The following is a 288,358-nucleotide window of genomic DNA, read 5'->3' as shown; positions in this document are numbered from 1 at the left end:
TATCTGGTTACATACACATCACACGCCAGGTAGATATTACATGTATGACCAGTATCTGGTTACATACACATCACACGCCAGGTAGATATTACATGTATGACCAGTATCTGGTTACATACACATCACACACCAGGTAGATATTACATGTATGACCAGTATCTGGTTACATACACATCACACACCAGGTAGATATTACATGTATGACCAGTATCTGGTTACATACACATCACACGCCAGGTAGATATTACATGTATGACCAGTATCTGGTTACATACACATCACACGCCAGGTAGATATTACATGTATGACCAGTATCTGGTTACATACACATTACATGAGGTAGATATGACATGTATGACCAGTTTCTGGTTACATACACATTACATGAGGTAGATATTACATGTATGACCAGTATCTGGTTACATACACATCACACATGAGGTAGATATGACATATATGACCAGTATCAGGGTACATACACATCACACATGAGGTAGATATGACATATGTGACCAGTATCTGGTTACATACACATCACACATGAGGTAGATATGACATATATGACCAGTATCAGGGTACATACACATCACACATGAGGTAGATATGACATATGTGACCAGTATCTGGTTACATACACATCACACATGAGGTAGATATGACCAGTATCAGGGTACATACACAGGCTTAGCGGCGGCTGGCTCATTTCCCTCTACATCCTCCAGGTAAGGGCAGGTGTGTGGCATCTCACGGCCGCCCTGCAGCCCTGGCACCTCCGCTCTGCCCCCTCCATTGTCCGCCCCACATTTCCACCTCCCCGGACAGGAAATAGATCGTGCACACAGACCCGCCCGCTCACGCCTGGAGCTCCGCCCCCTAGCGGCTTCGGCTCTGCCTGCGTGTCATTTCCATAGACAGAAGCCGGGAGGACGCGGGGTGGCCGGTCCGGTCCTATCGCAGCTATTATTAGTCTGCCATATGACCTTATTATCTTCCCGGAGCTCTAGGTTTATTTTTACCTCCCTGGAGTCTCAGCAGTCAGTGGAGCTAGTTCTGCTGGAGCACCTGGGCCCTTGTGAAGGAGGGGCCCCTCAGACAGATGAGGACAGGTACAATACCTGGTACTGATGGGTTAAGATCCTCTGTCAGGACCAGGTACAATATGAGCCCATTGCAGGGTACAGGCAGAATTCCTATAAAGACTGTATGAGTGGGGCCGGGACAAGGCATTTTGATGTCCTATATATGTAAGACACTGTAGGCTTCCTGCACCTGGGGCAAAGATTCAGTATGGCATCAGGCTGGCACCGGAACAAGGTCGCTGTGGTGATAGAGCAAAAAGAATAACCACATGAGGAAGGGTTGGCGACTGTGCCTGGTAAATACCTACGAGGGGCGCTGTGCTGGTCCTGAAAGACCGAGCCATCCCAATGTATAATAGGGTAATCTAGGGCTACCACATACTAATACCCACACTGTGCCTTCTAACAGTAATAATGCCCACTTTGTGCCCCCTCACAGTAGTAATATTCACATTGTGCCCCCTCACAGTAATAATGCCCACATTGTGCCCCCTTACAGTACTTATGCCCATACTGTGCCCCCTCACAGTACTACTGCCCACTTTGTGCCCCCTCACAGTACTAATGTCCACATTGTGCCCCATACAGTACTAATGCCTACATTGTGCTCCCTTACAGTACTACTGCCCACTTTGTGCCCCCTCACAGTACTAATGACCACATTGTGCCCCCTTACAGTACTACTCCCCACTTTGTGCCCCCTCACAGTACTACTGCCCACTTTGTGCCACTCACAGAACTAATGCTCACATTGTGCCACTCACAGTAGTAATGTGGTAGAAAATGTGTTCATTTTATGGTATGGCTCATTGGCATGTGGCAATACCTATTATGTATGTTTGCAGGTAAAAAAAAAGGCTATTTTTGGATTTTACACTTGTTTTTTTTAACACTTGCCTTTGACATCGATACGAAGTAGAGTTAAGGGTCATTATTTGGCCCCTAGATGTGACATATATAGGGAGATTTATCAAACTGGTGTAAAGTAGAACTGGCCCATAGCAACCAATCAGATTCCTCCTTTCATATTCCAAAGGAGCTGTCCACAATGAAAGGTGGAATCTGATTGGTTGCTATGGGAAACTAAGGCAGTTCTACTTTACACCAGGTTGATAAATCTCCCCCATAGTCTGTCATATCAACCCTTTAGCCCCTTGGGAGGATGAAAAGGGGAGAAAGGAAACCACCTCTTTTTCTTCAGTTTTTGTTGCTTAAAGGGGTTTCCCATCTCACCACCTTCCCCACTCGGTTCTCAATATAGGTGCGGGCCCACACCTATCAGACAGTGAGGGGGGGGGAGCTTATCCTAGCAATATGCCCCCGTTGTCTCAGATGGGAATACTGTCATGTGGTCTATTGGGTCCTATCTGTGGACAGTATGGTATATATAGAACAGGAGGAGCTGATATAAAATTTTGCGGAAGAACGTATATATTGAGTCTCTTTCTGTCCTTAGTAGTCATGTGGTTGGTCCTAAGCAGTGATTGACAACTACAGTATCTCTTGTATACACACTGATACGGAGAAGGCTGTCCACATTACTGCTAAGCTCAGAACGAGCAGAGCTTTACTTCAATAAATTGCAAATTATTCTGCATCTTTTCACACAAAATAGACATCTGCTCAGTCCCTCCTGCTCTATTACATGCAGATTGCAGATTGGACTGCATTTTCAACGTGACGTAATAGGTTGCATTATGTTCTTCGGCCATAATGTTATTTTACCATCTTTTGCTCATAAAACTGGCTCTCTTTTTGGTTGTGTTCCCCCTGTACTTTTTTTTGTTATTAGGGCTTGCACGGTTCCGTCCCACATAGTGTTACTGTACATTGTTATTGGAAATAACTGCTGAGTAAAATAAATGTCCTTTTGACTGCAGAAAATGATTTGCCTGGGATTTGTTTCCAGGAAATTGTGGTTTGCTGAAATTCCCCACGCAAGCATTTCTGCATTTACAAAAAATATTTCATGGTTATTCTGACAAAGGCTAAAGCTCTAAATATAGCAACTAAGGAACAATCTCTGTGCCGTCCGAATGGACAGACTGATGTAAATAGGAAGATGACGGATTTATCTTGCTGTTGCTTATATACTATATTGACTAGGGATGAGCAAACATGAACTTTTCAGGTTTGATGTTCGGGTTGTGTAGGAAGTCCGTTATGGATTCCGTTTTTTGTTTTTGTTTTCCGTTATAACATGGTTAGAACGGAATATAACGGAATTTCTTAGATTAAACGCAAAACGGAAGCCTTTAAGAGGCATTCCGTTTTGATCCGTCATAATAGAAGTCTATGGCCAAGCATAACAGATCCGTCTGGTTTCCGTTATGCAGGACGTGCGATTTTGCCTGCGAGTGGGGTGAGTTTTGTATGCGATTGTGTTGCATTCTTCAATTTTTTTCTGCGTGAATGCAATGCATTTTGCACGCGCGTGAGAAAAAACTGAATGTGGTACCCAGACCCAAACCCGGACTTCTTCACTGAAGTTCGGGTTTGGATTAGGTATTCTGTAGATTTTAATATTTTCCCTTATAACATGGTTATAAGGGAAAATAATAGCATTCTTAATACAGAATGCTAAGTAAGTTAGGGATCGAGGGGTCAAAAAATAAAATTTAACTTACCTCATACACTTGTTCGAGCAGCTTGTCGTCTTTCTTCAACTTTGAGGACCTGGGAGAAAAGGACCTTTAGTGATGTCACTGCGCTCATCAAATGGTCCATCAGCATGGTGATGGACCATGTGACGGACCATGTGATGAGTGCAGTGATATCACCAAAGGTCCTTTTCTCCCAGGTACTCAAAGAAGAAGAAAGAAGACAAGCGGGGCTGCGCGAACAAGTGGATGAGGTGAGTAAAATTATTATTGTTATTTTTAACCCCTCCATCCCTAATTTACTTAGCATTCTGTATTAAGAATGCTATTATTTTCCCTTATAACCATGTTATATGGGAAAATAATAAAGATCGGGTCCCCATCCCGATTGTCACCTAGCAACCATGCGTGAAAATCGCACCACATCCGCACTTGCTTGCGAATGCTTGTGATTTTCACGCAGCCCCATTTACTTCTGTAAATCGCACAATATAGAGCTTGCTGCGATTTTCACACAATGCAGGTGATGCGTGAAAATCATTGATCATGTGCACAGCCCCATAGAAATGAATTGGTCCAGATTCAGTGCGGGTGCAATGTGTGAGGTGAACACGCAGAATCTCGCCCGTGTGAAAGGGGCCTTAGGGTCCATTCACACGTCCGTAAGTGTTCTGCGGATCCGCAAAACACGGACACTGGCAATGTGCATTCCGCAATTTGCGGACCGCACATCGCCGGCACTATACTAGAAAATGCCTAATCTTGAAAATGAATGGGTCTGCACTCGTTCCGCGAAATTGCAGAACGGATGCGGACCTATTTTGCGGACGTGTGAATGGACCCTTAGACTGTGATAAACACTCTCTGATCTGATGAAAACAAGATTGAACTTTTTGGACTCAATTCTAAGCATCATGTCTGGAAGAAACCAGGCACTGTCCATTACCTGCCGAGCACTATCCCTACAGTGAAGCATGGTGGGGGCAGCATTATGCTGAGGTGGGGGTTTTTAGCGCCTGGGACAGATAAACTGATCAGAGTTGGGTGAAAGCTGAATGGTGCAAAGTACAGAGATGCTCTAAATGAAAACCTGATCCAGAGAGCTCTGGACCACAGACTGAGCTTAAGGTTAACCTTTTAACAAGACAATGGCCCTAAGTACACGGCCAAGACAACACAAGAGTGACTTAGGGACAAGTCTGTGAATGTCCTTGAGTGCTCAAGCTAGTTCCAAGACCTGAACTCAATCGAACATCTCTGGAGAGACCGAAAAATGGCTGTCCACCGACAGTCCCCGTCCAACCTGACAGAGCTTGAGAGGATCCGCAGAGAAGAATGGCAGAAAATCTCCAAATCCAGGTGTGCAAACCTTGTGGCATCATACCCAAGAAGACTGGAGGCTGTAATCCCTGCCCAACGTGCTTCAACTAAGTCCCGAATAAAGGTTCTTAATACTTATGTAAATGCAAGATTTCCGTTTTTCCTTTTCTTAGCAAAGATTTCTAACATTCTGTTTTTACATTGTCATTTTGAGGTATTGAGTGCAGAACGATGGAGAAAAATGTGAACTTTATTTATTTTTAGCACAAGGCTGCAACATAAAATGTGAAAAAAGTTAAAGGGTTGGAATAAGCTGTAGATATTAATAAAGCCAGTTGCTGTAAAACAAAATTCACTGCTGAGAAATATCATCTTCTTTCCTCATTTCTTCTGCTTTTTTTTTTTTTGTCATGCCTAACTGTTTCAGAACTTGAAACAAAATGTAATACTGAGAAAAAATATCTGAGTAAACAACAAAGTACATTGTAAATACGTGTCATTGGTCACAAAATAGTTAAAGGGGTTGTGCAAGAATGGGGGTGGGTTTGGCAACTTCCCCCTCTATTCTGCCTTACCTGCTTCCCAGTGCTGACTCCCCGCTCCTTCTCCTGCAGGCCTGGCTCCCCTTGTGACCATTTTTCATGAAGCAAGGGGAACCTGACACCGCCACTGCCGGAGACTTGCTGTGGTAATGTCCAACCGGATGTTGACATTGCAGGAGCCCAGAGGAGCATCGCAGGTCTGCAGGAGAAGGAGAAGCGAGCCGACCCCAGGAGGCAGCTAAGTAAGCTTCCCTTTGCAGGTCCTGCAGAATGGGAGGTTTGCTCAAAACCCTTCTGTGGCGAAACCAACCTCGCCACAGTGTTTTGGAGGGGGCTGTTTAAAAGCACTTACAGTACAGGGGGTAGGGACAGTCGGTCCTGTCCCCCAGCAACAGGGCTGTTTATCCAAAGGGGAGACAGTCGGTTTCCCCCTCCAACAACCAGACTCCAACCAGGCTTCTTCCATGGTAGCGCTGGTACCAGGGCAGAGTACCGCTGATCCCTGCCCACAAAGCAACCTTTACTCCAAGCCAGGGAGCAACTCAGAGACCGGGAGTACCAGCTACCAATATAACCTTGGTGGATTCACTGGACAGAGACAGGCTACTAAATTCAACAGGTCCAGTATTTGGTTGTGGGTGGCCTGCCAGACTAACTCAGGTACCGACCGGCGTGAGGTCAGGTATCTGGTTAGTCTTCCCTGGGGGGGGAGATGTGTGGCGAAACCAACCTCGCCACAGTGTTTTGGAGGGGGGTGTTTAAAAGCCTCTTGCCTCAGGATTATGGCCCATACTAACTTTTAAACCCCTGAACCTATTCAAGTGAACTTTGGATATGTTTGTCCCCAAGTTATACTGTTTAAATTGATGTAAGTTATATGTATGGACAATGTAAACTCACAAAGTTGTAACAATTTATAATAAGTGTAACTTGTCAGCTTGGGAGATAGTTGGGTGGATAGACAGAGGGGAGGAATATGCTGGGTGTGTCTCTATTGTCCCATTGTGTGTTTAAATGGTGATGTCTGTCCTGTTGTCTCCACATGTGTATTGGCGATTTCCCTTTGTCCTGAGAGATAATTGGATTACTTCTCGGTTGTCTCCGGGACAGAGAGGAGGAAACCATGATGCATTGTGGGGATGTGTTGTATCTGTCCTGTATTTGCAACAACTGTAATAAAAACCAGGCTGGGTGTGCCAGCACGTCAGACCACTGCTTGACCCTCAACACGGAGCCTTGTCTAGTTATTGGGGGGATTCCCTGTATGCTGTTAGAGACTGATTGCCAGGAGTGTAAGCTGACTGTATGCTTTTCCTGTTCGTCTGCTAGCAGCTATTCGCGAGGTTCCAGTTTGGAGTGCTATTTTGTATCCAATTCGGGAGTTTGGTGTTCTGCAGTAGCTGTGCCTGTCTCTCAGAAAGGGTCATATCGCCTAAACAGATTTTAACCCCTTGTCTGCTGAAACGGTCCGTTACACCTTCCATTCTTGCACAACCCTTTAATTTCTGGAGAAAAGACAATAAACAACTGTGAAAGTGTAAAGTATGACACATAAGCAGGGCCATATTTCTAAGTAGGCACTTGAAGTCCAGTTCCTATGGTGCCGCCAGCAGGAGGGCAGCACCAGAGCGGCAATTTATTCATTCCATTTCCCCTCCCTGCTGACAGGGTAACCTGGAAGGAATTGTCCGACAGCAGTGCAGACTTCACACGTTCCATGGTGCATGTCAGGGGAAGGGGGATAAAGTGTTAAGCTGATTGGTAGAGTAGCCGTGAACGTAAACCGTTGCTCCCCCAGTCCGCTCAGTTACACAAACTCCAGCAGCGACGGATACTATCAGCACCACCAAGGAAGAAACGGGAGAGCTGTGTGACTACTGCCCCACCTGTCTGCCCATTATGCCATTTGAAGAGAGTAATGGGTTGCAGGTTGGTACTGTGTGTGGAGGAGAGAAATAGAGCTTTTACTAAATGGGACTACTGTGTTTTTTTTTTTTTGTAGGTGGCAACTGTATAGTGGCACCCGTTCTCCGGAGCAATGAGGCTTTTACTAAATGGAACTGGAGGGGAGTGATGTAAGGCTCGTTTGTGAGAGCTGTTCAGGGTCCAAAAACAAATCAGTTTTGCCCCTAATGCATTCTGAATGAATAAGGATCAGTTTGGCTCCGTTCTGCCTCCATTCCACTTTGGAGCGTTGCAACATTTTGGTGTCCGTCTGACGAAACTGAGCCAAATGTAAGTCAATGGGAACGGATCCGTTTTCACTGACACAATATGGCTCCAATAGAAAACTGATCCGTCCCCCATTGACTTTCAATGGTGTTCAAGACGGATCTGTTTTAGCTATGGTAAAGATAATACAAAACTGATCCGTTCTGAATGGATGCATGCTGTTGTATTATCTGAACGGATGCGTTTGTGCAGATCCATGACGGATCGGCACCAAACGCGAGTGTGAAAGTAGCCTTATTCACGTGGGACTATGTTGGAGGGCTCTGGAGGACGCGAGTAATGTAATTTACATGGGACTGTATGATGGAGAGAGGGTGTGATGTTTTTTACATGTTTTTATATGTTGGAGGGGCTAGGGCATTATAATTTGTGGGGGCACTACAGGGAGGATTGTAACTGTAGGTGGCATTATAAATACTGGGGGTACTACAGAGGGGTATTTTAACTGCAGGGGATAATTATAACTGCAGGGGGCATTATAACCACAAGGGCTACTAAATGGAGCCTTTTAAATACTGGGGACACTATAGGGGGCTTTATTACTACTGGGGGCTCTACAGGAGTACCTTGTAGATTGGCCTTATTTCTACTGGGGGGGGGGGGTCTAAAAGGGTGCCATATAGAGGATCTTTTATACTACTGGGTGCATTATAGAGGAGCCTTATTACCATTGGGGACACTATATGGGGCTTTATTTCTACTGGGGCTACCATATAGGTATTATTATTATTGGGCACGCTATGGAGGTCACTGCTACAAATGGAGGCACTCTTAGAGAACATTATCGCTATTGGGGGCACTGCAGAGGCGCCAATATTAATGAGGGTACACTGGGAGGGAATTACTATTGGTAGGATTTTGGGGAGCACTACGAGGAGTGTTCAATAAGTTATCTATCTGAATATGAAAAAAGATTACTGAGAAAATCGAACTTACTCCTTTTCCAAGTAATCCCCCTTGACTTATTCCACTTTGCCTCCAGTGATCAGATGCCCTCAGAATAAAAGACTTCTTGCTGCTGCAGGAACCCTGGTACTGCCTCTTTTGCATTATCATCAGGAAATTGTTGCCCACACAGAAATTTCTTCAGGTTCCAAAAGAGAAAGTAATCGCTGGGAGCCAGGTCTGGACTGTAGGGTGGATGATTAAGCTCCATGAAGCCCCATTCCCTGATAGCAGCTTGTGATTTGTGAGACCTGTGAGCTGGCGCATTGCCATGAAGCAGCAAAACACCTGCCGACAACTTCCCATGGTGTTTTTCTTTGCCTCATGTAATGAATACAGATAAATTGGTGGGATCTGGTTAAATGTCCCCAATCCTGTCGTACCCAGAGATAAATAATGATCTATTGAGTGACTGGGACCTCTTATCAAATAACATTTAACTTTTAATGAAAGTTGCTCATAAAATAAAGTAACAAAGGTGATATAAGATAATAATTAACAGCATCAGTAGTATAGGTTCAAAGGAGGCTAATATTGCCAAATCGTTTAGGATAGTTCAGATCAATGCACCATATCAAAATTGTATGACATGGGAGGGAATTTGCATTGTGGGGATGTGTTGTATCTGTCCTGTATTTGCAACAACTGTAATAAAAACCAGGCTGGGTGTGCCAGCATGTCAGACCACTGCTTGACCCTCAACACGGAGCCTTGTCTCGTTATTAGGGGGATTCCCTGTATGCTGTTAGAGACTGATTGCCAGGAGTGTAAGCTGACTGTATGCTTTTCCTGTTCGTCTGCTAGCAGCTATTCGCTAGGTTCCAGTTCGGAGTGCTATTTTGTATCTAGTTCGGGAGTTTGGTGTTCTGCAGTAGCTGTGCCTGTCTCTCAGAAAGGGTCATATCGCCTAAAAGGATTTTAACCCCTTGTCTGCTGAAACGGTCCGTTACACCTTCCATTCTTGCACAACCCCTTTAATTTCTGGAGAAAAGACAATAAACAACTGTGAAAGTGTAAAGTATGACACATAAGCAGGGCCATATTTCTAAGTAGGCACTTGAAGTCCAGTTCCTATGGTGCCGCCAGCAGGAGGGCAGCACCAGAGCGGCAATTTATTCATTCCATTTCCCCTCCCTGCTGACAGGGTAACCTGGAAGGAATTGTCCGACAGCAGTGCAGACTTCACACGTTCCATGGTGCATGTCAGGGGAAGGGGGATAAAGTGTTAAGCTGATTGGTAGAGTAGCCGTGAACGTAAACCGTTGCTCCCCCAGTCCGCTCAGTTACACAAACTCCAGCAGCGACGGATACTATCAGCACCACCAAGGAAGAAACGGGAGAGCTGTGTGACTACTGCCCCACCTGTCTGCCCATTATGCCATTTGAAGAGAGTAATGGGTTGCAGGTTGGTACTGTGTGTGGAGGAGAGAAATAGAGCTTTTACTAAATGGGACTACTGTGTTTTGTTTTTTTTGTAGGTGGCAACTGTATAGTGGCACCCGTTCTCCGGAGCAATGAGGCTTTTACTAAATGGAACTGGAGGGGAGTGATGTAAGGCTCGTTTGTGAGATCTGTTCAGGGTCCAAAAACAAATCAGTTTTGCCCCTAATGCTGAATGAATAAGGATCAGTTTGGCTCCGTTCCGCCTCCATTCCACTTTGGAGCCTTGCAGCATTTTGGCGTCCGTCTGACGAAACTGAGCCAAATGTAAGTCAATGGGAACGGATCCGTTTTCACTGACACAATATGGCTCCAATAGAAAACTGATCCGTCCTCCATTGACTTTCAATGGTGTTCAATACGGATCTGTTTTAGCTATGGTAAAGATAATACAAAACGGATCCGTTCTGAATGGATGCATGCGGTTGTGGTACAACACTAAGTGCTCCCTCGTCTAAACGCCAGTAGTCTCTTTCCTTTTTAGGCTCTATACTTTCAATGGGGTGATACTGAAAAGAGCGATCCCCAGCTGACTGGAACATCGGACCTGGGCTAGCTGACTTTCTCCTTTACTTTTCCCTTTTTCTACAATGCGTTTCTGTCACTGCCACTTCTGTGAGGTCTATTAGATGTTCTTCTCTACCTGCATGACGTTCTTTGTTTTGGTTCCACTTTGTCATCTCCTTTCCTTCTCCCAGCTGTCACCTATTTAGACTAATTGTCTCCCTTTATATTCCCTCCCATTCTGCCTCACTTTGCGATTTATACTTCTTCCTGGATTGTGTTCACTGCTGGAGGCTGCTTCTGCTGATTCCTTAGATAAGTCTTTCTTTTATTTGTGTTTCCTTGCTGGCTTGATTCTAGGTGACCCTGACTCCGCCCGTATTAAGTGCAGGGAGCTGGTGGTCGTGTCCCCTCACTATTATAGGGTTTTCAGGTGTCACATAGTATTAGGTACGTGGGCATGCAATTGTCTACCATAAATACCTTTGCATGGGCATAGCAGTCAGGGAGAGCTCTAGGGGTTTTATAGGGCTCACCCATATGCTCCTTAGTTTGGGATCAAGCCAGTCGGATGTTTATTTATAAGTTCCAGCTTTCTACAACACCATCCGTCACAGTTTTGCCATATTAAATGGTTCATCAGGGAGCAGCGTGGAGGGCTGTATAAGAAGCAATGGCAGTGGTTATAAGAGAATGTGCTCACCTTCCTTTTAAACAAAGAACTCCGCCTGTTTAGTGGGCGTCTAATCAACCAGTCGGATGTGGGGGGGGGATCCACGTCAGTCACATTAGGGACATGTTGACAAAAATGTATTCAAAAGTTTAGTTACTCTTTAATCCATGGGGAAAGGGGGGGGGGGACAATTTTCATTTTAAAAATCCACTTTGTTTCTGCTCTCAGGATTTTCTTATCCCAGTCGCCACCCCACTAATTCTGTGGTATATGTTGTATACCTATGAACCTTATTGCCAATGGGTCACCATTGTGTATCTGGCTCACATGCCTTGCTACTGATGTGTCCATTTTATTTCGGATGTCTCAATCTACGTCGTAGTTCTCTTTTGTCTTTCCTATGTAGTCAAGTGGACAGTCACATTTGGCCAAATAAACCCCACTTGTTTGGCAATTGATGAAGTTACGTATGTCATACTCCACACCCGTATGTGCACTGCTGAATTTCTTTGTGACCTGGTCACATGCAACATAGTTACCACAGCGAAACAAGGGGCGTCGAGACAACCTGATGTTCAACTGTGGGGGTTGGAAATGACTCCTCACTGTCTCTCAAACTGCAACCTTTTTTGTATGTGATTTGGGGATCAATAGTGACTCCCTTTTAGAACTACAGGCCCATTCAAATGCTGTCTTCACAATGCCATCTGTATAGCCTCTGTCATGAAATCAGTTACGTATGTCTTTGGTTTCATTGATAAAAGTCTGCATGTTAGAGCAATTCCTCCGTAACCGGAGGTATTGTCCTTTTGGCAGGGGCGTTGCTATGATCTCAAAAGATCCAGGGCCCAAGCCCCAATCAATATGGCCCCAGTCGACGACCCTCGCCTGCACTAGCACTAAATACTTCTAATTTGCTTTACTTGCTGCATAGACACTATCAATCATACAGGACTATACAGCAGCACACACCTCTCGCCTCGCAGGTGACATCTCCTCTGATATAGACATTTTTTTTCATCTTCTCCATTTAGCCCAGACAACTTCTTTCAGCTGCCAAATGGCCACCCAAGAATGCAATGAGAGTCCACACTATACCTCTATTGGTGCCAAATGGCTTCCAGTGAATGAGGGAGAGCAGGCTAAGCTATGTACTCACACTAATTAAAATCAGCCTATGGGGCAGGCGAGCTGGTCAGGAGTGCACGACCGACTGGAGTCAGCCACACCTCCAGTGCAAACTGCAAAGAAAAAGGGGGTCAGTCAGCACATCCCAATGCGCAGAAGCACGTTGCTATGGCTGAAAACAACACTGTAAAACAAAACATGCAATGCAACAGCTCTCTGCAAACTAAATAAAGTACAAAGATGCATAATAATTGCTAATGCTATACTTATAAATTAGAGATGCTTGGCAAATCATTTTGTATGTGAAGACAACCTATATGAGAAGCTGGTCACACTTATATATATAATGACGCCTAGAGTAAATAAACGCTAAATTGAATTATGGAATGTCTTAAAAGATATGTCTTTAATGATATAAATTTAAAATTATAGGCTCAACAATTTACATTGTATCAGAAACCTCTCCTGGAGGACAAAATAATTCCCTGCCAACCACAGTGAACTGGTCAGGTTTGAAAAAAATGTGGAGCCAGGCGGTGTGAACACTGGCCCACTCCGAGGAGTGAGTTGAGAAAATCAAAGGTGATAGAAATAAAGAGAGGGAGACAGATACTGGGTCTCAACCCCTACATGTATCCCTATACTCTATAATGGGTACTCCCTCCGTCTGACCCTAGATGGCCCTAAGACCTGTTGTTTGACTGCCCAGCTTCGTCGGAAGTAAAGGACCAGTCACCTCTAAGGTCAGATATAAGAAAAAGAAAAACAAAGAAACACTATTCCTACGCGTTTCACTGGCTTGCGCCAGATCATCAGGGGACTCAGATATAAACTGGACCACAGGTAAGTAGTGACAGGCAGTATGTGCCTATCTCAGCATTCCATGTATGGCTGAGGCAGCAAGAGACACAATCCTAGACAGTGTGCAATAGGCAGTACTTAGCTTGCTGGATCTTCAACTTGGGTCCATGGTCCGCACCTAACCTGCGTATGGCAGTGGCAGCGGGTTATTCGCGCTGGCATCCTTTTTAAAGGCGCGCGCGTCATCTAGGCTCCTCCCCCCCGTTCCATGTGATCAGTCACGTGACCTGTGACGTATCGGGTTGCGTCACTCGTTATCGTCACGTGATCGAGGGCGGTATCAGGCCGTCCATGCTAATGCGGCCACATCACTCAGAGGTGATTGGTCGCACAGTCGGAGGGGGCTGAGTCTTTGGGTTGACTATAGGTGGCGATGCGGAGGTGAGCCACTCCCACTCCCCACCATAAACCCATATTCCTGACTAGTCAGGTAAAGGTGCGTCACTCCTTAATATCATGGGAGGCGCTACCCAAGGTATTTAAAGGCAAGAAAAATGTTGCGGTTTGAATGGCCATTTATAGGTGGTATAGAGATGCATGACCAAAACATAAAAAACATACAGTGTGAACAGGAACATAAAGATATGTATAAAACAGCTCTGCAGCTGTAGTCAAGGGTCGCAATAATTATTGTCTCCATATGTACTTACAAGGTGACGCACAGATGGAGAGATATGATAATTGCAGTTGTATATGTGGAAATACAATATGAGAGGTGTCGCTGGAATGGACCTACTAGCAAAATATAGGTGTCAGTATAATATGTAGACATAATGGATCTAGAAAAATCAATGAGGGTATGTAATAGGGGATACTGGAGATAGTTCGAGCTAGTGCGTGGATCTAGATTCCTCAATGAACGAGCTGAATGAAAGCTGCTCGTTGAGGCCTGTCGGATGGAAAGTCTTGAGCTCAAAGATCCACCACGTCTCCCGCTGTAGTATCCTCCTGTCCCAGTTGCCCCCTCTCTTCAACGGGGGGACTGATTCAATACCCATAAAGGTGATGCCTTTAAGGTTACCATTATGGCTAGTTTCAACGTGTTTGGCGAGGGGGGTATCTCTTTTGTTCCTAATGTCTCCGAGGTGTTCCCCCACCCTCCTACGAAGTTCCCTTGTGGTTTTACCCACATACTCTAATCCACAATGGCAAGTGGCCTTATAGATGACACCCTGAGATCTACAATTCAATTTTTTTTTGATATTGTAGGTCTTATTAGTAATGTTACTTTTGAAGGTGCCTCCTTTTTTAATGAAGGGGCAAGCCACGCAGCCACTGCAGCGAAAGCAACCCACCGGCGGTTTTAACCAGCCGTCTGTTCGGTCGTTGGTCTCGCTGAAGTGGCTGCGTATAAGTCTGTCACGTATCGACCGACCCCTACGGTAAGTAATGTTAGCAAAGGGTGCAACCACATCCTTGACATCTGGATCAAGTAACAAGATGTTCCAATGTTTGGAAATGACCTCACGTACCTCTTTGGCTGCCCCATCAAAAGTTCCAATCAGGCGAATCTGTTTGTCACCTTTGTCTGTCTTATTAGGGTGCAGCAATTCAGATCTACTCCTAGAGCAGGCCTTCTGATATGCTGCCCTAAGGGTCGAGTCGGGATAGCCCTTTTCCTTAAATCTTGTCCGTAAGTCATCGGCTTGTAGTTTGAAATCTCTCATACTGGAACAGTTCCTCCTCATTCTCAAATACTGTCCTGTGGGGATACCCCTTTTGAGCGGGAGGGGATGATGACTGTTCCAATTGAGAAGGGCATTGGTAGAAGTGGGTTTTCTGTAGGTTTTAGTATGAATCTCCCCTTCTCTCCCTCTCATGATAACCACATCCAAAAAAGGTAAAGTGTTTTTTAGATCAAGGAATTCCCTATTACCTGCGAAACCGCAAAGAACCTGTAACCCCAACGACATTGAGTCAAAACAGTGTAGGCAGATATTGAATCTGTGATCACGTAAACTTGAGCAGGCAGAAATGGCAATTCTTTGCAAAGGGTTATCATTTGTACCTACTTCTTTCTTTAATTTATTCAATTGGATCAAGGATTTGAGTTTGTTTGCCAGAAAACTCAAATGGCATAATCACTTTTCCTTGATCAGTAGACGTGAGAGTAAAGAATTAGGAATCCCTTCTGATATTTTACAAGATGTCAAATTGTTGTTTAACCTGAGTGACTGCACTATGCAGGAGGGTAAAGGGCCCTTTACTACTCTGAAAAATAGAAGTACTAGAACACCACCAACAGGGGACCCCTCCTGCATTGATGTATTCTTAAACCAAGTGTCGCGAGATTTGGAGAAAATGACTCTTGAGAAACCCAGATTCAATTGCTCCAAAGATGAATACAAGGCGATAGAAAATCTGGCTAGTGACAAGACCATCACAATTAAATCCTCCGATAAAGGGGGTAATGTGGTGGTTCTGGACACTTCAGATTACAAAAATCTATGCCTTGATTTGTTGAAGGATAAAGACACATACGAAAGACTTAAAAGTGATCCCACAATTGGTTATCAAACAACACTGAAAAACATCCTGGGTGAGGCCAGATCTGCTGGCTTGATCTCAGGAGAAGAGTTTGATTTTCTTTTCAAAAAATATCCCACAATCCCGACTTTCTATAGTCTTCCCAAGGTTCACAAGGGAACAACACCACTTAAGGGGAGACCTATAGTTGCCGGGGTGAATAGCTTGGGACAAAATGTGATTTCATCCTGGCCCCTTTTGTGAGGACTTTGCCGTCCTACATTAGGGACACTAGCGACCTTCTCGGGCGCTTGGATGGAGTGTGTATTGATGGTAACACCTGGTTGGCCTCAATAGACGTAGAGGCGTTATACTCCTCAATCCCACATCGATTGGGTTTGAGAGCAGTTGAGACTTTTCTTATGACTAGGGGCCGACAATTCTATGCTCATAATGACATGGTCATCAAACTCTTGGAATTCACGTTGACATCTAACTATTTCCTGTTTAATGGGGTATTCTACCACCAGCTCAGGGGCACGGCGATGGGGAGCCCATGTGCCCCATCGTACACCAACTTGTTCCTGGGCTGGTGGGAGGAGAATATTGTTTTCGGTGATTCGCTGACCCATGTCGTCACACAGGTGGGGACATGGGTCAGGTTCATCGACGATATATTTCTACTGTGGAATGGGGAGGCTGATCAGCTACAACACTTTGTTGACAGTCTCAGCATTAATGATGTGGGACTACGGTTCACGTCAGAGGTCCAAAAGGACACTTTACCTTTTTTGGATGTGGTTATCATGAGAGGGAGAGAAGGGGAGATTCATACTAAAACCTACAGAAAACCCACTTCTACCAATGCCCTTCTCAATTGGAACAGTCATCATCCCCTCCCGCTCAAAAGGGGTATCCCCACAGGACAGTATTTGAGAATGAGGAGGAACTGTTCCAGTATGAGAGATTTCAAACTACAAGCCGATGACTTACGGACAAGATTTAAGGAAAAGGGCTATCCCGACTCGACCCTTAGGGCAGCATATCAGAAGTCCTGCTCTAGGAGTAGATCTGAATTGCTGCACCCTAATAAGACAGATAAAGGTGACAAACAGATTCGCCTGATTGGAAATTTTGATGGGGCAGCCAAAGAGGTACGTGAGGTCATTTCCAAACATTGGAACATCTTGTTACTTGATCCAGATGTCAAGGATGTGGTTGCACCCTTTGCTAACATTACTTACCGTAGGGGTCGGTCGATACGTGACAGACTTATACGCAGCCACTTCAGCGAGACCAACGACCGAACAGACGGCTGGTTAAAACCGCCGGTGGGTTGCTTTCGCTGCAGTGGCTGCGTGGCTTGCCCCTTCATTAAAAAAGGAGGCACCTTCAAAAGTAACATTACTAATAAGACCTACAATATCAAAAAAATTTGAATTGTAGATCTCAGGGTGTCATCTATAAGGCCACTTGCCATTGTGGATTAGAGTATGTGGGTAAAACCACAAGGGAACTTCGTAGGAGGGTGGGGGAACACCTCGGAGACATTAGGAACAAAAGGGATACCCCCCTCGCCAAACACGTTGAAACTAGCCATAATGGTAACCTTAAAGGCATCACCTTTATGGGTATTGAATCAGTCCCCCCGTTGAAGAGAGGGGGCAACTGGGACAGGAGGATACTACAGCGGGAGACGTGGTGGATCTTTGAGCTCAAGACTTTCCATCCGACAGGCCTCAACGAGCAGCTTTCATTCAGCTCGTTCATTGAGGAATCTAGATCCACGCACTAGCTCGAACTATCTCCAGTATCCCCTATTACATACCCTCATTGATTTTTCTAGATCCATTATGTCTACATATTATACTGACACCTATATTTTGCTAGTAGGTCCATTCCAGCGACACCTCTCATATTGTATTTCCACATATACAACTGCAATTATCATATCTCTCCATCTGTGCGTCACCTTGTAAGTACATATGGAGACAATAATTATTACGACCCTTGACTACAGCTGCAGAGCTGTTTTATACATATCTTTATGTTCCTGTTCACACTGTATGTTTTTTATGTTTTGGTCATGCATCTCTATACCACCTATATATGGCCATTCAAACCGCAACATTTTTCTTGCCTTTAAATACCTTGGGTAGCGCCTCCCATGATATTAAGGAGTGACGCACCTTTACCTGACTAGTCAGGAATATGGGTTTATGGTGGGGAGTGGGAGTGGCTCACCTCCGCATCGCCACCTATAGTCAACCCAAAGACTCAGCCCCCTCCGACTGTGCGACCAATCACCTCTGAGTGATGTGGCCGCATTAGCATGGACGGCCTGATACCGCCCTCGATCACGTGACGATAACGAGTGACGCGACCCGATACGTCACAGGTCACGTGACTGATCACATGGAACGGGGGGGAGGAGCCTAGATGACGTGCGCGCCTTTAAAAAGGACGCCAGCGCGAATAACCCGCTGCCACTGCCATACGCAGGTTAGGTGCGGACCATGGACCCAAGTTGAAGATCCAGCAAGCTAAGTACTGCCTATTGCACACTGTCTAGGATTGTGTCTCTTGCTGCCTCAGCCATACATGGAATGCTGAGATAGGCACATACTGCCTGTCACTACTTACCTGTGGTCCAGTTTATATCTGAGTCCCCTGATGATCTGGCGCAAGCCAGTGAAACGCGTAGGAATAGTGTTTCTTTGTTTTTCTTTTTCTTATATCTGACCTTAGAGGTGACTGGTCCTTTACTTCCGACGAAGCTGGGCAGTCAAACAACAGGTCTTAGGGCCATCTAGGGTCAGACGGAGGGAGTACCCATTATAGAGTATAGGGATACATGTAGGGGTTGAGACCCAGTATCTGTCTCCCTCTCTTTATTTCTATCACCTTTGATTTTCTCAACTCACTCCTCGGAGTGGGCCAGTGTTCACACCGCCTGGCTCCACATTTTTTTCAAACCTGACCAGTTCACTGTGGTTGGCAGGGAATTATTTTGTCCGCCAGGAGAGGTTTCTGATACAATGTAAATTGTTGAGCCTATCATTTTAAATTTATATCATTAAAGACATATCTTTTAAGACATTCCATAATTCAATTTAGCAAATCATTTTGTACAAAATTATTTGAGCCCGTCTGCCGCACGTCAAGGCAATCTCTGTAAGACAGGCTCCTAACACTAAATTCTACCTGTGATATGCCATGACGGCTACCATACAATTCACGGAGTGTAGGTTCCACATGCATGCTGGGCTTGCTTTAATTTCTATCATGTGGAAGCTACACTCCCTGACTTGTATCGTAGCCGTCATGGCACATAACAGGTAGAATTTAGTGTTAGGAACCCGTCTTACACGGGAGCGCAGGTCCTGCTGCATCCAATGAGGAGTCAGTGCCCCTGCACATTGGATGAGGTAAGTATTTAAAAAATTATTTTAACTCCTAAAATGTCATTTATCCTTACTCTACCTGTTTTATCGGCTGTTACACGGATGCACCCCTGCCTAAATGGACGTTAAAAGTGGTCCCATTGATTTCACGGCTAAAAATAGGACATGTCCTATTTTTTGTCGGCTGCTATTCACTGGCCGTTAAAAAAAAACAAAAAAACAGCCATGTGAACAGCCACATAGACTGGACTGCAATTGGTTATAAAAATGGCTGTGTGATTGACGCACACTGATTACATGATCGTGATTAGGCCCCAAATGTTTTAACCTAGTGACACCCCTGCCTTTTGGTACACCCTTTTATTAATGGGCATGGATAGGCACTTTTCCACCTCAGTAAGCTATTGCTGGTAGTTGGTTTACGATAGACCTTGGTGGAAATAATATCAGTATCTCCCCTTTCAATGAGGACATCAAGAAATGGCAGTTTATCGTGGTCACATTCTCCTGTAAATCTCAACCCTAAGTCGTCATTGTTAATGATACTGACAAACTAAAAAAAAGACTCTCTTGTGCCTGTCCATAGTATAAAGTATTAACATCAGCCATAGGTTAGGATCATACTTCAAATTTGGCACAAATGACAGAGCCTTTCTCAGTAGATTTGTTTCAGATTTGATCAATGTACTGTATGTGATGAGAGATTCACTATTTGTAGATCATTATTTGGACCATTGTTGAAACATAGGTGTCTCCATTAATTGTCTTGTGTGACATGAATTCTAGTAATAAAAAGCCTTCTGTACCTTTGACTCCATCAAAACATCACGAATGTTAGTGGAAACTGTGCCAATTGAAATGCCTAATTTGTGAGCTATAATAGTGACTTTGACCCGACGATCTTCCAAAATCTTTGCCTCCACTTTACAGCAAATTTGCTTTGAAGATGCTTTGAGAGATCACCTTGAAGGTGGGTGCCACGGCTGTGTCATGGTCTGGTATTATAGACACATGACATGCTTGTTGCTGGTGGCAACATGTTGTTTTTGCATGTTTTGACACTTCCCCTTTAAGTTGTGTGTCCCTTCCCATCCTGGTGTGCACGGGGTTAAGGTGTGTTTGGTGGGTGTGACCTCAGGCCTTCTTATATGTTGGGGTGGTGGAACCTGAGGTCAGTTTGATTTTGCTTGTCAGTCTGTGTAGGAGCTCTGCTCCCTGGCTGTACGTAAAAGTCTGTGTGAGCCACCCATTTTTGTTATATTGTTTCCCTTGCTCTCTCTGTGTGTCCCCTCTGGCGTGTTTCTGTTTTCTCTCTCCCACCTGGTGTATGTTGTTATGGTGTGGGCTTTGTTTGGAGGTTATTGCGTTGTGGTGTGTTTGCTCCGAAAGGGGGTTGCTTTCCCAGAAGGGTTTAAGCAAACATCTAGACCAGGCATCTCAAACTCGCGGCCCTCCAGCTGTTGCAAAACTACAACTCCCAGCATGCCCGGACAGCCTACAGGTATCAGCCTACAGCAGGGCATTGTGTGAGTTGTAGTTTTGCAACAGCTGGAGGGCCGCGAGTTTGAGATGCCTGATCTAGACAATACGTTTCCGGTCCATCTCGCCGTCGGCAGGTAAGTTCTGGTAAACTAGGTTGTCTGTTGCCTTTTGTTACTTACCTGCCGTTCGGCTGTGAACCCCGTCTAGTTGGTGGCCAGCTGCTGGGCTTCTGGAGACACCATGCATCTGTTGTGTAGGATGAATGGGTGGTATCTGCCCTGTCTTCAGGCTTAGGGCATAGCAGGGATACCTAGGGTTCTAGGTTGGTGAGCATGAGCTCCCTTACCTTCTGAGGCGGCTCATGCATTAGGAGTTTAGGGAGAGCTTCAGCGTCGTGTTAGGAGGTGACCTGCTCCCTGTTCCTTGCTATCCGGCGTAGCAGCGACTGTTACCGCATGGTGGGGGGTTTCCCCCACTCCCTGCCATGACACCGGGTCATCTTCAATTGATTCCATACCCCATTTAAACTGCTTGCCCAAAACTTTTCTTGGTGGTAGGAAGGTGCATCATCACCATACACAGCAATCATTCTTTTATGTATGTCTTTTCTTCCTTGGTAAGAAATTTAATCATGGAACGAATCTCCAAATCCCTCACTTTCTTTGTAGACCCGCACTGTACTGCACTTGCCATCCTGTCAATTCCAGTGATTTCTTCAGACTGAACTGCTACTGTTTGTGTTGCATGTCCAGACATGTGTCACCCTGCACAGACAAGCTCAGCTCTCTAACACTGACAAAACATGCTAGGGTAGATAACTTATTGAACACCTCTCATATTACTGTGGGGGATGTATAGTGTTTGGGGGCATTGGGGAGCACAGCAGGCACAGTATCAGGAGGGTACAGGGAATTATGCAGGATAACACTGTTGGAGCATTAGAAGGAGGAGAATGATGGAATGTGAGGAACCCAGTGACCCATGGTGCCAGTTTGGGGACTCTGGCTTTCATATTGTAAGAATAACAGCTTTTTACATTTTCTCATTGAATGGAAAATCTGATTGGTTGTTTGTGGCTCCACCCACTTTTTAAATTAGAATTCTCATCACCCAGTAACCAAATGTACCAAGTTTGAAGACCCTGCCATTAACAGTGTAAGAATGGCAGCAATTTAAATATTCCCATTGAATAGCACTAGGTAATATTTGATTAGCTTTTTTAAGCTCTACCCAGTTTTCCAAATTTTAAGTCCAGTGACCCATTCTGTGCCACGATTGGGGCCTCTGGCTTTAAAACTGTGAGAATGGCAGTATTTGAAAGTTTTACATTGAAGTCAATAGGTGAAATCTGATTAGCTGTTTTAGGCCCCACCCACTTTACCTAAATTTTGACTGCAGTCACCCAGTGAGTAATTGTGCTAAGTTTGGGACACTTGGCATTTAACCTGTGATAATAGCCACAGTTTATCTGCTTTTCATTAAGGTCAAAGGCTGAAATCTGATTGGCTGTTGTTGCCCCACCCTTTTCTTTCCTAATTGTGAACCACAGTCACCCAGTGACTAACACTTTAAGGGTTGGGAATTATGGCATTTAACGTCTAAAAATGACAGCAGTTTTATTGATTTCTATTGAAAATCAATAAATGGAAATTTGATTGGTTGTTGGTGGCTCTGCCCACTTTTTGTAACTTTGAAGTGGAAACACCCAATGACCACATTTGTGATATTTGAAGTCCATGACATCAATAATGTGAGAATGGCAGCATTTTTAGTTTTTTCCATTTAAATCAAATAAATCTGATTGGTTGGTTTTGGCCCCACCTACTTTTCATAATTTTAACCACCTCAGCTCCCCTAGCTTAAACCCACTTAATGACCAGACCACTTTTTATAATTCTGCACCACACTACTGTCACGGTTTATTGCTCGGTCATGCAACTTACCACCCAAATTAATTTTACCTCTTTTTCTTCTCACTAATAGAGCTTTCATTTGGTGGTATTTCATTGCTGCTGACATTTTAACTTTTTTTGATATTAATCAAAATTGCCCAAAATTTTAGCAAATTATTTTCACTTTCTGTTGTAAAGTTTTTCAATTAAAACTACATTTCTATATACATTTTTCTCTAAATTTATTGTTCTACATGTCTTTGATAAAAAAAAATGCAATAAGTGTATATTTATTGGTTTGGGTAAAAGTTATAGCGTTTACAAACTATGGTGCAAAAATGTGAATTTACGCACTTTGACTTTCTGAGCACCTGTCATGTTTCCTGAGGTTCTACAATGCCCAGACAGTAGAAACACCCCACAAATGACCCTGAAAGTGTATTTCCTTCTCAATGCACCTTGATTCCTTCCTTTGTCCCCGAAGACAGACGTCTAGAGAACATGTCAGTGACAAATGCAGTATGATGTCAGTAACAGTTCTATTTATTCTTTCCATACAGGGCCTTATATACTTTCAAGCATACATACAAGAATAGCTGCAGCTCTCATTATAATATTAGCAGTTCCTTATACAGACAGGCAGCTCTTGTTATAATAATGCTGACTACAAACTTTTCCTTATAAAGACAGGAGGTAAATGTATATATAGTCACCCTTCAATATGATGTTACCCAACCTCCTGTCCTTCATACAAATTATACAGCTAATTCTGTTTAACCCTTCAATCCCCTCTTTAGTCATGAATATGACTTATCTTCCTTCTCTCATAGAGAGGTAAGTAGCATATGATTGTCCAGGGTCTGTGGGTTTTGGACACATTACACAAAACATCTGTATGAGGGAAGGAATACATTGGATGCAACATCATATGACAATCAAGGAAGCAATTATAATTATAATACTGATCAATAATGTTCTTATCCAACTCAAATCCAGCAGCCAGCTCAATAACCAGTCCCACCAAGATGATGAATCCACATCGTTCCTGACCCTGTGGCCTGGGATATGTGGGTGAAACCACACAAAAAAATAAAAGATAGAATTAGCCAGCATAAGTCTAATATCCGGACCAACAAGAAGGAAGCCCCACTAGTACAACACTTTCAGGAATACAAACATACGCCTAGCCAATTGCGTTTTCAGGTTATAGATTGGGTCCCAAACCCCCGGAGAGGGGGGAGTCGTGATGACATGTTACACTCAAGAGAAATGCATAGATCCGCCGCTTGGGTACCTTGGGCTCGGGAGGCCTTAATAGGGATTATAAACATGCCTAACTCCATGAATGCTTAAAGCAAACCTTTCACCTGCATTTCACTTAATAAACTATCAAAAGTACCTTATAGATCATCCTCATGGTGTTATCATACAGTTACAGGATCGCGCTTGAGTCCGCGCGATAGACGGGATCGCGCTGCTACTGAGGCCGACAGCGCATGCGCCGCCTGTACAAGCGCGGTCCCGGCGACTGAGCCGGGTGTCAATTAGACTGCATAGAGGCGGGGTTAGGGGAGTTACAGCCTTGAGTGAGGGAAGGGGTACCCCCTTGACTTCTATCGTGACTTGTGGAGCTGGAGAAGAGTACTTTATAAGGCGATTTTTTCATGCATATACATGGCAGAAAAGCGGGACAAGACTGTATGATAACACAATGAGGATGATCTATAAGGTACTTTTGATAGTTTATTAAGTGTATATTCAGGTGAAAGGTTCGCTTTAACTCATACGTTTTTTGCATTTCTTTCCAATAGGTATCCCCATGACTCCACGTAGAGCCTTAACTATAGACAACCCTTCATCAGCATCTATAGTCGAACCAATGTATTGCGGCCAATGGGTATAGTATTCGACACATGCAGCTTTGGTTACAGACATAAGAAGTGCATGTGTTCAAAGTACAAAACCGCCAGCACCATATCACACAACCACCTTATATAAATAATATCTATGACTTTCAGATACCACCAGGACTCAATATAGCCTTGAAACTCCTGACACAATTAGATATGCGTTTATTCGCATCCTCGCTGTACAAGCCCTTTCCTGGACCAGGACCTAAAATGGCCTCAGGGGACACTAGACACTATTGGGCATGCGCCCATTCTATCCTCCATATGGTTCCAGGAACTAAGATGGCGCCGTCGGACATACAGGGGCAATGCGCATGCGCCAAGTCCCGATACACTGCTACCCAGCCAGCTCCACCCCCATCACACGCCGGCTACCGCCGGACATCCGGTCTCGACTCCCCATAAAACTCCATGGCGTGCTCCGCATACACCGCACGCCGTGGAAACACTTCGACTGGCCATCAAGGTGATTATATTATATATGGGGATTTACAATTATGCTTTACTGCTTTACTACTTTGTGTACAACATATGAAGCGCACCGCTGCTGCCACTATACTAAATGGCCTCTACAGGCGCTGCCGGTTCTGTGGCCACACGTGATACTTTGAATGCCTTCTCCTCCTGACAGGGTGAATATAGGGGGTCAATTTGTGGTAGTGCAACAGGGGTACCGTCCATGAGGCAACCCAGACGACCCTGATATTGCACCCAATACATAGATCCTAAAGGTGACAGTATACCCTAATCATGTAGTATTCCCTAATCATGTAGCATCCTGTGATTGATACCTCCCTGTACTGTACTGTACTGACCCCACCATTGTAGTAGTCGTGTTTTGGTTCCCTGCTCTAATCATGCATCTCCTAAAATCATGTCACAACCAACTGTTTCTAAATCATCTCTTGACCATGTTTTTTTAATCATATCCCAATCATGCTTGCTGTAAACCTGTCATTTTCAGTTTTTTTTCTAATGACGTTCACCATCGTTTTTTTCTAATGACGCTCACCATTGTTTCACTGTATTACGCATATATGACTCTTGACACTAGCACACAGCCGTCCCCTTCAATGATTTTTCAGACACCAGTTCCTCATACGATAGCTGGTCCTTAGAGGAACTGATGTCTGCGGCTCCGTCTACTGTCAAATGATGTGTCTGAAGGATGTAGGACCAATATTTGCTTGTCTGACATGAACAGGTCTTCCTCTATGACATGGATGACTTATTGAAACAATGGATGAATTATTAATGTCCTTTTGGATGAACTCCTATTTGCCTAAAGAGTGATTAATATGAAAAATTTCATGATAACTGATGTGTATATGAATGAATTTCCACTGATGTATATTTTTTAATTGTATTGTTCTGTGTTTATATATACATTTATAGCTTGACAAAGAGCACCGAACTGGGCCCGAAACGTTGCCATAGGCAATAAATGTTATGAGATTGTACCACTGGTAAAATAAAGATTGAATACAAAGCTATTTGCTGACTCCGGTGTGCTGTCTCCGAAACACCTATTCAGAATCAACATCTTTCCTGATATTATTAGCAATTTCATGTAACTCTTGAATATGGGACTGGATTGATCTGGAATGATCAGATAAATTAAAACAACACATTCCTTTAAAATATTGACATCCTATATTATGTTTAAGTAACAGATAATCCACAGCAAATCTAGTTTCTAGCACTGCTCCTCTTATGCCTTGTATATCTAAAAGCATGTCTGATAAGGCGATAGAGGTATGATTCAGAGATTTAGCTAAGTCACATGCAATAGAATTCATAGTACGAGTATTATATGTAGCCATTCCAGGCACTCCTAATATAGAGGCGCCCAAACTTGTATATTCTGTACGGCTGAGAAGGGGTAAAGTAGAGTCACAGTCTTCTGATAAAGTCTTGGTAACTGATCTGTAAGCTCTCCTGATAGGGGGTTGACTAGGAAGAGCCAAAGTCAGCCTGGATAACGCACAGGGACCTCCAATAACATTAGCAGGAATGTAATATTAGGGAGCATTATATTATAGATAAAACTGGGAGTCACAATGGTCTTATTACAACTCATGGAATTATCCAGGGAGCTAGCAAGCCTACTATTCTTTTTACAAGTGTCGTCAATATAATCATATACACTATTCTTCGGTAATCCACTTTTTATGTCTCTAATATCACAATATAAAGTCATATCCTGGGAAAAGGTAAACCAAGTCTCTGCTGCAGTCACGTTAATAGTAGTTATTCTAATATTATCCCTGCTATTTCCTAATTTCTGACACTCCCAACAGAAGTCATACAAGGGAATAAAAGATTGTGTATTGTTAGCCATCGACCAGACTTCAAGGAGGGATTCATCGGGTGTAGACACAGCAATGACACATGTTTGTATCCCATGGGCTCTGTAAGTCTTTAAGGCACAATGAACTAACATTTAGGGCATTTGCCATCCTGACTATACTATTCTGCTCAGAATAAAAGGGGACGGGAGCAAAGGAATCTTGCTCCTGAGCTCTTTTATATACTGGATGATTATTTGGTGCACCGCAGAAGAAACTCATCTCCTCTGGGTGATAAATACATGTAGTAATAAGCCAGACTAATAATTATCAGCAGACCAACAAATCTCCTAGAATATTGTGGGGTCATTATCTTCAGCCTGTGGCAAGGCACTTTTCAGGTAAACTTCTTTTGAGTTCCCCTCTTTGTTCAGGGATTTCACACCTGCTTCACCCTCTTTATCTTTGTCTGTCACCAGAGAAGAAGCCTCAGGGACCCTTTTCACTCTGCTAGCGTGAATCCAGATTGGAGCCTCTTCTGTGAGAATTGCTGTTCTGGTGACTGCTACCACTTGGGTGGGTGGTCCAAACGGGAACTCAGTCTGTTTTCGTCCTTTTGCCAGGCGCTGCACTATCACCACGTCTCCTGGTTGGAAAGGATGCGTAGGTTCCTGTGGAGAGAAAGGAGAGGCACGAGCAACATCTCGTTCAATTTAATCTAAAGTTTCTACAAGTTTCCTCACATACTCTGCCTGTACTACATCTAGATCCCCTTTTTCCATCACAGGGGCCTTTGGACCCCAAGGGGTGGGAAAAGGTATTCCCATTTGGACCTCAAATGGTGAGTAACCAGTATTCTTGTTAGGCTGCATCCTAATTTCTGAGACATATAATACTCCGCTAAACATAAGATTGCACCTTTGATCTAAGACCTGGTATGAAAAAATCTCTCTCTATGAATTCACTATTTGCCTTTGCTCCCCTATGGCCAAGACCATGATACTGTGCAATTAAAATCAGGGCGCTTGCAACTGGGATACATGGCTTCCCCTCTTTGCAGAGAAGACCTGTATTAGGGTCTTGTACTGCACCTACCGACTGCCATTCCATTTTGTCACTACTGGTAGCCAAATCCTGGAGGCTGAGCAATAGATTGTCAGTAAGGGTAATGTCTGAAACTAGGGAGGGCATTTGAACTGTTGCTGCCGTTCTAATAGCAGCCTCTTTTGCTGCCTGATCAGCTAGGGCAGTGATGGGCAAACTGCAGTTCTCCAGCTGTTGCAGAACTACAACTCCCAGCATGCAAAGACTGCCTACAGCTTTCAGCCTACAGCAGGGCATGGTGGGAGTTGTAGTTTTGCAACAGCTGGAGAGCCGCAGTTTGCCTATCACTGAGCTAGGGCATTCCCTTTAGCTATGTGTGTTTGGAGTCCAGTATGTGCCTTACAATGGATAAAAGCAACTTTGCTTGGTAATTGGATGGCGGCCAGGAGATCATGTACTAGGGTGGAATGTGAGATTTGTCTCCCATCTGCAGCTATGAAGAATCTCCTCTGCCAGATTACCCCATGATCATGGACAACCCCAAAGGCATACTTGGAATCGGTGTATACATTCACATCTTTCCCCTCAAAAATACAACAAGCTCTAGTGAGGGCAATCAGTTCAGCAGCTTGGGCCGACTGAAAAGGTATAGGATTTAATTCCAGTATAGCATCAGGGAGCTGAACCACAGCGTATCCTGCATGATAAGTGTGATCATTAGGGCGGGAACAGGATCCATCCACAAAAATATCAGGTGCTCCTGCAATGGGTGTGGACTGTAAGTCAGGCCTAGGGGAGGTATGTACATGTATAAGTTCAGCGCATGCATGGGGAGGAGGCAGATCATCCTGCTCTCCCTTGTAGCCCAGTAGGGCATTCAGTATAGCCATTGGACCGAACATGGGTGCTGAGTATTTGATATGAAGTTAAGGATTAGATAGCAACAAAACTTCATATCCACTCAGTCTTTGTGCTGACATATGTTGCGTGTATGTTCTTCAATAGGGCCTGAACATTGTGTGAGGTATGTAGAGTAGAGGGATGACCTAGGGTGATAGGCGTGGTCATCTCAGCGACCATAGCACAGACTGCCAAACTCCTGAGACACGCAGGCATGCCCTGAACCTGTACCGGAACCACTTTAAAAAAAAAAAACGCAACAGGGCGGAATTTACCTCCATGATCTTGCGCCAGGACTCCTGCCATGGTTTCACAATTGTCCCGGGCAAATAAGTGAAACATCACGCCATAGTCTGGTAGGCCCAAACCAGGACTTGAAACCATTGCACATTTCAAATGACTAAAAGCATGTAACGTGTCATCAGACCATTTAATGGAGTCAGGCATCTCAGTATTAGTGGCTTGTCTCAGAATATTATCATAGTAGGAACCAATCAGCAATCCATTGGCGGCAGTAACCAATCATGCCAAGAAAGGTCAACATGTCCTTCTTGGTTTGTGGGCGGGGCAGACCCAGTACGGTGGTAATTCTGTCATGGCTGATTTTCCTCTCACCTTTACTGAGAACAAAGCCCAAATACTCAACTCTTTCCATACACCATTGTAATTTCTTCTTAGAAACTTTGTGACCACTGTCACATAACCACAGTTGTAAACTAACACAGTCTGCCTGGCAGGCCTTCTGAGTAGAACTACATATGAGGAGATCGTCCACATATTGTAGAAGGACAGAACCATGAGGGGCAGTCCAAGGGCGCAGTGTAACTTGGAGGACAATGGAGTAGACTACTGGGGACCCCTTTATCTAACTCATGTTTCATTTTATATCCCTCCTGGTTCACTGCCTTCTGCTTGTGAACCGTCTTATTTGGTCAATAATACCAGTATGGTGCATAAGTAAGGCAATTTTCCCCTCCCAACTGCATACACTGCATGTCCCACTGGGGGTCTGGACCATAATATAGGTAAGCTTCAGTGTCACCCAAACATAACCCTTTTACCATGTCCATATGGAAGGTGTCATTAGCCCCTTCCCGAGGGAACAAATTTATACTCCTCATTGCCTTTGTCCATCCCGCCATATTATCCACCCAGGGAGTAACTAAATTATAATCAGTCCCACAGATCCGGGCTACATAATCCCTACATGTTTCTCCTACATTCGGAGGGGGTGGAGAGACCTTTCCTTGCACCCATTTCATATAACTGAATTGAGATGGAGGCAGAGCAAAATTGTCCCCAGGACTGGCCGTACAGAATCGTGAAGGACTTATGTTTATGCACAACCACCTGCTCAACTGTCTGTTAATATGATCCCTTAAAACAGTTACTTGCGTTCACCATTTGCTGGGTTAGAAGGTTATCCAGGACACACACAATAAGGTTAGTACATTTGTCACAGTATCAATTGCTGCTTACCGTCAGCATAAAAAATTACTTTATAACATCATAACATAATAGAAAGCCTAAGAAAGCGACAGAAAAGAAGCAATAGACAGGGGGCGACAAGAGAAATCAAGGTGCAGACTCTATATGAAGTCTTCCGAAAAGAATTCCTCTGATATATCCTTCCCCAAAAATTCATGTAAAACTGTAGGAAAGTATATCAGTGGCACTACACCAACCTATGTGCTATATGGAATGAGTACCGAGGAGTGATGCCTTGCGGTGGTGCTCAGCCTGTAGCAGCAGTGCATGTGCAAAATAATCTTCAAAGGAGAGAAACAAAAGCGAGCGGCACTCACCAATTTGTAGAAAAGGTATTCTTTAATCCAGAGCAGGAGGGGGGTGCATAGAGTGCAAACACAGCATCAAGGGACAGCCGTTTCGCGCGTATGTGCGCTTCTTCTGGCTTTCCACCATTGAAAGGGGTCACAGCACCTATAAGTGTGCACAGGAAGCCGCATCATCGCAGTAATTACTTACTTAGTCAACACCTGAGGTTCAACAACGAACGACAGGGATTGTTAATCGAGGGCGGGACCCCTTCACTGGTGTAAAGTGCATGTGCAAATACATCACCAATAAAAACAATATAAGTACGTAAAATACAATTAATAGAAGAATGCTTCATTACAAAAATACACTCATGTCTATTTTTTCATTTAATCCCAGCGGACCTAATGCATCTGTACGTAGGATCCACCTCGTTTCTCTTCTCAGAAGCTCCCTCTCTCTGTCACCACCTCTCTCAGTGCGATTTCAAGACCGGCAAAGGTTAATACGCTAGGATTTCCATTATGTACCCTGTTCACATGATCTATTAACCGTGGGACCCCCTTCCCTGTTTTTAAGGAGTTCAGGTATTCGCGGAATCTTTCAAATAAACAGCGGATGGTTTTACCAATGTAGAAGCGTCCGCATCTACATAAAATAATATAAACCACAAATTTGCTGCGGCAGGTAATAAGTGAAAAAACTTTGTGTACTATCCCTGCAATAGAGATCACTTGCAATTGGGAATTAAAGCTCAAATTGGTGAGTGCCGCTCGCTTTTGTTTCTCTCCTTTGAAGATTATCCTTCCCCAAAAGATATATCCATTAAATACTTCCCCAAAGAATTTATCTGTGTGACCTGGCCAGGAGTCTATTTACAGTCTATCTTCCCTAAAGATAGACACCATTTTTTTTTTCTTTTCATTCTATCTTGCCTAAAGATAGTTTGTGTTCGGATCGGCTATCAGAAAGGTGTCCCTAACCTATCTAACCCTATCTTGCAACAAGCAGTAGAATTGTGTCGTAACTGCTGCTGTAGGGCAGCCTAAAGGGGCCAAAAAGCATAGACCTTATTTAGAGTAAATATATACATACCATTACGACACCTGCTTTGAACGCAGAAAACTCTACCCGATGAAGGTGCGGAATATACCGTACATATCAGCGACTTCTATATACCTTACCTCTTTGTCACGTGCCGTTGTTTTTAGAGGTAGCTAAAGTTGGTGATTTGAAAGAGCGGTCGGTAGTCAGAAACGATTTACCCCTATGTTGACGATCATATGAACATATTACCAGAAGGTCTGAACCCGGGAGCTGCAGACTGAAATAACAATGGTGAATGTGATGGAAGACTTAATGAAGTCCAACCATTCGCTAAGGGCCCTGCTCGGACACCCACTATTGCTGGTAGCAAATACTACACCTATACTTCCCCAGGCCACCGCTTTAATTATTTCTTATTATTAATAAAGGACCCAAAAATTAGAAGAGGGCATATGCCGCTTAACTCTGATAATGGATCGGGACGTAATCGCCTGTAGTTGTGACAGGACTTATTAACCTGTAGTCGTGACAGGATTTTGTAATCGCCTGAAGACGGGACAGGACTTATTAACCTGTAGACGTGACAGGATTTCGTAATCGCCTGTAGTCGTGACAGGACTTATTAACCTGTAGACGTGACAGGATTTCGTAATCGCCTGAAGACGTGACAGGACTTATTAACCTGTAGTCGTGACAGGATTTCATAATCGCCTGAAGACGTGACAGGACTTATTAACCTGTAGACGTGACAGGATTTCGTAATCGCCTGTAGTCGTGACAGGACTTCGTAATCACCTGTAGTCGTGACAGGATTTATTAACCGCCAGGCGCGAGAGACCCTAATGGCGGGGCCAGGCGCCAGCGAGGGAAGAAACGTAAACCTGAAGGAAAGCAGCTATGTTCATTAGGAGAACGGTATCAGAGCGGTGCACTGACTGCCCCAGAGAAAATACTGAGTAACCATGATGTAGCAATGAAAAGGAAAATGCGGCCTTAAGTGGAAGCCGAAGTGATGTATGAACAGCTGGGTGAACGCAGCTCTGGATGTGAGTAGTGCCTGAAACATGGTATGGGCCCAGCTGTGAGCATGAAGAGCACGGTATAACGCAGCTGTGAATGCAATCTGAGATAACAGGGTATCAATGTGATGCAACAGCAACGCATGAACGCAGCTCTAGTGGTGAACAGAGTATAAATTGTAAATGCAGACACATGGACATAGCTTTGAAGGTAACGCCTCCACATAATGCTGCAGGCTTTTTTTTTTTTTTTTTTTCCTTTCCTCAGCGATGGCCACCACAGCACCACCCAAGAAACATAAACGTGTATGAACATGAACCTTGAAGCAACGACAATAAAGCAACATATAATGCACCTATACCCCAGCACAGAACCGCTGACACATGCGTGCCCATAACATACAGTTTATAGATAAACCACTCTTACCTACAGGAGCATCAGAACTCAAATGCGGGCGCCTCGATTGATCTGCATGGATCCCCACATGCAGACCCCTGGTATACATACCCCAACTTCTTGCATGTTTGGCGTTAGCTACGGATGTGCCCCTGCATGTTAAACACACATTTTTTATTTATTTTTCCTAATAGAGGAAACCTGCGACCATACCTACACCAGGCGCCTGCTAGGCCAACAACTATATGCAATGACCCCCAACGAGCCCCTAGACAGCCGAGCATTCACTAGACCGTTAGCACCCCACTCTGCTTTGAACCAGAGTACTGCGCATCGCATGCCGCCCTGTAGGCACCATGCCATCAAATGCAATACCACAGCATTTTTTTTAATTTTTTTTTATTGCCATTGATATAAAAACACAGCGTACATGACTTGAACCAACTAACAACCATCATTCAACCGTTTAGCGCCCGACTCTGCTACATCTCAGAGCGCTACATGTCGTGGACCGCAGCGTTGGTCCCGTGCAAACCACTCCGATCCTACCGTGAATACCAGCGTCCTGCTAAGACATTCTGCCATCGCCCAGCCGTAAGGAGCCTCCAAACCATGCTGCTGTATCCTAGAGCTGACTCACAGGTAGTGAAATCAGCTGAATCGTTGTCAGCCTAGGCCTACAGGAGCCTATAAATAGCCTAGTACCCAACCAGCCTGGGCTCACAGGTGCAAGTAGCCGTGTAATCAGCCTCTCCTCTCACAAATACAGCAAAATACTTTTGCTTAACACTTACCAATTCTTTCAGAGTGTCTAAAGTGGATTCAAAATAGAAGCAACAGAAAATTTTACGGAAAGCATCGGAATGTCCCCAGTTGTTAGACAGGAATGTTCCGCTACGTACCGAATTCCTGTGTTTTCTACTCCGCGGACAGAGCCCCCAACTGAAAGTGTATTTCCTTCTCAATGCACCTTGATTAGACGTCTGGAGAACATGTCAGTGACAAATGCAGTATGATGTCAGTAACAGTTCTATTTATTCTTTCCATACAGGGTCTTATATACTTTCAAGCATACATACAAGAGTAGCTGCAGCTCTCATTATAATAATAGCAGTTCCTTATACAGATAGGCAGCTCTTGTTATAATAATGCTGGCTACAAACTTTTCCTTATACAGACAGGAGGTAAATGTATATATAGTCACCCTTCAATATTGTGGCAAAACCAACCTCGCCACTGTGTTTTGGAGGGGGCTGTTTGCCAGCCTCCTGCCCCAGGATTACGGCCCTTTAAGATACTTTTACTAACTTTTAAACCCCTGAACCTATTCAAGTGAATTTTGGATAGGTTTGTCCCCAAGTTATACTGGTTAAATTGATATAAGTTATATGTATGTACAATGTAAACTCACAAAGTTGTAATAATTTATAATACGTGTAACTTTTCAGCTTAGGAGATAGTTGAGTAGATACAGAAATTGAATATATACTGGAACACCTTCCCAATTAAAATATACCTTTTAATAATATTCTATTAAAATCTGGCCTACAGCCGGACTACACATACAAGGAAAGTCGACAAACAATGTCCTATTATGGCAAAAAAGGAATGGCTATAGTTACACCTATATCAAGGTAAAGATACACGACTGGTAAGCAATCCTGGGGATTTTGATTACCCCTGCACAAGGTACTCTTAGTGTAAGGCACAGTTGAGGACCAGAAAAGATTGTTAAGGAAACCAATATATTGTAGTTCACTATTAATCCTATTGCATAAGTTCACATGGTACACATTCCGTTATTGTTCACGGTTAGCTGAAATAAAATACACATTCTGTGATTGTTCACGGTTAGCTGAAATATGATACACATTCAATAATTGTTCACGGTTAGCTGAAAATACTGAGTCTGTATATCGTGAATATTCACATATTGTTGAACCACAGCCAAGATTACTTGGTAACTTACGATTTGCTGAAATACCAGAACAGATGGAATCAGATGGTTACTCACGATTGCTAAAATACCAGGACAGATGGAATAGGATGGTTAGCTCGGTCGTCAAGGGGTGTAGTGCTCCATAACTAGACGGAGATCTGGTGCTGGTAAAGGAAGCGTTATGATGATTATTTTGCACTAATGATGATTGAGGTGGTCTGTAGGTCGTGATGGCAATAATACAGCTCACAAATGTGATATCCAATAGTAGAAACAATAATCCTATCCTATAAATGTCCCTTCATGACCCTACATAGACTCAGCCCAGGGACACCCCTTAATGGTAGAGGCTCCCTGTCCTCGTGCCTATACTGGCTCTCCCTTTATCACCCTATCCTAATTGCCAAAAGGCTAGGCATATAAGACACACTAGAAAAACAGATATAAACATACAAATCCCAACGCTACGTTTCCCCAGTCCAAATATTTTCCGACTGGTTCGTCAGGGGAAGTGGAGACCAATCCTCCATCAGCAATATCTCATGATAGAGATTTTCAGATTCGGCGTCTCTCAATCAAGACCCTCCAGGAATGGAAGCCCAGATGTAGGCAAAAAATGACCAGTGTCCCCAGGTCCTGTTCAAAAACAGCGCCTTATAAAGTGTCCTCCCCCAATTAGTCCCTCCCCTCTTAGATAATTAAGTTACCAAGACAGATGAATTTGATATTCAGAGTGTTCTCTCCTGGATTATTTAACATCCCCCTAGTCATAGTAATAGCACATTTCATAGAAAACATATTATATAGTCATAAACCACCTCACAGTTGATGACCCATATAGGCAGCATGTAAAACGCCGATTTGGAACGCATATGCGTTCCACAGACCGGAAGTGATGTCCGAAACCGGAAGTGGTGTCCGAAACCGGAAGTGACGTATCTAGTGCTGTCCCGATACCCGGAAGTTGTTTTGGAACGCAAATTGCGTTATTTCCACCGAAATCGATTATTAAGTGGATAATATGATATAGCATTTAGCAAACAGTAAAGAAGGGGGGGAGAATGGGACAAAGAGTGGAGGCTTAGAGGGAGTTGGATCACCCTAAATGGGGATTGAGGACACTTTATATATTGACAAGGTTCCACTGGACCATATATTAACAAGCCATCAGGGGGGAAAAGAATTACAAAATACACCCCCTTCCGGCACTATGATAATTACGGAAGGATCAATTCTGATCCGATATTTTAATTTATGACAGAATGTATGATAACAATAAAGTCACCATTGGTAGTTGGTTTAGTTGAGGAAAGAGAAGGGGGCCACCCGAGGAGGTGAACCCCATATACAGCCGGACATCAAGGATTTAATAGTCGTGCCAGAGTGGACGGATGAGCAAGAAAAGTAGAGTAATTCATTTTGTGGATGCCCTGAACAGGCAATAATTATAAGAATGAGTTCTAGTCGTGGCTGAGTGGGAGTTGTTGACAGTGTGTCTCACTCAATAATTATATTTATGTGGGAAAAGTCAGGAACGGAGGATGCACCTATTTTACAGGAAGCAGCCGAACGATAATTGTTCATTGAGGCCATGTGGACTATAAGTTTTTAGTCTATATATCCACTGGCATTCCTTCTGTAAAATCTTTTTATCCCAATCTCCTTTACGTGGGGAGGGAGGAATGATTTCAATGATTTGAAATCCCAGGGATTTAGGATCCCCCCCATGGAACTCAAGTACATGATTCGACACTGGTTTGTCTCGTTTATGTCTAATATCCCCTAGGTGCTCACCTACTCTCCTCCTCAACTCCCTTTTAGTCTTACCCACATAATTTAAGGGACACGTACATGTTATAAGATAGACCACTCCACAGCTCCTACAATTACCAAAGTCCCTTATCTCAAAAGTTCTATCCGTTGTGACACTTTTAAAGGATTTTGATGTAATAATGAATGGGCATGCTATGCAACCACTACATTTAAATGTTCCCAACGGTCTCCTATCCAACCAGGTTCCAGAGGTTTTCGGTGTGGTGTAGAAACTATGGACCAAATGGTCCCTTATCGATTTTCCCCTCCTGAAAGTGATCCCTGGTTTGGGTGGGAGCACATCTACAAGATCTCTATCTGTTCGGAGGATGTCCCAATGCCTTCTCAAGATTTCGAATACCCTCTCATGAGAGTCATCGTACGTTCCAATAACCCTAATAACTTGATTCTGTGTTTCATCCTTTTTATTAGGGTTCAGAAAATCATCTCTGTTGTGTGTGAGGGAATGCCTAAATGCCTTTTTTAGTGTCACGTCAGGATAGCCTCTATTTAGAAATCTTTCCCTAAGGTCCCTGGACTGTGCCATAAATGTGGGGGTATCAGTACAGTTCCTCCTGATCCGAATATATTGGCCCTTAGGGATGCCTCTTTTTACTGGGTTCGGATGAAAACTCCCCCAGTGTAGGAGGCTATTGGTAGCCGTCGGTTTTCTAAATGTTTCAGTATACAGTGTTCCATTCCTTTTCGAAATTTTGATGTCTAGGAATAAGATCTCCTTCTCATTTATTTCATAGGTAAATCTTAGGCCTATGGGATTGTTATTCAGTGATGTGACAAAAGACTTGAAGGCAACCTCTGGACCATCCCACAGGAGAAAGATATCATCAATGTACCTTCCCCAGAAGGTAATGTGGGTGGTCCAGGGTTCCTCCACATCACTGAATACAAGTTGGTCCTCCCACCAGCCCAGGAGCAGATTTGCGTAGGTTGGAGCACAGGGGCTACCCATCGCGGTGCCCCTGAGCTGGTGGTAAAACACATTCTTAAAAAGGAAGAAATTGTGTGATAGAACAAAATTAAGGATACTGATCATGAATAAATTGTGCGCCTAAATGCCTTTTTTAGTGTCACGTCAGGATAGCCTCTATTTAGAAATCTTTCCCTAAGGTCCCTGGACTGTGCCATAAATGTGGGGGTATCAGTACAGTTCCTCCTGATCCGAATATATTGGCCCTTAGGGATGCCTCTTTTTACTGGGTTCGGATGAAAACTCCCCCAGTGTAGGAGGCTATTGGTAGCCGTCGGTTTTCTAAATGTTTCAGTATACAGTGTTCCATTCCTTTTCGAAATTTTGATGTCTAGGAATAAGATCTCCTTCTCATTTATTTCATAGGTAAATCTTAGGCCTATGGGATTGTTATTCAGTGATGTGACAAAAGACTTGAAGGCAACCTCTGGACCATCCCACAGGAGAAAGATATCATCAATGTACCTTCCCCAGAAGGTAATGTGGGTGGTCCAGGGTTCCTCCACATCACTGAATACAAGTTGGTCCTCCCACCAGCCCAGGAGCAGATTTGCGTAGGTTGGAGCACAGGGGCTACCCATCGCGGTGCCCCTGAGCTGGTGGTAAAACACATTCTTAAAAAGGAAGAAATTGTGTGATAGAACAAAATTAAGGATACTGATCATGAATAAATTGTGCGCTCTGAACTGAGTACCCCTAGTTGTCAAAAAGGACTCGACTGCCCTAACTCCCCACTCATGAGGTATACTGCTGTAAAGGGCCTCAACATCAATAGATGCCAAAAATGTCTTTTCCTCCACAGCAGCATCCTGTATTCGCAGGAGGAGGTCAGTCGTGTCCCTTATGTACGAGGGCAATGCTGAAACAAATGGTCTCAGGACCTGGTCAATATAGATGCTGGTATTTTGAGAGAGGGAATCTATTCCAGATACTATCGGTCTCCCTTTCAACGGATCCACCCCCTTATGGATTTTCGGGAGTGCGTAGAAAGTTGGTATCTGGGGATTTTTTGGAGACATAAATTTGAGCTCATCTGATGAAATTAGTTTATCCTCAAATGCCTGTAAGAGGATCTGGTCCAGTTCCTCTGTAAAAAGGTTTGAGGGATCATCCCGTAGTCGACCGTAACAGTCGGCATCATTGAGAAGGCCTTCACACATCCCATTATACATAGTGTGGTCCATAATAACAATGTTGCCCCCCTTATCGGCGGGTTTCACAATGATGCTACTGTCTTTTTGTAGTCCAATAAGGGACTCTCTTTCCTGTCTAGTAAGATTCCACCCAGACCCTTGTTGTGATCTAATCTTTTCCAGATCCTGGATCACCAGTCTGGAGAAGATATCGATTGCAGAATTTTCTTGGGGCGGGGGCATTCTATTGCTTTTGGGACGCAGTTTGGTGAAGGGGCCCAACCCATCTTGTTGGTAAGGACCTTCATTAATGGAAAGGAGGAGTCTGGTATCCTTTAGGCAATCCAATGGGATGCCCAATTTGGTGCATTCCTCCCTATCATTGTTTTTGTAGAATTTGTGCCAACGTAATTTCCGTGTGAAAAGATTTAGGTCCTTTACCCACGAGAAGGTATTGAAATTTACCGTTGGCACAAAAGAAAGACCTTTTGACAGGATCTCCAGTTCACTGGTTGTAAGGGCCTTGTTCGTCAAATTAATTATACATTTCTCATTTACTTGTGCCTTTGTTCTTTCTGTATTGGAACCCTGTCCCTCAGGTCGTAGGGGGGACCTGTTTGATCCTCCCCTCTCTTTCCTAAAAAATTCGTGGCTTCCCCCCCACCCCCGGAAGCAAAATATGATTCCGAAGTAGAGGAGGCATAACCCTGTCCACCTCTCTGCCATCTTTTTCCTCCTTTCGGTCGAGAATTCCCACTACCACGTCCTCTGTAGGGTGTTTTAGCTCTGTTATATCTCTCTGTATCCGAGGAGTCTAAATCAGTACTCGACTCTTCTATAATCTTGGTTTCTGATTTTTCTCTCAGGAAATCAAAGGCTCGTTTATCTCTAAAGGTGTTAAGGTCAGTCACAAACTGCCTATGCTTCCTCTCCTTTAGTTGTGTTTGGAAATTCTCGACCGAGGTTTGGAGAGTCGCTTCTCTTCGATTGAAGTCGGGGTCCCCTTTAAGTGTCAAGGCTAATTCAATCTGTTTATTTAATTTTTTACAGGTATTATTCAAAATTTCTTTTTCTTCCTCTAATAGGATATTCATAAAGCGTATTGAGCTATCAATTGACTCCTTTTCCCACTTTTCTAATAATCCAGGGGAACTAGATCTCTGCGCCGGGACTAAACGAACTCTCAAACCCCTTGGTATGATCCTATTTTTTATATAATTTTCCAAAGTGCGTGTTTCCCACCAAGATTTAAGATTTTCTTTGTAGTCGAGAAACAGGTCCTTGAAAATAGATTTTAATGATAAATGTCCACTCCTCTCAGAGGCACCCTCCTGTTCAGAGAAGACCTCCCCCTCTTCCTCCAACCAACTATCCGTATTTATTGGGCCTTTGAGAAAGCCTGCCATAATCTTTAGTTATAAATTCTACCACATCACAAACCTGCTTGGCAGTAAATAAATCTAAGGGAAGAATAATTGAATATATACTGGAACACCTTCCCAATTAAAATATACCTTTTAATAATATTCTATTAAAATCTGGCCTACAGCCGGACTACACATACAAGGAAAGTCGACAAACAATGTCCTATTATGGCAAAAAAGGAATGGCTATAGTTACACCTATATCGAGGTAAAGATACACGACTGGTAAGCAATCCTGGGGATTTTGATTACCCCTGCACAAGGTACTCTTAGTGTAAGGCACAGTTGAGGACCAGAAAAGATTGTTAAGGAAACCAATATATTGTAGTTCACTATTAATCCTATTGCATAAGTTCACATGGTACACATTCCGTTATTGTTCACGGTTAGCTGAAATAAAATACACATTCCGTGATTGTTCACGGTTAGCTGAAATATGATACACATTCAATAATTGTTCACGGTTAGCTGAAAATACTGAGTCTGTATATCGTGAATATTCACATATTGTTGAACCACAGCCAAGATTACTTGGTAACTTACGATTTGCTGAAATACCAGAACAGATGGAATCAGATGGTTACTCACGATTGCTAAAATACCAGGGCAGATGGAATAGGATGGTTAGCTCAGTCGTCAAGGGGTGTAGTGCTCCATAACTAGACGGAGATCTGGTGCTGGTAAAGGAAGCGTTATGATGATTATTTTGCACTAATGATGATTGAGGTGGTCTGTAGGTCGTGATGGCAATAATACAGCTCACAAATGTGATATCCAATAGTAGAAACAATAATCCTATCCTATAAATGTCCCTTCATGACCCTACATAGACTCAGCCCAGGGACACCCCTTAATGGTAGAGGCTCCCTGTCCTCGTGCCTATACTGGCTCTCCCTTTATCACCCTATCCTAATTGCCAAAAGGCTAGGCATATAAGACACACTAGAAAAACAGATATAAACATACAAATCCCAACGCTACGTTTCCCCAGTCCAAATATTTTCCGACTGGTTCGTCAGGGGAAGTGGAGACCAATCCTCCATCAGCAATATCTCATGATAGAGATTTTCAGATTCGGCGTCTCTCAATCAAGCCCCTCCAGGAATGGAAGCCCAGATGTAGGCAAAAAATGACCAGTGTCCCCAGGTCCTGTTCAAAAACAGCGCCTTATAAAGTGTCCTCCCCCAATTAGTCCCTCCCCTCTTAGACCACCCACATTACCTTCTGGGGAAGGTACATTGATGATATCTTTCTCCTGTGGGATGGTCCAGAGGTTGCCTTCAAGTCTTTTGTCACATCACTGAATAACAATCCCATAGGCCTAAGATTTACCTACGAAATAAATGAGAAGGAGATCTCATTCCTAGACATCAAAATTTCGAAAAGGAATGGAACACTGTATACTGAAACATTTAGAAAACCGACGGCTACCAATAGCCTCCTACACTGGGGGAGTTTTCATCCGAACCCAGTAAAAAGAGGCATCCCTAAGGGCCAATATATTCGGATCAGGAGGAACTGTACTGATACCCCCACATTTATGGCACAGTCCAGGGACCTTAGGGAAAGATTTCTAAATAGAGGCTATCCTGACGTGACACTAAAAAAGGCATTTAGGCATTCCCTCACACACAACAGAGATGATTTTCTGAACCCTAATAAAAAGGATGAAACACAGAATCAAGTTATTAGGGTTATTGGAACGTACGATGACTCTCATGAGAGGGTATTCGAAATCTTGAGAAGGCATTGGGACATCCTCCGAACAGATAGAGATCTTGTAGATGTGCTCCCACCCAAACCAGGGATCACTTTCAGGAGGGGAAAATCGATAAGGGACCATTTGGTCCATAGTTTCTACACCACACCGAAAACCTCTGGAACCTGGTTGGATAGGAGACCGTTGGGAACATTTAAATGTAGTGGTTGCATAGCATGCCCATTCATTATTACATCAAAATCCTTTAAAAGTGTCACAACGGATAGAACTTTTGAGATAAGGGACTTTGGTAATTGTAGGAGCTGTGGAGTGGTCTATCTTATAACATGTACGTGTCCCTTAAATTATGTGGGTAAGACTAAAAGGGAGTTGAGGAGGAGAGTAGGTGAGCACCTAGGGGATATTAGACATAAACGAGACAAACCAGTGTCGAATCATGTACTTGAGTTCCATGGGGGGGATCCTAAATCCCTGGGATTTCAAATCATTGAAATCATTCCTCCCTCCCCACGTAAAGGAGATTGGGATAAAAAGATTTTACAGAAGGAATGCCAGTGGATATATAGACTAAAAACTTATAGTCCACATGGCCTCAATGAACAATTATCGTTCGGCTGCTTCCTGTAAAATAGGTGCATCCTCCGTTCCTGACTTTTCCCACATAAATATAATTATTGAGTGAGACACACTGTCAACAACTCCCACTCAGCCACGACTAGAACTCATTCTTATAATTATTGCCTGTTCAGGGCATCCACAAAATGAATTACTCTACTTTTCTTGCTCATCCGTCCACTCTGGCACGACTATTAAATCCTTGATGTCCGGCTGTATATGGGGTTCACCTCCTCGGGTGGCCCCCTTCTCTTTCCTCAACTAAACCAACTACCAATGGTGACTTTATTGTTATCATACATTCTGTCATAAATTAAAATATCGGATCAGAATTGATCCTTCCGTAATTATCATAGTGCCGGAAGGGGGTGTATTTTGTAATTCTTTTCCCCCCTGATGGCTTGTTAATATATGGTCCAGTGGAACCTTGTCAATATATAAAGTGTCCTCAATCCCCATTTAGGGTGATCCAACTCCCTCTAAGCCTCCACTCTTTGTCCCATTCTCCCCCCCTTCTTTACTGTTTGCTAAATGCTATATCATATTATCCACTTAATAATCGATTTCGGTGGAAATAATAAACGGATAGCAATGATACATTAATAAACATGCTATTTGTAATGACTTAAACATTATGATGATTGCAAACCAATTGCACAGCCTCATTTAATATCCAAATCGCCTGGTGGAACGCAATTTGCGTTCCAAAACAACTTCCGGGTATCGGGACAGCACTAGATACGTCACTTCCGGTTTCGGACACCACTTCCGGTTTCGGACATCACTTCCGGTCTGTGGAACGCATATGCGTTCCAAATCGGCGTTTTACATGCTGCCTATATGGGTCATCAACTGTGAGGTGGTTTATGACTATATAATATGTTTTCTATGAAATGTGCTATTACTATGACTAGGGGGATGTTAAATAATCCAGGAGAGAACACTCTGAATATCAAATTCATCTGTCTTGGTAACTTAATTATCTAAGAGGGGAGGGACTAATTGGGGGAGGACACTTTATAAGGCGCTGTTTTTGAACAGGACCTGGGGACACTGGTCATTTTTTGCCTACATCTGGGCTTCCATTCCTGGAGGGTCTTGATTGAGAGACGCCGAATCTGAAAATCTCTATCATGAGATATTGCTGATGGAGGATTGGTCTCCACTTCCCCTGACGAACCAGTCGGAAAATATTTGGACTGGGGAAACGTAGCGTTGGGATTTGTATGTTTATATCTGTTTTTCTAGTGTGTCTTATATGCCTAGCCTTTTGGCAATTAGGATAGGGTGATAAAGGGAGAGCCAGTATAGGCACGAGGACAGGGAGCCTCTACCATTAAGGGGTGTCCCTGGGCTGAGTCTATGTAGGGTCATGAAGGGACATTTATAGGATAGGATTATTGTTTCTACTATTGGATATCACATTTGTGAGCTGTATTATTGCCATCACGACCTACAGACCACCTCAATCATCATTAGTGCAAAATAATCATCATAACGCTTCCTTTACCAGCACCAGATCTCCGTCTAGTTATGGAGCACTACACCCCTTGACGACCGAGCTAACCATCCTATTCCATCTGTCCTGGTATTTTAGCAATCGTGAGTAACCATCTGATTCCATCTGTTCTGGTATTTCAGCAAATCGTAAGTTACCAAGTAATCTTGGCTGTGGTTCAACAATATGTGAATATTCACGATATACAGACTCAGTATTTTCAGCTAACCGTGAACAATTATTGAATGTGTATCATATTTCAGCTAACCGTGAACAATCACAGAATGTGTATTTTATTTCAGCTAACCGTGAACAATAACGGAATGTGTACCATGTGAACTTATGCAATAGGATTAATAGTGAACTACAATATATTGGTTTCCTTAACAATCTTTTCTGGTCCTCAACTGTGCCTTACACTAAGAGTACCTTGTGCAGGGGTAATCAAAATCCCCAGGATTGCTTACCAGTCGTGTATCTTTACCTTGATATAGGTGTAACTATAGCCATTCCTTTTTTGCCATTATAGGACATTGTTTGTCGACTTTCCTTGTATGTGTAGTCCGGCTGTAGGCCAGATTTTAATAGAATATTATTAAAAGGTATATTTTAATTGGGAAGGTGTTCCAGTATATATTCAATTATTCTTCCCTTAGATTTATTTACTGCCAAGCAGGTTTGTGATGTGGTAGATACAGAAATTGACTCAATTATCTCCTAGACAGAGGGGAGGAAAATGCTGGGTGTGTTTCTATTGTCCCATTGTGCCATTGTCCCAGTGTGTGTTTAAAATGGTGATTTCTGTCCTGTTGTCTCCACATGTGTATTGGCGATTTCCCTTTGTCCTGAGAGATAATTGAATTGCTCCTCGGGTGTCTCCAGGGCAGAGAGGAGGAAACCATGATGCATTGTGGGGATGTGTTGTGTCTGTGTATCCTGAATTGCTGCATATCTGTCCTGTGTCACAGTCTCCCTTCTGGTCCCCTAGGGGCGTGTCCACCAGATGGGGACCTGCATAAATATGGGCAAGTAGCCCTCAATAAAGGGAGTGCCTGTTTTATCCTTCATCATGTTGAGGCTGGTGTTTGAATAACTGATCAAAACTGGGGGATTGCTATACGCTGAAGATTTGCTATACTCCCCTGGCATAACTACTAGCTCTTGTAAGAGCTGTTCCTGCTCTCGGGATTTAGGAGAGGTTTACCCACTGGAGCCTGGAGCCTTGTCGTAGGTCCAGGGTGGGTAGGAGACGGTGAGACCTCAACCAAGCTTCGGCGGTTCGTGGGGTCTGCAGTGCGTACGGTGTCAAGTGGAGTGCTTGGAGTCCTCGGAAAGCACTAGGAGCATCTATTGACGGAGGTACTCGGTCGGAGTGCCAGGAGATCCGTTACAAATATGATGTCACCCAACCTCCTGTCCTTCATACAGATTATACAGCTAATTCTGTTTAACCCTTCAGACCCCATTTCGGAAAGTAGACACCCTAAGGTATTCGCTGATGGGCATTGAAGTTCATGGAAGTTTTTATTTTTTGTCACAAGTTAGCGGAAGAAGATGATTTTTTTTTTTCTTACAAAGTCTCATATTCCACTAACTTGTGCCAAAAAATACAATTTTACATGAACTCACCATACCCCTCACGGAATACCTTGGGGTGTCTTCTTTCCAAAATGGGGACACCCCGGAAAATGATTTTGTAAGAGAATTTTTTTATTTTTTCGCTAACTTGTGCCCAAAAAATTTAATTATTCTAGGAACTCGCCATGCCTCTCACGGAATACCTTGGGGTGTCTTCTTTCCAAAATGGGGTCACTTATGGCGTATTTATACTGCCCTGGCATTTTAGGGGACCTAAAGTGTGAGTAGTTTGGAATCCAAATGCGTAAAAAATGCCCTGTGAAATCCTAAAGGTGCTCTTTAGAATTTGGGCCCCTTTGCGCACCTAGGCTGCAAAAAAGTGTCACACATGTGGTATTGCCGTACTCAGAAGAAGAAGGGCAATGTGTTTTGGGGTGTATTTTTACATATACCCATGCTGGGTGAGATAAATATCTCTGTAAAAGACAACTTTTAATTTTTTTTATACAAAGTTGTCATTTTACAGAGATAGTACGGCGATACCACATGTGTGACACTTTTTAGCAGCCTAGGTGCGCAAAGGGGCCCAAATTCCAATGAGTATCTTTTAGGAGGGCATTTTTAGGCATTTGGATTCTCACGCTTTAGGGCCCCTAAAATGCCAGGGCAGTATAAATACCCCACATGTGACCCCATTTTGGAAAGACGACTCCCCAAGGTATTCCGTGAGGGGCATGGCGAGTTCATAGAAGTTTTTTTTTGGCACAAGTTAGCGGAAATTGTTTTTTTGTTTTTTCTCACAAAGTCTCCCTTTCAGCTAACTTATGACAAAAAGTTCAATCTTTCATGGACTCAATATGCCCCTCAGGTATTCGTTGGACTTTCGGCCCCTTTACGCACCTAGGCTGCAAATAAGTGTCACACATGTGGTATCGCCGTACTTAGGAGAAGTAGGGCAATGTGTTTTGGGGAGTATTTGTACATATACCCATGCTGGGTGAGAGAAATATCTCTGTCAAATGACAACTTTGTATAAAAAAAATTGTAAAAGTTGTCTTTTAGAGAGATATTTCTCTCACCCAGCATGGGTATATGTAAAAAGACACCCCAAAACACATTGCCCTACTTCTCCTGAGTACCGTGATACCATATGTTTGACACTTTTTTGCAGCCTAGATGCGCAAAGGTGCCCAAATTCCAATGAGTACCTTTTAGGAGGGTATTTTTAGGCATTTGGATTCCAGACTTCTCACGCTTTAGGGCCCCTAAAATGCCAGGGTAGTATAAATACCCCACAAGTGACCCCATTTTGGAAAGAAGACACCCCGGAAAATGATTTTGTAAGAGAATTTTTTTTTTTTTCCGCTAACTTGTGCCCAAAAAATTAAATTATTCTAGGAACTCGCCATGTCTCTCACGGAATACCTTGGGGTGTCTTCTTTCCAAAATGGGGTCACTTATGGCATATTTATACTGCCCTGGCATTTTAGGGGCCCTAAAGCGTGAGAAGAAGTCTGGAATATAAATGTCTACAAAATTTTACGCATTTGGATTCCGTGAGGGGTATGGTGAGTTCATGTGAGATTTTATTTTTTGTCACAAGTTACTGGAATATGAGACTTTGTAAGAAAAAACTAAAAAACTAAAATTCCGCTAACTTGTGCCAAAACAAAAAGTCTTCTATGAACTCGCCATGCCCCTCAAAAGTGATCTTTATAGCGCCGCAGCGATTTTATGGTGTTTTTGCAGTGATCAGAAAAAAAAAATTCTGTCACTGCGGTGGGGCGGACTGAACGCAAGTGTTCGCGCAAGATCAGGCCTCATCGGGTGAACACTGCGTTTTTTGTAGAGCCTATAGAACATTTCCTATTCTTTTCCGCAATTGCGGACAAGAAAAGGCATTTTCTATATAGTTCTGGCAATGTGCGGATCCGCGAAATGTGGAAAGCACATTGCCGGTGTGTCCGTGTTTTGCAGATCCGCGGTTTATGTGTTTTGCCGATCCGCGGATCCATGGATCTGGGGCACTATGGAGAAGGCGGAGAGGAGCACTATGGGGGCATCTTCTGGGGCTCTATCTTATATATTGGCAGACATGGGGGGGGACTATGGAGGGGGAGTAGCACTATGGGGGCCCTATCTTATAGAACTAGTACAAACGTTCTTGCCTTATTCAGGGTCATTCGGCACAACTGCGTACATTCTTATATGTGACTGATTAAAACCTATTCTTTTTACTTACTGCACGTACACATATATACCATATAAGGATGTTCCGGTAGTATCTGTATGAGCACCAATGTTTATCTTTATGATTGGTTTAACGCTGTTGTTATGCAAACTTTTCTACTGCCTATATAAGGCCAAGCGATAGCATAATAAAGTTAGAGTATTTCTCAGTGATACCTGTGTGTGTTATGTTATTGCTAGCTGAGAAATATCTCTCCTGACGTCAGTGACATCAAACCAAGGTGGTCGTAGAGGTCCAGAAAGGTCCAAATCCTTTCAGACCCCATGACTAAGTGACCCAAGTTTGGTGAGTTTAACTTCAAAGCTGTACGAGTGGCAAAAGTTTACAATTTTCCAATGAAAGTCTATGACAAAAAGTGGGTTCTTTGGGGGTCCGCCCCAGGGGCCCGGATGGTGGGATCGGTTAACAAAGCACAAGCAACCTATTCGGGTACGTGCCTAACAAATATGCAAAGTTTGGTAATTGTATTCCTAAAACTGTGGGTGGAGTAGCGTAGCACTGGCCATTGCTAGCTCCGCCCATTTTGTGGTGTCCCCTAAAAATTTACCATGTTATTCGGGTTGACACCAGCACTATGTGGTCCGAGTTTGGGGAGTGTATCTGCAGGGGCCCAGAGTGTGGGATCGCTTATTAAAGCACAAACAACTTACCTCACTTGAAGAATTGTGGAAAGTTTGGCATTTGTAACCCCAAAACTATAGGAAGAGTAGCGTATAGAAAAAGGGGGGGCAGAGAGGAATAATAAAACTAAATAATAAGCTGAAACAATCGAATAACAATAGTTTCAACTTTAACTATGCAGAATGTAATGTAAGTGTATCTCTCTAAGTTTCCTACACTTTTCATGTTGCAATTATCATGAGGGGTTTATACGAAAGCTTGTTCATGTGATTGTTTGATTCACCCTGCTCTGATACAGAGGAATGTGCTGCGGACAAAGGTTAATTCTTATGTTCGCAAAAAAGGTGCAACCAACAACAAATGAGTTAAAACACTTGGTTGTTGTTGGTTGCACCTTTTATGCGAACATATACTGAACAAAAATGTAAACGCAACACTTTCGATTTTGCTCCCATTTTGCATGAGCTGAACTCAAAGATCTGAAACATTTTCTACATACACAAAAGGACCCATTACTCTCAAATATTGTTCACAAATCTATCTAAATCTGTTAGTGAGCACTTCTCCTTTGCCGAGATAATCCATCCCACCTCACAGGTGTGGCATATCAAGGTGCTGATTAGACAGCATGAATATTGCACAGGTTTGCCTTACGCTGCCCACAATAAAAGCCACTCTGAAATGTGCAGTTTGATCACACAGCACAATTCCAGAGATGTTGCAATGTTTGAGGGAGCGTGCAATTGGCATGCTGACTGCAGGAGTCTCTACCAGAGCTGTTGCCCGTCTTATGAATGTTCATTTTGCTACTATAAGCCATCTCAAAAGCGTTTCAGAGAATAATGGCAGTACATCCAACCAGCTCACAACCGCAGACCATGTGTAACCACACCAGCCCAGCACCTCCACATCCAGAATGTTCGCCTCCATGATCATGTGAGACCAGCCACCCGGACAGCTGCAGCAACAATCGGTTTGCATAACCAAAGAATTCTCTGTACAAACTGTCAGAAACAGTCTCAGGGAAGCTCATCTGCATGCTCGTCATACTCATCAGGGTCTGGACTTGACTGCAGTTCGTCGTCGTAACCGACTTGAGTGGGCAAATGCTTACATTCGATGGCGTCTGGCACGTTGGAGAAGCGTTCTGTTCACGGATGAGTCCCGGTTTTCACTGTTCAGGGCAGATGGCAGACAGCGTATGTGGCTTTGTTTGGGTGGATCGAGTGGCCCATGGTGGCGGTAGGGTTATGGTATGGGCAGGCGTATGTTATGGACAACGAACACGTGCATTTTATTGATGGCATTTTGAATGCACAGAGATACCGTGACGAGATCCTGAGGCCCATTGTTGTGCCATTCATCCACGACCATCACCTCCTGTTGCAGTATGATAATGCATGGCCCATATTGCAAGGATCTGTACACAATTCCTGGAAGCTAAAAACCTCCCAGTTCTTGCATGTCCAGCATACTCACCGGATATGTCACCCATTGAGCACGTTTGGGATGCTCTGGATCTGCGTATACGACAGCGTGTTCTAGTTCCTGCCAATATTCTGCAAATTCTCACAGCTATTGAAGATGAGCGGACCAACATTACACAAGCCACAATCAACAACCTGATCAACTCTATGCAACGGAGATGTGTTGCACTGCGTGAGGCAAATGGTGGCCACACCAGATACTGTGGGATGGATTATCTCAGCAAATGAGAGGTGCTCACTAACAGATTTAGACAGATTTGTGAACAATATTTAAGAGTAATGGATCTTTTGTGTATGTAGAAAATGTTTCCGATCTTGAGTTGAGCTCATGTAAAATGGGAGCAAAAACTGAAGTGTTGAGTTTATATTTTTGGTCAGTGTAAGTCATTTGATTACTGGGCATGTTTCGAATGACCAATAATTGGGAATCAATGTTCATATGAACAGTCTTTTGGGAGACCACTGTCCTGTGTAATAGGCATTACATTACACGAGGCCCTAATCACATAGGATAAAATAAGGACCTTTTTGATCAAGTATAGAATTCACAAGAAAAGGCAATAAACAGTGGTGAAACTGAAGGAGTTTGCTACAAAATGCTTCAAATTTGAATTGTTCTTGTGCTATTTTCAGGATAGTGTGTGTATGTATATATATATATACAGTACAGACCTAAAGTTTGGACACACCTTCTCATTCAAAGAGTTTTCTTTATTTTCATGACTATGAAAATTGTAGATTCACACTGAAGGCATCAAAACTATGAATTAACACATGTGGAATTATATACATAACAAAAAAGTGTGAAACAACTGAAAATATGTCATATTCTAGGTTCCTCAAAGTAGCCACCTTTTGCTTTGATTACTGCTTTGCACACTCTTGGCATTCTCTTGATGAGCTTCAAGAGGTAGTCATTCATCCCTCTCCTTGATCCTTACCAGATTATATGATGCCCCCCTCAGATCCAATTTAGAGAACACCTTTGCACCGACAATCTGACTATACAAATCCGGAATCAAAGGAAGGGGGTAAGGATCACGGACGGTAATACAATTGATCTCGCGGAAGTCCAGACATGGCCTCAGGGTACCATCCCTTTTCTTTACAAAGAAAAACCCAGCAGCCACTGGGGACTTGGATGGCCTTATATGTCCCTTTGCCAAACTCTCGGTGATATACTCTTGCATGATCTTTCTTTAGGGTTCCGAAAGATTATAAAACCGAGATTTGGGCAATTTACTGTAGCTCCGGGAATAAGATTGATGGGACAGTCATACTCCTGATTGCCACTCTCAGAGAATACATCAGAAAATTCAGAAATGAATGAAGGTACAGTTTTAGTGATATCCATAGAGAACGATACATTAAGACAGTAGACAGTTGTCCATGCAAAAATCACTCCAATCGAGAATCTGTCTCGCTTGCCAGTCGATATTAGTTTTATGTTTGCTTAACCATGGTAGACCTAACACCAATGGAGCAGGCAGACCCTCCAACACATAATAGGAGATGGATTCCTGATGAAAATTACCCACTCTTAAATGAATGTCATTCACTACCTGTGACAGGCATTTTTGGGTGATGAGGTGCTGAGTCAATTGCAAAGACAGAAATACTTTTCTCTAATGCATTAGTAGTAAACCCGTGAATGCGAACAAACTGTCAATAAATTAAGTTAACTTGTCAGTGTATATAAAGCAAATGCTCTATATAAAAAAAATTAACGGATCAAAAGAAAAATTATATGAATGATATTGATCCGCTTCCAAGAGTTCGATCGAGAACCTAATTATTTTGTGCAATCAGTAAAACAGGGTACAAGCGTCTATGCAAAAATATAAATGATTTATTATATAATAATTTAAAATACAATCAATAACAATAAATATAAAACCAATGATAAAAGAAAATGTAGTGCCCAAATTCTGCCACTAGATGGCACCAACAAAACACAAATTTAACACCAAGGCCAGTGTCTCACAGTCTATAATTCAACTAGTACAAGAATGCAATGCTGCTTAAAATTGTGAGAGATATATATCAATTGATTATACACAGAAACTCACTAATGAAAATGAGAGATACAAGCCCTTGTGCTGCCCAAAACGATGTCCAATCTTAGATCTCAGCCCCAAAGGGTTAACTATATAAATCTGACTATATTTTCACTATACACACCTGGTATTTGGAAGCCTAAATTAAAACTAACTGATACATTTTAACACTTCTTACCAATTAGAGACAGACTCTTAGACGCCTCTTGAATGTTTCCCACATTGTTGACTTATAAGACTGATAAAAATATGAATAAACTTTGTTTTCTCACAGAGATATCCGTGCCTCCCCTGTTACACCAACGGTACCACATCTTCACAGATACTCATTAACAAAGCCCATACTTAAGCTGTTTTGAATACATTATAGGAATATATACATCCATAAAACATATATGATAACAGATACATAACTGTCCTTAAAAGGACTTAACAATATAACCCAATACATATATCCTATTGATTTTCTTATACAAAACTAAGGCTGATCATAGGTATCCATAGACACCATAGACTTTCTGCTCATTAGCAAATACCAAACTATGGATGTAATTAGCACTTGCTGCGTCCATGGAGTCCTTATCTCAGAGCTAAGAGACAAACTTTGATACATGCATACATATTTTTGTAAGAACATCTAGACAATTCTCACACTGTGGAATTTATATTCAGAAAAAAAAGATAGTGAAGCTTTTACTTCTGTGTGATGTATATTTCAACTGCCTAGATATATAATTAATTGTTACAATAACATTAGTTCTTTTGAACAACACAAAAATATTCCCATGGACCTACTTTGGCCTACATTAAAATTCTTACAAAATAGTGAATATAAACCAGCATTGCTCTTAAAGGCAATGAATATCTATCATGACTAAAATAAGTGAATAGAATTGGTTATACTTCTGAAAAGGCATGACAAACTCCTGCTTCACAGTTTTGAACTCTAGTGCCACCTCGGCAGACAGGAAAAAACGGGTATTCTTGCTCCCCACCCACATCACCAATAGTAATTTGGGGATTAAACGTCTTTTTCTTCTTGTTTACACCTTGATGCTTCAAGTACGGACAAATATTTGCAAAATGTCCCTTCTTGCCACAACAAAAGCAGACTCCTTTCACATGACCCAAGTTTTTGCCAGTAGTTCCAGGAGTAGCTCCTCCTAACTACATAGGCTCATCACAAGGCACAACCACCAGTGTCTCTCCACCATAAGTGTCAAAGGAAGCAGTACCCTTGTTGGACAGTACATACTGAAGGTGAGGACCCCTAGATCTCTCCCTCAGGCAAGGGACATAGCTGCTTCCAATGACTCAGGATTTTTATAAAAAGCCAACTTGTCCTGCAGTTTCTCAGAGAGACCCTGACAGAATTGGCTACGGAGAGCAGGATCGTTCCACTCTGTATCGGTAGCCCATCTCCTAAATTCAGAGCAATAGGTCTCCGCGGAATGTTCTCCCTGCTGCAAACCCCGTAACTTGGGCTCGACCTGAGAGATCTGATCCGGGTCATCGTAAATAAGACCCAAGGCTCTAAAGAATTCATCTACCGACCAGAGAGACGGAGATCCGGTCGGCAGAGAAAAAGCCCAAGATTGGGCGTCCTCTTTAAGCAACGAAATAATCATACCCACATGTTGACACTCATCCCCAGAAGAGTATGGACGCAGCCTAAAGTATAAAGTCTGCTGTGACTCCTACAGCTGTGGTAGTGAGTATGTTGTTCTGCAACACTGGGACTGTGTATGATGATGTTCCACACCAGCTGTTTCACAGTACTATATGATACATGCTAAAGCTGCTGAAGAACCTCTTTTTAAAATCAGAGAGAACACTACATGTCATGAGTAAGCACTTCATAATCCAAAACGTGTAGACATGTACACCCTGTTTGGTCTTTAATGCACTACTTTAAAGGGATTCTGTAACCTGCTTTTAGCATTTTAAGCTGGCACCATCGCTATGTTGACTAAAGTACCTTATTTCCAGGACTCTTCTTTTTACTTATTTTTGTTTGGTAGTTTTGATATAAAAGCGATTTTTGTGTTATGCTAATTAGGGTCCAAGGTGCCCAGAGGGGTGTTTTTTTCACTCGCCGGTGCCCAGTGACGCCCCCTGCAGTGCCCAGGACAGCCTCCTAATCATCAAAACACCTCCCACAGCCCGGCAAACGGTTCCGCCCCCTCCCCACGTCATAATCTACCTTATAGATATGCCCAGTCCTTCTTCCTGTCTGCGGCCAGAAAACTTGCGCAGGCGCAGTACCGCCTGTGCGATCATCAACCTCCTGAGGGCAACAGCGCTCAGGTCACATCACTGGGCTCGGCGCATGCCCATTGAGACTTTTGAGGCTATTGCCCTCAGGAGGTTGATGATCGCGCAGGCCGCAGGCGGTACTGCGCCTGCGCGAGTTTTCTGGCCGCAGACAGGAAGAAGGACTGGGCATATCTATAAGGTAGATTATGACGTGGGGAGGGGGCGGAACCGTTTGCCGAGCTGTGGGAGGTGTTTTGATGATCAGGAGGCGTTCTTGGGCACTGCAGGAGGGCGTCACTGGGCACCGGAGAGTGAAAAAAACGCCCCTCTGGGCACCTTGGACCCTAATTAGCATAACATAAAAATCGCTTTTATATCAAAACTACCAAACGAAAATAAGTAAAAAGAAGAGTCCTGGAAATAAGGTACTTATTTAGTCACCATAGCGATGGTGCCAGCTTAAAATGCTAAAAGCAGGTGACAGAATCCCTTTAAAAACTTCAGTTGTCCTGTCAACTTAAAAGAATATGAAATTCAGCAATATCTGTTCTCTGGAAACCTGGGTAGCAGCCAACATGACTGCTGATACAGCTTCTGCTCATGTCAGCTTCTTGTACCACCACCACACAGGCTCTGTAGGAGATCAGTGACGGCCCCTTAATATACATATATCTCTGCAATCTGTTCACACACTGGACCTATTCTCTAGAGGTCTATATCACCATATAATAATAGAACATATCACAAGAACAGAACAGATATTATCCAAATGATGCTTAATTTTTGGCTCATTTAGATATATTATACTGAACACGCGAGTACTGTGATCCAAAAAGCATGATTGTTGGAGGAGCCTGCGGACGGGTCATGTTAAAACATAATGTACATAGGAACATGCAGACACAAAAGTACTTGAAGTTAGGCTAAGTTCACATCACGCCGTTTCTAGCCTTTATTCAGTTAAAGAATGTTTTCTGTCCAGCTGATTCCAGGCTTTCTATGCCGGAGAGCTGTGCCGTCAAAGTGAACGTAGCCTTAATTTCAATGGTGTAACATTACAGGAAATAAGAAAGAGCTGCTTGGACATGGTCATGTGACCACAGTCCAGAACTTAAAAGGATTCTGTCACCTCGTTTTAGGTTATAGAGCTGCGGACAAGCACGGCTAGATCGCCACTAGCCTGTCCGCAATATACCTGTCCAATAGGGCTGTGTGCTTTTATTTTGTTTAAAAAATGATTTTAGAGACATGTAAATGAGTCTTGTAAGGTGCCCAAGGGGCTGAACTAACCTTCTTGGTGCCCAGCCATGCCCCCCTGTGAAGGAGCCCAGCACCGCCTGTGTTCGCCGAATCGCCTCCTTTCGTCACAGTTAGATTACCGCACTGCGCATGAGCAAGCCCACACATCGCGAGATTACGGCATAGTGTTCCTTCCCTGTGCTGGCATCAGCCTCAGGGAAGGAACTGCGCATGCGTGAGATTACGGCAATCTAATTTTTGGCTCATTTAGATATATTATACTGAACACGCGAGTACTGTGATCCAAAAAGCATGATTGTTGGAGGAGCCTGCGGACGGGTCATGTTAAAACATAATGTACATAGGAACATGCAGACACAAAAGTACTTGAAGTTAGGCTAAGTTCACATCACGCCGTTTCTAGCCTTTATTCAGTTAAAGAATGTTTTCTGTCCAGCTGATTCCAGGCTTTCTATGCCGGAGAGCTGTGCCGTCAAAGTGAACGTAGCCTTAATTTCAATGGTGTAACATTAGCGTCAGAAATACCCTAATATTTCTTCTAATGTACTTTCTATGTTGATTTTATACTTTTACAAGCAAAAAAGGCCCCCAAATTTTGGACGTTCCAGAAGGTACACTTTAAAGGGGTCTTGCAAGACTTTTTAACTCTGGATAGGTCATCAGTAACTGATTGGTGGGGGTCTGACACCCGGGACCCACGCCGATCAGCTAGTCGAAAAGCTCCTGTTAGGAAAGGGCAGTGCAGATGTGGACTTAGCCTAAGATATATTCCTTTTTGTTTCATATTCTTGCTTTCCCACAACACTGTATGTATCAAGGCATGGACTACAAACAACTCTGCTTTGAAGAACGTGTCACCGGTGGTGTCACGTTCCTTGTCTTCCAAGAACTCAAAAGCAGAGTCTAATTTGTACTTGTAAATTCCAGGAAGTGTGTTCAATAATTCTAATTAAAGACATGCCCCACCAGCACAGAGTAAACAGACGAGAGGAATTGTCATACTTCTTAAAAAATATATATATTTTTGACTAGTATTTTATATTTTAAATTAGCTGCTTATGTAAATAGGATGTCATACTTAGTTCAATATATTTTTTGAAAGTATTTCACCTATCTCCTCATCCTCCAGGCTCTTTAGCAGTGTCTGTGGAGGAAGTCTAGACAGCATAAATCTGCTGACACAATTTGCTTAGATTCTCGCTCAATCGACTGCAGTTATTATAGCCTAGTCTAAAAAGCACACAAAAAATGTAACTATATATAAAGCATCATTTATCATTAATAAAAATATTGATAAAAAGTATCGCTATCATTAGTCTCTTCTGTCAAGGCCATATCAGGTAAGGGTTGCTCAGCCGACTTTACATTTAAAATCGAGCATTAAAGCACTAATAGTTTTTTTTTTAAGGCTCAGTATGGTATAAAATAATAAAATAAGTCATGTAGTATCCATCCTAACCCATGATGCACTTCTCCTTTCTCTGCCACAGCTCTACTGCCAACCCTAACACCACCCAGCTGGTTTATAGCTCCTCCCACAAGCTAGCTACATAGACACTCCCCTATCACTGCCCCTACCACCCAGCTAATTTATAGCTCCTCCCACAAGCGAGTTACATAGACACTCCCCTATCACTGCCCCTAACACCACAGCTGGTTTATAGCTCCTCCCACCAGATTCATAGACACGCCCCTATCCCTGCCCCTGTGTGGACATAACATCACAGGAAATAAGAAAGAGCTGCTTGGACATGGTCATGTGACCACAGTCCAGAACTTAAAAGGATTCTGTCACCTCGTTTTAGGTTATAGAGCTGCGGACAAGCACGGCTAGATCGCCACTAGCCTGTCCGCAATATACCTGTCCAATAGGGCTGTGTGCTTTTATTTTGTTTAAAAAATGATTTTAGAGACATGTAAATGAGTCTTGTAAGGTGCCCAAGGGGCTGAACTAACCTTCTTGGTGCCCAGCCATGCCCCCCTGTGAAGGAGCCCAGCACCGCCTGTGTTCGCCGAATCGCCTCCTTTCGTCACAGTTAGATTACCGCACTGCGCATGAGCAAGCCCACACATCGCGAGATTACGGCATAGTGTTCCTTCCCTGTGCTGGCATCAGCCTCAGGGAAGGAACTGCGCATGCGTGAGATTACGGCAATCTAACTGTGACGAAAGGAGGAGATTCGGAGGACATAGGCGGTGCTGGGCTCCTTCACAGGCGGGCGTGGCTGGGCACCAGGAAGGTTAGTGCAGCACCTTGGGCTCCTTACAAAGCTCATTTACATATCTATAAAATCATTTTTTAAACAAAATAAAAGCACACAGCCCTATAGAACAGGTATATTGCGGACATGCTAGCGGCGATCTAGGCGTGCATGTCTGCATCTATATAACCTAAAACGAGGTGACAGAATCCCTTTAAAGAAAAAGCTGCTATCTTCCTGCAGTGGAAGCTGGACTTCTGCCTTTTTCTTGGACATTTGTTCCCGGCGTGCTCCGTGCTTCCTTCATTACCAGCCAGGTGAGCCCACCTTTTTTCTTTTGTGTTCAGCCAGTACATAGTATGAAGAGAACAGTTACATGCATTGAGAACCTGCACATTCTATTATCCTATCATATACAAGGAGTGCAGAATTATTAGGCAAGTTGTATTTTTGAGGATTAATTTTATTATTGAACAACAACCATGTTCTCAATGAACCCAAAAAACTCATTAATATCAAAGCTGAATATTTTTGGAAGTAGTTTTTAGTTTGTTTTTAGTTTTAGCTATTTTAGGGGGATATCTGTGTGCAGGTGACTATTACTGTGCATAATTATTAGGCAACTTAACAAAAAACAAATATATACCCATTTCAATTATTTATTTTTACCAGTGAAACCAATATAACATCTCAACATTCACAAATATACATTTCTGACATTCAAAAACAAAACAAAAACAAATCAGTGACCAATATAGCCACCTTTCTTTGCAAGGACACTCAAAAGCCTGCCATCCATGGATTCTGTCAGTGTTTTGATCTGTTCACCATCAACATTGCGTGCAGCAGCAACCACAGCCTCCCAGACACTGTTCAGATAGGTGTACTGTTTTCCCTCCTTGTAAATCTCACATTTGATGATGGACCACAGGTTCTCAATGGGGTTCAGATCAGGTGAACAAGGAGGCCATGTCATTAGATTTTCTTCTTTTATACCCTTTCTTGCCAGCCACGCTGTGGAGTACTTGGACGCGTGTGATGGAGCATTGTCCTGCATGAAAATCATGTTTTTCTTGAAGGATGCAGACTTCTTCCTGTACCACTGCTTGAAGAAGGTGTCTTCCAGAAAATGGCAGTAGGACTGGGAGTTGAGCTTGACTCCATCCTCAACCCGAAAAGGCCCCACAAGCTCATCTTTGATGATACCAGCCCAAACCAGTACTCCACCTCCACCTTGCTGGCGTCTGAGTCGGACTGGAGCTCTCTGCCCTTTACCAATCCAGCCACGGACCCATCCATCTGGCCCATCAAGACTCACTCTCATTTCATCAGTCCATAAACCTTAGAAAAATCAGTCTTGAGATATTTCTTGGCCCAGTCTTGACATTTCAGCTTGTGTGTCTTGTTCAGTGGTGGTCGTCTTTCAGCCTTTCTTACCTTGGCCATGTCTCTGAGTATTGCACACCTTGTGCTTTTGGGCACTCCAGTGATGTTGCAGCTCTGAAATATGGCCAAACTGGTGGCAAGTGGCATCTTGGCAGCTGCACGCTTGACTTTTCTCAGTTCATGGGCAGTTATTTTGCGCCTTGGTTTTTCCACACGCTTCTTGCGACCCTGTTGACTATTTTGAATGAAACGCTTGATTGTTCGATGATCACGCTTCAGAAGCTTTGCAATTTTAAGAGTGCTGCATCCCTCTGCAAGATATCTCACTATTTTTGACTTTTCTGAGCCTGTCAAGTCCTTCTTTTGACCCATTTTGCCAAAGGAAAGGAAGTTGCCTAATAATTATGCACACCTGATATAGGCTAGGTCTACACGACGACATTTGTTGCGCGACAAAAAGTCGCGCAACAGTTGTCACGCGACATTTTGTTGCACTAATGTCGCGCAACAATTTTTATAATGGCAGTCTATGGTGTCGCACTGCAACATGCGACATGTTGCGACTGCGACGCGACAGTCGCAGAAAAATCCATCTTGAATGGATTTTCTGCGACTGTCGCGTCGCAGTCGCAGCATGTCGCACGTTGCAGTGCGACACCATAGACTGCCATTATAAAAATTGTCGCGCGACATTGGTGCAACAAAATGTCGCGCGACAAATGTCGTCGTGTAGACCTAGCCATAGGGTGTTGATGTCATTAGACCACACACCTTCTCATTACAGAGATGCACATCACCTAATATGCTTAATTGGTAGTAGGCTTTCGAGCCTATACAGCTTGGAGTAAGACAACATGCATAAAGAGGATGGTGTGGTCAAAATACTCATTTGCCAAATAATTCTGCACTCCCTGTAAATGTATAGTATTATGCAAAGACAGAGGCAGCGAGGTCCTGGCAGCGCCACCTCAGGCTGTTGTTACACCCCTGTGCACTACTGAACAACGCTAAACAGCTGTTTGCGCTAAATTAAGAAAAAGTTTCAGCAGTGCATTATGGGTAGTACATTATGCAATTCTGCACGCCAAAAGCACCAGATGAAAGACAGAAACTGAAGTAAAATGACACCATTTGCAATCTAAGAAATCAAACTATGTAAGGCTGAGGATAATCTTTCAGACATAGTGGATATCTGTGTAATCTGGAACATGACCACAGTATAAGGGCTCATGCACACGGCAATATCCGTTTTTGCGGTCCACAAATCATGAATCTGCAAAACATGGATACCGGCCTAGAGCCTTCCACCATTTTCTTTTACTCCTTTACAAATGTCCTACCCTTGTCCCCATCTTTTGCAGCCCCATTGAGATGAATGCGTGCGCATCTGATCCACAAAAATGGATGTGGACCAAAACTACGGCTGTGTGCACTGGGAGCACTAATAAACATGCCAAGAATCTGAAAATCTGTGCATTTCCTGATTTCTGCACAGATTTGCATAGGATTTTGAACACCCCATCCACAGGTAGTGTAGTATAAACTGTCGATGATATTTACTATAGACTCCGCAACATATCTGACACTTTTGCATTCATCCATGTCAGAATTTATCTCACAGACCGGGGACAGCAACCTTCGGCACTCCAGCTGTTGTGAAACTCCCAGCATGTTCCATTGATTTCTATGAGAGTTCTGAGAAGAGCAGAGCAGATATGCATGCTGGTAGGTTGCCTACCCCTGTTATAGACAATGCAATGTGGGTGACGTGGCTAAGGGCGTATTCACATGTCAGTGAATCACGGACGTGTTCTGTCAGTGTTCTCCACAGACAGCACATATCCATTGATTTTAAGGTTTTTGTTCTCACATCCTTGTTTTTTTTAATGTGGGTCAGTGGAAAAACAACAGATATGGACTCATGCACACGGACGTTAGTGTTTTTGCGGTCCTCAAATTATGGATCCGCAAAACATGGTTCCCAGCCGTGTGCATGATGCCATTTTCTCTTTCACATCAATAGAAATGTCCTATACCTGTCCGCAAGACAGATAAGAATAGGACATGGTCCATCTTTTTTTCAGGGCCGCAGAATGGACGGGCGGATGTGGACAGCATATGGTGTGCCGTTCGCATCTTTTGCAGTCCCATTGAAATGACTCTGTCCCCATTAAAATGAATCGGTCCTCATGCGATCTGCAAAAAATGTGGATTTGATATGGACCAAACATACGGTCGCGTGCATGAGCCCTAAAATGGACTACTTGGGTAAGTATTTTTGAGCAAACACTCATTGATATCTATGGGATGGGAGAACCACTGACAGAAAATGGATGGCATCCATGTTTGATTAGTGGTTTTTGGTGACCATTGCTCGGATGCGTGAATAAGGACTAAGCCCTTCAGATGTTAAGAGATTTTAATATACAATAGTAGAGTAGGGATTCTGGGGTAAATCGCTATAGGGGTATACTGTGATTTCTTCTCCTAATACAGAGTTGCCTCATAATGAATATTTCAGATAATAAAACATAAGGATGTGCTTTCATCTCAATGAAAATAATGAATTTCTGTAGCATATATTGCTGAGCCCCCCTTCAGGGCTTCTCTCTAGACATCATAGACTACTCCCTTCAGTTACTGACATCACAGCTGATGGAAGGTTAAGGCATTGTGATGTGTCCGCCAACTGCTGCAGCAGTTCATTTGTGGCGGCCATTTTACCTGCCATCAGACATGTCATTTTAGCTCTCAGTCAACGCCAGCATCATCTCCATGTCTGTAAGATCTTCAGTTAATAATCCCAGGCGCTGCAGGAACAGTTCACCCTAAAGTAGTAGGTAAGGATCCGTTGGATTTTGTATGGTTTTCAGAAGGCACAAGACATCCAGACTTTCTCCAGTTTGGATAAGTTTCTTCCTTCCACCATGCTGACATGTTCCTTATGTAAGGATATATTTACATGGGACTTTTTGATTGTGTGGCAACAACCACATGAAAAACAGCAAATGTATAGTCTTACAATGTGTTCTGCACACCTTCTAAGGCCTCGTCCACATTTCCATTTTTCACCGTTGTGAATGCCATCTGTATTTTCCACATACTGCACACGTAACCATTGATTTGAACGTGTTTGCTCACACATCAATATTATTTACTCACCGTGTGTCAGTAAAAATATCACGGAGACATGCACTACTTGGTGAGCATGTGGCATATGGATGACAGTTGGAAAGCTACAAACAGTCACATGGACCAACATCTTCACAGTGTAAACAGTGGCTTCTTGTTACGGGCTCATCACGGACATGTGAATAAGCACTTCAGATGTTAAAGAGATTTTAAGATGCAAGACTAGTGTAGTGATTAAAGGATAAATCACTATGGTGGTATACTGTGTTTTCCCCCCACTAATACAGAGTTGCTTCATAATGTACATTTCATATAAAACATAAGGACATTTTTTTTACAGAAAATTATGAATTCTTCTAGGATCGGGGGGTGGGGGGGGGGGGGGTCAAAAAGCAATTGCCCCGGACCCCCATCTCTAAAGGGCCTCCCTAACCAGAATGCAGCACCAGCTTGCTAGTCCTAGCCAGTCCTCAGGGCCCTGTCAGAGGAGCCAGCGGGGACCAAAGGCACTGCAGGACTTGATACCACATCGCACCACTGGCTCCACCGCTACCTCTTGTACGTTGTTGGGTTAGTACAAGAGATGGAACCATTGACGCGATGTCAGTTCTCATAGATGCGCCTAATTTATGATGACTGGAGTAGATTTCCGGCAACATTTACACCTGGAAACCGGTGTAAATGTTAGTGAATTTGCTGGGTCCCATGGCTTGGTCCCCACCACTTCGCAATGGCAATGGTTAAAAAGTTGCAAAATGAGGCCTTGAAACTTTTTTCTCCAAAAACTGCTGTAGAGCTGTTAGTACATGACCCCCAATAAATGTATACACCTATCCTACCATGAGCCTCTGCCTACCCTGAAATGGCTGATGACAGAGAGCAGTAGTCTGTGTTCTGTATTGCATTCTCCAATCTAGTCAGCTTCTCCCAGCCTGAAATGGCTGATAACAGGTTTGCATCCTTCAGTCCTAGTCAGTCTGTCACCAGTCTCATTCCCACAACAGTAAAAAACTGTCATTTTCAGCACAAGGGACAGGCCTCGTCATAAATGTAGCCTAAGGGCTGTTTCACATGAGTGACTCCATTGTGGGAATGACGCTCCGTCTGTGAGTGCGATCCTCCATTCTGGACTTGCAGGAGCTGACCACATTATACTGATTTATAATGCTATGGGGGTCGATTATCAAACTGATGTACAGTAGAACTGGCTTAGTTGCCCATGGCAACCAATCAGATTTCTCTTTACATTTTGGACAGCTCTTTTGGAGAATGAAAGGAGCAATCTGATTGGTTGCTATGGGCAACTAAGCCAGTTCTACTTTACACCAGTTTGATAAATGTGCCCCTATGTGTCTCTGCTTGACCTTACTTCTACAGGATCATACTGACAGCTTTATGTCACTAGAAAAGATGTAGGCTACAGCAGCATCTCCATGAACTTCTTTATTCAGGTTGACAGCTTTATGTCACTGTGATCCTGTAGAAGTGAGGTCAAGTAGAGGCACATAGGGGCACGTTTATTAAGACTATTTTAGATGCCTATATCTGGCCGTGGATCTGCCGAAGCATGGAAAATGAAAGAAGGAATCTGATTGGTTGCTATGGGCAACTAAGCCATTTTTATTTTACATCAACTTGTTAAGTGTGCCCCGATATTTTAGACGCCGGTCTTAATAACCCCTATATCTGGCGGTGGATCCGCCAAAGTTATGAAGAGACACAGGCCTCTACATAACTTCGGCACATCCAGTGCCAGTCTAAATGTAAGCCACCTTCCTAACAGGCGTAGAAAATGATGAATGAGACAGGCCTCTCGGGCCGCCCCCTTCTCCGCCAACGTCACACCCACTTTTTCAGATCTGCCGTGAGCGGGGAAAGTTGCAGATTGCGGCAGAACTAACCAAGCGTGAATCTCCGCAATGGACTTGCTCGTGTGAAACAGACCTAAGGCCTTTCACACAAGCGAGTTTTCCGAGCGGGTGCGATGTGTGAAGTGAACGCATAGCACCAGCACTGAATACTGACCCATTCATTTCAATGGGTTTGTGCACAAACCCATAGAAGTAAATGGGGATTCAGTGAAAAACGCATTGCATCCTGATGCAGTACGAATACAAAGCGTTTTTCACTGATGGTTGCTAGGAGATGCTATTTGTAAATCACCATTTTTTTTTCACACGCTTAAAAAACGCATTAAAACTGATTGCACCCGCACAGAAAGAACAGACACACTGAACGCAATTGCAGACAAAACTGACTGAACTTGCTTGTATAAGGCCTCATGCACACAACCTTTATTCTGGTACGCATCCGAGTGGTCCTTTTCACTTCAATGGGGCTGCAAAATATGTGGACAGCACACAGAGCATCCATTGCTCCGTACTGAGGCCCCGCCAGAAAAATATAGCATGTCCTATTCTTGTCCGTTTTGCACACAAGAATAGGCATGTCTACAATAGGGAGCCCGTTCCATTCCGGAAATTGAGGAAGGCACACAGGCGGCTTCCGCTTTTTGCGGATCCGCGGTTTCTAGACGGCAAAAAATTGCACGGTTGTGTGCATGAGGCTTTAGTATTATTTTTATTTTTACTTTTGTTCTTAGATTTTTCATCAATTTTAGAGGGAAACACTAAGCAAGTCCTGTCTCCTGTCAGTGCCCACTGCTTTGCTTTCTTAATATTCCTTTCATTGTAGTGTCTAATCCACAACCTTGTTGTGATATTTTCTGCTTCCTGTGTGAACAAGGGTATATTTGAACAGTTGCGTCTAGCTCTAGTAATCTCACCCTTCGGGATATTTCTAATGACATGTGTTGGATGCCATGAAGTCGCCAAAAGTATTGTGTTCCCTGCAGTTTCCTTTCTATGTGTATAGGTTAAAAATTGTTACTATCAGCTTTTAGACAGAGGTCCCAAAAAATAATAGATGAGGTATTATAGTTAGGCCTCATGCACACGGACTTGTTTTTTTTTTTTTTTGCGGTCCGCAAAAGCGGTTTCCGTTGTTCCGTGATCCGTGTCCGTTTTTTCTTCCGTGGGTCTTGCTTGACTTTTGGAGGATCCACGGACATGAAAAATGAAAAAAAAATCTAAGTCAAGTTTGCCTTTGAAATGATAGGAAAAAACGGACACGGATCACGGACACGGATCACGGACGCGGATGACAATCTTGTGATTTTTCACTGACCGTTGTCCGTGAAAAAAATAGGACAGGTCATATTTTTTTCACGGAATGGAAACACGGATCACAGACGCAGATGCCAAACTGTGCATTTTCCGATTTTTCCACGGACCCATTGAAAGTCAATGGGTCCGCAGAAAAAAACGGAAAACAGAACAACGGCCGTGGATGCACACAAAACGGTCGTGTGCGTGAGGCCTTAGTGAGATTAAACCAACACATCCATTTAAATATTCCTCAAAAACGTGGATGTCAGACGCGGCACCTTGCCATACCATTAACATATTGTCAATATAACGATCATACCATTTGATGTAAAGGGTGAAAATATTCCTCTCTGTGAACAGATAATATTTCTCCCACCAGGACATGAATATATTTGCTATTGACGGTGAGAACTTCGCTCTCATAGCAACTCCAGACACCTGGAGAAAAAAAATCCCCATTAAAGATAAAATTATTATGTTAAAGCAAAAAAATTATTACTTCACATACAAAATCCTGAAGGATGTCTGTATAATTGCTATGGGTTACCAAGTGCCACCGTAATGTCACAAGATTTAGTGAGGAATTCAGAGAGATCAGCAACATTATACAGCGACATTTACCGGTTTTAAATCATGACAAAGATTGGGGAAATATAGTTTCAGCAGGAATTAAATGTGCGGCACGTAGGGCTCCTACCACTGGCCAGAAGGTTCGTCCGAGCTTATTTGATCAAGGAACAAAGACAAAAAGCCTACATGGTTGACATACAAAGGGTGTTACAAATGTGGCAGCAATAAATGCATATGCTGCAATTTTATGAATGTGTCTCAATCGTTCACCTCCACGGCGAATGGGAGCAGCCATACAATACAACACCATCTGAATGGCAATACGGATTTCGCTGTATGTCATAACCTGTAGGGAGTGTCAGTTACAGTACGGGGGTTGTACAACCAACCAAATTAGAGTGAGAATTAGAAAACATCTATCTGATATCCCCCATTACACAACAAGAAATGTTTCAGCGGCCTCACTACATTTTGCCACTGTTCACAAGGGAAACACGTCGGCTTTTGCGGTACAGGGCATAGAAAGGGTGTTTGCTCCGATCTGAGGACGGGATCATAAACAGAAATGATTAAGCAGAGAAACCTACTGGATGTTTAAACTGGGAACACGTTTTCAAAGCGGTCTGAATAAGAAACACGACTTGGTTCTACAATACAGATAACTGCGGTTTTTCAGTCTTGGAGAAGGAGTTTTTCTTTCCCTCGTTATAGGCGCACAGGTGTGCAGGTGCGGAATTCAATCAGTGGTCACCCAGCCCCTTGCTATAAGAGGGTTTTCATTTTTAACATGATGAAGGACCTCTATGTGTAAGGTCTGAAACGCGTAGGCGAAGTTTTTGTATTTGATGCCTGGAGATTTTATTACAAGGAAATAAAGCTTTTTAAGGGAAGCTGGATTCGATTTTTCTTTATATATATATAATTGTCAAATATTACCACTATACGAGGACCAAATATTCCAACCGTGCAGTGCTTAAAAAACATCTCCTAACAACCATCAGTGAAAAATACGTTGCATCTGGACTGAACCCAGGTTACATCCGGATAAAATGCATTTTTCATTGAAGCCCCATGAAAAACGCAGAATTTAGAACATGCTGCTATTCTCACCATCACAGAAATGATGCATGAAAAAGAAGGTTTAGGTGCACAGACCCATTGAAATGAATGGGTCAGGATTCAGTGCGGGTGCTATGTGTTCACGTAATGCATTGCACCCGCACTGAAAACGTAATCGTCTGAAAGGTGCCTTTTTGTCGCGCAACAAATGTCATTGTGTACCCGAACCCTTAAGAGGACCTTTCACCTCTCCCGACATGTCTGTTTTAGTAGCTATTTCTATTCTCTGTGCAATAACGATTCAACAGCAGGTTTTCTTATGGCTCTACGTCGGGAAATTTATCTGTTATTCCTGCTAGAAGTTTATGAATATGTGTGTAACTGGGTGTTACCAGTGTATGTGTGAGTGGGTGGGTGGGTGGGGGTGTCTGCAGAGTCTGACACTGGCAATACTGATCGGACAGTGGCAGACTATGGAGGGACAAACCCCCAACTGGTAACACCCAGTTATACATGTATTGATGAACTTCAAGTAGGAATAACAGAGGAACGGCACAACATAGAACGATGAGAATAATGCTCAAGAATTGTCATTTCATGTGAGATAAAAAAAAAAAATCTAAAACACATGTCAGGAGAGCAGACAGGTGCTTTTTAAATGACTGATAAGAGAAAGCGATAGATTGCATTCATCTGTCCAAAAGTCACTCCCTCCCCAGCCATAAAAAGGACCTGTTGCCTCTCCTGACATGTCTGTTTTAGTAACTACTTGCATTCCCCATGCAATAACAATTCTAAAGCATCTTTTCATACAACTTGTGTGGTATTGCTCTATTATTCCTACTATAATTTTATGAATTAATTTCCTACTGAGTGTTACCATTTAGTGTGGTGGTTGGGGGGTGGGATGGGGGGTTGTCCCTGCACAGTTTGCCACTAACAGCACTAATTAGACGATTTCATACCATACAGTGACAGTAACACCCAGTTGGCAATTCATTCATAAAGTTCCAGTAGGAATAGTAGAGGAATGTCAAAACATTCCGTAATAAGAGTAGGTGTTTCTAAATTTTTATTTCACGGGAAATACAATTATTTACTAAAACAGACATGTTAGGAGAGGTAATACATCATCTTTAAATGGCTGAAGAAGAAGCAATGTATTATATTAACCTGTATTATATTCGTCAGGGAAGCAGGTATTTGTGTGTGTGTGTGAGGGGGCACATATCTGGGCATAACTTCAGTCAGGGGTCACAAAGTGATGAAGCACAAATGTGGGCATAACTACTTTGAGGGGGGTACACAGTGTGGGCATACCTGCTGTGAGGGGCAGAAAGATGGGTATCATTACTTTGAGGGGGGTTCAAAGGTGAGCATAACTATAGTGAGGGGCCACAAGGAGGACATAATTATTGTGAAGGGGCAGAAAGGTGGGCATAACTAATGTGAAGGGGCACAACGGTAAGCATAACTACTGTGAAGGGGCACAAAGGTGTAATCATGTGAGGTGGGCACAATGTAGGCATTAGTACTGTGTGGTAGCACCAAGGCAAAAGCCCTAGATTACCCTGTTATACATTGGGATGGCTCGGTCTTACAGGACCAGCACGGCGCCCCCTCGTAGGTATTTACCAGATGCAGTCACCATCCCTTCCTTATGTGACTATTCTTTTTTCTCATTGCAGTGACCTTGTTCCAGATCCATTGAAAATCATGTAGACGCCAGCAACACCTTGGATGAGGTAGGACCAGTTAGTTCTTTCGTTTATTGTAAGTAGTATTAGAACCGCCATGTACCCTATGACAGATTTTATTAGGTGGGACTGGGTGAGTATAGTTATGCATTGGGCATAGTTGGGGGGTGGCTTAGTGTAAAAAACAAGCATTTGCTGCGGCGTGCACAGTGTGCCACGTAACTGCCCCAATTTTATATAAATTTGAGTGGGGCAGTGGTGGGGGAGACGCAAATCTGAGTCCTTGCCCCAGGTACAGGAAAGCCTAACTATACTTCTGGGCGACACTGCCGAAGCTGAATATATGCAAGAGTATTGTCATGTTCTAATTCAAAGAACCCAGCTCAGGTTAAATAATGTGGAATGTAAATGGGGAAGGGGACAAGTGGCATTTTATCATAGAACATTTCTCATCACATAGATGTGGTTATGAATAGATGCAACTCAGATCCTTGAGTGTTTTACCTCTTCACTGGCAAACTGAGAAAATTGTAATTCATTGAAAAAAAAAAAAGGGAGTGAAGTCAATGTTCAGCTTTTAATATAAGCCTTGAGACATGACTTGGATATTAAATAAGCCAGCACCTCATCTGCAGACAGCTGTTTCGGGGTGATTGCCCCTCATCAGTGCAGAGCAGAGAGTACTGGCTTAACTGGGTGAGAGGCCTGTGTCCGGGTCAGGGGGAGATGAAGCAGATGAGGTGCTGGCTTATTTAATATCCATGTCATGTCTCAAGGCTTATTTTAAAAGCTGAACATTGACTTATAGAATTGTTAATTTCTAACGATAATTTGTTTTCCCTTAGTCCTAACAGCAGCACAGATGGGGTTAACTGCCCCCCGTGGACTGGTAGGACCGGCGGAATTTTTAATGAGCCCAAAGACTTAAACCAATAAAAGAACTCCAGCTCCCTTAAAGGGAGGGGTTCATCCCCCAGCCCACCGTGTATGTCACAAGAAAAAAAGTACTTTAGGGCGGGAAATTTGTGTGCTGCTGTTAGGACTAAGGGAAAACAAATTATCGTTAGAAATTAACGATTCCCTTACGTCCTACCAGCAGCACAGATGGGGAGATAGCAAGAAGAATCCCCTAGGGAGGGTCCTCATGCTCGGCAGAAGTAAGGACTGTCTGCCCAAAGGCCGAGAACTCGGATATCCTAGCATCGATCCTATAATGGGAGATGAAGGTAGACTCAGAGCTCCAGGAAGCTGCCTTGCAGATCAACTCTAGGGGGAGAAGATTTCTTTCCGCCACAGAGGTAGCTACGGCCCTTGTAGAATGGGCCCTCACAAACTCCGGAGGATCTAAGGCTTGGGAAATGAAGGCTTCCCTAATGGCTTCCTTAACCCAGCGACTAATGGTCGTCTTAGACGCTTTACGGCCTTTTGACTTACCGGCAAACAGGATAAAGAGATTTTCATCCATCCTGAACTCTTTGGATCTATCCACATAGATCTGAAGGCATCTAGCTATGTCCAGTGGATGTCGGACTGGAGCATCCGGGGAGGAGGCAGAGAGTAATACAGGAAGAGAGACTACCTGATTAATATTTTGAAAGGTAGAAACCTTAGGTCTAAAGTAAGGTAGAAATTTCAAAAGGACCCTATCTTGTAGAAACATGGTATAAGGGTATGACGCGGAGAAAGCTTGAAGCTCCGAAACTCTTTTGGCCGAAGTTATGGCCAGAAGAAAAACCATCTTAAGTGTTAAGAGTTTAAAACTTGCCTCCTCCAAGGGTTCAAAGGGGGGAGATGCTAGCCCCCTAAGAACAACTGACAAATCCCATTGAGGAACGGGTCTCAGTATTGTAGGCTTCAATCTTTCCGCTCCTTTAAGGAAGCGCTTGATGAGCGGGTCCCGAGAATATGGTCTGTTAAGACAGGCCGAGATGGCAAACACTTGGACCTTCAGGGTAGAAGGGGAGAGACCTCTGTCTATCCCATCCTGAAGGAACTGTAGGATCGCTGCGAGGGGCGGATCTGCAAACGCCACCTGATTGGAGCTACACCAAGAGGTGAAGATCCTCATAATCCGGGAGTAGGCCTTTCTGGTAGACTCTGCTCTGGAACGCGATAATGTTCTCAGGACCGACTCAGAGAGCCCTTCTACTCTGGGAAGGGACTGGTCAACCTCCAGGCTGTCAGGTTGAATCTGTGCAGATCTGGGCAGAGATGAGTGTCCCACGACACCAGGGTCTGCTCCGGGGGGAGTCTCCAATATTGTCCCCGACTCATCTGAATGAGCTGGGTAAACCAGGATCTCCTGGGCCAAAACGGTATGATGGCTATTACCGAGGCCTGATCCTGACGGATTTTCATCAATACCCTCGGGATCATGGAAAAGGGAGGGTAGATGTACGCCAGCCTGAACCTCCACGGTATTGTCAGAGCATCTATCGCCAGGGGGTTGTCCTCCCTGTAAAGGGAACAGAACCTCTGTACCTTGGCGTTGAACTTGGTTGCCATGAGATCCACCTCTGGCATCCCCCACCTGAGGACTAATTGTTTGAAGATCTCCGGATGTAATGACCATTCCATGGTCGGTAGGCCGCGACTTAGGCGGTCCGCGATGACATTGAGGGAGCCTCTGATGTGAGTGGCGGATAGATGGGATAGGTTCAGCTCTGCCCACCGAAGAATTACCCCAATCTCTAAAAGAAGGGGTACGGATCTTGTGCCTCCCTGCTTGTTTATATAAAGCACGGAAGTCATATTGTCTGACTGGACTTTCACTGCTTTGCCCCGAATCCGAGGGGCGAAGTGAAGGAGGGCTAGCCGGATAGCACGCATCTCGCGGAGGTTTGAAGAAAGATGCCGCTCCTGAGGAGACCAGGATCCCCGAACTGGGGACCCGTCTAGATGAGCGCCCCAGCCTACAAGGGACGCGTCCGTGGTCAATATGAGCCAAGCTGGTTGGGTCATAGACTTCCCTTCTGGTAGATGGAACCACCATCTGAGGGAATTCCGTGATTGGTTGGATAGGGAGCACAGGGAATCTAGCCCCTTGGGGCTGCCGTTCCATTTGCTTAAGACCTCCGATTGAAGAGGTCGGAGGTGCCATAAAGCCCAAGGGACTGCATCCGCAGCCGCTGACATGAGCCCCACCATCTTCATGAGGGTCCGTATGGAGACTCGTCGTGGTACGTAAAGGAACCTTGCTAGGTCCTGAATCCGCATTCTTCTTTCTGGTGTCAACTGGAGGGACATCTGCAGAGAGTCGATTATGAATCCCAGATAATGGATAGAAGTCGAAGGGCTCACGTTCGACTTCGACCAGTTGACCATCCAGCCTAGGCGGAGCAGAAAAGAAATTGCGACATGAAGATGGTGGGAAAGTAGAGGGACTGAAGGGGCTAGAAGAAGCCAGTCGTCCAGGTATGGGACAATGGTCAGACCTTGGAGTCTCAATGCTGCCACAACCGATACTACCACCTTGGTGAAGATCAGGGGGGCAGACGAGATTCCAAAGGGAAGGGCGGCAAACTGGAAATGTTTGCACACTCCTGATATCTGGACCGCGATCCTGAGAAACTTCCGGGAGGAAGGATGGATCGGGATGTGGAGGTAAGCATCTTTGAGGTCCAGAGTAGCCATCACATCCCCAGGGTTGAGGAGGTGGCTGACTGACCTTATGGTTTCCATGCGGAACCTGGTCCTCCTTATGAAACGATTGAGAAATCTCAAATCTATAATCATCCGAAGATCTCCTGTCTTTTTGGGTACCAGGAATACTGGAGAATAAATCCCTAGACCCTTCTCCCCTGCCGGTACCTCCTCCAGGGCTCCCTTGGAAAGGTAGTCTTGGATATAGGCTTCCAAGACCCTTTGCCTGGCTGGCAAAAAACTGCGTGTGGCAATGAATCTTCCTGGGGGGGGAGAAATAAGGTCTATTAGATAGCCGACGGCTACTATATTTTGGACCCAGGGGTCCCGGATTTCCTGGGCCCATACGTGGCTGAAGAAGAGAAGATGCCCCCCCACAGAAAGGTGGGGGAGGGGTACGGGAAAATCCAGAGGCGTAACGGCAGGGATAGCAGGGTTTATCCAAGAGCCTCTGAGAGGCCCATAGTCAGGAGGGCTTTGCCTCCCTGGTGGGTTTGCGGGAACGCCTAGAAAACTTTCTAGGCGGCCCCCCCCAATCCTTACGTCCCTGCTGTCCTGGTCGGCCTCCGCGGGCTTGTCTTCCCCTGCCTCGAAAGGGCTGTTGGGGAAGGCTCTTCCCCTTTTTGTCTGATAGACCCTCCATGATGGTGTCTAGTTCAGATCCGAATAGACGGTTCGGTTCAAAGGGGAGCCCACAGAGGTTATATTTGGACGCGTTATCCGCATTGCAAGGTTTGAGCCACAGAGGTCTCCTGGCAGCAGACACTAAAGCCATAGTCTTGGCTGCCAACTTTAATTGGAGTTGGGCTGTGTCACAGAGAAAATCCATGGTTAAGTTGACGGACTTAAAGGCAGCGAGGATATCGTCACGAGAGACACTCTGGTCAACATCCGTCTGGATCTGGTTCAGCTTGGTTCTGAGGAAGGAGGAGACCTCTGTGGCAGCAATAGAAGTCGAGGCCGAGGCTGCGGTCGCCGAGTAACCTCTTCTGAGGGTGCACTCTGCCCTCCTATCTAGGGGGTCCTGCAGGCTAGACCCATCGTCTGCAGGGACCAGAGTGCGCCTGGACAACTTGGCAATCGCCATGTCCACCTTAGGAATGGAACCCCATGATTCCACTAAGGGTATAGCCATAGGAAACATTAGTTTAAACTTCCTGGAAAGGACTGGGCCTTTTTCTGGCTTTTTCCACTCCGTGCGCATCACAGAGAGAAGGGTCTCATCTGCCTTAAAGACCCGCCGGGGAAACCGGAAGTGATGCCGCGGCTAGGGCCGCGTCACTTCCGGTCATGGCGGCGCCCAGGCAAAACTTATCAGCGGAGCGCTGCCGGCTATCGCAGGGGAGATGACGGAGGGAGGACATGTGAGCATGGAAACCACACTGCAATGGGGCGCAAATATAAGCGCATCTCAAATAAGGGACTAAAGGAGACCTTCTCAGGTCAGCACACTAACGTCCCAAACCTCTGTCTAAAAAAATAAACCAGGGAGAAGACTCGCCAGTCCACCTGTCCAAAGGACAGAAAAAAACACGGTGGGCTGGGGGATGAACCCCTCCCTTTAAGGGAGCTGGAGTTCTTTTATTGGTTTAAGTCTTTGGGCTCATTAAAAATTCCGCCGGTCCTACCAGTCCACGGGGGGGCAGTTAACCCCATCTGTGCTGCTGGTAGGACGTAAGGGAATAGCTGCCTTACATCTGGTGGCATTAGAGGCAGAGCTTGTTAAGAGCTCATTTGCATCCCTTCACTCCCAGAATTCCAGAGGAGCATGTATGGCCTATAAGTCTCATCACACTGATTAAGGTGCTCTCTCCCTAGGGAGAGTTAGTTCCCCCCTGACCCGAACACAGGCCTCTCACCCAGTTAAGCCAGTACTCTCTGCTCTGCACTGATGAGGGGCAATCACCCCGAAACAGCTGTCAGCAGATGAGGTGCTGGCTTATTTAATATCCAAGTCATGTTTCAAGGCTTATTTTAAAAGCTGAACATTGACTTATAGGATAGCTGCCTTACATCTGGTGGCATTAGAGGCAGAGCTTGTTAAGAGCTCATTTGCATTCCTTCCCTCCCAGAATTCCAGAGGAGCATGTATGGCCTATAAGTCTCCTCACACCGATTAAGGTGCTCTCTCCCTAAGGAGAGTTAGTTCCCCCTGATTGAAAAAAAAAGAAATGTTGAATCTGACTCTCAGAATAGGATACAATTTCTAACAAGCACTCTCACACTGCTGTCATTCTTCAATTGTAGTTTCTGTTTAATACATATACTGTATGTATTGTATATAGAAATCCTTCTGCTGCTTTGCTAAACCTCCCCAGCCTTCGTTTTAGAAGTAAAATCAAAGTTTTTAAGTACCTGAGGTTAGATACAAGAGAAGTAAGGTGGGGCAAATATTGCTTATTAATATCAATAATTATTTTTAATAGCAATATCTGAAGTTACTCGTGTAAGAAAAGGCCAAAACATTACTAATTATCAGTTGATAACGGTCAGGGGCGTACAAAGAAGTCACTGGTCCCAATAGCAAAATACTTAATTTGGCCCCATGCCCCATTCATAACCCCTCCCACTACCTGATCCTTGCCAGCAGTGTACTGATATGTGAAGAATGAGGTAAAAATTATAGCTTGTACCTCAAATATCAGTACACTGCTGTAAATACTATATATCTGTACACATTGCATCTATTAAACCTCATACCTCACATATCAGTACACAGCTGTATATACTGTACACTTGTGTCCACTGTATCTATTATACCTCATACCTCACATATCAGTACACTGCTGTATATACACTATATATCTGTACACATTGCGTCTATTATATCTCATACCTCAAATATCAATACACTGCTGTCAGGGGCTGATTAAGTGCATGATAGGCCCGGGGCCGTCTACCCAACTTGGCCCCCCCCCCTCCATTTTAGTTTAGTTTTAGTTTTTTGTATGAAGAGGCTGCGGTGCTTTATGAGCGCCACAGTCTCTTCTTAGGCCATATGACATCTTCAAACGTTATATTGAATTATGGATAGTCTTAAAAGATAAGTCTTTAATGATAAAATTTTAAAATGATAGGCTCAACAATTAATTGTGTAATAACACAAACCTCTCCTGGAGGACAAAAAGAAGAAATATATCCCTGCCAACTACAGTGAACTGGTCGGGTTAGAAAAAATGTGGAGCCATTTTTTTTTCTAGATCTTCCATGTCTATATAAGATTATGATACCTATACTTTGTGGGTAGGTCCATTCCTGCGACACCCCTTTATACTGTATCTTATATTGTATCTCATACACATACACTACGCCATCGGAGATTTCTCCATCTGGGCGTCATTTTGTATGTATACATGTATACATTTTTGTATGTATACATGTATCTTATACTGTATCTCATACACATACACTACGCCATCTGAGATCTCTCCATCCGGGCGTCATTTTGTATGTATACATGGAAACACTAATTATGACACTCGACTACAGCTGCAGAGCTGTTTTATACATACATGCATTTATTTGTTCATGTCCACACTGCATATGTTTTTTAATGTTTTTTGGTCATTCATCTCTACACCACCTACATATGGCCATCCAAACCGCAACATGTTTAACTTGTCTAAAATACCTTGGGTAGCGCCTCCCATGACATTAAGGAGTGACGCACCTTCACCTGATTCGTCAGGAATAGGGTTTATGGTGGGGAGTGGGAGAGGCTCACCTCCGCATTGCCACCAATAGACTCAACCTGTAGACTCTTCCCCCTCCTGCTATGCGACCAATCACCTTCGAGTGATGCGGCCGCATTAGCATGGACGGCCTGATACCGCCCTCGATCACGTGACGACAACGAGTGACGCGACCGGATACGTCACACGTCACGTGACCAATCACATGGCACGGGGGGTGGAGCGTAGAGGACGCGCGCGTTGTTAACCCCTTAAGGACCGAGGACGTACCGGTACGCCCTATTTCCCGAGTCCTTAAGGACCGAGGACGTACCGGTACGTCCTGACTTAAAATCTGCATTCCGGCGCCGCGGGGGTTAATCAGAACGGGACGCCGGCTGAAATCATTCAGCCGGCATCCCGTAACAATGCAGGGGGGGGTCATTTGACCCCCCCCGTGTCGGCGATCGCAGCAAACCGCAGGTCAATTCAGACCTGCGGTTTGCTGCGCTTTTTGCAGTTTCAGAAACTTCAGAGTGCCTAAAATCAATATTGCGCACCCCCCCTGCACCCCTGCATGATTTGATGGCGGCGGGTGGTGCAGGGGGGGTGTCGCAGGCAGTGGGGGCGTTGCGGGAGGCGGGCGGTGCGGCAGGCGGGATCGCGATCCCCCGCCCGCCTCCCATTGCATAATCGTTGGCGTCTAGTGGGTTATACCAGGGTGCCAGCACATTGCTGGCACCCTGGTATAAACGGCTGACATCGGTGATGCGATGTCAGCCGTTTAACCCTTTCCATGCAGCGGTCCGTACGGACCGCTGTATGGAAAAGGTTAACAGCGCAAGGAGCTCCCTCCCTCTCCGATCGGGGGGCTGCTGTGCCTTTGCAGCCCCCCGATGGGAGAGGGAGAGAGCCCCCAGAGAGCCCCCCGAAGCCCCGTCCTCACCCTTCCCCGTCTGCGAAGTTGTGACAGACGGGGAAGGTTCCCATGGCAACAGGACGCCTGCTCAGGCGTCCTGCTGTCCATGGTGCTGAACAGATCTGTGCTGAAAGCATAGATCTGTTCAGTGTAAGTAAAATACAGTGCAGAAACCTATATAGGTTCTGTACTGTATTTTACAGACATCAGACCCACTGGATCTTCAAGAACCAAGTGGGTCTGGGTCCAATTTTTTTTTAAAAAAGTGAAAAAAGTTAAGATAAAATAAAAAAACATTTATCACTGAATAAAAATAAAAATAAAAAATACACTACACATATTAGGCATCGCCGCGTCCGTAACGACCTGATCTATAAAACGGTCATGTTACTTTCCCCGCCATAAAAATAAAAAAATAAAAACTATGAGAAAATTGAAATTTTGCCCACCTTACTTCCCAAAAAAGGTAATAAAAGTGATCAAAAAAGTCGCATGTACGCCAAAATAGTACCAATAAAACCGTCATCTCATCCCGCAAAAAATGAGACCCTACTCAAGATAATCGCCCAAAAACTGAAAAAACTATGGCTCTTAGACTATGGAAACACTAAAACATGATTTTTTTTGTTTCAAAAATAAAATAATTGTGTAAAACTTTTATAAATAAAAATAAAGTATACATATTAGGTATCGCCGTGTCCGTATCGACCGGCTCTATAAAATTATCACATGACCTAACCCCTCAGATGACCACCGTAAAAAAAAAGAAAAAAAAAGTGTAAAAAAAGCATTTTTTTGCCATCTTACGTCACAAAAAGTGTAATAGCAAGCGATCAAAAAGTCATATGCACCCCAAAATAGTGCCAATCAAACAGTCATCTCATCCCGCAAAAAATTAGACCCTACTCAAGATAATCACCCAAAAACTGTAAAAACTATGGCTCTTAGACTATGGAGACACTAAACAATTTTTGGGTTTTAAAAATGAAGTTATTGTATAAAACTTACATAAATAAAAAAAATTGTATACATATTAGGTGTCGCCGCGTCCGTGACAACCTGCTCTATAAAATTACCACAGGATCTAACCTGTCAGATGAATGTTGTAAATAACAAAAAAAAAAACGTGCCAAAAAAGCTATTTCTTGTTACCTTGCCGCACAAAAAGTGTAATATAGAGCAACCAAAAATCATATGTACCCTAAACTAGTACCAACAATACTGCCACCCTATTCCGTACTTTCTAAAATGGGGTCACTTTTTTGGAGTTTCTACTCTAGGGGTGCATTAGGGGGGCTTCAAATGGGACATGGTGTCAAAAAAACTGTCCAGCAAAATCTGCCTTCCAAAAACCGTATGGCATTCCTTTCCTTCTGCGCCCTGCCGTGTGCCCGTACAGCAGTTTACGACCACATATGGGGTGTTTCTGTAAACTACAGAATCAGGGCCATAAATAATGAGTTTTGTTTGGCTGTTAACCCTTGCTTTGTAACTGGAACAAAAAATATTAAAATGGAAAATCTGCCAAAAAAGTGAAATTTTGAAATTGTATCTCTATTTTCCATTAAATCTTGTGCAACACCTAAAGGGTTGACAAAGTTTGTAAAATCAGTTTTGAATACCTTGAGGGGTGTAGTTTCTTAGATGGGGTCACTTTTTTGGAGTTTCTACTCTAGGGGTGCATCAGGGGGGCTTCAAATGGGACATGGTGTCAAAAAAACTGTCCAGCAAAATCTGCCTTCCAAAAACCGTATGGCATTCCTTTCCTTCTGCGCCCTGCCGTGTGCCCGTACAGCAGTTTACGACCACATATGGGGTGTTTCTGTAAACTACAGAATCAGGGCCATAAATAATGAGTTTTGTTTGGCTGTTAACCCTTGCTTTGTAACTGGAAAAAAAATATTAAAATGGAAAATCTGCCAAAAAAGTGAAATTTTGAAATTGTATCTCTATTTTCCATTAAATCTTGTGCAACACCTAAAGGGTTGACAAAGTTTGTAAAATCAGTTTTGAATACCTTGAGGGGTGTAGTTTCTTAGATGGGGTCACTTTTTTGGAGTTTCTACTCTAGGGGTGCATCAGGGGGGCTTCAAATGGGACATGGTGTAAAAAAAACTGTCCAGCAAAATCTGGCTTCCAAAAACCATACGGCGCACCTTTCACTCTACGCCCCGCTGTGTGGCCGTACAGTAGTTTACGGACACATATTGGGTGTTTCTGTAAACAGCAGAGTCAGGGCAATAAAGATACAGTCTTGTTTGGCTGTTAACCCTTGCTTTGTTAGTGGAAAAAATGGGTTAAAATGGAAAATTAGGCAAAAAAATGAAATTCTCAAATTTCATCCCAATTTGCCAATAACTCTTGTGCAACACCTAAAGGGTTAACGAAGTTTGTAAAATCAGTTTTGAATACCTTGAGGGGTGTAGTTTCTTAGATGGGGTCACTTTATGGAGTTTCTACTCTAGGGGTGCATCAGGGGGCTTCAAATGGGACATGGTGTCAAAAAAACTGTCCAGCAAAATCTGGCTTCCAAAAACCATACGGCACACCTTTCACTCTACGCCCCGCTGTGTGGCCGTACAGTAGTTTACGGACACATATTGGGTGTTTCTGTAAACAGCAGAGTCAGGGCAATAAAGATACAGTCTTGTTTGGCTGTTAACCCTTGCTTTGTTAGTGGAAAAAATGGGTTAAAATGGAAAATTAGGCAAAAAAATGAAATTCTCAAATTTCATCCCAATTTGCCAATAACTCTTGTGCAACACCTAAAGGGTTAACGGAGTTTGTAAAATCAGTTTTGAATACCTTGAGGGGTGTAGTTTATAGAATGGGGTCATTTTTGGGCGGTTTCTATTATGTAAGCCTCGCAAAGTGACTTCAGAGCTGTAGTGGTCCCTAAAAATTGGGTTTTTGTAAATTTCTGAAAAATTTCAAGATTTGCTTCTAAACTTCTAAGCCTTGTAACATCCCCAAAAAATAAAATATCATTCCCAAAATAATTCAAACATGAAGTAGACATATGGGGAATGTTAAGTCATCACAATTTTTGGGGGTATTACTATGTATTACAGAAGTAGAGAAACTGAAACTTTGAAATTTGCTAATTTTTCCAAATTTTTGGTAAATTAGGTATTTTATTATGCAAAAATTTTTATTTTTTTGACTTTATTTTACCAGTGTCATGAAGTACAATATGTGACGAAAAAACAATCTCAGAATGGCCTGGATAAGTCAAAGTGTTTTAAAGTTATCAGCACTTAAAGTGACACTGGTCAGATTTGCAAAAAATGGCCTGGTCCTTAAGGTGAAAATGAGCCCGTTCCTTAAGGGGTTAAAAAGGACGCGACGCCAGCGCGAATTATCCGCTCCCACTGCCACACGCAGGATAGGTGCGGACCCTGGATCCGAGTAGAACACCGAGCAAGCTAAGTACTGCCTGTCACATATTGTATAGGATTGTGTCCTTTGCTGCCTCAGCTTAACATTGAAAGCTGAGATAGGCACATACTGCCTGTCACTATCTACCCGTGGTCCTGGTTATATCTGAGTCCCCTGATGATCTGGCGCAAGCCAGTGAAACGCGTAGGGACAGGGACAAGTTTCTTTGTCTTTATTTTTTCTATTGCATCTGATCTTCTAGAGGTGACTGGTCCTTTTACTTCCGATGAAGCTGGGCAGTCAAACATTAGGTCTGAGGGCCATCTAGGGTCAGACGGAAGGAGTGCATATGACAGAACACAGGGATATATGTAGGGGTTAAGACCCAGCATCTGTCTCCCTCTCTTTATTTCTATCACCTTTGTTTTTCCCTAACTCACTCCTCCGAGTGGGCCAGTGTTCACACCTCCTGGCTCCACATTTTTTCTAACCCGACCAGTTCACTGTAGTTGGCAGGGATATATTTCTTCTTTTTGTCCTCCAGGAGAGGTTTGTGTTATTACACAATTAATTGTTGAGCCTATCATTTTAAAATTATATCATTAAAGACTTATCTTTTAAGACTATCCATAATTCAATATAACGTTTATATACTTTGGGCGTCATTATATATAAGTGTGACCAGCTTCCTATTTAGGTTGTGTTCATATAACATATGACATCTTCAGACTAAAAAAAATACCCCAAATTAGATCCTAAACTGAAAAATTTGGTCGCCAAATTTAAAATACATATAATTGTAATAAAAAAGACATGGAGGAGAATACAGCACCACATACCTGTTACATCCAGTGACATCTCCTGTCATGTACACCTTCTCTTTCCTCTTCTCCTCCATTTGACCCAGACCACCATGGCAAATTCTTTCAGCCGCATCTCGTCTCTACAGTTTGTAACACAGACACGTTAGATTTCTCAATTTTTCCATCAACCTCCTCATCCTGGTGTCCCCACAGTGTCATCCTGCCACCCCCAATACTGTGCCCGTTGTGCTCCCCAATGCCCCAGGAACTATACTGCTAAAAAAAAATAGTGACCCTAATAGACATAATTGGGGTAATTTATCAAACTGGTGTAAAGTAGAACTGGATTTCCAAAAGAGCTGTCAAATATGAAAGGTGGAATCTGATTGGCTGCTATGGGCAACTAAGCCAGTTCTGCTTTACACCAGTTTGATAAATTACCCCAAATGTTCCTATAGAGTCCACAGCAGCTATAATGTCCCCTAGAGTGCCCCCAGTAATAATAACACCCTCTATTGTGCTCCAGGTAATAATCCCTGTATAGTGTCCCCAGAAATAATAGAATTGCCCCTACAGTGCCTCCCCAATAGCAACACCCCCATATAGTAATTTCCACCACACTGCCCCCACATAATAATCCCCCCATAGTAATTTCCCCCAAACTGCCCCCATATAGTAGTTTGCCCCCACACAGTAATTTTCCCCACACTGCCCCCACATAGTAATTTGCCCCCACACTGCACCCACATAGTAATTTTCCCCCACATAACAATTTCCCCACACTGTTCCCACATAGCATTTTCCCCACACTGCCCCACACAATAGTTTTCCCCACACTGCCCCCACATAGTAATTTGCCCCACATAGTAATTTGCCCCCACTTAGCAATTTTCCCACATAGCAATTTCCCCACACTGTCCCCACATAGAAATTACCCCCACACTGTCCCCACATAGAAATTACCCCACACTGTCCCCACATAGAAATTACCCCACACTGTCCCCACATAGCAATTACCCCCACACAATAGTTTCCCCCACACTGCCCCCATATAGAAATTTGCCCCCACATAGTAGTCCCTCCCATAATAATTTTCCCCCACACTGCCCCCACATAGCAATTTGCCCCCACACTGCCCCCACATAGCAATTTGCCTCCACACTGCCCCCACATAGCAATTTGCCTCCACACTGCCCCATCTAGTAATTTGCCCCCACATAGTAATTTGTCCCCACATAGTATTCCCTCCCATAATAATTTGCCCCCACATAGCAATTTACCCCCACACTGCCCCATCTAGAAATTTGTCCCCACATAGTATTCCCTCCCATAATAATTTAGCCCCATACAGCCCCCACATTCCCCCCCTCCCCATGTACTCGATTTATCTTCCCTAATATGTCCTCCTGTGTGTCCCCCCCAAAGTAGGCACATGAAATAAAAAAATAAAAAATGAACAAAAAATGAAAAGATAAATACTCACCTATGTCCAGGCATCATAGTGCGCGATGACGTCATCACGCACGCCTGCGCCGGGATTTCACTACCGCATAGGCCTCAGGCCTACAAGGCCTGAAGCCTATGGCGGTGATCGGCGACGGGACAGGGAGCTATGCACTCCCGTACCCCGCCGCATTATGTGGGCGTTCGGGTCAGCGTTGGGTCCCCCAGCGGAGCTGGGCCCGGGGCTGCCGACCCGAACGTCCCTATTGTAATCCGCCACTGACTGCTGTATATACTATATACTTGTGTCCTCTGCATCTATTATACAGTATAATAGGTTCAGTATATATATATATATATATATATATATATATATAGCATAGATCAGTGTACTGATGTGAGACGTACAAGGCATAACAGTGCAATATGTACAGATATATGTGGTCAGTTATATTATGGTTTTTGTGTGAGGTATTAGTGGTTGTAACTGTCTGCAGCGCTATATATATGAGTGAGATATGAATAAATAGGGAATGGGGGGCAAATGAAGAGAAAGAAGGAGGACCTCCACTTACCACTCCATTCTAGTCTCAGTGGAGAGCTCATCTTCCATGCTGTAGGGGCCCTGGCAGATGCTTCTATCTGGCTTCCATGCCCTGTGCATTTCCCATACTAGATCTACAGGACCTGTGATATTGAATATGATGTCATCTGCTCCTATCTAACCTAGGAACTACACCATTCTTTGTGCAGTTCCTTTACTACATATACATGACATCATCACATGTCCTTTAGCTGTCTCCACTGACGGTAGGGATACTATACTCGAACTGGACACATTTTCCCCAGGGCCCCCATAGCAGCTGTGCGGTCTGCCTCTATCCATTCACATGTTTGCAAAATGGGTCCGCATCCATTCCGCAATTTTGCAAAAGAGGTGCAGACCCATTCATCTTCAATGGGGCTGGAATGTGCTGTCCGCATCCGCATTTGCGGATCCGCACTTTCAGACCCGCACTTCCAGACCCGCACTTCCATTCCACAAAAAAATACAACATGTCATATTCTTATCTGAAATTGCGGACAAGAAAAGGCAATTTCTATGAGAGTGCCGGCGATGTGCGGTCCGCAAAACACATACGGACGTGTGAATGAACCCTTAGAGGTATGCTAATGATTATGGTCAATATTCCCCTTTTCCCTCTAGCTCATGGGATTGTTCTCAGTTTATAGCTTACATAGCTACAATATTTAGCCTTGGTATCACCAGGAAAAACACACAACTCATGCAAATGTAATATAAAAGACACCTTTATTTTACTACAATTTACTACAACATATAAACATTCAGTTACAAACACTTTCAGTACAATGGTCATATCAGTAAACATACTGTACACCATGTATTTGGCCTATAGTCCAACAATATAGACGACAGATACTTAGCCTTAGACCGAATGCACACAGCCATTTTTCACAGCCGTGAGCGGTCCGTGGAACCACGGGCTGGATTTCTGCTGAGAGCAGGAGCGCACGGCGTCATTGGTTGCTATGACGCCGTGCGCTCCCTGTTGCCGCCGCACTACAGTAATACACTGGTATAGATCATACCAGTGTATTACTGTATTGCGACAGCAGCAGGGAGCGCACGGCGTCATAGCAACCAATGATGCTCTCAGCAGAAATCCAGCCCGTGGTTCCACGGACCGCTCACGGCTGTGAAAAACAACCGTGTGCATTCGGCCTTAGAATGTAAGATGATCCTACTACTTCCATCTAAGACTTCACAGGAAGCTGGCCTTGGTGAGGAATGCCCCTGTGGCTAGGTGTATTGCTACTATGTTAACACCTGCCTACCCAGAATTCATTGTACCTGTGATGTCAGTACAGGAAGGAGAGGGGTCAGAACTATGAAACTATCTGGCGAGTGGTCAACCATGTGTCCAATTTAATTTTCAAAACAGGACTGAATCTCAGCCCTGTAACAAGAAGGATGGTTCCTATAGGAAAATAATATATCTACATCTTGTTAGTGATATGTTTAACCTCTTTGCGACCTCCGCCATACATGTACAGCAGAAGTAGGCACTTTAAAGATGGAGCCCACTCGCGTGTGTAGCAGGCGCCATAGCCGCCGGGTTTCTTCTATTTCAAACAACAGAGACCTGGGGAAAATTATCCGATTAGCATACATCAGAATGGTACAGACAAGTTCCATGGCTGATATCAGTGACCTATTATATGCCTGTGATAGCTCAGTTCTACTCACCCCCCTTTTCCCGAAATCAAAATAAATAAAACAATAATTAAATTTAAAAAAATATATATAGTGATTTAGTGACAGGCCTCATATACGAAGGAAGGTCAATTTTACCGCATAGGAAACACCATTAAAAAAAAAGATAAAACTGTGGCAGAAATGCCTTTTTTTTCCAATTCCACCCCATTTGAAATTATTTTCCAGCTCCCCACCATATCATATGCAAGATTTCATAGTGTAATTAGAAAAAACAACTTGTCCTGTCAAAAAAAAACCCTTATACAGCTATGAGCATTGAGAAATAAAAACTTTATGGCTCTGGGAAGGCGGGGAGTGAAAAACAAGCAAACAAAAAATTGCAAATCAAAAGGGTTAAGTGCACAGTCAAAAAATGAAGTGTGGGTCCCATAGGTAAAGAATAGGGTTGAGCGAACCCAAACTACACTTTTTCACTGAAGTTTGGGTTCGGGGTACGGGTGATTTTATTATTTTCCATTATAATATGGTTATAACAGAAAATAATAGCATTCTTAACACAGAATGCTAAATAAAATGGCCAATGAGGGGTTAAAAAGAATTTAAAAAAACCTCACCTCATCCACTTGATCGCGCAGCCGGTATCCTCTTCTTTCTTCTTTCTGCAGGACCAGCATTGCAGGTCCTACTGAATGAAGATAGAGGGACCAGCGGTGACATCACCGCGTTCCCCACGTGTTGAGCGCGGTGACGTCATCACAGGTCCTTTTGCAGGTCCTGCAGAAAGAAGATGCTTTGGCAAAGCTGTGTTCTCTCAAAATTTGCACAAAGTTGATATAATACTGTGCTCTAGGATTTTGTGTTGGTTTTATTATACCGGAGAGTATGTGCCTCCAGATGTTCTCTTTACAAGAAAAGAAGAAGTGCTTGAATACAAGAAGTCTGCTCCAATAGAAGGATGGATCCAAAAAGGAACGACTAGATAATCATCTTGTTAGAGATATGCTTAGGTTCCTAGGGCCCAATCTAAAAAATGATGGGTCCTATAGGTGAAGATCATATCTTGTTAGAGATATCTTTAAGACCTAGGGGGGAGTCCATAAGATGGATGGGTCCTATAGGTGAAGAGCATATGCAAATCTTATTATTGCTATGTTTAAGTACCCTGGGCCCAGTCCATGTAATGGATGTATCCTATAGGTGAAGACCATATCAATAGAAGCTAATTCATGTTCAAGGACAAAGTAACATCTGGTGATTCCTATCAATAAGTGTGTTGAAAGGGTAAGTTATTATTATCTAGAATATCAATGATAAAGTCCAGTAATGTATAGTTTGTAGAGTTTTATGCTATTTCTTCATGGTATTTCTCTTTGTTCTTTTGCCTTGCCTAAATTATTTGCAAATTGGTAAAAGCTTTTTTTTCTACCGCTGATGGTGGAAAACACAGGTAGTAGGGAGGAATCGGGCAACTATAGGCCAGTAAGCCTGACATCAATAGTGGGGAAATTAATGGAAACCATACTTAAGGAGAGGATTGTGGAACATCTAAAATCCCATGGATTGAAAGATAAAAAACAGCATGGGTTTACTTCAGGGAGACTGGGTGACTAAAATAATAGATGGAGGAGGTGCAGTAGACATAGCTTATCTAGACTTTACTAAGGCTTTTGATACTGTCCCACATAGAAGGCTTATCAATACAGTGCAGTATTTGGGCTTGGACTCCCATATTGTTGAATGGATTAGGCAGTGGCTGAGGGACAGGCAACAGAGGGTTGTGGTCAATGGAGTATATTCAGACCAAGGCCTTGTTACCAGTGGGGTACCTCAGGGATCTGTTCTGGGACCCATATTGTTTAATATCTTTATCAGCAAAATTGCAGAAGGCCTCAATGGTAAGGTGTGTCTTTTTGCTGATGACACAAAGATTTGTAACAGGGTTGATGTTCCTGGAGGGATACACCAAATGGAAAAGGACTTAGGAAAACTAGAGGAATGGTCAAAAATCTGGCAACTAAAATTTAATGTTGATAAGTGCAAGATAATGCACCTGGGATGTAAAAACCCAAGAACAGAATATAAAATCAGTAATACAGTCCTAACATTAGTATCTGAGGAAAGGGATTTAGGGATCATTATTTCAGAAGACTTAAAGGTAGGCAGACAATGTCATAGAGCAGCAGGAAATGCTAGCAGAATGCTTGGGTGTATAGGAAGAGGAATTACCAGTAGAAAGAGGGAGGTGCTCATGCCGCTCAACAGAGCACTAGTGAGACCTAATTTGGAGTATTGTGCTCAGTACTGGAGACCATATCTCCAGAAGGATATTGATACTTTGGAGAGAGTTCAGAGAAGAGCTACTAAGCTGGTACATGGATTGCAGGATAAAACTTACCAGGAAAGATTAAAGGACCTTAACATGTATAGCTTGGAAGAAAGACGAGACAGAGGGGATATGATAGAAACTTTTAAATACATAAAGGGAATCAACAAGGTAAAAGAGGAGAGAATATTTAAAAGAAGAAAAACTGCTACAAGAGGACATAATTTTAAATTAGAGGGGCAAAGGTTTAAAAGTAATATCAGGAAGTATTACTTTACTGAGAGAGTAGTGGATGCATGGAATAGCCTTCCTGCAGAAGTGGTAGCTCCAAATACAGTGGAGGAGTTTAAGCATGCATGGGATAGGCAAAAGGCCATCCTTCATATAAGATAGGGCCAGGGGCTATCCATAGTATTTAGTATATTGGGCAGACTAGATGGGCCAAATGGTTCTTATCTGCCGACACATTCTATGTTTCTATGTTATGGAGGAGGATGTGTTTTTTTTTTTAAATAGGTGCCCTTTAACCAATTTGTTAATAATTTAAGGACGGTTGCTTAAAAAGCATTGTTTTACATGAAATGTAATACATAGCAGAGTCAAGGTTCAGAACTAGGGGTTTGGCAAAGCTATGTTCTCAAACAATTTGCACAAAGTTGATATAATACTGTGCTCTAGGGGGTATGTGTTGGTTTTATTATACCAAAGAGAATGGGCCTCCAGATGTTTTCTTTACAGAAGAAGTGCTTGAATACAAGAAGTCTGCTCCAATAGAAGGATGGATCCAAAAAGGAACGAATAGACCATCATCTTGTTAGAGATATGCATAAGTTTCCAGTACCCAATCTAAAAAATGATGGGTCCTATAGGTGAAGATCATATCTTGTTAACGATATGTTTAAGACCTAGGGGGGAGTCCATAAGATGGATGGGTCCTATAGGTGAAGAGCATATGCAAATCTTATTATTGCTATGTTTAAGTTCCTTGGGCCCAGTCCATGCAATGGATGGATCCTATAGGTGAAGACCATATCAATAGAAGCTAATTCATCTTCAAGGACAAAGCAACATCGGGTGATTCCTATCAAAAAGTGTGTTGAAAGGGTAAGTTATTATTATCTAGAATATCAATGATAAAGTCCAGTAATGTGTAGTTAGTAGAGTTTAATGCTATTTTGTCATGTTATTACTCTTTTTCCCTGTGCCTAAATTATTAGCAAATTGGTAAAAGCTTATTTCTACCTCTGATGGTGGAAAACGCACCTATAATGGAGATGGTAAGGGCAGCTAAGGGGTTTTGGAGGAGGCTGCATTTTTGTTTAAATAGGTGCCCTTTAACCAATTTGTTAATAATTTAAGGTTGCCTAGAAAGCATTGTTTTGCATGAAATATAATACATAGCAGAGTCAAGGTTCGGAACTAGGGCTTTGGCAAATCTGTGTTCTCTCAAAATTTGCACAAAGTTGATATAATGCTGTGCTCTAGAGTTAAGTGTTGGTTTAATTATACCAGAGAGTATGTGTCTCCAGATTTTCTTTAACAGAAAAAGAAGAAGTGCTTGAGTACAAGGAGTCTGATCCATAAGAAGGATGGATCCAAAAGGCAACGACTAGATCATCATCCTATTAGAGATATGCATAAGTTCCTAGTGCCCAATCTAAAAAATGATGGGTCCTATAGGTGAAGATCATATCTTGTTAGAGATGTCTTGAAGACCTAGGGGGGAGTCCATAAGATGGATGGGTCCTATAGGTGACGAGCATATGCAAATCATAGAATTGCTATGTTTACCTACCTTGGGCCCAGTCCCTGCAATGGATGGATCCTATAGGTGAAGACCAAATCAATAGAAGCTCATTCAGCTTTAAGTACAAAGTAACATCGGGTGATTCCTATTAAAAAGTGCATTGAAAGGGTAAGTTATTATTTTCTAGGAAATCAATGATAAAGTCCAGTGATGTATAGTTTTACGATATTTCTTCAAGCTTTTTCTCTTTGTTCCTTTCCCTAAATTATTAGCAAATTGGTAAAAGCTTTTTTCTACCTCTGATGGTGGAAAACGCACCTATAATGGAGATGGTAAGGGCAGCTAAGGGGTTTTGGAGGAGGCTGCATTTTTGTTTAAATAGGTGCCCTTTAACCAATTTGTTAATAATTTAAGGAAGGTTGCTTAAAAAGCATTGTTTTACATGAAATATAATACATAGCAGAGTCAAGGTTCAGGAACTAGGGCTTTGGCAAAGCTATGTTCTCTCAAAATTTGCACAAAGTTGATATAATACTGTGCTCTAGGGTTTATGTTGGTTTTATTATACCAGAGAGTATGTGCCTCCAGATTTTCTTTAACAGAGAAAGAAGAAGTGCTTGAGTACAAGGAGTCTGATCCATAAGAAGGATGGATCCAAAAGGCAACGACTAGATCATCATCTTGTTAGAGATATGCATAAGTTCCTAGGGCCCAATCTAAAAAATGATGGGTCCTATAGGTGAAGATCATATCTTGTTAGAGATATCTTTAAGACCTAGGGGGGAGTCCATAAGATGGATGGGTCCTATAGGTGAAGAGCATATGCAAATCTTATTATTGCTATGTTTAAGTACCTTGGGCCCAGTCCATGCAATGGATGGATCCTATAGGTGAAGACCATATCAATAGAAGCTAATTCATCTTCAAGGACAAAGTAACATCGGGTGATTCCTATCAAAAAGTGTGTTGAAAGGGTAAGTTATTATTATCTAGAATATCAATGATAAAGTCCAGTAATGTATAGTTTGTAGAGTTTTATGCTATTTCTTCATGTTATTTCTCTTTGTTCCTTTCCCTAAATTATTAGCAAATTGGTAAAAGCTTATTTCTACCTCTGATGGTGGAAAACGCACCTATAATGGAGATGGTAAGGGCAGCTAAGGGGTTTTGGAGGAGGCTGCATTTTTGTTTAAATAGGTGCCCTTTAACCAATTTGTTAATAATTTAAGGAAGGTTGCTTAAAAAGCATTATTTTACATGAAATATAATACATAGCAGAGTCAAGGTTTGGAACTAGGGCTTTGGCAAAGCTGTGTTCTAAAACAATTTGCACAAAGTTGATATAATACTGTGCTCTAGGGTTATGTGTTGGTTTTATTATACCAAATAGAATGTGCCTCCAGATGTTTTCTTTACAAGAAAAGAAGAAGTGCTTGAATACAAGAAGTCTGCTCCAATAGAAGGATGGATCCAAAAAGGAACTAATAGATCATCGTCTAGTTAGAGATATGTATAAGTTCCTAGTGCCCAATCTAAAAAATGATGGGTCCTATAGGTGAAGATCATATCTTGTTAACGATATGTTTAAGACCTAGGGGGGAGTCCATAAGATGGATGGGTCCTATAGGTGAAGAGCATATGCAAATCTTATTATTGCTATGTTTAAGTTCCTTGGGCCCAGTCCATGCAATGGATGGATCCTATAGGTGAAGACCATATCAATAGAAGCTAATTCATCTTCAAGGACAAAGCAACATCGGGTGATTCCTATCAAAAAGTGTGTTGAAAGGGTAAGTTATTATTATCTAGAATATCAATGATAAAGTCCAGTAATGTGTAGTTAGTAGAGTTTAATGCTATTTTGTCATGTTATTACTCTTTTTCCCTGTGCCTAAATTATTAGCAAATTGGTAAAAGCTTATTTCTACCTCTGATGGTGGAAAACGCACCTATAATGGAGATGGTAAGGGCAGCTAAGGGGTTTTGGAGGAGGCTGCATTTTTGTTTAAATAGGTGCCCTTTAACCAATTTGTTAATAATTTAAGGAAGGTTGCTTAAAAAGCATTGTTTTACATGAAATAGAATACATAGCAGAGTCAAGGTTCGGAACTAGGGCTTTGGCAAAGCTATGTTCTCTCAAAATTTGCACAAAGTTGATAAAATACTGTGCTCTAGGGTTTTATGTTGGTTGTATTATATAAAAGAGTATGTGCCTCCAGATGTTCTTTTACCAGAAAAGAAGTGCTTGAGTACAAGAAGTCTGAAGGATGGATCCATAAGGCAACGACTAGATCATCATCTTGTTAGAGATATGCATAAGTTCCTAGGGCCCAATCTAAAAAATGATGGGTCCTATAGGTGAAGAGCATATCTTGTTAGAGATATCTTTAAGACCTAGGGGGGAGTCCATAAGATGGATGGGTCCTATAGGTGAAGAGCATATGCAAATCTTATTATTGCTATGTTTACGTACCTTGGGCCCAGTCCATGCAATGGATGGATCCTATAGGTGAAGACCATATCAATAGAAGCTAATTCATCTTCAAGGACAAAGTAACATCGGGTGATTCCTATCAAAAGTGTGTTGAAAGGGTAAGTTATTATTATCTAGAATATCAATGATAAAGTCCAGTAATGTGTAGTTAGTAGAGTTTAATGCTATTTTGTCATGTTATTACTCTTTTTTCCTTTGCCTAAATTATTAGCAAATTGGTAAAAGCTTATTTCTACCTCTGATGGTGGAAAACGCACCTATAATGGAGATGGTAAGGGCAGCTAAGGGGTTATGGAGGAGGCTGCGTTTTTGTTTAAAATAGGTGCCCTTTAACCAATTTGTTAATAATTTAAGGAAGGTTGCTTAAAAAGCATTATTTTACATTGAAATATAATACATAGCAGAGTCAAGGTTCAGGAACTAGGGCTTTGGCAAAGCTGTGTTCTCTAAAAATTTGCACAAAGTTGATATAATACTGTGCTCTAGAGTTATGTGTTGGTTTTATTATACCAGAGAGTATGTGCCTCCAGATTTTCTTTACAAGAAAAGAAGAAGTGCTTGAGTACAAGGAGTCTGATCCATAAGAAGGATGGATCCAAAAGGCAACGACTAGATCATCATCCTATTAGAGATATGCATAAGTTCCTAGTGCCCAATCTAAAAAATGATGGGTCCTATAGGTGAAGATCATATCTTGTTAAAGATATGTTTAAGACCTAGGGGGGAGTCCATAAGATGGATGGGTCCTATAGGTGAAGAGCATATGCAAATCTTATTATTGCTATGTTTAAGTACCTTGGGCCCAGTCCATGCAATGGATGGATCCTATAGGTGAAGACCATATCAATAGAAGCTAATTCATCTTCAAGGACAAAGTAACATCGGGTGATTCCTATCAAAAAGTGTGTTGAAAGGGTAAGTTATTATTATCTAGAATATCAATGATAAAGTCCAGTAATGTATAGTTTGTAGAGTTTTATGCTATTTCTTCATGTTATTTCTCTTTGTTCCTTTCCCTAAATTATTAGCAAATTGGTAAAAGCTTTTTTCTACCTCTGATGGTGGAAAACGCACCTATAATGGAGATGGTAAGGGCAGCTAAGGGGTTTTGGAGGAGGCTGCATTTTTGTTTAAATAGGTGCCCTTTAACCAATTTGTTAATAATTTAAGGAAGGTTGCTTAAAAAGCATTGTTTTACATGAAATATAATACATAGCAGAGTCAAGGTTCAGAACTAGGGCTTTGGCAAAGCTGTGTTCTCTCAAAATTTAAACAAAGTTGATATAATACTGTGCTATAGGGTTATGTGTTGGTTTTATTATACCAGAGAGAATGTGCCTCCAGATGTTTTCTTTACAAGAAAAGAAGAAGTGCTTGAATACAAGAAGTCTGCTCCAATAGAAGGATGGATCCAAAAAGGAACGAATAGATCATCATCTTGTTAGAGATATGTATAAGTTCCTAGTGCCCAATCTAAAAAATTATTGGTCCTATAGGTGAAGATCATATCTTGTTAGATATATCTTTAAGACCTAGGGGGGAGTCCATAAGATGGATGGGTCTTATAGGTGACAAGCATATGCAAATCGTGGAATTGCTATGTTTGAGTACCTTGGGCCCAGTCCATGCAATAGATGGATCCTATAGGTGAAGACCATATCAATAGAAGCTAATTCATCTTCAAGGACAAAGTAACATCGGGTAATTCCTATCAATAAGTGTGTTGAAAGGGTAAGTTATTATTATCTAGAATATCAATGATAAAGTCCAGTAATGTGTAGTTAGTAGAGTTTAATGCTATTTTTTCATGTTATTTCTCTTTGTTCCTTTGCCTAAATTATTAGCAAATTGGTAAAAGCTTATTTCTACCTCTGATGGTGGAAAACGCACCTATAATGGAGATGGTAAGGGCAGCTAAGGGGTTTTGGAGGAGGCTGCATTTTTGTTTAAATAGGTGCCCTTTAACCAATTTGTTAATAATTTAAGGAAGGTTGCTTAAAAAGCATTATTTTACATGAAATATAATACATAGCAGAGTCAAGGTTCAGAACTAGGGCTTTGGCAAAGCTGTGTTCTCTCAAAATTTGCACAAAGTTGATATAATACTGTGCTCTAGGGTTATGTTGGTTTTATTATACCAAGAGTATGTGCCTCCAGATTTTCTTTAACAGAAAGAAGAAGTGCTTGAGTACAAGGAGTCTGATCCATAAGAAGGATGGATCCAAAAGGCAACGACTAGATCATCATCTTATTAGAGATATGCATAAGTTCCTAGTGCCCAATCTAAAAAATGATGGGTCCTATAGGTGAAGATCATATCTTGTTAGAGATATCTTTAAGACCTAGGGGGGAGTCCATAAGATGGATGGGTCCTATAGGTGAAGAGCATATGCAAATCGTATTATTGCTATGTTTAAGTACCTTGGGCCCAGTCCATGCAATGGATGGATCCTATAGGTGAAGACCATATCAATAGAAGCTAATTCATCTTCAAGGACAAAGTAACATCGGGTGATTCCTATCAAAAAGTGTGTTGAAAGGGTAAGTTATTATTATCTAGAATATCAATGATAAAGTCCAGTAATGTGTAGTTTGTAGAGTTTTATGCTATTTCTTCATGTAATTTCTCTTTGTTCCTTTGCCTACATTATTAGCAAATTGGTAAAAGCTTTTTCCTACCTTTGATGGTGGAAAACACACCTATAATGGAGATGGTAAGGGCAGCAAAGGGGTTTTGGAGGAGGCTGTGTTTTTGTTTAAATAGGTGCCCTTTAACCAATTTGTTAATATTTTAAAGGGACACTGACAGGCAAATTCAGCATATTGTGTTATATATCTGACATTACAGGTCTTATACAGTCTATTAAAAGCATGTAAGTATACCCCCTGTCCACCTTCTAAATACCGAAATATAAAGTTTTATAACTTGCCTGTCTCCTCACCAATCTGCCCAAGGGGCGGCGTTTCATCTGAAAATGCGCCCAGCCAGCTGCTCCCAACTGCCGTTCTGTAGCCCCGCCCAGCTCATCAATATTCATTTAGCTGGGCGGGGCTACAACTCTCCCCAGTCACGATCCTGCGTATGGTTGATAGAATCTTCTTGGCAGCGTCCGTCTAATCCTCTGCGCCTCGCCCCACCGTGGTTAGATCGCGCCTGCTGTACACACCCTGCCTGCGTTCCCAGAGGCAGCTGCAGCCTCTGCCTCATGCGCATGCCCCAGGCACTGTTCAAAGCAGCGCTTCAGAGCGCTGCTCACTCACATCTCCAAAGGGGTTAATGATAGTGCAGAGAGTTGTAGCCCCGCCCAGCGAAGTGAATATTGATGAGCTGGACGGGGCTACAGAACGGCAGTTGGGAGCAGCTGGCTGGGCGCATTTTCAGATGAAACGCCGCCCCTTGGGCAGATTGGTGAGGAGACAGGCAAGTTATAAAACTTTATATTTCGGTATTTAGAAGGTGGACAGGGGGGATACTTACATGCTTTTATGTGTATAGACTGTATAAGACCTGTAATGTCAGATATATAACACAATATGCTGAATTTGCCTGTCAGTGTCCCTTTAAGGAAGGTTGCTTAAAAAGCATTGTTTTACATAAAATATAATACATAGCAGAGTCAAGGTTTGGAATGGAACGAGGGCTTTGGTAAAGCTGTGTTCTCTCAAAATTTGCACAAAGTTGATATAATACTGTGCTCTAGGGTTATGTGTTGGTTTTATTATACCAGAGAGAATGTGCCTCCAGATGTTCTTTTTACAAGAAAAGAAGAAGTGCTTGAGTACAAGGAGTCTGCTCCATTTAAAGGATGGATCCAAAAGGCAACGACTAGATCATTATCTTATTAGACATATGCTTAAGTTCCTAGGGCCCAATCTAAAAAATGATGGGTCTTATAGGTGAAGATCATATCTTGTTAGAGATATCTTTAAGACCTAGGGGGGAGTCCATAAGATGGATGGGTCCTCTATGTGAAGAGCATATGCAAATCTTATTATTGCTATGTTTAGGTACATTGGGCCCAGTCCATGACATGGATGGATCCTATTGGTGAAGACTATATGAATATAAGCCAATTTATCTTCAAGGACAAAGTAACATCGGGTGATTCCTATCAACAAATGTTTTAAAAGAATAAGTTATTATTATCTATAATATCAATGATAAATTCCAGTAATGTATAGTTGGTAGAGTTTTATGCTATTTCTTCGTGTTATTTCTCTTTGTTCCTTTGCCTAAATTATTAGCAAATTGGTAAAAGCTTATTTCTACCTCTAATGGTGGAAAACGCACCTATATTGGAGATGGTTAAGGGCAGCTAAGGGGTTTTGGAGGAGGCTGCATTTTTGCTTAAATAGGTGCCCTTTAACAAATGTTTTATTACTTTAAGAAAGGTTGCTTAAAAAGCATTATTTTACATGAAATATAATACATAGCAGAGTCAAGGTTTGGAATTAGGGCTTTGGCAAAGCTGTGTTCTCTCAAAATTTGCACAAAGTTGATACAATACTGTGCTCTAGGGTTATGTTTTTTTTTAATTCCAGACAGTATGTGCCTCCAGATGTTCTTTTACAAGAAAAGAAGAAGTGCTTGAGTTCAAGGAGTTTGATCCAATAGAAGGATGGATGCAAAAGGCAAAGATTAGATAATCATCTTGTTAGAGTTATGCTTAAGTTCCTAGGGCCCAATCTAAAAAATGATGGGTCCTATAGGTGAAGATCATATGCAATTCTTTTTATTGCTATGTTGAAGTACCTTGGGCTTATTCCATATGATGGATCCTATAGGTGAAGACCATATCAATAGAAGCTAATTCATCTTCAACGAAAAAGGAACATGGAGTGATTCCTGTTAATCAGTCAGTTGAAAGGATGAGTTATTATTATCTAGAATGTCAATGATAAAGGCCAGTCATTTTTTAGTTTGTAGAGCTTTATGCTATTTCTTCATGTTATTTCTTTTTGTTACTTTGCCTAAATTATTAGCAAATAGGTAAAAGCTTATTTCTACCTCTAATTCTGGAAAATGCACCTGTATTGGAGATGGTAAGGGCAGCTAAGGGGTTATGGAGGAGGCTGTAATTTAGGGAAAGTTGCGTAAAACGCATTATCTGCTTGATGATTTTGCCCCAATAGCCATTCGGATGTTATATGTAATAAATCTCCCTATCATAAAGCTCATTTGCGAATGTATAATGTCTGAGAGGATCGTTTGAAGCCTATTTGCTAATATTTTAGTAAATATTTTGAAATCTGAATTTAAAAGTGATATGGGACGGTACAACTCCACTAATAGGTGGTGTTCACCTGGTTTTGGAAGGACCGTTATACATGCATCATTAAAGCAGTCCGGGTAGTTTTAGAAGAGATAATGTGATTGTATAAAGAAAGTAAGTGAGGAACCAAAGACATACTTAGGATTTTATAATATTTATTCCCCATACCATCGGGTCAGGGGCTTTAGAGAGTTTGAGTGACTTAATGGTATTGGTAATTTCCTCTTGGCTTATAGGGGAGCGTAAAATCAGGTATGGATCATCAGATAATGTGGCGAGATTATTGGGCTTGAGGAAGGGTGCATTAATTGCTGCCTCCTCTGAAGGGTCTGTATATAAAGATGCAAAGAAGGATTCAAATTGCTCCCCAATTTCCATAAGGTGAGTTATAAAAGAACCTGAAGGTAGCTTTAACTTGGAAAGTTTTGTGGCAGTACGAATTTGTTTAGTAAGGAAGGTCAACTATATGCCTGGTTTATTGCCTCAACAAAAGAATCTATGCTTTTGGTAATTTATGTCTAATAGAACTCTCTCCTAAGCAACTGCCTCGGCTTCCATTTTAGCGTTTAGGTATTGTTGTTTAGTTTCAGGAATATTACTAAGCTTAAATCTCTTCTAAGCCTGGGTAAGGTTTCTTTGAGTTGAAGACAATGTGGTCATTAGTTTTCCCTGTTTATGAGAGACTTCAGAGATAATCTGACCTCGAATAACCGCTTTAGAAGCAGCCCATAATAGATTAATGTCCTCCTTATGGCTCTCATTATCGGATGCATATGTCATCCAAAAACCATATAGCATATTCTTGAAATCTTCAGACTGGAATAAATAAGATGGGAAACGCCATCTCTTACAGAGTGAGATAGGCATAGTCAGGGCAGACTCAAAAATAACAGAGGCGTGATCAGAAATATAGATATCCATGATTCAGGAGATTTTTAGGAGGTGGATGGAAGCATGTGGGATCAACCAATAATAATTTCTTGCATAAGCATCGTGTAGATGTGAGTAGTGGGTATAATCAGAGTCTGTGGGATACAAAGATCTATCTGGCAGGTGGTCCATAAGTGTCGTTTGATGCAGTGGCGTAGCTACAGGGGTCGCAGCGGTCCCCCTCACCGCCTCCTATTCAAAATCCAGGCCACTAAGTTAATAATTGATCTAATAGGGCCCGGCGCCTGGGGGCAGTGCGCACGGCGCAGCGCAGGCTGTTGGCAGCTCACATGTCAGAGGGGGCGGCCGCAACATTGAGTGAGGTCTGACTGAGTGAAGAGGAGCCGGAGTCGTGGTTTCCGCGCATCTCCGGCTCCCAGTCAAACACTCAGAAGCAGGCGGACGTGCGGTGGCTGGCGGTGAGTGAGGTGAGTTTTGACTAGTCTCTACTCTGAGTGGCAGGCGGCGGCAGAGCAGAGCCCAGCCCAGCCCAGGGCCCGGCCCCAGCTTGATGATGGAATGGGAATGGAATGGGATGGGAATCGGGGGGGGGGGGGGGAGAGAGGCAGAGAGGCACTTGATACTGGCCCATGGAAGGGGGGAGAGGCACTTGATACTGGCACTTTTTTTGTGGGGGGGGGGGGAGATGGCACTATGATACTGGGACATGGGGGGAGGAGAGAGGCACTTGATACTAGCACCTGGAGGGGGGTTGGCACCTGATACTGTGATACTGGCACATGGGGGGAGGGGTTGGCACCTGATACTGGCACATGGAAAGGGGGAGAGGCACTTGATACTGGTACTTTTATTTGGGGGGGGGGGTGGCACTATGATACTGGGACATGGGGGGAGGAGAGAGGCCCTTGATACTGGCACCTGGGGGGGTTGGCACCTGATACTGTGATACTGGCACATGGGGGGGGTTGGCACCTGATACTGGCACATGGAAGGGGGGAGAGGCACTTGATACTGGTACTTTTATTTGGGGGGGGGGAGATGGCACTATGATACTGGGACATGTGGGGGAGAAGAGAGGCACTTGATACTGGCACCTGGGGGGGGTTGGCACCTGATACTGTGATACTGGCACATGGGGGGGGGGGGGGTTGGCACCTGATACTGGCACATGGAAGGGGGGAGAGGCACTTGATACTGGTACTTTTATTTGGGGGGGAGATGGCACTATGATACTGGGACATGGGGGGGAGAGAGAGAGGCACTCGATACTGGCATGTGGGGGGGGTTTGGCACTTGATACTGGGACATGGGGGGGAGAGGCACTTGATACTGGCACATGATGGGGGGCATCATGGGGACACTTACTGGCACATTATTGGGGGGCATTATGGGGGACACTAGGCCGGCAGCCTATCAGAGGCTGGACACTGAGGGGCATCTACTGGAGCACTATATACGGGGAATTTTATACTGGTACATTATGGGGGGCACTAGCAGGAAGGGGGGAGAGGAGCACTATGGGGGAATTTACTGGGGGCACTATATAGGGGTATTTTATACTGGGACATTACGGGGACACTATGGGACATTAGCTCAACTTGGGGCATTACAAGGGGGTATTTTTTGCACTGTCACATTATAAGGAGAATTATTACTACTGGGGGACATTATGGTGGGCTTTATTACTCCCCCATGGTATGACCCCCTAGTAGCAGCACCAGCCTCTCCCTGCTCTGCTATCCCTCTGCCCCTTCTCTAAATCCTTATTATGAAATCTTTCTCATTAGGATAAAGCACAACATCAGCTCTGCCGAGCCTCCGGCCAAGTGTGGATGTGTCCGAGATCCCCAAGGGCCAAGTAACAGTAAGTGTTCATGTGAAATATGTTTATGTTATACACATATAGCCTACACTGTGCCCCACAATATACAGTATACTGCTACACTGTGCCCCACAATATACAGTATACCGCTACACTGTGCCAAAGGAGTGGGGTTTACACAGGAGGAGGGAGGTGCGAAGTGCGCTGGGGGGGCCCCTTACAAATATTTGCTGTGGGGCCCATTCACTTCTAGTTACGCCCCTGGTTTGATGCCTCAGCTGTGGAAGATGAACGTTGTTGGAACCTATTCAATAACATACCATGAACATCACTGAAATCCGTCCCCCTACTATGATATTGTTTATGTCCCAGCTGTCAAAAGCGGTCAGCAGAGATGCAAAGAAAGTTCTATTGGAAGCGTTAGGAGCTTATGTATTTACCAGGCAATAAACTGTACCTTCAATATTAACCTTCACTAGAAGATACCTGCCCGCCGGGACCAAAATAGTCTCCAATACATCATGTTGAATCAATGATCTGAATACAATAGCCACTCCTTTAATTTTCCTAGAAAAGGAAGCTTCAATGCAGGTTGGGAATCTTTTGTTTCGTAAAGGAGGATGATTCCCCTTAACCCAGTGGGTTTACTGCAAAAATACAATGTGTGATTGAAGTTTATGCAGATGGTTCAACACTTTCTTACGCTTGACCGGAGTATTTAGTACATTAACATTCCAGGTACACCACATTTAAGCCGAGATGGTGGACGCCGTAATGTTAGTAGAACTCGCCATTTAACCAATACCTATCAGTGGCCAAAATTTGTAAAAGAGCATAGACATAAAGAGGGAAGAAGACACGCCCCACAAGCATGTCTTCTCCCCAGCATTTCGTAAGGTCCTCCATAATAGTATGCATGGGATTTCCCTTTATATGAACAATCTATCAATAAAAAGTTTGCATCAAACTGCCCATGAACCCATAAGAGCAGTATATTGACCACATAAAACATAACACACTGAAAAGCAAACTCCGTGACCAGAGTGAAAAAGAAAATAAACTGGTAAAGTAGAACAAGTAGAGAAGTGACTTAACGCCAGAAGTTGTATGCGACTCTGCTCTACAGTGGGTGCAGTAGAAGAGGTGGGCGGAGCTCGACCCTGAGAGAGCGAAGGTGGGCTAAGGCTTTCTGGGGATCATTGAATACCCACATCTTGTCACTCATTGAGAATCGGATGGTGGCAGGATATTGAAGACTAAAGCGGAGAGATTTGTCCAGCAGAAGTTTGCAGACGGGGTTAAAGGCTCTTCATTTTTCTACTACTGCCGAAAAGAAGTCTTGGAATAGTAGAAGCTTTGAATTCAAATAGCTCACCGCAGAAGCTTGGCGAAAAGCAGCCATGATTCAGATTTTGTCCTGATAGTTGAGGATCTTAAAAAAACCCGGTCTTGGTCTAGCAGAGCTTTCCACAGGCGGGGGGCCCACTCTGTGAGCGCGTTCCACCAGGAGTTTGTATGTGGAGTCCCCCAACTTTAATTCCTGAGGTAACCACTCAGAGATGAACCATAAGAGTTCATTAGGACAAACTGTTTCAGGTACTCCAATGAGGCGCAGGTTATTTCCCCATAAGGAAGGATTTTTCAGGTTATCCACATTATTCTGCATCGCGATGAGTAATTATTACTTCTCTTCCAATTGTTCGAAACAAGAGTGTACCACGTCCTCTAGATCAGAAACTCGCTGTTCAACCTCCGTTAATCGGGTGTCGTGGGAGGTTACTTGGGAGACGATTAGATCCAAAGAGGATTGAAAAGCTGCCAAACGAGTGGTTGGCATCAGTAAATCAGAAATAGCCTGAGCCGTAGCCTTTGAGGTATCCATTATAGAGTCTGCATACATGTTTACTGGAGAGGATGGAGTTTGACTGCGGGTCTGGGTTCTAGATCCCTTAGTAGCAGTGGCAGTCTTTCCCATAAACTTATCCATGAGATATGTTTAACTGCCTATAAAGTATGCTAAAAACACTTTATTAAATATTACTAAAATTAGATCTCCACACAAATAGGCTTGATGGGGTGAATTGGAATATAACAGACTGATATTATGCTGATTCCTAAAGACACCCCATCACAAAAACTCCTTTATATTTAGGAGTGTTGTAATACTAGTATAGTTCCTCTATTGATCCGCAAGAGTGTAATTCACACCACACTAGCAGGGCTGTGGACCCTTAAAAACATGCAGTGCTAAATACCGCACAGGGATGACGAATCCCTAATAAATTCAATTGCATCCACACTCCCTTATATTAAAGAATGTGTAATCCAACCGAACAAAATGTGCGGTGATCCTAAAAGGATCTCAACCTCGCAGTGCGTGCTAGGTTGCGGACCCTACACAGGATGCCACCCTTGGAGGATTATACTATTAGGCCCAAGATATAATAGCGAGAGTCAGTCTGCATATGTATTGTTGCAGTAGATTGCTCAACGCGTTTCCCTATCCAACTGTTTGTTGGTTCATCAGGAGCACATTAACCAAGTACTTTGCTGGCGCCAAATATTGTATTCCTGATGGTGGGTTTACAACAAGTGTGCAAAGGACTTGGAGATTTAACTGACTAGAGATGCTGCACGCTTCTGATATCATGCGTGCAGCGACGAGCCTCCGGCATATATTGGCCGTGACGCGCGCGAGGTATGCGCTTGTTTAAATGGAGAGAACTCCTCCCATCTCCATGCCAAGCCTCTAGCTGGCGTCCAATAGGAAGATGCCTTCGCCGCATGACTCCGCCCACTGCTGCCGTCATTACCGAAGGACAGACAGTCCACTACGTCGTCATTACAAAGGGACTGACAGTCGCCTGACTCCGCCCCCTGCTGTTGTCACTATAGAGGGACAGACAGCCCATTGTATCATCCTCGGCGAGGCTCCGCCTACTCCCAGCGTCATTCGTCGGTATGGCAAGGGGGAGGACAGTCTTATTGTGACGTTTGCTTGAGTCACCAAGTGGGCGGGGACAAATCACTACAAATACACCAAAGGATAAAGGTAATCCCGTTACATCAGTAGAGATGAGATCCCCATAATTGGCTATAATAGTAAAGTGGCAAAGATAATTTTTCATTTGCTACCTGGGGATGTATGGGATACATTAGAGTTCCATTTCATGTGTACAGGGAAATAAGGACACATTATTAACCCAAGACCTAAAATGGGTACAGAAATGTCAATAACATAGGAAAAGGACCATGATATTGAGCACCGATATACAAGTTCACAATATGTAGGGAACAGGAACATAGAGCCAAATATCAATATAGACAGTCCTGGGGGAAGCGTTCATTCAATAAAACATGCATATGAGATCGTTAAGGCCTTTGGACTTGACAGTGTTTAAGGTGAAAATCCACTGCGCCTCCTTTCTAAGGAGCAGCGTGTCAATATCGCCTCCCCTAGGTGATGGTCTTACATGTTCTATACCCTGAAATTTGAAACAGTCTGTGATACCAGGATGACAAATGGCCACATGTTGTGCAATAGGGGTATCTCCAGAATTTCTGATCTTCAATAAATGTTCCCCTATGCGCCTCCTGAATTCACGTTTCGTCTTCCCTACATATTGTGAACCACAAAAGCAGGTTGCCAGGTATACCACCCCAACTGTCTTACAATTGATAAAGGATTTATTGTGGTATTCATGTCCTGTAGTTGAACTCTTGAACCGTGTGCTTTTCAAAATCACTTTGCATGCTATGCAGTTGCCACACTTATATGTGCTATTAGGTATGTTGGCCCCTAACCAGGTCTTATTTCTGGGGGAACTAAAGGCACTATGGACCAATTTGTCCTTGATGTTACCACCACGTCAGTACGTGATCATGGGATAACTGCCCACTAATTGTCCAACATCAGGGTCGGTTTTTAAAATCTCCCAATATTCAGTAAGCAGAGAACGTCTCCTTATGTGCCGTATCGAAGGTCCCTATTATCCGTATCTGTGCATCATCCGATGTCCTGTTTCTAGGATGCAGAAGGTATTCCCTATCACATGCTGCCGCATGTTGATCAGGGCCATCTTTAATATTGATTGGACCCCGGGGAAAAATTTACTTGGGCCCCCTGGATCCCGCCTTCCCACACCTTAGCATGCAATCACGCCCTCCACCACAACACACACACAAAAAATGCACACATCTGGTAGAGTACAGTGAATGACTGTAAATACTTCCAGTTCTGAAGATTCCAGCAGCTCAGGATCAGTGCTCTGGGCTGGAAGTGGGCACCGCTCTGCAGGAAGGAGACCAGGGCTCGGCTCACCCTAGTGTTACAGTGCACCCCAGCACCCCACAGTATGCAGTATAGCACCCTATAGTATACAGCACCACACAGTATGCAGTATAGCACCCCACAGTATATAGTAGAGCAGTATAGCAGCCCACAGTATACAACACCTCACAGTATACAACACCTCACTGTATACAGCACCCCAAACTATACACGATACAGCCCCCCCACACTGTACAGTACAGCAGTATAGCACTCCACACTATACCGCACCCACAGTATACAGTATACAGACCCCCACAGTATACAGTACAGCAGTATAGCCCCCCCACTATACAGGCCCCCCCACTATACAGGCCCCCACACAGTATACAGGTCCCCCCACAGTATACAGCCCACCACACAGTATACAGGCCCTGACACAGTATACAGCCCCCCCCCACAGTATACAGCCCACAACACAATATACAGCCCACCACACAGTATACAGCCCACCACACAGTATACAGACCCCCCCCCCACAGTATACAGCCCACCACACAATATACAGCCCATTACACAATATACAGCCCACTACACAATATACAGCCCACCACAGAGTATACAGCCCACCACACAATATACAGCCCACCACACAGTATACAGCCCACCACACACTATACAGCCCCCACAGTATACAGGCCCCCCACAGTATACAGCCCCACACAGTATACAGCCCACCACACAGTATACAGTACCACACAATATACAGCCCCCCACAGTATACAGGCCCCCACACAATATACAGCACCCCACTATACAGTAGTTTACAGTATATTAACATAACAGCCCCTGTCACCTTTTTCTGATGTAATCTTTACACAAAAAAGCTCCACAGTTAACTTCTGCAACACTCAGTAGGACCAGTGATGACCTCATAGCCATGTGACCAGTAATTGCTAGGTTACTGGTCACATGGTAATGATGTCATTAAGGTCCTAGATCACAACTTTAACACAGTACGATCATGATGCTTGTGTAGCTGACAGCCTGGCACCCGGGGCAGTGGCTAGCAGGGCTCAAGAGGCAGCTGCCTTGGGCCCCCCAGGAGCAACTGGGCCCGGGGCAGCTGCCCCTTTTGCCCCTTGGTAAAGACGGCCCTGATGTTGATAGGCTTCTTTCAAGATCGGTTTAGGAAAACCCTTCTCAATAAACCGTTTTTTAAGGTCATCCGCTGATGCCTTAAAATCAGACCACTGAGAACAATTCTGTCTGATTCTAAGGTACTGTCCCTTAGGAATGCCCCTCTTGAGTGAGTAAGGATGTCCACTCTCCCACCTCAAGAGGGCATTAATGGCCGTAGGTTTACAAAACACTTTAGTTTTGACATGTCCCGAGGGATCAATCTCAATTGAAAGGTCCAAAAAGGTGATATGTCTTTCATCAATTTCAGACGTGAAAAAAAGGCCTAAGTTGTTGACATTCAATCTCGATACAAAGTCCAAAAATCTTTTCTTCGTACCCTTCCATAGAATGAAAATATCATCAATGAACCTCATCCATAATAGTATGGATGAGGTCCATTCTTCCATCTTCCATACATATCCATCTTCCATACCCTAATAAAAAAAAATTAAAAAAAATAAAACCAAAAAGCAGTGTAGTCTACCCCCTCCACTGCCGCTTCCACCTACACCGCCACATCCACCGCCTCCTCAACCTCCATATGGACCTTGTCCTCCAAGATCAAGATTATTATTTTTTATTTTTCAGTATTTTATTTGAAGTCATTTCTTTATCCATTTGCCGTGCTCTTAACCACATTTTGCTGCCATTTGCAGCCCTCTAGCCCTTACCATGACTTTTTTACAACCATTTTAGTGCTCAAAAGTTCAGGGCCCCATTGACTTCAATTGGGTTCGGGTTCAGGGTCAAGTTCGGGTCCCGAACTCGAACTGTTTTGTGAAGCTCAACCGAAACCCATCGAACTCGAACATCCAGGTGTCCGCTCAACTCTACTGCTGAGTGTATGAGGTGTGCTGGATACTGATGGATCAGGTTCAGAAGAATGATTCTGAAGGCGGGGTCAGCATTGAAAGGAGAAGAGTTAGATCGGGGATGAAATAGGCTAACCTAAGAAGATGTGTTTTTAGGGAGTGCCTAAAACTGTGGATGTTATGAATTAACCTAATTGCTAGGGGTAGGGCATTCCAGAGAATTGGTGCAGCTTGGGAGAAGTCTTGCAGACGGAAGTGAGAGGTTCTGATTGTGGTGGATGTCAGTAATAATTCATTAGCTGAACGGAGAGCACAGGTAGGATGGTAGACAAAAATGAGGGAAGAGATGTAGGGGGTGAAGCACTGTGGAGAGCTTTGTGGGTGAGAATGAGGACTTTAAGTGTAATACTGTATTGTATGGGCAACCAGTGCAAATGGCAGAGGGAGGAAGCAACAGAGTAACAATTAGACAGATAGATGAACCTGGCTGCTGCATTCAGGAAAGATTGGAGAGGGGAAGAGTCTGGTGAGGGGAGGCCAATTAGTAATGAGTTACAGTAACTGAGATGAGAATCAATCAGGGCAACAATGAGAGTTTTTGTTGTTTACGCAGTAGGAAAGGGGTGGATTCTAGAGATGCTTTTGAGGTGCAGATGACATCAGTGGGCAAATGATTGAATATAGGGGGTAAAGGAAATATCAGTGTCAAACAACACTGAGACAGTGGATGTGCTGTCTAGGCGAGATGGTAGTGCCACACACTTAGATGGAGATATCAGGTAGTTCTGTTTTGTAAAGTTTCAGTTAGAAAGAGGACATGATGTTAGAGACAGTGGACAGACATTACATCTAGAGGCTCAACTCTTTCTGCAATTGCCACGCCCTCTCCATTCTGCTTGATAGGGCCAGGAAGGCATGATCACGTTTACAACACCTTCCCCTGTCAAGTGGAGAAAGCTGAGCCTTTAGGGGTAACTACAACGCCCCCATTGCTCCTGTATATATTATAACTTTTCACAGCAATTTGGGCACATATGAACATGGGACCAACACAGATGCCTTCAGCTGCCAAGAGCACATGCAACAGGTCAGCCGGTTTATTATGTACAAATCTGCTGACAGATGCCCTTTAACAGTGACATCCATACTGGCCTTATAACAGTGAAGAAAAATCTCTGAGTTGTTAAAGAAACCTGGTTTAAAACTGTGTGTATGTCAGTGAGGTGAGCTTCTATTAGTCAAAAAGGGTCATGTGACCGTTTGTATGTCAGTTAGGATAAGTGAAAGACCTGTGAGCTTCTATTGGAAAATAAGGGTCATGTGATAGTGCCATATTTGCATTTTTGTGAATATCTCTATGTTCTAAAGAGCTGAGAGAGAGTCAAAAACCTTTCTTAGCACCTGATTTACGTGTTCGTCAAATTTGGTGCAGGTCCAGTTGTTTAGCTGTGCATAAAGAACAGACAACAGACAGAAATTCATTTTTATATATAAGATATATAGGGTGACCATATTTTGGTTTAAAAAAAGAGAACACAGTGCACCCCCTCAGATCAGACGCAGTGGTGTACACACATTCCATGGGGCCCCGGTGCGAAATTGATCAATGGGCCCCCCCAACCCGCCGCCACACCCACCCCCCCTACCATTCACCCAACATGCCCCAGGACCCCACTGCTGCAGGTCATTGTTCTCAGCAGCAGGCCAGCTGCTTTACAGAGTCTGACTACTTGAGTAGGGGGCCCTGGCCTGCTGCTGAGAACAATGACCTGCAGCAGTGGGGCCCTGGGGCAGCCTGAATTTATTGATGGGATTGCCAGATTAGGGCCTGGGCTGATCTGATCATCTGAGGGGGTCTTTGAAAGCAAGGGTTTACAGTCACTGGCACTCGTCTCTGGCAGGAAAAGCCCGCAGCAACAGGGCACACTGAGGCCCCCAGCCTCCCAGGCATCCCCCCTGGCAGATAACCGGGGGGGGGGGGGGGTTTACAGACTACAGTCACTGGCACTCGTTTCTGGCAGGAAAAGCCCGCAACAGGGCACACTGAGGCCCCCAGGCAGATGACAGGGGGAGGGTTTACAGTCAGACTCAGTGTGCCCTGTTGCGGGCTTTTCCTGCCAGAGACGAGTGCCAGTGACTGTATACCCTCCCCCCCCCCCGTCATCTGCCAGGGGGGATGCCTGGGGGCCTAGTGTGCCCTGTTGCTGCGGGCTTTTCCTGCCAGAAATTGCCGCTACAACCCCCCCCCCCCGGTCATCTGCCAGGGGGGATGCCTGGCGGCCTAGTGTGCCCTGTTGCTGCGGCCCTGCAGGCTTTTCCTGCCATTGGGCCCGCAACCATTCCCCCCCCCCGGTCATTTGCCAGGTCCAGGGGGGTGCCTGGGTGCCTAGTGTGCCCCGCTGCTGCGGGCTTTTGTTGCCAGAGATTGCCATTGCCCACACCCTGGTGGTCATCTGCCAGGGGGGGGGGGGCTGCGGGCCTAGTGTCCCCTGCTGCTGCGGCCCTGCGGGCTTTTCCTGCCTTTGGGCCCGCAACCATTCCCCCCTGGTCATCTGCCAGGCCCAGGGGGGGGGGGGTCAGGGGTGCCTGGGGGCCTAGTGTGCCCTGTGCGGGCTTTTCCTGCCACTGCCAGAGTGAGAGACGACAGACGACGGACGACGAGTAGTGCCAGCACTGCCAGCTGAGCCCAGGGTCCGGTCCGGTCCGCTCCCCACCCCCCAGCTTTTATGTACTTACCGTCGAGTTACCGGCTGGCAGGGCAGGGGAACTTGTCTTCAGTTCTTCTGTTCTTCCGGTCGGCGCCTCGGCGGTCCTCTTCTATCTGACGTCCGGTCCTCTCTGAATCACTTCCGTCTCCCGTCTGAGTTCACTTCAGGCGCATGTTCCCGCGAGACCTGCACTGCACAGGAGTTCACACAGCCAGGTCTCGCGGGAGTTCACGGGCCCGGCGCCGGAGGAGGAGGGAGGAGGCAGGAGGGAGGAGCCGGAGGGAGGAGCCGGAGACTGTCATCATGATTCATGTGTCATGAATCGGACGGTCATTGCCACTGCCAGAGTGTCCGCAGCTGCAGCAGGGGGCGGGGCCAGGGGTCCGCAGGCGGCCGGGCCCCCTGGGGTGCCGGGCCCGGTCGCAACTGCGACCCCTGCGACCCCTATATGTACGCCACTGATCAGACGTCAAAGTAATGGCCTTCATAACACAATCCCCCAGTATCAATCAGACCTCAGATCAGACCTCAAAGTAATGGTCTCTATAACATAATCCTCCTCCATCAGACCTCAAAGTAATGCCTCCCCCTATAACACTCCCCGCTCCATCAGTTAGACCTCAGATCAGACCTCAAAGTAATTACCCCCTATAACACTCCCTCCTCCATCAATCAGACTGCAGATCAGAAACCAAAGTAATGGCCTCTATAAGACAACCCCCGCCCCCCATCAATTAGACCTCACATCAGACCCCACCCCACCTCTATAACACTCCTCCTCCATGAATCAGACCTCAAAGTAATGACCTCTATAACACTCCTCCATGAATAAGAACTCAGATAACACTGCAAAGTATTTTTTTTTTTAGGTCCCAAAAAGAGGACGTTTGGGGAAAAGAGGACGTCTGGCCACCATATATATCAATCTCTTCATAAAAATAACATGTAGGTTCGAATGTACTGTACATGTAGTGAGAAAGTAAAGCAGGTTGATTGTTTTTGCCTTTTTTTCCCCATAAAATATTCCTATCATTCTTTATATTAAACTACATGTGGTTTTCAGTATTGAGGATAGTTCCAATTGAATAATATTTCACCATCATAGCTTATGGTTTAAAAACATGTATAAAACTAGAATGCTCGAAACAAAAATACATTCCTGTATACCAATATTGTACATTACCAAAGCTGCTAAACAGATACTATGTGTTAATATATCCTTGTGTTGCTTTTGTATTTGTTATAAGTAGCTGGCATAAATTTCAGTCATCATATACACAAGAATACTGGCATAAATTATAAATGTTCTGGCGCTGATGGTGCCCCACCCTCGCCACTTAACCTTTCTGGAAACTGGCAAGGGTGGTATAAAAACACTAGTTGCAACAAAATTTAGTTAGAATGGTGTTTTAAAAGTCTCAAACCCAGGTTTGTGATTTTGTATGGCAAAACAACAGGCCTAAAAGAATGATACATTCTCCTCCTTTTGTTCCTTTAATATCAAATGTGACAAAAACTACAAGACAGTGTAAGTCCTCTAAATAACCACTAGATGGCACTTAAGTCAAAGAATAATTCTGTAATGTGTCCTGGACAGGTAAAGTTTTTTTTTATACTTTTGTTCAGATTTTTCTATTCCTCTTAATGTGCAAATATTATAAACAACCTCCTTAATAATAACCAATGTGGATACTGAACATGTGACCACATCGGCTTTGTCTAATTATCAGGCCTGACAATAGAATAGAGCAAACAAGTCATTACCTAGTTTGTAGCTTGTATTTCTATGTGCAAATCATGTTTTAGATTAATCATATAAATGGTGATACCCAGAAACTGAATCCACTCAGTGCAGTTCAGCAGTCATAAAATTGTGCTGTATTCAATAGACAATCCTAAAATCAATGACAATCATATGACAATGAATTATATTGTCTCTAGTTTTAAGTGGATACAGATTTTTCACTCAAATGCAACCTTAGTAGGCTGCTTTTACCATCAAGTGGGTGGATTTAGAATAAATTCTTATAGTTAACAGGTCTTTACTGTGGTGATTTGCATGAGGCAAAGATGTCTACGTGAGAAGATCCCAGAGGATATGTATGGGGTTATAAGCCATGCAGCAGCTGGAAGTCTTGCTGTGGGCACACTAACACAGGAAGAGATATAGTTTGCTCCATCATACCCCGGGGCTTATCTGTTTCCCCCAGGACACCCTTTTACACATGGACGGCACTTTATGCAGGATGTCATTTATATTGGGTTACTGTAGCTGAAATTGCTTTGCTAACCATGAACCATGACCATCAGATTGGATTGCACTCATACCTATCAGCTTTTCTTATAGGCATGCCTCACAACTGTCCCAAATCTAGTGGTACACTCTTAAAGTTAAAGTTGCATACAATGGTGGCATAGGAAGCCATCATCTCCCTGCTTTGGGTGGCCACTTGCTTCACCCCCCCCCCCAAAGCCAAACACTAGCCACCCTCCGACTCCACAGTTTGTGGCTGCAGCTCACGCTAAGACAGCACAATGCTGCTTTCTGAATGTGAGTGTCACGGCTGTAAGTGAGCAACAAGAGCCTACACAGTGAATAGCAACTGACCGGACCCAAACTAGGGAGGATAAAGGGTGACCCCCTGTCAGACCCTAAAAGCTCTCCCTAAGCTGCTAAGCACATGTCCAGATCCAGATGGTGGATTGAGAAATGCCCGCGTACCTAAGGCTGATGACCACTGAAACCCCTACAATAGTGGAAGGGCACGGCCACCGGTGCCCTGCTCAGTATATGGACGGAACCGGGGTCGCCTCGGATCCAGTCAGCAAAGAAACAGAAACACACAATGTCTGAACACTTAACTGAAGGAGCTGCAGCTGCAGTGAAAACAGATCCAAAGTCAGCAGACAATATCCGAAGTACTTGCTTCAGCAGAACACAGATCCAGTGGAAAGATATCACACAGGTGAAGATACTCAAGCGAGAGATACAGCTCAAATGAAAAGTATAATCCGCACTTCTACAAAGGAGGAGGGGTGATTTAAAGGCAGCAAAATCAAACACAGGAGGGACAGCTGGGAGGAAGGAAACAGAAAGTAAAGACCTCATCAGAGGGGCGGAGAAACAGGGCAGAGGGAACTCCTCCAAGCTCTAGCAGTGACATCATCACAGGGGTGGAGAAACAGAGCTGTGAGAACGTCTCAAAGCTCTGGTAGTGACAGTACCCCCCCCCCCCTCTACGGGTGGACTCCGGACACCCAGGACCCACCTTCTCAGGATGAGCCCTATGAAATGCCCTGATGAGGCGAGTGGCTTTAATGTCCGACACCGGAACCCACATCCTCTCCTCAGGACCATAACCCTTCCAATGAACGAGGTACTGAAGAGAACCGTGGACAATGCGAGAGTCCACAATTCTGGAAACCTCAAACTCCAGATTGCCATCAACCAAAATCGGAGGAGGAGGCAAAGAGGAGGGTACTGTGGGCTGGACATATGTTTTTTTTTTTTGTAAACTTCTCTTTATTGAAGGATAAATGTAACATTACATATCAATCAGATACATAGCAGACATATGGTTTTAAAAGAGCCCTGTGAAATACATTATGTATCTTCCAAACCCGTGGAAGATCAAGACGGAAGGCAACAGGATTGACGACTGACAAGATTTTATAAGGCCCAATAAACTTGGGACCCAATTTCCAGGAGGGAACTTTCAGTTTAATATTTCTTGTAGACAACCACACCAGATTACCCACATTCAGGTCCGGACCAGGCATACGTCTCTTATCAGCCACACGCTTATATTTCTCACTCATCTTTCTAAGATTACTCTGAATCTTTTGCCAAATGGTAGACAAAGACGAGGAAAATCTCTTCTCCTCAGGCAAACCAGAGGGAGCCCCTCCCGAGAATGTCCCAAACTGCGGATGGAACCCATATGCACCAAAGAATGATGATTTATCAGAAGATTCTTGACGACGGTTGTTCAGAGCAAACTCAGCAAGAGGGAGAAATGAACACCAATCCTCCTGGTTCTCTGCCACAAAACAGCGCAAATATGTCTCCAGATTCTGGTTGACGCGTTCAGTCTGACCATTCGACTGCGGGTGAAAAGCAGAAGAGAAGGACAGCCGAACCCCCAGGCGAGAACAGAAAGCCTTCCAGAATCTGGACACAAACTGCGTGCCTCTATCGGAAACAATATCCGAGGGAATGCCATGCAATTTAACAATATGGTCGACAAAAGCTTGCGCCAATGTTTTAGCACTGGGTAAACCAGGGAAGGGTACGAAATGAGCCATCTTGCTAAAACGGTCCACCACCACCAGGATCACCGACTTCCCTGAGGAACGAGGAAGATCCGTGATAAAGTCCATGGAGAGGTGTGTCCAAGGACGGAAAGGTATGGGTAACGGGAGAAGGGGACCTGAAGGCCGTGAACGAGGGACCTTAGCGCGAGCGCACGTCTCACAAGCAGCCACAAAACCCTCCACCGACTTACGAAGAGCCGGCCACCAAAATCTCCGAGCAATGAGATCTACCGTGGCTCTACTCCTGGGGTGACCAGCAAGAACAGTATCATGATGCTCCTTGAAGAGTTTGTGACGTAACTCAGGAGGCACAAACAACTTCCCAGGAGGACAACGGGCAGGTACCTCAGTCTGGGCTGCCTGGACCTCGGCCTCCAAATCAGAATACAGAGCAGAAACAACCACCCCCTCCGCCAAAATGGGACCAGGGTCCTCGGAGTTTCCTCCTCCCGGAAAACAGCGAGAGAAAGCATCAGCCTTCACATTTGTGATCCCAGGGTGGAATGTAACGACAAAATTGAATCTGGAGAAGAACAGAGACCATCTGGCCTGTCTCGGATTCATACGCCTGGCCGACTCCAAGTACGCCAGATTCTTATGGTCTGTAAAAACGGTGATAGGGTGCCTGGCCCAACCAATGGCGCCATTCCTCGAAAGCCAACTTGATGGCCAACCACTCCCTATCTCCCACATCATAGTTTCTCTCTGCTGGGGAAAGTTTTTTAGAGAAAAAGGCACAGGGTCGCCACTTGGCAGGAGAAGGGCCCTGGGACAAAACCGCACCCACACCCACCTCGGAAGCATCCGCCTCAACAATAAAAGGTTAGGAAACATCGGGATGCACCAAGACGGGAGCAGACGCGAAACTCTCTTTAATCTTAGAAAAAGCTGCAAGCGCCTCCTCCGACCAAGAGGAAAAATCCGCCCCCTTTTTTGTCATGTCAGTGAGGGGTTTGACGACAGAGGAATAATTCAAAATGAACTTTCTGTAATAGTTCGCAAAACCCAGAAAGCGCATCAATGCCTTCTGATTCTCAGGAAGCTCCCACTCCAGCACAGCACGGACCTTCTCCGGATCCATGCGAAAACCAGAAGCAGAGAGGAGAAAACCCAGAAATTGAATCTCCGATACCATAAAAACACATTTCTCCAGCTTGGCGTACAATTTATTCTCCCGCAGAATCCGCAGAACCTGAAAAAGATGATCCTGATGGGTCTGAACATCAGGAGAAAAAATCTAAATATCATCAAGATACACCAATACAAATTTCCCCATTAAATGGTAGAAAATACTGTTAACAAAATGCTGAAAGACGGCCGGAGCATTCATCAGGCCGAAAGGCATAACGAGATTCTGAAAATGCCCGTTAGGGGTATTAAAGGCCGTTTTCCATTCATCCCCCTCTCTGACCCTGACCAGGTTGTACGCGCCTCTCAAATCCAATTTGGAAAAAACCTTGGCCCCAACAATTTGGTTGAAGAGGTCCGGGATCAGAGGAAGGGGATAGGGATCGCGAATCGTGATACGGTTCAGCTCCCTAAAATCTAGGCAAGGTCTCAGAGAGCCATCTTTCTTTTTAACAAAAAAAAAACAGCGGCAACAGGTGATTTTAAGGGACGAATATGCCCCTTATCGAGACTCTCAGAGATATAAGTTCGCATTGCAATTCTTTCCGGTTGTGAGAGATTTTAGAGGCGTGCTTTTGGCAGCTTGGTGCCGGGAATGAGGTTAATGGGACAGTCAAACTCCCGGTGAGGAGGTAGCTCCTGAACACCGCTCTCGGAAAACACGTCCGAGAAATCAGAGAGAAATGATGGCACCGTTTTAGTAGACACCTCTGCAAAAATCGCTGTGAGACAATTCTCTCTACAAAACTCACTCCACTCATTTATTTGCCTTCCTTGCCAATCAATAGTGGGGTTATGTCTAGTGAGCCAGGGTAACCTCAAAACTAGAGGAGAAGGCAATCCGTTAAGGACAAAACAAGATATATCCTCCACATGAGTGTCACCTACCGCTAACCGGATATTGTGAACAATGCCCTTCAGGGATCTCTGTGAGAGTGGAGCAGAGTCAATAGCAAAAACAGGTATATCCTTTTCTAATGTGCAAACCTGAAAACCATGCATGGCTACAAATTGAGTATCAATAAGATTGACGGCCGCTCCACTATCGACAAAAATTTCACAAGAAATGACTTTGCTCCCTAGCGCTACCCTGGCAGAAAGGAGAAAACGGGAACTGCAGGTCAGAGGAAAAGCATCAATTCCTACATCAACTTTGCCCAAAGTAGCAGATGAAGCAGAGTTTGATGATTTACCTTTTGAGGTTTTTCTCTTATTATAACTCTTAGTACAGTTCAAGAATTTCCTAGACGGACAAACATTTGCCAAATGACCTATGCCCCCACAACAAAAACACACCATTCTCTGAGGACTAAATCCTCTTTTATCAGGGGCAAGTCGACCTAGCTGCATGGGCTCCTCCACAGAGGGAACCGAGAGAGGATGAGGCCCCTGCACACTGAATGAGTCCGCACCACTGCCCCTAGACTGAAAATGACTGGACAGAGAGGTCTCGTTTCTTTCTCTTAGACACCTGTCAAGGCGTACCGCCAATGACATGGCAGACTCTAAGGACGTTGGTCTCTCATGGAAAGCAAACGCATCTTTCAATCTCTCTGAGAGACCACGAGAGAACTGACTCCGGAGTGCAGCATCATTCCAACCTGAATCAGCTGCCCATCTCCGAAATTCAGAACAATAAAGCTCCGCAGACAGTTTGTTCTGGCATAAAAAACGTAAGTTAGATTCGGCCAGAGCAACACGATCCGGGTCATCATATATCTGCCCCAGGGCCACAAAAAATCCTTCCACGGATCGAAGGGAGGGATCCCCCGATGGCAACGAAAAAGCCCAAGTCTGAGCATTACCCCTGAGCAGGGAGATGACAATCCTCACCCTCTGTTCCTCATTACCAGAGGAATGGGGACACAAGCAAAAATGGAGTTTGCATGCCTCTCTGAAACGAACAAAATTCTCACTGCCCCCGGAGAACGTTTCCGGAAGTGAGACCTTTGGCTCGCAACAGACTCCATGGGCTGGAGCAGAGCCCAATGCTTGAAGCTGAGTCATAGATTGACGGAGATCCGCTACCTCCAAAGAAAGACCCTGCATGCGGTCAACCAGGTCAGAAAGTGTATCCATGTCAAAAAAGGACGGTTTGGCGGATTATAATGTCACGGCTGTAAGTGAGCAACAAGAGCCTACACAGTGAATAGCAACTGACCGGACCCAAACTAGGGAGGATAAGGGGTGACCCCTGTCAGACCCTAAAAGCTCTCCCTAAGCTGCTAAGCACATGTTCAGATCCAGATGGTGGATCGAGACATGCCCGCATACCTAAGGCTGATGACCACTAAAAACCCCTACAATAGTGGAAGGGGCACGGCCACCGGTGCCCTGCTCAGTACAGGGAGTGCAGAATTATTAGGCAAATGAGTATTTTGACCACATCATCCTCTTTATGCATGTTGTCTTACTCCAAGCTGTATAGGCTCGAAAGACTACTACCAATTAAGCATATTAGGTGATGTGCATCTCTGTAATGAGAAGGGGTGTGGTCTAATGACATCAACACCCTATATCAGGTGTGCATAATTATTAGGCAACTTCCTTTCCTTTGGCAAAATGGGTCAAAAGAAGGACTTGACATGCTCAGAAAAGTCAAAAATAGTGAGATATCTTGCAGAGGGATGCAGCACTCTTAAAATTGCAAAGCTTCTGAAGCGTGATCATCGAACAATCAAGCGTTTCATTCAAAATAGTCAACAGGGTCGCAAGAAGCGTGTGGAAAAACCAAGGCGCAAAATAACTGCCCATGAACTGAGAAAAGTCAAGCGTGCAGCTGCCAAGATGCCACTTGCCACCAGTTTGGCCATATTTCAGAGCTGCAACATCACTGGAGTGCCCCAACGCACAAGGTGTGCAATACTCAGAGACATGGCCAAGGTAAGAAAGGCTGAAAGACGACCACCACTGAACAAGACACACAAGCTGAAACGTCAAAACTGGGCCAAGAAATATCTCAAGACTGATTTTTCTAAGGTTTTATGGACTGATGAAATGAGAGTGAGTCTTGATGGGCCAGATGGATGGGCCCGTGGCTGGATTGGTAAAGGGCAGAGAGCTCCAGTCCGACTCAGACGCCAGCAAGGTGGAGGTGGAGTACTGGTTTGGGCTGGTATCATCAAAGATGAGCTTGTGGGGCCTTTTCGGGTTGAGGATGGAGTCAAGCTCAACTCCCAGTCCCACTGCCAGTTTCTGGAAGACACCTTCTTCAAGCAGTGGTACAGGAAGAAGTCTGCATCCTTCAAGAAAAACACGATTTTCATGCAGGACAATGCTCCATCACACATAGAAACATAGAAACAAAGAATGTGTCGGCAGATAAGAACCATTTGGCCCATCTAGTCTGCCCAATATATCTGAATCCCATGAATAGTCCCTGGCCCTATCTTATATGAAGGATAGCCTTATGCCTATCCCATGCATGCTTAAACTCCTTCACTGTATTTGCAGCTACCACTTCTGCAGGAAGGCTATTCCATGCATCCACTACTCTCTCAGTAAAGTAATACTTCCTTATATTACTTTTAAACCTTTGCCCCTCTAATTTAAAACGGTGTCCTCTTGTGGTAGTTTTTCTTCTTTTAAATATGCTCTCCTCCTTTACCGAGTTGATTCCCTTTATGTATTTAAAAGTTTCTATCATATCCCCTCTGTCTCTTCTTTCTTCCAAGCTATACATATTAAGGTCTTTTAACCTTTCCTGGTAAGTTTTATCCTGCAATCCATGTACTAGTTTAGTAGCTCTTCTCTGAACGCTCTCTAGAGTATCTATATCCTTCTGGAGATATGGCCTCCAGTACTGCGCACAATACTCCAAGTGAGGTCTCACCAGTGTTCTGTACAGCGGCATAAGCACTTCACTCTTTCTACTGCTTATACCTCTCCCTATACATCCAAGCATTCTGCTGGCATTTCGTGCTGCTTTATTACATTGTCTTCCCACCTTTAAGTCTTCTGAAATAATTACTCCTAAATCCCTTTCCTCAGATACTGAGGTCAGGACTGTGTCAAATATTCTATATTCTGCCCTTGGGTTTTTACGCCCCAGGTGCATTATCTTGCACTTATCCACATTAAATTTCAGTTGCCAGAGTTCTGACCATTCTTCTAGTTTTCCTAAATCCTTTTCCATTTGGCGTTTCCCTCCAGGAACATCAACCCTGTTACATATCTTTGTGTCATCAGCAAAAAGACAAACCTTACCATCGAGGCCTTTTGCAATATCACTTATGAAGATATTAAACAAAATTGGTCCCAGTACAGATCCCTGTGGAATCCCACTGGTAACATGACCTTGTTTTGAATGTTCTCCATTGACTACAACCCTCTGTTGTCTGTCACTCAGCCACTGCCTAATCCACTCAACAATATGGGAGTCCATGCTCAATGACTGCAGTTTATTGATAAGTCTTCTATGTGGGACAGTGTCAAAAGCCTTACTAAAATCTAGATATGCGATGTCTACTGCACCTCCACCATCTATTATTTTAGTCACCCAGTCAAAAAAATCTATAAGATTTGTTTGACATGATCTCCCTGAAGTAAACCCATGTTGTTTTTCATCTTGCAATCCATGGGATTTTAGATGTTCCACAATCCTATCCTTTAGTAGGGTTTCCATTAATTTGCCTACTATTGATGTCAGACTCACTGGTCTAAGGAAACCGGACTCTCCGGCCTAAAACCGGACGTCTGGCCAGCCTATCCCAGCTCCATCATTATTTCTATAAGCCTAGCTGTCGGTGGCTTGGCAGGCATGATGCAGTGAAGTCATTGTGCCTGCTGCACAAGTCAGCATGGACCATCTGGAGCACACCTGCACCTGAGAGATTTGCTCAATTTGTCATAGGGACATAGGCAATGTTAGTATTAATTATGGAGGTACTAAGGGGACAACACACTATGTGGGTGGCACTTAACCCCTTTAGGACACAGCCTTATTTCACCTTAAGGATCAGGCCATTTTGGGCAAATCTGACCAGTGTCACTTTAAGTGTTGATAACTTTAAAACGCTTTGACTTATCCAGGCCATTCTGAGATTGTTTTTTCGTCACATATTGTAATTCATGACACTGGTAAAATGAAGTTAAAAAAAATTCATTTTATATATAAAAGAAAATACCAAATTTACCCAATTTTTTTTTTTTTATTGAAAATTTCTCATTTTCAATTTTTCTACTTCTATAATACATAGTAATACCTCCAAAAATAGTTATTACTTTACATTCCCCATATGTCTACTTCATGTTTGGATCATTTTTGGAATTATATTTTATATTTAGGGGATGTTACACGGCTTAGAAGTTTAGAAGCAAATCTTGAAATTTTTCAGAAATTTTCAAAAACCTAATTTTTAGGGACCAGTTCAGGTCTGAAGTTACTTTGTGAGGCTTACATAATAGAAACCACCCAAAAATTACCCCATTCTAGACACTACACCCCTCAAGCTATTCAAAACTGATTTTACAAACATCCTTAACTCTTTAGGTGTTCCACAAGAGTTAATGGCAAATGGAGATAACATTTCAGAATTTTGATTTTGGCAAATTTTCCATTTTAATCCATTTTTTCCAGTAACAATGCAAGGGTTAACAGCCAAACAAAACTCAATATTTATTGCCCCGATTCTGTAGTTTGCAGAAACACCCCATATGTGGCTGTAAAATACTGTACGGGCACACAGTAGGACAGTGGCGTATCTATCACGAGGCAAACAAGGCATTTGCCTAGAGCGGCACTTGCCAATGGGGCGGCAAAATGCCTTGTTTGCCCCTTGTCCCATCCGTCTTATATGCCAGTATACTCAGAAGATCCGATGAACTAGTATAGTCTAACCCCCAGGCGTACCCATGGTAATGGGGACGCTTGCCTGGGCGTTAGAATATACAGGGCTACGCCGATCACAGGAGAACATTTATAAACTAATCAGTAACTTTAACTTTAATCATTGCTGATCTCTTTACTGGATACCTTACTCTGTCTTAGATCCGGTAACAGCAGGCAGTGCGGGCGGGCGCCGCTCGCTCACTGACGTCACGCGCCTGCTCCTCCCACTAGGCGGCGCAGGCGCGTGACGTCAGTGAGTAAGGGCCGCCTGCCCGCAATGCCTGCTGTTACCAGAGCTAAGACAGAGTAAGGTATCCAGTAAAGAGGTTAGCAATGATTAAAGTTAAAGTTACTGATTAGTTTATAAATGCACTCCTGTGAGCGTCGGGGAGGGGGATCTGGGGATGGCACTGTTTAGGGGAGGGGGATCTGGGGATGGCACTGTTTAGGGGAGGGGGATCTGTGGATGGCACTGTTTAGGGGAGGGGGATCTGTGGATGCCACTGTTTAGGGGAGGGGGATCTGTGGATGGCACTGTTTAGAGGATGGGGATCTGTGGATGCCACTGTTTAGGGGAGGGGGATCTGTGGATGGCACATAGGAAGGGGTGGGGTTTAGAGAGAAAGGGGTATGACCTTGCCAGGAAGGGGTGGGTCAAATTTATATTAGGGGGGTGCCCGAGTTTAGTCTCGCCTAGGGCAGCACAAAACCAAGATACACTACTGCAGTAGGGCGTAGAGGGAAAGGTGTGCCGTGTGGTTTTTGGAAGGCAGATTTTGCTGGACTGGTTTATTTACACCATGTCCCATTTGAAGCCCCCCTGATGCACCCCTAGAGTATAAACTCCATAAAAGTGACCCCATTTTGGAAACCAGGGGATAAGGTGGCAGTTTTGTTTGCACTATTTTTAGGGTACATATGATTTTTGGTTTATCTATATTACATTTTTGTGAGGCAAGGTTACCAGAAATAGAAATTCAGAAATTTCATCTCCATTTGCCAATAACTCTGAGGAACACCTAAAGGGTTAACGACGTTTGTAAAATAAGTTTTGAATACCTTGAGGGGTGTAGTTTCTTAGATGGGGTTGCTTTTATGGAGTTTTTACTCTAGGAGTGCATCAGGGGGGCTTCAAATGGGACATGGTGCCCAAAAAAAAAAAGGCCATCAAATCTGCCTTCCAGAAACCATACGGCGTTCCTTTCCTTCTGCGCCCTGCCGTTTGGTCATACAGCAGTTTACGATCACATATGGGGTGTTTCTGAAAACTGTAGTATGAGGGTAATAAATATTAAGTTTTGTTTGGCTGTTAAACCTTGCTTTGTTAGTGGAAAAAAAACAGATTAACATGGAAAATTTGCCCAAAAGTTATTTTTTATTTTTTACCGTGTTCATCTGAGGGGTTGGGGGGGTATTTTTATAGAGCAGTATCTTACGGACGCAGAGATACCTAATATGTCTACTTTTTATTTATTTATGTTTTACACTATATTATCTTTTTATAAAGAAAAAAAATACATTTTAGTATCTCCATAGTCTAAGAGTCATTTTTTTTTTGTTTTTAGCCGATTATCTTATGTAGGGATGCGGGATGAGAGGACGATTTTATTTTTTATTTTTTACCGTGTTCATCTGAGGTGTTAGGGGGGGTATTTTTATAGAGCAGATTCTTACAGACGCAGCGATACGTAATATGTCAATATCTTTTTATTTATTTATTTATGTTTTACACTATATTATCTTTTTATAAAGAAAAAAAAACATTTTAGTATCTTGATAGTCTGAGTCATTTTTTTTTTTTTTTTTAGCTGATTATCTTATGTAGGGGCTCATTTTTTGCGGGATGATAGGACAGTCTTATTGGCACTATTTTGGGGGGCATATGACTTTTTGATCTCTTGCTATTACAATTTTTGTGATGTAAGGTGACCAAAAACTTTTTTTTGCACTTTTTTTTTTACCGTGTTCATCTGAGGGGTTAGGGGGGTATTTTTATAGAGCAGATTCTTACGGACGCGGCGATACCTAATAAGTCTACTTTTTAAATTTATTTTAGTTTTACTAAATAATATTTTTTTTATTTCTTTTTTTTGTTTTAGTGTCTCAAGTCTGAGAACCAGTTTTTTATCCGATTGTCAGTGGCTACATTAGGATATAAATTTAGTACTTCATGGAAGTGTGGTGCTCCCTGAAGCAACCAATAATGCAGAGGCCAGGATTATCGGGGCACCTGTTACATTGAGTAGTGGTGGCCTTCTGTATACCCCTCCTGTGACACACTCTGCACCTTTTTTGGGTTCGTCCCTTCTTTCCAGTATGGGGGACCACACTTGGAAAGTGTTGGCCAGGGGTCTCCAGTTCCCGAGGTACTCCGGCCTGCTCTTTCCCGGTCCGAAAAGATCAGGGCCTTGAGGACTGCCTCATAGAACTGAAGGAATGTCCCTGTGTTGCCAGCGCTCTGGGACAGCACAAAAGAGTTGTACAAGGCAACCTGCACCAAGTAGACCGCAACTTTTTTGTACCATGCCGAGGTTTTGCGCATGGCATCATATGGCTTGAGGACTTGATCAGAGAGATCAACTCCTCCCATATACCGATTGTAGTCGACGATACAATCGGGCTTGAGGACAGTTGCCGCGGTACCTTGCACAGGGACAGGGGTGATGCCGTTACCATGAATTGTGGACAGTACAAGGACATCCTTCTTGTCCTTATATCTAACCAGCAACAGGTTTCCAGTGGTAAGGGCACGGGTCTCACCCCTGGGGATAGGTACCTGAAGGGGGTGGGCAGGGAGGCCGCGTTGATTTTTCCGCACGGTCCCACAAGCGGACGTGGATCTAGCGGCGAGGGACTGGAACAAGGGGATACTAGTATAAAAGTTATCCACGTACAGGTGGTAACCCTTATCTAGCAGTGGGTGCATAAGGTCCCACACAAGTTTCTCGCTAACACCCACAGTGGGGGGACATTCTGGGGGTTGAATACAGGAATCTCACCCCTCGTACAAACAAAACTTGTAAGTGTACTCTCACAAAGTTTGTACAGCTTCACACTATACCTCGCCCGCTTTGAGGGAACATACTGGCGGAAAATGAGTCTCCACTTGAACGCAATGAGAGACTCATCAACCGTGACCTCCCTTCCAGGTACATAGGCTTGTTCAAATTTGGCCCCAAAGTGATCGATGACCGGCCTGATTTTGTACAGGCGGTCATAGGCAGGATCACCTTAGGGGGAACATGCTGCATTATCTGTGTGCTGTGCTGTGGACCCCAGACACCCGATTTAGGGTGATGCAATCAGTAACTTTTTATTTTTATTTTTTTTACTTCCACTAACTTTCCCTTTATTATCCCTGCCTAACCCAACCTTTTCCTAGCCTTTCCCTAAGTACCTGAACAGATGGGGGGGGGGGGGGGGGGGGTGCTGGGCACAGGTGGGGTGATGCTGGCTGAGATCCGACACGTGCAGGCAGCGCACCTCTCTCCTCGGCTCCCGAACACAAAAAGAAGAGGAGAGGAGCGCTGCTAGGATTTGAACTTCCCGCCGCCCACCCACCTACCAATCAGAGGCGATCCTGAGAGGTGATGTCACTATCACCTCTCAGGATTGCAGGATGGTGATTGGTGGTGTATTATCACACCACTGATCACCATCCTGTTTTGGGTTATCGGGTTCCCAGAGACCTGAATAACCCGGAAACGCAGCAAACCGCAGGTCAGAATTGACCTGCAGTTTGCTGCGATCGCAAACATGGGGGGGGTCACAGGACCCCCCGGCGCATTTAGCCAAGGTGCCTGATCGGAAACTATACATGACGTACCGGTACATCATGTGTCCTTAAGTACCAGGACAACATGCCGTACCGGTACGTCATGTGTCCTGAAGAGGTTAAAGAGGTTGTCCCACAAAAAATACATAGTTTTTAAACCAGCACCTGGATCTGAATACTTTTGTAATTGCATGTATAATTACAAATTTTGTATAGCCACTGAGTTATTTAACAAAATTTATCTGTATAGCGCCACCTGCTGTTTGTTCTTTTCCTTATTTCTTTGTCCTGCTCACTGAGATTGCCACACATGCTCAGTTTTATCCTCCAGCTGCCTCCTGAGCTGTGATAGGGGGAGAGCTCTAGCAGAAATAACACACCTTCTGAGCTGCAGCAGAAAGGACACTCCGCTTGAGCTGTCAGCTTAATATAAATCTAGCAGAGCAATAAATGGGGAGATCTCTGGATTCATGTGAGGTACAGGACTGGTTCTAGCTTTGTTAGAAAAAGATTGGCATGTACCATATGGCTGATGTTTATTTTGTATATGAATCATGGGATAATCCCTTTAAGGGAGAATCATCACACACACTGCCAGTGGTCCTTGCATTATTTCAAAGTTGGGAGGTATATCCCAGACATAGCTCAGTACCTCAATAAGTTTAAGGTCAGGGTTTGGCCATTACAAAATGCTAATCTTTTTTTCTACCATTCTTTAGTTGATTTACTTGTGAGTCATTGTCTTATTGGACCAAGGTCTCCTCAGCTTGAGGTCATGGACTTCTACCCTTACATTCTACCTTAAAATGTTTTCTTTACACGGGCATGGGGAGCAAAGGCTCGTGCCTGATAATTCACTATTATAAAGGTGCTGCCGATCAACATCTGCTGATGAAGCACCTAAAATCTTTGTTTCTGTGCTGCACATCTACAGTGCCTGTGTAAACGGGGATCTGTTGCCCCGAAGCAATTAATCTGTATGGGGGACCAGCACAGTAGCAATCACTCCTTATACAGAGGAGATGATTGGTAGATGTAAATATAGCTCTCACCTCCTCTGACGAGCAAGCAGTTCATTCCCGACAATTACTGCTCAGTTGGCTGGTGTGAACTGGCCTTTAGAATTCTTTGTTCCATCAATGATCACAAGATGTCCTGGGAAATTAGACCAGTGCAGACGGCGCGGCAGTTGCAGAGAGAGTTAAGCCTCTATGTGTAATTGCTCCTAGTGGTTAATTTACATTTGTGTAAGGGGCTTACGGTAGTACAGTGAAGAGCCCTGGGAAAGCAGGGAATGAGTGCAGTCGGTTGTGGTGTGCCGAAACCGAGGATGAGGTAGGCCTGAGAAAGAAGAGGGCCTACCCAAGGAAAAGATATGGAAGAAATGAGTTGTAAATGAGTGGAGTGGTGGGAGGGTCAAAAGCTCAGACCTCAATGATGCAGGAGCCAGGTAAGGGGAGTGCCCTAAATAGGCTGGAGGCGGACCTCAGCCCCTCCCACAAATCCAGGCAATCTGCCTTAATACTTGTGTAAGGGGCTTACGGTAGTACAGTGAAGAGCCCTGGGAAAGCAGGGAATGAGTGCAGTCGGTTGTGGTGTGCCGAAACCGAGGATGAGGTAGGCCTGAGAAAGAAGAGGGCAAAAATGGAAATAACCAGTTTATTGTAACCAATTGATGTATCAATGGCTTAACCTGACATGTTTTGGAAAGCCACTCTTAACTCTTGTGTTGGATTGGGAATGTATTGCGCGTGAGCGGATGACTCCCAGCGCCCCAATCCCCTGATGACATGAGTGAGGATTTTGGCACTGGAGGCCGTGGACGTGGCTCCAATGCGAAAGGAGGGCCCTGAGTAGTTGGCTGCGTTGAGGCCTAGTTGTGTGAGGGATGACCCGGCATGGGTCATGAAGGTGGTGGTGGTGAGTACCGAACCATGTGGTTGAAGTAGCGGTTGAGAGGGTAGAACTTGTGACGCCGATTGTGAGCATCCAGGACCCTGACTGGACACCATCTGTTGTGCGTGGGGTAATGAAATGTTGACGGGTAAGTGCTGACTATTCTTGGAGTGAGGTAAGGACAGGATGTAGTGAACCATGTGTTTTGACAAGTGGGAGACAAGAAGACAAGGTGAGGTTCGGGTCGTGGAGGCTGTAGTGAATTTCCAGGAACTCAGGAATCCGTAGATGGCCAAGTAAATTGCCGTTTTGATGATGGAGTTGGTATCTGTTTCCAGAGGCGTGGCGTCCAGTAAGTCGGATAATGCTTTGAAGATATGATTGATTATGGGTAGCCTCTGGGCTGGACGTGCGGGTTCCGTTTCCTGAATACCTCTGAGTATGGATTTGATCTGGTGCGAGGACATGAAGCTGATGTTATTGGGGTGTGTGATTAGCATATGATGTTGAAATGCCAGTGAGATATAGTTTGATGGTGTTGTATGACATGATTTTGAGGTGGCAAAAGAAGCCAACCCCGGAAGAGACGTCATGACAAAAGGGTGCGTGATGTTGTGTTCCAACAGGACCTGTTGAATAGTGTGAACGCTCTGTCGTGTGTTCTATGTGTATCGTCTGATAGTGCTAAGCGGGACAAAGACTGGCTATGCCGCATGATGCCTTCTAATCCAGAATGAGCTGTTTGAAATGATGGAGTGATGGAGGCCGTGGGTGACGCTGGTGGGAGAGCTTGATGAAATGCCTGAAATTTGATGCGAGACAGACTGTCAGCTGCCGTATTGCCCACCCCCGGGACATGGAAACAATGTAAGAAGAAATTATTGCAAGCGGCCAACCAAGGAAGTCTCCGCAGAAACCTCACGATTGTGAGAGATTTGGAACGATCCTGTTGATGAACTGGCAGGTCGTATGGTTGTCTGAATAGCACCGGACCGACATGTTTGCCCCTGAATGACCCCACGCTACGGCAGCCGCCCCGATGGGGTAGAACTTGAAAAGCGCTGAGGCAGCGGAGAATCCCTCCAAACCCCGGACCGCAGGAGGCCAGCTGCCCCCCAGCCAATCGTTCCCAAAAATGGCCGCGAAGCCTGTGGTAGATGCCGCATCTGACCAGATAGAGGGGGAAGAGTCCGACGGCTGAGGGAGAAACAAGCCCAGAGCTGCCTGCAGCGTGGGCATCCAGGGACACCCCGTGCGAGTCGTGTAGGAGAAAGGGGAGAGGTGCAGGAGCCGTGATATAAATGAGCGACCCTGAGGTGGATGCGCATGGCAAAGATCAGGGAGCCCAACAGGGACTGCAGTTCTTTGCGGTTGCCGGTGCTGAGTTGAAGGTAGTTGTCTATGTGGGCGAGAATGTCCTGGATCTTCCCGGATGGCAAACTGGCTTGCATTGAGGCTGAATCCAACTGGGTACCCAGGAAAGGTGATGACCGTGTCTGGCCCTTCTGTCTTCTTGGTGGCGATGGGTACCCCAGGTTCCTCCTCCGGTATTATGTGCGCCGGGCTGACTTCTTGGTCCTCCAGGCTAACGGTCGACGTGATCACTGGCAATCCGGCCGGCGCCGGTGACGCTGCCGGTGGTGGCCCTGCCAAGGAGAGGGTCGCGGTGACTGATTCCAGCCTCTCCAACCTGGCGTTGACTTTAGACATGGATGACATTTAGGGAGGACAGCATGGTATGTATATCCCCTGTGCTGGACTGGCTAGGTCCTTCCCCTGCCTCCCTGTTATCGATTGGCGTGCGCAGCAGCCGGAAAAGCTCTGCTTCCCTCGCCGTGGCGGGGAAGGGAACATGCCGTCACCTTAACTCCGTCGTTATGCGCGGGATTGTCCAGGATCTGATGGGTGCTGGACTGGCTAGACCGTCTCCCTGGGTAGCAGTGACGGATCTAGCAGGGGTGCCAGGTAGGGAGAAGTTCTTTATCCCTTCCAGAGACATGGTAAAACAAAACAGTTGATTAGCTTGGGGAAACACAGGATCGTGCTGGCAAGCTAGCTAGGCCGGATGGCGAAAAATTATACTTGCATGGTGACAGATGAGGCCCTGCTAATTTGCCAAGCGGCTTGAGAGGCTCTACCTCTCTACCTGATTTGGCGCGAGGGGTTAATGAGGCCACTTGTGGTAGTGGCAGGAGCGTTGGCCTCTCGGTGACTGTAAGACAGGACTAGGGGAAGGGAGTGACAGGTGAGGCCCTCTCTATGCAACACGCGAGGCGGCTTACTAACGAGGTGGCGCGTTGGGCGGGTGCCTCTGTACGTTTGAGGCGGGGTGTCGGCCTCGCGGGACCACTAACTGCTGGCGAAGCCAAGAAGGGGGTAACCTAGTGGGATGATGGAGCCCCTAAAGCCAGCACGCTGACCCTAACGGGATTATTCGAAATGTAAGGAAGACTTTTGTTAATGAGCAGGTGAACATACCTGGTGGTAAGAAAAAATTCTCCGGATACATGGTAGTGCAAAATACAATATAGGTTGACCGCCTGAAAAAAGGGGAAGGGGAGACATAAGATAGTGTGATGAAATGTGACAATGTACATGGTACATATGCATGACCCGGAGGATCATGACGGTTGTTCATGAAATGATAGCTTGCGCCTGGTGTGAGAGGAGACCAGCGCGTGGCGCATGGCCATGCACAAGTGGGAAAGTGCGTTTCGCAATCCCATGGAAGGTATTGGTCTGTGCCCTTTAATTAGCTTCCCTTTTTTATTTTTTTTTTATTTTTTTTGTGTGGGGCTGCTGGGGTGATGTTTGACTTGGAGGGGCGTGCTGGAAGGCCCCCCTGCAACCTGCGCAGGAGGGGCCCCCTGTGTGACCGGAGCCCCCTGAGCTCAGCCGACCAGCCGGGCCGGACCGTCCGACGGCGGCCCCCCGTACCAGCTGCGGCGCGCACGGCCGCCGGGACACCGCACATGCGCCGACGGAATCGCCGCGCATGCGCAGAACCCCGGCCGCGCATGCGCAGACCCGGCACCAGGACGCGGCCGGGCGCCATCGGCCGCGCGGCAGGAGGAGCGGCAAAACAGGCAGGAGGCGGTGGGGAGGGGATGTCTGTGCAGCGGTAAGCCCAGTGGAGGTTGAAATGAATAGGGGGTGTGCCGGGTGCCCGCAGCTGGCCCCTGTGCTGTGCACATGAATACAAGGAGGAGGGGGGGGGGAGGGCATGAATGTTGGATGTTGGATGTTGGATGTTGAGGGGTGAAATGAAATAACCAGAAATGGGGAATGGGGCTGGAACCAGCAGGGTGCGGACCGGAGTGTCGGTCCTGTGGGGAGACGCCAGAATATGCATGAGAGCAATGAGCTGCCGGTGATTGCTGCGAGAAGCCGTGACATGGGTGCAGCGTGTGTGAAAAGAACAACAGAACTGGGGGATTTAATCCAGGAACCATTGGCCGCATGCTGCCAGAGCTGTTGCCCGGAATGGTGGTGCGGTTTGTGAACAAATGCGCATGAACAGGTGCGACAGAAATGAAAGCTGGTGACTTTGTATGAAAACCGTGACATTGGTGCGCATTGATGAAATGAGATGAACCGGTACAGGGGCAACCGTGAGGCCCTGCTGTACCGTATGAAATAACTCATACGCATTTGTGCTCCTGCAGCCGTGCACATGAACATGAGGGGGGGGGGGGGCATGAATGTGGATGATTGTGGGGTGATATGGACTGAAAAGGAAATGGGGAACGAGCCTGGAAACCACAGGGGTGCTGACCGTAGTGTTGCCTGTGGGAAGATTGCTTGAACGAGACATGACAAAATGAGATGCTGGTGACTGTGAGAAAGCCGTGACATTAGCGCAGCGTCTATGAAATGAAAGTGAAACAGAAATGGGGGATTAGGCCAGAAACCATGCCGCATGCTGCAGAGGTGTTGACCGGAATGGTAGTACGGTGTGGACAAATTGCGCATGAACAAGGCGTGACAGAAATTAATACTGGTGACTTGTATGAGAAACCGTGACATGGGTGCAGCGTATAATGAAGTGAAATGAACCGGTACAGGGGCAACCGTGAGGCCCCGGCTGTACCGTATGGATGACTCCGAAACCACTGCCTGCAGCCGCAGGGGTGTTGTCCGGAGTGGTGATACGGTGTAGGTAAATTTATGCATGAACAAGACCTGACAGAAATGAAATGCTGGTGACCTGGGCGAGAAAGCTGTGACATTAGTGCAGCGTTTGGTGAAATGAAATTAACAGAAATGGGGGATTGCCCAGGAAACAACTGTATGCTTGCCGCAGGGGTGCTGACCGGAATAGTGGTACGGTGTAGACAAATTGTGCATGAACAAGGCGTGACAGAAATGAAATACTGGTGACTTGTATGAGAAAACAGTGACATGGTGCAGCGTTTGGTGAAATGAATTGAACCGGTACAGGGGGCAACCGTGAGGCCCCAGCTGCACCGTATGGATGACTCGCAATTTAACGGGCAAAACGTAACCCCCAGTGAACCTGAGTAAAGCCGGAAAAATAGAACCGAAATGCTCCAAATCCAGAACTGATGGCAACGAAAAACTCCCAGAAATTCAGCGACTCGCAGGCAACTCTCCAGACACTCCACAAGCGACCTCCTCTCTCAAAAGCTCAGACCTCAATGATGCAGGAGCCAGGTAAGGGGAGTGCCCTAAATAGGCTGGAGGCGGACCTCAGCCCCTCCCACAAATCCAGGCAATCTGCCTTAATACATATCAAAACTTTATTTTTCTCAGCAATGCAGGCACATATGAACGTGGGACCAACACAGATGGCTTCAGCTGCCTGTCACGCCTTGCCCTGTAAATGTGTGGAGGTCTGTCAGACTGGCTGCACATGTCTGACTTCTCGGTTTGGGTTTGAGCTGGATCCACCTTCCCTCAGGTGTACTGGGTTTGATTGTTAGTGAGGCTATTTATCCCTCCTTCCCCCAGTGGCCTGTGCGGGTTATAGTTCTTTCCTGTGAGCTCTGGATGTGTGGTGGATCGTCTGCTCCAGCTCTGCTCTAGATAAGTCCTCTCCAATATTTCCCATTGTGTCTTTTATCTAGGCCTCTAGGGAGACGCTTGCTTCCTCCTGGCTTGAAGAAGCAGATTGCCTCTTCCCTTTTCCCTACAGCTGAGGGTTTGACCAGGGTGTATAGGTTTAGGCACGAGGGCATGTGCATATCCACCATTAGGGTATGCACATGGGCACAGCAGTTTAGGGAAAACTTTTAGGGATCCCTAGGAGGTGACCCTTTTCTCCCTAGCTTTTGGGCCTAGTCATTTGTTGTGTTTGTTTTCCTGTGTTTGGTTATTTCCCTGCTTACCTACCTCTTGTGATACTGCCATGCTCCCCATTCTTGCACAACCCATTTAACTGCTTCTGGACCGACCATTGACTAAAAATGTCTATTCCTGTTATGTGAAATTATCCCCTATCCACAACATAGGGGATAGCTATTATTCAATGGGATTCCTATATATGTACCCTGTGATACTCTGCATACGCCCTTCTGCTCCATTCATTTCTATGGGAGTTCTGGAGATAGCCGAGTTCACCAGAGACGGAAGGGATGGTTTTTGTTTAAATAATCCCTGCCTTCTTCATGTTATCATTACTGCCTTTTCTGTGAGCTCTGTATACACATATCAAAAAAGTATTTTTGTTGGATTTTGTGCTCTTACAAAAAAACATAAAAAATGTGAAAAACTTTATTTTAACATTTTCCTGGGTATAAAAAAAATACATAAAAATAAAGTCCCATGTATCACAAAAAAAAGGTGCAAAAATTATTTAAATAACTGTACAGAAAAAAAAGTTAGGACTGAAACACATTTGCACTAAAAATATTTAAAATGCATTAGAAGGGGTTAATAGTATGTCTGCTTATCTAGAAATCAAAACAATGGTCTTGCAGGTATGACTACATTCCTAGCCTCCTAACTTCAATGTGAAATTACTGTATTTTTGTAAACCAGTGGATATGCTTCAGGATACAGACTTTGGGATTGGCAGATGTGCCAGACGACGGTGACAAAAGGTAGGCAAATCTGAAGAAAAATTCATCTTATCATCTTAATGGGGATGCATTTTCTATTGTCAAGCTGTATTTCCTGCACATAAGAAAACTTCCATTCCCTTTAATTTTTATACCGTAATGGTATGGTAAGCAGCGATTAGGCCACATTGCTCACAGGGGTAGGACCCCACCGATCAGATACTGATGACCTATCCTGAGGATAGGTCAAAATCTTGGAAAACCCTTTTAAGCGACTAGCCATTTAAAAAAAAAAACCTTTATTTAGTCACATGGCCAGTTTTACGCCGTGTTCTGTATTGGGCAGGAGTGTGTCAGAGGCTGAAGCAGGACTCTAACCCTGGAAAATTTACTAACATTTACGCCTGGAAACATGTCCGTGATTGACTGATGTGTGAAAGAGGCCTTAGAAAAATACAGCCGTATAGTTCAATTAGAGCTTTTTCCAGCAATCGCCTTTTTAGAAAATCTGTAATTTGGAGAGTTTACAACTTTGGGAAGAATTTATCAAGTTACTTGTACCAGTAATTTAGCGTGAAAAGGTGTAAAATATTGGTGAACACATTTTTTTTAGCTAAATTTAAGACTTTTTCTCTTTAGAAGTAGTGAGAAAAGTTGGGTCACTCTATGCCACAGGCTGGCTAGTCAGTTCCTCTTGGCCAGGCCTATCACAAAAAGAGCTGCCCCTGCTCAGAGTTCCCCTTTGCTGCGACAATTTGCGAGTGTCAGTCACCCCTACTTGCTAACTAACTAGCATGCAGTACAGCTGGTGCTCTCTTTACCAGTGGCTGCAGTGTAAAGTCTGCTTGCTGCATGATCCTTGTGGACTATACATATTACACAGCGTGAGGACATCTTAGGTTACGTTTCAAGGCTCTCACAAGCGGCTCCAAATGGATCAGTTTAGCCCCAATGCATTCTGAATGGATAAGGATCCGTTCAGAATGCATCAGTTTGGCTCCGCTCCGCCTCCAATCGCTCTGGAGGCGGACACCAAAACGCAGCTTGCAGCGTTTTGGTGTCCGCCTGGCGGAGCGGAGCCAAACGGATCCGTCCTGACCTACAATGTAAGTCAATGGGGATGGATCTGTTTACATTGACACAATATTGGTGCAATTGTAAACGGATCCGTCCCCCACTGACTTTCAATGTAAATCAGGACGGATCCGTTTGACTTACATTTAGACTTAGACTTTTTTTTTACTAAGTTATGCAGACGGATTCGTACTGAACGGATACCAGCGCTTGCATTTATAGGTGCGGATCCGTGTGTGCAGATACCAGACGGATCCGCACCTAACGCAGGTGTGAAAGTAGCCTTAAACAAAACCCCTACGCTGGCCCGATTCAGCCCAGTGTTTCGGCCTGCATGTCAACCCCACCCTTCTCTCATAAGATGCAGTACAGGATCAGGAAGTCACAAGCGGCTCTTGATGTGTAATGATGACTATTGTGACTGGCTGTCATAGGGGCATTGTGTCTGTCACCATTACAAATGATCTAACCCTCTTTGGATGACTGTAAAGGAGGTATTTCCAGTTTTAATGATTACATGTATTTGCTTAGAAAATAGGCAGTTATACAATTTTCTAATATGCATGTATTTAAAATTTTGCTTGCAGACTTTTATTATATCCCCACAATAGGATCTCTAAAAAAAAAAAAATGGTACGCCGTACCATTTTTGTCCTGTAAAATGCATCCGTAGGAGATCTAAAAAGTACTAAAGATGGCGTCAGTCATGTGACCCATACGTGTGTTATGTGACCTCTGGCATTCAGTCAGATATCTCTATGCATGCCCTCATCATCTCCCATCTGGACTACTGCAACATCCTCCTGTGTGGCCTCCCATCCAGCACTCTCGCTCCCCTCCAATCTATTCTGAACTCCACTGCCTGGTTAATCCACCCCTCCCCTCGTTTCTCCTCGCCCCTTCCCCCCTCTGCCAATCTCTTCACTGGCTCCCCATTGCCCAGCAAATTCAGTTTAAAAGACTTACAACCACATAGAAGGCCGTCCACAACCAGTCCCCTCCTTACATCTTAATCTCAGATCCTCGCAAGACCTCCTCTGTTCTCCTCTCATCTGTTCTTCACACACTGCATGTCCCGTTATGCCTGTCTAGCTACTAGTAAGAGTGCTCCGCTAACGGCTGATAACAGCCATTAGCAAGATCCGAAGTACCTGTGGACATCCACATCATGTGATCACTGCAGGATGGGCGGAGCTCGGCAGTGGAGAGTAGAAGTGGTGATGAAGAACCTGTGATGCCATCCACATCATGTGATCACTGCAGGATGGGCGGAGCTCGGCAGTGGAGAGTAGATGTGGTGATGAAGAACCTGTGATGACATCCATATCATGTGATCACTGTAGGATAAGTGGAGCTTGGCAGTGGAGAGTAGAAGTGGTGATGAAGAACCTGTGATGCCATCCACATCATGTGATCACTGCAGGATGGGCAGAGCTCAGCAGTGGTGAGTAGAAGTGGTGATGAAGAACCTGTGATGACATCACCATCATGTGATCACTGCAGGATGGGCGGAGCTCGGCAGTGAAGAGTAGAAGTGGTGATGAAGAACCTGTGATGACATCCATATCATGTGATCACTGCAGGATGGGCGGAGCTCGGCAGTGGAGAGTAGAAGTGGTGATGAAGAACCTGTGATGCCATCCACATGATGTGATCACTGCAGGATGGGCGGAGCTCAGCAGTGAAGAGTAGAAGTGGTGATGAAGAACCTGTGATGACATCCACATCATGTGATCACTGCAGGAAGGGCGGAGCTCAGCAGTGGTGAGTAGAAGTGGTGATGAAGAACCTGTGATGACATCCACATCATGTGATCACTGCAGGAAGGGCGGAGCTCAGCAGTGGTGAGTAGAAGTGGTGATGAAGAACCTGTGATGACATCCACATCATGTGATCACTGCCGGATGGGCGGAGCTCAGCAGTGCAGAGTAGAAGTGGTGATGAAGAACCTGTGATGACATCCACATCATGTGATCACTGCAGGAAGGGCGGAGCTCAGCAGTGGTGAGTAGAAGTGGTGATGAAGAACCTGTGATGACATCCACATCATGTGATCACTGCCGGATGGGCGGAGCTCAGCAGTGAAGAGTAGAAGTGGTGATGAAGAACCTGTGATGACATCCACATCATGTGATCACTGCAGGAAGGGCGGAGCTCAGCAGTGGTGAGTAGAAGTGGTGATGAAGAACCTGTGATGACATCCACATCATGTGATCACTGCCGGATGGGCGGAGCTCAGCAGTGAAGAGTAGAAGTGGTGATGAAGAACCTGTGATGACATCACCATCATGTGATCACTGCAGGATGGGCGGAGCTCGGCAGTGGAGAGTAGAAGTGGTGATGAAGAACCTGTGACGCCATGTGACATGAGGGGACTAAGCTTTGTGTGGAGAAGAAAAAAGTCAAGTAGTATGGATTCAATGTAAGAGCCAGGGAAATGCTGGGAGTTGTACAGGGCGGACTAGGAACCTAAAGGCCCTGGAAGAAAAAACTAAAAGTGTCCCCAATGTTGTAGGCAGGTCCAAATAGACAGAAGACAGGAAATATAGAAGTAGTCGAGACCAGCAATACCGTAGTGCAGCACAAAATACTGCCACCCTCGGCACAGTATTCAAACCTATCGCCTCAGGACAGAGATAAAGTTGAATTCAGTGGAGCGATTGCATTAGCATCTGATGCCCTCAGCATTAATTAATCGTTACGTACCGGACGGCAGCCAAGAAGAGGGCTTGGGCGGCCCTCTGGGCTTCACCCGACCAGGAAATTTCCCTGTAGGGTCTATGGCCAGCCCACCCCTGGAGTTCTAGTCGTCTCCTCTTATGCCTTCTCCCTATAATGTCCTCTGATATCACATAATAAAGGCCTGGACATTCTGGGAGTTGTAGTTCCCTCCTCTTATAATGTCCTCTGATATCAAATAATAGTCTGGACATACTGGGAGTTGTAGTTCCCTCCTCTTATACCGCCTCCTCCTGTAATGTCCTCTGATATCACATAATAACAGCCTGGACATGCTGAGAGTTCTAGTTCTCTCCTCTTATACCTCCTCTTGTAATGTCCTCTGATATCATATAATAGTCTGGACATACTGGGAGTTGTAGTTCTCTCCTCATACGTCCTCTTGTTATGTCCTCTGAGATCACAGTAGTCTGGAAATGCTGGGACTTGCAGTTCTCTCCTCCTGTAATTCCCTCTTATATCACATGATAGCATGGACACGCTAGGAGTGGTAGTTCTCTCCTCTTATTCCTCCTCCCTGTAATGTCCTCTAATATCACATAACACCCAGGACAGACTGGGAGTTGTAGTTCTCCATATCTCTTCCTGTAATGCCCTCTGATATCATATAGTAACAGCCTGGACATGCTGAGAGTTCTAGTTCTCTCCTCTTATTTGCCCTCCCTGTAATTTCCTCTGATATCACATAATAGTTGTAGTTTCCGCCTCTTATACCTCCTCCTGTAATGGCCAATAGCAATCTCTTGGAGGCAGCGAGGAAAGGCGTTAAATATCACAAGAAGGCGCTACGTTTGGTGAGTAAAGTAATGATTTATGTTGTAGAATTTCTAACAGAAGTTTGGGCGCGGATTAGATGCGGTTTTTGCCCCAGATCTCGCCCTTCATTGGAAAAGGGTGAAATCCACAGCTAAAACCGCAAACATAATTGACATTCTGTGGATTTTGAAATCTGCACAGCAGGTCAATTTCTGCACAGAAAAAATAAATAAATCCCCAAAGCGTACATGAGAAGCACCCTCCCATTTTGTCGCAGTACTTCCTAGCGGGATGATTGCCCACTAGATGGTCAAGGTGAGCAGACTAGATCTTGAGATCACGTTTTATGCCCCAGTTTGATGTATACATTAGAAAGAAAAAAAAAAGACAGAAACGCAGCACACCACGTTCTTGTATCCTGCACAGTCCGGTTAAAAAAATAAAAAGTGACAAATGCCGATCTGATATTGATAACCTATCCTGCGGATAGATCATCAATATTATTATTATTTCCGACTTTTGGTATTTGTGTGTTTGTTTTTTTGTATTTAGTTGCTTATTATGGCATCTGTAATCTCATGTTCACATATAGTTTTTGGGTGCTGAAAAAAAAACTAAAAAACCTGATGCGGACTCCACTTCAGGATTCCTTGTGGATTTTTGGGATGCAGTTTTTGATCCTGTGTTTGGATGTGGAATCCGCACCAAGAATGAACATCCAGTGCAGTGTAACAAGTGTTTTTTGGGGGGGAAAAACTCCAGGTGAACATACCCTAAAAGGAGCGGATCTGTCATTAGAACGCATTGAACTCTCCAGGAATACGGCCTGCCTCGATCTCCTTGCCCCTGTGACGGCCGGTAAGGGGCTGGTGTGCAGTCCGCGCTCCGCCCCCTGCTGGTCATGTCAGCCGCGGCTGCAGGGATCCCCTCACTACATGTAGCCCCGGGTTCACCCCCTGCCACTGGGAGGAGCAGCTCTGCCCGCCGTGTGGGTGACAGCCCTGACTTGTGACCCCGCTCGCACGCAGAGGACACTGCAGGACGGACTGAGGAGATGCCACATCCTGCGGCAGCGGCTTTTACATAACGCATCACTAGTCTCAGCATGGGAACAAGCACGGCTCGTGCAGCCAGCAGCAGCGACTCCCTGAACCCTCCGGGATCTCCCTCCTTCTGACATAGAAGCCTGCCCGGTACCGTCTGCGGCGGACAGGCTCGGCGTCTAGCGGCAGGGACTGCTGCTGCGGCTGCTTCGCTGGTCTGTGGGAATTATGGCTTGAGACAACATGGGGAATCGAAAGAGAAGAGCATTCTGCAGGTAACGCGGGCGACTTAACCCTTTCGGAGCGCACGGGGTGGTGTGTGACACAACTGCTGCTGCGGCCTGTCACCTTGTGTGTGTGTGTGTGTGTGTATAACTACAACCCTCAGCGTCCAGGACACGGACGGACTCCTAGTCTCCTGCGGTTCACGCTGAGGGCATGCCCTGTGCTCTAGGCGGCCATGCTGAAGTGCGCACACATACCGTGCGGCGCTGCTGCCGAGGAAGGCGCCATAAAGCCCTCCGTGCCGCACTGTACACCTCCAGGGGCCAGAGCTGTGCACCCTGTGGAGAAGGGAGCAGTTTACTTGTGAGGTATTTCTGCTGCATGCTGTGCCAGTGCAGGCACCACAACAGAGCTGTCAGAGGCCACATGACAGGCCTGACCTCCTTCATGGCTGTGGGTCACACTCGCCCCAAATGCTGGAATATTGTCACTGTAGAAAGCTGCGGCGCTGGTCTCCGGGGCTTCCATGTACATTTCTAGCAGACTGAGAATAGAAAGTGGCCCTGGAAAAAACTAAAAGTGGCCCCATGTTGTAGGCGGGTCCAAATTGACAGAAGGCGGGGCAACAGAAGTAGGTGGCGATAGCAATACCGTGGGGCAAAAACCGTCCCGGCAGAACCATACACCACAGTGCTGCCCCTCTGTGGTGACCATTTCCTGTCCTCCTCCTCCAGTGGGCTCTGATTAGGATAGGGAGCAGGGGGCTTAGGAGGGGAGATGCGTCCACAGCAGGTGAAGGAGGACGTGCGCTGAGCAGTGTCGGACTGGGGTACCTAGGGCCCACCAGTGTAACTGATTCTGGGGGGCCACTTTAGGGCTTTTGCACACTAACATTTTTTTTCCATGTCTGTACCGTTCACTTTAATGGGGCCGCAAAAAAAAAAAAAAGACTCCGTGTGCATTCTGTGTCTGTATGTCCGCATGGCCGTTCTGCAAAATGATAGGACATGTCCTATTATTGTCCATGTTACAGACAAGGACAGGACTGTTCTATTAGAGGCCGGCTGTTCTGTTCCGCACAATGTGGACTGCACACACCCGGTATCCATGTTTTGCGGATCCGCAATTTGCAGACTGCAAAACATCCGATGGTCATGTTCTTGAGTGTACAGTGATAACAGAAATATTAAAGATGAAGTATGATGGCAGACACTCGCAGCATAATGCACAAACATACATGTGGCAGAATTTACACATATATGGATAGTCAGTCAGAAACAAGACACATGCAGCGCACACCAATCACTCATTGGACACCTGGGATACGAGACACTTGTACATGGCTCACATGCCACTGATGCATATGTCACATACAGCACATACACCACTGACACATAGAACATATATAGCACACACCAATCACACATAGGAAACACGCAATGCACACACCAAGACATTTATGCCTAACCCTATTAGGTGTAGCACACTTGAAGGGATTGTCTCACTTCAGCAATTGGCATTTATCATGTAGAGAAAGTTAATACAAGGCACTTACTAATGTATTGTTATTATCCATAATGCTTCCTTTCCATCACATTACACACAGCACGTATCCGTGGTTTTGACCACTCTACAATCCAGCATTGGTGGCCGTGCTTGCACACTATAGGGAAAGGTGTTGGCGTATGCGCGCTTCCAGCTTTCCCCTATCCCTATAGTGTGTAAGCACGGCCACCACTGCTGGATTACACGGTCGTAATAACCACGGATACGTGCTGTGTATATATAATGTGATGGAAAGGAGGCAATATGGAGTATCACAATACATTAGTAAGTGCCTTGTATCAACTGCATGATAAATGCCATTTACTGAAGTGAGACAAACCCTTTTACCCCTTTAAGCATAAATGTCTGGCATGAAATTTTCTTAACCTCCTCATATTGTACATAATCTACATTATAATTAAAAGGGTTGTCCTTCCATAATTACCTATTGCCTATCTACACTGGACAGTCTTTGGGTGTGCGGGCATGCTGGGAGTTGTAGTTTTGCAACAGCTGGAGGCACACTGGTTGGGAAATACTGATCTACAGGATAGGTGATAAATGTCAGATTGCTGGGGCCTGACTGCTGGAGCACCCACTGATCATGAAAAAGGGGTCCTGAGACATTAAATTACATTACCACCAATCTATGTACACAAGGGTCTTAAGACCACGTTCCCTTGATCATGGGGGTCCCAACAATCAGACACTTATCACCTGTCGTGTCATAGCTGTTTCACCTTTTCACATTCCCTATCTTTAAAGGTTTTCTTTGGGTGTAAAAATGTTTTTTTTAATTTTAATTTTATTTTAAATATAATAAAAATAAATAAAAATAATGTGGCCTAAAATAGAAATGCTCGCCTGTTTCTAGTTATCCTCTATCCACGGGATCGGGGATAACTAAGTGACCCGTGGGGGTCTGAACCCTGGAGCCCCCACTGATCCACCTTCTTGACTGAGTGGCAGGTCGAGCATAGGCCCTGCCTCTCCATCCATTCTCTATGGGGTCGCTGGAGATGGTGGAGTACAGCGCTGGCTATTTCCAGTGGTCCCAAAGAGAATAAATGGAGCAGCAGGGCGTATGTGTGGCCTGCCACACCATCAAAAAGGGGCTAACAGGACCCGTTCCTGGAATCAGTGGGGGGGTCGCAGAATCGGACCCCACTATTCATATAGTTATGCCCTATGGTGTGGAGAGGATAACTTGAAAACCTGGACAACCCCCTTTAAATCCTCCACCACCAGTATCTCTTTACATGGCAGCAGTGATGCCTGTAAATACGGAATATCATCACTGCCGCCATGTAAACCATACGTGTCAATACTGGAGAATATGACGCACTGTGCAGAATTTTTTGGGCATAAGTCCAACCCCCTTTGCAGGTCATAACTAGGGCTGAGCGAATCGACTTCGGATAAAACATCCAAAGTCGATCCGCTCATTCCTAGTCATAACCTTTAACAAAGCCCAAGCAAAGGTGCTAGAGGAGCAACGCGAGCAAAGGGCACAAACAGAGGGTCATAACTGAAGCAGAGACAATAGGGTCACCTGAGGCAGGGTAATAGTGAGGATCCTGGAGCAGGGGTAACTGGAGAGATGAATGCAGTGGTCTCCTTCACTGGAGCGAGCAGGCGACTGTCGGGAAGGAACTCTTTACACTCTGCTCTGCCATATGTTTTTTTTAATGGGTGCTCCCTCCATGAGCTAGGGGGCTGCCCAGGGCTGGATTGGGGTGACAGAGCAGCCCTGGCCCATGTACCCCATGAGCCCACATATTATAAAAATAGTGGTGCGTTATGCACACTAAGGCAAAATTAGCTTTACTTGGTCATGTCCCTAGGTAATGCATCTATATTAAATTAATGTGAAAATAATACCCTCCCCAACCGCAACACATCATGATAATCATCATTGTTCCCTGACCATCCCTCCCCCACTGGCGACAGCATTGTCCCAGGGTAGTGACTACCCCCTCCCCCACTGGTAGCAGTATTGTCCCCTGGCCACCCCTCCCCCACTTGTAACGTTATGATCCCCGGGTACTGACAAACCCTCCAGCACTAGCAGTAAAACTGACCCCTGACAACCCCTCTCCTACTGGCAATCGTTTAGTCCCTGGCTGCTGACTACCCCTCCCGCACTGGCAGTAGCCTTGTTTTTGGGTACTGACCACTCCTCAACCACTGACACAGTAAACTGCCCTCTGCCCCTTCCCCCTCACTAGCAGCATTGTCCCGAGGTGCTGACCACCCATCCCCCCCACTAACACAAACTATGTCCTCACTCACCTTTCTCACCTGCCTCACAGAGCGACAGGGCACCAGTAATCAGGTTGAAGTTGGAGGAAGATGCTTTTTCTGCAGTTCCCCTCCATACTCTGAGGGCGCAGGACCTGTGATGATGTTGCCACAGGTGCTGCACCTCCTAACCTCGGAAATGCATTGATCAGTGCAGTTCCTGTACTTTCTCAGGAATGTGATCATGTCAGTCCTGAGCTTTGCTAGGCTTGAAACTGGACTAATGTAGTTCCTGTTTAATTATGTCAGGCAGCCCAGACTGTCCCATACTGGGCAGATTCCCAGTCTTAGCCTCAGGCCCCTGCAGCAATTGGCCAGTTTACTCCCCTCCTCTCAGCCCCAATGCCAGACTTTCTTATATTGTGTGACATCCTCGGCTTCATCCTTTCCCACATACATGTCGTATGGTTTAGGGATTATAGTCTTTCATCCATTACCCATTATGTGACTCTTACCTCACTATCGCCTCAGAATTGTCAAGCTGACTATTGTGGTTGGTGCATAGTCTGTAATATCCCTATGAAAGCCCTGAGGTGAAGACTTTACTGACAATTTCCGGAAGAAAAAATAAATTATATATAATCAGTTGGAAAATGTGTGTGTATATGCAGTTGTTCAAAATAATAGCAGTGTGTTTAAAAATCCTTCTAATAGCTTCTATTTCCATACACACATGAAGAAAAATATATCAAATTTGTGTTCCTCAATTTTTTTTATTTTTTTTTAAGAAAAGTGAATATTAGACTGCAGTGTTTGTATTCTTCTTTACAAACTCAAACATTCACTATATAAACTGAAAAATGTTTGAAGATTTTGCTTTCCTTTGAATCGCTTAAAGGGGTTGTCCGGGTTCAGAGCTGAACCCAGACATACCCTTATTTTCACCCCGGCAGCCCTCCTGAGCCTGGCATCGGAGCATCTCATGCTCCGATGCGCTCCCTGTGCCCATGCGCTAGATTGCGCAGGGCACAGGCTCTTGTGTTTACAATAACACACTGCCGGGCGGTAACTTCCGCCCAGCAGTGTGTTCGGTGACGTCACCGGCTCTGAGGGGCGGGCTTTAGCTCTGCCCTAGCCGTTTTACTGGCTAGGGCAGAGCCAAATCCCGCCCATCAGTGCCGGTGACGTCACCGGGGTTCCTGTCAGCCCCATAGAGTGCCCCGGTACGTCACCGGAACTCAGAAAAATGCCTTTGCCCTGCGCGATTTAGCGCAGGGCAAAGGAGAGCATCGGAGCATGAACTGCTCCGATGCTCTAGTCAGGGGGGCTGCCGGGGTGAAAATGGAGGGATGTCCAGGTTCAGCTCTGAACCTGGACAACCCCTTTAACTAATATTTAGTTGTATAATCACTGTTTCTGAGAACTGCTGTACATCTGTGTTGCATGGAGTCAACCAACTTCTGGCACCTGTGAGCAGGTATTCAGCACAGTATGATTGGACTACATTCCACAGTTCTTCTCTATTTCTTGGATTTGCCTCAAACTGCATTTTTGATGTCACCCCACATTTAAGATCCGGGGATTGAGCTGGCCACTCCATAACGTCTATCTTGTTTGTCTGGAACCAAGATGTTGCACATTTACTGGTGTGCTTGGGGTCGTTGTCTTGTTGGAACACCCATTTCCAGGTCATTTCCTCTTCAGCATAAGGCAGCATGACCTCTTCAAGTACTCTGATGTGTTCAGACTGATCCATGATCCCTGGTATGTGATAAATAGGCCCAACACCGTAGTATGAGACACATCTCCATATCATGATGCTTGCGCCACCATGCTTCACTGTCTTCACAATGTTCTGTGGCTTGAATTCAGAGTTTGGGGGTTGTCTGACGAACTGTCTCTGGCCATTAGACCCAAAAAGAACAATCTTGCTTTCATCAGTCCACAAAATGTCACTTTAGGCAAGTCAATGTCTCTTTGGCAAATTGTAACCTCTTCAGCACATGACTTTTCAACAGTGGGACTTTGCGGGGGCTTCTTGCAGATAGCTTGGCTTCACATAGGAGTCTTCTAATTGTAACAGTACTCGCAGGTAACTTTAGACCTCCTTTGATCTTCCTGGAGCTGATAGTTGGCTGAGCCCTTGCCATTTTGGCTGTTCTTCTATCCATTTGAATGGTAGTTTTTCGCTTTCTTCCACGTCTTTCAGGTTATGGTTGCCATTTTAAAGCATTTGCGATCAATTTAGCTGAGCAGCCTATCATTTTCTGCATTTCTTTATATGTTTTCCCCTCTCCAATAAACTTTTTAATCAAGGTACGCTGTTCTTCTGAACAATGTCTAGAACCACCCATTTCCCTCAGAATTTCAGAGAGAAATGCACTGTAACCAGCACGTATAACATTTGCTGCCTTCCTTTCTAAATAAGGGCAATAATTGTCACCTTTTTTTCAAAGAATGGATGACCTCAGTCATTGAGCTCCACACTGCTGCTATTTTGAACATGCAACTTTCAAAAAGTGATTGAATTACAGAGAATCAGCAGCATGCATGTCATGACTGTTGGGTTTCTATTACTCTACTTCACCTGCTAGTAAATTATTTGCCATGTAGAAATATAATTTCTACCAAAAACAGTGATTGATCAGGTTAGTGATGTCTGACTGCTATTATTTTGAACACAACTATATGTACAGCAAATGTCTCATAGACCCTGCAGAAATGTGCATGTATTCAAGTCTTGTATGCGCTCTTATAAATTTGTCCCCTCGCTGACTATTTCTGGATAGTGGGAAATTATGTTATTTGTGATAAACGCACTTGCATATGTCGGAATCAGGAAGCTTATGGTAACATTTCCTGACAAATGAAGGCGGATTTATCTTCTGTATGGAGTATGTTGAATGTTAGGGTTACTGAGTTTATGTTTCGTTGTGACTACGGAAGCGTCGCTGTGTCTTGCAGGAGTTTTGGGCATTTACATTCCTGTTAAGTCACATCTGCTATAATAGGAAACTGGAAACCATTGACCACAAATGTGTTCTGTTTTGTATTGTAGTATCTGGCAAATATTGCATTGCATGCATGTGTATACTGCAGTTCTAAGGGCTCTTTTGTGTGTGGAATGGCTGGCCAGTTTCCCCTATTCTGCATATTCATTGAGCTTATTGTACCTTTTTTGTGTGTGTGTGTGTGTGTGTGTGTATATATATATATATATATATATATATATATATATATATATATATATATATATATATATATATATATATATATATATTATATTTTATTTTTTTTGTGCACTTAGTTTGTCCAGATTAAGGCCTTATTTACACAACTGTTTGCGGATCGCACATGGACCCATTCACTTCTACAGTTCCACAAAAAAAAAAAGACACCACCTAGACGTCATCCGTATGCTGTCCGCATCCGTATGTCCCTTAGGCCTCATGCACCCGACCGTATGTATTTTGCAGTCCGCAAAAAATATGGATGACGCCTGTGTGCATTCCGTATTTTGCGGAAAGGAACAGCTGGCTCCTAATAGACCAGTACTATCCTTATCCATAATGTGGACAGTAATAGGACATGTTCTAATTTTTGCGGAACGGAAAAACGGACATAAGGAAACGGAATGCACACTGAGTACCTTACGTGTTTTTGCCGACCCATTGAAATGAATAGGTTCTGTATACAATCAGCAAAAAAAAAAAACGGAACGGACACGGAAAGAAACTACACTTGTGTGCATGAGGCCTTACACAAACTATAGTACATATTTAATCATCCGCACTGCAGATGAGAATACCCTTTTTTTTTTTTTATGATGGGAGAGAAAAAAATACTGATACTGAGGTGTCCATGAGGCCTAAGTGTTATTTGCTTTGCAGTTCATTAAGTGAAAAGGCCTATCGTAAGTAATGTCATTGTGCGGGGGTCTTGTTGATTTGAGAATATAAGGGAAATTTGCATGTAAAGTGTATGTGCACAATAGAGCCCCATAGTACGGTCTGTAATAAGGCTAGGGCTACACGGCAACATGTGTCGGTGCAACTCCACTGTGACGTGTTGTATTATTTTTTTTGGGTAATGATAGCAAATGGTGTCACACTGCGACCACATGCAACGTGACAGTCGCACAAAAATCCAACTTGTGTTGTGTCGCAGTGCGACACCATGGACCATCATCACAAAAAATGGAGCACAACCTTAGTGCGACAAATGTCGTTGTGTAGCCCTAGCCTTAATCTACCTACAGTATCTAATGTAACTAGGGTCTGGCCCGATTGGGCGACATTCCTGCTGCAAATTTCACCCTAATGCATTGCAAGGGATAAAAGACGAAGTGGAACTCTGCAGCATGTTACTGAGTTTTCAGAGTCGTACAGAATTATCACCAATTACTACAGGGAGTGCAGAATTATTAGGCAAGTTGTATTTTTGAGGATTAATTTTATTATTGAACAACAACCATGTTCTCAATGAACCCAAAAAACTCATTAATATCAAAGCTGAATATTTTTGGAAGTAGTTTTTAGTTTGTTTTTAGTTTTAGCTATTTTAGGGGGATATCTGTGTGCAGGTGACTATTACTGTACATAATTAGTAGGCAACTTAACAAAAAACAAATATATACCCATTTCAATTATTTATTTTTACCAGTGAAACCAATATAACATCTCAACATTCACAAATATACATTTCTGACATTCAAAAACAAATCGGTGACCAATATAGCCACCTTTCTTTGCAAGGACACTCAAAAGCCTGCCATCCATGGATTCTGTCAGTGTTTTGATCTGTTCACCATCAACATTGCGTGCAGCAGCAACCACAGCCTCCCAGACACTGTTCAGAGAGGTGTACTGTTTTCCCTCCTTGTAAATCTCACATTTGATGATGGACCACAGGTTCTCAATGGGGTTCAGATCAGGTGAACAAGGAGGCCATGTCATTAGATTTTCTTCTTTTATACCCTTTCTTGCCAGCCATGCTGTAGAGTACTTGGACGCGTGTGATGGAGCATTGTCCTGCATGAAAATCATGTTTTTCTTGAAGGATGCAGACTTCTTCCTGTACCACTGCTTGAAGAAGGTGTCTTCCAGAAACTGGCAGTAGGACTGGGAGTTGAGCTTGACTCCATCCTCAACCCGAAAAGGCCCCACAAGCTCATCTTTGATGATACCAGCCCAAACCAGTACTCCACCTCCACCTTGCTGGCGTCTGAGTCGGACTGGAGCTCTCTGCCCTTTACCAATCCAGCCACGGGCCCATCCATCTGGCCCATCAAGACTCACTCTCATTTCATCAGTCCATAAAACCTTAGACAAATCAGTCTTGAGATATTTCTTGGCCCAGTCTTGACGTTTCAGCTTGTATGTCTTGTTCAGTGGTGGTTGTCTTTCAGCCTTTCTTACCTTGGCCATGTCTCTGAGTATTGCACACCTTGTGCTTTTGGGCACTCCAGTGATGTTGCAGCTCTGAAATATGGCCAAACTGGTGGCAAGTGGCATCTTGGCAGCTGCACGCTTGACTTTTCTCAGTTCATGGGCAGTTATTTTGCGCCTTGGTTTTTCCACACGCTTCTTGCGACCCTGTTGACTATTTTGAATGAAACGCTTGATTGTTCGATGATCATGCTTCAGAAGCATTGCAATTTTAAGAGTGCTGCATCCCTCTGCAAGATATCTCACTATTTTTGACTTATCTGAGCCTGTCAAGTCCTTCTTTTGACCCATTTTGCCAAAGGAAAGGAAGTTGCCTAATTATGCACACCTGATATAGGGTGTTGATGTCATTAGACCACACCCCTTCTCATTACAGAGATGCACATCACCTAATATGCTTAAGTGGTAGTAGGCTTTCGAGCCTATACAGCTTGGAGTAAGACAACATGCATAAAGAGGATGATGTGGTCAAAATACTCATTTGCCTAATAATTCTGCACTCCCTGTAGAATGAGGAGAGGGAAGCGCTCACATATTGTGCTCTCTCCTCACTGCAGGAGACGGAAGCAAGACATGCCCATAGCCTTTCTATTGAGTCTGTCTCGCTTCCTCTCCTGCGCCGAGGAGACTCCGCAATATGCGAGCACTTGTCTCTACTTGTTATAGCAAGCAGTAGGGGTGTCTCTGCGCTCCGACCTCCACTGACAAAACTTTTGATGTCTCTGCGACATGAAATATATATATATATATATATATATATATATATATATATATATATATATATATATATTTATATATATATATTTATATATTTTTTTTCCTGAAAACAGTGACTCTTTAAAATCTGCACCCCAAGTGAATTTATACTGTGATTTTCTAGTGCAAAATATAAAATATGCTGCGGTTTTTTAAAGCGATATCTTAAAATGTCATCCACACTGACGGTACTGTAAATAAAAAAATAAAATGTTTTTTTTCATGAATCTTGATTTTTAGGGCCGTAAGATCTGCTAGAAAAATGCCAAGCTTGTTTCCATGAGCAATAAGCTTCATTGTGAGTGCAGCTCTGGAATAGGCCTTACGCATCTGGCCAAGTCCATGTTTCGGTATGCAAAAAAAAAAAACGGATACTCAAAATACAAATAGCTTCTGTGTGCATTCAGTATTTTTCTCATTCCCATCAATAGAAAGGGCTATTAGGATCTGCGCTGAGACATGCAAATCTGCAGCATGGATCAGCTAAAAAACGCATGTATGAATAGCTCCATAGAAATGAATGGGTCCGTGTGCGATGTACGAAAAAAATAAAACAGCACGCTGACGAAAAATATACGGCTGTGTGCATGAACCCATAGGCAGTATCTCTGGGTCAGTAGTTTAGTGTATTTCCTCTACGGTAATAAATACAAGTAAAATATGTTCCTTAATTATCCAGTGCGGGCCTCGGAGGGAAGGGCAGAAGACTTTCATTCCAGGCGAGGGGAGATTTCATCATGCGTCATATGGCGATTCTCAGTAATTAGTCACATGTCCTGGTAGTGAACTGATTGGCGCAGGCTTCTTTTAAATGATAGGTGAATCCCCGGTTGGACCACTCCTCCTGACAAAGCTTAGGACGCGAAACGCGTGTCGAGGAATATTGCCACCAGCAGTTTAGGTATGTTTTTCAATACATCTCAGTAGCATTATCCCCACGCTTTTCATCTGACGCTATTGGAAATGGGGTGACCTAGTTACAGGCAGTTAGGTTTAGGCATTTGATGTGTCCACCACTATCTAGAAGGATTATATGAATACCTCCCGTTAGCCTGCTGTTATTATTTCCATTGTGTTAAGGTGGTGTGGATTTTAGGCTCTGATTAGTCACTTCTGAATATAGAATCATGAGGCATTAATCTATTGCATTTCCTACTAATATTTATAGATAATTAAGGAAGGTATTTTACTCGTATTTATTGGTGGAGATATTGATATGTTGAGAGTTCCGGTGTGATTTGGACTAAAATATTTGGGATCCATTTTGGTAATTTGCCTAGTTACTCATAGTGGGAAAGTTATCAAAACTGGTGCAAGCGAAAACTGACGTACTTGCCCATCAAACGAACCCTTTTATTTTTAAGCGCTCTTTTGTAAAATTAAAAGATGGAATCTGGTTGCTATGGGCAAGTAAGTCAGTTTTCCTTTACACCAGTTTTATCTCCTCATAATACAGATCACGTTCAGCTGTAGAAAGTGAACATATGTGGCGTCAGAAGCTGCTTTCTGTGAAAAAACAGGGTTTTGTCAAGCAAATGACAAGTGAATTGTTAACAGGATGCGAACATATAAAAATGGTTCTTTTATGTTTGATGGTATCTTTGTAAGGAAGCCAGTCACATAGAGACGCACTATCGAGCTGTTCTGAGGGATTTCCCCCAATTACTCCCTAGCAAGGGTGCACCAAACCTCAAGTCTTATCTGTTTGGTAACATGTTATTTTATTTCATCTTATTTAACTTTGTTTTGGGCCCGAAAACGTTTCGTTTATACACCGCTAAAAATAGCAAAAAGGTTTTGCTTTGGATGCAGAGCTATGCACATGATGCACAGGAATTTAGCATCTTTAAAGGCGTTAGGCCGCATGCACACGGCCGTTCCGTGCATTGGGGACCACAACCTCCGTTTGTGGACCCATTCAAGTGAATGTCTGCATCCGTAATAAGGGGTGCACACGGCTGGCGGCCGTGGATTGCCAACCCGGCGTTTGCGGGCAGTAATGCAGCCACCGCTGCCCAACGGCCGTGTGCATGAGGCCTTAGTCCGAGTTCACACTTCAGTGATTTGGTCAGTTAGGCCTCTTGCACATGGCCGTACCATGTTTTGCGGTCCGCAAATCGAGTTTTCGCAAAACACAGATACCGGCCGTGTGCGTTGCGCATTTTGCGGAACAGAAGGTCTGTCACTCACTAGACCATTCCCATCCTCGTCCGTTATACGGACAAGAATAGGACATGTTATATTTTCTGGTGTCTGCGGCCCCAGTGAAGTGAATGGGTTTGCATCCGAGCTGCAAAAAATGCGGATCGGATGCAGACCCAAACAACGTTCATGTGCATGAGTCCTTATTGTGAGCCAAAACCAGCAGTGAAGCCAACGCACAGATAAGGTATAATGGAAAGATCCGCACCCGTTCTGTGTCTTTGGCTGGCACCTGGCTCTGACCCACAATAACTGATGGAAATTACTGACCAAATAACTCAAGTGTGAACTTAGCCTTAGACAGATCATCGCATTTTGCCTTTGTGGCCGACAAATGCCAGATATCTCGGCTAGCCCTGTCAATCTCGCCTGCCTCATTGCTTCGAGTAGCGGCTCGAGTGCAGAGGGAGGCCTGATAAATTAGTTGTCTACTTGCTCCTTAAATTTCAGAAACGTGATGCATAATGGCATAAGAAATTCCAAAAGCGATAAGGCTTACCTGGTGATCATGGGTAACGTATATTAACAAACTATGGCATCCATAGCTGCCCAAGCTGGCAGCTGCTGTGTCCTCTACTGTGCAGGCGCAGATACAGGTGCTTCCACAGCTTGGATCTCCACCTGCGCTGAATGCTGTGATGCTGCTGCCTCTATAGAATGCAGTTTATTTACATGCATTACCCACGGGCACAAGAGGGGCTTCAATGTGTGGGCAAAGGTAGGTCCAGTAGCGTTTTAGTGGATGATGGCCTTTCTGAAATATGAGCAGAAAATGACCAACCTTTCAACTAAGAAGTGTTCAACCCTTACAAATAACCACTGAAATCTACTTGCCAATGGACTTATTAGGTTAAAATTTAAAATTGGAGGGCATGCAATTTACCAGGAGATCAAATGGAGATTGGTACTTTCGTTCAATTAAAACCTTATTTATTGGTATATGCTAAAAAAAAAATAATAAAATGAACAATATAAAACCACTATAATAGCGATGAAATGTGATAGATGCTATGGATAGAAAAATGCCAATGGTAGTAAATGCAATGTGTTCTTACAAAAACCTGGAGTCTCAATGTTGCCAATATTCTATTCCAAAGGGAATCCCTAGTGTATAGTGTGTGTGTGTGGTGTTTTTTTTTTTTTTTTTTTTTTTTTTGCGCATATACCAATAAATACTGTTTTAATTAAACGAAAGTACCAATCTCCATTTGATCTCCTGGTAAATTTAGTGCCCTCCAACTTTTTATTTTAACCACATTTGTTAATTCTATTGGGCTTGGGGTGTTGCCCTGGGAGTGAGCACCAAATCACGGTCGTGCATGCAAGTGAGCTGATATTAATCAACTGATATTGATTGAAACTTGAAATTGCAAATGAACTTATTAAACTTTCGCTAGGTCTCCCAGGATTTGTCTAGTGTCTGTGCTGTGTACATGTTTCCCTGTCTGTGGTGTAAGTAATGATCCCAATGATAGACATTTTGGACTTCATTTCATCTTGGCATAGGCCTCGATCTTCTATGTGTGTATAATTAGAGGCCAAAGCTAAGTATGCACAGACACATATACACTCACCTAAAGAATTATTAGGAACGCCATACTAATACGGCGTTGGACCCCCTTTTGCCTTCAGAAGTGCCTTAATTCTACGTGGCATTGATTCAACAAGGTGCTGATAGCATTCTTTAGAAATGGTGGCCCTTATTGATAGGATAGCATCTTGCAGTTGATGGAGATTTGAGGGATGGACATCCAGGGCACAAAGCTCCCGTTCCACCACATCCCAAAGATGCTCTATTGGGCTGAGATCTGGTGACTGTGGGGGCCATTTTAGTACAGTGAACTCATGGTCATGTTCAAGAAACCAATTTGAAATGATTCAAGCTTTGTGACATGGTGCATTATCCTGCTGGAAGTAGCCATCAGAGGATGGGTACATGGTGGTCATGAAGGGATGGACATGGTCAGAAACAATGCTCAGGTAGCCCGTGGCATTTAAACGATGGCCAATTGGCACTAAGGGGCCTAAAGTGTGCCCAGAAAACATCCCCCACACCATTACACCACCACCAGCCTGCACAGTGGTAACAAGGCATGATGGATACATGTTCTCATTCTGTTTACGCCAAATTCGGACTCTACCATTTGAATGTCTCAACAGAAATCGAGACTCATCAGACCAGGCAACATTTTTCCAGTCTTCAACAGTCCAATTTTGGTGAGCTTGTGCAAATTGTAGCCTCTTTTTCCTATTTGTAGTGGAGATGAGTGGTACCCGGTGGGGTCTTCTGCTGTTGTAGCCCACCTTTCTTTCCCAGTCTGACATCTAGTTTGGAGTTCAGGAGATTGTCTTGACCAGGACCACAACCCTACATGCATTGAAGCAACTGCCATGTGATTGGTTGACTAGATAATCGCATTAATGAGAGATAGAACAGGTGTTCCTAATAATTCTTTAGGTGAGTGTATAGTAAATGTGATGCTAGTGTTTTGCTGTCGCATTATGCTTGTATTAAACCATCTTATTTTGCTAAGGTTTAGTATTTAGAGCTGAATGGGTTAACAGTGCACTTCCTGGCTACCAGGGAGTACCGCTGGGCTTCATACAATGTTTGGAATGTGAATTCTTTGCTAGAAAGAGAAGAAATCACTGTGCAACCGCTCCTGTACAGCAATACATCCTGTTACCTGCAGAACTTCTCCGCCAACAGACCCGACTCTTTCATCAGAGCATAAATCTTTGGTCATGAAATGTTAAGTTACTGGGGCGGTCTGTCGCCCTTGTTATAAAGATGAGTGGGCTCATTCTCCTAATAAAACAATTATTACCGTATTATTGAAAAGAATAAGGCTACGTCTACACGACTACATTTGTCGCGCGACAGATGGGGCACAACTACTCTGCAACATTTGTAGCGCAACATTTTGTTGCACCAATGTTGCGCAACAGTTTTTATAATGGGAGTCTATAGTGTCGCACTGCAACATGCTGCGACGCAACAGTCGCAGAAAAATCCATCTCTAATGGATTTTCTGCGACTGTTGTGTCGCAGTCGCAGCATGTTGCAGTGCGACACCATAGACTGCCATTATAAAAATTGCCACGCGACATTAGTCGTTGTGTAGACATAGCCTTAATGAGCTCTGATGCAGCCACTTCGGCCCTCGGAAAATGTAAACCTGACCTCTAAGGATTCATCCTAGCACCATTTCTGTAGCTGGGCTGCTGAAACATCTGATGGTGCATGGTGTCGGCCTAGGTAAGGGATCAGCAACCTCTGACACTCTCTCTCTAGCTGTTCTGAAACTACAACTCCCAGAATTCTCCTTTCACTTCTATGGGAGTTACAAGAACTACAGAGTAAGTGTGCATGCTGGGAGTTGTAGTTTCCCAGCAGTTGGAGTGCCGAAGTTTGCTGATCCTGGCCTAGGTAATTAACCTGCAGTGGGTGTAACGCAAGGTACGTGCCATGGAGGAATTTGAGGCAGAATTCCGGTGGGAAAAGGAGTTGTAGGTTTTAGCACACTTTATTTTAGTTAAAAAAAATATGCAACTTTTTTTGTGATTCTGCCAGTCTCACATTGACAACTTTGGAAAGTGGGCACGATTAGCTGTTAATTAGGTATACGACTATTGCAAAACAAAAGGTGCAGTCCTACTACAATAGCTGAAAAGTAAGCAAGGGGGAAACTAGAGCAATAGTTAAAAAAAAGCCACTAACTTTACAAAGGTCCCACCCATATAGCGCGAGTGATTACGTGCCGTTCCTGCACACGTGACTACTGCTGCAGTCAGTTATTGACCTCAGTGGTTGCTTTTGCAAGAATAGCAGGTGACCTCTGAGTGGAGGGACCTTTTTATGAGGTGGGTGACTCATTTTATTGTTTTACACACACCCCCGGCTCTGTTTAATTTCCATTTTTGATCAGAGAGCCCTTTAAAGATGTGTCAAATCTATCAGTGTGCAATATTTAATAAATTTGGTGCAAAATACAACAAAAACAAGAACTGACTGCAAATTTTCCACATTGCCAGACTGAACCAATTTCAAGGGGATCCTTAATTATAGTATATGAGCATATGCACTATACGTATAAAGGTTCTAGTTCCACTTTCCAGACGGCAACCTTCTCCCATGTTCGAAACTCTAGAAAGGAAGCGACCATGCTCGCATGTGGCTATCTGCACTATACCTAATGTGAGTTGTGGTAAGAGGAACTGCACATATGCATGATTACCTCTAACTCATTTACTCCATTCTTGAGTGCCACATGGGGTCAGGATCCCAGAGATGACTCGGGGGTCCTTTGGGGGTTATTTGGCTACTAAACGCTGAGACCTTTAGCCTCGGGCCTTTCACTTAAAGGGCATCTATCAGCAGATTTGTACCTATGAAACTGGCTGCAAACTGCCACATCCTCTCCACTTTATTGACGGGAACAGGCAATGTAAACCTGATCACACCTACCCCTGTCAATCAAAGTGTAGAGGGAGCAGTAGTTGCAGTGAGACCTACAGGCTCCGGAGCATATTTAATGGACTGGATCTGCTCTTGTGAAATTGGCCTAATGCTGTCTAATATTTAGATGGCGTGAACTTTCTCCTGGCAGTCGCATGATGATCCAAATTTATCACAGGGGCTCATGTTGTTTAATAGACTCAGTGTAACTTCCAAGAAGTTAGACACACATTTTTATACCAAAGCCAAGTGGCTATAAATTGCAACAGAAATGTGTGCTAAAGAAACTGCCCTCTTAGGCCTCGTTCACATTTCCATTTTTCACTGAGGTGTGCGATCCCCATTTTCCATGGACAGGACACATACTTAGTGATTTTAATGTTTCTGTACACACATCAGTATTTTTTTATTTTATTTTTTACTGACTGAGAGTCAGGGAAAATGCACTACTTTGGTCCTTGATGCGGACCAAACTGTCCATTTAAAGTCTATTAAAAATAACGCACACAACACGGATGGTGTTCACATTGAATCCGTTTTTCACTAGTAGAAAATGTTCTGGAAATTAATTTTCAGCTGAGCAGTGTCTGTGGAATACAGATGACATATGGAGGGCAAAAAACTGACACGTGGACCAAACATGGATCCTTCACGGACATCTTGATGGATGAAACGTGGACGGGTTATTTCAGGGACTTCAGACAGACATGGAAATGTGAACGAGGCCTTACTTGCATGCCTGCTTTTGTGTGGAACAACCGTGAGCAGGGAGGGGTAGAAGGTGATAACTGTGTTATCCTATATTACAATACATGATACCTTTTAATTGTAATCCTGCATGTCGTGATGATGAGTTGACTGCCGAGAACTGGGAGGCTTATTGGCCAGTGTGAGAACTGCAAGATTTAAGAGATTTTAGTATAGATGATACAATTTTTTTAATTTAACATAAAAACCTCAATTAAACTATGGGTCATTTTCTTGAATCAAGACTTTCTATTTTTTTTTTATTGCATTAGACTTTATTCACACGTCAGTGATTTGTTTAACGTTCCGCCAAAAAATAGAGCATGTCCTATTCTTGTCCGTTTTGCAGACACGGACAGGCATTGTTACAATGAATCTGCAAAAAAAACTAAAAAAAAACCTGATGTATTACAGACATAGTAACATAGTTTATAAGGATGAAAAAGATGTTTGTCCATCCAGTTCGGCCTGTTATCCTGCAAGTTGATCCAGAGGAAGGCAAAAAAATAAAATGACGTAGAGGCCAATTTTCCTCACTTTAAAGGAAAAAAAATCCTTCCTGGCTCCAATCCGGCAATCAGAATAACTCCCTGGATCAGCGACCCATCTCTAGTAACTATAGCCATCCATTTCTTTAGCGGATGCGTGTTTTGCGGACCACAAAATACAAACGGTCGTGTGCATGAGCCACAAGGGAAAGATCTGGTTTTGGCTCACAATCTCTGATGGAAATCACTGACACTGTGAATAAGCCCTAATAACCAATAATAGACCAGATTACCAGGAACGACCATTCCTGCCAACGTTTGTTCCTGAGAATCTGGCCATCTAAATGTGCCGCTGATCACCCGATGAACGAGCAAAGCGATTGTTCATCGGGTGATCTTTTCGTTCGTGCAGGCACATCAATCATCGTTTCTGGGCAGCAGATCATGCGGTCTAAACTGTGATTCTGTATGGGGAGGAGCAATTGTGATAGTGGTCCCTCGTCCTCGTACTGTCAAGGAGATCGCTGCATGTGTAAATACATCCTTCACTGAGCGAGCAGCCAACTGTCAGGAGGGAACACTTCCTTCCCAACAATTGTTCGCCCCATCAGCCCGTGTAAACCTACCTTTAGGCTGCGTTCACATCTCCGGCAGCAGGTCCAGCACAGAACAGCCTGCTAGATCTCGCCAGATCTCGCATTGCAGGATTCTATAGTTCACCACTGGATCCCCATTGACTGTAATGAGGTCCGGTGGAGGTCAGGCCGCTGTACAGCATGAATACTGAATTTCAGCTGGACAAAAACCATTGCATGCAACGGTTTTTGTTCCAGCCAGCATTTGTGGCAGATCGGGGCCTAATTAAAATTCTGTTGCAGGGACATAAATTCATTTCAAAGGGACAATGCACAAATGATAGAATTCTGTCCAAGCAATAGGCTTCATTTGTCTAGATGCCACTCAAGGACACACAAACTGGTGACATTCATTTAGAAAAGACAGGTAGGTTGAGGGTGGTTTTATTGCATCTGTAAGCAAAATGACATAATCTGAAAATCAGACGCCTCCAAAACCCGAGAGTGAGGGAAGCATCATTTACCCTGGTGCAGGCATTTGTCACCAATCTGTTTTGTGCCTTGTACCCAAGTTGACAGTTTCACTTTCACAAAAACCACAGTGATTGATTTTGTATCTCAGATATGAGTGTGCAAACAGCGAGGTGTGTAGTGAACGTCATGTTCTTCTCTACACATCCATATCAAGTGAGAACAGTCTACCCTTTTGTGAGTGACATGCATCCAGAGTGGAAATTGCTACACAGCGCTGTATGCAGATCTCTGGAAGCAGGAGTCTACTCTTCATCATCAATGTCAATTTTTCTTTTATTCCCAGTACAATAATTCCCCTCTTTCTTCACACTGTGCTTTATAGACACGAACCCCAGAAAAATGGCACAAATGCCTCATAAAATATGGGGGAAATGTGTGCCTTGTTTATTACTGTAAAATGCTGCTGAATTGCTGCATGCAGTTGTGTGGCCAGAGATCTGCCCATTGTCCCATTTAAGACCGTGTATATTCAGTATAGGGGATGTGTCTGCTCGGTGGTGGCCCGACTGCTATGGCCTCCGCCGACCATGAGAACGGGGGCTTGTGCTCACCGCTTGAATGGAGCAGCAGCCGTTAGTGCTCCGCAATCTCCGGCAGGCCTATAGAGCTAAATGGCGGGGACATATGAATGTGTGACTGCCACTCCATTTAAATGGAGGAGCACAGGCCAATGTTGTCATGATCAGCGGGGACCATGCTGGCAATACATTTCTGGACAGCCCATAAAAATACAGTAGGTGACACTATTTTGGTAGTATTTCTCATCATTTTACAGCTCACACTAAATGCTGGTAATGAGGTGTTGTCAGTATAATGAGCTATAGGCATGTATTACTTAGAATCTTCATCATTCTTTATGGTTTTCCAAATTGGCCGTAAAAATCTTTGGCTGCCCAAGAATTTGAGATGGGTTGTCCTGAAAAAAGAGAAAAATCGGACACTTATTCCATATCCTGTAGTTGTCTTAATGGGACATCCCCTTTTAAAGTTCTTTGCCGGACTCCTCGGGATAGGTCATCAGTACCTGATCGGTGGTGGTCTGGCACCCAGCACCTCCACAGATCAGCTGTTCCCTGCAGCAGCCATTACTGGTTCTATCTCTTTGAATGTAGCCGGGAGCACAGCTTACTTCACGGTCTAGTGGCCATGCAGGGTTACTGCAGCTCGGTTCCCATTCAAATGAATGTAACCCTGCATGGCCACTACACTTTGAACAGAGCTGTGCTTCCAATTCCATTCAAAGTGATAGTTCCTACGCCAGGGAGGACCAGCTGATCATGCAGATGCCAGGCGGCAGACCATCACAGCTATATGGAGGATAGGTTGTCAATATCGGGAGAACCCTTTTAATGATCAGGCGCTACGTTATTCTACCCAGTTGATTCTAGCACAGCCAGGCTACACAATGCGAAGGTTCCATGAAGAGCTTCTAATGTAAGGCGGAGGTAATATTCTGCGGAGACGAGCGATTGTCCTGTCGAGCTTCCTGCCGGCTTCTGGAATGCTAGCATTCTGAAATGAGCTGGGGGGGCATCACTAATCATAACATTATGACATTTTCTGTATCTGGTTTTTGTTTAGCTGGAGGATGCAGTTCTTTACATTACACCCCCAGCTATTGAAGTTAAAGATAAAATAGTTCTGGAATTTGCTCAGGAATGGAGCAGAGGTATTCTGGTAGAGTACAGATAGGATTATATTCCAGGCTGTGCTATCATCCAGACATGTGCATAGTGTCTCAGCTTTTCAGAAGGTGTACATACTCATCAGACATCTATGGCGTATCTTATGGGTAGGCTGTAAATGTGTTTTGTCAGATTACCCATTAATTATCCTTGTTGTGACACGTTCAAAGGGTTATCCAAAAAAAAAAAAAAAAATGTGTTGCCTATCCACAATATATGGTCAAAACTGGCAATACCCATAATACAAAAGTCAAGCATTCTCAATGTCACTCCAGTCCAGTGCTCAGCCATCTCCATCAGTCTCATAGACATTGAATGGAGCGGTAGCATGCATGTGTGACATCACTATTGTAGTTCTTCTGGAACGAAGCATAGAGATCCCCATTCTAGTGGTTGTGGGGGTCCTGGCGGTAGGGTCCCTAACAATCATACAATGACTGCCTATCTTGTGGATAAAGGGGTTATTGATATGAAATAAGCATTTAAGTCAGCAATGCACTTGAGATATTACTTACAATAAGGCCTTGTGCACACGGCCATAGTTTGGGTCCGCATCTGTTTCATGCTTTTTCCCGGATTGGATGTGGACCCATTCATCTCAGCACCACCAAGTCCATTCTGTGGCCCATGTTTTGCGGATCTGTGATTTGCGGCCGTCAAAACACGACTGTGTGCATGAGGGCTAAAATGCACACTTGGCTTTGTGTGCCCATTTAGTGGGCGAAGTGGTATATCTGCATTTGGAAGCTGTCAGGAAGCCCCTATGCACATGAGATCAGCAACCTTATATCTGCATACTTTTTTTGTATGACGAGCTGTAGTCTGGCAGAAGAAAAGTAATGGAGTTTGTATGGACCCTAAAGCAACCGTCCTGGTGGCCGCAGGATTAGCTGCTGTAAATACCAGCCCCAGCAACATCTGCAGTGCACATGTAGTATTATATGGCTTACATTCAAATGAATAGGTAACCATGTGGCACATAGTTGGACGGGGTTCTCCAAAACAGGGGCCGCTTTTTTCATAAAAGTTTGATCTCAAGAGTGGGATCATCCTGTATGATGACCATAGCGCCCAATAGGCTGTATAGACACAGATTTTTATTTTTAAGTTGGGACAACCCCTTCAAATTCATAGGTTTGTAAATGAGCAATTTCAACTCACTAGCATCTTTTGCTATAAATCAGACTAGTGAACCTGTTACTACTAGGGACATTGCCTTGTGACGCTTGCCTGGTCTCCCCACATTAGTGTGAATTTTTCTATGTACTCCATGTTTCTCCCTTACTCGTAGGTCAATGGGATTTCCTAATCTTGAATGTAGTGTACTGTATGTGGGTGTCTGAAATACACATACACTGAGGCCAGGGACTGATGTAAGTCATTAGAGGATGTTGGCACCGTATTTATAATGGCAAAATAAAACAAATTACATTATTTATTGGTCATTGGGTGTGGAGAACGATGTGAAGGTCTAAGTAAATTTAGGAGATGTGTAGCCAAGCTCACATTAGGTGGCTTCAGTGGAAACAAGTGCAGCATCTAGAATAGATGTTAAATGGATATGATTTGTAATAAAATTCATTCTGCCCTTGTGTATGGGTACTTTCACACGTTTTTGTTTTCCGGTATTGAGTTCCGTCACAGGAGCTTAATACCGGAAAAAAACTGATCAGTTTTATCCCCATGCATTTTGAATGGAGAGCAATTCGTTCAGGATGTCTTCAGTTCAGTCACTGAACGGCGTTTTGGGCAGAGGAAATACCGCAGCATGCTGCAGTGTTATCTCCATCCAAAATTCCGGATCATTTGCCAGAATGCTAAATTTGGCATTAATTTACGTTGAAATGTATTAGTGCCGGCATTAAAAATACCGCAATGCCGGATCCGTCCTTCAGACCGGTAAAATGTGAAAACCGGAGAGACGGATCCATTCTTGCAATGCATTTGTGAGACTGATCCGCTTCCGCTGTCCATTTGCATGCAGATTGCCTGATCCGGCAGGCAGTTCCAGCGACGGAACTGCCTGCCAGATCACTCTGCCGCAATTGTGAAAGTCGCCTAATTCATGGATTTGCTGTAGGTCTTTTAAAACTGTATCATGTTTTGCTGCATTTTATTCTCCTTTGATGTCAGAGTAGAAGATTGATGCATATAAAAATCAGTTTCTTACTACAGCCATCGCAATTGGGCATTATTATGTGTTACAAGTAGGGATGAGCAAATTTGTGTTTCCAGTTCGGCGTACAAGGTTCGGCTTATCTAAGAATTCTGTTATGGATTCTGCTACCACGAACCATAACTTATTATCCGTGTTAGCGGAATTCTTAAATAACCCGAACCTTGTACGCCGAACTTGAAACTAGTTACTCAACAGAAGTCTTTTCCTAGAATTGTTTCTTTCAATGAAAATCTCTGTGCCCTTTTTGTGCTGTGGTAGTGTGGCTTTCTCCTCCTTTTAGGCTACATGACTGTGTTTTTTGCGGTCCGCAAATTGCTGATCCGCAAAACACAGATGGCGTCCGTGTGCCTTCCACAATTTGCGGAACGGCATGGACAGCCATTGATATAACTGCCTATTCTTGTCCGCAAAACGGGCAAGAATAGGACAAGTGTTTATAATATAATATTATAATATCCGGGCCCACGGAACGGAGCAACGGATGCGGACAGCACACTGAGTGCTGTCCGCATCTTTTGCGGGCCCATTGAAGCGAATGGCCATGTGCATGAGGTCTTACCTCATTTTTGAAGGTCTGTACGCAGACTTATTTTTACAGTCAGTTTTACATTTTGCATATGTTTTTTTTTTTTTCTTCTAATTCTTACACATACATATGCATGAAAACCGGACTTGCTATACATATGTATGTACTGTATATGAGCCTATATAGATGTGTGTGTATAATATATATTATTACTTTAATGGGATTTTGTAGGTTTATTTTAGCCTGACTTTTTCATACTTAGTATAGTATAGAATTGCTTTTATAATTATTCTATGGCAAGAACAAATCAAGTTATGTTTTTGTGTAGCCGTAAAAAAAGTTTCTTAAGCCTTCACAGCTTTGTAATTGCTATTGTAGTTTTTGTTTCTGTAAATCTTCAATGTATTTAATAGATGTAGGTGGTTGTTTGGGCAGTCAGGGATGTGACGGTGAGTTAAGGCATGCTGTATTTTATCATCTCATAATAAACTACATAGTGGTTGCTGAAACAAAATGTTATGTCTTTGATTCTAAAGTCTGTATTACACCAGCTGATTCTGCAGGCGATTGTCAGGAGGGAAGCATTCCTTCCTGGCAATCGCCTGCTCGCCAGCGGAGGAGACCGCTGCTATTACATGCAGTGATTTCCTCCACAGTATGGGGAGGAGTGGTTGTTACGCCATCCCTCGTCCCCATGCTGTCTAGTTAGGCCCCTTTCACATGGGCGAGAATTCAGCGCAGGTACAATGTGTGAGGTGAACGCATTGCACCCGCACCGAATCCGGACCCATTTACTTCAATGGGGCTGTGCACATGAGCGGTGATTTTCACGCATCACTTGTGCGTTGCGTGAAAATCGCAGCATGCTCTATATTGTGCATTTTTCGCGCGACGCAGGCCCTATAGAAATGAATGGTTGCTAGGTGACGATCGGGATGGGGACCCGATCTTTTATTATTTGCCCTTTTTAATCTGGTTATAAGGGAAATAATAGTAAAGTAAATTAGGGATGGAGGGGTTAAAAAATAATAATAATAATTTAACTTGCCTTATCCACTTGGTTGCTCATGGTAATGGACCATGTGATGAGCGCAGTGACGTCACCAAAGGTCCTTTTCCTCCCAAGTCCTTAAAGAAGAAGAAAGAAGACAAGTGGATGAGGTGAGTTTACATTTTTTATTTTTTTAACCCCTCCATCCCTAATTTACTTAGCATTATGTATTAAGAATGCTATTATTTTCCCTTTTTATAACCATGTTATAAGGGAAAATAAAAATAAACTACACAACACCGATCCCAAACCCGAACTTCTGTGAAGAAGTTCAGGTTCGGGTCTGGGTACCAAAAACGCTTTTTCACTCACGTGGAAAAATCGCACATTTTCCAGCAAAGCAACCGCATCTTTTCCCGCAAAGCACTGCAACGCCTGTGTAAACCCAGCCTTATTTGCGGCAGCAGATCGTGATTAGACAGCACAGTGTGCCGCCGGCAAATCATGAACCTTCAGCATGCTGAAAGATCACGATTGCCCAATGAATGAGCTTTATAATACTGCCAGATCTTCGCTAATGTGCGTTGCTGCGAACGCTTGTTAGCAGTGATTGACCCCACAATCGCCTGCTGTAATACAGGCTTAATACAGGGTTTAGGCTACTTTCACACTTGCGGCAGGACGGATCCGACAGGCTGTTCACCCTGTCGGATCCATCCTTCCGCTATTTCGCCGGACCGCCGCTCCGTCCCTATTGACTATAATGGGGACGGGGGCGGAGCTCCGGCGCAGCACGGCAGTGAACGGCGAAAGTCCTACATAAACGACCAACACTTGTTTCCCTTTATTTGCTAAGTAAGCAATCCAGTATCACCATTAGCAAAACCAATATCTAGATACATAGATCAATTCAAATCATAACTCCATCGACAATTGCATTTTAAATAATCATCAATTTTATTGGTACTCACAGAGTTACAACCATTTCTGGCCTCACAGAAAATAAGAACATTTAAAATTCAATTCGGACTTCGGGTATATGGCAATTTATACATATAAAGTGCAAGTGCAACAGTATATATGGGAAAGTGCAATCAGTGCATATAAGACATATTATCCTGTCCACATGTGTGGTCAGAGTCAGACTTCCGACCCTGGATCCCACGGACATTATCACACCCACTGCCATAGCAAAATACTATAAAAGTAGCAGACAATTTAGCATACTGACCCAAAAATCTTGCCACAACACTGTCAGACTGTGCCCCTACATGTCTGACTTTTTAGTCCGGCGGCCTCTCACCGCGAACTGGCGTACTGCGCCGGAGCTCCGCCCCGTCCCCATTATAGTCAATGGTGACGGAGCGCCGGTCCGGCAGCACGGTGAAATAGAGGAAGGACGGATCCGACAGGGTGAACAGCCTGTCGGATCCGTCCTGCCGCAAGTGTAAAAGTACCCTTACCTGGTTTACCCTAGCACCAGTATTGGGGTTCATGCCACGTATTATTATTTTTTTCTCATTTTATTAACAGTCTGGTTTCTTGAAATAAACACTTGCATTGGGACATTAGCCTAAAACAGGCCTTTAACTTCTCGTGTCGCTGCCTGCTATTGGCTGCATCCCCCGTCGCTGGATGTTTTTATTCATGCGACGGGGAGATGCAGCGGGGATCAGCAGCGACACAGATGTCGGGGAGCAGGTAAGTATAATGTATACGAGGGACCCTGCATTTGGGGGGTCATTATAGGTGTTGGATAACCACTTTAGAAATTCATAGATGACATATACGTTTCACTTTGAGTCTGCAACGCATGGACGATTTTTAATATGCTGTAAGGTCAGTATATCCATGAAGGACACGGACCTAGTGACTATTGGAGACAGCTGTCACCAATGTTCTGTGAGACACGACCAAATACCCGGAGTTTCTCCACACAGACCAAAGGCTGTGAAATGCACCATTTACTTCCATGGGTCCGAGTGCTGTCCATTTGCAGTCCTTTGTGCAATATTGGTAGCGCGTAGACAAGTATTGTGGTCATCTGCATCATGCCTACAGTTTTTTCAACTAGATAACTCCTTGTGCAAATAATGTAATGCATTTATGTATTTTCAAGCTTTGTTAAATGGGTTATCCCACAAAAAATATTGTTCATTTAAAGTGTACCTAACCTTTCAAGAAGCTTCACATTAAGGGTACTTTCACACTAGCGTTATTCTTTTCCGGCATTGAGTTCTGTCCTAGGGGCTCAATACCGGAAAAGAACTGATCAGTTTTATCCGAATGCTTTCTGAATGGAGAGTAATCCGTTCAGGATGCATCAGGATGTCTTCAGTTCAGTCTTTTTGACTTTTCAGGGCGGAGATAAAACCGTAGCATGCTGCGGTATTATCTCCGTCCAAAGTTCCGGAACACATGCCGGATCCTTTTTTAAATGCATTAATGCCGGCAAAACGGATCTATTTTTGCCGTCTGCGCATGCTCAGACCGCTAAAAAATGTGAAAAAAAATTAACACAACGGAGAGACGGATACGGCATTTCAATGCATTTGTCAGACGGATCAGGATCCTGATCCGTCTGACAAATGCCGTCGGTTTGCATAGTGTGAAAGTACCCTAACCGATAGTACACTGTGTGTACATGAAGAATAGCACGATTGCTGGCAAGTATGACATTTTGTATCTGGCATTTTATTTTTTATTTCTTTATTTTTTGTATCCTAGATTTCTAGTTTGCCATTCTCTCAATGCTGACAGTTTTAAAAGAAATTTCAAAGAGAAAAGCAATTAGTAAGTGTGGGTGGGCAGAAATGTCTAGCTGATAACAGGAGAGCTAGACATTTCTCTCTGATGTATATTGCAAAGTTTCTTATGGTCGTTTGAGATATTAATTTATGCAGAGTTGTGTGAAAATTTAGTGACCAAGTTATGCACCAAATTGTGAACAAGTGTTGTATTTAAAGGAAATCTGTCACCAGCGACCTCCCTATCCAACTGTTTGCATAGACATATAGTCGTGGTTCACCTATTTAAAATGCCGGTTTTCTTTTGATGATTTTTATTTATTTATGCGAATTAGGCCTTTGGTGCAGTGAGGGCATCCTGTTGCACTCAATCTCCACTCCTTCCTGTGGTCGGCCCCTCCCTCGCTGCTTTGCCACTGCCTGACCTTGTCAATCAAATCAGCGAAGGAGGGGCTGACCACAGAAAGGAGTGGAGCTTGGGTGCAAGAAAAGCAAAGATGACTCCTTCATTGCATATTAAGCCTCATTCAAACAGTCAGGGTTTGATCAGTGATTCAATCAGTGATTTTGAGCCAAAACCAGGTTCGGCTCTAAACACAGAACAGGTGCAGATCTTTCCCTTCTGGCCTCATGCACACGACTGTTTGGGTCCGCATCTGATCTGCAGTATTTGCGGCTTGGCTGCGGAGCCATTCACTTCAATGGGGCTGCAAAAGATGCGGACAGCACTCCGTTGCTCCGTTCCATTATCCACAGAAAAAATATAATCTGTCCTATTCTTGTCCGTTTTGCGGACAAAAATAGTTATATTAATCGCTGTCAGCGCGGAACGCACATGGACGCCATCCGTGTTTTGCGGATTTGCAATTTGCTGACCGCAAAGCACACAACGGTCGTGTGCATGAGGCCTATACCTCATCTCTGTGGAGGCTCCAATCCTGGTATTGACTCACAATCACTTATAGAAATCACTGGCCAAAACGCTGACGTGTGAATGAGGCATTAGGGAGGTTGCTGGTGACAGATTCCCTTTAAAAAATAATAAAAATTTTTTGGAGAACCTCTTTTCTGTGGGTGAATTGTCTCGGGGAGAATATAATTTTTTTTATTTATTTAGTGTTGGGACGTGCCCCTAGTGGTGCAACTGATAGTTACAACTTCCACAAACATCCCCTGAAGGTTGTTACTTCCTTTACTCTACTCTAAAAAAAAAAAAAAAAACGTAAAACGGAGTAGAGATCTCTAAGGACGATACGTGTGAAGGTTCTGATTTAAGAATGAATTGTGAAAAAGACTTGTTTCTTCTTTTCTGCGTATTGCTGCTTGCATCTAGGTGTACATACACTTGGGCTGAAAATGCTTTTTAAAGTGGATAAAATATCCATATTTATCACCTGATCAATGAAAGGAGTCACTTTACTTTACTTACAGATTACTTTAGTGCATCTTCTTCTTTTCTTTATTTTTCTTCACAGCTGTGCCATTGTGAAAGTGGTGTAGACTGCAGCATTAAACCCTAGAATGGGCTGTACAGAAAAAAATGCATTAAAAATACAGCTGGAAAATCATGAAAAAGCTTGTGGATGCAGATCTCACCTCTGAGACCTGCACCTGTCTCTAGAAGGTGTCCTCCTCAACTGCATTCCATCTGGCACTCAGAAATGGTTGGGACTAGGGAAACGGGCAAGAAGGTTTTGCTATGCTGTTTTTGTGACGGCCATACTAGTGAATGAGATTTATGGAAATGGCCTAGAACAGTGAGCTGCTCAACAATATACTGTAGCTCGCTGTGCTAGGCTGTGAATGGAGGTTACAGAAACACCATAGCACAGTCTGCTCAGCTGTTTCTGTAGTCCTGACTAGTGTTGAGCGAAGCTGCTTCGTTCAAAACTTCGGATTAAGGCTACTTTCACATTAGTGTTTTAGTTTTCCGGTATTGAGATCAGTCATAGGGGCTCAATACTGGAAAAAAAAAAAAAAACGCTTCAGTTTTGTCCCCATTCATTGTCAATGGGGACAAAACGTAACTGAACAGAATAGAATGCTCCAAAATACATTCCGTCCCGTTCTCATACCAGAGAACAAACCAGAGCATGCTGTAGTTTGCTTTCCATCCTGGGATGCATAGTAAGACTGATCCGGCATGACCCCCAATGCACGTAATGGGGAAGGATCAGTTTTTTCTGACACAACAGAAAACGGATCGTCACCCATTGACTTTCAATGGTGTTCATGACGGATCCATCTTGGGTATGTAAAAGATAATGCAACCGGATCCATTCATAACGGATGCAGGCGGTTGTATTATCAGTAACGGAAGCGTTTTTGTGAAAGTTCGTGTGAAAGTAGCTTAATACTGTACGGAGATCTGTCTAGAATGTATGGGCTCCAATCAGCCGAAGTCAGTTATTCGCAAAGTTGCACAAGACTTTGTTGAATAAGTTCGGTAGTTGATTTTTAAAAGTGGAAAGCCACTTTAAAACTTGGGACCAAACTCTGGTGCCAGTCGGAACTGACCTGAAGTTTTGAACGAAGCGATTCCAGACGTATCATCCGAAGCATTTCTAGACCCTGCTCATACTGGACAGGTTCAAGGGGGTCCCATTCTAGAGAGAGGTCATGTTGATATGGGAGTAACCATTTAACCCTCTCAGTCACGACAGGAACAGTTGGTTTAGATGAATTCTTAGAACTAAATAACATTAAATGGATTGTCCCATTAAGACAATATATCCCCTATGCACGGGGTAGATGTCAAGTGTCTGATCAGTGGGGTTCCAAACAAAGTCACTTATTTCATGACTAAAGTGCATTAATAAGAAACATAGGAGATTTATCCTGGGACGCTCCCCATGCTGTAAATTGCACGTTCAGCCTGGCGTCTTGTGTGACGTATTTCGGGCCGTACTCCCATCTGTTACAGGAGTGCATGGAGTCCTAGTACAGCCTCTGTCTGTGTTATGTGCGGGAGGAAGCGTCGCCAGTGGCTGAAAGGATGCTGAGTCACTTGCTGGCTGGCAGTGACAACTTCGATAGAAAGTCACACAGGGGGGCCCACTAAAGGGCAATAGTACAGATATACTATGCTACACGTCCTCATTCTAAAACCTCCCGTGCACGTGGCCTGTATGTTCCACAGGGTGGTTATGTGGCATTGGTCATTTCTCATCTCTTCATTTTACAAGAATAAGGAAGTAACTAATTTAGAGGTCTCGACCAATAAATGGTTGAGGAGCAGTAAAAAAGATAAAAAAAACTATATATATATATATAAAAAAAAATTTTTTTTTTTTTTCTGGGATGAGGACTGTAAACTTAACCCCTATATCCCATTTGTATTGACTTATGTAAGTCTAATATATGTAAGTCTAATATAAGGGGGCACAGATATTAGGGTTATTCCAGCTACCCCTGAATTGATTTGATTTCTACAGTGTGGTAGAATGGAAGTTGGATAATTAAAGGTTATTCATACCAGCAGTGCACAACCTTTTCTGGTAGGGTCATCACTGTCGGACCGAGCCAATCTCAAGGGCCCAAAATTACACTAAGGGTCCATTCACACATCCGTTTTTTCTTTCCTGATCTGTTCCGTTTTTTCAGGAACAGATCAGGACCAGATCTGGACCCATTCATTTTCAATGGGTCCTGGAAAAAATCGGACAGCACAATGTGTGCTGTCCGTTTCCGTTGTTCCGTTCCGCATGTCCGTTTAAATATAAAACATGTCCTATTCTTGTCCTGAAAAATCGGATCCTGGTACAATACAAAGTCAATGGATCCGCAAAAAACGGATGACATTCGGATGTCATTCCGTATGTCATCCGTTTTTTGCGGATTCCGTTCCTGGAAACACATAACAAAATTCTTTTTTTTTCAATTTTTTTTCAAAGAAATCCAAACAACTTTATTTGATTATTGAAATGTATACATGTTCCCGTTTTTTGCGGATCCGCAAAAAACGGATGACATACGGAAACATTTTCAGGAACAACGGATCCGCAAAAAACGGACCGTTTTTCAGGATGAAAAAAAACAGGACGTGTGAATGGACCCTTAAAGGGATGTTACCACCTGAAGCTTTCATGGCATATCAATTGTTTATACCATAAATGTCTGATAGCTGCTGGTTATATTTCCAGGAATCCCATCTAATGGAAGAATACATGAAAAAACATGTGAGCAACCACTAGACACAAACAGGGTATGTCAGTGTCCGGAGGGTTGGGGCTGCACAAAATGGTATAGAGGGCTGTATGTGGTCCTTAGGCCCAGGTTGTGCACCCCTGTTATAGATCCATGGCATATTGATGGTTTATCACATTGATAGATGGATCATCCATCCTCTGGGACCCACACTGAGGACAAAGAGGATGAAGTGCTGGCTCAGCGCTATGATTCACTGTTTTTCCATTGCGTATCAGCGCCCGACCATCAGGTATGAAGGGAACTACAGCGCAGCCAGACGAAGGTCCAATGCCAAGACAGAATTGTATTCTTTTATTTTACAAAGCTGAGCTCCATTTAAATGTCTTCAGAATAGGTTATTCCCAGTAGAATGCATTACTTGCTTGAACACACTGACGATTTACAGTTATATATTGGTGGCACAGCGGCATGAGACGACAGGGTTATCTCGACTAGCCCGGTAAACCAAAGGTTAGGGGTAGTGTACTGAGCACCGAGGGACGTAGCAGTGCCAAGACCTACACCAGCCCATAGGTGCTCCAAAAAAAAATCCACATTTCTCAACAGACATTTAAGATACAAACAAAAGAAATATATAATTTTACTCAGCATGATCAACCCTACCAGGAAATGTCTGGATTATTTGGGTTGATCATGCTGACAGACCTTCCAACTCTCAGTGAATGGATTAATAAGACCCGTCCGATATGTAGACTTTAAGAAATTTCTAACTGGGGAAAATCACTCCCAGTCCATTTCCTAAGACTTGGAAACCTTTGCTGAATTGACACAGGTCACTTGACTTATTGCTCTTCTCCTCCTCTTCATCTTAGAAGACATAGCGTAATGCTGTCCTCCCAGTTCTGCCTTATGTGACTAGGAGAGCATGTTGTCTATAAAGGTTTTATACAATTGCATTATCGGTGTGTGGAGTATTTTACCTCAATCAGGACCACCAAAAACGGTAGGTGTCTGGTCTTCAGGGTAAGGTTAGGCTACTTTCACACTGGCGTTTCTGGGTCCGCCTGTGAGATCCGTTTCAGGGCTCTCCCAAGCGGTCCAAAACAGATCAGTTCAGCCCCAATGCATTCTGAATGCATAAGGATCTATTCAGAATGCATAAGTTTGGTCTCCGTTCCGCTTTTGAGGCGCTGCTTGCAGCGTTTTGGTGTCCGCCTGACGATGCGGAGCCGGACGGATCCGTTTTCACTGACACGTTTTGACTTAGACTTTTTTTTTTTAAAGAATAATGCAAACGGATCCGTTCTGAACGGATACAAGCGTTTGCATTATCGGTGCTGATCCGTCTGTGCAGATTCAAGACGGATCCGTACCGAACGCAGGTGTGAAAGTATAAACCTATAATGTTGTTGAAGAACTAATAACAAAAAGAAGGCCCAAATATTCCGAAAATATAGTTTGTTTTATTATAATAGACATATCATGATTTATAAAACACTAAAAAGGACAAAGTAGAGAAACAACAGTAAGGTGGATGCTGCAATCCACTGGCCTATGCCAAAAGATGGAAGACATGTCGGGTATACAGGTGGTATCTATCAACGTGATTCTGCATGAAGCAACATTAATAATGTTGCTGTTACTAAGTGTAAAACATACAGTCATCACCCTGATGCATGGCCACCAAACAGGGCTCAACTCAAAAATCAGTCAGAAGAAGATTTAAGCAAAGGCTTATATAATAGAATATAGTGATAGAGGGAAAGGTTAGACCCTCAAAAGATAACAATTCACATAGCCTATAATAAAGAATACCGAGGAGCCCAGCAAATAACTAATTGTCAAAATCAAGGCATACCACAAGACATGATGGAGGGTGGAAATAGCAGGCACAGGTCAGGATAGGAACCTGACGCGTGTTTCGCCTCAGCTTCGTCGGCAGGTGTGAAAGTAGCCTTATTTTCTCACTCGCGTTTGGTGCGGATCTGCACAAACGCATACGTTCAGATAATGCCACAGCATGCATCCGTTCAGAACGGATCTGTTTGCATTATCTTTAACATAGCCAAAAACGGATCTGTCTTGAACACCATTGAATGTCAATGGGAGACGGATCCATTTTCTATTGTGCCATATTGTGTCAGTGAAAACGGATCCGTACCCATTGACTTACATTGTGTGTTAGGACGGATCCGTTTGGCTCAGTTTCGTCAGACGGACACCAAAACGTCCGCCTCCAAAGCTGAATGGAGATGGAACGGAGGCAAACTGATGCCTTGTGAGTGGATCCTTATCCATTCAGAATGCATTAAGGGCAAAACTGATCTGTTTTAGACCGCTTATGAGAGCCCTGAACGGATCTCTCAAACGGAAAGCCAAAACGCCAGTGTGAAAGTAGCCTAACTTTGTACTGTGAGCCTTTTTTTTTCTTTTGTCTAGCTTTGTCAAGGCACACATATTTGAGGGCAATTCCAGAAAACAGTGTGTGGGTTTAAAACAAATCTGTGTGATATTTGTACATTGCTACTTTTTCCATAGGGGATAACTTGTCTTGAAATAATTAAAATTGTATCATTTGACCAGTAATTGTTCACTACTTGCAATTATTTTAGCAAATATGTGCTGAGAGAATATAATTTGTAAGCACAAGTGTTGGATAATAGTCATGTTTCAGCTGCTGAACCAAAAATTTGTAGAATTTATTTACAAACTTGTTTTCTATATGAAATTGCTCGCCTGACGAGGAGAGCAATCGCCCTTGAAACGCATTGCTTTTATGTGTCAAAGAATATCATTCATTCTTATTGCGGATCCCCTGTGACCACACAATTCACGTTCTGTGTTGATACACTTGCCTCCCTTTTCAAGAGAACAGACACTAACATTGCATGCACGTGGCACTGTCCCTTAGTGTATAGATGCTGAACTATGGAAAAACTTTGAGGTGGGATTCTCCCTGTTAGACATTTGAAGACACATGTAAGGCTCTTCAGGTTTGCTGTTCTCTAGTCAGTGGGAAACCTCACACTGTACAATGTTGGGTGCACCAGCAGTTTCTTCATCTATGGTTGACCTTGATCTGTAATCTAAGAATTAAAGGGGTTTTCTAAGATTTTTATAATGATGATCGGTGGGGGGTCCGACACCTGCGGCCCCGAAGATCAGCTGTTTGAGAAGGCACTGCACTCCAGTGAGCGCCACAGCCTTCTCTCTGGTTTGCTAAGGCCGAGTGATGACGCGTTCATATGTCACGTGGCCTTGGAGCAGATGAGCCCCATTCAAGTGATTGAGTCGGAGTGCGATACTGAGCACAGCCGCTATTCAATGTATGGTAAACTTGGTAAGCTGAGAGAAGGCCGTGGCGATCACAGGAACAACTGATGGGCGGGGGTCCTGGGTGTCGGACCCTTACTGATCAGATACTGATGACCTTTCCTGTAAAATCCTAGGAAACCCTTTTAATGATTCTTCTGTTTTCCTCACTTTATTGGTTCCATGTGTGACTTGGTAGCTACCCATGCTGTGATATAAGGAAAGCCTAAATCGTTGTTATCAAAATTGCCTGTCTGAAGATTTCAGTATGTCTCTTTCTGGACAAACGTCTGGTTTCATCCGTACTATGAATGAAAATAGTATAAAATGGTAGAATCGTAGCTTCTCACTCCCCTTCCCTAAATTCACACCCCCACCCTTGGTTGAGCTGGGGGAACATTGTCTTTTTTCAACCCTACAATGAGAGGTGTTTTTTAAATTGCTGTTTATTTGTTGTGTTCTCTCGCACTCTCTCTCTCACTCTCTCATCCCCATGTTCTCCAGTAGAGCATTCTCTTTTTGGTTTATTTCCAGTGTTTGCATTGATAATACTTAGAATGTTATCAACAGGCTTAAACGCCCACGTTGGCATGTTTTCTCTGGTTGATGCAATATCGATGAAGTGTTGTCTCATGGGATCTAAGCCAACGCACAAATACATATTGTGTATTAATGTACTAACTTTATGTTTTTTCATTTCTCAACTGACATGTGTTTCCTGTTAAAAGGCATATTGTATGTCCCTACAATATTAAAAACAGAAATGAGTGGGTAAGGCAGTGTTTACACTGCGTTTGGGCCCAATGCAGGATGTGTTTTCTTAACTTTTATGCCAATGAGCCTGTAGACTAGCGTTATCTAAACACAGCAATTTTTTATGTACAAAATAGTGTAGTTTTAATACAGCTGGATGTGCAAAAAAGTGTACCTCAAGATAAGGGCTCATGCCCACGAGTGTAATGACTCCGCTCCCATCCTGCAAACCGCAAATAGCTGTCCACAATGCACTGGCTTTTTGGGGTGCGGATGCACTGATACACAAACGCCCATAGAAGTGCTTCATAGTGGTCTTCCAATCCGTGCCTCGGCTCTGCAAAAGACAGGTGAAGTCCTATCTTTGGTCATATCTTGCAGATCGTGGACCCATTCAAGTCAGTGGGTTCACGTCAGCAGCATGTGTATTTTTAAGTGTGGACGTGTCCATTCAACAGCAGGCATTGTGCACAAGAACAGTTTGAACACAGCCTAAGGGCCCATTCACATGACTGTGCTTGGTCTGGGAAATGCGGCCTGTTTGTCTGCATCTCCCGGGCAAACTAGACTACCCTGGCTGTCCCAAACTGACTGAATTACAGTTTGCATTATTGTTGGCAGCACATCCCCTTTTCACACGAGCAGATGTGCTGCTGCCTAAGAATGATTTTTATGTCTGCATAACATATGTGATCAGGAGAAAACGAGCGTTGTTTAATCAGTGGGAATGTTTAAATGTAGCAGTAATCATGAAATGGATGTTTGTACGATCATTCCGCTGGGTAAGAGGGTAAAAGGGATGGGTCCTAACATTCTATGTGTTCTACTGCAAGCAGGGCAAAGGGGAGGGGGTGTCTGATGCCAGTTGTCTCTACCAGGAGAGTGAGGAGGCTGGGGGAGAGATGGATGATCTCCTGAGACACAAATAGAAGAGTTCTTTACAGTATATATTTGTTTTATTTTGTAATATGACTCAAAATAAGACCAAAGGATGAGGATTAAAAGAAATTGCTGTAATATTTATTTTGTGAAAATTTTTACTGTGCTTTTAATATATAATATTAAATATATGTTTAACATATGAACTTGGTTTAAGCAATGGGTCCATCGATGTCTCAGACGAGCGTCTTGACTGATTTCCTGGCCTGAATTCTGCTGTTGTAATGGGGCCTCACAGCATTACGAGTTCTAGTACTGGCTGACATCAGCTATAATGAATTGCACTCAATGGAGTCAGTACAAATCATCAGGTTGGGCAGCAGAGTTCAAGCCAGGAAATCATGCTCCAATGCAGAGCGTGATTCCAGTAGTCCGTTCACTCATCATAGACTGGCCTTAAAAATCATTGGAGAGAATTTTAAAGCCCACTCCAGAATACTTCCGAAAGTTGTAAAACAGAGTTTGGGACTTTTGGGACTTATTTGCGGAAAACAATTCAACATTTTGCATTTTTATACCACCCACTATAGTTTGGAAAAGTGTAAAGCTGATTTGAAGGCTATGGGCTCCTTAGGGGCTTTTTTTTTTATTATTGCATTGGACTAATTTTGCGCTAAAAATAATTTTTTCAATTGGGCTTTATAAAACAAATATTGAGCCCCTTTCCCTGTACAGACTTGAGACTCTCTAGTAGCATGCTGTGTATTTTTACTGTATGCCGTCAGGCAGCTCAGCTCCTTAACCCTGATCTGTGAACTTTATAGACACTCATAGCTCAAATATTTTCTTACTGATAAGAATGTGGCTTAAATAAGTGTTTTTGAGCTATTAGTAATTTAGAGATGAGGGTTATTAGATGACCGCAAAAAAAGCGAAAATGAAAGTACTATTCTCACGGTTAACCCTTTTATGACAAAGTTGCTGAATATTTTCTAATAAAGACCAGTTGAAAAATTTATAAAAATGCAATCATAAAAAAAAACAAAAAACAGAGGGTGTACATAGCCAAACTTGTCAACTGCAACACTTTAAAAAGTTCATCAGTAAAGTGGTGGGGTGGTGTATAAAAGGGAGTAACGCTGGACTGATGCACCAGATTTATGAAACATTGTGCAACATTCCATAAATTTGGCGCAAATTATGGCAGCACAGACTCCTGCAAAGCTGACTTCAGGACGGAAAAATCAAATGTTTTATTGTGCTCAGGTGAAATTGCATGCAGTGAGCGGGATTGAAGTAAATCTGAGTGACTGATGCCTCCATGTAACAACATTTGGAAGTTTCTGTAACGTCCAGTTCTTTTAAAGGGCATCTGTCAGCAGATTTGTACCTATGACACTGGCTGACCTGTTACGTGTGCGCTTGGCAGCTGAAGGCATCTGTGTTGGGCCAATATTCATCTGTGCCCGCGGGCTGAGATAATTGAGGTTTTAATACAAGCAAATAAGCATCTAGGAGCAATGGGGGCGTTGTCATTACTCCTAGAGGCCCTGCTCTCTCTGCAACTGCTGTGCCCTCTGCACTTTGCTTGGCAGGGCCAGGAAGTGAAAATTGGATCACACCTGCCTGACCATGTCAAAGTGCAGAGAGAGCAGGACCTCTAGGAGTAATGACAACACCCGTTTCTTTTAGATCCCTATTTGCATGTATTAAAACACCATTTTCCCCAGCAATGCGGACACATATGAATATGGGACCAACACAGCTGCCAAGTGCACATGTAACAGGTCAGCCAGTGTCATAGGTACAAATCTGCCGACAGCCTTTAAATGGAGAGTGACTTTCCATGTGTAGCTCCCTCTCCACTGGGGAAAAACACCCATTTGTTGGACCCCAACATATATCACTTTTTTTTTATATTCCTTATTGCCATTTCATAAAATAGTCTTGTTAGGCCCAATTAAAGAATGGGTCTCCATCACTTCCAGTCCAAATTGGGTGGCAGGGAGCCATGGCACAGTAATGGATGGACCCTATATTATTATTAATAAAAAAAAAATAAAAAAAAATAAATATATATATATATATATATATATATATATATATATATATATATATATATATATATATATATTTTATTATATATATTATTTATTATATATATTTTTTTTTTAACACCGTCCTGCTGTCCATTAATTATTTAATTAGGCCAGAGAACCCCTTTACCATATTAAGAAGTAAAGCTTTTGTTTTTGGTTTGATATTCAAAAATTTCCTCTTTTTGTATATTCATATGTTTATTGAAACAGCCCTTTTTGTTCACTACTTAATATTTTGTATTATATTTCATAGGCTGGTGAACAGTGGTACCATTGCACAAAGGAGCAATAACATGTATGTACCCTATAAACTTTTTTTTTTTTGAGGGAGAGATCTAACTCTATCATATCCGAACTTAATGTAATACATTTCACTTTATAGTTTAGTACCTGAATGTAGGGCTGCTGTAAACTATTATTTTAGTAATCAAGTATTCTATCGATAATTTTTTTCAATTAATTGAGTAATCTAATTTAAAAAATTGACGGTTTTCCTTTTTATAAAAATTCATCAGACCCCTGTCATCAGTCCCCAACACCCTTCATTCTCCCCTGTGCGATCAGCCCAAGTGCATCAGTTCCCCCAGTGCCATCAGCTCTGTTCCCCCAGTGCCATCAGCCCCTCCATGCCATCTATTGCCATGTCCCCCACTCCCCCAGTGCCATCAGCTCCACTCCCCTAGTGCCATCAGCCCCTCCATGCCATCCATTGCCATGTCCCCCACTCCCCTAGTGCCATCAGCCCCTCCATGCCATCCATTGCCATGTCCCCCAGTGCCACCAGAGCAGCCCCTCCATGTGCCGCCAGAGCAGCCCCTCCATGCCATCCATTGCCAGCTGTCCCCCTTCAGTGCCATGTCCCCAGCGCCAGTGGAAAAAAAATGCTTGCCTTTCCTGTAGGGGCGCAGCTCCACAGCTCCTTCCTCTTCTTCTCCACGCGCTGCACTGGATCAGGATCCCAGCGTCTGGTGATAGTGCGTGCTTACGTGCACTATGACCTGACAATGTGTCAGGATCTAGTGCAGCACGGTATGGGCCGGCGGGTGACCACTGAGCGGTAAGTAATAGCAAGCGCTTCACTCCCGCTCCATGGTCACATGACACAAACGAGTCCTCGATGCAAATTTTTTTTTTGGGGGGGTCGAATTACTTGATTCAATCGAATAATTGTTTCAGCCCTACCTGAATGTATTGATGTAGCCATCACTCGTAGTTGAAGGTGAATTATTTACTGTCATAGATTGCCTTTTTTTTTATATTTTTTTTATTCTCCTCTTTGAGGCCAGTCGTTCGTGTCAAACCATAACCTGATTCAGGTAACCTGTTCACAGCCGTGAACCAGAGGTAGAAGCTTGTTAACTTGATGTTGTACGTGTTTTAACCTACTGAGCACTTCGTTATAAAACTTCCTCTTAGCAAACAAGACAGTTAATTGGCAGTGGAAAGCCCCTAATTTAATGTTTCCTTTTTCTGCTTTCGTAGCACACCACAACCGCTTCAGTCACTGCAATGAATGGGGACACTATTCAACCTGAAAGTTCCTCCATCCCTCAGGGCTGGAATGAGTTCTGTGAGCTTCATGCCATCTCCACTGCAAGAGAGTTGGCCAAACAGTATTGGTTGTTTGCTAACCAAAATCCGCACCATGACATCCTGGCCGCCGAGAAGTTCTCCTTGCAGTTCACGGATCTCTTTCAACAGTATTTCAGGAACGAGGTGAGGGAAAATTGGGGCATGGACCAGTACAGATTCTTTCCCTTCAGTAGAGTAAAAGATTACAGAGAAACAGGTGGCAGGACATCAGAGGAACCTCCTAGTACGGTTGCAGCAAAAGTGGAGGTTGACTTGACAGCTCGCCATGAACACACTGAGCAGACAGCTAATGACTCCACTGTCCAACAAGTGCCTAAAGCATGGAGCTCCGAGGAGCTCCAAAGCAACATTACTCCCGCACCTCCAAGGCAATTCATTCGATTCACTTTCAGTGATATCAGGAGGAGTATTCGAAATATATTCCGGAGAAAGTCTGCAGATTCCACGGAAGCCAGGGACATTGACACGGATTTAGCACAGTCACCTACCTGGCATAAAAGGATTTTGCAGTGGACTTTAAAAAGGGAGCCAGTGGTTGAACTCCAAAAGGAAGGACTTTTGAATTACAGCATGGTAGATGATACAAGTATGGACAATGGGACTCTTTGGCAGAGGTGTCGGTTGATTTTACGGAAAGCGAACCCTTTGGAAAATGAGGAATACCTATTAGAATTGTTTGATCCACCCAAGGTAAGTGGAACAAGCATTTGTTTGCAGGAGTAAGTCATTTCAATCTGGATGTGACGGCATGGCTATTTATTGTTTTAGAGAATCGAAGTGTTTGAAGGGTAATGGAAACCTTTTATGATGGTTATTGCTTAGTCAGTAGAAAGGTGGCCTTTCAGTCAGTCAGGACTTGTCTAGAGACTGGATGAAATATAATTGTATCCTCTAGATTGTATTGTGCTTTTGTAGCCTGTCAAAACATGGTGGAAATGACTACAAGACTTTGGAGGGAGGGAGGAAAGACTATCTCGGTGTCAATTCTAAGTCTGTCTTTGCTTTGGGAGGTTGAGCCAAATGGTGCACAATAATAATATATTTGCCATTAAGAGCAATGTGGTATGTGGTGTACAGCTGTGTCTGTAAAAGTAGACCAGGGGGTTGCCTGGGACCTCTTTGCAAAAAGTTAAACATCATAAATGAGACTTAAATCCTGACCTACTTTTCATTTCACTTCTAAAAGTGTCGAGGATCACCAAATGTTGCAAATGTGCATCAAATGTCACAAAATTAGCGTAGCAGGTTTGATAAATAACCCCCCTTTATTTTCATATTGTGTCACACGGGGAATAGAGTGAAAACTGTTTATTATTCAGTACTGTTTCATGCTTTCTGTGATTTAAAATGGCATGTAACAGTGAATTTATAGAAATCTCAAAAGTTTCAATCCATTTTGAGGTTGATCAGAGTTGGGATAGTAAGCAATCATTAACACTCCCATGGTCCTGTAAGCACAGTAAGGGATCAGATCATTCTTGCTTGTAGTAAAGGGAATCTGTCACCACATTTCTCCATAGTAATCCAAATAAATTGCCCTTGTCTACTGGTTGACATGCTGATTCCCCCATCTTGATCAGTGCCAGCAGAGAAGTTCATGCAAATGACCTGCTTAGTGCAACAAGGGCGTCAAAAGCTCCACTTCCTGTTGCTAGAGGCCACACCCACCAGTTTTGAGTGATAGGGCTAATCAGGGGAAATGTAATCTCATCTGGCTTGATGTTCTCGCGAGTGCACCAGCGCTTGAAGAATGGGTGCACACGCATTATGCCCTGACGCCTGCATGCGTGTGACTATGGGGCCTGACGAGATTACACCTACCTGAACCTGTCTCTTAAAGGGGTTCTCAAGGAATTAAGGAAATGAAAATACGTGAATATTACTTTAGTATAAATATATTCCTAAATACCTTCCGTTAGTTATAATAGCTTGTTTTCTCTGGGGAACAATTATTAGTAGAAATAAAATGGCCGCCGTCCTATTGGCACACACAAAACCTGTCCTAATTACACAGGAATACCAGTTACTTCACAACACTGAGCTAAAGAGCTGCCTCATCCTCCTCTCTACTCCTGGTTGTCAGGGATTATGGTCCTGAATACAGTTTAATATGATCTTCAGCTGAATCTCTGTAGGAATGGATTTCATGAGGAGACATGAAGTACAGAGAGGGGGCTAGGATGTGGCTGTTTCCTGCTATGTGACTAGGACAGGTTTTGTGTGTACTAGTAGGACGGCAGTCATTTTATTTCTTCTAATGATTGCTCCAGAGACAAAACGAACCATTATAACTAATCAAAGATATTTGGGAAAATATTTTTAATAATGATATATTTAAAGTAATATTTTTAGGTATTTTCCTTTTCTTAATTCCCTGAGAACCCCTTTAAAGCTGAGGGCATCTATTAAAAGCATGTTGGGATTGTGAAAATGGCGTTTCAATCAGCAGACGCACAGCTGACAATTCATTTAGATTACTATGGAGGAGTGTGGTGACATTGACTTTAAGTGAAAATGAAGTGTGGTCTTCATGGACAGGCAGATGAAGTGACGCCGATAGTTCAGTTAATTGTGGTGTGTTCTTCAATGCAAATGTTTTCTATCTTCTGTATTTATTTTTGTTTTATGCTTTATTTCAGATACTTTATTATATATATATATATACAGACGTGGACAAAATTGTTGGTACCCTTTGGTCAATGAAAGAAAAAGTCACAATGGTCACAGAAATAACTTTAATCTGACAAAAGTAATAATAAATTAAAATTCTATAAATGTTAACCAATGAAAGTCAGACATTGTTTTTCAACCATGCTTCAACAGAATTATGTAAAAAAATAAACTCATGAAACAGGCATGGACAAAAATGATGGTACCCCTAGAAAACACAGAACATAATGTGACCAAAGGGACATGTTAATTCAAGGTGTGTCCACTAATTAGCATCACAGGTGTCTACAACCTTGTAATCAGCCATTGGGCCTATATATATGGCTCCAGGTAATCACTGTGTTGTTTGGTGATATGGTGTGTACCACACTCGACATGGACCAGAGGAAGCAAAGGAAAGAGCTGTCTCAAGAGATCAGAAAGAAAATTATAGACAAGCATGTTAAAGGTAAAGGCTATAAGACCATCTCCAAGCAACTAGATGTTCCTGTGAGTACAGTTGCACATATTATTCATAAGTTTAAGATCCATGGGACTGTAGCCAACCTCCCTGGACGTGGCCGCAGGAGGAAAATTGATGCCAAATCTAAGAGACGGATAATCCGAATGGTAACAAAAGAGCCTAGAAAGACTTCTAAAGAGATTCAAGGTGAACTTCATGCTCAAGGAACATCAGTGTCAGATCGCACCATCCGTCGTTGTTTGAGCCAAAGTGGACTACATGGGAGACGACCAAGGAGGACACCATTGTTGAAAACGAATCATAAAAAAGCAAGACTGGAATATGCCAAACTACATGTTGACAAGCCACAAAGCTTCTGGGAGAATGTCCTGTGGACAGATGAGACAAAAATCAAAGTTTTTGCCAAGGCACATCAGCTGTATGTTCACAGACGAAAAAATGAAGCATATCAAGAAAAGAACACTGTCCCTACTGTGAAACATGGAGGAGGCTCTGTTATGTTCTGGGGCTGCTTTGCTGCGTCTGGCACAGGGTGTCTTGAATCTGTGCAGGGTACAATGAAATCTCAAGACTATCAAGGAATTCTAGAGAGAAATGTACTAGCCAGTGTCAGAAAGCTTGGTCTCAGTCGCAGGTCATGGGTCTTGCAACAGGACAATGACCCAAAACACACCGCTAAAAACACCCAAGAATGGCTAAGAGGAAAAAATTGGACTATTCTAAAGTGGCCTTCTATGAGCCCTGACCTCAATCCTATTGAGCATCTTTGGAAGGAGCTGAAACATGCAGTCTGGAAAAGGCACCCTTCAAACCGGACACAACTGGAGCAGTTTGCTCATGAGGAGTGGGCCAAAATACCTGCTGAGAGGTGCAGATGTCTCATTGACAGTTACAGGAAGCGTTTGATTGCAGTGATTGCCTCAAAAGGTTGCGCAACAAAATATTAAGTTAGGGGTACCATCATTTTTGTCCATGCCTGTTTCATGAGTTTATTTTTTTACATAATTCTGTTGAAGCATGGTTGAAAAACAATGTCTGACTTTCATTGGTTAACATTTATAGAATTTTAATTTATTATTACTTTTGTCAGATTAAAGTTATTTCTGTGACCATTGTGACTTTTTCTTTCATTGACCAAAGGGTACCAACAATTTTGTCCACGTCTGTGTCTATATATATATATATATATATATAATTAATGACGTTTTTATTGAATATATTTGTCTTGTTCTTTTTTTCTTTTTACATCAACTTCCTTTTATTTTAAAGGAACCCATAGACTTTAGATGGGTGTCCTTTTAGTCCATACATTTCCATAGGATCAAGGAAAAATGGTTTTAGTGATGGAATTCATTGGCATTGTATTTTGCTATGACTTGTAGTGTTGACTAGTTTCTATGATTTCCCCCAATGTGGAGGATTCAAACCTCTTGTCGAAATATTTTCTGGTGGTTGGCTTGGCCAATCTCATCAAACATCTATGGATTCCTTAACCCTGGGTTCACACCTGAGCGTTTCTGAGACGTGTGTATTTGTCGCGCGTTTTTATGCGCGTTTTTTGCAATAGTAAACGCGCGTTTGTGATTGACTGCAGTGTTGTCCAATGAGTCTATGGCCAAAACGCGTGACAAACGCCCCAAAAAAAGCTCAAGAACTTGTTTATGCGTCGGGCGTTTTACAGCGCGTTTAAACGCGCTGTAAAACGCTCAAGTGTGAACCAGGGCCATAGGGAAGCATTGGTTTTTCACATGTTGAGCGTTTTACAGCGCATTTGAACGTGCTTTAAAACGCTCAGGTGTGAACTTAGGGTAAATGTTAAGGCACGCTGGGATATTAATATTTATGTCTGGTAAATTTGACAAATTGGTATTATATAACAGGACAATTTTTCAATTTTTTTTTCACAAAATATTAAGGTTATTTGCAACCTTGTGTGTGCTGAATGTCTGCTGGGACATGAAAACATGCATTATTTTCCACCCATACAAAGGGTAGTCAGACATATACAGAGATATCTATGATCCTTATTTATGAGGGATTTGAGAAGCCATGGCGTATCTAGAGGTATAGTAGGTGTGGACCTGATTGTGTGTTTACTGCATGGTTTCTCCTTTCTTGGTTCTATGGACTTGGTCTTTAGCATATATCTGTATGTCGCCAATGCAGAATACTGAGCGCATAGGACCATTTTTACTACTAAACATGCAGCCTCTACTAAAAAACGTCAACGTGTGATGGTAAAAGTGAACTTAAAGTGGCTGTCCCATCTTCTTTTAAAAATGCAGACTTATTTGCAATCATTAGATCGTTGCAAGTTCGGCAGCTGAAACCGCCATGAAGCATCTGATATTAATAATTATGAGGGAAGCTGGGAGTGAACAAGGCCTTTGGTGCAATGAGGACATCACCGTTGCTCTCACTCATTTTTGTGGGAAAGCAGTGAGGGGGGAGCTGATCGCAGAAAGGAGCGGCGCATGGGTGCAACAAGAGCAACAGTGACACCCACGTTGCACCAAAGGTCTAATTTGCTTATTAAGAAAAAGTATGATGACTCGGGAACAAAGATTCAAATCAACAAAAGAAAAACAGCGTTTTAGTCAAGTAAACCACAGCTATGTGTCTGTGCAAACAGATGGGTAGGAAGGTTGCCATTAATTACTCCCACCTAGGGCTGAAACGATTACTCGATTAAATCGATCACATTTTTTGCATTGAGGATTCGTTTGTGCCATGTGACCACGGAGCAGGAGTGAAGCGCTTGCTAACTCGCTGCTCTGTGGTCACCCACCGGCCCGTACCTTCCTGCACTCTGCTGAGCGAAACTTTGTGCGCGTGTCCAGCTGCCATGCCAGCCGGCAGTCTGCTACCTTTCGGTGTGGAGTGTTCTTCCAGCAACCTCCTCCGCAGCCCGCCCCCTTTGGTCCTAGGCTGCAGGATGAAGAGGACGGGGGTCGCCTCTCCCCCCGCGTGTGGCACTGAGGGAGCAGCTGATGGCACTGTGGGGAACTGATGCACTAGGGCTGATCGCATTGCATCAGTTCCCCACGAAGGGTGTTGGGGACTGATGGGGGTCTGAGTTTTTTTATAAAGGAAAACAGCCTATTCATTTTTTCTTATTAGATTACTTGATTAATCGTAAAAAATAATCTATTACTAAAATAATAGTATTTTATAATAATACTGCAGCCATACTCCCACCATACGTATAGTGTCAGTCTGATTTGCTCTCTTAATAGCAACCATTGTGCCCACATTACTGTATATGCACTTTATATATGCTTATTGTTAATCTTGTCCCTTTTATTCTACATTGAATAGGTTGTCCAGTTTGTTTTGTATCCTATTAGGTAATTTTGGGTTAATAGAGGAGTCTGCTGTTCAGGATCCTCATCTCTGGAAGGTGGTTAGAGTGTCTGCTCAGTGTAATGCTTCCTTTCCCCTGAGGTGTCACTGCAGGGAAAGATTACAGATTACAACTGATCAGCGGTGGTCTTGGTAGGGGGATTCTTTGTGATCAGCTCATTATCAAGTGACCCTTGTAATAGGTAGGAACTGTCCAAAATGGAGAACCCCTTTTGGGGGGACTTTTGCCAGACTCACATATGGCTGGACCTGTGGAGGAAATCTTACTAACCTGCTCCCTGCTGTGGGCTCCAGCTTCTTCTCTCCCCTACCACCGCTGCCTCACTCTGGCCCCCACATGTCAACATCCTGTTTGAAATCGGCTACTTGGCTGCTGCTGCCAATGACTGGCTGCAGTGGTGACGTTGCTCCCCAATACATTACATGACCTGTTCTGGCAGAAAGTTTTATTTATTTTTTTTGCAGACAAAGCTTGTGTATTCTCAAGTTAACATCCCCTGGTGTCACGTTGTCTGAAGTAGTTATCACTGTATTAAACCAACAAAGTAACCACTGCTTCACCTAACTTATCTGAAGTAGGACATACAATTCTGGATGGTGGCTTGTCAACTATCCATCTGAGCAAAATGTGGAAGCAGTAAGGAAACAGCAGTTTGTATGGAAATTGTGTCCCTGAATAATGATTGAGGTTTGCCCTCGCTTTGCATACACTCACCAGTAAGTTACTGTATTTGTTTTGGCAAGCAACAGGACGGTTGCGGAATGTGTTATTCATGGATCCGAAACCTGTGTTGTCTCATTAGCTCCTCGTGATGGGGGACCGTTCAGACATTGCAGCTGCTTGATTTGGGCGTGAAACGAAAAGGACGGTATGATAAAGACCTGTATGTGGAAAAGGCCTTATGCACACGACCGTGTTTTGTTTCCGTGTCTGTTCTGTTTTTGTTTTTTTTGCGGATAGGATGCGGACCCATTCATTTAAATGGGTCCACAAAAAACACGGACGCCATACGGAGGTTTTAGAACATTAGAACACAAAAACATATTGGAGTGAAAAGATAAGTTTATTGGGGAAACTTTACAATTGGAAGGAGGCTCTAGTACAATGTTAGGTCTCCTCTAGCCTGGATACAGGATGAGATATGGTTGGGCATGAAGTCATACAGGTTCTGTACTGTATCCTGCAGTACATTTGACCACAGATGTTACAGCTGGACCTGTAGACCCTGCTCGCTCATAGGTCGCTGAAGCAGGTGTCCCAGTTGGTCTCACAAATACTCGATTTGCAATAAATCTGGCCTCTGGGCAGGCCAAAGAGGTGTTGTAATCTGACAGAGAAATTCCTTGGAAACCCTTGCTGTGAGTGGTGACCATTATTCTGCTGAAACAATGCATTTTGGAAGCTGTGCCATGACATTAACATTTCCATTTGGGTGCATTATTTTTTTTTTTTTTTTTTTGTCAATGAGTATATATGAGAACATTTGCCAAGGCTAATATGGAGGTGTAGTGTATACCTCAGCTTGCCACATGTAGTCAGTAAAAGCATGAGAGTGGATACTGTTAACTTTGCTTGCAGTGTACATTTCCCATAGCCACCGGCACCGGCAGGGTTCCCAGGACATATATGAGACTTGTTCATAGACTGCTCAGTGCAGCAGACTGAAAGGTGGACTGGCCCACTAGACCACCACAGGATCTTCTGGTGGGCCCAGGCTCTGATGCAGTAGTGAGCACCAAAGGTCCTGGATTAAAAACCCGTTTGGCGCTGCATTTTGAGCCACTGGGGTCTATTTGATTCAGAACCTGTTAGACTTTATTGGTGTTGGATAGGATAGGGGATAACTATTAGATCGGTGGGGGTCCTACCCCCACTGATCATGAAAATGGGGGCCCCAGATTCCTCTGCAGCTCCCCTGAAATGACCAGAGCGGTCTGCTCCATTCATTTCTATGCGAGTTCTAGAGATAGCAGTGTACAGCGCTCCACTATCTCTGGAATTCCCCTGGAAATTAATGCAGCAGTCGTACGCATGGCTGATTGGCTGCTCCGGTCATTTCAAGGGAGCTGCAGGGGGGACGGGGTCCTTGTGATCGTTGGGGGTCCCAGCAGTAGAACCCCAACCAATCTAATAGTTATCCTTTGTCCTGTGAATGGGGATAACATTTAACAACAATACCCCTTTAAGTCAAAGCTGCAGCCTGGTGGAGAGGGCAGAGCGGTGGTGGTGGATCAAATTGGAAGGTGAGTTTGTTTTCACCTTCCTCCCTGCCGTTGCCCCCTCATCCAGTACTAATGGAACTCTGCCCTCCTTTACCCGTGTTTAGCAGTTTGGTTCCAGGTTTTTAGAGATTTACAGAGGAAGTCACAACATTCTCTCCCACTTTCTATAGAAATTTACACATTTTAAAATAATCTTGCCTAAAATTCCCTAACCAGTTGCACTTCTCCATACTGAAGTTTTGCTTCCTGTGGCCATTGTGTCTCTCCGTTTCTGCAGAAGTCATAACGTGAAATGAAGTATGGATGGACTTGGTTTGAGAAACATCATAAACGTCCTATAAGGAAGAGTGTGACCTAAAGCGTGCCTGCTATTTCCAAACTTAGGGTCCATTCACAAGTCCGCAATTTCGTTCCGCATTTTGCGGAACGGAATTGCGGACCCATTCATTTCTATGGGGCATCACATGCGGACAAGAACAGGCATATTCTATTAGTGCCGGCAATGTGCTCTCCGCAAAATGCTTTCACACAGGACGTACTGGGTGTGAGCCTACAACATCACAACCTCAATGTCGTTCTATTAATTATTTTTGGGCCCAGGATGAGAATTTTATTCAGTATAAGGTTGCTGTCACATGACAATATTTTGGAAAGTATTTGGAATCCAGGACTATGAGTAGAACAGACACACACAACACCACCGTAATTTGGGCTCTGGTCCACGTCTGATCCAAAATGTATTTTTTTTTTTTTACAGAGTACACATTAATTTCGGTGGATCCACAAAAATTAAGGACAGCACATCGATATCATCCGTGTGGCCGTCCAACAAAATATAGAACATTTCCTATTCTTGTCTGTTTTGCAGATGAAAATAGTTCCATTGAAGGGAGTGTGGAAATTGCCACATATGCACGGACGGTATCTGTATTTTGCGGACCACAAAATTGATATGGTCATGTGCATCTAACCTTAGTAGGATGGAGCGGTTTACTCCTTGTTTTGGACTTTCTGTTGGCTTTGCCTTACGAGTACTGATCCAAAATACTAAGGCCTCATGCACACGGCCGTTCTGTGCATTGGGGACTGTAATTTGTGGCCCCCAATGCACAGGCAACATCTGTGCGGATTCCACAGACAGCTCCAGACCCATTACAAATGAATGGGTCCATGATCCGTCTGCACTGCAAAAAAAATATAACTTTTTGCGGAGTGGAGGAACTGAGAGAAACCCCACTGTATTGGGTAAAGGTTCACCTCCAGCTCACCCACAGCTCGCCGTGCACGGAAAAGGACCAAGGCAGGTTCTTCGCATAGCAATTGTGGGGATTTGATCTGGTAGACAGTCTTGCGGGCGCAGCATAGAGCCAACGACAACGTCTTTTACTTAAACAGTTCGGTGTTTATTCACACATAAGGATAAGTAAAACAAAAAGTTTCAAGGAAAACGGTCACCTTGAGTCTGGTGTTTGTTCACACTATGCAGCAATGCAGAAGTCCTTGGACATAGCAGAAACCGCCTGCTAGCACGCCAACAAGGTAGCAGGCCTTTGCCCAGGCCCAAACTCCCAGGTCCCAACACAGAGACTGACAAAGCTTCACTGTCAGAGGATTAAATTCTCACCACCTGACAGTGCTGCCTTTGTTTCATAGCCCAAACCAAGACCCTGTCTGGAACGTGGGGAGCAGCCACCCACCCTGCACTTTGGCTTCTCCCAGTAAGAGCTGGCCCAGATCGGCTTTACAGCCATACTAAATGGCAAAACCATGTCAGCCAGCACTAGCTGCTGCTGACGCATGAAATTACAAGCTCTTATCTCACCGAGGCCAGGAATCTCTGTGACACATACCTTCTGTCAATGAGTGACCCTGCCACCTTCCTACATACTACATACCTCCCCCCTTTGTTCAACCCTGAGGAGGTGAACACTTGCCAGACAATGTACCCGGGAGAGGGCTTCCACGTTTCCCTGTAAGTGGTCTGCCCTGTGTTTCACTGAGAACTTGAAGTTCTGTAACGACAAGAACCATCTGGTGACCCGAGCATTCCTCTCTTTGGCTTGGCTCATCCACTTGAGAGGCGAGTGGTCGGTCACCAGACGGAACTTTCTCTCCAACAGATAATAGCGGAGAGACTCGAGTGCCCATTTGATGGCCAGGCACTCTCTCTCCACAATACTGTACCTAGTCTCGGCTGGGGTAAGCTTTCGGCTCAGGAAAACGGAATGTTCCTCCCCATTGATGTCCTGAGAGAGTACAGCTCCAAGGCCTACTTCAGAGGCATCGGTCTGTACCACAAATAAGCTCATCTACTCGGGGCATGGGATATACATCAAATTTGGACACCTCATTCAGTTTGTGGAATTCGTTACTCAACCGCAATATCCCATCCGGCTTGGGTATTAAGACTATAGGACTGGCCAATTCACTTTTTGACTCCTCGATGACACCTAGCTGGAGCATTAGCTGCACTTCGTCCGCGATGGCTTGTTGCCAAACCTCGGGTACCCGGTACGGTTTTAACCAGACTTTTGCCTGAGGCTCAGTGATAATGTCATGCCGGATTATGGACGTGCGTCCAGGGAGGTCCGAGAACACATCCGGTCAGTATGTCCGGCTGCAGCCATTTTTTCAAACAGTGTAACAGCTCAGAATACTGCGGTCTGGCGGGTTCAGCCAGGTTAAACTCCCACTGATGCACTTGCTAGGCCCGGACCAACACATTCACCCCCAGTCTCGCCAAGATCTCACCTTTTACGGTCAGGTAGCCAGCCACTTGATCATTGGGGAGATCGTAAAAAAACTTGCTGGGGTCTTGACGCCAGGAACGGAGCGACGACCTCAGCCCACTGGTCTCTGGGTAGCTTTTCCCTCACGGCCACGTTTTCAAACACCGCCAGATAGATCTCGACGTCCTCTGAGGGGGTCATCTTAGGGATCGCCGCACGGACAGCTTTCCGGGCATCATGGACGTTCAGGGATGCTCCTGCCGCTTGCAATGCCATCACATGTTGCAATAGCAGATGGTTAGTTTCCCGCTGCTGCCAGTTAGCCTCCACTAGGGCCTTCACGAACGCCTCCATTTTGTCTGGGGACATGGGTCGTAACCTTGCCGGCTTAATGTAGGACATGCACTTGTGCCAGGGAAATACAAAAACTTTTCGGTTTGCCAGCATCCTCCACCAATTGTGGGGATTTGCTCTGGTAGAAAGGCTTGCTGACGCAGTCTAGAGGCAACCACCACATCTAAACTTAAACAGTTAGGTATTTATTCACACATAAAGATAAGCAAAACAAAAAGTTTCAGTTTCAAGGAAAACAGTCACCTTGAGTCTGGTGTTTGTTCCCACCATACAGCAATGGAGTAAATTCTCACCACCTGACAGTGCTGCATGTGTTTTATAGCCCAAACCAAGACCCGGCCTGGAATGTGGGGAGAAGCCACCCATCCTGCACTTTGGCTGCTCCCAGTAAGAGCTGGTCTGGATCGGCTTTACAGCCATACTAAATGGCAAAACCATGTCATCCAGCACTAGCTGCCGCTGACGCATGAAATTATCAGCTCTTACCTCACAGAGGCCAGGAATCTCGGTGATGCATACCTTCCGTCAATGATGGACACTTGCGCCTTCCTACACAATGTATAAAGAAATATTCCAGCACAGGATCACTTCTTAATTGGTTTGTCTTTATTGATCGTGTTACATGTTCAGGACATCACCTCCCACAGTCATTGGTTGTCATGTTTCGAACTGAAGCATTCTTAATCATAACCTTTTAAAGGATAACGGTCATAGTATTATTATTATTTATATATAATTGTATTTGTCTCATTGTGTTTACATTAGTGCCCTAGTTTATACTTTTGGCTAGGTACTAAATTACCATGTAATTCCTGCATGTCCGGTCCTCCCTGTGGCATTTTAGCTTTGCTGCTAAAAGAGCATTGCTAGGTGTCTTCCGTCTCCCAGCTTCTTCATTCAGAAGACTGAGGACGTAGAAGCGTAGAAGTGGGCAGTCCCGCACCCTGCGTGCTCGCTCATGTCTGAACCAGGAAGTTATTTCCTGCATAGAGAGCTGTAAATCACGTTCTAAGCATTACACCAGGTACCCAACCACGTGTTAAAAATAAAATAAAAATTATATATATTAAAATATACATAAACCCCTGCACTGACGTTCAGGAGAGGGGACGAGGGAGCTTCCTCACAGTTGACCCCTTACATACAGCGGTCGCAGGTCAGTGCACTAAAGTCCGCAGTTACAGTAGATTTACAGCTGTATGTTACATCTGACAATCTACTGAACCACTCAACCATCCTGTTCAATTGCAGGGGAGAGGAGGGGTGGGGGGATAGACTGCCTCCCTGTCTGAAATAAACATATTCTCCGGCTCGGCCATCCTGAACGAGAGATCAGGGCACAGAAACACAGCAGCACAGCCCGATCTCCAAAACACTCACTGAGGGGATCGGAGTCCAGAGGCAGGGACCTCTGTGATTGCTCCTGGTGCCGGGTGTCCTGACAGCGCATTCACAAGATTAGCACAATGCATTCTGGGTAGTGAGGGAAGGCGGCCATCTTGGGAGGAGAGGCAGAATGAAGTCTGGTGAATAACGGTTGCTATGGACAAAATCTTCTTAAATAATAGGGTATGTGAGGAAAAAGAAAAGTGATTTATGGATTATCACCTCAGTAGTAAATACATATCTGAAAATTGAATTTTGAGGTAAAATATGACTGTTATCCTTTAACACGTTCAGGACCTTGGATGAGAATGCTCGTCCTAACTTGCAGGTACTTGGCACTAGGGAACAATTTCTCCTGCAGTAAAATGGTCACTGTGAGTAAACACACAGTTGATAAGAACTGAGCTACTTGTAATTCTCCTTATCTAGTGCTGAGGAGATCAAAGCTATGGATTAGCATGCCCTTCCTCCTCAGCTGCAGAGTTAACCCCTTCAGTACTCCTCACACATCCATAGCCCTTCCTTAGTGCTATGTTTGGGGAGCTGTCATTCACAAAATTGTCCAAACATGAAGTAGACATAAGGGAAATTTAAAGTAAACTATTTTAGGAGGTATTACTATCTGTTTTAAAAGCAGAATAATAGAAATTTTGAAAATTATGAATTTTTCCAAATTTTTGGTAAATTTGGTATTTTTTTTATAAATAAAAATGAAATATTTTGACTCAAATTTACCACTGTCATGAAGTACAATGTGTGACGAGAAAACAATCTCAGAATGGCTTAGATAAGTAAAAGCGTTCCAAAGTTATTACCACATAAAGTGACGCATGTCGGATTAGCAAAAAATGGGCAGGTCCTTAAGGTGAAAAAATGGCAGGGTCCTTAAGGGGTTAAGGTTCGAAACATGACAACCGGTGATGGTGGGAGGTGATGTCCTGAACATGTAATGCGCAACACGAGCAATAAAGACGAACCAATTAAGAAGTGATCCTCTGCTGGAATATTTCTTTCTACATTGCTATGGTTCAGCTTATGTTGATCTGCATTCCATTGTCAGTAAAGCATCTATTTCATGCAATATAATCACAAATGTAACAAAGATATGTCTGTTCTGTGTCATGTGGCATCTCCTAAGAAATCCCAGTAGCTGATCTGTCTGAAGCTACAGATGCAGAGAAAGTACATTCTTCTTAGAACTGGAGATGCAGCTACAGGAAGCCAGCACTGATGATACCAACGCTGTCGGCGTGTGGACTCCCCCATTCTGTGCTGTAATCCACCCATTGTAAGCACACATACACTCCAGCATTGTTTGCTATTAATTTACACTGTAGATGGAGAGCAAATATACTGACTGTATTTCCCAATGAAAACCACCTCTCTGGAAGATACAGGTTTGTCAGGGTGTTCGTGACTGAAATGACTCCTCTGAAACAAACTAACTTTTGTAGATTTTCTTTTTGTAGAACTGTGTAAGACATGGTAAGGACAGCTTAACTTGTGTGTTTACGGAGTACTTACCTGTACACTTAGGCCCCTTTCACACGGGCGTTGCGGGAAAAGGTGCGGTGCGTTGTGGGAACATGTGCGATTTTTCCGCGCAAGTGCAAAACATTGTAATGCGTTTTGCACGCGCATGAGAGAAATCGGCATGTTTGGTACCCGAACTTCTTCACAGAAATTCGGGCTTGTGTTAGGTGTTGTGTAGATTGTATTATTTTCCCTTATAACATGGTTATAAGGGAAAATAATGGCATTCTTACTACAGAATGCATAGTACAATAGCGCTGGAGGGGGTTAAAAATATTTTTTTTTTTTTTTTTTTTAACTCCCCTTAATCCACTTGCTCATGCAGCCCTGCTTCTCTTCTGTGCTGTGTACAGGAAAAGGACCTGTGGTGATGTCACTCTGGTCATCACATGATCCATCACCATGGTAAAAGATCATGTGATGGCCGGATTGACGTCACCACAGGTCCTTTTCCTGTACACTGCACAGAAGAGAAGCCGGGCTGCACGAGCAAGTGGATTAAGGTGAGTTAAAAAATGTTTTATATATATTTTTTTAACCCCTCCAGCGCTATTGTACTATGCATTCTGTATTCAGAATGCTATTATTTTCCCTTATAACCATGATATAAGGGAAAATAATAAAGATCAGGTCCCCATCCCGATCGTCTCCTAGCAACCGCACTTGCTTGTGGATGCTTGCGATTTTCACGCAGCCCCATTCGCTTCTATGGGGCCTGCGTTGCATGAAAAACGCACAAAATAGAGCTTGCTGCAATTTTCACGCAGCAATCACCGCTCATGTGAACAGCCCCATAGAAATGAATGGGTCCTGATTCAGTGCGGGTGCAATGCGTTCAACTCGTGCATTGCAACCGCGCGGAAAACTCGCCCGTGTGAAAGGGGCCTTAGGGTGGCTGCACATGGTGCAGAAAATCCACATGAAATCTGCACAAAAACTGCACAATAAAACGCACATAAAATCTGCACTATTTATTGCAGTCTTGGTGTGTTATTTGTGCATTTTTTTTAAAAATGTATTTTATTTTATTTTTTTGCTACATTTACACGACCGCATAAGTCTGCATCCATTTCGCAATTTTGCGGAATGGGTGCGGAACCATTCATTTCTACATCCGTAGTTCCGTGCTGGGGTCCTGCAAAAAAATAATAAGAAAAAATAAAACATGTCCTATTCTTGTCCGCAATTGAATAGTCATTTTCTATGATAGCGGCAGCATGTGAGGTCCACAAATTGCAGAACGCACATGGTCCGGTGTCCGCGTTTTTCGGATCCGTTTTTCGTGTGAACGTAGCCTTTTGGTGTGGATTTTCTTTTTATGTTAACGACCCCATTGAAGTCTATGGTGAAAACCGCTCTAGAGAACCATTGACATGCTACATATTTTAAAATCCGCACAACCAGATTTCTGCACCTAATAAAAAAAAAAAGCAAAGTGTACGTGAGATTTGTCGGATGCACAAAATCCACAGACAATCCACATCGTGTGCAGCCACCCTCCTATATCTTTGGGGCTTTCTAGTTGCCATAGGAGTACAACACTTCTACGTCTCTGTGGTTTCTTGGGAAGCATACAGGAAATGTGCCAGAATTGTGCTACAGTTTGGACCAAAAAACTGCAGTAAATTCTTTACAACACGTTTTTATTAAGTGTTTTTGACACTTTTTGTGACTCTCCAAACAACTGGAAAGGGGTCGTGGTTTTAATGTGGTGCTGTAAACCAAGTCAACATATAGGTGGTATAAACTTAGACTAACCCTGGGTTCACACCTGAGCGTTCCTCAAACGCGTGTTTTACGCACGTTTTTGTAGCGCGTTTTTATGCGCGTTTTTTGTAATAGTAAACGCGCGTTTGACGCGCGTTTGTGTCATTGACTGCAGTGTCCTATGGCCACAAACGCGCGTCAAAACGCCCCAAAGAAGCTCAAGTACTTGTTTGAGCGTCGGGCGTTTTACAGCGCGTTCGTACACGCTGTAAAACGCCCAGGTGTGAACCCTTCCCATAGGGAAGCATTGGTTTTCATGTCTTAAGCGTTTTACAGCGCGTTTGAACGCGCTGTAAAACGCTCAGGTGTGAACCCAGGGTAAAGGATTTATCAGCCAGCATGATGAATCCGGCGCAGTGCCTAGCTTTAGCTTCTAAACTAGTTGCCGTCCTTTATTAAAAATGCATTTGTCTTAACCAGCACATAAGATATTTAAAGGGGTTTTCTGGTTTCAAGATGGTGATGACCTGTCCTCAGGATAGGGCATCAGACACCCAGCAGCCCCACCGATTAGCTGGGGCCCAAAGCAGAAACCTTGATCCATTGTGTGATGGCCGTGCTTGTGGATAGGTCATCAATATCTAGAAATTCTAGGCAGATTCACACACAGCAGATTTGAAGCAAGCATTTCTGCGACTGTCCCATTCATCTAAATAAGGCTTGCAGAAATCCAGTTGCTCAGTGCCAAAACCCCATACGGATGAGCGGGGCCGATTTTTCAATCAATGAGTAATTGTCTTGCTGCACAATGAATCCCATTTTGAATTTATAAGTCGTATATATTTTTTAAAAGTCATGCGTCCCAAAATCCTGTAGACATCAAGTAGCAAAGAAGTAGAGAACCGTATCCATGCAGGTGAAATTCACAAGTTTATTGTGACTTTGAACACAAGTTTCTACATTTTAACTTAACTGACCCAAACCCATTTAAATATACACTACTTAAAGGGTCTGTCTGGCATAACCGCAGTGACCTATGTTAATACTGAGATGGCAGCAGTGGTTTTTGGGACCTCATCACCTCCAGACTGGCAGGGACCCAGCCAGGATGGGAACTGCAGCGCTGGAAGGGTGGGACTGTTAACCTCTGAAAACCCTTTTAGTTACACCTTGGAAGCTCCTGAGACTGGCTAGGACTTTTGGAGATTTGGACAAGTAATCTAGCTATAGAGTATAAAGACTTTTTTTCTTTATATCGCTTGGCATAGGACCATACACGGTTCTCTATAGCTTGTGGGCAATCCCTTTCATTAGTTAAGTGGTGTGTGTATATATAGTGCGGGTCAAGGTTTGAGGTTCCCCCTGTGCAGACCCCACTAGCGCCTGGGAATATTTCATTTCTACATGTCGCTCTCCACAGTCAGGCTGGATCTTCATAACCAGCCAAGAGACACATTGTGAAGTCTACGAATGCCCGTTTCCTTGTGGCATTTCTAACCTTTTGTTGTTCTAGTCCGGTACAATGTTAGGCACAATCAGTTTATCTTTGTTGGAAAAGCAAGTCGACTTCCTTCCTGAGAGACAGTCTGTGTGTACGCACGTTATGTGCCTGAACAAGCCATCACGGGTTATTTCCAGCGCATTCCTCTGCCCCAGCCTGTATTGTAGCCGTAGATAAAATGGATTTCATGCACACAATCTGCCTGGCTCACTGCTTCTCATATAAGCTCTACTTTCTTCATCTGGCTTTTAGTATCGAATACCTTGAAATTACTGCAAGGGCCAGTTCACACGACAAAAAAAAAAAATCGTCATGGAATCAGTTTTAGATGCATTTTTTTTTTTTTTTTGATGCGTCAGAATTCAAGTGCAGCTTCCCATTGAAATAAATAGGCTGTGTTTCTATGTATGTTGTTTTTTTTTTTTTTTTTTTTTTTTGGAGCTGATTTTTGTGGCTGAAACGCCCCAAAATCAATGCCAAAAACTCCTGTATGAACTGGCCCTTGTACTTACACTTCAAAATAGGAAATAAAATGTGTATAAGAAAAATAATGACATCCACCAAAAAGATTGAGGTTTACAAGAACCCTCCCGGGCTCCAATATATGAACCGCTAGCTGTTGGAAAATGCTGGGAGTTGGAGTTTTGCATCTGGTGGCAAACCATGTGAATGACTACGATGGGTACACTTCATGTGACCAGTGCAAATACAGCACAGAAAAACTGTAAAACTGAAAAGTTCTGCCATCAAACTCCTTCCTTTGTCAGATGGTGGCTGTTAGACTGCAGGTACATGACAGACACGTAGCAGATTTAGAATCTGCAACCTTTAAAATAATTATTTATGAAGGTAGCTGTAGTTTTTTAATGTACGGTATTACTTTTACCTTTTTTTTTTTTTTTTTTTTTTTTTTTTCTTCTATTTTAAAGGGATTCTGTCACCTCATTTTAGGTTATAGAGATGCGGACATGCACGCCTAGATCGCCGCTAGCATGTCCGCAATATACCGGTCCTATAGGGCTGTGTGCAGTGGCGTACCGCCCATAGAGGCAGACCACGCCACTGCTATGGGGCCCGCGGCACTGGGGGGCCCGTAGCGCAGATAAGGCCCCGCCCACTCATGACCTGTAGCCGGCTATGCGGCTGCTTTTCTCCCCAGGGCCCCCCCCATGTTTAGCTGAATCGCCTCCCAGAGGCGCGGCTAAGGCCCTAGACACCCGCCCCCCTCCTCAGCGCCGCGGTCTGCAAACACCCGATCCTCCTCTCGTCGGCGTCCCAAATCCCGCGCAGGCGCAGTGCCGGCGATTGCCTGCGCTCTGATAATACGGCTGAGGGCAACAGCTTCAACATCGTCACTGGGCATGCGCCGAGCCCAGTGACGATGTTGAAGCTGTTGCCCTCAGCCGTATTATCAGAGCGCAGGCGCAGGCAATCGCCGGCACTGCGCCTGCGCGGGATTTGGGACGCCGACGAGAGGAGGATCGGGTGTTTGCAGACCGCGGCGCTGAGGAGGGGGGGCGGGTGTTGAGGACTTAGCCGCGCCTCTGGGAGGCGATTCAGCTAAACATGGAGGCGTTAGAGTTTTCATATTTAGGCGGGCACGGCACTTCAGAGGGGCACCGTGGAGAAAGAAAACCGCCCCTCTGGGCTCCAGTCCTTACAGCGTCATTTGCTTATCCTAAGAATCGATTTTTAGAAGAAAGGACAAGACTGACATGGAAAAGAAGAACACAGATGGAAAAAAGGTACTTTATTAAACATGGATCCATGAGTACCTTTTTTCCATCTGTCTTGTTCTTTTTATTCTGTGTCTTGTCATTTCTTCAAAAAATCGATTCTTATGATATGTAAATGACGCTGTAAGGAGCCCAGAGGGGCGTTATTCTTTCTCCACGGTGCCCAGGAACGCCCCTCTGAAGTGCCGTGCCCGGCTAAATTTGAAAACTAATAACGCCTCCAAGTTCATCTAAATCGCCTCCCAAATCCGATCCTCCTCTCGCTGGCATCCCAAATCCCGCGCAGGCGCAGTGCCGGCGATTGCCTGCGCTATGATAAGATGACTGACGGCACTACGCCTGCGCGGGATTTGGGATGCCGGCGAGAGGAGGATCGGGGTGTTTGCCGCAGAGCGGCACTTAGCCGTGCCTCTGGGAGGCGATTTAGATGAACTTGGAGGCGTTATTAGTTTTCAAACTTAGCCGGGCACGGCACTTCAGAGGGGCGTTCCTGGGCACAGTGGAGAAAGAATAACGCCCCTCTGGGCTCCTTACAGCGTCATTTACATATCATAAGAATCGATTTTTTGAAGAAATTACAAAACTCGCAATCAAAAGAACAAGACAGATGGAAAACAGGTACTCTGTTAAACATGGATTCACGAAAAAAAAATTGGGGGTAAATTGCTAGTGACAGATTCCCTTTAAGGCTACTTTCACACTTGCGTTCAGAGCGGATCCGTCTGGTGTCTGCACAGACGGATCCGCACCTATAATGCAAACGCTTAGATCCGTTCAGAACGGATCCGTTTGCATTAACATGAACAAAAAAAAAAAACATATTTTTTTTTTGTTCATGATAGTGCAAACGGATCCGTTTTGACTTTACATTGAAAGTCAATGGGGGACGGATCCGTTTGAAAATTGAGCCATACTGTGTCAACTTCAAACGGATCCGTCCCCATTGACTTACATTGTAACTCTGGACGGATCCGTTTGCCTCCGCACGGCCAGGCAGACACCCGAATGCTGCAAGCAGCGTTCAGGTGTCCGCCTGCTGAGTGGAGCGGAGGACAGATGGAGCCATACTGATGCATTCTGAGCGGATCCGCATCCACTCAGAATGCATTAGGGCTGGACGGATCCGTTCGGTGCCGCTAGTGAGAACCTTCAAACGGAACTCACAAGCGGAGACCCGAACGCAAGTGTGAAAGTAGCCTAACATGGCACCCCAAATAAGGAGATCTGCAGGCTGCAGCAGATATCCCATGTGACAGGTCACCCCCAGGAAACCCCTAACAGTTTCTGTAGGTCATGTATAAATTTATTTAATGGGGGTGTGGCATGGGAGGAGCAAAGTCAGGAAGTGGGAGGGGCCATGGTGGGTAGTGGGCGGGGTTAAGGGGCCCAATTCAGATTTTTGCTATGGGGCCCAGTGATTCCTATGTACGCCTCTGGCTGTGTGCTTTTATTTTGTTTAAAAAATTATTTTAGAGATAGGTAAATGAGCTTTGTAAGGAGCCCAAGGGGCTGCACTAACCTTCCTGGTGCCCAGCCACGCCCGCCTGTGAAGGAGCCCAGCACCGCCTATGTCCTCCGAATCTCCTCCTTTCGTCAGTTAGATTGCCGTAATTTCACGCATGCGCAGTTCCTTCCCTGAGGCTGATGCCAGCACAGGGAAGGAACACTATGCCGTAATCTCGCGATGCGTGAGCTTGCTCATGCGCAGTGCGGTAATCGAACTGTGACGAAAGGAGGCGATTCGGTGAACACAGGCGGTGCTGGGCTCCTTCACAGGGGGGCATGGCTGGGCACCAAGAAGGTTAGTTCAGCTCCTTGGGCACCTTACAAGACTCATTTACATGTCTCTAAAATCATTTTTTAAACAAAATAAAAGCACACAGCGCTATAGGACAGGTATATTGCGGACAGGCTAGCGGCGATCTAGCCGTGCTTGTCCGCAGCTCTATAACCTAAAACAAGGTGACAGAATCCTTTTTAAATTCTGGGCTGTGGTCACATGACCATGTCCAAGCAGCTCTTTCTTATTTCCTGTGATGTTATGTCCACACAGGGGCAGGGATAGGGGCGTGTCTGTGTAACTGGTGGGACGAGCTATAAACCAGCTGTGTTAGGGGCAGTTATAGGGGAGTGTCTATGTAACTAGCTGGTGGGAGGAGCTATAAATTAGCTGGTTGATAGGGGAGTATCTATGTAGCTAGCTTGTGGGAGGAGCTGTAAACCAGCTGGGTGGTGTTAGGGTTGGCACTTGAGCTGTGGCAGGGAAAGGAGAAGTGCATCATGGGTTAGGATGGATACTACAACAGAAAAAGATTACTGCAGAATGGAAACAAACCAGAGTGATTGGTTCACAAGGTGAACGTATATTAGGAGAGTTCAAAAAATATAACATGAGCGTATCTATTAAATACCATAATGATCCCGGAAGACCCCATTGGTTGCCCCATCTCAGCCTTTCATGGCGGTGGCCCTAGTTACAGCAGCAGCAGCTAAGTGGGCTGTGCGATGCTGTTTCATAACCGTCCTGATCTCTCTACTTTAGTAAATACTTGTATTCTCTATAATGTAACAGTTCTGGAGCATCTTTTCTCATAACTCTGCATTTTGCACGTCCTCTCATGTCTTGTAGACAACTGCTTGTCAGTATTGTAAAGCTGATTGTCAGTCTGAGGGTATCTTCACATCTGCGTTGACCTTTCTGTAATTCTGTTCCATCATGAACAGAAAATCATGTGGTTCCCCCATTTGTTTAAATGTTTGCTTTTGAGCATCAGTTATGCTCTTAGTTGCCGCTCCCATTCTTTGGCGGAAGAAAAAGTCTGCTCTGCAATGAATAATGTATCCATCTGTCAATCCGTGGAACCCCTTGACGACTGCCGCCATGCATGTACGGCAGAAGTCTTCAATTTAAAGATGGTATCCGCTTGCCATAGCCATCAGGCAGAGGCCTAGGGCTAATGTCTGCGATAGGCCATAAGTTTGACTACAGCATATGGGTGCTGAAAATGCAGGCGCCAACCACTCTTTCTTTGATAACAGCCCCCCTACGGCTGAGATTGTTAAAGCTGTTATACAGTACAGACCAAAAGTTTGGACACACCTTCTCATTCAAAGAGTTTTCCTTATTTTCATGACTATGAAAATTGTAGATTCACACTGAAGGCATCAAAACTATGAATTAACACATGTGGAATTATATACATAACAAAAAAGTGTGAAACAACTGAAAATATGTCATTTTCTAGGTTCTTCAAAGTAGCCACCTTTTGCTTTGATTACTGCTTTGCACACTCCTGGCATTCTCTTGATGAACTTCAAGAGGTAGTCACCTTAAATGGTCTTCCAACAGACTTGAAGGAGTTCCCAGAGATGCTTAGCACTTGTTGGCCCTTTTGCCTTCACTCTGCGGTCCAGCTCACCCCAAAACATCTTGATTGGGTTCAGGTCGGTGACTGTGGAGGCCAGGTCATCTGGCGCAGCACCCCATCACTCTCCTTCATGGTTAAATAGCCCTTACACAGCCTGGAGGTGTGTTTGGGGTCATTGTCCTGTTGAAAAATTTAAATGATGGTCCAACTAAACGCAAACAGGATGGAATAGCATACCGCTGCAAGATGCTGTGGTAGCCATGCTGGTTCAGTATGCCTTCAATTTTGAATAAATCCCCAACAGTGTCACCAGCAAAGCACCCCCACACCATCACACCTCCTCCATGCTTCACGTGGGAACCAGGCATGTAGAGTCCATCCGTTCACCTTTTCTGTGTCGCACAAAGACACGGTGGTTGGAACCAAAGTTCTCAAATTTGGACTCATCAGACCAAAGCACGGATTTCCACTGGTCTAATGTCCATTCCTTGTGTTCTTTAGCCCAAACAAGTCTCTTCTGCTTGTTGCCTGTCCTTAGCAGTGGTTTCCTAGCAGATATTCTACCATGAAGGCCTGATCCACACAGTCTCCTTTTAACAGTTGTTCTAGAGATGTGTCTGCTGCTAGAACTCTGTGTGGCATTGACCTGGTCTCTAATCTCAGCTGCTGTTAACCTGCGATTTCTGAGGCTGGTGACTCAGATGAACTTATCCTCCGCAGCAGAGGTGACTCTTGGTCTTCCTTTCCTGGGGCGGTCCGCATGAGAGCCAGTTTCTTTGTAGCGCTTGATGGTTTTTGTGACTGCACTTGGGGACACAATTTTTCGGACTGACTGACCTTCATTTCTTAAAGTAATGATGGCCACTCGTTTTTCTTTACTTTAGCTGCTTTTTTTCTTGCCATAATACAAATTCTAACAGTCTATTAAGTAGGACTATCAGCTGTGTATCCACCTGACTTCTCCACAACGCAACTGATGGTCCCAACCCCAAGGCAAGAAATCCCACTTATTAAACCTGACAGGGCACACCTGTGAAGTGAAAACCATTTCAGGTGACTACCTCTTGAAGCTCGTCAAGAGAATGCCAAGAGTGTGCAAAGCAGTAATCAAAGCAAAAGGTGGCTACTTTGAAGAACCTAGAATATGACATATTTTGAGTTTTCACATTTTTTTGTCATGTATATAATTCCACATGTGTTATTTCATAGTTTTGATGCCTTCAATGTGAATCTACAATTTTCATAGTCCTGAAAATAAAGAAAACTATTTGAATGAGAAGGTGTGTCCAAAGTTTTGGTCTGTACTGTATTTCAGTGATACGGGCCTGCAGGAGGCAGCACTGGATTGGAATACACTGAATGCTGTATTCTGTGATGGATTAATATTCATTTCAGAATTCAATTTGCAATCCAGTGATAACTTGTTATAGTCAGCTTAGGTCAATTGCTTGAATGTTTTAAAGGGGTTGTCCAGCCAGTTAACATAAAAAAAAATAAAAAAAAAAGTTCAGTATGGTATAAAATAAGTCGTAATATTACCTGGTCTCTCTCAACCCACAGGAATTGGCGTCTGGCGGCATAGATCGGAAGGTGAGAATGACTTATTTTATTATTTTATACCATACTGTGTTTTAAAAATAAAACCTATTAGTGCTTTAATGCTCGATTTTAAATGTAAAGTCGGCTGAGCAACCCTTACCTGATATGGCCTTGACAGAAGAGACTAATGATAGCGATACTTTTTATCAATATTTTTATTAATGATAAATGATGCTTTATATATAGTTACATTTTTTGTGTGCTTTTTAGACTAGGCTATAATAACTGCAGTCGATTGAGCGAGAATCTAAGCAAATTGTGTCAGCAGATTTATGCTGTCTAGACTTCCTCCACAGACACTGCTAAAGAGCCTGGAGGATGAGGAGATAGGTGAAATACTTTCAAAAAACATATTGAGCTAAGTATGACATCCTATTTACATAAGCAGCTAATTTAAAATATAAAATACTAGTCAAAAATATATATATATATATATTTTTTTAAGAAGTATGACAATTCCTCTCGTCTGTTTACTCTGTGCTGGTGGGGCATGTCTTTAATTAGAATTATTGAACACACTTCCTGGAATTTACAAGTACAAATTAGACTCTGCTTTTGAGTTCTTGGAAGACAAGGAACGTGACACCACCGGTGACACGTTCTTCAAAGCAGAGTTGTTTGTAGTCCATGCCTTGATACATACAGTGTTGTGGGAAAGCAAGAATATGAAACAAAAAGGAATATATATTAGGCTAAGTCCACATCTGCACTGCCCTTTCCTAACAGGAGCTTTTCGACTAGCTGATCGGCGTGGGTCCCGGGTGTCAATCAGTTACTGATGACCTATCCAGAGTTAAAAAGTCTTGCAAGACCCCTTTAAAGTGTACCTTCTGGAACATCCAAAATTTGGGGGCCTTTTTTGCTTGTAAAAGTATAAAATTAACATAGAAAGTACATTAGAAGAAATATTAGGGTATTTCTGACGCTAATGTTACACCATTGAAATTAAGGCTACGTTCACTTTGACGGCACAGCTCTCCGGCATAGAAAGCCTGGAATCAGCTGGACAGAAAACATTCTTTAACTGAATAAAGGCTAGAAACGGCGTGATGTGAACTTAGCCTAACTTCAAGTACTTTTGTGTCTGCATGTTCCTATGTACATTATGTTTTAACATGACCAGTGCGTCCGCAGGCTCCTCCAACAATCATGCTTTTTGTATCACAGTACTCGCGTGTTCAGTATAATATATCTAAATGACCCAAAAGTTAAAGGGAACCTGTCACTGGGATTTTGTGTATAGAGCTGAGGACATGGGTTGCTAGATGGCCGCTAGCACATCCGCAATACCCAGTCCCCATAGCTCTGTGTGCTTTTATTGTGTAAACAAACCGATTTTATACATATGCAAATTAACCTGAGATGAGTCCTGTACATGAGATGAGTCAGGGACAGGACTCATCTCAGGTTAATTTGCATATGTATTAAATCGTTTTTTTTTACACAATAAAAGCACACAGAGCTATGGGGACTGGGTATTGCAGATGTGCTAGGGGCGATCTAGCAGCCCATGTCCTCAGCTCTATACACAAAATCCAGGTGACAGGTTCCCTTTAAGCATCATTTGGATAATATCAGTTCTGTTCTTGTGATATGTTCTATTATTATATGGTGATATAGACCTCTAGAGAATAGGTCCAGTGTGTGAACAGATTGCAGAGATATATGTATATTAAGGGGCCGTCACTGATCTCCTACAGAGCCTGTGTGGTGGTGGTACAAGAAGCTGACATGAGCAGAAGCTGTATCAGCAGTCATGTTGGCTGCTACCCAGGTTTCCAGAGAACAGATATTGCTGAATTTCATATTCTTTTAAGTTGACAGGACAACTGAAGTTTTTAAGGGTTGTCCTCCCCAATCCCTCGCTGCGCCCATTTCAAAGCTTCCTCCACTAGTCCTACTTCCTTGGTCCTTTTGGCTGAGCGGTGGTCATTTTTAAGCCATGTGGCCATATTAAATTTTTTTTTACCAGCCAGACAAACCCTTTATGAATGTACAATATAATAATTACCTACTTCAAGTATGAAACTGTACAGTTAGGTTGGCTTTACACTAGCGTCTCAACTTCTGTTGGTTTGCTCCGTTATGGAAGCAGAACAATGAAAATAACAGAAGCATTAGAGTCAAAAAGGCAACAATAATGAATTGTCTGTAATTGGATCCACCAGTTTTCCATTAGAAATCTCCAGCTGCACTTTTTTCTTCCATATTTTTTTTACAGAATCTGCAACTGAGGCCCGAATGAATCCTGCATAGCCTTACAGATAGCCAAAAGGATAACAAGCAAATGAGCAAACGCAGAGGAACCCAAGTGCTACAGTGTATCTTACACCCCCGCTTAGACAGACATAGACATGTCCCTGTGCCGGAGTTGTGGGCCATAATCTGGCCTCGCATGTTGTGTGTATGATATAGGCCATCACAAGACTACACCCTGAAGATATTGCATCATGCCAGGCCATCTTCTGTGCAGTAGACTTTCCACACCGTGAAGTCCAAAGACGATGCAGGGGGAAGGAATGAAATAATCAGTAAAAGAAAAACTGAAAACGTGAAGGGACAGGGCCTATTACGTAATGGGTTCAGGAGATACATATGCTGCTGCTGTTTTTGAGCAGTGTTAATATTCATTATTATATTATTTGACTCCTTTAATATTTCCATAAACAGAGATGGATAATCCCCTGGATTTACAGTAGTTTTCAGTTGTTCTCTTCCTTCCTGTGATTTACCGTTCATGTGATGTGGGAGAAAATACTCTTCCTTTTTAACTAATGATTTGAATCATCATTCTTCGAAGGTGGTGGAATGACTACTCCTTTCTCATGCTCATGACATTGTTTTACGGTTTCTTATAAGACATTTTTCACATGAATATTGTGTGTGTTCATTTTATTCCTAGACCACATTGTTTTGCATTCTGGGTATGACACAGAATAAAGACACTTGTATTGCAGCAACCGCCAGTACAGCTCTGTGATCGCCTAGCTCTCGCACATTTCTTATTTTGGTAACAGTTACTGCGTTGTCTTATCTAAATTAGTACAAGGTTTTCACCACTGAGCTGCCTCTGTCACCAACACGCTGAACATTTTTTGCTTTCTCTGACTTTTATTGTCAGTAAGGTATCTGAGCTGGGAAATAAGATGACCCTTAGCGCTTATTCACATCACTGTGGCTGAATTTCTGTCTGCAAAAAACTGGTCTGTGAAAAAAAGAAAAAAAAGTTACTATGTGCATTCTGTTTTTCCTCCTTCGCATAAATAGAAATGGCTAATCTGATATGCAAAAACGGACAGAATTAGGACATGCAGTGAGTACCTCAGATCGTGAACACGGATGTGTATTTTAAAAAAAATGGCAGAATAGGAGGGAGCCGTCCCATTGAAGTGAATGGGACGATGGGGCTGTATTTGCACAGCATATCGCTGCAGTGTTGACGGCGAGGAGGTAAACGCAGCACTTATACAAGCTCTGCGTTCAAATAGCCGATCAACAGGGGTGCCTTTGCCAATCTGTTAATGCTGACTAAATCAGCTTCTGGGTCCCGTACACCTCTCTGTCCATGAGATGAGTTGGGATCAAACCACCCCCTCCCCCTAACTCCGGAAAAGATGAGGAGAGAGCCCCAGCTGTAGCACTTGTTACTTGGGGTAAGGGCTGTGGACCCAGATGTTCCCCTCTGTGCTCCCCTGGGGATCATTTCCTATTGCCCTTCTTACCCCCCTCCCTGACCCTGACTCTTGAAACCACTGATACTTGAAGTTCTCCCTGTATCCGTAAATGAGACTTTTGTGGCAATTACAGATACAAGTCTCTTGGGGTATGTCTCTACTAGCTTGGCACATTTAAATACTAATAATTTTGCCCATTCTTCTAGGCAAGACAGCTCCAAGTTGCGTTGGTGTCCAGCAGTCTACAAGTCACGCCACGGTTTCCCAGTTGGATTGAATTCTGGGCTTTGACTTGGCCATTCCAAGTTTCCACTGAAACCACTGCAGTGTAGCTTTATCATCTTTAGGGTCATTGTCCTGCTGGCAGGTGACTTTGTCCCAATCTTTGGCAGACTAAAACAGGTTTCCTCAAGTTTTGCCCAGTATTTAATGTCATCCATTTTTCCTTCAGTTGTGACAAGTTTTCCAGTCCATGCTGATAAAAAGCATCCACATAGCATGATACGACCACCATGCTTCATTTTGGGAATGGGGTTCTTGTGAATACTTAAGTTTTAGTTTCATCTGACTATAGAGCCACCTTCCATGTGTTTGACAAACTTCAAACGTGTTTCCTTATGCTTTTCTGCAAAGGGGTACTCTGCCTTTTTCTTACAGACAATCTATCCTTTGTATAGGTCACAAGCATCTGATCAGCGGAGATCCTACACTGAGGACCACCCACGATCAGCTGTTTGAGAAGGCAGCAGTGCTCACATTAGCACCTTCCCTTTTGCTGCTTCCCGCAGGCCAGTGATGTCACAACTATGTCACGTTGCCTGGGTGCTGCTCAGCCCCATTGAAGTGAATGGGGCCTCCCTTCCATAAAGCTCCACTTTGTAGAGTGTACAGCTTATATAGTAGTCTGATGGACAGATACTTCCATCTCCGCTGTGGCTCTTTGGAGCTCCTTCAGTGTTATTGTTGGTATCTTTGTTGAATGTTAGGTTAATACTGGTCTGTGAGTTTTGTTGGGTGGCCTTCTCTTGTACGGTTTGTGCCATGTTTTTTCCCTTAAATTTGTCACATACCTGTTTGCGCTCCCGCAGCAAGTCTGGTGGCAGTATGGCAACTGCGCAGGTATTGTTCTGTTGCTACTGCAACCAGCCCCGCTGACCATCAGGGAGACGGGATGCCGGACCAATCAGACTCTTTGATAGCGCCACATGCTTCCTAAGGGCTCCTGCCCGCAGTTGCCTGTGATTGGTTTTCTAAGCATCACTAGCTAATTGTGTGTTTGCTACTCTGGATCACTGACCTTTGTCTAGTTCTTTGCCATTGCCTCTGGTTACTGATTTTTGTCTCTGACATGACCTCCTTGTATTTCACTCTGCTAGTTTGTGATCTTGCTTTTTTCTGCCGACTTTGCTTTTGTATATGTATCTGATTTTATGATCCTGATCTGGTCATGGTTTTGCTTGTCTGTCTGTTTTTCACCTCCTTCTTTCTGACTACTCTTTTCCCATTTTTGCTTAGGCCCCTGCACTTATCTAAGAAGGGATTGTCGTCCAGTTGTGGGCCGTCACTTAGGACAGGTCATGCAAGTAGATAGGGACAGTAGTGGAGGTGGAGCACAGGGCTGCCCTGTTCATTACCCTTTCATGACAGTGTTATAATGAATATAATAGTGGTCTTTGGGATGTCCAAAGCTTGGGATTTTTCTTTATAACTCAGCTCTGATCTATACGTCTACATAATTTGGTCTCTGACTTATTTGTAGAGCTCTTTCAGCACAAACAATTTATTATTATTTTTTCCTTTTTAGTTTCCGGTCTACATAGCCGTATGCGGGACAAGTTGTATTTTTAAAGGGAGTCTGTCACCACATTTGAGCATATTAGACTGATCAAATAGCGTTATATGTGCCACCGAGAACTTAAAAACGGTACCTTTGTTGTATCTAATGGAGTTTTCTTTCAGCGAAAAATGAACTTTTTAAGATTCTGTAAATGCGCCCTCTCAAGTGCCCAGGGCGGCGTCTCAATCGTCCGAGCCCCAGGCAGCACCTCCTCAACGGCTCATAACCCCGCCCTCCGTGTGCCTCTGCGGCTGCGCGGTCATATTCGTAGCGAGCGCAGTGGAAAAGGAGAGAGGAGGAGAGTAAACATGCGGGCAGAGGCACACGGGGGGCGGAGTTATGAGCCGTTGAGGAGGTGCTGCCTGGGGCTCGGACGATTGAGACGCCGACCTGGGCACTTGAGAGGGCGCATTTACAGAATCTTAAAAGTTCATTTTTGGCTGAAAGAAAACTCCATTAGATACAACAAAGGTACAGTTTTTAAGTTCTCGTGGCACATATAACGCTATTTGCTCAGTCTAATATGCTCAAATGTGGTGACAGACTCCCTTTAATGACCCCATTTAATTTACTATAGTGTGTATTGGTAAAATAGGGAAAAAAATATTTGTGGGTGAAATTGGAAAAAATTGCAATTCTGCCAAAGTTGTATGGGTTTTTGGATCAGTACGAATATGGTGATACCAATTTATGTTTATTTTTAATAATTGTTTTTTTATATGTAAAATTAGGAAGGGGAGTGATTGGAATTTTCGTTTTTTTTTTACATTCTTAATATTTTTTTTATTTTTTTTTTACTTTTTAAAGTAGTTTTTAGCTCCCTTAGGAGACTTATACATGCAATCTCCTGATTGCTTGTCCCATAGACTGCAATAGAATACTGTGGGATTCTGACAGACTGCCTGTCGGCTAGTGCCTGTGGCACTTCTTTTCAGGCAGCTCACTATGACAGCGCTGGGAGCCATCACAAGGCACTGGAATCGGCATCATCTGATCCCAGTCATTGCTGCCAGGTGTCGGCTGTATTACGAAGCCCGCTCCATAGATTTACACTGCACCAATAATGTACAGTTACATCATGGTGCATGTACAAGTTAATAGTGTTGCAGACTAGGGGGTGCTTGTCAGAACTAGTGTATTTATACTAATCAGGATGACATTATTCAACTAATTATGTTAATTGGTTGAACAAGACCTTAGCATTGGGGGTGAATACATATGCACTGACAACTTTGGCTGGATTCTCAGGTTTTTTATTCGAGAAGAAAGAAAGCTGTTGTATGGGCAGTTCTTTTCATAAGGGTTATGCCAGAACAGGGATGGGAGACCTTGTGGGTGCTTAGGTGACAAGTAAAAGCGTTCACGCCAGATTACAGTGCCGGGCTCACTCGGAATGGGCATGGCTGGGCTCCACAGACTGTTAGGACTGCCCCTTTAGGCTCTTTTCACAGGTGATTTGCATATAAATAAAATAGTTTTTCAGCAAAACTACAGCATTCATAAGTTGCATACTGGTATATTTTGGAAATGCTATAGGAGACCTCCCATAACATGTAATCAGGTCTGTATCCATAATCTGGCTTTAAAGGGAACCTGGCATCAACTTTATGCTGACTGTACTGAGGGCAGTATAAAGTAGTGACAGAAATGCTGATGTCAGCGGTGTGTCAGTCATGAACTAAAAGTAAGTGGTTGCTGAGAACCAGCATCATAATCATTGCAGCCCAGGCCTTGAAAAGAGTTAAATCTACCTGAGAAGAGTCCTGGTTATTCCTAATCTCCTGCTGATGATTGGCAGTTCTCTCCTAGACAGAAAGGGAGACAACTGGGTAGAAGACGGTCCGTCATCAGCAGGTGGGCGGGGAGAGCAGGAAAACATGAATAACCAGGACTCTTCTCAGGTGGCCGGGACTCTCTTTTTAAGGTCTGTGGAGCAATGTTTATGATGCTGGTTCTCAGTAACCACTTACTTTTAGCTGATGTGTGACACACCGCTGAAATCAGCATTTCTGTCACTACTTTATACTGCCCTCCGTACGGTTAGCATAAAGTTGATTAAAGGTGTTAATTTTTTTAAGTCATTAGTGTATTTTTTTTAGTGTATAGAAAAATATAAACAGTATCCCCCTAAAATAAGTCCTTAGGTTTTTCTTCATCTAACAGATGTTGAATTTCCATAAATCTGTGTGGTTATGGAATGTAATGCATTGTAAGGATGCAGAGCTACATCCAGATTGGAGTTTGTGAAAAAGCTTGGTATCTTTAGGGAGAAATGGTCTTTAACCCCCTCCAACCTGGGTTACATCTTGGTGTCATATTTAGAGATGAGCGAAGCGAGCTTCCGATGTTGCATCCAAAGTCACTTTGGTCAAAACTCCCTCTCTGTACAGTAGCAGAGTTCGGTTTAAAAGTGGTCTTCCACTTTAAAAATCAATTACCGAAGTTATTCACCAAAGTCACGCGCGACAGCGAATAACTTCGGCCCATACGTTATAATACTGTACAGAGATGGATCTCTGTACAGTATTAACCCGAAGTTTTGAATGAAGCGACGTTGGATGTAAAATCCGAAGCTCGCATTGCTTTATCACTAGTCGCGTGGTTTTGTGGGACGACTTGTAGTTTTCATTGATAACATTTTGGGGTATATAACACTCTTTTTGATTGCTTTTAATTCCGTTTTTGTTTTCCATGGCAAATAAGAAAAAAAAAAAATATTTTTTATTTTTTTACAGCATTCACCTTGCAAGATGTATTATGTGATAATTGCACAGTGCAAGTCGTTAAAGGTGCGGTGATTTAAAATTTGTGGAGGGGATTTTGTTTTACCATTTTTTGTTTTTGTGACTTGGATATTAAAAAATAAACTTTAACAGGCACAGCCAGAGAGGCGCAGGCAGACATAGGGGTCTTCATTAGGCCTCTGGCCTCCATGCTGACCTCCCTCCTTCTAAATGGCTTAGATGCCACAGTCACTATTGACCATGGCATCTAAAGGGTTAGACATGCCAGAACGATGCTGCTACCGATCCGCCCCGTTAGGAGGAGCCCAACTTTCATATGAGAGCTGAGCTCCTGCTTTCCACTGCAAGAGAGACCCAGACGGTGCTTATTCTAGGCTGCCGTAAAAAGGTGGTGGCCTAGAAAAAAAAATATTGACCTCCGTAAGAACATGTATTGACGGTTGTTAGGGGGTTAATTCATTAGAGACAAGGAACACTGAGGTGTGAATTACACAGGAATTCCTTCATTGGAGGTCTTTGAATCCCTAAGTCATGTTGTGCCCTGTAATAGGTATAAGGCTACTTTCACACTGACGTTTTGGCTTTCCGTTTCTGAGATCCGTTCAGGGCTCTCCCAAGCGGTCCTAAACGGATCAGTTTTGCCCTAATGCATTCTGAATGGTAAAGGATCTGCTCAGAATGCATCAGTTTGCCTCTGTTCAGTCACCATTACGCTCTGTAGGCGGACACCAAAACGCTGCTTGCAGTGTTTTGGTGTCCGTCTGACGAAACGGAGCCAAACGGATCCGTCCTGGCACACAATGTCAAAGTCAATGGGGACGGATCGGTTTTCACTGACACAATCTGTCACAATAGAGAATGGATCCGTCCCCCATTGACTTTCAATGGTGTTCAAGACGGATCCGTCTTGGCTATGTTAAAGATAATACAAACGGATCCGTTCTGAACAGATCCGCACCAAACACGAGTGTGAAAGTAGCCTAACACAGTGTGCACATTGCTCCTGGAATATCCCTTTAGCAATGGTGTGATACAGTTCTATTTCCTCATCTAAAATCTACTCTAGGAAAAAAAAAAATCTGTTTATCAAAGAAAATTATCTCAGTTTTGAGGAAGTCAGTTTAGTTGCAATGCCAAATTGGCACATTTTGTAGCGAGATATTTCTGTATTAGGAGAATGCACATAATGTGCCCAAAATAGGGATGTGAAAATAATTGAAACACACCCAATGTGAGAAGAAAAAATAATAATTTTGAACTGATGTGAACTAAAAGAAAGCAGAGCTGCATGTGTAGAAATACGTGCTTGTGAAATGTCTTCTAATACTGACTCCTGTAACAGTTATTGCTTTAGAGAAGATGATGCTATTTCCTGCTGAAGGTCGTACTTTAGGATTTTCTGATTTCAGAGAAGATGTCGCTAACGCTGGCCATTCACATTACATCTTGTTGGCCAAACCCGCCAATATCATTTGGTTTGGCCACCTATTCAACGTGTATGATGGCCTCCTGACTCTCCCCCGACGGGAGATAAGCCTCTCTCATAGGAGAGATAGGTCTGCCAACGGCTTTCTCCCCATTTACTACGCGTTCATGCGTGGCCCAGCTGATTATATATGTGTATAGGAGGATCGGGAGAGGTAGTTGTCAGCTGGACAAGCATTCAGGCAACAGTTATCTCAAATGTATGGCCAGCTTTATTCTTTTCATTTACATTTTCTGTAGCTTTCAGGTTCCTTTAACGTTTCAATGTGACACCTACTGGTTTAAAGAATCACTGTCCTTTCAGCAAATTTTGCATAAATCGATATTAACAGTGAACATAAGAAACCATGTAATATAGCTTATTAGAGAAAAATGCCTCTTTCTCCACTTATCAGCCAATTCATCTTATTTGGCGTGTGAAATTGTGTTCAAAACTTCATCATCTGATTTATATGATGCAGTAAGGTTTAATGCATTATTATTTTTTTCTGTGTAACTGGAAAACGTGTTTTAGAACTGCTGAATATAACCATGTGTATCCCTGCAAGTGATTGGGGAGAATTGCAATACTAGGACAACCCTTGTTTCTGGGGGGGAAAGCAATTTTATTTATTTTTTTGTAAACCTGGACTATGCTTTTAGCATATAGATCAACAAAAACATGCTTTATCTGCATCAGTGTGAAAAGAAACCTATTTTGTTGGAAATATTAAATGCAAAATATCATAAGCATGTCTTTTAAAGCTTTCACATTAGTATTTGGAAGGGATTCAGTTAATGGGAGTGAGCGGATAGGCTGCTATCAGCAATTTAGGGTACTTTCACACTAGTTAGAAGAATCTGGCAGGCAGTTCCGTTGCTGGATCCGGAAATCCGTATGCAAGCGGATATCATTTGTTTCAGGATCCGTCTGACAAATGCATTGCGATACCAGATCCGTCTCTCCAGTGTCATCTGGAAAAACGGATCCGGTATTTTATCTTTTTCACAGATTTAAAGTTCTGCACATGCCTCCGGCTGGCCCTGTCAGGATTTCAAATCCTGCGCCTGTCTTCATTCGGCGCAGGCGCTCTGAGAGAAGGAGGCTCGCCTCCTCAGCACTCCCTCAGTGCACCTGCGGCGATGACGTCTTATCTTTCGGTGAAGTCATCGGCGCAGGCGCACTGAGGGAGTGCTGAGGAGGCGAGCCTGAGGAGGAGAGCGCCTGCACCGAATTAAGACAGGCGCGGGATTTGAAATGCTGACGGGGCCAGCCGGAGGAGGAGAGGGTTCGCTGGCCCTGTCAATCAACAGGAGGAGGGGGCGTTTTTTATGCGGCGGCTACCAGCAAGTAGACGCCCTACTTGCTGGTAGTGAAGTGATTTGCATATTTTAAAAGATCGATTTTTAAGGAAACAAAGCCACAGACAAAGGTAAGAGCCCTATATAGGGAATAGTCGTTAAATAAGGATTTTAACAAGCCCCAAAAAATATATTGTGTTTTAGGGGTGACAGAAGCCCTTTAAAGGGAGGCAGACAATGTCATAGAGCAGCAGGAAGTGCTAGCAGAATGCTTGGGTGTATAGGGAGAGGCATTCACAGTAGAAAGAGGGAGGCGCTCATGCCGCTCTATAGAGCAGTGTTTCCCAACCAACGTGCCTCCAGTTGTTGCTGGGCATGCTGGGAGTTGTAGCTGGGCATGCTGGGAGTTGTAGTTTTGCAACAGCTGGAGGCACGCTGGTTGGGAAACACTCCTATAGAGAACTAGTGAGACCAAAATCTATGTTACTCCTGCATCCCTACATGTTTTGCGTGCAGGCCATCCCCTGAAGAAGCCGTCTGTACGGCGAAACATGTAGGGATGCAGGAGTAACATAGATTTTAGTTCAGAATTGGAGAGAAGGGAACCCCAACAGGGGAGATAGTACACATAGTAAAACAAATAGTCTGACAGAAAGGAGTAAGACGCATGAAAAGAAGGGGGACAGTCCTGAGGAGATATCGGGCACCCCAGTAGGGAATAAGTCCATGTGTCAGCACTATATATAATTCCCATCTCTCCAAGTTCTGAGGAATTTTAAATTTAGAGTGGAAACAAATATTTTAAAATTAATCATTAAAATGTATGTTTTATGAAAATAATCAGTCAGTGAGGTGATAAAAGGCCACACTTTGGTCCTAGTGACCACTGAATCGTGTGTGTGTATATATATAAAAAAAATATAGTGTGACCACCTCCTGAAGGACCCAAAAGTCTGTTGAATAAACAATATTATAGTTCAACACAGTATACCCCCCCAGCAGGACTTCTTGTTGTGCTGTGGTATTTGGTTCTCCTGGGGAAGTATATTATGCTGCACTTTGCTATGTGAACCTCCCTATTTATTTTTTACTTAATTTTTCAATTAAATCATGAAAACTGAGTGATGAGTGAAATGGAACAAATGCCATAACAAAGAAGGATCTACTGTATGATACAAGGAGAACAAGACACACTGCCCCTGATTTAACAACTTGAAAAAGTCCAGCTTCGATTGCCAAAGTAGAAAAAGGTATCTTTATTTCAGCTACCTTGTAAAAATAGCAGGACAAATTGTTAGGCGTTTCGGTCCAGTTCAGTGGGGGTCCTTGTCATGACGGTATTGTCATGAAGAAGGACCCCCACTAAACTAGTCCGAAATGCGTAACAATTTGTCCTGTTATTTTTACATAGTCGCTGAAATCACAGCGCCCCTGATGCGTCCACACAGCGTCCACAGCTCTGTGGACCAACATGTAATGGTAAAGTGGCTGTTTCATATCCCTGGGTCCTCAAATCAGAAGACTGCTGAGTATCCAGAAATAAAAACCAGGTGAACTAATGCAAAGGGATCGATCTGCCAATGGAATCACACTGCAGGTAAGTGCTCAAAAATCCGTTTATTAGGACGATGTGTTTCTGGAGGGGAACACTCCCTTCATAAGGTCCAATCGAGCAACTTGCATGCAGTGTGATTCCACTGGCAGCGTGATCCAGTTGCACTCTTGTTTTTATTTTTGGCAAACAAAGGAACCTGGGTCCAGAGTACTGGGACTATGTAATCAATGCCACTGTTATGGCTACATGGACCTCTGCTGCTGTGTTGATAGTAGGGCTGCAGGTAACGATTATTTGAATAATCGATTAGTTGTCAATAATTTAATCAATTAATTGGGGAAAAACACCAAAATTACAACACAGAGGTTTATATGATTTTACTTGAAAAATTATGTTGAAGGCCATATTAAAACAAATTGTGGATGGCACTGTTATGGGGGATCTGTGGACAACACTATTATGGGGGATCTGTGGATGGCACTGTTATGGAGAGGGGATCTGTGGGTGGCACTGTTAGGCCTATTGCACACGACCGTATGGCTTTTTCAGTGTTTTGCAGTCCGTTTTTCATGGATCCGTTGTTCCGTTTTTTGTTTCCGTTGTGTTTCCGTTTCTGTTCCGTTTTTCCGTTCCGTTTTTCCGTATGGCATATTTAGTATACAGTAATTACATAGATAAAATTGGGCTGGGCATAACATTTTCAATAGATGGTTCAGGAAAAAACGGAACGGAAACGGAAGACATACGGATGCATTTCCGTATGTGTTCCGTTTTTTTTGCGGATCCATTGACTTGAATGGAGCCACGGACTGTGATTTGCGGGCAATAATAGGACATGTTCTATGTTAAAACGGAACGGAAAAACGGAAATACGGAAACGGAATGCATACGGAGTACATTCCGTTTTTTTTGCGGAACCATTGAAATGAATGGTTCCGTATACGGACCGTATACGGAACGCAAAAAACGGCCAGTAAACTGGAAAAAAAAAACGGCCGTGTGCAATAGGCCTTATGGAGAGGGGATCTGTGGGTGGCGCTGTTATGGAGAGGGGATCTGTGGGTGGCGCTGTTATGGAGAGGGGATCTGTGGGTGGCGCTGTTATGGAGAGGGGATCTGTGGGTGGCACTGTTATGGAGAGGGGTATCTGTGCACTGTTATGGGCATAACCGTGCACAGATCCCCCTCCCCATAGCAGTGCCATACACAGATCCCCGGCCCCGCTGCTCACAGCATACTGTTCCGGCAGTAACTTTTACTCAGCGTCAGCACATCTTTATTACCTTACAATGAAGCTCAGGTAATAGGCAGGGCGGAGCAGGTGCGTAACATGAGTAAGTGACGTTACGCCGCCATCCGCTCTGCCTGTTACTGGAGCGTCATTGTAAGATAAAATAAAGATCCAGTTATCGATTACATCGATTAATCGTTGCAGCCCTAGTTGATAGAACACTCGAAGATGTCTTTAGAAAAATAGAATCAGGTTATGGATATGGGTGTCAGGGTAGCTGCATTTTAAGGCTCTGTTCCCACTGGTATCATGGATTAAAGGGGCTTTCCAGGATTTTGATACGGATGACTATTTTCAGGATCGGTCACCAGTATCTGATCGCAACTTGCCAATCACAGTGCCGTACATTGTATAGCTGCTTTGCTTGGTATTGCACTCAACCCCATTAAAGTAAATGGAGCGGAGCGCCATACCAAGCACTTCCGCTATACAATCTACGGCGCTAAACTTGAAGGCCGCAGCGCTCAAAGCGCTCAAACTGCTCATCAGCGGAGGTCCTGGGAGTTGGACCCCCACGATCAGATACTGATGATCTATCCTGAAGCTAGGTCATCAGTAGAGATGAACGAAGTCACTTTGCTAAAAAAAAAAAAATCATTCTAATGCTATACGGAGATCCTTAGAATGTACTGTCTCTGATGAGGCGAAGTCCTTTTATTTATGAAGTCACGCATGACTTTGTTGAATAACTTCAGTGAAAAACATTGGAACCGAACTCTGCTTCAGTTCCAAGGTACCACTCTGAACTGAAGCTGAGCTTGGTTCTAAGTTTTGAAGTGGTTTTTCACTGTAATAATCAATTACCGAAGTTATTAAACAAAATCTTGCACGTCATCGTGAATAGCTAACTTTGGCTCATCGGAGCCCACATATTTTAACACTGTACGGAGGCTAATCTCCATACAGTATTATAACGAATTTTTAGCGAAGCGGCTTCGGATGCAGCATCCAAAGCTCGTCCAAATGATGTATGTTTTTAATAGTTTCTAGTCCTAATGTAAGCATTGGTGTGGTGGTAGGGCCTACCTCTCCATCCCAGCCCACCAAGCCGCTCATAGTTGTCCCTTACAGTCAACTCACAATGTCTGACAGTCACCCTTTTTCAACTTCAAAGTGTCTGCTCAGGCCCATGGTAGTAATTGTACCGTGCGTCTGCCTTATTGCCTCGGATTTGCAGGAAAGAGGACAGAGTGATGAGCACTGTGGGCAGCCTGGCATTTGGGTGTTCAGAGTTTTGGGGCCGGCCAGGCACTGTGGGAATGGGGAATGGGCCTGTGGAGCAGGGTGGTGCAGCCTACAAAGGCCCGAGTCTAGTCTGTGAGGGTCATTATATTCCACTTACTGCAGCGTCTTGCATTTCTATCAGCGTTTGCACACACATCTTTACAAAGGTTCATTGGAGGGCACTTCCGGGTTGGCTGAAGGGATGTGGAACATGATGATCTATTATCTGTAGCAAAGCTTTCATCTGGAGATCATAGGACAAGGCAGTTGGGTGTCTCATGATACATTACGATAATCAGAAACCCATAGATTAGCTTTGTCATCTAAATCCACTTGTATATAAGACATGAATACTTTTAACTCTCCTCCAATTTCTTTTTTTTTTAATTTAACTTCATTATTATTATTTTTTTGCTCCATATTTTGTTATCCATGTAGTATTGTAAATAAGACAAATGCATATTTTACAATAATGCTATGACAGCAGCTTATCCTCATATAGGGAACAATATTTCCACGGAAAAGAGCAGATTCTAAAAGTTACTTCAGCAGAAACCTGACATTTCCTCTTTTTGCTTCCCTAAATTTACCAAACCCGCCAGACATGGTGGGAAATCTCTTTAATGAGGTCTTCCCAGGGGGGTTTTGCTCCAATGTCAAGAACAGGGCCCTGTTGCTCATCCACAGCTCTCGGCTATAGTCCTATAGTGGTGAATGGAGAGATCCGGGCATGGCAGCATGAGACTGGATAGGAGTGGCCCTTTTAATATTGGTCTATTAAGTGACTTCTCTTGATTATTTTATCTGAAGATTATTTCATAAAAGTTCATTTTTCCATTTTCAAAATTTGTAAAACGGAAACCCAAACACTTCTGGGAAGAATTAGGTAAAAGGGGAACTGTATAGTCAATGTCCAACCTCATGTTTTCCAGAAGGCTTGTCACACATGACGTGAACCTCTTACAACCTGGAGATGACTTACATTACATCTTTGCCAAATATGTTGTTTGAGTCAAACTGAGAGTGAAGTTTCCTGAGTGGGTGGTGGTTGTTCTTCTCCATTCCCGTGTCCAAGCTCTTACTAATTCCCTGGCAGGAAGGGAAAAAAAAAAATCTGGAGTCAGTTCTAAAATTCCAGATAAGAAATGACAGTGTTTAATCTTGGTCTACTCAAGCAATCCTGTGTGCAGTCATTCAGCCATTACTCATATGTGCCTTCATGGTAGGGCACCAATGCTTTCACTTTCGTTGTGCCATATCTAATTTAAAGGTGTATGGTCTTTTGACACAATAAGGCCAAAATATCCTTTACAGTTCACTATTATTTTTTTTAAAACTGATCAGAAATTCAGTTTTGTAGAAATGAAGTGAATTATAAAAAAAATTAAAAAAAGGTTGTATTCCTTTACTCACATTAGTAAGTGTTGACCTGTGTTACTTGTTAACATGGATTCCCATTAAAGTGTGGCTATTTAAATAGCAGAGTGCTGGATTTGTACATACTATACTTACCTTGACGTTTAGTTGTTCATTTATTCTAGAACATTTTGGACAATGCTTACAGTGGGGGAGATCTACCAAGCTAAATGTACCAGATTTCTAGCTCAGTTTGCTCCATAAAACTGGTTTACATTTATTTATTATGTTTGTTAGACACTTTTTATACTTCATTAGACAAAGGACCATGGTGCAGGTTGATTAAAAGGGCGTAGCTTAAATTGCAGCATTGTATGCCAGATTGTGGCGCAAAGTAACTTCTGGCCGGTGCACCAGATTTATCATACAGCACATAGTTTAAAAGGGCTGGTACAGGAATAACCCCCAGGAACCCACAGTAAGCATTGGCTCAGGGTGGCAGGAATTGTGGCACTACGCTGTTTCTGTAACGACCATAGCAATGAATGGGAACTACACATACAGGGTAGCACAGCAAGCTGCTCTGTTTGTTACAGAAGTATTTAAAGATGTTATGCCATGACTGATGTAAAAGAAATTTAAAATCTGATATCCTATAATACATGACAATACCTTTCTAACAGAGCTAGAACCAGCCCTGTACCTCAATTGCTCTGCTAGGTCATTTTCAGCCTGGCAGCTCAGGGGCGTGTCCTTTCTGCAGCAGCTCTCTCCCTGTAACTGCAACAAATTTCTAATAGAACATATGGCTGGTGGCAGTTGAAGCTTTAAACTGAGCATGTTCAACCAGCTCAGTGAGACTGACAAGAAATAAGGAAAAGAACAAACAGCAGGTGGCGCTATAGAGAGATCCATTTTCTTGAATAGCTTACTGGCTATACAAAAATTTTAATCACATGCAATTGAAAAAGTATTCAGATCCAGGTCCTGGTTTGAAAAATGTAAATATGTTTTGTGACACAACCCTTTAAAGGGAACCAGTCATCAACTTTATGCTGTCCATACTAACTGCAGCATAAAGGTGAGTTGATTTCAGAGGTCTGTCATTTAAACTTTAGAAGTTAGGCTACTTTCGCACTGGCGTTTTGGCTTTCCGTTCGTGAGATCCGTCATGGGCTCTCACAAAAGGTCAAAAACGGATCAGTTTTGCCCTAATGCATTCTGAATGGAAAAGTATCCGCTCAGAATGCATCAGTTTGCCTCCAATCAGTCTCCATTCCGCTATTGAGGCGGACACCAAAACGCTGCCTGCAGCGTTTTGCTGTCCGCTTGACAAAACTGAGCCAAACGTATCCGTCCTGGCACACAATGTAAGTCAATGGGGACGGATCCGTTTTCTCGAACACAATCTGGCACAATGAAAAAAGGATCAGTCTCCCATTGACTTAAAATGGAGTTCATGACTGATCAGTCTTGGCTATGTTACAGATAATACAACCGGATCCGTTCATGACGTATGCATGCAGTTGTATTATTGTAACTGATCAGTTTTTGCAGATCCATAACAGATCCGCCCAAAACGCGAGTGTGAAAGTAGCCTAAGTGGGCCTGGAAAAGAGTCAAGTAGTATAAAGTAGTGACAGAAATGCTGATGTCAGCGGTGTGTCACACATCAGCTAAAAGTAAGTGGTTACTGAGAACCAGCATCATAATCATTGCAGCCCAGGTCTGGAAAAGTTAAATCTACCTGAGAAGTGTCCTGGTTATTATATTCTCCTGCTCTCCCGTCCATCTACTGATGACTGACAGTTGTCTCTCTTTCTCTCTAGGAGAGAACTGCCAATCATCAGCAGATGGACGGGAGAGCAGGAGATTATAATAACCATGATTCTTCTCTGGTCGATTTGACTCTTTTCAAGCCCTGGGCTGCAATGATTATGATGCGGGTTCTCAGTAACCACTTACTTGTAGCTCATGAGTGACACACCGCTGACATCAGCATTTCTGTCACTATTTTATGCTGCCCTCAGTGAGGTCAGCATAAAGTTGATGACAGGTTTCCTTTAGGCTTGCTATGCTATGCTGTTTGTGTAGGTACTATTCACTGCTAAGGGAGTTACAGAAACAGCTGAGCACTGTAGTGCCTGCCAACGTGGGCCAGTGCTTACTACGGGTTTCTGTGGGTGATCTTGGCCACAACAGGCAGAGATGGAACAATCCTTTTAAACTAATATGAAAAGTTGTAGACCCAGGTGGGGCTAACTCCCCTTATGTTTTATTTACCTGGAATACTTTTATTGGGTGACTATACTCATTGTGATCATTTGGTCAACAATGTAACCAAATTGCAAAAAAACTGCTCTGATTTTATATAGTTGACATAAACTTAGACTAGACAGACTGGCCACTCGGGCGATCACTTTTTGTAAAGCCAAGAAATTGACGCATGTGCACTGCATATCTCTCTGCCTCTGCCCACAGTGAGCAGAACACTGTGCGCATGCCCGGGCTGACGGGAAATATGATATCACAGAGACACAGGGCTGACCAGAGCTTACTGAGTGGTGGAGTTAGTAAGGCAGGGGCACGTGGGCACTCGCAATGGCTCATTAGCACATCATTGATTGTGATTTGGAGGATCTGAAAAACAAAACACAGGCAACAACTGTGTTATGTTTTTGGGCCCCACTGAACTATGTGATTGGTTTAAAACCGTCAGACTCTGTTTAAGGCTACTTTCACACTAGCGTTCGGCTGTCCGCTCGCCTCCCCACGGACAGGCGGACAGCTGAACGCTGCTTGCAGCGTTCAGCTGTCCGCCTGGCCGTGCGGAGGCGAGCGGATCCGTTCAGACTTACAATGTAAGTCAATGGGAACGGATCCGCTTGAAGATGCCACAATATGGCTCAATCTTCAAGCGGATCCGTCCCCCATTGACTTTACATTGAAAGTCTGAACGGATCCGTCCGAGGCTATTTTCACACTTAGCTTTTATATGCCAATATAATGCAGACGGATCCGTTCTGAACGGAGCCTCCGTCTGCATTATTATGATCGGATCTGTTCAGAACGGATCCGATCGAACGCTAGTGTGAAAGTAGCCTAAGGTTGATAATTTCTGTCGAGCTGACAGCGAGAAACCTAAGAGAGCAATGTAAAGCTGCTTCTTATAGAAGTACACTGGAGATTCTGCACACAGCAGAACACACACGGGGGAGATTTATCAAAGACCAGCATTTAACGCCAATCTTTCAAGTTTCCTGCGCTGCTGGCATATGCGCCTGATCTATGACAAGGAGCAGGCCTCATCATAAATTGGCACATCCTCCAGCACTCCATGGACCTGAATGAAATATATGGCAACTCGAAGCGGTGTTTGTTTGCTCCAGAAAACTGGCACAAATGAAAATACGTGTGCCCGGTCCTCTGGCCTCTCTCCACACCCTGTTTTTGGAAAGTGGGGAGGGAAGTTTAAAAACACTACTTGGTGGAATTAAAACATTTCTGGAATAAAATCTGCAACATGTGAAGGCACCCTGTTACAGATGGGGCTGGTGGCTGATGAATCTGAGCATCAGCTTGGTGGACAGAGGCATTAGGAAAAGAAGAAACAGCAGGTGGTGCTATACAGATGGATTTAATTGAATAATGTGTCTATTCAACATGTTTCGCCACATGCAATTACAGAAGCTTTCAGATCAAGGTGCTGGTTTCAGAAATATAAAATATTTTTCAAGGAACAACCCCTTTAAACTTAAACCATCTATTGCTTTACATGATAAGAGCTTGTAGTTTCCTGCTCCATTTTGCTCTGTACATGAGCTGTGAAAGCTACAGGAAGCAAAGCGGCTGCATTTCCTTTTACTTTGAGTTAACAATACTACTAAAGGCACAAATAATAGGCAGGGCCAGCACACATCTCAAATGACAGGCGCAGTAAAATACTTGAGGTACACTTATCGATCCATAACTGTATCAGACTTCCCCCTCAACCAGTCCTTGTAATCGCCTCATTAAGGTATGTCCACATTCAGTGTTAAGAATTGTTTCACATTCTTTTTGCAAAACCGATTAAAACTATTTTCGTACATTACAAAAACATGTGAACATGCCTTTAAGATTTCATTGTAGTGGAGAGAGGGACGGCATCTCCTCCTTCCATTGTTTGCTTACTTGTCCTGTTCACAGTACTTAGGAAAAATGGGGTAAGCGCTAGCTTGAAATGAGACAATCCGCTCACTCCACAGGCCGCAAAGCATCCGCTTGAGCTGCCTCCATGAGCTACAGTTGTGTTCAAAATAATAGTAGTGTGTTTTAAAAAAGTGAATAAGGCTACTTTTCACACTTTCGTTCGGGGTTCCGCTTGTTAGTTCCGTTTGAAGGCTCTCACAAGCGGCCCCGAATGCATCCGTACGGCCCCAATGCATTCTGAGTGGATGCGGATCCGCTCAGAATGCATCAGTCTGGCACCGTTTGTCATCCGCTCCGCTCAGGAGGCGGACACCCGAACGCTGCCGTTCGGGTGTCTGCCTGGCTGTGCGGAGGCAAACTGATCCGTCCAGACTTACAATGTAAGTCAATGGGGACGGATTCGTTTGAAGTTGACACTATATGGCTCAATTTCAAACGGATCCGTTCCCAATTGACTTTTAATGTAAAGTCTGGACAGATCCGTCTGAGCAACTTTCACACTTAAAATATAATGCAGACGGATCCATTCGAATGGTAGTTTTTTGCTTTCTTCCACGTCTTTCAGGTTTTGGTTGCCATTTTAAAGCATTTGCTTTCATCTTAGCTGAGCAGCCTATCATTTTCTGCACTTCTTTATGTTTTCCCCTCTCCAATCAACTTTTTAATCACGGTACACTGTTCTTCTGAACAATGTCTGGAACGACCCATTGTCCTAAGAATTTCAGAGAGGAATGCACTGTAACCAGCATGCCACCATTTTTTTCAAGTCTATAGTTAAGTTCTATCCTAGTCCGCAAAACGGAGAATAGGACGTTCTTATATTTTTCGCGGGCCGTTGGACAGACCTACGGATGTGGACAGCACACCTTGTGCTTTCCACATATATCGCAGCCCCCTTGAAACTAATGGTTCATCATCCGATCCGTGGGGCCTTCCACTGTGTCCAGGCTGTATATATAGGAGCAGACCAAGTAAGAGACTTGTGCTTATTTGATTTTCTTCTGGGGCAACAGGGCAAAAACAGCGAGTGAGTGCAGCAGTGACAGGGTTAATCTTGCATGGGAATGCACAGTTAAGATTCTGTAGTTGTCAGCAGAGCGCTTCCTTGAGCAAAGAGTATTGTGACAGTCATGTGAATTCCCTAAACGGATGCTGTTAATTGAGTTACATGCTGGTTTGACATTGGCCGACTCAGTAGAAGAGCGCTGCTTTCAGTGGAAAGTAACAGTTACTGGTGTGATAGAAATCTGACTTCTTCTGTCCCCTTCTTTTCCGAGGTCTCGCATCATGCGTCTCAGCATGGGTGTCGGACCCCCGCCAATCAGATGCTGATGATCTATCCAGAGGATAGATCATCAGTTTAAAAAAACTGCAGAACCCCTTTAAGTTGGCAGGGGCCACAATTAAAGGGGCAGCTGCTTTGGTGGTCACTGGTTTTTAAAGGGGCAGGCCGCTGTGGAGGTCACTGTTAAAGGGGAGGGCACTGTGGAGGTCCCCGTTAAGGGGGTGTTCACTCTGGAGGTTACTGTTAAAGGGCCGGGCATTGTGGAGTTCACTGTTAAGGGGGCAAGCTGCTGTGGAGGTCACTGTTATGGGGGATATTGTCGATATCTTTTAACGACGCACAGAAACATTAAATCAAATAGATGAAATATACACATGCGAAGCCGGGTCCTTCTGCTAGTGTGTGTGTGTGTGTGTGTATAAAAAAATATATTAGTTCATTAATACACTATGCAAGATCAGACAGATGCCAGGGTTTCTACATTTAGAATCCCAAAATGTAAAGAAAAAATTGTCGGCCAGGCTTCATTATTACACAGTGTACAAGTGACCCACTGAAAGTGAGTGCAGCATTTCAAAACCAGATATGAGTAAGATAGTAATTCTGGTGACTGTTCACGCTCAATAGTAGATACAAGTATGAGTAAGGATAACAGTACGTAGAAAAGTGCAAGTGGCCACAGTGATTGTTCGCTGTAAAAACTAGATACAGATATGAGGAAAAGTGGCTTTACACATTTGTATACAGTCAGCGAAGTGTCTGCTTGTTCTTGTAGCTCCTGGTGGTGAAGGAAGCGTCCATACATGTGGCAGCTATTCCATAGTGCGATATTGATGTTAAGTTGAAATCGTACTCATGTGGTAAAGAGGAGAAATATCTAAATGGTGCGCCCAAGAGATTACACTTACATTTGTCTGATATTACATCGGAAATCTGTAGCGTTCCTGAAGATCTGCAATTTCAGCTTAAATGGGTTATCCCATCTCATTGATCCTATTTTCATTTGTTATAGAAGTGCCTGTGAGCATTTTTGGCATTATGTTCCTTTAGCAAATCCCTACCTATCTTGGAAAAAAAATCTTTCAATCCTTCCCCACTGTTGTCTTCTGGTATCAACTAGATACGGCCACCGCTTGTGGGCCGCGCCTGCGTAGAATACATTTTCTTTCTCTGGCCGGGCCACACATTGACGTCTTGAACGTGCATATCGCTGTCTTGAACGTGAACGCTGCCGCGGATGTGCCATGGTGACTTTTTCCTGACCAGTATAGTACAGAGCCGTGAACGCGCACGCACAATGGTGACTTCTTCCTGGCCGAGTAGAGTACAGAGCTCTGTACTATACTCGGCCAGAAAGAACTCACCATTGTGCATGTGCGGCGGCGTGCTGTACTATACTGGACAGGAGGAAGTCACCATGGCGCATGCGCGGCAGCATGCACGTTTAAGACAGCGATGCGTGGCCCGGCCGGGACAAGCCTTTAATCAAGCTCACTAAGCCCACCCAGCCTCACAAGCCGAGACCAGGAAGTGAACAGCGCAGCTCGCAGCAGGTGAGTGAAATTGCTAGATGGGACAACCCCTTTAAAGGTGCCTTCACGTGTGGTGGAAATCCGCCAGAAAATATGCCACATAAAGACTTCTCCCATGTTATCCTATATGGTTAATCCCTGCCATGTGTTCTGCTGAGGAATAACGTTCTGCTGCGCAATTATGTGTTGCGGATTGTGGATTCATTCAAGTAAACTGTCCCGCATCCGTGATGTGGTGTGCACAAGTGTGATAGAGTACCAGCAAATTGAATGAGATTTGACAAATCCATATACTGAGCTTTTCTTTCCATGAGGAAATTGACCTGCCATGCAGATACTAAAATACATAGCATATGAATTGTTTGTGTGGATTTTTTTTGTGTTGGGTCAACACCCTAACCAACTCCGCAAGTAGCACTAGTAGATTTTGGTGCGTAAATGCAGCGAAATCCGCATGGAAATCTGTGCAGAATTTCTATTTTGAAACCTGTGCCTGTATGCAGGTACCCTAAGGGTGCCTGTATTCTCTGTAGCCCAGCCATGGGATCCACATGCCGATCCTCTCCAGTTTTTTTATTTGAAAAACCTGAAGAAAACCTGAGTGTATATGGCAGCCTACAATAAGTAATTTATGTAATTATTATAGTAATTATAAAAGGCATTCAGTCATAACGTTAACCCTGAGCACCTTATCAGAATGTGGCACCCATTCCATATCTCAATCATTTATTAGAAATACGCCCATTAGCTATATGCTTTGTTAATGGGATTGTAACGCTATTACAGTCTTTTTTTTTTTCTCCCTTTTATGTATCCATATTTTAACCAATTTTATGAAATATATCCCTTAAAGCGATGGAAAAAATATCAATATTTCAAACCTAATTGGGAATAGGACCAGTTCAGGTAAATAAGAATAGCCTCTGTTAGCAGCAACTTGTCGGTGGTTTTTACCCACCCTCCCGAAACCACCATCAGCGCTATTTAGGGATTAGTGAGACCTTTCTGAATATATGTGTGCCATCAGTAATGCAACATACAGTACCTTAGCAGACACACAACACCGCCTGTTCTCCATGCAATTTCAACGGTTTATTCCACGACAACAACTTGTCCTCCGTCCACAGGCTAGGGGGGTCCAAGCTCTGGGGCCCCTGCATGCACGTCCACTGCTCCATTTGACTCTATGGGGTTGCTGGAGATAGCTGAGTATTTGTACTTGGATATCCCTGGCAGCCACGTGGAGTTGGAGAGACAGAAACGCATGCATTTCTGCCACTCCATTGAAATGGGAAAACATGGGCCCCGTTTTAGGGACTGGGCTCCTGCATATCATACACTTATTCCCTATCCTCTAGTAGGGGATATGTTATCGAGGAGCAGCCCCTTTTAATTTGTAAGTGTCCATTGGGGGGTTCTTCACCAGGCAGGTGTCCTGCCATCTTTGCCTTATATTTGCAGGGGACAGTGGATGACACAGGAGGCATCAGCAGTCAGTCATGTCTAGACGGGAGGGTTTGCTGAGATTGCAGGAGGCTTGCCTGTTGAGGAAACGCCTAGTGGACACTTGAAGAATAATTTGCATGCATTGCAGGAGTTTTTTACTGTTGGCACACCTATACATATGTTCAGAAAGGTCTCCCTCGCTCCTGTATAGGAGAGAGATGTCTGCTTTTGAAAAAAACACATTTAGAGGACCTGTCACCCCTGCTGACATGTCTGTTTTAATAGCTTCATGCATTCTTCATGTATTAAGAATTCTAGAACATCCCCCAAACTGGTAACACCCAGGTGCAGATGAATTAATAAAATTCTCTACTAAGGAACAGAACAACATATGTAAAAAGATGCTTCAGAATTGTTATTGCATGGGGTATAAAATTATTTAGTCAAGCAAACATGACCGGAGTGGTGACAGGTCCTCCTTAACCCCTTCACAACATGAGCTGTACATACACACCGCAAGTTAGGACTTTAAAGAGAGTGCCTGCTCAGCAGACATCCGAGGCAAAGTCTATGATCGGTAATAACATTGATCACGGACATTTAATCCCTCAGGTGTCCTGGTCAATTGCGACCACTGCAACTGAGCAATCTTCTCGAGAGCACTGCTTTCCTGGGGACTGAACGGCTTCCCTGCGGCAATAGCGGGGAAGAGTTCCAGCATCCCCCACCGATCAGCTGTTTCATGGAGCTACTGCACTCATTGAAGTTCTGGTGAGGTCTGTGGGCTTTCGGCAGCTTTCCAAGCACAGTGCCGTAAATTGTGTAGCGGATGTGCTTGGTATTGCAGCTCAGCCACATTGACTTGAATTGGGCTGAGCTGCAACTAGGCCACATGACCTGTGTATGTTGATGTCACTGGCCTAGGAAGAGGCTGAAACACTCAGAGTACCCATCCTCTACTAACAGCTGATTCCCGATACCCATGCTGATGTGAAACTGATGACATATCCAGAGGGTAGGTCATCAATAGTATTACCAAGCTAACCCCTTTAAATTCCCTAGGGGGACTATAAAAATAAATGAAAAAAATATATAATAATTTTTAAAAAAATTTAAAGCTCCGATACTCCCCCTTGCCCTGTTCTGCATCGCGCAGGGCAAGGGCTGTTTATTCAGTTTTGGACACTGGTAGGCGGACGCTTTCGACTAGCAATGATCCCGGTGACGTGACCTGCTCTGATTGGCGGTCTTTAGCATTAGTGCCGTTGATGTCACCGGGCTCACTGCTAGGCGGAAGCCTCCGCTTAGCTTACCCTTGGAGAGCCTGCCCTGCCCGATTCAGTGCAGGGCAAGGGGGAGCATCGGAGCATGATGAATGAGTGTAGATAGGGCTGTGTCCAGGTTCAGACCTTTAACTTTCTCTGCATGATAAATGCCATTTGCTGAAGTGAGACAACCCATTAAGGGGTTAAACAGTAAGAAAAACTTATTGCTTGCCTTCAGGATGTGACCATTGATCTTGAAAATGACTTGCTTTGAATAACTTTATACTGGGACCATGATCTGTTTATGCAAAAATGTACTAGTGATCTACAGCACTTGTAAGGATTAACGAAACCTTGGGGGAAAATCCATGAATTACAATAGCAAATGTGAAGTCTGCTTTGTAGATTATTTTTTTTTTTTTCAGGAAAGGTGGATTTCTCATTTGCTTGAGTTCTGCCATATTGAGTCAGATTCTGTTTTAATCATTCGTAGGTCCAATGCTGGGGCCTCTGTCTTCTATAAATAAGTCTATGACTTGTGTGCAGATGTGGTGAGATGTTTGCGTGCTCTTACTGAATGGAATGAGCAAAGTGGTGTCCATACCTGCAAAATGTCACTTCGACATCCTTGTTAGTCCAAGTGACACTTTGCTGCACAAGCTATACGTACCATGTGTTATCTAAAGCCAGGTGACACGTTAGTGACTGGCTTGATAGTATGGTAGTAATGTGTAGTAATGGTAGTAATGGTGTAATGTGCCAGGATTTTTCTGTTGGAATCTGCAAAAATCCAAGAGAATTAAATTCTGTATTAAATTTGGATCATACAGATCTACGGTATGCAGTAGGACCCCATGGGCCGCAGTGTACATTCCTCCTCCTTTAAAGGGGTTCTCTGGGAATTAAGAAAATGAAAATACTTAAATATTACTTTATTATAAATGTATTCTGAAGTAACTTGTCCTGCTGTGTGATTAGGACAGGTTTTGTGTGTACTAATAGGACGGCAACCATTTTATTTCCCCTAATGATCGCTCCCTAGACAAAGCAAGCCTTTCTAAGTAATGAAGGTTATTTGTGAATATTATAAAATAATAATTAGTATTTTCATTATTTTTTTATTTATTTTTATTCCTGGAGAACCCCTTTAATGTAGTCTTACAGTTAGAGTTCGGTACAAAGGTTTTTTTTTTACAGTAGAAATTAATTTCAAAAGTTATTACATGAAGACTCGCGAGATTTTGCGAAGTAATATCTTCGGCTCATCAGAGCCAATACATTCTAATGCTGTACGGCGCGCCCGCACCGTATAGTATTTAAACAAAGTTTTATGCAAATCCACTTCGGATGAAGCATCCGAAGTCGATTCGCTCATCCCTACTCCAGAGCGTCTATAGGCAATAAATATGAGCCTGTAAACCAGCAATCACATATATAACATATAGTTTATGTAGATTACCAATGATAGTGCTCAAGAAGTATCAAAGTTCCTTAAATTAACAGGTTAAAACATACAGAGACGGTTTTCACCAGTATGTTCCTGTAAGGACTGTAAGGCAATTCCCTGAGCGGTAGTATTAGAGGAATATATCCATTTCATTCTGTTAATTGGAAACATTAGCTTAGAGATTGCTGGAGACCTTTTTAATCTTTGAGGAGGCCCCGCTAGATAAGCCATGGAGTGCCAGCAATAAGTTACCAAACTTTCCAGCTGTTAAAGCAACCCATAGAGACTGGTGCTGGTTTGAGAATCAGAATTCTGCTTCTAGTTCCACACACATTTTGGAATGAAGTGCCGGTTTATGTGAAAAACAGGCAGTGGTTGCATAGGCCAGGACTTTGTGGAGACAGCAGAAGTTTCCTGTGGAAAGGATGAGGCAGGTTTAATGTGCACATCTGTGCTGGATGCTGGTTACAGTGACCTCTATAGAGCTCACCCAGAGAGCGGACGGGCGCAAAGTCCACATAGTAGTGCAGCAATACATCAAGTTGTTCATATTAATTATGAGCACTTCTCTTACTATACGGATTGTTCTGCCCCCACCCCCCAATCTGCAAAACATCTGAACTGGGTACTCCTTTATAAATTTCTAGTCGCTCCATTAGGCTACTTTCACACTAGTGTTTTGGCTTTCTGTTTGCGAGATCTGTTTTGGACCGCTTGTGAGAGCACTGAACAGATCAATTTGGCCCTACTGCATTCTGAATGGAAAAGGATCCGCTTAGAAAGCATCAGTTTGCCTCCGTTCAGTTCCCATTCCGCTCCGGAGACTGCCTGCAGCGTTTTTCTGTCCACCTGACGAAGCGGAGCCAAACGGATCCGTCCTGGCACATAATGTAAGTCAAAGGGGACGGATCAAGTTTATCTGACACAATAGAAAGATGGATCCGTCATGGCTATAGAAGACATAATACAGCCGGATCCGTTCATGACGGATGTATGCGGTTGTATTATTGTAACGGAAGCGTTTTTTGCAGATCCGCAAAAAACGCTAGTGTGAAAGTAGCCTAATTAGCTATAAGTGATTGGGGTCTTCCATGCACAGTATGTGTCTCATGACAGATCAGCCAGTGTACTGATTTCAGGAATAGTGTGAACATAGGCTACTTTCACACTAGTGTTGTTAGGATCCGGCAAACAGTATGCAAACTGATATATTTTTTCCGGATCCGGTAGATGGATTGGTGTAATGCCAGATCTGTATCATCTGGAATAACGGATCCTGTATTTAAATTTTTTCAAAGATCAAAAGCGAAACCAGCTCCTCCTATATCCCGGAGCATGCACAGACCGGAAAAACTGGATCAGACGATGCGACAATCTCCGAAACACTTGGTACCAGATCCGGCATTAATGCATCTCTATGGAAATTAATGCCGGATCTGGTAAGTGCGGTATTGTTCCAGGATTTTGGCTGGAAAAAATACCTCAGCAAGCTGCAGTATTTTATCTGGTCAAATACCGTACAAGGGACGGAACGGAAGACATCCTGATGCATACTGAGCGGATTGCTTCCCATTCAGAATGCATTAGGACAAAACTGATGCGTTTTCTTCTGGTATTGAGACCCTATACCGGAAAAGATTAACGCTAGTGTGAAAGTACCCTAAACCAGGGATGTCAAACTATTAGCCCTTCAGCTGTTTCAAAACTACAACTCCCATCATGCCCGGGCAGCCTACAGCTATTAGGGCAAGCTGGGGGATGTAGGTTTGCAACAGCTGGAGGGCCACAAGTTTGACATCCCTGGTGTAAACCATCATCCTTTGGGAGCTCATAGAGCTGGTTGTGATGAGCAGGTGCCTATAGAATGATTCTGCCACGATTCCCCTTTTCATATAAATGGTTGACCGACAAATGATATGTGACGGAGGGGGTGAGTGATGTCCATCTCATGGAAATCTAAGGATACTGGATGTATCCAGGTCCTGAAGACTGAACTACTAGTAGAATTTGCTGGCGCCCAGTCATTAGATTGTGAGCAGATGCCTCCAAAGTAACAGGCCCTGCTGATAACAGATGAGCCGCTTTACATTAAAGGCATATGTCAGCAGATTGGTGCCTATGAAACTGTCTGACCTGTGACACGTGCGCCTGGCAGCTGAAGGCACCTGTGTTGGTCCCATGTACTTATGTGCCCGCGTGGCTGAGGAAAATGATGTTTTCATATGTACATATGAGCCTTTAGGAGCAACGGGGGCCTTGTCGTTACACCTAGAGGATCTGCTCTCCATGCAACTGCCGCGCCCTCTGCACTTTTGTTGACTGGGCCAGGCAGTGAAAATGTCACCACTCTTACCTGGCCCTGTCAATCAAAGTTTAGAGAACGCAACAGTTGCAAAGAGGGCTGAACCTCTAGGAGTAACGACATTGCCCCTGTTGCTCCTAAAGGCTTATTTGCATATATAAAAACACAATTTTTCTCACAATGCGGACACATATGAACAATGGGACCAACACAGATGCCTTCAGCTGCCTTCAGCTGCCAAGTGCACATGTAACAGGCCAGCCAATTTCATAGGTACAGATCTGCTGACAGATGCCCTTTAAGAACCATGTGGTCAGAGAGACTGATGATGCTTAACCACAGTATTTTCTTATGCAGATGATGGACCAAGAAAAGGAACATGCAGCTTTCATGGCCCATCATCCACTTGAAGCATGGTTGTGAGTATACATGGGTCTCATTTCCACAGTATCAGTGTTTTCTATATACTGCCGTCCATCAGGGCCATCCACACCGTCTCTGCCTGTCTGGCGTGTACGGGCTCTGTTCAGTCTGCTTTCTCTGTACATCAGTTGCTTAGACTACTTTTCTGCATTAAAGGGGTTCAGCTCTGAACCCGGACATGTCCCCATTTTCACCCCCCGGCAGCCCCCCTGACTTGAGCATCAGAACAGTTCATACTCCGATGCTCTCCTTTGCCCTGCTGTAAATCAATGCAGGGCAAAGGCGTTTTCCCAAGTTCCGGTGACGTACCGGAGTTTCCATGGGGCTGCCAGGAAGCCTGGTGACACGGCTAGGGCAGCGCCAAAGCACGCCCTTTAGAGACGGTGACGTCACCAAACACACTGCCGGGCGGAAGCTTCTGCCGGCAGTGTGTTAGTGTAAACAAAAGAGCCCTTGCCCTGCGCGATCTAGCAAGGGAGCGCATCGGAGCATGAGATGCTCTGATGCTAACATCAGGGCTGCAGCCTGGGTGAAATTATGGGTATGTCCAGGTTCAGTTCTGAACCGGTACAACCCTTTTAAGATTGAGTTCAGTGTGTGGTAAAGTGTGTTTAAGCCATTCGTCTGGCATGAAGATCTATTTAGTGAAAAGTGAGTATACTGCCTGCTTAATAAAGACAATATCCAAGTCTCATCCAAATCGTGTCATATTAATCCAAAGACCTTATACTTCCTAATAAGGAGAAAAATGTGCTTCGTAAGAGGAGCTTCTGCCCATTCTTCCCCTGCAACGTCAGGCCGGATTATACAGACACAGAGCTGCCACCATATACCTTGGAGTGTACATGTTTAACCCCATCCGTGCATTGCACCTCTACACATTACCATCAGTGCATTGCACATTATTATTTATGTAAAGACAGTCGCTGTACATGAAAAGGGGATTACATACATAGTATCACACTATTACAAGTACAGTAATTATGAACGGACTAGTACAGAGAGAGAGAGAGGACCCTGCCCGTGAGGGATCACAATATACAAGGGAAGGGGGAAGAAGGCATTAGATGACGGTAGAAGGAGCTCATATAGCTGTGCAGTAGCAGCAGGGTTATTGCAAGTGGTAGGCTTTCCTGAAGAGGAGGGTGGTCAGGTTACTTTTGAAAATTTGGATGTTGGGGAAGGGTCTGATGTACTGGGGTCGTGAGTTGAAGGGTATGGGAGATACACGTGATGGATCCTGTAGATCAGGGATGCACAATGTACAGCCCTCCAACTGTTGTAAAACTACAACTCCCAGCATGTCTGGGCAGCCTACAGCTATCAGGGCATGTTGGGAATTGTAGTTTTACAACAGCTGGAAGGCTGCAGGTTGGGCATCCCTGATGTAGATGATTGCATGAGGAGAACATCAGAGGAGAGCAAAGAAGAAAGTAGTGGGAGGATGGGGGATTAAGTTTGGGGAGGCATACAGCGATTAGTTCAGACATGCAAGGGGTGGACGATATAGGCGATATAAATTTGTGCCACGATATGGATTTTGTGCATATCTCCTATATCGCCGGACCGAGATATGACCACGGAGCGGTAGTGAAGATCGGTTACCATGGCAGCCAGGAGTCACGCTACTGAAGTCCTGGCTGCCATGGTATGTTGGTGAGCAGCATTATACTCACGTGCGCCGTGGCCGCCGGTCGCTCCTTCTCATAGGTCTGTGCGGCGCATTGCTAATGCTATAAGCGGCGCACGTGAGTATAATGCTGCTCACTAACATACCATGGCAGCCAGGACTTCAGTAGCGTCCTGGCTGCCATGGTAACCGATCTGAGCCCCAACATTACAATGCTGGGACTCCGATCAGAACTGCCCACTGCCACCAATGATGGAGGGGGGGGCCTGAGGCCACTGCCACCAATGATTAATACTGGGGAGGGAAGGGGGGGGTTTGAGTTACCAGAGGGGGCTGATAAGAGGGAGAGTGCGGGGGGGGGGGGGGGAGGCTCTAGGGCGGGGGGCGGATCAGAGGCTGGCTGCCATGGTCAGCTCCCTGCTGTTGTGTGCACAAAGCACAGGGCAGCACGGATAGTGTAAAGCTCTATTAGGGTATATATGACAAGGGTTCTAGCCCATAAGGAGGCTAATAGTTATTAAATAAAAAGTAAGAAAGCAAAAACAAAGTTTAACACCCCCCCCCCCATATAGAAAACAATATATTGCGATATATATCGCACATGCTTAAAATTATATTTCAATATAGATTTTAGGCCATATCGCCCACCCCTACATGCAAGAAGGGAACAGATTGTGGACAGCCTTGTTGTTAGTGTTTTAAACTGAATTTGCTAGGCAGCGGGAAGTCACTGAAGGCATTTGTAGTAGGTAGAGGGGAAGGAGGACGCGAGGTGGATTAACTGGACAGCAGGGTTGAGGATGGATTGGAGGATTGCAGTAGTGTTAGGATGAAGAAGGTTGTTGCAGTAATCAAGGCAGGAAATAAGGGCATGCACTAGTATTTTAGTTGACTCAAGGTTGAGGTGAGAGTGGGTGTGAGAAATGTTTTTGAGTTGGAGGCAGCAGATGGTGATAAGGGCTTGGATGTGTGATTTTGAAAGACAGGGTGGAATATAATGCCATCTCGGGCAACTGATTTGACAGGAGAAAGCATGCGGTCATTATTGATTTTTCATCTGGTGCGAGGCTGAGTGAGATGGGGGAAAATGATGATGTCTTCTTTCTCCATGTTGAGTTTTAGAAAGCAGGAGGCGGAATAGAAACTCTGGAATTTTGGATAGCGGGGTTGTGATATCTGGGCCAACGAGGTAAATTCGAGTGTCCTCAGCATTTAAGTGGTACTATAAGCTGAGGCATAACTTATGGTCTGTGGTAGCAGAATCCATAACGGAATTCTTTGATAAACAGAACCTGAATCTTGTACGCCGAACTTGAAAACACAAGTTTGCTCATACCTAGTTTTTTGTTGCATTTTTTCCACCTGCATTTTTTTGTTACTTTATGTATTTTGAGCTCCAGATGTTAGCTGAAAGTCTGTGGAAAATAGGTGGCATTTTTTTTCATTAGGTGGCATTTTTTGTCTTTCTGGCTTCTTTTAAAAAAAATGCAGCACACTATAGCTCTTGACATTTTTTTTTCAGACATTTTCACATCACCTTCTCTATAGGGCAAAGACTCTACTGTGTTTTTTATAGCCCAAAAATGGTCAGTGCATACGTGTGTGTGTGTGTGTGTGTGTGTGTGTGTGTGTGTGTAGGGACCCTAAAAGTGACCCATCTTTCATTAAGATCGTTAATATGACAAAAGGAGGGGGGGTTATACTGGAAAGTTTGATGGAAACTTGTATTGGTTCTATTGATGTCTGAAGGGGTTGTCTGATCTTTTGGACATTTTTGACTATCCTCAGGAGGGTGTTGTGCCTAATGAATGGGCAGCATGGTGGATTAAAAGTGGTTAGCACTGGTTCCTTGCGGCAGTGGGTCCTAGGTTTGAATCCAACCAAGGAGGACAACATCTGATCATGTCTGTAAAGCCCTACAGAGTATGTTGGCACTATATAAGAAAGCAACTACTGGACTGGGTTACGTGTGCCACTGCAGCTAATAACTGGGGTGACCCCAAGCAGCACATGATGCAGTGGTAATGTACTGCTTGGCGACACATCACAATTGAGTCTAATCATTGGCTGCAGTGGTGAACATGACCCTGTCTGGAAGTTTACAGGCCGGGATCTGGAAGATCGTGGAACATAGCCAGGGTACTGTAACACCATGTGCTTGAAAATGCATGCACTTGAGGTTGCATCTACTGTTTTTATACTAGTAAGTGGTAAGATTCTCAGGAATCAATCCCCTTTGTAAAGAGAATGTATCGAATATATATTTTGTAATTAAAAACAGATACTGATAAATATTTTTCTACCTTGTTTTATTTATTTTAGATTTGTTTGTTTAATTCTGTTTTCTTTACATAGCTATTTTGCCTGAGCTGCTAATAATATGTATTCAGATACCATAGGAATTTGTAGTCTGAGGAGGACTCATTTACGTCTATGGGAAAGTGTTCTAGGCATATTCTACAACCTGTGCAGAGGTCAATGTGCAAGCAGGGGGAGAAGGGGAGCTGTGGCATCTACTGTGAATGGTGGATCCTGTTTTTCTACTGTAATATAATTGTTGTCTGTCATTGTAATCCTGCTTGGGATAATAATGAGATGACTGCTGAGGAAATCTCTACAGAACAGGAAGTGTCAGTCTGTAATGAAGCTCAGTGGCCAGTATGAAAACTGTGAAAACAGTTAGTGACATACAATACAAAGAAATCACCAAACAAATGTAAAACATGATTTAAGCAATAGGCCATTCTCTGATTCTTTTTAAAATGAAGCATGATGGTTATAATGAATAATATTAACCCATTTGTTATGAATTCTTTTATTTAAAAAGTGTAAATCTGTATCTCCCCTGCAGTGCTCCAAGCCAAAGTTACGGGTTCCATGTTCTGCAATCCATGAAATCAGAAAATGCACCCCCCTGGAGATGCCTGACAATGTGAACACATTTGTTCTAAAGGTAAGTACCATTCAGCTAATATAATCACCGCGGCCCAGCTCATGTGTTTTTTCAATAAACTTATTTGTGGGAATATATCATAGTCTGCACTCCTGAATTGTGGCTCTAAAAAGTCTCGAAATAGGGCTTTTGCTACTTGGCGATTTTTCACATTTTTACACCACTCACTCCAGTTAGGAAAAGTGTGTGAGAAAGTTGAGTGGTTAGGTATGTTAATTCGTTTCTCTCCAGATTTATCGCTGGGATTTTTATTTTAAAAAATTGCTCATTCCCAGTAATTCTAACATCTGATCGTAAACGTTTCTCATTCATACTGATTTATTTCTAATTTTGCCTGGTGTCAGGCATTGAAATTGTGCACTCCTGTCCAACCATATTTCAGGATGTCTCCAGGTACATAGGAGGAACATTCCTGCCTTTGATTCACTTACTTATTCCTTTTGACCAATTCATCTACATGAAATAATTATGGCGAGTTCAAACAGTGAGCGTTTAGGTTGGATTTCTTGTCTTTTGTATGGCTATGCATTATGTTTCAGTCGGTTTTTCTAATTTTCCCCTGCCTTCTCCTTTTAAGTACTTGTGCTTGGAAGTTGCTATCATGTATATTACTGTAGGCCTGTGTCTGTATTATGATAACACTACAAATAAAATATTGAAAGTTGTCTTATGTATTATTATTTTAGTTAATGGCTGAAGGACTGTTTATAATTGAAGTTATATATTTCCCGCACTGTATTGATCAATTATTTGCAGTCTTTAGCACCTTTTTATATTAGTTTGAGTCAACTTTGTGTTAAATTTTTTCTTTTTAATGTACAATAGCACGTTCAGATTGGAACATCCTTCTTAAAAAGGTTGTGTCATCTCAAACATTGCGACAGTGTATTTTCGGAAGTCCTATAGAAAGGAATGGGAAGCACACAGTGGAAGCAAGGCTACTGCTCCATTTTTGTTTCTAGCAAATGCATTACTAAAGGATAAATGACAGACAAAAGACCAGGACCTTTCTCATTATGAAAGGTGAGATTGAAGTACAACTTAAAGCCCAACACACAGGCCACAACTAAACATCCAGTATAGAGGGACACAAGAGGAAAGGTGAAACACATTGAAGTACAGGGAATAGGCATAAGAAAATGATAGTCTGATCTGGGAACAATACGCATTCCAGCTTTACAAAGCCTTACGTCCAGCCACCCCAGACATGCTCAATGGAGGAAAGATCTGGCATTCATGCTGGCCAGGAAAGCTGCTGATACCCTGAAGGGCGCTTTGTATAGCATGGGTAGTGATTGGATGATGTTATCTTATTGGTACACCATGTCTTCTGTCAAAAAAGGCCTGGTAGGACTGGTTTCATAACATCCTAAATATAACATCATGACATCCTGCTTTCATCATGCCTTCAATGGACTCATTTGCCACATCAGTGCAGGTACTCTTGGTACTAAACATGCTCAGAAGGGTGAAGGACAAGATGTATATTTTTCTAGCACTACCCCCAAAAATATTTACAGTTCTCCAAATTGCAATTAAAAGACTTTGGGGCACAGTTATTAAGGCCAACATTTTAGATGCTGGTCTTAATAAGCCCTATACCTGGTGGTGGATCCGCTGGAGTTATGAAGAGGCACATGTAAGTCAGCTTCCTTGGTGTCTTACATTTAGACCATTTTCTACACCTAGAACAGGCATGCAAAATGGTAATTGAGACAGGCCTGCCGGGTCGTCCCCTTCCCCGCTCACACCACGCTCATGTTTTTAGACTTGGCGTGAGAGTGGAGAAGTCGCAATCTGCGCCAGAAATACACCTAATTTAGGCATATTTCTGTTTAATACATGACCCCCTTTATTTCTATTTGAGCATACAGTTACATATTCCCTTACAATTTTGAGGATGTGAGCTTCCGTAAGTCCTACCATGGACAAATAAACCATTTACAATAAGGAATGTCCTAATAAATTTATGTCAACACTTTCTACAATAAATGAGACTGATACCTTTCAACATTATTCCAGAACTTCAATAGAGAGAGGGTCAAGTGAAAGAAATCTCTCAAACATTGCAAAGATACACTGCCTTTCTTAATGTTTTTTTTTTTTTTTTTTTAACATCTCCAAATATCTAATCGCAAATGTATCACCCTCTCCCACCACCATGCAAGGAAAGTGGAGGGGAATACACACCTGAATAGATGCACAGGCATTCTTTCTGTAAAATGCAGTGTTCCCAGTTCCCTCTTCTAGGGGCCATACACATTCAAGAGCCAACAGCTATCTAAGCTTCCTTCGCGGCTTCCCCATGTATTTATACTTCTCCGATATCATCTGTCGGAAGAGAGTTGGGAGCTTCCCAAACACATTAGTGTTGGCTGAACCCGCTGTTCTTGGAAGGTTCAGGCAACAAAAGACTAAATATGTATGGCCTGCTTTAGACATATTTGGCTTTATGATGAATGATGCCCTGTGCTATAGTTTCTGTTATCTCCTGCACACATGGTACATGGTCATAATGTATATGAACAACAATATTTTTAAAGAGTCTGTCAGAAACTATTACGTTGTATAATTGCTGACAACACTAGGTAGGGGCCAGGGGGAGTAGGAAAACCATACCTTTCGCAGAACTTTTATTATCAGGAGTGGTGTAGATATGAACTTTTATTATGCCAGATTCTGCTCCTGTAAGTACCCAGGAGGCAGAGCTTCACTGTGAAGTGCTGTCTGCATTGAGTATCCAACCAGGAGACTGCTACATCCATCACAAAGGGAAAGAGCTGTGACGCAGATGAATTCTGGGAGCATGTCACAGTGAAGATCCACCACCTGCATTTGTAGGAGCAGTGTCTGGCAGAATAGACCTTCATATTCACATTACTACGGATGATAAAAGCTCCACAAAAAGTAGGTTTGTCCTACTCTCCTCATTCCCTGGTTAGACACTCTTTAAATATCAGCATTAGGCCGAATGCACATGGCCATGGAACAGGGATGTGAGCGGTCTGTGGTATCCCGGCCTGGCATCCTGCTGACAGCAGGAGCGCACGGCGTCATTGGTTGCTATGATGCCGTGCGCTTCATGCCACCGCTGCACTACAGTAATGCACTCGTTTAGATCATACCAGTGTATTACTGTAGTGCAGTGGCTGCATGAAGCGCACGGCGTCATAGCAACCAATGACGCTGTGGCAGGATGCCAGGCCGGGATACCACAGACTGCTCACGTCCGTGTGCATTCAGCCTTAAACCGTATAATGCCCATACTCTGGCCAAATAACACTTACATACAGTTACTTCCAGTAGAGGACAGCACATATACTCATTGGGCTCATTCATTACCATATTAACACATTTTTAACTATGCTTTGTATTATGTGCTGTATGTCTGCATTACTTGTGTGCACTCTGTTTCATGGTCTGTTACTTCGCATCATACAGTACCTTTTGTGGGCACTTATAATATATTGGAGATTATGAACATTTATGGCTTTTATGTGTACTAGTAGTGTACAAACCCATCTTTTTGATGGTACTGACCCTCTTAAGATGTCGTTACCCTGTTTTATGCACTATGGCATACTTGTACAATATGAATAACCATACATTAAGGCACAATGATATACAGATATGTCATGATGATTGCATGGGCACAGGGGTTGTGTCAGAGTGCTCAACACTATGAGCCTGGTGGTGATTGACATCCTGCTGTAACAGCCGGGATCAGAGCAACTTCTGATCCCGACTGTTTATCTCCTTTTGATTCTGCAGTCGATAGCAACTGCTCCATCTAAGGAGCTGGACAAAGGCTCCCTCTCTGTGCCCATCGGCGAATGGGTTATGGGCATCCAGTGGCCTAACAAATGTCCTCAGACCACCTTAGATATCAGCCTATTTGGTCAGTGTAGTATACTGACTGGCTATAATTCTTTGGAATGTAAGTATTAAAAGCGATGTAATCTGATCGAATGAAAACATTTTATTAAAGTTTTTAATACATTTTATTTAAATTAAAAAAAGCAATCTCCCAAAAAAAAAAAAATATATATAATATATATATTTTTTTTTTTAACAATGTGTCTGTATCAGTCTTCTCCTCTTGCTTTAGAACAAGCTGCTGGTAGACTGTATAACATTTTTATGGTGACAGGTTTCCTTTTACTTTCACACTTGCGGCAGGACAGATCCGGCAGGCTGGTCTCCCTGTCGTATCCGTCCTTCCGCTGTATCGCCGGACCGCCACTCCGTCCCCATTGACTATAATGGGGATGGGGGCAGCGCTCCAGCGCAGTACGGCAGTTCGTGGTCAACTTTTAGTCCTGCGGCCTTTCGCCGTGCACTGCCGTACTGCGCCGCCCCCGTCCCTATTATAGTCAATGGGGACGGAGCGGTGGTCCGGCGATACAGCGGAAGGACGGATCTGATAGGGAGACCAGTCTGCCGGATCCGTCCTGCCGCAAGTGTGAAAGTAGCCTAACGTTAACATTTTTGCACTGTATGGCACAATAATATTACTTAATTTTCATACAAAGTATATGCCCTGTAAAATATTACTAATAAAAACTACAACTCATCCTGTAAAAAGCAAGCTCTCATATGATAATGTCAGTAGATAAATTAGAAAGGTAACTGAGGGGATGGAAGAAATGATGAAGGACCCTAAAGGTTATGGATTAGGAAAGTTGTGGGGAGAAGGGAAAGTTGGCTGGAATGAGGCTGGTTATGACTACAGGGAGGCAAATGAATGAGAGGAATGAAGTCCTGATGCACGGCTCGCAAAAATTTCTTTGCTGGGTGCTAGGCTAGCCAATTGATGCAACAAGACAACACAGAGCTCTGGTCGGGACTTCGGTGAAGCGGCTAAGGAGCCACTGATGTGCTAGCCTGCTATGTGTAAGAGGAGGGGCCCAAGGAGTAGTGGTGGGGAGCTGGAAGGTGGGCCAGAGCCCTGGGCAAGAACTTAAGACAGGTCTGTGAGCTGTTGTATTTAAGCGTAATTGGGGAGTGGAGCCTTTAGTCCGGGGCTGGGCTTCCTTCCCCCACGGGCCTCATAGCAGCTGCATGGTCTGCCTCCATTGGAAGTACGATACTGAGTATGCATTTTTGGTATCGCTGCATTTGTACTAGCCGGTACACTAAAATTGACTTTTTACAGCATTTTTACTGCACACCCATTAAAATGTTACATTAAAAACTAATCAATAAATACAGCTATATTGATAGAAAAAAGGTATGGCTCTTGGAATGTGACCAGAAAAATAATAATAATAAAAAAAAAAAGTCTGCTTGGTCCCGAAGTTTCAACTCGGGACAGGCCTTAGGGGGTTAATAAACAAGCTGCTTGCAGCGTTTTTCTGTCAGAGATGGGGACTCAACCAAACGGAATGGAATGCATTTTGGCGAATTCCGTTTAGTTTAGTTCAGTTTTGGACCCATTGACAATGAATGGGAACAAAACTGAAGCGTTTTCATCCGCTATTGAGATCCTATGACTGATGTCAATAGCGGAATTGAAAACGTTAATGTGAAAGTAGCCTAAGTTGGCTTAAACTATTGTTCTTGTATACAGTTGCTTAAATGACAGTGTTTTATAGTGCTACACCAAGAATGCACTGCTAAATAATATACTGTACAGTAACAATACCTCACAAAGTCAACATCAGCCATGAAATATATGAACCTGCCTGGCCTTTGGTCCTCTGCATGCTCAGTATTGGCCTCTTGATCCAGGATAATCTTCCTGAAGTCCAGGAACGGTTCCTCACATTGTTGTGAAGCGATGGAGGCTTTCATGAGATTTGTCTTCTTTACAATGCTTTTCCACATTTGTCTATTTCTTTATTTCCTTAGTGGAAAAAAAAAAGGGTACATTCCTCCCATCATCCCAAGAAGATGTTTGCATACTTGAGGGCACACCATTGTGACCCCCCCCCCCCCCTCCCCCCAAGCTGGTGGTAGTTTTTCGAAGCACATGGAGACTGCCAGATTTAGCTGAAAAGCCTTAACAGTCCACACATTACATTCAATAGTAAATTCATCCAAGCCGTTCCGCATATCCTTACTGAACATCCAACATTCCTAAGACATTGATCACATATTTTGGCACAGATTCTCCCTGACCTTCCTTGTCTCTTTTGCTTGTGTACCTAGGTGAAGCAATAAAAGTTTTCAATTTGAGGGGTATAATATAATATGATCTGAGTTGTGGTTGAAATTCTATTATTCACTTTTTACAATAGTGCCTTTATTTGAAGTACAAAAATGGTTTGTGTTCCCACTCAGGACTCTGCCAGCACTAGGTTCCCCTGTATTACAGCGGTCTCCATTCTGTGGCTGATGTGAGTCTCAACATGTCCTCTCTACAGTCTAATGAATTAAAGGGATGGTTTCATGAAGCCATGCCCTTTATAATAAGAGGCTGGTATCTTTGAACCCACCAAACTCAATGCAGTACTACATGTCCGCCATTCCAATAAATGACCGTCCATGTGATGCATGGAGACGCTGGATCCACTAGTTCATGAGCTAATCCTACATGGCAGTTCTCCATTGTGGTCCAAGGACAGATGTTGTCCCTTTAAGGGTCAGTATTTCCTGCTGCCAAGCCAATGTTTTTTGTTTTTTTTACTTCAGCTTCTACTTACAAAGGGTGTATTTTTGAATCTATGGAGAACACATTTATCATGGTGTAAGTAGAAACAAGATACATTGGACAATAATTATACCGGTTCATGAGTGAAAACATCTGTTTTGGCTGGTCAAACGTCTGTGGAAATAGTTTTCCAACATGTGTACTAACAGCCCTAAGGAGAATAAGCAGTCGGTACATGACTGAATTTGTTCTCACACACTGATATAGATAGCCCTTTCAGATGTGGAGAAGCACATTTCAAAGGGAGCCTTTGTTAGTTTTATCCAGAATTAAGAATGTTTTGTGATATTTATCTTTTTTCCTGTTTTTCCTCTACTTTTTAGGTTAATACAACTGAAGTTATTTTTGAAGTTGTAGATGACCAGCAGCTAAATTCCTGGACATCAGAAATCAAAGAGTGCATGAACTGCGGGTAGGCCATCCACTTTGTTTTATGGTGGGAGCCTTTTTTTTTTATTTTTTTTTTTTTACCAGTTTTAACTTGACACAAAAGATACCTTTCAGTATTACCAGACAAGATCTCAGTGATAATATTGGAGTGATGAGGGGTTTCGTGATCTTCTACAGCTCCTCTAGTAAACCTTGTTCTTCTGTTGGGTATACACATCTTATTTTGTAGCCCTTCCTATTATATGCTAAACGTGATCTTATAGTGTAACGTGATCTTAAACGTGTAAATAGTTGCTGTAAATTTATTATATATAAGTATAGATGCTCTTTTCTTAGCACTTAAGGCCCCTTTACACTGCTCGATAGAGCAGATGATAGTCTGGAAGGAAGCATTCCTTCCCGTCAAGCTTCTTGTGAAGGAGACCGTTGTGCTTACATGCAGTGATCTCCTCCACAGTATGGGAAGGAGCGATCACTAATGCCATCACTCGTCCCCATACAGAATCATTGTTTGCCGGCAGCAGATCATACCATCTAAACAGCCACTGCTGCCGGAAAACAACTATTTAGGTAACCGCACAAATTATCATATTACCCAATGAATGAGCATTTCTCTCATTCATCTGGTAATCGGTGGCACCTTTACACCAGCAGATCATCAATAACTACTTGTTATTGATTATACTTTGCCAGTGTAAAGAGGCCTTTAGACCTCCACTGATAATAGTACCGTATATAAAATACTTTCATACCAGATTATATTGGAAAGTTACCTTCTGCCCATATTATTTTTAGAATGTCTTTATCAAGGTAACTTGTGTTCATACTCCATAACACTGTACCCAACAGGAAATGTCTTTTAATTAAAGAGGACCTTTCACCTGTCCTGACATTACCATATAAATACCTGGCAGGGTAGGGCATACTGATGACATGTGATATCACTTATTACTTTTTCTATGCGCTGCTCCATTCCCCAGCTGTGCCCCCCTTTCTGGTTTCCCGCCCTGTAAGTAAATCCATACCATCGGTACAGGGAGGAGGAGATGGCCGTGTTTCTCAATGGCTGTCTGGTGAGTTGTTTTTTCTGAGAAGTAGATGCCCCCTGAGAAACGTGGCCATCTCCTCCTCCCTGTATCGATGGTATGGATTTACCTACAGGGCGGGAAATCAGAACGGGGGCGCAGCAGCGGAACAGAGCAGCATATAGAAAAAAAGAGCGATATCTCATGTTGTCAGTATGCCCTACCCTGCCAGCTATTTATATGGTAATGTCAGGACTGGCGAAAGGTCCTCTTTAAGATATATACTATACTAAAAAATACTGCACCAAGAAGGAGTTCGAAGAAAACGTTCTGTGTGTGAATGTAATGATGATATATGTAAGTGATTACAATATTAGAGCGAAAGGAGACTTTTTGGGGGAAAATGTATACAATTGAAAGGAGACTCTTGTACCCTATTGGGCCGCCTCCTAGCCTGGATACAAGATGAGATATGGTTGGGAATGGAGGCATACAGGTTCTTTACGGCATCCTGCTGCACATTTGCCCACAGATGGTGCAGCTAGGCCTGTAGATCCTGCATCCCGGCATCCCAGATAGTCCTATAAATGCTCAATTGGTGATAAATCTGGTGACCAGGCAGGCCAAGAAGGTGTTGTAATCTGACAGAGACATTCCTGGGAAACCATTGCTGTGTGTGGGCGAGCATTAGCCTGCTGAAAAATGCTAGTTGCCAACTTATGTGGCCAAAGGATGTCCTGCACATATAGCTGAGCTGCTAGTGTCCCTGGTATCACTAATGGGGGTGACTGACTGGCATATGCTATGACCCTCCAGATCATCACACCAGCGGTTGGTGTGACTGTGGCTGGCTGTTAATGGCAGGACACGTAATGGGCGCTGTGACACTAAATTTCCTTCGGCTAAGCTCCTGGAAATGATCTGGGCAGAGAGAGGGGTGTGTAATCAAGGTGCCACCTGTGTCTGGATGGTGGACAATAAAACTGTCTACTCGTTGTTGTCGGAGAATCAAATAATCCTCTCTACTGGTGGTCTGTCTGGGTCATCTGGAGCCTGTTTGCCGTGTGTGTGCCCTCACGTAGCAAATGCCCACAACACCTCCTAACAGCTAGGTCAAAACATGGTGGGCAATTTATCCAAACGACCATTCTGCCTCTCTGTTCAATGATGCGCCCCCTCTCAAAGTTTGTCAACTAGGCAAAATGTCTTCAAGTGCGTCGATGGCATGTCTAGCAGTCTTGATCTCTCACCAAGATGTACAATAACTAAAAGTAGCCTCTGAGAGCCTCTTAATAGGGCAGCAGGGGAAGCACTTTTACGCCCTCTTGTGGCAAGACCTAATGTCTAATCAGACCTCAGCTGAAATGATCTACATATCTGCCTGAGACATAACTGCATGCCGAGTTTTGCAGCAATCTGACATTTCTATCTGGGTGCGTTCTTTTTTTGTCAATGCATTAACCACTTAACAGCCTGTGACAGATATCCATCACAGACAAGTGCTGCTTACCTCTCTGGCAGATAAGTCCATCACAGAAATCTCAGCTGATGTACACCGCCACAATGGCCAGTATCACGGATTTGTGCACGGATGGATCTGATCCATTTTTTCACCCGCTGAATCCATGGCAATAATGAACGTGATGTGGATTTAAAAATCCCGTATTCATTTGCTTTGCCGGCAGATTTCTATCCGCATTTAGTGTAGTCCTCAATCTGCACCTAGTACCTAACATGGCTTTATGCTACATTTCTCCTGCCTGTCTGGCCTATTTTACAGGCTGTTACGATGCAATGTATTTATAAAGTCTCTCAACGTCTTATGTAGATTAAATCTACGTATAAAACTGAAAGCTATTTGACTGTATTGTATTTTTTCTGGATACTGTTTGCAGTCCAGGTATGAATATCTGTGCACATTAGAATTCTTGGACTGAATAGGATATAGACTGCAAGATATAAGATCAAGGTCAACGTCACGGTGTTGGCACTTAGATTACAAGCAAGGGTTAAAGGTGCTGAAGGTCAGTTGCAATACATGGATTGGTTTAGTCACCTGCTGCTGGGGAGCGCTGCATGTGTCATTTGCTGTGTAGGTGATAATTGCTGTTTCTAAAGCAGGAAGCAGAGGAAGTGCATGTTGACCTGTAGGGTTTGCATATGGTTCAGCCTCCAGCGCTATGCTGAAAGGCTTTTCCTGTTATTGAAATACCAAGAACTCTGTTAGCAATTAATCATTGTGTGATTTCCAGAGCTTGTCCTCCTCCAGTTTTCTTCCCCTTTCCTCGAATTTCCATGAATTACACATGTGCTTGCGATGCCTTCAGAGGTTTACTTGTAGTCTGTGTTACAGGTGACATCTCATGTCTTTAGTTGCACATGTTGAAAAGCTCTGAGGCAAAAGCAGTAGTTTGCGACTTAAGTTATTAAGCCTTAGCCTTAAAGGTGTTGTCTGACTTACTAATGTATTGTGATTGTCCATATTGCCTCCTTTGCTGGCTGGATTCATTTTTCCATAAAATTTATACAAGGATCGTTTCCACGGTTACGATCACCCTGCTGCAATCCATCAGCAGTGGCCGTACTTGCACACTATAGGAAAAAAGCACTGGCCTATGCACACTCCCATGGTCTGGCCACCAGAGAGGCTGGCACTTTTTCCTATAACATGCAAGCATGTGCAGGGTCGTTCTAACCATGGAAACAAGCAGTGTATAATGTAATGGAAAAATGAATCCAGCCAACAAGGGAAGCGGTATGGAGAATCACAATACATTAGAAAGTGTCTTGTATTAACTTTATCTACATTATAAATGCCACTTGATGAAGTGAGACAACCCCTTTTAAAAATAAAGCAGAAAGTGCATATTCTTCTTACCACTCATTCACTTGTAAGCAAAGGAGTGGAGATGACACATCAAAATCCCTCAGTATTTTATGTCTGCTGCTGACATATAAAAAGGACTATTAAACATTTGCAATTATTGCAGGCCATTGCTGGACCAATTGAATCTCCTTTTGATTAAGAGCTCTCTGTGCATCACGACCACAAAGTGAAAACCACACTTATCACACAAATTTAAAACCTTTTATTACCCACTTATCTTGAGGACATTCTTCCCTTTCTGTCAGTGAGTAGAAGCTTGTCAAGCACCTGCATCTCCTGGGAAGCATTGCAATTAAAGGGGTGTGCAGTTATTTTAAACTGATGATCTATCCTCTGGATAGATCATCAGCATCTGATCGGTGGTGGGCCGACACCCAGGACCTCCGCCGATCAGCTGATTGAGAAGTCAGCGGTGCTGGCAGTAGCGCTGCGGCCTTCTCGTTGTTTACCACAGGCCCAGTGACGTCACGACTAGTATCAGAGGATAGATCATCAGTTTTAAGGCCTCTTTCACACTTGCGTTGTCCGGATCCGGTGTGTACTCCACTTGCCGGAATTACACGCCGGATCCGGAAAAACGCAAGTGTACTGAAAGCATTTATAGACTGATCCGTCTTCAAAATGCTTTCAGTGTTACTATGGCAGCCAGGACGCTATTAAAGTCCTGGTTGCCATAGTAGGAGCGGGGGAGCGGCATACTTACAGTCCGTCCGGCTCCCGGGGCGCTCCAGAATGATGTCAGAGCGCCCCATGCGCATGGATGACGTGCCATGCGATCACGTCATCCATGCGCCTGGGGCGCCCTGACGTCACTCTGAAGCGCCCCGGGAGCCGCACGGACGGTAAGTATGCTGCTCCCCACTACACTTTACCATGGCTGCCAGGACTTTAGCATCCCGGCAGCCATGGTAACCATTCAGAAAAAGCTAAACGTCGGATCCGGCAATGCGCCGAAACAACGTTTAGCTTAAGGCCGGATCTGGATCAATGCCTTTCAATGGGCATTAATTCCGGATCCGGCCTTGCGGCAAGTCTTCAGGATTTTTGGCCGGAGCAAAAAGCGCAGCATGCTGCGGTATTTTCTCCGGCCAAAAAACTTTCCGGTCCGGAACTGAAGACATCCTGATGCATCCTGAACAGATTTCACTCCATTCAGAATGCATTAGGATATTCCTGATCAGGATTCTTCCGGCATAGAGCCCCGACGACGGAACTCTGTGCCGGAAGAAAAGAACGCAGATGTGAAAGAGCCCTAAAATAATTGTAGAACCCCTTTATCTCTTGTTAACCCCCTTCCTCCTCGAGATACTTAAAGTATGTAATGCCCCCACAATTTCCTTCTCTGTCTTGAGACAGCTATAGCTAATATTTCTATGAATTGAGAAGTAAGAATTAATGAATGAAAGGTGTCTAATCCCTGTGAGATCACAACATCAGTAAGGAGAGGAGGGAGCAGGTCCACCTCTGAATGCAGGAGGTGGACAGAAGAATAAACAGCAGAGGGCGATACAAGTGAGGAAAATGTAATGGCATAAAAAAAGAACATGCATGTATATTGGAATAATTCCTCATTTGCAATGCACTATTCATTGCATAGTAATATGGGATAACACCTTCCCAACATCCGCAATGCATGTACGGCGTATCAGAAAGTGACTTCTCAACAGCCACCATACAGGTATGGTGCACTGATTGGGCGAGTGCAGGTGCTGCGCCCACCCGATCAGCGGCAGAAGTCCGGCTGTTCCCGACAGCCGAGCCCCTGCTGTATATGCCAGCCAAAAGTAAAGAGTTAAAGTGTTTTTCGTAATAAAAAACAAACAAAAAAAAACCACCCCTTTCCCATAATTAGGGATGAGCGAATAGACTTGCAAAAATAGGCTGTGTCAGGATGGTGAAAAATAAAGGGGTAAAGCAGCGATTTCACAGTGATTCTTATAGTGTGATAAAATGTCTACGTGTAGCAAGCTGAATGCAACTGTACACCCTTAAAGGGAACCTGTCACCGGGATTTTAGGTATAGAGCTGAGGACATGGGTTACTAGATGGCCGCTAGCACATCCGCAATACCCAGTCCCCCTCTGTGTGCTTTTATTGTGTAAAATAACCGATTTGATACATATGCAAATTAACATAAGTCATATCTTGTGTGACCAGAGAAGAGTCATATTTTCAAGCTCTGACTCATCTCAGGTTAATTTGCATATGTATCAAATCTTTTTTTTTTTTTTACACAATAAAAGCACACAGAGCTATGGGGACTGGGTATTGCGGATGTGCTAGCGGTTATCTAGCAACCCATGTCCTCAGCTCTATACACAAAATCCCGGTGACAGGTTCCCTTTAAGCATCGTGTCTATGGCCAGTGTGGCTGCCCTCAAAGAACAGGAAGTATTGACATATTTTAGGCCAAGTGGTCTTTAAAGGGCCAGTCCTGTATAAATAAATCATAGTGCATACAGCCTTCTCCTACTGATTATAATTGCAGTACCATACATACAGACAAAACTAATCTATACATATATGTACACACATACATGCATTAACCTTCTATGATCTGGAGGAGGCACTGCATAGAGTGTATGTGGTACTGTGCATCCTTCTCTCTTCTGATTGTCTGCTAGGTTAGGCTCTGCGGCCAGGCGCCCCCGACACCTCAGGCCCCATAGTAGCCGCTGTGGTGGTAGTTATGCCCCTGCCTATCCTGACCAAACGTGCCATTGTAGGTGTGATGTTTTTATGGGTAGTGCAGATGTGGTTACCTGTAGAAACCGATTTAAGAACAATTCTAAGAAGGGATTCTTCAATGAAAAAAAAAAAAAAAAAAAAAACCCGTCACAGCAAACCTGATATGTCAAATGCATTGCACCTAGAGCACCATAACAGTCTATGGCGAAAGCATCGCCTGGAGATGGATCTAAAAGTTGTAGTGTCTTATGGGGGTTTGGGGGACACTTCCAGGGGAGCACACCTGTTGATCTGCAGTGTGTGGCTTTTATACATTAAATCACGTCCAACATTATTGTCCATACAATGTTTTTATGGTTACTGTGACATATTTACTGATTTAAGTTCATATTCACTTGACACAGAAATGCTATTGGAAAATTTACCATGTATTTTTTCAGAAAATCTGTTGTAGAAATGCAAATGTATTTCTGTCCCAGTTTGGCGAGCGGACCTGTGCACAGAATAGACCCATTGTAATTAATTTGCTCATGCATGTATTCATTCTATTCCACCATGTTTATTATTCTGCACAGATTTTTGGGTTTCTGGGTCACGTGAATAGAGTAGAAGATTCTTCATTTAATTGCATTGATGGCATAATGTCAGAATTGCCAACATTAGGATCTTGGGGTATAGTCACATGTGGAAGATTTGGTACAAGAGTTTCTACAGCTTGCCCATTCATCTGAATGGGGCTTGCAGAAATCAAAGTGCTCGTCACTAAAACAACCCCATTCAGATTTCTTTGCAGAAATGCTAGCAACAAACCTGCTGTGTGAATAATGTTACTATACTAGATCTCTGTTTATGCTAAAATCCAATTTCTTTATTTTAGGACAGAAGAGGTTGATGGAGAGATGCAGGTGTCTTCTCCTTCAGATCTATCTTCGCAGAATCCCAATAGTGGCAGCACCAATTCCATTAGCCAAGGTTTGTTCATGCCTTGTGAGTAGTATGTGTTCTTTATCTTGAGAGGTAAAGTGCCAGTATTCTTCTTATCTCAGTGCCAGTATTCTTCTTATCTCTTAAAGGGATTCTGTCACCAGGTTTCACCCCTGTCAGCTAAACACATGCTGATGTTCAGGGCCTCATCAGGATTCCTAATGTGGGCTTCTAAATGTGATCCGTAGCATTATTTTGCTATAAAACAGGTTTTACTAACCTGTCACTCAAAGAAATAAGGTGCGTGAAAGGAAAAAATCCAGCACCTCGATTTTTCGTGCTTAACGATGTTTTATTCCACAAAACCAAATATACAGCGGTGAAAAATCCTATACGGTCTACGCGTTTCCAACCAGATGGTTCTTAGTCATGATTAAGAACCATCTGGTTCGAAACGCGTAGACCGTATTGGGGCTTGCACTTTGAGGATTTTTCACCGCTGTATATTTGGTTTTGTGAAATAAAACATTGTTAAGCACGAAAAATTGAGGTGCTGGATTTTTTCCTTTCAAGTATGAGAGTCTAGGTCTCTTCCCATCCGTGCACATTCCAAACTACTGATGCAGGTGAGCTGGACTGTTACTATTGTTTGCAGAGAGGGAGAGCGCCCTGAACATCAGCATATGTTTAGCTGACAGGGGTGAAACCTGGTGACAGAATCCCTTTAAGGCAGGTTTGCATCCCACGATGTTAAAGCTGATTGTCAGGAAGGAAGCATTCCCTCCTGACAGTTGGCTGCTCCTTCTGTGGAGGTGAAGAGTTGTATTTACATGCAGCGATCACCTCCACAGTATGAGGATGATGGATCACCATCCTTGTTTCTGGGCAGCAGATTGCTGTTTAGACCACACGATCTGCTGATTGATGGTGCCTGCATGAATGACAGGATCACCTGATGAACAAGCGCTTCGCTTGTTCATCGGGTGATCAGTAGCACATTTAGATGGGCAGATTGTCGGGAAGTGGTGAGAAGGTATGCAAATGAGCCCTTAACAAGCTTTGGCTAAAACATCTGTCTGCAGGTGAGGTGCCGGCTTAAATATTATCCATGTCATGTCTCAAGGCCTCTTACAACATGCTAGCATTAAAGGCAGAGCTTGTTAGGAGCTCATTTGCATACAGTCTTCCCAGACATCCTGAGGAGAATAGCATGGCTGATAAGATTCCACCCCGTTTTAGGTGCTTTCCATAAGGAGATTGTATTCCCCAAAAAGTGGTGAGAGAAGTTAAGTCATGAATTACTGTCCAAATATGGTCTGTGCCATAATTTGCAACTTTTTTACACCACTATAGTGCCATAATCCCTTTGATAAATGCCCTTAGGGTACTTTCACACTAGCGGCAGGAAGGATCCGACAGACTGTTCACCCTATTTTGCCGTGCTGCCGGACCGCAGCTCCGTCCCCATTGACTATAATGGGGACGAGGGCAGAGCTCCGGCGCAGCACGGCGAGAGGCCGCTGGACTAAAAGTACTGCATGTCCGACTTTTTAGACCGGTGGCGGCACAGCGAAATAGCGGCAGGACGGATCCGACAGGGTGAACAGCCTGTCGAATCCATCCTGCCGCTAGTCTGAAAGTACCCTTATGTATGTTCCTTTGTTTCCTCCAACATGACCAAACTTTGTATCAAATTAGGTGATGTAGTTACACATCTCAGTCTTCAATGTTGAACCCTAACTGTTCCAACGGTTTCCAAAACAGGTCACAGTTCTGTTTTAGATGGTAGTAAAATTAATTTCATTGACTTTAAACCTTTATTGACCAAAAGAAACCAAGAAAAGAACATGTATTAGTTTCTTGGACATTATATGTAGGGTTGTTGCGGTACCGAAATTTTATATTCGATTTTGATACCATAAAAAAAGTATTGTAATACTCTATACCATTCGATAAAAATAAAACACCAAAAAAGCCACATGCATTCCGCATTTACAAAAAAATGGTGAATCGCGCATTTTTTTTCCCTGTTCCGGCGTTCACCGCATAGGAGATTTTTTTATTTTATTTTTATATTGCACTGCACCACCAATGTTTTTAATACTGGAGAGGGGAGGCACACTGCGCCACCAATTATAATTAACTTTTAATACAGGAGGCGGGTGTCGGCAGCAGATCAGCGGCAGTTAACCCCTCAGGTGCTGCACCTGAGGGGTTAACTGCCGCTGATCGCAGCTCCCTGTCAGAGGCAGGGTGACGGCTATGTGATTCTGCTGCCGGCTCCTGCCTCCTGTATTAAAGGTTAAAGAGGTCCCTTCTTTGGTCCAAACATTGTAAAATAACTATCAGTACATGTAGAGCAGCGCCCAGTGATCTCACTGCACATACTATTTTTCCTGGGCGCCACTCCGTTCGCCGACTGTGGCCCCGGTATATTCAGCTCTATATACTAATTGCTAGCATCGGAGCAATGGGGAGGAGACTGCCCTTTTTCTCAATGGGCGTTCCTTCTCCCTGGCTGTAGCGAGGTCCAATCAAAGTGCAGAGTGTCACAGCCAGGGAGAAGGTTTTTTTCCTCCCCATTGCTCCGATGCTTGCATTTAGCATACAGAGCTGGAGAATATACCGGGGGCCACAGCGGGCGAACGGAGCGTCGCCCAGGAATAATAGTAAGTGCAGTGAGATCCCTGGGTGCCGCTCTGCATATCCAGATAGTTAGTATACAATGTTTTGACCCATGAAAGGTCCTCTACTATCATTGGTGGCGCAGTGCGCCTGCCCCCTCTCTTCTTATTGGCAGCAGCAGTGGCACAGGGGGAGGGAGAGATTGACTCCTTCTCCCCTGTGCTGCTGAGGGAACATGAGCGCGCTGACAGCAGTGAGCTCCATGTTCTCTGATGCTAGGCTGTGCAGTAAGGCAGCCTAGTTTCGATTAAATGTCAAATCCCGGTATCGCATCGATACCTGGAAAAAAGTATTGATTGGGTCTCGATATTTCGATCCTGCAACAACCCTAATTATATGTAAACTTTGTAGTGTATTTAAAGTCATTTTAATAGTAACAAATAAAACAAAAAGTAGTACTAAAGCTTTAAATACATAAGAAGACCTTAGTAGTCAGTTGTAATTTAATGGCATGTTTTTATGGCCAATACAGATATTTTAACCAGGTTGTCAATGAGACAAGCTGCTATTATAAAACATTGCATTTGTAATTATCTCATAATGTATAATGCTGCATATCCGCCATCCATTTCACATTATCTGTAGCTTTGCTCAGTATTGCGTTTCATGCATAAAAAACTCGGATTGTAGGTCTAGAAAAAAATGTCACATCTGACTTCATTTATATTTATCAAAAAGCTTTTGCCATTTTTGAGACGGTTTAGAACACCAAAGGCAGCTTCAGAGGCCGAGTAACTATCATGCAGCGTGTGCCTCCCCAACCTGGGAACTGCTAAGAACAGTATTATAGCTGATGTATAAAGGAGAAAAAAAATCACCCCCATATGCCGTATATTGTGATTTGAAACCTTTAATCTATTCGAAGAGTGTCTAATTTCTTTTTTTTATTTCTTTATTTTTATTATACATCAATCAATATTCTTCATACAAATTCATAACCAAATCATTATTACTTTTATTACTTTTTAACCCAACCCCATAATACCCTCCCTACCCAGCCTCCCAGGGTGTGTCTAGTTTCTTGCTGCGCTCGTCATGATGCAAATCGACATTCTAAACCTTTATTAACGATACAAAGTAGCTGTATAATATGGTAATATCTACTAAATATTATTCTTCTCAGGTGCTGCCTTTTTTGTGCCTCCAGAGCAGTGCTATCACAAAACTGACCATTTCTTGTCACCATATCCATGGTTTCATGGACCTATCTCTCGGGTCAAAGCAGCACAACTTGTTCAATTCCAGGGATCTGAGGGACATGGAGTCTTCCTTGTGAGACAAAGTGAAACCCGCAGAGGAGAGTATGTCCTCACATTTAATTTCCAAGGCAGAGCTAAGGTAAGGACATCTTCAAGACCTTATTCATGTGCTATGTGGTTTATATATACAGATGTACAACTATATCTTCAGTTCATCCTGTCATTGTTTACAAGCCGCCACCATGTGACTGCTGCAGCCAGGGCAGTACTGCGGTCAGCTGAGGGATGGGCCCAGCCACGTCCAATTGTCAGCCTCACTAGTATTTACTTCAGTGCAGTGAATGCTAATGAAGCTGTGGGGCCCTGTCCGTTGATGTGGGTTGGGAGTAGAGTCCCTCTCCCAACACACAGACGTTTAGTAAAGAAAAGGTCTCTGTTGGGAATTGGATCCCAGACCTTCTGCATGCCAGACAGCATGTTAACCACTGCACTATAGATTTGCACTGTTGAAAAGATGGGGTTTTCTGCTACGAAATGGCATTAATGTTTTCTTCACAGGCATAATATTACATAAATAGTATTCCTAAATTGAAGAAAAAAAGGTGGCATTTTTATATATGCTGTTTACTGATCACCATAAATAGTGTGTTCACTGTATTGTACAGGTTATTCTGAATACAGGGTTACGAAATACTGTTTTGTGAAATGTAATAGCGTGCATGTATCAAAAATAGTATTGTAATAGTTTTTACTCAGTTACTTTTTTCAGTAACACTCACTTTGTAGAATATTGTAACTTTTACTTTCCACCTTTTCTTTTTAGCATAAAAGAAGAGCTGTAATGTAAACGTTACCTTTTCCTGCCATAACCAAAAGATGCATTTTCCAAGAAATTATTTTACAGGTCTCTGCTGTGGATTAAACCCTAGGCCTTCTGTAGGGCAAGCAAGAGGTTTCCCACTATAGTATTGAACTACACTGTTATAGAGGTAATTCTATTAATAATGTTTAGTAGCTTTTTAAGCTCAGAAAATAATTTAATTATAACAGAGCAGTTATATGGAGTAGTGGTAAGGCTACTAATTGTTATACACAAGGTCTGGGTTTCAATTTCCAACAGAGACCTGTAAAATTATTTGCTTAGTTAAAAATATGGCAGAGAAATGTAACTTTTACTTTACAGCTTTTCTTTTATGGTAAAAAAAATTCTGTAAAGTTGATTTTACTAAAAGAAATCAAGGCTCAAAAACCATTGCAATATAATGTGTTATTGTAACATACTTACTATTAAATATCACAAAATATTATTTGCTACCCCTGTAATCATACGACTCGTACAATATAGTGAACACATTATGTGTTGATCGGTTAAACAGCATAAACAAAATGGCCCAATTTTTTTCCCTTCATTAATCTATAAGGAAAGTTAATAAAAATGTAAAATCTTGCTTACGTGTTGTGGCTATGAATGGGAGAAGGGACAGTGTGGGGAGACCCATGTGGTTTGCCCATACGGGGCCTTGAAATTCCTGAAGGTAGCCCTGGTAAATCAGTGCCCATAGCGGTCACATACTGTATTACTGGCATCGTGGTTCCCATAGCTATGTGGTGATGGGGGTATTACATCATGTGACCACTCACCAAGCAGCCAGCTGCTTGTAAACTCGGACCCCCCGATGCTGCTGGGCTGTATTGCTAGGGGAAAGGAGAGTGCTGTTTATTTAGTTGTTCTGTAACATTTGATACAGTTTTCATTCATAAGCTGGATAACCCCTTTAAGGAACCTCCTATTCTAGCATTAATAATGTATTTCTGGAGAACAGCTTTAATTTGCAAAATCCTTTTAGTTTTGAAGGTTTCCTATAAAGATACACTAGCATACTGTAAGATAAACTAAAATACTGTACCGTTATGTATTTTCTAGCATCTGCGTCTCACTTTGACAGAAAGAGGTCTGTGCCGGGTCCAGCACCTCCGTTTCCTGTCTGTAGTAGAAATGCTTCACTACTTCCGTTTGCACCCAATACCACTAGAGTGTGGAGCTGCCGGGGACGTGAAGTTGTCTAGCTATGTAGTGTCAGCTGTTCATTCACAAGGTAAAAGTGCACTCCATTCTCTTATTAATGTGTTAGTGTACAGTACACACGGCTCATATGACTGTCTACAATCAGTAAAATGGTTATATTGTTTCCATAAGCTTCCACCAGTCAAATGTGTGGCTTTTTGGCATATGAACACAGAGAGGGTGACTTTATCTGCGTCATGGAGAGAGAGGTTTATGTGTGGTCCTGTGTTACTTAGAAATCATCCAAAAATGATTATTGTTGTTACACTGTTGAAGGGAACAGTACGCATTTTATTTCCCGACTCCATGGAGAAAAAAAAAAAGTTTAAATCCGATTGATTCATATGAGTCTTCACGTTTTTGTGCAAACCATTTACTTTTCTGTGCAAAATTTGCAACTTTTCGTTTTTTCTGTCTGCCACTCGCCCCACTTTTCAAAGAAGTAGGCAAGGCTTGGTGGGAGGAGTGGGTCCACCACAGACTGACAGACATCATAATGTACGGTGTGAATTGTGGCTTATAGTAACATAGTGAATAAGGCTGAAAAAAGACGCCTGTCCATCTAGTTCAGCCTGTTGGGCATCTTGCACGTGAACGTGCCGTGTTTTGCGGTCTGCAAATTGTGGAAAGGAACAGACGGTCCATTATAGAAATGCCTATTCGACATGATCTATAATTTTTGCGGGGCCACGGAACGGAGCAACGTATGTGGACGGCACACAAAGTGCTGTCTGCATCTTTTGCTGCCCCATTGAAGTGAATGGGTCTGCACCGAGCCGCAGAAAATGCAGCTTGGATGCGGAACCAAACCACGGTCGCGTGCATGCAGGACTTTTGTCTCCGCTCCAAAATCATTTTCTGAGCGTAAACCTAATGGACCCCATTATAGTCTATGGGGTCCGTAGGCTCCGCTCGTCTCAGTTATGTTCCCAATCCGTCCTTTCCGTTCTCCTGCTCCTATAACGGAGCAGGAGAACGGAAAGGCTGAACGCTGGTGTGAACTCAGCCTTACTCCACCACACTTCAGATTAAGAGTAGTATATAAAAAAAAATATACCAGTCTTAAGACTCATGCACACGTCCATGGAACATGGACCGTTTGATACCGGCCTGGATTTCTTCTGAGTGCAGGAGCGCACGGCGTCATTGGTTGCTATGACGCCGTGCGCTTCCTGCAGCTGCAGTACAGTAATACACTGGTATATATCGGCAGCAGGAAGCACACGGTGTCATAGCAACCAATGATGCTGTGCGCTCCTGCACTCAGAAGAAATCCAGGCCGGTATCGCATGGTCCGTGTTCCACGAACGTGTGCATGAGGCTTTAAAGGACATCTGTCAGCAGATTTGTACCTATGAAACTGGCTGACCTATTAAATGTGCACATATGTGATCTGCAGATGCTCTTTAAAGGAGTTGTCCAGGATTTTACAAGTGATGGCTTACCCTTAGGATAGACAATCAATATCTGATCAGCAGGAGTCTGGCACATGCCACCCCTGGTAGTCAGCTATTCTGCAGTAGCTCTGTCCACTGTGTAAGGAATGGAGCTGGTTACTGCAACGCTGCTCCCTGTAAGGTGACTTGGCGCACTGCTGCAGTAACCAGCTCCGTCTACTACACAATGGACGGAGCTGTGTAGTTCCATAGCTGACTTCTAGTGTCAAATCTACCCCACAACAGCAGATTGGTGGGGGTGCAAGGTGTCAGACGCCTGCTGGTCAGACTTTGATGGCTTATCCTGAGGATAGGCGATCACTTGTAAAATCCTGGAAAACCCCTTTAATTATTTCCTCCTAATGTGTCCAGTTGCCAAGTACATTGGTGAGACGTTTATGGAAATGTGCAGTTGAAGCCTTAATATATAACTGAAACTAGTGACCTATTTTTGCCTTTCTTTACTTTGCTTTTGTTGCTTGTCACAATGCTGAAAGTAGAATGTTTTATCAGTACTTCCTAAAGTAATAAGAATTTCTAATATTAACACAGAGATTAAACCCAAATCGTATAGGTTCTCCCGACAATAAGAGAGGTTTTATTTGTGTGCAGCTGTGCCTAGCTCAGAACTCGCTGTTCTTCATTCAAGTTTTCATTTCAGAACTGAATTGACTCATTGATGGCAGCCTCAGATGTTCCTCAGGCGAACAACGTTGTGTTAGTGAAAGGTTGAGCTTTACTTTAAGCTAATATACTTTAAAACACAGTGCAATCAGCAGATATATAATGTAGAATCATTTTAATAAAAATAATTGAACGTTTTGCTGTTGTCACTTTTGTTCACAGTTTATTTATTACTTTATGTTCCTCTAAGTGAGCTAGCTGCTGCTAAGCTTATTGTGCCCTTATCTGTATACTGACTATAGCTTTTGTAAATACTTAGCTTGGCTATGCACTTTAAATAGCTTTCAGCCAAATGCTCCTTTGTCCGAAAGCTGTTCCTCACGACAAGCCCCATACACAGCCAGGAGCACCCCATACACATTAGACAGTTGGAGGACATTAATCTGTTGTGTATGGCCAGCCTTAGGATAGCTCAGCTCACAAATGCATGAGCATATGAAGAGCATCCAAATAATTTAACATCTACTCAAGTCACCATAGTGCACTTAAAGTGAACCAGTCAGGTGTGTTTGTTTTTTTACTGCTCTGATCAGCTTCTGATAGAGGGAGGGTAGCTGAGCACTGTGATTTATAGGTTTATATGATAGGAGGAGGATCTTGGAGTAGTAGTTTGACAGGACTCGTAGAAAAGACTGTGAGAGTCCTAATAGCTCCGCCCACACATAGTGATTGGCAGCCTTCTACAAATATAGAAGGATGCAGGGAAAGCTGTCAATTACTTTTTGGGAGGAGAGTAATCAGGACTCAGAAATCATATAAATCGAAATATCACAGAGCTCACCGTCTTTCTCTACCATCATACATAAGGCTGCAGAAATTACCGGTCAGGTTCGTTTTAAGAGTATTAAATTGAAACATGGTAAATTCAACTTTTATGACAACCAGTTGCTAATAACTTTTTGTCTCTATCCCACAGACCAGAGCCCCACAGTCAGTCCGTTACTGTTCCCACTGCCAATCCAGAGATCAAGTTTGGAACACAGTGTTTCCCACTTCCATCAACCAAACCTACGGAGAAACCCCTATGCGGATGACATGCACCCTAGCTCCTACCCTGAGCAGATTTTCCACTTAGTTCCCCCGCCAGAGGAGCTGGAACGGAACTTCCTACGTAGTGAGTCCGGGAGGGCACAGTCAAGCAGTCAGAGGGAATCTGATTACGAGATGGACTCTGCCTCAAGGGGCCATATACGAGCAATAGACAATCCTTACACTCCGCTATGACAGTGCGTGGGTGTGCTGTACATACTGAACTGACACGTTTACCTTCCTACAATCACAAAAGCCTTAACACATGCTGATCAAGCCAAGAATGTATTCTGTCTTTTTTATTGTGAATGATTTCTTTATATTGCAGGGATGAGTAAAGTTGTACATCCCCCTGGGTGTTATTGTATTAGGCCTGTTAAAGGGCCCCCCGCTTTCTCCTGCCTGGTATTGTCTGTGCCAATATAAGGTGCAGTAAAGGATTAAGTTGTAAGCAACTTATCATTAAAGGGGTGTCTCGCTTCAGCAAGTGGCATTTATTATATAGGGAAAGCCACTTATTGATGTATTGTGAATGTCCATATTGCCTCCTTTGCTGGCTAGACGAATTTTTCAACTACATTATACACTGCTCGTTTCAATGGTTACGACCACCCTGCACTCTAGCAGTGGTGGACGTGCTTGCACACTATAGCAAAAAAAGTGCTTCTTGCTATAGTGTGCAAGCACGGCCACTGATGCTGATTGCAGGGTGGTCATAACCATGGAAACGAGCAGTGTATAATGGCATGGAAAAACGAATCCAGCCAGCAAAGGAAATAATGTGGACATCCAAAATACATTAGTAAGTGCCTTGTATTAACTTTCTCCACATGATAAATGCTATTTCCTGAAGTGAGACAACCCCTTTAAGTTTTTGTGTTACTGTTTACAAAAGGCAGTTATGTAGAGGTGGACTGTTTCAGTTCCAAGAGATGTGTGAAGTAGTTGTCCTCTTTTGTGTTACATATATTATTGACCAAGACTGTCCCACTGCATCCCCTTGAAGAGATTGACAAGGTAGTTTCAGGTAGCACTTAACTTTGGGCCTCCAGTATAATCTACCAGCTTTGGGTCAGTGTTATTTGTAGCACAAAAATGCATGCTAGCATTCACCCTGTCACTAGGTAGCTATGTAACATTGCAGCTAAATTGCCCATACTAAAGCTGACGTAAGAAATTGGACAACAGAGTAGTTTCATTAAAGCCATGTTATTGTGGGAATGTTATTTGTGTAATATATGCACTGAAGTGTAGTCGTATTCACCGTGTAACATGTAATAATATATAGCCTATGTGCCTTAAACTAGTACAGTGCCATATGGTCAGACTTCTATAGGTGACCAGTGATTCCAACTGCAGAAACGTGGATCATGTGACAGAGCATTAAATGTGCAAAATGCAGGATGGATTGTCATTCACGGGTAACCCAGGCATAAAGTCTTGTAGGGCTAGCTCAGCTGAATGTAAGGTTACCGCTCACTTAGCAATCCGTTGCCTCATTCTGGAGAAGAAATACTTTGAATCCATATGCAAATGAATACTAAAGTGCACCAAGGACATGCCCAGGCCACTTTAGGCACCCCTCCCTCTTCTTGATTGACAGGGGTCGTACATAGGCATCTTGCCTGGACTTATCAGTCAAAAAGGAGAGGAAGGGGCCGTCAGAGAAAGATTGCAAAGTGGTTTAATATTTTTTATTGACCTATCCTCCAGGTAGCTGTTTTAAGGGGTAGAGACACAAGTGCAAGCGCTGCTTCCTCTTCAAAAGTACTTGCATGTAGTCGTCTTTTTAGAGGTGAAGCTGTGTAATTACAACTGCCCTATCCCATTCAAGCAGTTATAATTACACCTCACTGTTGTTGCAAAGGAGGCAGCTCGCAGGTAATTTTGACCTTTAAAACAGCTGATCTCCCGGGTGCTGGTAGTCGGACCCCCTTTGATCTGATATTTATGACCTATCCCGCGGATATTAAACCACTGCACAAGTCCTTTAGTTGCTCACTTACATTTGGATTAAAAGTACTTTTTCTTCAGAATGAAGCAACGGGTCACTGAGTGAAAGGCATCAGCGGAGCTAGCCCTACAAGGCATTGTCTGGTTTATCAGGGAATTTCCTGGTGACAGATTCCCTTTAAACTATGTCCACATAGCAAATCCACAAGGAAACAATTTTTATCCTACAGCCACTGATTCAGGTCAGGGCAATGACTTTTTGTGTAGTTTAGACTACATGGAAAAGTTGAGAACTTCTTTAAGCATTTAAAGGGGTTCTTTAATCATTTCTAAGTGCCTGCATCCCAGGAAGCCGTGAACAATCAGCAGTGTAGCCAAGGCTTAATATGGGTGAGGTTTCCATCTGTTCACAAAGACTTATTAATTTCAAGTGCCTTCTTGATCACAAAAAAGTATATACCCCTGTTGTATTTAATCATGGCAGCTTTCTACTACATTCAGTCAGCATAACAGCTAAGTGTACTTATGAAATAATGGTCTGGTCCTCACATTTTCTCCTTTTTCCTCTTATTTATATAATTCTCTAGAGCTCATGCCTTGAGCGTTACTTGATACAGTCCTGATCAAAAGTTTAAGACCACTTGAAAAATGGCAAAAAATCATATTTAGCATGGCTGGATCTTAACAAGGTTCCAAGTAGAGCTTCAACATGCAACAAGAAGAAATGGGAGTGAGACAAAACATTTTTTGAGCATTCAATTTAATGAAAACAACGAATAAACTGAAACCGGCTGTTTTTCAGCTGATCAAAAGTTTAGGACCACACCTCCAAAAAAAAACTCATAATGAGTAGCTTCGCCGTTATTGTTGATCACTTCAAAAATTTGTTTCGGCATGCTTGATGCGTGCGTTTCCATGAGGTGAGTGGGAACATTTCTCTAATCGGTAAAGACGGCCGCACGAAGGCCATCTACTGTCTGAAACTGTTGTCCATTTTTGTAAACTTCCCTTGCCATCCTTGCCCAAAGGTTCTCAATTGGATTTAGATCAGGGGAACACGCAGGCTGGGCCAAAAGAGTGCTGTTATTCCCCTGGAAGAAGTCCCTTGTCCTGCGGGCATTGTGTACTGTAGCGTTGTTCTGTTGAAAAACCCAGTCGATACCACACAGACGAGGGCCCTTAGTCATGAGGAATGCTCTCTGCAACATCTGGACATAGCCAGCGGCCGTTTGACGCCCCTGCACTTCCTGAAGCTCCATTGTTCCACTGAAGGAAAAAGCACCCCAGACCATTATGTGGCATGTGGCACCCCCTCCACTGTGGCACGTAGAAAACATCTCGGGTGGGATCTGATTGTCATGACAGTAACGTTGGAAACCATCAGGACCATCAAGGTAAAAAAAATTCTCATCAGACAATAAAACTTTCTTCCACCTTTGAATGTCCCATGTTTGGTGCTCTCTTGCAAAGTCCAAACAAGCAGTTCTGTGGCGTTCAAGGAGACGAGGTCTTTGAAGACGTTTTTTGTTTTTGAAGCCCTTCAGTCTCAGATGCCGTCTGATGGTTATGGGGCTGCAGTCAGCACCAGGAAGGGCCTTAATTTGGGTCGAGGATCGTCCAGTGTCTTGACGGACAGCCAATTGGATCCTCCGGCTCAGTGCTGGTGAAATTTTTTTGGGGTTTTCCACTTGACTTTTTTGTTCCATAACCCTCAGGATCATTTAATAAATTCCAAATGACTGTCTTACTGCGTCCCACCTCAGCAGCGATGGCGCGCTGTGAGAGACCCTAAAATTGTGGTCCTAAAATTTGGATCAGCTAAAAAAACAGGCTGTTTCAGTTTAATCATTATTTTCAATTAATTGAATGCTCTAAAAAATTTTGTCTCACACTCATTTCTTCTTGTTGCATGTTAAAGCTCTACTTGGAACCTTGTTGAGATCCAAATAAATATGATTATAAAATATGATTTTTTTTTGCCATTTTTGAAGTGGTCTTAAACTTTTGATCAGGACTGTATCTGTGGCACAACCTTCTTCTAGACAATTCTCACAATGGTCTCCAGACACACATAATGTATTGCAAGCTGCATGTTGAAAATAGTCTCACCTTAGATTAGCACTTAATACCAGCCAGCACTTTTATTTTAACAGTGTCGACTAATGCCCGGTGTTATGGGGGAATGGGGGGGATTAGATATGGTGGGGTGATCACGCCACTGTAAATTTGTGACATGAGCATAATGTCTACCTGCATTGTTCTAAATGCAGCATGGCAGAATACTTCCACACGCGGTTACTGACAGAGATCTCTGTAGGACAGGGTCTGATTGGAATGTATCCTGGGAGAGGCAATTTAATTTCAGGATATAGGTGGAGCAATGGGATAAAATGGAGGGGAAAAAGGTAACTAATAACACTGCTTAACACTGCTCTAATGCTCAATGCCATGTATGGTGTGAAAGCATAACCTCAATATTTCATATAGAGAATAGAAAACCTATGCTTGTCTATGCCTGGTCAGCTCTACAAGTCTAAAAACCCAAAAATGAAATACAGAAGGAGCAATTCCAGTTGTGTCACATATGTGTAGTAAAGTCAGCTTTTAAAGAGGTTCTCCAGCTAAATGGCTAAATAACTACATGGCTATGGAAAGACAACATTGCAGTAAGAGAGAAAAACTTTAAGCCCTAACAAAACCTCACCAATAGTCTCTGCCCTTAACTCAGTGACAGTTCTGCCTTTAGTTGAAAACCAGGGTGATCTCAGACAGCTTGGTTAGTAAGGATTTACTGGCTGTCACTGCCAAGACTGTAGATGTTAGGCCACATTCATATGAACGTATTTTGTTTTCGTGTAAGTTCTGTTTTTTTGTTTTTTTTTTGTGGATTGGATTTGGACCCATTCATTTTTTTGGGTCCGCAAAAAATGCGGACAGCACACAGTGTGCTATCTGTATGTCCGTTCTGTAGCCCCACAAAATAATAGAACATGTCCTATTCTTGTCCGTTTTGCAGACAAGCATAGGCATCCGCCTCAAAAAAATGGATGCCATACAGACGTGATCCGTTTTTTTTTTTTAGGATCACAAAACACATACGGTCGTGTGAATCTAGCCTTAGGCATACTATCATTAGCAACCAGTTTCATCACAATGCCGATGCAGCTTTAGGCTGAGTGTGACAGTACATGGGCAGAGAGAGCTGGCAGTGATCGGGCACAAAGATTCCTGTAAACATTCAAGCCCAATCATTGCCCGCTCATTAGCAGTATTTATATGCAGAAATGTTGGGAGCTGTATTGGGACGAATGATCATTTCTACAATCATTCATTCCCATGTGGTTTGCTTGTTTACCAGCTGATGATTTGATGTGCGACAAAAGATCAGGTGATTGGCAGCACCTTTACCTGGGGCAATTATCAGGAATGAGCGTTTATTCATATTTGTATAAGCGATTTGTGTAGTTAATAATGACAGTTCAGGCCTCATGCATACAACCGTATTTTTGGTCCATGTCCGATCTGTATTTTTTTTCGTACCTGGACCCATTAATTTCTATGGGGCTGCAAAAATGCAGACAGCACCCAGATGTCACCCATGTGCTCTTCACAGCCATTACGCAAATTATAGAACATGTCCTATTATTGTCCATTTGCAGACAAAAATAGGCATCTCTACAAATGGGCCTACGGAAAGTGCAGCATGCACACGGACAGTATCCATGTTTTGTGGACTGCAAACCCGATATGGTTGTGTTCGTGAGGCCTCGTGCTGAGATATAGCTACTGCCATGTCATCCACACCCCATGTTGCCCCAAGTTTTATTTGTCATTCTGCAAATGTGACAGTTCTAAAATAAAAGCAAACATCTGATGTGCCGAGTTGGGCAGTAGCACTATTTAATTTTTTATTTTTTTTATTTTATTCAAATAATCCAGTATTAAAAATAAGTGTACCTTTTATGCATAACATTTTTGTTCGGACATCTCCTCTTATATAAAGCATAGTCTGGTTGCAGCAAACTCTAATGACCACGATAACAAAGGGATATTGTCGCAGTGGTCTCATGTTCTGGACTTCTAATGATAAATCTGTCCGAATAAAAGGGAATATCCATGTATATCAGCAGAATATGTCATAATGTTATACACCAATCCCAAGACTGAGAGGCCTCAAATAACAGTACTCCCAACCACCTACTATCCAGGGAACTGCAACACCGCTCCATTTGTAAGTGAATGGGTTTGTGTTACAGTTGCCTACCTGGCAAGTGACTGAGTGCTGAGGGATCCTCCTACTCCTTGTACCCCTGCCAATCAGTTGTTAGATGAGGCCAGGGTGCTGTGGCTTCTTCCTAGACCAGTGACATCACATTTATCAGTGAATGGTGCTGTGCCTGGTAAGCTGTGGGGAGGCAGCGACAATCACTGAAGCGCCACTGCCTCCTCAAACTGTTAATCGGTGGGGGTCCCAGTTGTCAACGCCCCCTATCAATCTGATGTTGACCTATCCTGAAGATAAGTCATCAATAATAAAAATCCCTTTAAAGGGGTATTCCGATAAAGTAACTTTGATTTTTTTAAAACTGCATTAAGGCTGCAAGCTGTGACCCAACCAGAACCCATACCTATACATATAACCAGAGCTTCAATTTACCTTGCAATCCATTTGTCTAGTTCCTGTGTGAGCCTGAGGTAGAAGCCATTTTCCCCCACTTTAGAGGAATAAAAAATTCTGTCCCGACTCCAATCAGGCAATCAGAATAACTCCCTGGATCAACGACCCCTCTAGTAGCTATAGCCTGTAATATTATTACACTCCAGAAATACATCCAGGCCCCTCTTGAATTCCTTTATTGTACTCTCCATCACCACCTCCTCAGGCAGAGAGTTCCATAGTCTCACTGCTCTTACCGTAAAGAATCCTCTTCTAGGTTTGTGTACAAACCTTCTTTCCTCTAGACGCAGAGGATGTCCCCTCGTCACAGTCCTGGGGATAAACAGATGGTGGGATAGATCTCTGTACTGACCCCTGATATATTTATACATAGTAATTAGATCTCCCCTCAGTCGTCTTTTTTCTAAAGTGAATAACCCTAATTTTGATAATCTTTCAGGGTACTGTAGTTGCCCCATTCCAGTTATTACTTTAGTTGCCCTCCTCTGGACCCTCTCCAGCTCGGCTATATCTGCCTTGTTCACTGGAGCCCAGAACTGTACACAGTACTCCGTGTGGTCTGACTAGCGATTTGTAAAGTGGTAGGACTATGTTCTCATCACGGGCATCTATGCCCCTTTTGATGCAACCCATTATCTTATTGGCTGGCTTTTGCAGCTTAGTTTGCTGTTTATTAAAATTCCTAGATCCTTTTCCATGTCAGTGTTACCCAGTGTTTTACCATTTAGTATGTGCGGGTGACTTGCATTATTCCTTCCCATGTGCATAACTTTACATTTGTCAGTGTTAAACCTCATCTGCCACTTATCTGCCCAAGCCTCCAGTCTATCCAGATCGCTCTGTAGTAGTATACTGTCCTCTTCAGTGTTAATTACTTTACACAGTTTAGTGTCATCTGTGAAAATTGATATTTTACTATGCAAGCCTTCTACAAGATCATTAATAAATATATTGAACAGAATAGGGCCCACTACTGACCTCTGAGGTACCCCGACAGTGACCCAATCTGAGTGTGTACTGTTAATAACCACCCTGTTTTCTATCACTGAGCCAGTTACTTACCCACTTACAGACGTTTTCTCCCAGTCTGAGCATTCTCATTTTATATACTAACCTTTTATGTGGTACAGTGTCAAATGCTTTAGAGAAGTCCAGATACACGACATCCATTGATTTGCCGCTGTCAAGTCTAGAACTTACCTCCTCATAGAAACTGATTAAATTAGTTTGACATGACCGATCCCTAACGAAGCCATGCTGATATGGCGTTAATTGCTTATTTCCGTTAAGATGCTCTAAGATAGCATCCCTCAGAAAACCTTCAAACAGTTTACCCACAACAGATGTTAAACTTACCGGTCTATAGTTTCTAGGCTCTGTTTTTGGACCCTTTTTGAATATTGGCACCACATTTGCCATGCGCAAATCCTGTGGGATATATCCGGTCAGTATAGAATCTGCAAATATCAGAAATAAGGGTCTGGCTATGACATTACTTAATTCCCTTAGGATACGAGGGTGTATGCCATCCGGTCCTGGCGATTTGTCTATTTTAATCTTTTTAAGTCGCTGTTGTACTTCTTCCTGTGTCAGACAGGACACTTTTAATACCGGAAAATATTAACGCAAGTGTGAAAGTAGCCTTAGTCTAAAACCTAAATTATATTTATGGTAACCGGAATACCCCTTTTAATTAGGAAATTGGATGTGATCTGGATGAGGTGGCATATTTTAGCAATATGTCATCACTTCTTGTGTTGAGAAAATCAATGGAGACAAAATTAGATTGATTACAAAATGGTAGGTGGTAATGGAATTATCACTTTTATTGCACAAATGTATATAATTTTTCGTATTAGTTCTCCTAATTTTTTTTATCCACTAACCTCTCTATAGCAAAACCCAAAAAACAGCCTATGCTCTGTTGTGTCCTACAATAAAATAATTATCCTCCGATACATTTGTCTGTAAAAAGCAAAATGTGTGAAGGTTGCAATCGGCGAGATTTTCTAATGGCGTGCTACACAGGATATTTTGGTTTTGTATTCTAACTGGAAGAGAAAAAAAGCTGTAACCGTGGTGGCTTACACAAGTCCTCTGATTTGCTGACAGAGGCGAGAAAAAACGCCTCTGCCCCAAAAATCACAACATGACTTGTGAGATTTGCTTCCACGGAGAGTGAAAACTGGTTGTGTTAACTACAGTATTACATTTATATTTTCTTTAAGAAAATATAAAATTGCTTACAAATAAGTAACATCGGTGTTATTATTGGATGAGTCAGAGGAAGGACTCATGAATATGGCTGCATCTGCGCTCCATGTTCCTCAATAGAATTATTTGCCAGAACAAGTACAATGGATGAATACAACGCATACAAATCCAATAATGCAGTCCTTAAATTGGGACCCTTCCAGTTCCTCGCACAGAATGTCACATTCTTTAGGCTGAAGGTTTCTATATTTAAAGGTCATTCAGTGAATTAAAAGTCCTTATGAGGTTCTGCCAATTTGCTTTTCTTTCTGGTCCATCAGTATCATCCACATGTATGTAGTGAAAGCTGCAATCACTTAGAAAACCACGCTGATCAGCACTGGTTCGCGCGCACCTCGGCATTTATAAAACTCTATAAGGCCACACACACAAGCGGGTTCAGTGCGAGAAACTTGCTGTATGTGGAACAGAGAGTTCCCGTTCTGACCTCCGCCTGTATCTCCCACGAAGGTACTTCAGTCGTCCTGTTAACCTATTCCTCCCCGCATAGGAAATATTCTTTCATACACAGCCCCTGCAATCCCACTAATAAATAGGACCATTGTATACAGTGTGTTTACCTTCCGTACTGCCTGAAGACAGATATAGCTATATATTTCTATGAAGTTTGAAGTAGAGATAAATGAATGAAAGGTGTCTGGACCGCTTCACTATTGGATTACTATGCTAAGGTTACATTCACACAACCGGATGTGTTTTGCGGTCCGCAAATTGCCAGCCCTATGATAGAAATGCCAATTCTTCTCTGCAAATGCGGAACAGAAGTACAGTGTGCAGTCCGCATCTTTTGCAGCCCACTTGAATGGGTCTGCATCCGTTCCGTGATGCAGACCCATATTGTGAATGTACCCCAAGGGCTCATGCACACGACTCTATTTTGCGGTCCGCAAAAATTATGGATGACGTCCGTGTGCACTCTGTATTTTGCAGAACGGAACAGCTGGCGCTTAATGGAACAGTACTATCCTTGTCTGTAATGCAAACAATAATAGGACATGTTCTATTTTTTTGCAGTACGGAAATTCAGACTCAATGTGCATTCCATTTCCGTAACTTTCATTTTTTTGGCGAACCCGTTAAAATTAATGGTTTTGCATACAGTCCACAAAAATAAAAAAATGGAACGAACACGGAAAGAAAATACGTTCATTTGCATGAGCCCTAACACTGGGAGGATGGCATGTTAGTCCACTACTGAATGCAGAAGTGGACCAGAATTTCAGACAAAGGATTAAACAGTAGGAAGTGCGACAGGAGTGAAAAATGTAATATACACAAAAAAATAGCCTTCCACTATTTATATTGCAGTGATACTTCATTTAAAATGCCCTATTCATTGCACAGTAATACTTTATGTAGGAGAGCCCACTTTAAAGGAATCTGTCTCATGCATTGCTTACATATCACGAAAACCTGTCCCAGCGATGCAATTCATACATGATTCCCAGTGCAGTCTGGTAGGAGACTGTAAATAGATAGAATGTAAAAGTAGTCAGTTTGCGCCCATCTCACAAAACACCATGTCTTCATGTCTATAGTCACTTTTTTCATTTTGAATTCTTGTTGGTTTTGGCTCTAAAATGGTAATCGGAAGAGGAAGTAACCGCACACATTTCTGAGAGATTTTCTTGGCAGGCCACAGTATAACATCCAGCTGTGCTAATGAAAATAGATCATTTCAAACACTAATAGTCAGTCATCTCACATACATGTTCAAGCAGCATTAAGTAGTCCAGGACGTTACCTCAAATTTCATTTTCTTAACCTTTTCAGCTCTGCAGCTTCTCGGATGCGCTTACAATACGTTGTTGTTTCAGGCAATTTATAGCTCCTTCATATTGATGCTTTCTTTTCCATAACGAATGTGTAGAATAGACTGTTTTAATATGCAAATTACACTGATAATCTAGTTATATGTATGCTGTTTATAGTCTATCTGGAGCCTCTTTTCACATTGGCATTAAAGGAAGTGAATTTCATTAAACTTGATAATACCTCAGTATCACAACTGGAGCATGCCACAATTTTCTCATGAAATCCAACAGAAAAAAAAAAAATGTATTCGGAGGCATACAATAGGGCTCCACAGAAGTCTATGGGTCTATTATAGCGCCATACAACAGAGCCTGTACAGATTCATAATATGCTTGTGTGCATGAGCCCTTAACACTGGCCTTTATATTGCCAGACCTGTACAATTGTGTGTCTGATATTTTATAAAACAGCAAGCAGACGGTCATATACACCGCCCTCATGTTCAGTTTATTTTTTCTATTATTCCCGTGACAATCTTATGCAAAGGGAATTTATAATGTAATACTATATATGCATCTGCTAAAAAAATGTGTGACAACTTAAAGTCTTTGCACACCTTTGCATAATTTATTTATTGAACTACATCTTAAACCATTTCATGCCCCAGTGTCCAGGTCAAAATTTACAAATCTGACATGCGTCACTTTATGTGGCAATTGCTTTGGAACACTTATTTATCCAAGCCATTCTCATAGTTTTATCGTGACATATTGTACTTCATGATAGTCATACATTTCAGTCCATATATTCCACCTTTTATTTATGAAAAAATCCCACATTTATCAAAAATTTTGAAAAACTCACAATTTTCAAAATTTCTATTTCTCTGCTTCTAAAACAGAAAGTCATACCTAATAAAATATTTACTACTTAACATTCCCCATATGTCTACTTTATATTGGCATCATTTTGGAAATGTCATTTTATTTTTTTAGGACGTTAGAAGCCTTAGAAGTTTAGAAGCAATTCTTAAAATTAAGAAAATGTCCAAAACCCACTTTTTAAGGACCAGTTCAGGTCAGAAGTCACTTTGTGGGGCTTACATAGTGGAAACCCCCCATAAATGACCCCATTGTAGAAACTACACCCCTCAAGTTACTCAAAACTGATTTTACAAACTTTGTTAAACCTTTAGGCGTTCCACAAGAATTAAAGGAAAATGGAGATGACATCTCTAAATTTCACTTTTTTGGCAGATTTTCCATTTTATTACATTTTTTTTCTTTAACACATTGAGGGTTAACAGCCAAACAAAACTCAACATTTAGTACCCTGATTCTGCGGTTTACTGAAACACCCCACATGTGGTCATAAACTGATGTAAGGGCGCAGAAGGAAAGGAACGCTGTATGGTTTTTGGAAGGCAGATTTTGCTAAACTGGTTTTAGATGCCATGCCCCATTTAAAGCCCCCTTGCTGCACCCATACAGTAGAAACTCCCAAAAAAGTGACCCTATTTTGGAAACTAGGGGATAAGGTGCCAGTTTTATTGGTACTATTTTGGGGTACATATGATTTTTAATTGCTTTATATAAGGTTTTTTGTGAGGCAAGGTAACAAACATTTTGGCACAGTTTTTTTTTTTTTACAAGATTCATCTGACAGAGTAGATCATGTGCTATTTTTATAGAGCAGGTTGTTACGGACGCAATGATATCAAATATGTCTACCAAAAAATTGGCTGTTTTGGAACAGTTTTTTTTTTTTTTTTTTTACAGCGTTTATCTAAGGGGTTAGGTCATGTGACAGTTTTATAGAGCAGATTGTTACGGACGTGGCAATACCTAATATGTATACTTTTTCTTATTTATTTAAGTTTTACACTATAGCATTTCTGAAACCAAAAAAATGATGTTTTAGTGTCTCCATAGTCTGAGATCCATAGCTTTTTTTTTATTTTTTGGGCGATTGTCTTAAATAGGGTATCATTTTTTGCGGGATGAGGTGACAGTTTGATTGGTAGTATTTTGGGGGTCATAAGCCTTTTTGATCACTTGCTGTCGCACTTTTTGTGATCCTGGAATCCAGATTCCCACACAGTGGGGTTTACGGAAATTTACTTTTTTTTTTTTTTTTTTTTTCAGTAACCCACTGGTGAATCTGATGGTGGAGCAGACGAATCTGTACGCCCAACAGTTCGTCGCGCAAAACCCAGGCTCATTTTTGGCTAGACTCAGTGGCTGGACGCCGGTCAGTGCAGCCGAGATGAGGACATTTTGGGGCCTCGTGCTGCATATGGGTCTAGTGCAAAAACCCAGTGTCAGGCAATACTGGAGTGGGGACGTCCTATACCAGACCCCACTGTACAGTATGGTCATCACACGTCCCCGGTTTGAGGCCATCCGGAAATGTCTGCATTATTCCGATAATGCAGCATGTGTCTCTCCCCCCCCCCCCCCCCCCGAGGTGATCCTGCCTATGACCGGCTGTATAAGATACGGCCGGTAATCGATCACTTTGGGGCCAAATTTGAACAGGCCTACGTACCTGGAAGGGAGGTCGCGGTTGAGGAGTCTCTCGTTGCGTTCAAGGGGAGACTCAGTTTCCGCCAATACATTCCCACAAAGCGGGCGCGGTATGGCGTTAAGCTATACAAAATTTGAGAGAGTACCTCAGGGTACACTTAAAAATTTTGTGTGTACGAGGGGCGAGATTCCCGTATTCAACCCCTAGAATGTCCCCCCACTCTGGGTGTTAGCGGGGAAACTCGTGTGGGACCTTATGTACCCACTGCTGGATAAGGGTTACCACTTGTACGTGGATAACTTTTATACCAGCATTCCCTTGTTCAGGTCCCTTGCCGCCAGATCCACGTTCGCTTGTGGGACCGTGCGGAAAAATCAACGCTGCCTACCCCCTCCAGGTACCTATCCCCAGGGGTGAGACCCGTGCACTTACCAGTGGAAACATGTTGCTGGTCAGGCATAAGGACAAGAGGGATGTCCTTATGCTGTCTACAATCCACGGTAACAGCACCACCCCCGTCTCTGTGCGAGGTACTGCAGCAACGGTCCTCAAGCCCGATTGTATCGTCGCCTACAATCGGCATATGGGAGGAGTTTATCTCTCTGATGAAGTCCTCAAGCCATATAATGCCATGCGCAAAACCCGGGCATGGTACAAAAAAGTTGTGGTCTACTTGGTGCAGGTTGCCATGTACAACTCTTTTGTAGTATCCCGAAGCGCTGGCAGCACAGGGACATTCCTCCAGTTCTATGAGGCAGTCCTCAAGGCCCTGATCTTTTCGGACCGGGAAAGAGCAGGCCGGAGTACCTCAGGTACTGGAGGCGCCCGGATCGTCCCTGGCCAACATTTCCAGGTGTGGTCCCCCATACTGGAAAGAAGGGACGAACCCAAAAAAGATGCAGAGTATGTCACAAGAGGGGGATACGGAAGGACACCACCACTCAGTGTGACACTTGCCCCTTAGTTTTAGTGCAGGCATCATCAAACTGCGGCCCTCCAGATGTTGTAAAACTATAACTTCCAGCATGCCCAGACAACCTACAGCCATCAGCAGGGCATGGTGGGAATTGTAGTTTTACAACATCTGGAGGGCCGCAGTTTTAGGATGCCTGCTTAGAGTCTCCAAAGTCTGAGAGCCATACATATTGGGCATCGTCGCGTGCGTAAAAGTCGTCGCTATAAAAATAACTTTTGACCAAACCCCCTCGGATGAACAGCGTTAAAAATATAAAATAAAAACTGTGCCAAAACACACATTTTTGGGCAAAATTTCCATTTGAATCCTTTTTTCCGGTAATAAAGCAAGGGTTAACAGCCAAACAAAACTAAATATTTATTGCCCTGATTCTGTAGTTTGCAGGGCAGGGCAACCCATATTGAGTTTTGTTTGGCAGTTAATTTTTTTTTTCCAGGAATAAAACAAGGGTTATGTTGGAAAATTTTCCAAAAAATCACAATTCTTAAATTTTATGTCCATTTGCCATGAAGTCTTATGGAAGACCTAAAGGGTTAACAAAGTTTGTAAACTGTTTTGAATACCTTGAGGGGTGTAGTTTCTAGAATGGGGTAATTTTTGGGAGGTTTCTATTATCTAAGCCTCACAATATGACTTCAAACCTGAACTGGGATTTTGAAGATTTCTGAAAAATTTCAAAGTTTGCTTCTAAACTTCTAAGCCTTGTAACATCCCCAGAAAATAAAATATAATTCCCAAAATGCTACAAACATAAAGTCATCACAATTTTTGGGGGTATTACTATGTATTACAGAAGTAGAGAAACTGAAACTTTGAAATTTGCTAATTTTTCAAAATATATGGTATTTATCTCAGAACGACCTGGGTAAGTCAAAGCGTTTTAAAGTTATCAGCACTTAAAGTGACACTGGTCAGATTTGCAAAAAATGGCCAAGTCCTTAAGGTGAAATAGGGCTGAGTCCTTAAGGGGTTAAGGTAAAAATGAGCCCGTTCCCTAAGGGGTTAAATCTGTTCCGCCAAAAAAAAATAAAAAAATAGAATATGTCTTATTCTTGTCTGTTTTGTGGACAAGGACAGGACCATATAATACATACGGTCGTGTTCATGAGCCCTAACTCTCATCTCTGGTCTAAATGATCTTTTAAAGAGGCTCTTTCACCGATCCTGACATTGTGAACTAAGTATACAGACATGTAGAGCGGCGCCCGGGGATCTCACTGCACTTACTATTATCCCTGGGCGCTGCTCCTTTCTCCCGCTATGCCCTCCGGTATCTTCGGTCACTAAGTTATAGTAGGCGGAGATTTCGGTCACTAAGTTATGGTAGGCGGAGTCTGCACTTGTTCTGCTGTGGCGCTGGCCAATCGCAGCGCAGAGCTCACAGCCTGGGAGGTTATTTTCTCCCAGGCTGTGAGCTCTGCAATGCGATTGGCCAGCGCTACAGAAGAACAAGGGCAGACTCCGCCTACTATAACTTAGTGAGCGGAGATACCGGAGGGCATAGCGGGAGAACGGAGCGGTGCCCAGGGATAATAGTAAGTGCAGTGAGATCCCCGGGCGCCGCTCTCCATGTCTGTATACTTAGTTCACAATGTCAGGATCGGTGAAAGGTCCTCTTTAAGTATCATCTTTACAGCCAAGCAGAGACAATTTAGATGGGCTGATACACAAGGCAATTATCAGGAATGAACTGTTCATTCCCTATCATTGCCAGCTCATTCAGCTGCATATACATACATCAATTGTCTCTTATCGGGATGAACAATTGCTACTACACAGGGCAAGGTGCTGCCGACAAACAAGGCGTATGAATAACAAGGCGCAAGGCGCAACAATGCTTGCTTGACCGTTGATCAGCAGCATATTTACACTGGACAGTTATCAAGAATTAGCCTTTGTAGGAATCTTCATTCCTGGTAATTGGCCCATGTAAAAAAGCCTTAAAATAAACTTGACTTGAAATACAATTTTTTTTTTTAATATAATACATAAAAATAAAAAACATTTGTACATTTTTTATTTTATTTTTTTGTGGCAGTAGTTTAAAAGATATCAGCCTGACCATATAAAAACTCTGGTGTATAACTGCACACAAGTGTCCAGATTGGTGTAATATCTGGACACAAAAAAAAAAAAAGCACAATGGAAAATTGTGGTAAAAAGGCAGTGTACTTAGGCTTAGGTTATTACCGTAGGACTGTTACTTATGTTCTTACAGAACATGGGAGCTGACCAACATGTATCCTAAATGTCATGTAATAAACTAAGTCTGTGTACAGGTGTTTCTTTTTAATTTTACTTGCTTTAAAAGTTTGATATGCAAATTTAAAGTGAAAGAAATATTTGTGTACAGATAATGCAACATGCAAATGCCCAACCACTGAGTGAAAGTCCACTAATTATAACTGTTCATTCAGTATTAGCAAATACTAAAAGAAAATACTATTACCCCCTATGACAGGAGTTTCATGTTGAGATTTGCATATGAGAAGCAAATATTTCCCTATAATTTGCTTAAAAATATAAAAAATTCAGTTTGAAAAAATTTGAAGAAGCTGTATCAATGTAGCCATGCCTAAAAACGTATATGTGACGTAATCACAAATATCAGCAACTGGTCTGAAACACAATCTACAGAGAGTACTAGTAGAAATACACCAGTCTAGAACCGGAATTCGAAGTGGTTATACACAAAATGAACTAAGGCTCCATTCACACGTCCACAAAATGGGTCCGCATCCTTTCCGCAATTTTGCGGAAAGGGTGCGGACCCATTCATTCTCTATGGGGACGGAATGTGCTGTCCGCATCCACATTTGCGGATCCGCACTTCCGCATCCGTGCTTCCGTTTCCGCAAAAAAATAGAACATGTCCTATTCTTGTCCGCAATTGCGGACAAGAACAGGCATATTCTATTATGTCGGCAATGTGCGGTCCGCAAAATGCGGAAAGCACATTGCTGCTTTCCGTGTTTTGCGGATCCGTGTCTCCGTGTATCCGCAAAACACATTGCGGACGTGTGAATACAGCCTCAGATTATGGAAACTTGCAAGGTTGCATCATAAGTAGAGATAAGTGAATTTCCGGTTACGAAATTCGTGCATGCTTCGTTACCACCGACCAGAACGCAATTCTATGACTGAATTATGCCTTTAGAGGCATTCCGTTATTCATTCAGTCATAATACAAGTCTATGGGCTGCATAACAGATCCGTCCCGTTTCCGTTATGCAGGAGAGGACTCCCCTGCATAAAGGAAACTGGACGAATCCGTTATGCAGCCCATAGACTTGTATTATGACTGAATGAATAACGGAATACCTCTAAAGCCATTCCGTTATGCATTCAGTCATGGAATTGAGTTATGGGGTCCGTGGTAACTGAATCCATAACTCAATTCAGTAAATACCACAACATGAAACCGCACACGAACTTCAAAATATGAAATTCGCTCATCTCTCCATATCATGTTAAAGGCAAATAAACTGCTAAGGATAATTTAGTTGTTGCTTAGGGTAAAATGGGATGAAACAATCCCAATTATTTCAGTAGCAAAATAGTAGCAGTAGCATTTCTATCTAGCATTTTTTTTTTAGATTGACCAGTTATTTCCAAATAACAATAGTGACCCCTGCAGGTCACAGCAGGCAGATCTTCAAACTGTGACGGGAAGAAAACTAAGGCCACTTTAACACAGTCAGTATTGGCACCTGTATTTGAAAGCCAAAACCAAAAGGAGTGGAACCTACAGAGAGAAAGTAAAATGGAAAGATACATGCAACTAACATTTTTTTTTGAGCGCTCGTAGTTCTGGCTTATAAATACTGTGCGAAAGAGGCCACAGGGTTTGTTCCTGCAGCAAAATAGAGGTCAGAAGACACTGCAGCAGAAACCTGAGCCTGACCCTCAGACTTCTGCACATTACTCCCATTCAGTGGGGCAAATTCATGGGCATACCAGTTGTGGTTTCAGATTAAAAAAAAAAAAAAAAAAAGGCATATGCTAAAGATAATAAAAAATCTGATTATGTAGGTAAATTTGGGGTCCCTCATTTATGTAATTGCCAGTAGCATAACATATCACTATGTGTAAGTCCTCCCTTGTAGTCTTATGGGTGATCTGGTTTCCATTTAATTATTGCCTTAGATATTAAAGGAAACCTGTCATTGGGTATTTTTCCTCTAAACCACCTCTCTAGTGCTACACGGCTGTTAAATAGCTTTAGGCCCCTTGCAGACGAGCGTTCCTCCCACAGCCAGTCCGCGTCGCAGCTCCCAGCGCTGCTGGGGGTCACATAGCATTATATTGAGTTATGATGCTATGTAACCCTTACAGTTCTGTAATGTATTGGATAACACTGCCATAATGCTGCCAGTGTTATCCAATACATTCCAGACCTGTAAGGGTTACATAGCATCATAACTCAATATAATGCTATGTGAATCCAGTCAGTGCTCGGAGGTCAGGCCGGGTGCTGCGATGCATGCGGACTGGCTGTGGGAGGACCGATGGTCTGCAAGGGGCCTTAGGAGTATGCTCTTCTATAAGCTGTCCAATGTAGCATTTTGTATAAAATCAGGTCATAATACTGTGTGTGTGTACTATATGCAAAATACCACTGGATAGACAGTCCAGACTGAATACCACTGAGGCTCAATTGACGTTCTTTGAAGTGTCCTACATCATTATTGGGGTTGTTCTAGAATCCATCTTATTCTTTTCACCATTCAATCTCTATGGGACTGATGGAGATAGCAGAGTGGTCATTTTGGCTCTCTATCCATCGCATATTGGCTGACTGGACCAACAGTGTACATGTGCAACCCTTTTCTCGGTAGTCAAACCCACCCCAAGCGATCAGACACTGATCACCTATTTGGTAAATGAGCACATGATGCAAAAGCACCTCACTGTCATGCTAGACGCAACAGATTTCTGTAAGGCTTTTTAGGACATAGGAGTTGGACACTATATGGAATATGAGTCAAGTCTCAATGGGCCTAATCACAACCTAGACTACATGACCATTCATAGGAAAGGTAACCTATAACCTGTGCAATATTAAAATTTATACAATATGACAGTTAGTGACCGCTTATAACACCTTTTTTTTTTTTATGCCATAAAGCTATTTATATTTTTGGAAAGAATTTCATGTAGAATGTAATGCAGCAAATGTTTTTTAGTTAGAGGTTATGTTTTAGCAGTTTAAGGTTTTTTGTAGAGAGCTTGTAGAATTTGGTAAAATAAAAATTAAACATTGAAAAAAGTTGACTGGTCCATCTAGAAAGTGAGGTGAAATAGTAATTTTGTGTGAATAAGGCTATACATATGATGACATTAAGAAATCCGAGAAAACCTCACGTAGCAGGTAGGCCCCATTCAGTTATTTTGAACTCCAGTGGCCTGATTTGGTTGAGGATCGGGTTACCAGAGCTCACCGTATCTGGCATTGCTGTATACGACCGGGTCCCCATTGACTATAATGGGAGCCGGCAAGACAAATACTACTGCATGCAGCTGGCATTTATGCTGGAACAGCCATGTTAGGCTGGGTCAACATCACTGTTTAGCTTTCCGTTCTACTGATCCGTCAGAAGAACAAAAAAAGATAATGGACCCCTCATTTTGAGCATCAGTTATGATCAGTTTGTCCTTCTGCATGCAGTACTTTTTAAACCATTAAAAATAACTGATCTCTGACGGAACTGACACAAACTGATCATAACTGATGCTAAAAGTAAGGCTAGTTTCACACTAGCGTTCGGCTGTCCGCTCGTGAGCTCCGTTTGAAGGGGCTCACGAGGGGACCCGAACGCTTCCGTCCAGCCCTGATGCAGTCTGAATGGATGCGGATCCGCTCAGACTGCATCAGTCTGGCGGCGTTCAGCCTCCGCTCCGCTCAGCAGGCGGACACCTGAACGCTGCTTGCAGCGTTCGGGTGTCCGCCTGGCCGTGCGGATCCGTCCAGACTTACAATGTAAGTCAATGGGGACGGATCCGTTTGAAGATGCCACAATATGGCTCAATCTTCAAACGGATCCGCCCCCCATTGACTTTCAATGTAAAAGTCTGGACGGATCCGCTCAGGCTAATTTCACACTTAGCTTTTTTTTGCCAATATAATGCAGATGGATACGTTCTGAACGGAGCCACCGTCTGCATTCGATCCGATCGAACGCTAGTGTGAAAGTAGCCTAACTGGACAGAAGAACAATGGGGCAATCACCTGGAGTGATGAGACAAGAATCTTCCTATTCAGTACTGATGGCATTAAGCACATAAGATTTGCATTCGAACTGCATTACAGCTACCGTGAAGCACCTAGTGTTATGATCTGCTGCTATGTGACAGCAAAATGTATGAATATATATACAGTACAGACCAAAAGTTTGGACACACCTTCTCATTCAAAGAGTTTTCTTTATTTTCATGACTATGAAAATTGTAGATTCACACTGAAGGCATCAAAACTATGAATTAACACATGTGGAATTATGTACATAACAAAAAAGTGTGAAACAACTGAAAATATGTCATATTCTAGGTTCTTCAAAGTAGCCACCTTTTGCTTTGATTACTGCTTTGCACACTCTTGGCATTCTCTTGATGAGCTTAAAGAGGTAGTCACCTGAAATGGTTTGCACTTCACAGGTGTGCCCTGTCAGGTTTAATAAGTGGGATTTTTTGCCTTATAAATGGGGTTGGGACCATCAGTTGTGTTGCGGAGAAGTCAGGGGGATACACAGCTGATAGTCCTACTGAATAGACTGTTAGCTGCTTTTTTCTTGCCATAATACAAATTCTAAGTAAAGAAAAACAGTGGCCATCATTACTTTAAGAAATGAAGGTCAGTCAGTCCGAAAAATTGGCAAAACTTTGAAAGTGTCCCCAAGTGCAGTCACAAAAACCATCAAGCGCTACAAAGAAACTGGCTCACATGCGGACCGCCCCAGGAAAGGAAGACCAAGAGTCACCTCTGCTGCGGAGGATAAGTTCATCCGAGTGACCAGCCTCAGAAATCGCAGGTTAACAGCAGCTCAGATTAGAGACCAGGTCAATGCCACACAGAGTTCTAGCAGCAGACACATCTCTAGAACAACTGTTAAGAGGAGACTGTGTGAATCAGGCCTTCATGGTAGAATATCTGCTAGGAAACCACTGCTAAGGACAGGCAACAAACAGAAAAGACTTGTTTGGGCTAAAGAACACAAGGAATGGACATTAGACCAGTGGAAATCTGTGCTTTGGTCTGATGAGTCCAAACTTGCGATCTTTGGTTCCAACCACCGTGTCTTTGTGCGACGCAGAACAGGTGAACGAATGGACTCTACATGCCTGGTTCCCACCATTAAGAATGAAGGAGGAAATGTGATGGTGCTTTGCTGGTGACACTGTTGGGGATTTATTCAAAATTGAAGGCATACTGAACCAGCATGTCTACCACAGCATCTTGCAGCAGCATGCAATTCCATCCGGGTGGCGTTTAGTTGGACCATCATTTATTTTTCAACAGGACAATGACCCCAAACACACCTCCAGGCTGTGTACGGGCTATTTGACCATGAAGGAGAGTGATGGGGTGCTGCGCCAGATGACCTGGCCTCCACAGTCATCGGACCTGAACCCAATAGAGATGGTTTGGGGTGAGCTGGACCGCAGAGTGAAGGCAAAAGGGCCAACAAGTGCTAAGCATCTCTGGGAACTCCTTCAAGACTGTTGGAAGACCATTTCAGGTGACTACCTCTTGAAGCTCATCAAGAGAATGCCAAGAGTGTGAAAAGCAAAAGGTGGCTACTTTGAAGAACCTAGAATATTACATATTTTCAGTTGTTTCACACTTTTTTGTTATGTATATAATTCCACATGTGTTAATTCATAGTTTTGGTGCCTTCAGTGTGGATCTACAATTTGTCATTAAAATAAAGAAAACTCTTTGAATGAGAAGGTGTGTCCAAACTTTTGGTCTGTACTGTATATATATATCTCTTAGCTTCACATTAGAACACGTGAAGAATAAAATTAAACTGTTGTAAGGCTGTAACTAAGGCTAATTGTTTCCGAATTAACTACTAACTGACATGGTAAAGGTGGCTTTTTTTTTTTTTTTTTCCCGTGTTTCAATTTTCATGTTTGTATCTGCTGTTCTATGAAATTCTTTCATAAGTTACCTCATTTTCTACTTGAAATTATCTCTCCATAAACTATGGAAAGTGTATAACTTTTGTATAAAAAACAAACTAGTTATGAGGCATTAAACGTCATAAATCCACTTTTTCACATGTTTACACAATTCTAGTCACTATTGTATTCAACAGCACTATAACTATTGTGGTTTTGGAGGAGGACAAGTGAAGAGCTCCCTTAGAGCTAATCAAAATGCATATCCCAAAGCCATAGGATTTTGTGTTTTAGGAGTATTTTTGTGCCCCCGTATGCATAATCCCTTTAATTTTCGTTCTTGATCAATGTATCTTCATAGTTCTGGGCAATGAAAGCTTGATGTTTAGCAGTAATTTAAGATCCTTTAAGGGTATGTACCCCCAAAATTACAATGGACTGGGGTATATTTGCATTGTAGACATATAAAAAGGGAATATTATGATCCATATCTGCATGTTAACCCATGAACTTAGTGTTATTTGTTGGAAATGCTTTCCTATCTATGGTGACTGACTATAGGACTTGCAACCCTAAAGTAGACAGGGGGTCTGCACCTTCATGTATATCAGTGCATTATTTTTATATATTTTCACACCATGGTAAAGATATAGGCATTCTGCAGCTATTCTAGCCATATTATGTACTGTACATTTTTTTAAATTGTCTTTTGCTATAATGTACAGATTTTATGTTAAATGATTTAACATGCTTCCTTTGCAAAGTATTTTGGAATGTATATAGAAATTAAAATATTTCATAATGAACGTGTGTACTGTTTTTCCACATTGCCAGCACTTGCTACTTACTTAGTTTTGCATTAACATTAACCCTTAAGGACCCATGACGTACATGTACTTCATGGGGATCGGGCAGGGGTCTGGCAGTCACTGATAGCCGGACCCCTGCTGCATGCGCCAGCATCAGTGAAATCACAGATGCTGTCAGCGCTGACCGCGGCACATGAAGGGTTAATGTGCTGGCAGGCAGCACGTGCGATGTCGGGCGGGGATCGGAGCTGCCATCGGGTCCGTGTGCTGCTGTGACGGGGACCCGATGGCATGGAAGGCAGCGGGTCTGCGTTCCGGTGGAGAGCCTGCGAGATCCAGCCCCCTGGATCTCACAGGCAGGAAGCTGTAGGAGTAATACACACTGTATTACTCATACAGCCAATGCAGTCATTTTCCCCAAATACAGTTAAAACTAATTTGTAAAAAATAAGGTAGACATTAGGTATTGCTGTGTCCGTATCGACCTGCTCTATGAACATATCACATGACCTAACCCCTCAGATGAATGTAAAAAATAAAAATATAATTATATTATATCTGTGATAAATAAACAATTTTTTGTCACCTTACATCACTAAAAGTACAACAAACACTAAGCGATCAAAAAGGCGTATGCCCACCAAAATAGTACCAATCTAACAGTCACCTCATCCCGCAAAAAAAAAAAATAAAATGAGCCCCTACCCAAGAAATCGCCCAAAAAATAAAAAAAACTATGGCTCATAATATGGAAACATCAGGTTTTTTTGTTTTGTTTTAAAAATGCTCTTATTGCGTAAAACGTAAGTAAATATAAAAAAAGAATACATATTAGGTATCACCGCGTCCGTAAGAACCTGCTTTATAAAAAAAAATAATCACATGACCTAACCCCTCAAGTGAACACCGTAATTTTTTAAAAATAAAAACAGTGTAAAAAAATGTTGTCACATCACAAAAAATGTAATAGCAAGCGATCAAAAAGTCATACGCATCCGAAAATAGTGCCAGTCATCTCATCGCGCAAAAATCATACCCTACCTATGATAATCATCCAAAAACTATGGCTCTCTTTTTTGTTTCAAAAATGAAATCATTGTGTAAAACTTACATAAATAAAGTAGAAATATTAGTTATCGCCACATCCGTAATAACCTGCTCTATAAAAATATCCCATGACCTAACTGCTCAGATGAATACCATAAAAAAAAGTAAAAAAATATTTTTTTTAGGCACATTACATCACAAAAAGTGTAATAGCAAGCAATCAAAAAGTCATATGCACCCTATAATAGTACCAGTCAGTCATCTCATCCTGAAAAAAACGAGCCTCTACACAAGACAGTCGCCCAAAAAATAAATTAAACTATGGCTTTCAGAATGTGGAGACACAAAAAAAAATAAAAAAAAAATTATATATATATATATATATTTTTTTTAAATACTTTGTTATGTAAAACTGAAAAACTAAAAAAGTTGTCATATATGGTATTGTCGCGTCCGTGACAACCTGCTCTATAAAAATACCATATAATCTAACCTTACAGATGAATGTTTTAAATATCAAAATAAAAAAGGTGCCAAAACAGCCATTTGTTGTTACCTTGCCTCATAAAAAGTGCAATATAGAGAAACCAAAAATCATATGTACCCTAAAATAGTACCAACAAAACTGCCACCTTATCCCGGACTTTCCAAAATGAGGTCACTTTTTTGGAGTTTCTAGTCTAGGGGTGCATCAGGGGGGCTTCAAATGTGACATGGCAGCTTAAAATTACCCCAGTGAAATCTGCTTTCCAAAAAACCATATGGCGTTCCTTTCCTTCTGCGCAATGCCGTGTGCCCATACAGCAGTTTATGACCACATATGGGGTGTTTCTATAAACTACAGAATCAGGGCCATAAATATTGAGCTGTTTCGCTGTTAACCCTTGCTTTTTCAAATGAAAAATCTGCCAAAAAAGTCAAATTTTTATCTCTATTTTCCATTAATTCTTGTGGAACACCTAAAGGGTTAACAAAGTTTGTAAAATTTGTTTTAAAAACCTTGAGGGGTGTAGTTTCTAAAATTGGGTCATTTTTGGGTGGTCTCTATTATGTAAGCCTCATAAAGTGACTTCAGACCTGAACTGGTCCTGAAAAAGTGGGTTTTAGAAATTTTCTGAAAATTTTTAAGATTTGCTTCTAAACTTCTAAGCCTTGTAACATCCCCCCAAAAAATAAAATGGCTTTAACAAAATGATCCAAACATGAAGTAGACATATGCGGAAATGTAAAGTAATAACTATTTTTGGAGGTATTGCTATCTATTTTAAAAAGTAGAGAAATTAAAAAAAATTTTAATAAATAAAATTACTTTTTTTTTATTTTACCACTGTCATGAAGTACAATACGTCACGAGAAAATCTCAGAATGGCCTGGATCAGTAAAACAGTTTTAAAGTTATCACCACAAAGAGACACGTCAGACGTGCAAAAAAATGGCCTGGTCCTTAAGGTGAAAAATAGCAGGGTCCTGAAGGGGTTAACGGAATATTCACACTGCATATTTGTTGCACAAATGTTTACTAGTTCATTGATCTAAATAGGGCCTGTGGAAATCAATGTGGTTGGTGCAGAAACAACCCCATTCAGAGGTATAGAACTGATGTTTCAATCTCAGAAATTTCAGCAATAAATCTGCCAAATATGAATTCACACCAAGAACTAGTAGGCTACTTCTGCAATGGGGACTACCAGTCTTTTGCTCGGAAATATCCATCAGTTGCTTATCTGTCATGTCCAGATGGTTTTACTGTAACACTCAAGGCTAACGGGACAATTGCCAGGGCATGTGTAGTCCATGACTGCTGTTCCCTTTGAACTGATTAAAAGAAAGAGCAGATGTGTTCTAGGACATGAATAATTTTAGTAAAATGATGGTTGTAAGTGTACAATAACTCGAGAAACCAGACATTGCCATAAATAGGGAAAAAATTATCATTAACAGTTTGCAATGTATTAAAACAGATGTGTCGCAATGTTTTGTGTCAGCATCATTTAGGCAAACATTGTGATTTTTTTTTTGATTTTTTTTTACACTTTCTAGAAAGTGTGCAGAACTCAGTGAGAAAGCATCTCACAGCCCAAAATATTGACAATAATATAATGGCACAATCTCATAACTGGCGTAGATTTGCTTTTTGAGCTGCACAGACTGCCCCAAATTTGAGTGTATGAATGAATGAATACTCTCCAAGAGGCACATGAATAGACTGGCTTAGTATTCTTCCTAGCTCCTGCATAATTTGAGGCATTTGTACTCAGTTTAACCATTTTTAAGAACGACTGTTGACTATATACATTTGGGTGCTCCTTGCAAGGACATGAAATGAAAAATATAAAAAATTTCCACACCCAACCCACCCAAAAATACACAGCCGGAGAACAGGGTGTCACGGAAGGTGTACAGAAAACTAGAAGACTGACTGGATCCAAAACTAAGGAACCAAAGGGAGAGCCCTGCAACAGACCTGGCTCTCTCCCTAACTGCTCAGCCTATGCAAAAATCTCAATGGTAGATGATCGCATATCCTCGTTCCTCGACTGTATAACACTTGAACACCTTATAATAGTGAGGGGACACGACCACCGGCTCCCTACACTTGATACGGAGAGTGTCAGGGTCACCTGGGATCCAGCAAACAGGAAAACACAAATGAATGAACAAAACTTATCTGTAGAAGACTCAGTAGTAGCATCCAGCATGCACACACTCCAGGAAGTTGAATAAACCGCAAAGTGATGCAGTATGGGAAGGGATTTAAAGGGATGCAATCAGTGCAACTACATGACAGCTGAGAGAGGCTAACGAGATGAGAAAACAAAAGGAACCTCAAGGAGGAGGTTCTGAAGAACGTCTGTCAGAGCTTCTCAGATGTCTGGTGGTGACACAGGGGCTCCACAGCTATATATGGAGTCAAAGCAAAACAAAAAAAAATCTAAAACAAGCAATAAACAATGTACATCATTAATTATCACAAAATATTGGCAGGGGACATTTACTTCATTTGTTTCAAGTGAACAGGATCACGGGGAAGATAAAAATCCCCATAGCTGGTGGAATGAGTGCAGGAATTGTACCGACAGGTTTTATATTGAAGTACTGCCTTTCTAGACTTCTGCCGTACATGTATGTAGGAAGTCCAATCTTAAAAAATGGCGCCTGCTCACATGTGCCTTAGGGCTATTTCATACTTGCGTTCTTTTCTTCCGGCATAGAGTTCCGTCGTCGGGGCTCTATGCCGGAAGAATCCTGATCAGTTTTATCCTAATGCATTCTGAATGGAGAGAAATCCGTTCAGGACCGGAAAGTTTTTTGGGCCGGAGAAAATACCGCAGCATGCTGCGTTTTGCTCCGGCCAAAAATCCTGAACACTTGCAGCAACGCCGGATCCGGAATTAATGCCCATTGAAAGGCATTAATCTGGATCCGGCCTTAAGCTAAACGTCGTTTCGGCGCATTGCCGGATCCGACGTTTAGCTTTTTCTGAATGGTTACCATGGCTGCCGGGACGCTAAAGTCCTGGCAGCCATGGTAAAGTGTAGTGGGGAGCGGGTGAGCAGTATACTTACCGTCCGTGCGGCTCCCGGGGCGCTTCATAGTGACGTCAGGGCGCCCCACGCGCATGGATGACGTGATCGCATGGCACTTCATCCATGCGCATGGGGCGCTCTGACGTCATTCTGGAGCGCCCCGGGAGCCGCACGGACGGTAAGTATACTGCTCCCCCGCTCCCCACTACTACTATGGCAACCAGGACTTTAATAGCGTCCTGGCTGCCATAGTAACACTGAACACATTTTGAAGACGGATCAGTCTTCAAATGCTTTCAGTTCACTTGCGTTTTTCCGGATCCGGCGTGTAATTCCGGCAAATGGAGTACA

The 288,358-nt window shown here is 43.4% G+C and overlaps 2 protein-coding genes and 1 long non-coding RNA gene across 7 annotated transcripts in view; 1 reads left to right on the top strand and 2 right to left on the bottom strand.

Moving 5' to 3' along the window:
• Positions 1-810, bottom strand: part of PHETA1 (PH domain containing endocytic trafficking adaptor 1) — an 11,698-nt gene extending 10,888 nt beyond the window's left edge. The window contains exon 1 of the mRNA XM_044275788.1: positions 679-810. Within this exon, the coding sequence (XP_044131723.1) occupies positions 679-703 (25 nt within the window). The 5' untranslated portion in view covers positions 704-810. The remainder of the gene's footprint in view (positions 1-678) is intronic.
• An 89,662-nt stretch (positions 811-90,472) lies between these two features.
• Positions 90,473-94,022, bottom strand: LOC122934984. Of its 2 annotated transcripts, XR_006388754.1 has the most exons (5): positions 93,881-94,022; positions 93,071-93,167; positions 92,255-92,351; positions 91,439-91,535; positions 90,473-90,732 (listed from the first exon to the last, which is right to left on the bottom strand). It is a non-coding gene; the product is annotated as an uncharacterized LOC122934984 (long non-coding RNA). The 2 variants fall into 2 exon arrangements; XR_006388756.1 differs by lacking the exon at positions 93,071-93,167.
• Positions 94,023-136,843: 42,821 nt separating this feature from the next.
• On the top strand, positions 136,844-260,692 carry SH2B3 (SH2B adaptor protein 3). 4 transcript variants are annotated; one of them, XM_044290661.1, is made up of 10 exons: positions 136,844-137,267; positions 164,320-164,385; positions 175,785-175,826; positions 177,014-177,814; positions 236,576-236,677; positions 243,653-243,741; positions 251,197-251,306; positions 255,052-255,266; positions 257,052-257,223; positions 260,229-260,692. In XM_044290661.1, exons 4-10 carry the CDS (start codon positions 177,041-177,043, stop codon positions 260,534-260,536), a joined length of 1,770 nt encoding a protein of 589 aa, XP_044146596.1. In that variant the 5' UTR covers positions 136,844-137,267; positions 164,320-164,385; positions 175,785-175,826; positions 177,014-177,040; the 3' UTR covers positions 260,537-260,692. The 4 variants fall into 4 exon arrangements, with proteins under 4 accessions (XP_044146596.1, XP_044146606.1, XP_044146583.1 ...); XM_044290671.1 differs by lacking the exon at positions 164,320-164,385 and having other exon boundaries at positions 251,197-251,291; XM_044290648.1 differs by lacking the exon at positions 164,320-164,385.
• The last annotated feature ends 27,666 nt before the right edge of the window (positions 260,693-288,358 follow it).

Source organism: Bufo gargarizans, chromosome 1, assembly GCF_014858855.1.
Source record: "Bufo gargarizans isolate SCDJY-AF-19 chromosome 1, ASM1485885v1, whole genome shotgun sequence".
Taxonomy (NCBI): Eukaryota; Metazoa; Chordata; class Amphibia; order Anura; family Bufonidae; genus Bufo; species Bufo gargarizans.
The sequence above is the reverse complement of the archived record's forward strand: the minus strand, read 5'-3'. Positions and strand labels throughout refer to the sequence as shown.

Coding starts and splice junctions, on each gene's coding strand:
- SH2B3 (XM_044290655.1), top strand. CDS start 177,041: ATGAATGGGGACACTATTCAACCTGAAAGTTCCTCCATCCCTCAGGGC. Junction 236,678..243,652: donor TGAACACATTTGTTCTAAAG/GTAAGTACCATT, acceptor TCTACTTTTTAG/GTTAATACAACTGAAGTTAT. Junction 251,307..255,051: donor CCAAGGTTTGTTCATGCCTT/GTGAGTAGTATG, acceptor TATTCTTCTCAG/GTGCTGCCTTTTTTGTGCCT.